General features: G+C 40.7%; 7 protein-coding genes across 9 annotated transcripts; 3 read left to right on the top strand and 4 right to left on the bottom strand.

Annotated features, from left to right (window-relative positions):
• Positions 1 to 8,575: 8,575 nt before the first annotated feature.
• c9h1orf52 (chromosome 9 C1orf52 homolog) lies at positions 8,576 to 12,866 on the bottom strand. The gene is made up of 3 exons (XM_058639450.1): positions 12,437 to 12,866; positions 11,336 to 11,546; positions 8,576 to 10,097 (listed from the first exon to the last, which is right to left on the bottom strand). Exons 1-3 carry the CDS (start codon positions 12,728 to 12,730, stop codon positions 9,943 to 9,945), a joined length of 660 nt encoding a protein of 219 aa, XP_058495433.1. The 5' UTR covers positions 12,731 to 12,866; the 3' UTR covers positions 8,576 to 9,942.
• A 30,980-nt stretch (positions 12,867 to 43,846) lies between these two features.
• On the top strand, positions 43,847 to 125,711 carry LOC131465525 (collagen alpha-1(XXIV) chain). The gene is made up of 60 exons (XM_058638274.1): positions 43,847 to 44,370; positions 53,799 to 53,869; positions 56,876 to 58,197; positions 63,588 to 63,641; positions 67,606 to 67,659; positions 69,812 to 69,865; positions 70,316 to 70,369; positions 72,807 to 72,851; positions 73,110 to 73,163; positions 73,766 to 73,810; positions 74,835 to 74,888; positions 75,437 to 75,481; positions 76,381 to 76,434; positions 76,761 to 76,805; positions 82,278 to 82,331; positions 82,666 to 82,710; positions 82,966 to 83,019; positions 83,432 to 83,485; positions 84,203 to 84,256; positions 87,105 to 87,158; positions 87,239 to 87,292; positions 88,596 to 88,640; positions 88,807 to 88,860; positions 90,789 to 90,833; positions 93,526 to 93,579; positions 95,172 to 95,225; positions 97,322 to 97,375; positions 97,824 to 97,877; positions 99,918 to 99,971; positions 100,195 to 100,239; positions 101,743 to 101,787; positions 105,584 to 105,637; positions 106,247 to 106,300; positions 106,407 to 106,460; positions 107,942 to 107,995; positions 108,878 to 108,931; positions 109,199 to 109,306; positions 110,013 to 110,066; positions 110,548 to 110,655; positions 111,020 to 111,073; positions 111,766 to 111,819; positions 111,948 to 112,004; positions 112,805 to 112,858; positions 114,063 to 114,116; positions 114,392 to 114,445; positions 115,746 to 115,799; positions 116,064 to 116,171; positions 118,455 to 118,562; positions 118,682 to 118,789; positions 120,104 to 120,157; positions 120,286 to 120,348; positions 120,568 to 120,621; positions 120,745 to 120,780; positions 121,534 to 121,569; positions 121,924 to 121,950; positions 122,935 to 123,000; positions 123,101 to 123,269; positions 123,406 to 123,515; positions 123,758 to 123,994; positions 124,318 to 125,711. Exons 1-60 carry the CDS (start codon positions 44,318 to 44,320, stop codon positions 124,462 to 124,464), a joined length of 5,121 nt encoding a protein of 1,706 aa, XP_058494257.1. The 5' UTR covers positions 43,847 to 44,317; the 3' UTR covers positions 124,465 to 125,711.
• Positions 125,712 to 127,466: 1,755 nt separating this feature from the next.
• Positions 127,467 to 153,623, top strand: znhit6 (zinc finger HIT-type containing 6). Its single transcript, XM_058637548.1, has 10 exons — positions 127,467 to 127,634; positions 128,994 to 129,059; positions 130,903 to 131,009; positions 131,299 to 131,384; positions 133,030 to 133,133; positions 140,777 to 140,845; positions 141,115 to 141,195; positions 143,918 to 143,998; positions 149,922 to 150,046; positions 152,887 to 153,623. Exons 1-10 carry the CDS (start codon positions 127,528 to 127,530, stop codon positions 153,390 to 153,392), a joined length of 1,332 nt encoding a protein of 443 aa, XP_058493531.1. The 5' UTR covers positions 127,467 to 127,527; the 3' UTR covers positions 153,393 to 153,623.
• An 8,458-nt stretch (positions 153,624 to 162,081) lies between these two features.
• ccn1 (cellular communication network factor 1) lies at positions 162,082 to 164,751 on the bottom strand. Its single transcript, XM_058638510.1, has 5 exons — positions 164,485 to 164,751; positions 164,073 to 164,298; positions 163,387 to 163,731; positions 163,071 to 163,273; positions 162,082 to 162,955 (listed from the first exon to the last, which is right to left on the bottom strand). The coding sequence occupies exons 1-5, from the start codon at positions 164,530 to 164,532 to the stop codon at positions 162,653 to 162,655; spliced, it is 1,125 nt and encodes a 374-aa protein (XP_058494493.1). The 5' UTR covers positions 164,533 to 164,751; the 3' UTR covers positions 162,082 to 162,652.
• Positions 164,752 to 165,791: 1,040 nt separating this feature from the next.
• Positions 165,792 to 234,637, top strand: ddah1 (dimethylarginine dimethylaminohydrolase 1). Of its 2 annotated transcripts, none has more exons than XM_058638512.1 (7): positions 165,792 to 166,104; positions 172,340 to 172,666; positions 216,561 to 216,660; positions 218,472 to 218,545; positions 223,147 to 223,266; positions 228,967 to 229,110; positions 233,865 to 234,637. In XM_058638512.1, exons 2-7 carry the CDS (start codon positions 172,373 to 172,375, stop codon positions 233,979 to 233,981), a joined length of 849 nt encoding a protein of 282 aa, XP_058494495.1. In that variant the 5' UTR covers positions 165,792 to 166,104; positions 172,340 to 172,372; the 3' UTR covers positions 233,982 to 234,637. The 2 variants fall into 2 exon arrangements, with proteins under 2 accessions (XP_058494495.1, XP_058494494.1); XM_058638511.1 differs by lacking the exon at positions 165,792 to 166,104 and adding an exon at positions 172,020 to 172,206.
• Positions 234,638 to 237,384: 2,747 nt separating this feature from the next.
• Positions 237,385 to 243,577, bottom strand: mpl (MPL proto-oncogene, thrombopoietin receptor). The gene is made up of 12 exons (XM_058638723.1): positions 243,361 to 243,577; positions 242,984 to 243,104; positions 242,234 to 242,412; positions 241,624 to 241,778; positions 241,340 to 241,496; positions 241,120 to 241,234; positions 240,360 to 240,514; positions 240,136 to 240,278; positions 239,631 to 239,790; positions 239,363 to 239,435; positions 239,138 to 239,225; positions 237,385 to 238,601 (listed from the first exon to the last, which is right to left on the bottom strand). The coding sequence occupies exons 1-12, from the start codon at positions 243,497 to 243,499 to the stop codon at positions 238,152 to 238,154; spliced, it is 1,935 nt and encodes a 644-aa protein (XP_058494706.1). The 5' UTR covers positions 243,500 to 243,577; the 3' UTR covers positions 237,385 to 238,151.
• A 1,297-nt stretch (positions 243,578 to 244,874) lies between these two features.
• Positions 244,875 to 262,234, bottom strand: tie1 (tyrosine kinase with immunoglobulin-like and EGF-like domains 1). 2 transcript variants are annotated; one of them, XM_058639090.1, is made up of 24 exons: positions 261,864 to 262,234; positions 260,476 to 260,772; positions 260,271 to 260,381; positions 259,978 to 260,133; positions 259,267 to 259,398; positions 257,844 to 257,984; positions 257,633 to 257,761; positions 256,951 to 257,096; positions 256,564 to 256,708; positions 256,291 to 256,449; positions 256,055 to 256,195; positions 254,945 to 255,247; positions 254,180 to 254,470; positions 253,413 to 253,606; positions 253,164 to 253,310; positions 253,013 to 253,076; positions 252,769 to 252,879; positions 250,738 to 250,928; positions 249,669 to 249,782; positions 249,212 to 249,282; positions 248,183 to 248,223; positions 247,753 to 247,849; positions 247,551 to 247,650; positions 244,875 to 246,727 (listed from the first exon to the last, which is right to left on the bottom strand). In XM_058639090.1, the coding sequence occupies exons 1-24, from the start codon at positions 261,907 to 261,909 to the stop codon at positions 246,656 to 246,658; spliced, it is 3,399 nt and encodes a 1,132-aa protein (XP_058495073.1). In that variant the 5' UTR covers positions 261,910 to 262,234; the 3' UTR covers positions 244,875 to 246,655. The 2 variants fall into 2 exon arrangements, with proteins under 2 accessions (XP_058495073.1, XP_058495074.1); XM_058639091.1 differs by having other exon boundaries at positions 253,164 to 253,289.
• Between the last annotated feature and the right edge of the window lie 4,822 nt (positions 262,235 to 267,056).

Raw genomic sequence — 267,056 nt, 5'->3', positions numbered from 1 at the left:
TAAGACACTATTGTTGTTCATCATATGCATTATTCATAAGACGGTTCTATTGATATGATGTAGCCCTTTGGTAGTTTTATGTGTAATAATACATGATATAAGGAGGTTGGACATGTGTTTTTAGATAAAGCCTTTTGCCTGAAAAATAACTTTCACTATGGAAGTAAGAGTAGGATAAGAATGCTCGAAGTTGCTTTTTTGTCATACATGTTTGTAAATATCATGTCAGTTGGAGAGCAGCAAGAGCCGGGACTTCAAATCCCCACCTTCACTGGCAGCTGCGAAGGCATTTCAGCAAACAGTGGGGAAAAAATTCTCATCTCAGGGGAAAAATGTGCTTGACCCTTTAGTCTGAGGGAAAAAGAGAAATGATGGTCCAAAGCAGGAACCAGTGATGGAGATGGTGATAACCTCACAGCACGGAATGGCCTGTTACCACTTTACAAATGAGCCGGACAGTGTGTGTGTGTGTGTGTGTCATGAGAAATTTGTCTTTTTCCTCAGTTCATCTTCATTATTACACACATGAAGGGCATTTGTTATCCTCCAAGACAAAAAAAAAGCACTGCCTCTCCCTTATGATGGATCATTGTCAATTACTGGACTGACACTTTTATCGAAAGTGTATCTTGAGTAATCCTCTCCTCTTTGACCTTGCGTCTAACCCTTGTCCCCACTCGCAGCACAACCCGTGGCTTTGAGAGCGGCCGAGACAGCAGGGAAAGGAATGAAACATACTTCACTTGAACCTTAAGCCATTTGTTTGCTGTTGCCTCTGCAAGGAATGTGGAAGAGGATGAGCCTCTGAAAAGCCGTGGTGGGTGCATGAGTGCACATGCGCTCTGCAGACCTCACTCCTGAAAGCACGCAAACACACACACACCATCTGACTCCATTATAACACTTCTGGCATAGCTGTGGCTGTATTTTCTAAAGCTGTCCATGATTGAGGGCATATATTGTCAGAGCCATTCTATGACAGGGCCCCAATGCACCACACTCACCACCGCCACCACCACCTCCACTCCAGTAAAACATGATAAGCATCTGTTATTGCTCTGCAGGAGCCGTGTAGGCCCTGACGCCTCAGCCTGCCTCCGCGACTGACTGACTAGACCCTGTCTGGGCACTTATTTACAGGTCAAAACCTGCAGGCGGAACAGTGTTTGAGAGTGAGAGAGAAATGGAGGAGGAGGAGGAGGTGGGGGGTGTTAGGGGAAAAGATCAGGATGGTGCATCAGGATGGACACGGACCTTTGGATTGTGAAGAATTGTTCAGCACAGTCACTGCCAGACTGTGAAAAATAACTAAGAAATGAGTGCAATTATCATACTGGTATTCTAGAGTATCTGCGGTCCATGCGCATGATGGATGTGTGGACGTATAGAAAACTAGGTCATAAGAGGCAGTGGAATGGATTGCATGATAACAACTTAACATAAAATTGAATGGCGCACTTACGATGTATCGATCACTGACTCCTCTTTAGCACTATACGTCTCATTCCACTTAGGATGGTCGACAGCAGCAGTTACTTATGCTTCACTTTTATACATAACAATGATGATGATGATGATGAGCAAATCAAATATGATGAAAACCTTCTCTTATGCCAGCTTTACGTAGTTTCAAACATTTATCCATCACTTTTATCTACCCATTTGGTCCCCTTCTAAGCTGCAAGGGTATGGTAGCAATAAATATAATAATGATTGTCACAGAATTTTTATTTATCTTGTTTGGATCTATTTTTTTTTCAGTATGTTTTATTTTAACAATATTTAAAACTTTCTGCCTGAATCAAGTCCTAAATGGAACCATTTATGCAGAAATGTCTCAGTAATAGTAAAATAATATTCACATAATGTCATTTAGAATGCTTAAATACATTTATGTAAGTATCAGGATGTTATATAAGTTACAAGATGCTGTCATTTGGACGTGGTCAGGAGTTGCCCTGCATGCGTGCTGACTCAAGAAAAAAAAATAGGAAGCTTGTCTCCTTTTTCCCTTTTTTTTTTTCTTTCTTTTTCCTCCACCAGTCACTTGCGCCCTTTGTGAAGGCAGTGGCAGAACATCTGCTTAGCTGGCCTGCTTTCAGAAGGCCTGACCAGAGAGATTCTGTGAAAGAAAACGGATTGTGTCTGTGTGTGTGTGTGTGTGTGTGTGTGTATGGGTGACTGAGAGAGAAAGTGAAGTAGAGGGAGAGCGTGTGTGTGTGTATGTGCATGCACATTTGTGAGTGCACGTGAGTGTGTGTTGTGATGTGGGGCTGTGCAGCTGTTGGGGCTCTCCTCCTGATGGCCGCCCATTGTTCCCTCGCTCTGTGTCTCTGACTCTCTCGCTCGGTCACAGCCGGTTTATGGGCCTTCCCTCTTTTTTTTCCAGGGCACACCGCAACTAAATTTATGTCCTTGGACATAAGCCTTTCTCAGGGTATAAATTATACTGGATGATCTCTGTCAGCGTAGCGTTGCCAAGAGCCTGCTGCTTTACGTTCCAGAGTCACATTATTGCCGCAGCCGTTCACTCATATTTTACTACTGGAGAAGAAAAATCCAAAAGAAACTCTTTTTGTGCTCCACTGCACTTACATTCATCCGTGTGTTGTAAAAGACATGGATGCAAAACATGGGTTTTGTATGGTATCAAATGATGTATCATTTTATTTAACGGCAATATTTGTTCAGGCACTAATTAACTTTTTTATTTTTATTATTATTATTTTTAAAACAAATTTTAATATGGAGGAGTTCCATCCCCACAAGTTAAGTCTCACCAGGGTGTCAAAGTCATTCAGACAGTAATTAGACACTAAAACTAAAGAGTTAAGCTTCATTGAAGCGATATATTTACAATAGGCAGTGAAAATAAAGGAATATTTCAACAGTTCAGCACAAAACACACTATAAACTGCTTAATTTTTGGTTATACATTTTGGAAAGAATAAACAAACAAAATATAGATCTTAAAATATCTTAAGTTGCTAGTTATTTCCTTTAGATGGAGTTATTTTAGAAGCTAGTTTCAAATCTCTGTGCTAAGCTAAGATAAGCTAGCTGTGCTGGCCGTGGTATATTAAACAAAGTGCATAATGCCTTTAAATTATTCATATGACAACAAACAATGTTGATTGCATTTGTATTTGAGTTGGTGCAAGCAAACAGTGGTTATTAGTTATTTCCTTCGGACGGAGTCATTTCAGCAGCTTGTTTCAAATCTCTATGCTAAGCTAACTAGCTGTGCTGGCTGTGATATATTAAACAAAGTGCACAATGCCTTTAAATTATTCATACGAAAACAAACAAGGTTTGCGTCGGTGCAGGCAAACAGAAGATCCTGACGTTTAAAGAAACCAAATAATCTCTTATCTTGTTGAATATAGTGTAAACCTGACTGACTGAGATAGTGCGACATATTAACCTCAATTTCATGTTGCCAGAAACATCTGTGATTGTTGTTTGAAGACGCAAACTAAAACTGAGCAGTCTGAATCACAGAAGTGATATTTTAGAGTCATGTATCACACTCATCAATGGTTGATTTGTCACTATCCAACATTAAGTGGTAAATTCACATGGTAAAACAAGATCCTGGGTAAAGTCTGCGTAATTATAAACTGATTTTTGATTCATCAGAAACATTTTGACACACGTTCTGTTTTGTTGCAGCGACCCAGATCTTCACTGAAGAGGAGGAGGAGGAGGCGGAGCAGGAGAAATCTGTGTGTACACGCTGACCTACACAGCTCACTGTAAACACTTGTGCGTGGCTGGGAAAAGCACAGAGCGTGGGTCAAGATAACAGGATCCACAAAGATAGTATCTCCGTCATTACTGACCAGCAGCCAGGTTAGCTGACTGCCCCATACACACACACACACACACACACACTGTCTTTGTGTCTCCTGCATACTCTTATCAACAGACAACCTGTGACGTGTTTATCAAGACAAGAGGTCAGACTGCTTGTCTCATGCTACTGTTTTGTATCATCTCTGTACATCGTCCTTTCCTCTGAGGGCATTCATCAAGTGGTCAGCCTGAAATATTCGGCCTGAAACGTTTATCTTAACGTCTGTGTGATAACTGAACCACTGGGTCGATGACCACGTTGATGAAGGGTCAAAACCTTTGTAAAAATATGTAGAAATGGACTTATTTGAAATACATAATTTCTTCAAAAGACAATTTATTTACATATACTTAAGTTGTGCGGTCTGTGAAAACTATTAATCTTGTAGAGCTCGCAGTTTAAGAGGGATTATTTCCTCAACCCACTGAGGATTATTTATGTTATGTAAATTATGTAACACGTCCATGTGAGCTACTTTCCACTCATGAAGGCAGGTCTTCAATCACGGCAATTAGAACTATCTTTTTGCCAAATTAAATTCAATGCACACACACAAAGGGAATAAATGACTCTGAAGTTGAATTCATTCTTGGTAGCACAAGACATTTAACAATAACCTTAAATCTTCAATTTAAACGGTTTAAAGGTTTGTGTTTTGTAAATTCCCAGTCATGATAAACTGGTAATCTTCTTTTCTGAGGAGCTGATGTCACTTTTCAAATGTTCTTGGGTGGCATGGACGAATGGAGACGTGTCAGCTTTAAACAAGGGGGGAACTTTTTTAGAAATATGCAGCCGCAATCAGCGGCCTCCACCGCATTGTTAGTGTAAATTGTAATATTATATTTCTGTCTGACCCTCATTTGGAAAATTCCAAATTCTCCATGCTCAATATGAAACCAAGAGAGAAGAACCTGTGGTTTACGAATATGGACCATGGTTCCCGGTTTGAGTTGTAACTTTGATCCTCTTTCTACAGTATTCTCTCCCCCCCGCCCTAAAAAAAAGTATGGTTTCGATACAACCACATACTGTACACAGATAAACTCCCTGTCAACATGCTTCTAATCCGAGGTGAAAGCTCAAATGTCAGGTTACAGTGGTGCGTTTGTCTGCAGCTCCTCTGCTGAACATCTGTTTCACACGATCGGCAGGATTCCTGGTGTGAAAAGCAACTGTTTGCCTCGAGAAAATATCCAAGCGTGAGTGAAGACTGTAGAAGTCAGTGAATGTGTTGATATAACTGATGACTATCCAACCAGATTTCATTCATTAAAGGTTCACTGTGCGACGTTGATTTTTTTTTTTTTTCATCTAAGTGTATAACCACTTTAAAATTAAAATTGCTTGGCTTCCGCAGCCTCAAGGTTGGGGTTAAGCCTTGTGTTTCAAGTTCTGGAATGGAAGCTTACTACACAAATAAAGAAGAACAACACACTTTCTGGTATGTGAAGGCCACTGTGGTTCTCTCACACGCTTCCAATATAGCCTTATTTATATAGCAAAAGCACACAGAATTAAAAATACTTAAAAACAGACAACATATATAAAAAAAAAGGAACAATTAAACAACAATCAAAAACAACGGGGCCAAGGAGTAAAGATGAGTTTTAAAAACAAATAAGAGTAGAGACTTTTCCTAACATGAGGAGAGAGAGAGCTCATTCTATAATTCAGGAGCAATTACCAAGAAAACTCTGTCACCCCAGGTTTCCATGCGTGTGCTGGGGACGACTAAGAGCTGCTAATCTTTGGACCTCAGCGACCCTGAGGGAACATGTGGTTTTAAAAGCTTGGAATGCACACGCATGTTAATCCATGAAAAAGATTTCAAAACTTCAAAATCTTTAAATTTATCCTAAAGGGAGCCAGTGAAGGAAAGGGTGGAGATAATGTGCTCTCGTTTATGTGCATCTGTTAAAAGATGAACAGCGAGTCGAGTTTATGAGAAAAGCATGAATAAGAGGTTAAAAAAAAAAATGGCATGAAGAAATTGTGCTGACTTTTCCTCCTTTTGCACAATTTGCAGTCTCACTATTAAACACCACTAATTCTTATACACTGGACGCACATGTTGGCTCGACGTGAAGTAATTTTCACTTATTCATCACAGGCATTTCTGGCCCCCAGTGATTTATTAATGATTTCTCATTGTACCTGTAGTTAACCTCTGTGTTTTTGATAAAATACTGTCAAGACAACTATTATTTAAGGTAATAATGCAAATGATAAAATTAGGTCTACTGACTTATGAGGGCGTCTTGACCACCTGATATTTGTCTAATGATAATAATAATAACCAACTAATGAAATAAAATAAAAACTAATACTAGTGTTGATACTTTTTTCACATCATCCTATAAACTGTAGATAAATGTAATAATCCATGTGTTGGCGACCTTCTGTAACTCTTGTGGAACAGAAGTTGACTCCTCATGTTGTTGAATAGTCGGCCTCCCCGTGTCTCGCCAGACAACAGCCTGATTAGCATTTGCATAAAAGCAGCGACATTTTGTGCCGACTGTGTGAAAATGTCATATAAGTCAGATAGAGGCAGCTGTAGGCAGCCAGCTCAGTAAACATCTCTTTATGGTCAGTGGTCACCATCATTTATACAGGTCCTGACCTCCCACCGAGTAAAAGTCACGGTGATTAACGGCTGCCGTGACTGACACATCCTTGCGTTACTGGCAAACTCTTTCAATTTGATTAAGTCACAGTTGGAGCCACAGGCGCACAACACAAACACTTAACAATGTATGTATACAGTACATTAAGTCTCACTGTTCTTACCAGAGCTGGTTGTGCTGAGGTCTACAACACAGTGTTGTAAAGTAACAGTAAGTACAAATACTTTGTTTATGTACTTAAGTGCAAAATTCACATATCTGTACTTTACTTTGATTTTTATATTTATATTTCAACTTTGTTACTCATTACTACCAAATAAAATCTGAAGACTTGGTAATGGTCTGTATTTATATAGAGTCTTGATGAGCTGCTTTACACTACAGTTTTTCCATTCACACACTGCAACCTTCCAGCTGAAAGACAACTTGCCCTACCACTGAGCCACCATGGCTCAACCCTAACTCCTCACATTTTTAATACTTTTACTTCGAAATCTTAAGTACATTTTACATCAAGAAAATAACTTCTTAAGTACAGTAAATGTCATGTACTTTAAGACTTTGAATTAAATATTAAAACTTAAACTTCTACCAAAGTCATTTTCTAGTAAGATACTTTTTAGGTATTTTATACAAGACTGCCACCATGTATGACATCCAATGAGGTGGCAAAAATGCTTTCCTCTCATTAACATGATTTCAATAACACAAAGCCAAGTAAACGATGGCAATTCTACATCACAAGATCAAAAACTATTGTGGCTATATTTGAGTTTTTATACATTTACAGTACTGTGCAAAGGTCTCAGGCCACTATTAGATTTAGTTGCTTTAGCAATACTCTAATGACCATACAGTAAAATTATTTCTCAGTCACTTTATTGAAATACATACAGAAAATGCGTTAATTGTTAAGTATTTAGTGTGACCTACATTTACACTTGAACAACCCTAGTTATTTCAAAACTGAAGTGGAACTCTAATTAAATAGTAGGACAAACACAGGTTTTACCAGTTCATGTCGACAAATATCTGCTGCGACAGGTTTATTCATCATTGCATATACATGATGTATGAGTGGAACTCATTGAGAGCTGGTTTATATACAGAGTGTAAGACTGTGTACGCTGGTGGTGTCCTGAGACGTTTGCACTGCACTGTATAATAAAAGCACGGAGAGAAACGCACGGCTTTTGGGAGATGTGCCCAAGTTGATGGGAGTGACCTCGCTGGCCAGTGATCATACAGCCGGCACAGAAAGGGGAGTCACTTGTTCTTAAACATGGCTGATAAAATCACTCTGCTGCTGCCGCTGCTGTTGTGCAGGACCAGTTACGCATTTCAGACAAGGCCAGGCACATACCTGGGGGCTGGAATTTTATCAGAAGCATTTTTACCACTATTTCATGTCAACCCGTGATGACAGATAGGCTGGGAGGTCCTCTGATCACTAAACGGCTGCAAAGTACAAACTTTTCACACCTTCCAAGTCTTGGAAAAGCATAAAGTTTGAGACATTTTAAGATGTATTTTCTGAATTTTAAAAAGGATCATTTCAAAGATGTAAAACGCTACAGTGTGTAACTTTGTGGGCTTTAAAAAGAAAAATTAAAAAGAGTCATTATTCTGCCTCTACTTGGTCTATGCAAGTAGAAATGATGGAACATCATGTTTATGCTGCCTCCATCTGGAAAAGACTAGATTAAGGGAGTGTGTGTGGATACAGCAGCAGCTCAGGGGCAGGCAAGGGTGATAAGCATTTTTCCCATCAAACTGCTGAATGATGTTATTTGGAGAAGTAGAATCTTCACGTTTCGAGTCACACCAACCAGTTTAAAGTGGCCTTGCATAACTAGCACAATATTGCCGACATCAAACTAATCACTTCCTGTGTGCAGTGCTGGCATGTCGCCCAAATCCAAACGCCACAATACTGAGAAACACAGAGAGTCGTGTGGAGCTGAAATGAAGAAAAGTGTGTGAACTCATTTGAATAATGTAATAAACATTTGATTATTTGAAAAAAAAAAAAAAAAGTCATGTGCTCTTTGCTGCTTCTTTTAAAATGCTCACAGAACAACTTCTTCCATTAAAATATTTCTCCTTGCTTTTATTTGTTTGTATGCGTTTTTCTTTTAATATCTCACTGAAAACAAAGCTATAAAATTCTCCATTCAACAAGAAGACTGACGGAAACTTAAAACGGTACAATGCTTCAATACTCCATTGTAATGACAGAAAAAAAAAACATATACAGGGAAGCTGATTTCACAGATAATACATATTACAAGAAACAGTACAGAATCTAAAGAGAACTGAGATAAGACACACGTCCAAATCAAAGACCATCCATCTCTTGCTCCCTTGCTGTCTCTACACAGACCCTGATAGTTATTTAGCTGCCCCACAGTGTGCAGCAGAATCCACCCTTCCTCGCATGCAGGGAGGGAATTCTAGTGTAGCTCAAGGACGCCATCTAGTGCCCATATGTTGGAAGTACAAGCCAATTGTTTAAAAAAAAAGTTATGGGACTTGGAAAAAAAGATTAAAATAAATAATGAGTTACTTGAATAATGGATTAATTCCATTTAGCTGCTTTGGTGTCAGGGTGTTGAGAATGTTATTAGTAACAACTGCATTTCCTACTGTGACAAGTTCACTTTTTCCACTTTTAGTTGAAAATATATTTCAACATATTTATTGTCATTTATAACAAACAAAAACAGTCATAGTTCAGCGTAAATAGAGGTTTAGCAAAATACAAGACAAACTACACAAAACGCAAATCAAACCAACACAGCATGTTGTCTTTTTGTCTTTTTTTGAGTCGTAGAAAGAGACCAAACCAACAGACCACACCTAATGTTTAATATATCACAGCAGAATGGTTTGCGTTTTACTTTAGACTTTCCTCATTTTTTATTGGTTATACTAATCCAAGTGGAGGGATAGTGGGGCAAGAGAAATCAGACAGAATAAGAGAACAGATCTCATTTTACCCAGTTGTCTAAACTACATATTATAAAAGTAAAGCAAATGTAATGCCAATCTAGGCACAATGTAAACCTGTAATCCTCATCTCAGTGTCTGTGGAGAGCTGGTGAGTCCACAATAACAGAATTATAAAATGACGACCCAGACAGTAAAACACCATAATTCTCTCTATCCTTTGGAAAATCATTGTCCGGGAGTTGCCAGAATACAAGATCTAAGGTTGAAATCTTATCAGTAAGACTGAACTTTGCCTGAAAACATGCTGATGCAAAGCTTTTCGTTCACACATGTGCTGACAGTCGTTTGAAAACACTAGGATTTCGCAAATTACAGTACGTCAACATTAAAGTGTAGGTGAAATGGTCACTACCTTCCTAACCACTGCAGATGTTGGTGAATGATCACTGCAAAGTTAAAATGTTTAAATTAGAAGCCATGCCCTGTTGGCAGACAGTTCAGGTCTCACTCTATCTTTTGCCTGAGGATCCTTTTCTCCTCCTCAACAAAGTTCTTGTCAGAAGTGGCCTGTCCCATTTCTCTCTTCCTCTTCTCCTTCTGCCTGAAGGTCTCCACTCGACGCTTCTTGGAGGTGGGAGAGAGCTGGTCTGATTCCCCATCTAATCACCAGAGGTTAGTGGTGGGTTGGAGGGTTTGGGGTGAGGGAGAATGGAAAATAATTAGCTCGGAATTATTGTACATCCCAGGATTTAAACACAACAATAGATAGATAATGGTGACAGAGCCAATGCAAGTCTCATTTTTTGAGTTTCTCTTATGATAATTGTAAGCCCACACTTATTTTTTATTTAGTTTTTTTTGGGGGGGGGGGCTTATGACCGAAAAAATATATAATTAGGGCTTAGCACTTCTTTGGTCCGTTAAAAAGTCAGAAAATGTGTTTACCTAACGTGGAAATGATGATGTTCTCAATTGCCATGCTTTTTCCACAAACCAAAGTGATTCCATTTTAATGATTATTTTTGTTATATGGAGCAAATCAGCAAAATCAGAAGCCTGTTTTAAGTTTTATAGTCCAATATATTGAACATTTACCATCATCACAATATAAACATGTGCAACATAAATATTGCAAAATTATACACCAATATATCGCAATGACAAACCAGGTTTTTACCGAAGCGTAATGCTGCCACACATACAAAAAAAAGTGGGGTGCTCAGTATTACGTTATAACGAGAAAGAAGATCTCGTTATAATGAGAAACGATCACGTTCTAACGAGATAAGATGTTTTCTCGTTATAACGAGAAACTATCACGTTCTAACGAGATAAGATGTTTTTTCGTTATAACGAGAAACTATCACGTTATAACGGGATATGATGTTTTCTCGTTATAACGAGAATATAACGAGAAGACAATTTCATCACTTTACTCGACTGAAATCCCTAATTTTACTGTTACACCCTAAAACGCCAATTACTGTAATAAATAGTTAGGGATGTTGTTGATTAGAGTAGGGGCATTAATATGCTTAATAAAACCATATTGTTGGACTGGAAAAAACGTTTATTTTTTTTCAGTCTCTGCATAGGCTACTCCCTGTCAAAGATCTATGTGAGCAATGAACCCAAAGCAGAATGATACTACGGCGAGCTTAAGTATTCATATCAACATTTTCCAGTAATATCATCAAGTTATTGCACATCAAATGTTACTATTTGATATGTTTAATCTAGAGTTTACCTGCCATTGTTTGTCTAAAACTATGAACAGCACTCAGTGAAAGTAAAATTAAACACCTGGTGAAGTCAATGGCAGAAATACTTTCATCAGTTTCTTGATACGGGCATTACAGTGTAAAACTCCATCGTGTCATTTCCCTGCAGGACTGACCTGAGTCTACGGGTTGCTCCTCTTCGGGTAGGAACATGGCTTTGCCCGTGAAAGGTTGTGGTGCATCTTGTCCGTTGTCCTCGTACACATTGGACCATTTGATAGCCATGTCCATTCCTGGAGGAGGTCCCTTCTTCCTCTCTGGCTCTGCAGTGTAGCTCTCAGGAGGGGGCACTGCATTTGTCTTCCATGGCTTGAACTCCTTGACAGGCTTCATGTAATGAAAAAAAACATAATGCTGGAGAAAATGTCTTACTGACAGAATAACAATCCTGACAGAAGTTGTTGTGGCCACAATGCCTTATCAAAACATTTGTGTGCTTCATCATTTAACTAGAACATCACTCCAATAGAGAGGGAAACAGGGGAGATAGAATATTTATTATCTTCCCTTCTGGGACACTGATGTATATACTGTATGTGTGTGTCTTTTATTTAATAATATAAGAGCTGATGCAGGGTCAACATTAAAGTTAATATTAGTTACAATGTTAAACCAGTTAAGAGATAACACCAATCACAAAACCAAGTAAGGGTGGGTCCAAATATAGATTTGGTGATATATCGTTGTCCATCCTCGTGCAGTGTGATAACTGATACGCCAGGGCAAATATCAATATTTTAATCATCACATTTAGGCACTCTAAAGTAAATATCCCTGCCAGTTTCCTTAAAGTGGCACTGCTCAAATTAATGAGGTAAACTTGGGCAGAAGATTCCCCGTCCACATTCAATACACAAACTTTATGCAGTTTGTTCTCTGTGCTGTGAATAAATAGAGAAATCCTGCACTTATAAATATTCACAGACTTTCTTCAGTTACACAGATATAGGGATGTGTTGCTATATGCTTGTCTTGCAATACACCGATTACACTGATCGGTGTATCGTGGTATTATTGTATCATTGGTATCGTGAACCATGTATCGCGTATCGTATGGTGATGTACCCTGTGATTCCCACCCCTAAAACCTAGTAATTTAAACAGCCAAAGTCAAAGCCAAAGTACCGTATCACACAGGAAACCCTATTGTTGTGTATGGACATAATGAGTCAACTACAGTGATGAATTACAGCAATAACCGTCTATTTTTGGTGTACCTCTTCAGGGGCTTTAACAGCAAGACTGTCCCAGTCTATCTGCTTATTCAGCGGGTTGTAGAGAAAAGTGGGCTTGGAAACGGATCTGAAGAGATCGTCGGGTTTGGGTAAGGGAGCCCCGCCGGCCCCTCGTTTGGTCCCGTGTTGAGAAGACTCGCCTTCGCCTCCCGCAGCGTCTGTTCCCTGGCGCTTTTTCTGAGCGTCTCCCTCGTCGTCGTCCGAGTCGCTGCTGTCGCTCAAATCATCGTAGCTGGAGAAAAACCCCATAGAACTCGGCTTCTTTTCTTCTGACATTGTGCTGCGGTCACTGCGTTAGAACGGAGGCGGCTCCAGTTGAAGTAAAGAGAGCTACTGAAACTAGGTCACTTTAGATCGTGTTGCTACTCGAGATGCTACTCCATTTTGAATGAGCCTCCAAAACAGTCGTAAAGCGGATAGAACGTGTCGTGACGATTCATTTACGGCTTCTTCTTCTTCTTGCGGGTTTGACGGCAGATTACATCCGTGTAGTAGCACCACTGCCATCTTCCGGCGTCAGTTAGTTACTACAGTGTCTTTTCTGTCAGTTTCTTCCTCCCAGTATGGTTTCAGTGGTGGTTTATTGGCAGAAATTGAATATTCTATTAAGTATGTTTGTGTACGTGTATAATAGCTTTTATATAAAAGTTGTAGTTTAGAATAAGCCTTTAATAAGTGGCTTTTTGTTTTAACATTTTGTAGTGATTCTACAGCAGCCAAAATGGACAAACCAGCTCGAGCCATGGTTCTCAAATTGTGGTACGCAAGCTTCCTCTGGTGGTAATTGGGGGAAAATCAAAATGACTGTTCTACTGTATATACCAGGGTATGTGATCAGAGTGGAGCTGAAGAACTTTGACCAGCGAAACAAATAAAACAATTGAAAGCTAGATTGTGAGTGAGATTTTTCCATTGACATAATTCATATGTCAAATAATATGTATGAACTACGGTAGGTCAATGTCACAGAGCATTTTATTGTAAAATACTTTTAAAATATACAGCAAGTGTCGAGAACGAGTGTGGTACTCACACATGCACACACGTACACACGACACTGCAACCTCTACTGCAAAACCAGGCATGTCTGAACCTGCTGCTGATCCTGTGAGCTTAATGTGAGCAAAACAGGCTGCTCACATTAAAATGATAATAATAAAAGCAAAAAAGCGGGACCTCAGTCACTTCATTCCTTCTCATGTAAGTAAAGACTGGAATGACAATAAAACTCATTTGAATCCTTTGAACTAGTGAATAAATAGTATAGAAAATAAACAAATCCCAGGAAAACGTGAACATGTGCAAAGTCATGTGACTGGCTCCCCCTAAATTCTCCATCCTCTGTTCCCCCTGCTCAGTTTCTCAATGCTCAATGTATGCAGTCAGATTAAACCATTTTGTGCACATGAAGCACATGTCAACACTTGTATGTAACCAGTACACATACATTTCACCTCTAGAGTGCAGTGTAGTCACACGAGTGAAGCTAAGATGCAGGAACTACACATGAGCAGCTGTGAAAGGAATTGTTTGCAGATTAAAGTAAACAGTATTTCTAAATGCTGGTCGTGGGGATCCACTGCCCTGTCTGCTCTAACACACCTGAATCAAATGGTCCATCTCGTCAGCAAGCACTGCAGAAGCCTGATAACGACTCATTTATATGAATCAGGTGTGTTGCAGCAGGACAGTCGGTCCCCAGGACCAGGATTGAGGAAAAACTGGTTTAATCTACACCAGAATAAGGTTATACACCAATTTTAATGTGCTGATGCCTTGGAAATGATTAAGAAAACTGCATTAAAGCATTAAAGGTACCAGTGTGTAAAATTTAGCGACATCTATTGGTGAAGTTGCATGTTGCACCACCCTTCCCTTCCAAGTGTGTTGGAGAACCTACTGTATGTAGTCTTCAGTTACCGTCAAACCTCAAAGTTGTTAAGTTTGTCCATTGTAGGCTATTGTAAAAACGCAGTGTCCCAAAATGGCAGCCTCCTGGCGAATGAAATAAATAATAATTCATAAAATCAGGTGAATTATAGTATAATTATTATAATTATTTTATCCTCAACATCTACCAAGTGAAAATTATTTCCCTAAAATGTACAGTGACACAAACTGCATTTGCCCTCATGCAGGTCAAATGTACTACCTAGAATTTAACCCTAACCCCACCCTCCATGTTCAATAACATCAAAGCAGATGCTTAAAAAAAAGGGAAAAAAAGAAAAGAAGAAGAGGCTTTTTGCTAACCCTGAGATCAAATCTGAGTGGAGATTTACACGTTGTCCAGTCTGAACACATCCTATAGGGAACGATGCATGTACAGTTTTATCTGTGTGGCACTAAGAAACACCTTTTTATTTGTTGTTGATTATAATAAAAAAAAAATGTATATGTTGATATGTTCCAGCGGCAAAAGCAATAAAGCAATAAAATAAATAGTTCCTTTGTAATATTTACAGTATTGATAGCAGGCAGTAAAGTAACCTAGAACAAGGGCAGGGGTCGCTCTAGATTAGAATTTTGATAGATCGCTGACTGGCTGATTATACCTTTCTAGCCACATAAAGCACTTAGAAAACATCTGCAAACATAAAATAGTCTAAAATGTGGCTGCCGGGGCATAATTCATGCTAAACAACCCCTATTTATGTCTAACAGAGGTTTTGCACTGGTCCCCTTGTCAAGCCAAAGAGTGGCAGGTGATTTTTAGAAGATATTCTCATTTTGACAGGGAGAACTCCACCTCTTAAGCAAACTGTACGGAGCAGAATGTTGAACTTGTGTAATTTACACAGTAAATATCGGCTCTGTTATTAATATACAGCTATTTAAGCCCTCAGATTGTTTTCACTTGCATATTGTACATGTGGATACAGCACACATAGAGTGGATGAACATTTGCATATTCAAAAAAATGCAAATATAGATCCTTTTACTACTACTACTACTACTACTACTAGGAATACCAAGTGTTGTAATGTAACAAAGTACAAATATGTGTATATTATGTATATTTCTAGCAACTTTTACTCCACTTCATTTCTTCTAACTATCTTTGTTACTCGTTTGCTTTACACTACAGTCTTGCCGTTCACACCCATTCACACTGTAACATGGGGTTAAGTGTCTTACTCAAGGACACATAGACTACTAGCAGAGCCAGGAAATTAACCCCCAGCATATTTTAAGACTTTTACTTAAGTAATATTATAAAAAGTGACTTCAACTTCTACCAAAGTCATTTTCTGGTACTTTTACTCAAGTATCATTTTTAGGTACTTTATACAAGACTGAGAACACCACTACTACTAATAATAATAGTAATAAAAATAATATTAATAATTATACTACATTAATTATTCCTCCCACAGTCCAAAAACATTGGGATTAGGCAAATTGGACACTAAATTGACCGTATGTTTGAGTGTAAGAGTGGATGGTTGTGACCTGTCCAGGGTGTCCCCTGCCTTTCACCCTATGTCAGCTGAGTTTGGCACCAGCGCCCCTCATGTGGAGGACAAAGCGGTCGAAGATGGATGAATGGATGGATATGTTAATTAAAAGAAGGTAAAGTGGATTTAATAGTAGAATATTGTCTCTTTTTGTCATCTAGTGACAGGGACCAACTTAACTTTATTACAGACCATCATGATAAAGGGGTAACAACAACAGGAGCAAACTTCCAGACTTAGGTAATACTGCTTGCATGCATGTTCAAAGATGCAGAATTTATGCGATCAATCCTGAATTTATAGTGTGTGAGACAGGAGGACTAGTATTGGGCTACGTGTGTGTATTACGTAATGAACAAAGACCCCAAATAAAAAAGTAAATGAGTCAGCGCAATTTCCACAAAACATCTGCTTGAGTGATAAATTAATTTTTTCCCCTCCAAACAAGACGGGATGTGACATATAAGGGAAATAATGTTTGAGTCTTTAAACAGGTGATCTCTTTTTATTTCTTTGCTTGGAGTTTGTGATGTTTTTCCACTTACATGTTTTCCTTTAAGTACATCTGTTATAGTGACAGAGAAATATACTGCAAGGACAACACAAAGCACCATTTCCTCATGTAGGAAGTGAAGGAATTCTGGTGGATGCTGGTTTATCTCTATTTTGGACGGAGGTTGGTTTTCAAATCATGTTTGAATGAACTTCCCAATTCATGTGTTCTAGAAAAAAAAAGGAGAAGAAGAAATGGACTCTTCCTTTGACTTACTTTGTTTCTTCGATCTCCACAGAGGCCAACAGCGACGTGAGAAATTCCCCATGGCGATGAAAAGCCACACCTCTCTCTCCACGTCTGTGTTTAATCTACTGTAGCATGTTCAAGACTGTCTTTATTTTATCTACTGGATCAGAACACATCTGTGGTTGTATAAAAGCAGGTGGTTTACTCAGGTTTTAATGATGATTGTGCAGCAGGTAGGCCAGAAGTCTCTTGTTGTATATGTTTACTTAACTCTTGGAAGCAAACTGGGTGATTTTGAGCACTTTTGGATTCTAACTGTGCAAATCCTGTTTACAATTAACACCATTAAAGCCATGGTTGCTATGCTGAAGTTGCCAAAGAACACCTGCAGTATGAAAAATAGGTTGGGCAATGTGATGTTAAACCCAGATGGAAGTGTTCTCTCTCTTTTTTTCACGAACAGATAACAATATGGGAAAGGAATCTTGTTTTAAGCTTCTTTTGGTATGATGTGGATCATCGTAATCTATCGTGTCTGCCTCTGTTTATTGACAGATCGTATGTGATTGGTTGCAGGCGTTATAAAGAATACTGGTACAATAACAATTTTGAATTGAACTTTTAAAGAAATTGTGACCACGTCAAATTCTGGCTGACCTTGGACCTGAAAACTAACCTTAAAAGAGTTAATTAGGAAAAGAGATAAGATAATAAATCGGGCTCAAAAAGATTATATTTTCAATTAAATTTTAAGAAGTTTCTTTTGTGTTTTTTATTATCAGTCATGGTTCTGAGTCTGTCCTGAAAAGCCCAGTTTATAAAATCATAACGACAACATGTTAGCTTTAAGAAGTATGCAGTACACTATACTAGATTTATACTATACTATATATACTATACTAAAATTGAATGACTTTCTCATCAGCCTGGCTGCTTCAGTTTTAATTGCTGCAAAATGTCAGCAAAGATGGTGAAACATAGAAATAATGTCTGTCATTGTGAGATGCTTCAAGCTGGAGTGGACAACCTTCTGACTTACTTGTAAATATGATGCTAAAACTCTGTCATCGGTCATATAGGCGCCATCTACTGTTACATTACAGATCAGCATCTGTAACGTAACAGTGTTTTGTTTATTGTACCAGTCACTAATCCCACTGGTCACTGAATCCCAATCTCGCCTAGGGCACCAACATGCATCATCCTAAAAATGATTTGCACAGTGTAACAGCGATGGAAAAAATAACACCATCCATGTTTACATTGACCTATAAGCCACTTTCACTGTTATTCTTTTGGCTAACAGAACCTTAGATTTGTATATAAAAAAATAAACACATCGTCTGGATCCAGAATGGGAAGTCAATGACAATGAAGCCTGTACTCTCTTAACTCCACTGATTGACCATGTAAGTCTATGGAAAATTATTATTGATATTGCAAATCCAGTGATTTTCTACTGGATTTTCAATATCGATAATAATTTTCCTGAGGCTTCAAACTCTAGTTTTGGCTTGGTAAATTATAGTCCAGCATGTATTCAGGTTTCTGAAATAGGTTCATTGAAGGAGATGAGCTCCTTCAAATATGTTTCTCTAATTCTCTGCTTATCTATCCTCGGTGACGGAAATGGCAGACAGCAAAAAATAATTCTGTAGATGGAGTGATAAAAGCTGGAGGGTGGTAGAAGAAGAGATGAAACACAAGTGAACTTTGCACATTGCATAGAACATAGTGTTTTACCTTTTTCTTATCAGTGATTTTTATGGCTGTTTTTCTGTTTTGGGCAGTAGCCAGACCAAGAAATCTAAGAATGGTGTTGGAAGGCGTGGTCTAGGAAAAAAAAAGTCCTTCTTTCCACTGCTTCATCTTTACAACAGTCACCAACCAGCAACACCTGTTGCCTCTTTAAAAATGACAAAGTAATTCATTTCAATCAGCACCTGTGGACATCAAATATTCATGCTCTCCCAGCATTGCTCATCTCTCTTCTTGGATCTTTTTCCATCCGTCTTTCCATCTAAAATCAGCACCAACATGATTAACAGTAAAAAGGCCGAGGTGGAAATAACATGTGGGGTCATGACTGGTGTCTTTTTTCCTGACAGAGAGACAAAAAAAGAGACACAGCTGTTATAAGTTGGGAGTGCTGAGGCAACATTCGTGTTAAAACACGCATTTTTATATTTATACACGCTGAGTGTACTTCCTCTCTGTGCCTCTGCCCTTTCAACCCCCGTCCACACCACCAGCCCCCCTCCTTCCCCCGCCCTGTTTTTAGTGTTTATACCACACAGGCACGTGCAGACGTCTTCTCCACGACTGTGTTTTCTCTGGTCACTTAACACTCTTTTTAAGCCAGTGAGGGGCCATTCTTTGGCTCATTACATTAACTCGAGGCTCAGCCTGCACCCAGCCTGTCAGGGCACGTGGATGGAGGCCAGAGAGGGATCCGACTGGTGGTTCAGACGGAGAGAACACGAGAGAGAAAGAGGGCAAAAGGAGAAGAAGAGACGAGCTGCAAGAAGTTCAAACGGACACTTAAAGTAACAGCCAAGTAGGGTGAAGTGTGGTACGGGCCAGTGTTGTAATGTAACGAAGTACAAATACTTCGTTAAGGCCCTGATATACGCGCACATGACATGAATTGCGTCATCAATGCAAAGAGTGTCATCCACATGACCGGACTGAACTTCCGCCTCACCGGTAGGTGGAGTATAAGCCCCGCTCAACAGGCAGAAAAAAACATTTAGACACCAGAAGAAGTAGTCGCCAAGGATAGTCACCCGAGCCACGACCTGGGGGGCCTCAAACCGACTGACACCTCGCTGTGAGCTGCTCTTACCAGGCTTGGGATACTTACAGGACCCTGACGCGGGAGTATACCAGGGCCCGCGATATTTGACGTGATATTCGATGCGCAATGCAACACATGTGTGTGCAGAAGTATACCAGGACCTTTACTCTACTTAAGTACAAAATTCATGTATCTGTACTTTACTTACATATATATTTATATTTATAGCAACTTTTATTTGTGCTTTATTACATTTCCTAAGCAAATTGTGTACTTTTTCTCCACTACATTTCCCCTGACTATCTTTGTTACTCGTTACTACCAAATAATATCAGAAGAGTTGGTAATGGTCTGTATTTAAATTTTTTTTTTCTTTTTTTAAGTCTTGAGCTGCTTTTCACTACAGTTTTTTTCACATTCTTTAACATGGGGTTAAGTGTCTTGCTCAAGGACTAGCAGAGGCAGAAATTAAACCCACAACCTTCCGGTTGAAAGACAACACGTCCTACCACTGAGCTACCATTGCTCACTCCTTAGCACTCGTAACTCTTAAGTACAGTAAATGTCATGTACTTTAAGACTTTTACTTATGTAATATTATAAAAAGTGACTTTAACTTCTACCAAAGTCATTTTCTGGTAAGATACTTGTACTTTTACTCAACACAGTTGTAGGTGATCATCACATCATCACATGCTCCACATTGTCTTGCAGTGTGATGGTTGTGGTATAAGCAAGCAGCTTAAAAACAGCCTACAGCTCAAAGTGTTATCCCTAACCTTAACTATAACCAGTTAATGTTGAACCCTAACCCTAACCACAATTCAAATCTTTACCAGTTCCTCAGAAATGAAGTTGTGCCTGAATAAGACCAGGTTTTGGTCTCCATGAATACTACAGGTCCTTGAGAAGGTCACACACACATACGAGGTTCATTCATTCAGAAGTACAACTTTGGTAGGGTTAGTGTGAGTTTGTCAGGCAGGTCCATCGTGTTTTCACTGCCGAGCTGCCCAGGATGGATGTCAGAATGAGAGATGATTGTTGCATGAGGTAACCACACTGTCAGCTTTTGATTATGGGTTTTAATTGTCTGCATGTTTAACTATGTTAAAACACGCACTGAAAAAAACAGAGGCAGGCCAACTCAACCTCACTGTCTCAGATATTCTTTTTTTTTCTGCTTTCAAAGGTTCTTTTTTTTTAACATAAAAGTTTGTCAAATAAATGTCTGCATTTTGTAAAAAAAAAAAAAAAAAATATTTTCGGTTTTCGTCTTTTATGTTTAGTGGTGCCATCCTCGCAGATTTTAAATTGACAGATGATCTGCCGGGAGGTTGCGGCCTAATCCACATTTGCATCTTGCAGCTCTTGGCTATGACCTCCCCAGTAAAGCACTTGGTGGTTGTCCAGTTGTGTGGTCTCAAGTCCTCCTGAAAACATGTGACAGTGAGGTTTCTTTTACCAGATGTTGATATTTGATAAAGTACAGTTAACTGTTTTGTTCAGAGCTAAACTGTAGGGGGGGGGGGGTTACTCTTTAACCCTGATATTGCTGCTATTTAACAAAACATACAACAATCCCACTTGAAAGCTAACATTTGTTTGAACAGTTTGCGCAACGCAAGTCAAACCCCCGTCATGTCTGTTCTATACGTCCGAGACATAGATCTGCACAAGATCTGAAGGGGCACGGAACACAAACAGAGACAGGCACGAGCGCTTCCGTGATCATGGGGATGAGAATCTAGGCTATCTGCAAAACAGATTGGTCACTGCGAAAGAAAAAGGCCTCACTGTCTGTATGTTCTGCACATGTCAAAGAAGAATGCTTTGAGCTGAGGCCAGAAACATCTACTTTTTGATGGCATAATTCAAATGGCCCCGTTCACTTCTTCCTGACAATCATGTCTACAAAGCAGAAGAGGAGGAAGGGGGAATCAAGCTGATTTTGATCACCGTGCTTTATAGCAGAGATTCTTGAGGACAGATGAAATCCCAAATTCAAACCCTACATTTGCAGCTTCCCCGCGGCTGTCCAGCTTCACTGCATGTAAGGCAAATTCGGGGTCGATAATAGGTCAATACCTGAATCAGCCCTTTAAGACGGTACCTGAAGTGTTTGTCATCATGCCCGCGGTCAATGTAAGAGAAGGGAAAACTATAAAGAAGGATTAGGGTTAAGGGTATGTGTGTTTTGTGTGTTTTATTGCAGAGAACATCACATATCTATCCAGTAAATATGTAGCCACAGTGTCAGACTATTCCTTCAGACTTTATCTACAAATTCTTCTGCTTGTGCGATGGCCAGGTTACTGGAATTATAATAAAGGGTTTGGTCTGTTCTTGCCTTTGTCGTCTGTTCCTGTGCCAGTTCTTCTCCTGCTGTAGGTCTGATGTGTGATGGGCTGTGCATGAAAGGGATTAGGGGCACATTTCACACTTTGGGGGCAACTTGGTGGGGGGTTGGCAACAGACTGATGAACAGAGTGCACCTGGCTACACGGAGAGGTCCCCCAGCTCCCTGGGTACGGTCACCGTTTACAGATCAAAAGGGTTAATCCCTGCTCCATCTAGTTACACACTCACTGTCCTCCTCCTCTTACGCCCTCTCCTCCTTGGAGGCCGTGGATTTTTGGGTCAACAGTGTTTGTCCTGCCTCTTTTGATCATTTTGCAAAGTAAACTCCATCAAACACACCTCATCATCCCCGCCCCCCCTGTGTGTGTGTTGTGTTTGAAGTACCTATTTCCTCTGATGCTCATGGTGAACCCTGGAGCCCTGGCTGTGGGATTTTCTGACTCATTAGCTCTGCTCAGTCAAGTGATCAGCCTGCAGATTCCTTCCAGACAAGTTCATCAACCCAGCCAGCGGCTCCGACTGTGAGGTGATAAGAGAGAGGGGGTCCAGCCATGAGACCCCGCTGCAACTTTGTTTAGTGTGAAATGAGATGAGGAGGAGGAGGGAGAGGGAGAGGGAGAGGGAGAGGGGGAGGAAAGGATGGGAGCGCTAATCAAGGCCTGCAAATGGATTTTCATTTGCAGGGCAGCACTGCAACCCTAACGCAGTGCAGCGTATTTAACACAGCTTAACAGTGTAGTTACACAAGTGTTAACGCCTGTCAGTTATATGGCTGCTTGTCTTGGTTGCAGGTGCCTGTTTGACCCTGGGTCTAATTTGCAGACCTGTTGACCTGGACTGTTTGCAAGACGACGGTGAGCAGAGAACAACACGGAGAGATGGGGTGTTAACCCGACCTGTTCAAAAGATGACGGTCGTCCTCGTCACGTGCTCTCTGACATTTGACTAATGGGATTTTTGTGGAAGTATCTACATAAAAATCAAGTTGCAAAGGCTTAAAAGGTGAGCAGTTCTTAACAAGTATGTGTGAATCATTATTACCCTTCCAGGCTGGGTCTAACTGAACACATGTGCTGAAAAGGTGACGTTTTCTCCAATAAAGCCAGCTTTGCGGGACGGTGTTGTGCAAAGCACAAATCATACAGATTATTTAAACGTAGAAATTACACAAAAGGAGGAAGTGACTGTACTTAAGGAGCATTAAAATGGTGTATGAAATGTGGTATGAAATAAGATAAGGCAAGATAAGATAAGCTGATCCTTGAATTCGTCCAACATGGGGTAATTTGCAATTTGTAGTGATAAAAAAAATTATTTATGATGCAAAATATATCTATTAATATCAAAAACTTAAGTAAAACATTTAATAATGAGATAATGACAACCCAATGTCTTATTATTAAATTTCTAGCGAATATATTTAGTATCGTATTCTCTTTGAAGGAAGAGGATCAACTCAGTGTAAAACCCAGATGGAAGAACAGTGCAATTCTGAACCCTTTTTTCAGTTCTGATGTTGAGACATTTGTTTAAAACGAAGGACAGAGGTCACCCTGAAGAAAGATTCCCGAGGTCCCTCTGTTAGACATTAACTGACATGGGTCAGGCCCCCATGTTACAGCACAGTACAAACCTCACAGGTCAGTGAAGTTACTGAACAGCAGGTACATAATGTTCTTCTTTAAAATTCAAGAACCCTATAACAGTAGATATTTATTTTATTTCCCCTGTGTAATTTACTTTCATTAGACCTTAAAATCTAAAGTACTAAATAGCACAGTCATGAGGGGGAAACGGGCCAAGGTGGTAAAAAGATTACATCTCTCCTCACTAATGAGAACATTATGTATGTCCTGATATTTTTAGCCACTTGATGGCTCTTTCCTCCAGTGTTGATCACAAATATGGGCTTTATTTATCTTGGCACTGGGGCCACTTCTGTTTGAGAGGATAAAAGTGGGTGAATAACTGGGCTTGTACAAATATACAGTAACCCCTGTGACATGGGAAGATCAAGTGTCCTCGTCTGTGTGCTGAAAATAAATGGAAGAGGAATTAGAGCGAACATGCAGCTGGAGTCTCTGGAATGACAGTGTGGTTATTTAGCACTGAAACACTTGAATGGTAACTAACAATGCCCACAGAAAATAAATGAAAAAGAAGAAAAATCGAGAATGTGGTGGTGTTTTTTTGTTTTGTTTTTTTCTTTCCAGGCCTTGCAGCTTGCATCACATAACAACCTTTCAGACAGTCATCTTGTTTCATTTAGGTGCATAATTGAGCATTATTTGCTTTGTGTTTCTCCAAGAGAGAATGCAGTCAGTGTGTAAATCCACCAGCAGGCACTTCACAGAACATGAGAGGCACAGATAATGGCTGGATTGTTTAACTCATGCCACAGGCTACTCATTTGGAGGAAATTGCTCACAGATCTTCACTCGATCATTGGCTTGATCAACAAAGAGATTTTATTTTCGCTTAATTCCCTGCTGGACTTTGGGAACAGATTTCACGCTGCTATTCCTTTTAGTGTGGACAACTGTGTGTCCTCTGTCTTTTTTACCTCAGCTTGTCTTTAATTTACTCTGAAAGAATTTACATGGATTTGTCCTTACTGGTAATTTTGAGTGGTTCTTCAGTTGTGGTGACTTTCACGGTTAAATATTACCAGTGGAATATCAATTGTTATCAGCGTGGCGATCTTGGCCACACACCAGACTGTAGCTTCTTATTAGCACAAATGTGTTGTTCATCTTCAAGTATAAGAGAGAAAGTAAATACTTACAAAAATATGAAAATACTAATACTACTACTACTGCTACTTCTGAAATGAGTTAAAGGAATACTTCACCGATTTGTATTTAGCTTGGTATTACTAGAATAAGGGAAGTAGCCTCAGTTTCCCCTTGGTCCTGTTAGCATAACTGTTAGCAAAGATGGCGGACACTGTTTACATTCTAGGAATGAGGTCCCGTCCCCCTACGAGTGGGTCTAAAAAATTTGGAAGCCTCAGACCAAGGCTTGGACCTAGTGTCACTGGTGGGCACTTTCTGAAAGTGTCATGTATGCTTCCCCTCAACAGTTATGCTAACAGGACACAGTGTCACTGTGGTAAAACACAATTTAACAAGCACATTTTTTTATTTATTTTTATTTTTGAAAAGAGTATTATTCTAAGATCCACGCATACAACAATACTAGGTAAGAATAGTCCATATTTTCAAAAGTTCTTAATGAAGATTTTACAGTAAAATCCTACAGTATACAGTAAGCACAGCTGACATCGCCTCTGCTTTAGCCAGTTTAATGTTTGGGTTTCCATTCTGTCCTGTGTCCAGCAGAGCCAGCCATCTCAAAACAGTCTGGAAGTTGTGATTGATGACGACTCTAAGGGTAAGTCAGTCTAGACTGCCTGGGTACAGCTAATATGTATTTTTAGGGTGGCAACAGGATGCAGTAGGCTACCTGATACATATACATGCCGTTGTGTCTCCAACTCCAGCAGGAAGATGTGCCACAGCACATGTTCACATGAGTCACATTTCTATAGCATGGATAAAGACATGTACTGAGATGAGGTGTCCCACTGGGGCCACAAGAACAGAGCAGCATATCATCTACTAAACATTGGGAGGATGTGAGCTTAGGAGGCATCCATCCTGAGGACAGATTGCATTCACGCAGCTCAGGAATGTGGACACATGTATCATTCAGATCTGAGGATTCGGGACAGACTGGGGGGCATTAAGTTGGAATGTGGCCTTAATGTTGGTCCATAACTAATGATCAGGCCTCTTTTTTTAATGAACCTCCCTTTACATGAACTCATTTTAAACAAATAGTATATAATTCTGCCGCTTGGGGTCTCTCAGTCCAAAAAGATAACAACTGATCTCGTTTGATGATGTCGGAAAGCAGTGCAGGGTCATGGGAATTGTTGTCTCCGCCACAATTGCTGATAAAAATCTTTCAATGTTACCCGGGGGGTGGGGGGGTGTGGGTTCCAGAAGTTATAGCTGAGACTGTAAAACAGATGACAGCCTGAAAAGGCGGCCAACATGAAACGGGCCATTACCTAGAATACAAATATGTATTTTAAGGCAGAAATGTTACATATTACATCTTTAAGTCTCTTATCCAGGCTCATTCAGCCACCAGAGTTCTCTCTCCCTCAGGATATCTCTGATTTGAGGTCATTAGAAACCATATGAATGGAGTCCTTAAGGAAATTCTTAATCTCTTGTATTTGACCTAAGACTTTACACTTTTCTGTCTGTGTAATACTGCTCCTGGAATATTTTGCAGCACACACACATATGCTGTAATGATGATGATGAAGACTTTTGCTGGCAGCCAGACACGCCAAAACTGACTGCAGCAGCGATAGCAAATACATGACATAGTGTTGACTGTCCATTTGTGTCTGGAGCCTGGCTTTTTAACCTGTGCTCAGGCTAACAGGTGGCCGTCGCTCTGCCCCAGTGGACGGAGAGACTTCCAGGCAGGAAGCCTGGGCTATTTTCTGCCTTGGTGACAGTGGATGGTGACACGGGGCAGCTGATGGATCGAGAAGTGTCTGGGCTTAAAGTAGGCATGACACGGACGGAGCAAAAGGTCCTTGACCTCTATGAGTTGCTGGTCAGAGGCACAAAATGGAAATTCACTGACAATTCCTGTTTGTAGAAATGTTCTTGTAGGAAGTCATTGACTATGATTCACCAGGTTCTGCAGATTCCTCACAGCTTTATAGCATCTTCTTCTAGTTGTTTTTTTTTTTTTTACAACCTCAAACTCCTTTGGTTAGTTTCACACAGAGAACAGCTATTAATCCACTGACAAAAACAGACAGTTAATAACTAACAGGAGAGCATTTAGCAGCTAAAGACACAGAGCAGGCATTACGGAACGATGACTGAATTTCAGACAGACACCCCGATGAATGATGTTGTTTTCTGAAGTTCACTCTATCACTCCGGGCTGTAGTGACGCTGGAGCTCTCAGACCGCACTGGGCATTGGGGAAGAGGCCAGGTTCACCCTGAACAGGTCGTCGTGTGGCAACGATGTGTGGGATGTTTCCATCGCACTGACGTGGCCATATATCAGGGACATGCTGCAGATCTGAATGCCTCATTTGAAAAGAGATATCACCTCTTCATTTTTATTTTATTCAGTTTTAGTCAGCTGTTTGACTTTGGTTGCATCTTTCACTGAGACGTTGAGGCAGATGTTGTCTGCCTCGTGTTTATATCTCCCTAAAAGATCACAACAGGTCCTCTCCTCCTGCAGCAATAAATGAATTCTGTCTCCCCAACCCCCCCAAGTTTTCTAGTCTTGACGACAGCTCAAAGCTGATTTACATGACAGTTTTGACATTCACCCGTGCAGCTCATCTATGTGCAGTGCATCATTCATACGCATTCACATGGCGCAATTATCTGTGCAGTTGTTTCTAATCTTCCTCAGAACACATTGCTTTTGTATGTTTGCTCTCCCCCGAAATAAATAGTCTGTTTCTTATTGTTTTGTTTGATGGTTTGAGTGGATGCACTTGGGTCTAACTGAGGGTCCGCACATCTGCAGTTTCATGCACAGGTAAGAAGTTGTGTAGAAGATGTCTTCAGAGAGGACGAGGAGCTGACTTTCCACCCAGGTGGCCTTGGTGGGTCCATCCACATGTATAGAAGGAGAAATATTAATTGCCAAGACATGTGCAAAAGCCATAAACTCTGTCACTGAAAAAAAAGGATGTTTCATACTTATATAATCTCTCTCTCTCTCTCTCTCTCTCCCTCTCTCGCTCTCCCTGTTTTCTCTATACTCCATCTCTGAAACCTGTGCCAGACAGAGTTTCAAACATTCAAAGTGTTTGTTGAAATCCAATTGAAGTAGCAGATGTGGACTACATAGATTGGGTTTAAAAATAGGTTTATATTATCGTAAATCTTTGGCATTCACACTCATTTCCTCGCTAAGCAGCTTGAATCAGAATCAAACGCTTGTAGATAAAGCAAATGATTGCCTTAGTCTATGACTAAAATCAGATATTTGAAATACATGTAAATACGCGAGTCCAACAGAAATTGTACAAAATTGAATTTATCACATTGAGTTGACCCAGCTCCCTGTAGCTCCCAGCTTAAATTAAAAAATAAAAAATAACAGAGGAAGCTGGAACACAGAAGAATAAGAAAACAAAAACATTGGAAAGTTCATAGATGGTAGGACTGGTACTCAAAATACTAACAACTTGCTGCCAGCTAAACGGGAAACCACTTAATACTAATAAGCTGAAAGGGCGCATGTCGGCACCTAGTGTAGCAGTGGCGGAAACACTTAATTCAATAATTTGATTCGCTATTAGTGCTTGTATACTGGTCAGGAGAAGCATGCCGGAAAACATGTAAAAAGAGAAGTCGTAAAAACCAAAGACGTGTTGTTCAATACGTCACGGATGCTTCCATTGTCCAAATCCTGTTCATGTGAACACCCAGTGGTGAATTTCAAAGAGCCAGCATGCTCCGGTCGGATGTTGCCGCAGGTGTGAAGCCTTTGAAAAAATGATTCCTGCGATAGGTTTCTCCAGCCTTATCTCTCCTTATGCATCTGTGCACTGAAAACTACACGCTGCCATTTTCATACGAGCTGTGTTTTCACAGAAAATGTAGGAAAAATTACCATTTACCCCCCCCCCCCAGTACAACTCTGTCAAAACTGTCATGAGGTGATGAATGATGATCGACAGATGAGCAGAGAGGTCTGGGTGGTGGTTGACCTGGAAGGTAAAGCAGGCCTTCGGTCAGAGTAGACATGTGAAATATTTCTGTCCCTCTTAAAGTGCAGGAGCTAGGCGGCAGCAAGACGGTGTGAAGTCTTTCCTGGATTGGACACTTCTGCTCATGAAAAAGGGGGAATGTTCTCCTGAACACTAATGACCGCCAGTACCACAAAGGTCGCTGTCATGCAGCACTTCAGTCACTGTCTCCAACGTTGTCGATCCAGCACCTCTGTGGTCTCTTTTGACAGCTTCTCTCTGTCTAAAAACTGGAGCCAGCTACTTCTTTAAGTGCTCCCCACATATCTGAGAGCAACTGAGTTTAGTGTAGTGTTTGTAAATTGCACTTCGGATACTCCCAAATATTTTGAAAATGTTTTTCACACATTGTCACAGATGATATTTGGCTGGAGAAGCTTTTGGAGGGTCATAAAGTTCATTTTAGTCCATGCCGATTAAGACTTTCCCTTTTGCGCATGAGCCTGTGTCATCAGCTTGAAGGAGAAGTGTAGCTGTTTAGGGAAATAAGTGTATTTTCTGTCCGAGCTTTAGCGGAAACAACATTCTCAACTCAAACAAAAGTAAACGTTTATTTCTTTTTCAGCAGGAAACAGTTTTCTAACCTAATGACGATATGTTGTCAATTTACATATTTTTCTATCACAACATTCAATATGGTCGTACATTAGTGACTCCATGTCACAACCGAACAAGGACTTGAACCCAATAGCACGACTCAGAGACAACTTCCAAAAATATTCCAATTTATTGGACAAAGTAACAAATAAAAATCACTCTCAAAAGGAGGAAAAGTATCAACAGAAAATCACTCTATCGAGGAATCACTAGATAAGCAAAAGGCAAAAGTAACAAATAATAATCACTCACTGGGAGGAGACAAAAGGTCTGGGCAAGGTGCCAAATCAAAATCACTCTTCACGAGGAAAAAACTCTGATGGCTCAAAAAGGGACAAAACAAAGTAGCAACTAAGAAAAGCAAAAACCTTACAAACAATTGACGTGGCATGGATTGGCGTGGGTTCTCTGGCATGACAGACAAGACGAACTGACACAGGGTAAAGGGAAGCACAGGCTATATGTGAACTCAAAGTAATGGGGAACAGGTGGAAACAATCAGGGCGGGGAAGATAATCAGACTGGGGGAAAACTACAGGGGAAGGGCAAGTTAGCTAAAACAAGAGGAAAGAGAGATATCAAAATAAAACAGGAAGTCACAAGACAAAAAATAGAAGGCAAAACTAAACATAACTTAACACAACTTTCTAGATATGACAGTACCCCCCCCTCTAGGGACGGCTCCTGACGGCCCAGATAACTGAGGGTGGCGTCTGTAAAAGTCTGTGATGAGGTCAGGATCCACAATAAAGCTGGCAGGAACCCATGATCGTTCCTCTGGACCGTAGCCCTCCCAATCCACCAGGAACTGCCTGCCCCGGCCCCTGTTGCGCACAGCCAGCAGAGCCTTGACTGAGTAGACAGGACCGCCGTCGACCATCTGGGGAGGTGGAGGGGGTTCGGCCGCGGGCACCATGAGGCTTTCCTTAACCGGTTTCACCCGGCTGACGTGGAAGGTGGGGTGGACTCTCATGGACCGGGGCAAACGCAGACGGACAGCTGAAGGGCCGATGACCTTGGACACTGGGAAAGGCCCCACGAACCGTGGAGCCAACTTCCTGGAGGCGACTTGGAGAGGCAAATCCCGCGTAGAGAGCCAGACCTTCTGGCCAGGCTTGTATACCGGAGCAGGTCGGCGCCTCCGATCAGCAGCCCTCTTCATGCGGTCCACACTGCGTAGGAGGGCCTTACGGGCAGCTGCCCAGATGCGGTGGCATCGTCGGACCATGGCATGGGCCGACGGGACGATGATCTCCTTTTCCGTCTCCGAGAAGACAGGGGGCTGGTAGCCGAAGACGCACTGGAATGGAGACATGCCAGTGGTCGAGGTGAGAAGAGAGTTGTGGGCATATTCCACCCACACCAGCTTCTGGCTCCAGGAAGCCGGATTCTGCGACACCAGGCATCGAAGACATGTCTCTAACTCCTGGTTGAGACGTTCCGTCTGGCCGTTGGCTTCTGGGTGATAACCAGAGGTGAGGCTGACGGTGGCTCCAATGAGCTTGCAGAACTCTTTCCAGAACCTGGATATGAACTGGGGCCCCCGGTCTGAAACAATGTCTTTGGGAAAACCATGAATACGAAAAACGTGAGTCATCATAATCTCTGCCGTTCTTTTGGCAGATGGAAGCTTGGGTAATGCTATGAAATGAGTCATTTTAGAAAACCTGTCTACCACTGTGAGCACAGTGGTGTTCCCTTCAGAGACCGGGAGCCCCGTGACGAAGTCCAGTGAGATCTCAGCCCACGGACGAGTGGGAACAGGGAGTGGCTGCAGCAACCCCATCTGCGCTCTGGAGGAGGTCTTGTTGCGGGCACAGATGGAACACGCCTCCACATACTCCCGAACCTCCCTCTCCATGGAGGGCCACCAAAACCTCTGGGAAATGACGTACATGGTCCTCTTAACTCCTGGATGGCAGGTGAGCAGTCCGGTGTGAGCCCAATGGATCACCTGTGGACGCATATCAACAGGGACAAACAAGCGATTCTCCGGACAACCACTAGGTGTCGGATTCTCACCATTAGCCTGCTTCACCTTAGATTCTATCTGCCAACTCACCGCTCCTACCACACGGTTCAGTGGTAGGATGGGCTCCGGTTCCTTGGCAGTAGGCTCGGGGTCAAACAGACGGGACAAGGCATCGGGCTTGGTGTTCTGGGACCCCGGCCTATAAGACAAAACAAAGTTAAATCTGTTAAAAAAAAAAGTCCACCTGGCTTGGCGAGAGTTCAGTCTTTTTGCTTTGCGGATATATTCCAGATTCTTATGATCTGTCCATACAATAAATGGGTGCTGTGCACCCTCTAACCAATGTCTCCACTCTTCCAAAGCTTTTTTCACTGCTAATAACTCACGGTTCCCAACATCGTAGTTTCTCTCTGCCGGCGAGAGTTTATGAGACAGGAAGGCGCAGGGATGAAGCTTGTTGTCCTTCTCAGAGTGCTGGGAGAGTACTGCTCCCACTCCATTATTGGAGGCATCCACCTCCACCACGAACTGCCGGCTGGGATCAGGAACAGTGAGAATGGGGGCAGTGGTGAACCGCACTTTGAGCTGTCTGAAGGCCTCCTCAGCTTGAGGGGACCACAAAAAGGGAGACTGAGGAGAAGTGAGTGCATGTAGAGGTGCAGCTGTGGCACTGAAGTTTCGGATAAACCTCCTATAAAAGTTAGCAAATCCTAAAAATTGCTGAACCTTCTTGCGGTTATCAGGTGTTGGCCACTGAGCCACAGCGCTAACTTTAGCCGGATCCATTTGCACCTTTCCAGGGGCTATGATGAAGCCAAGGAAAGATACAGTGTCGGCATGGAATTCACTCTTTTCTGTCTTGACATATAATTGGTTCTCCAGCAATCGCTGGAGAACCTGCCGTACATGATGCACATGAGAGTCTAAATCTGGGGAGAAGATCAATATGTCATCTAAATACACAAACACAAAGTGGTTCAGGAAGTCTCTCAGTACATCATTGATCATTGCTTGGAAGACAGCAGGAGCATTGGTCAACCCAAACGGCATAACTAGGTACTCATAATGACCACTAGGAGTGTTAAAGCCTGTTTTCCATTCATCCCCCTCTCTGATCCTAACCAGATGATAGGCGTTTCTGAGGTCTAATTTAGTGAAAACCTTAGCCTGCTGAAGCTGATCAAAAGCTGATGACATTAGTGGCAGAGGGTACCGATTCTTAACAGTTATGTCATTAAGTGGTGCATAGTCTATACATGGTCGAAGTGTCCCATCTTTCTTTTCCACAAAAAAGAACCCTGCCCCCGCTGGAGATGAAGAGGGGCGGATAAGACCAGCCTTTAATGAGGACTCAATATATTCAGTCATAGCCTTCTTTTCGGGGCCAGAGATGGAGTACAGTCTACCCTTAGGAATAGGGGACCCTGGGATCAAATCAATTGGGCAATCATAAGGCCTGTGGGGAGGAAGGGAAGTTGCCTTCTTTTTACTAAATACCTCGCTCAACTCGTGGTAACATCTTGGGACTGAAGTCAGGTCAGGAGTTTCAGAGTCTGTGACATGAACAGAGGCAATGTTATCACTAGTTTTCACATTATGACAGGACTTTAAACACTTGGTTTTACATTCTTCTGCCCAGTTCAAGACCCTCCCAGTACTCCAGTCAATGTGTGGGTTATGTTTCTTCAGCCAGGGAAAACCCAAAATGAGAGGATACTGGGCAGATTTATATAAATGAAATTGCATAAGTTCATAGTGGTTATCAATGATAACTGTGAGCAGTTCAGTCTTGTGTGTCACTCGAAAAATCAGACTGCCATCGAGAGCGCTGGCCTCTATAGGCTGAGATAATTGTTCTGTCTTTAGCTTGAGTCTCATGGCAAAATCCCAGTCCATGAGACTTTCATCAGCCCCCGAGTCAATGAGAGTCTCCAAACTAAGTGTGGTGTTGTGATGCCTCACCTTAGTCTGGGTTAAAGCTCGAGGAGGGAATTCCGTGGAGGAGAAACGTCTCCCCAGTACCCCCCTGTCGACTGATGAGCCTGTGCCTTTTGCCGGACACGCTGCTAGCAGATGCCCTTGCTGTCCGCAATAGAAGCACCTGCCTTCCTGCAGGCGACGACGGCGCTCCGCTGTGGACAGTTTGGTTCGCCCCAACTGCATGGGCTCCTCCACCTCCTCGGAGGGCCACTGCCTCGGGGTAACGGGTGATGGAGCACGTGAGGAGCTCCGCCAACTGGGTGTAGTGACAGCAGCGCGACCCTGATGACGACCAGCTGTAGAGGCCATTCGGCTTCGTTGTCGCTCCTGTAAGCGGTTGTCTGTTCTTATGGCCAGAGTTATTACTGAGTCTAGATCAGAAGGCAAATCTAGGGGCACTAACAAGTCTTGAATTTGATCTGAAAGTCCCTTCATACAGGGCCGTGGCATTCCATCCGCTATCCGTGGCTAGGGTGCGAAAGCGGATAGCATAGTCCCAAACAGAGTCTCTATTTTGTTTGATGTTGCTCAACTCACGTGCTTTCTCTCGGTCGGATGAGAGGGGATCGAAAGCCTTCCTCAGAGCCTGTTTGAACTCCTTGAGGGATCCACAGATCAGTGAATTCCGAGACCATTCAGCCGTAGCCCATGCCCTCGCCCTCCCGGTGAGGTGGGAGATCATGAATGCCACCTTGGATCGTTCCGTAGGAAAGGCTGAGGGCGAGTGTTCATAATGCATATCACAGTCCACAATAAACGGCCGACATCCTCCTGACTCACCGGAAAACTTTTCTGGGGGGGAAAGGCGAAGAGCCGTGGCATGGGGAGCTGAGATCGATGACGCTCTAGCATCCGCCGGAGTTGGCGTGGTCATGGTCTCTGAGGAAGACGTGAGATGAGCAAGGACTTGATGTACTTGGTTTGCCAGGAGGTTAACTTGGGTTGTTATAGAGGCTTTGAACTCCTCCTGACTTTTAGCCACTCCCTTCACACCACTGTGCAGAGAGGCCATGTGCTCCTCCTGCTGAGTCAGGCGGGTGTTCTGGGAGCGAACAGCCGCTGTCAGTTGTTCTGAGTCGGCTGGGTTCATGCTAGTCAGTTCGTAATGTCACAACCGAACAAGGACTTGAACCCAATAGCACGACTCAGAGACAACTTCCAAAAATATTCCAATTTATTGGACAAAGTAACAAATAAAAATCACTCTCAAAAGGAGGAAAAGTATCAACAGAAAATCACTCTATCGAGGAATCACTAGATAAGCAAAAGGCAAAAGTAACAAATAATAATCACTCACTGGGAGGAGACAAAAGGTCTGGGCAAGGTGCCAAATCAAAATCACTCTTCACGAGGAAAAAACTCTGATGGCTCAAAAAGGGACAAAACAAAGTAGCAACTAAGAAAAGCAAAAACCTTACAAACAATTGACGTGGCATGGATTGGCGTGGGTTCTCTGGCATGACAGACAAGACGAACTGACACAGGGTAAAGGGAAGCACAGGCTATATGTGAACTCAAAGTAATGGGGAACAGGTGGAAACAATCAGGGCGGGGAAGATAATCAGACTGGGGGAAAACTACAGGGGAAGGGCAAGTTAGCTAAAACAAGAGGAAAGAGAGATATCAAAATAAAACAGGAAGTCACAAGACAAAAAATAGAAGGCAAAACTAAACATAACTTAACACAACTTTCTAGATATGACACTCCAGCATCGTTAAACATTTTTATGGTTACATTTGCATGTGGTTAAATTTGAAAAAGATTGAGGTCTGGTTTGGTACGGAAAAAAAATCACAGTGACTTCAGACAATCAGTGTATCATTAATGTCAATTAACAACATCATATTTAACTGATATTATCAAAAGCACTTGTGTTGTTTAAACCTATAACCACAGATGGGTATGCAGATTCTGGTCTGGTGTGACAGTCACACATTTGGATGAACCCCATCAACCCAAACAACTGCTGCTATAAATAAATGTTCAAAACAAAAATGCCTCTGAACACAGTCCAGTTAGTGATTCCATTTCCTACTAGATTTAAAGTCTGTCTGTAAAATGGCCAGGTGTCATTTTGTACACTTTGACTTCCAGACAAATTATAAACATAAAACATGTGCTAATTACTTAAATAATATGCAACTTACTTGCTGAATTTGGAACAGTTAGCTTTATGCTAAGTTGTGCTAGCCAACTAACATTAGCTTACACATCAAGCAGAAAGTGGTACAAATCTTGTCATTTGAGCACTATACATACATACAACACACCATTATCTAAACTAAAACTACCAAATAGTAGCATGTTAGGTCTTTAATTTAAATCAATGAACATGATCCAAAAGATTTCCTGAATTATCTTCATAAAGTTCCAAAACACAAATCCCAAATATAATGAAGAGAATTAGGGCCATGTGAAAAACAAACTCATTTCTAAATTTAAAAAAGTAAAAAAGCCAGAATTCTCACTTTAATCTCAGAAGTCACACTGATTTGTTTATTGTTTTTTTTTTACCTGTGGCCCTAATCCTCTTCCACACAAATATGCAAATAAAACAATGTCAAGTTCAAAAAGGCTTCAGTTCGCTAACATTTCCTCAAACACAGCCACCTCACCGACCAAGAATAAAATAATGCAACCTCAAGTCGTTATCAACAACTCCTACACAGCTCCAAAATATACATCTTAATTATATCAAAACAATTTTTATTTCAATGGCTACAACAACACGGCTTAAAATCCGGACAAACCAGAAGAAACCAGAGGATTCCCCAGACTGATGCACATCCTGATTTTCTTCATGGACTTCATCAATCTCTAACACAATTGTTCTTTTTCCTGGAGGAAAGATTATCATCATGAGCACTGGCTTCACTTCACACAGAAAATATAAGGGATTAAGCCTAAATTACTCGCAGCCTAATGGTATCACTGGAGATAACAGAGAACATGCCTTTCAAGCCATTCCCTCAACCCTCCCGAGAAATGAAATGGGGACATTGTAGAAAGCAAGCATAAAGCCACTCTCTGTTCTACAGCCAGCTCCTTGGAGAATTCACGGCAGACAGAGGATAGGCTCCAGGGATGAAAGAGAGGTCAAGGTGATTTTTTTTCTCCTCCTCCCAAAATCAAGCATCTCCTCTCCTCCCAGCCTCTTCTACCATATAGAGGAAGTGAGCTCGCTGAGTTGGGCCACGTTGTCTGACTCAAGACCAAACTACATTTGGTGTAACAGATGGATTTGATGCAGTAATTATTCTGCTTAACGGCTGTTTCGTTGTGAGTAATAGTACTTTATCTAATATTGCGGCTTGCATTGCGTAACTTGTGTGTTATATTGTACAGTGATGTACTTATGACCCATTTGGCCGTCGTTTGAGTGCGCAGACAGACATGGGACATATTTTTCTCTTTATCAAAACAATGGAGACCAAATTGGAACGATAAATTTCAATGCGGGTTTTATTGCAGTTAATTGTTATCGTTGTCAATTGTTGCTTGATTGAGTGCACGGCCCCAGAGAACGGGATTCAACATTTTCCAACAGATGAAATAATGAAGTCTATTAACTGGCAGTCCCGACTCTGTGAAGATCTTGCTGAAAACAACCTTTTATTGATAGATTTGAGTGTCCAGTTTGCATGTCCCCCCTGCAGTGTGTGTGTGCATGTTCCAGGTATTACTCATGTTGTGGGGACCTAAATCTGATAACATTATGGGGACTTGCTTTCCTTATGGGGACAAAAATCCAAGTCCCCATAACATTAATTATTACATGTTAAGGTGTATGGTTAGGATGAGGTTATAGGGTCAGTGTTGGGGTCAGGCCAGTAGTAGTTATGGTCAGTTATGCTCCCCAGGAAATGAATGTAAGTCAATGCAATGTCCTCTGAAGTCATGGAAACCAGACTGTCTCACTCTGTGTGTGTGTGTGTGTGTGTGTGCCTGGTATTCCTTATGTTGTGTTGTGTTGTTGTTTACATAGCCACATTATGGGGACTTGTCTTCCTTATGGGGACAACAATCAAGTCCCTATCAGTCTATTACTACAAGTGAAGACATGTTTACAGGTTGAGGTTAGGATCAGGATCAGGATTAGGCCAGTACTAAATATGGTTAACGTTAGAGTAAGTCTCAAGGAAATTAATGTAAGTCAATACAATGTCCTCTGAAGTCATGGAAACCAATGTGTGTTTGTTTGTTTTCTCCAGGTTCTCCAGCATCCTCAGAGTCCAAAGCCATGTAGACTACGGGGCTAAGTTGAATGAAGACTGATTGAAACTGATTGTATGTGTGAATGTGAGCACTAATGATAGTTTGTCTCTATATGTTGAATCTGTCATAGACTAACAACCTTTTCAGGATAAACTCTCACACACACACACACTGTGTTAGCAACAAAGACATCAACACATATATTCCAGTATTTTCTTTGTTATTGTCACATTGTCACTGCAACAGTCAACAACGTTATTGCATGTGGCATGTTTTTCTAATATCGTGCAGCCATGCATGATGCACACCCTCTGTAAACCTAACACACATGATCAGTTTTAATAGATGCAGCTGGGGCAGCAGGGATTGTTACCAGCTAATGTTACAGCTCCACTTTGTAACTTGTATCAAAGCATTGTGACATCTCTCTCTCCATCTCTTGCTGCACTTCCTCACTCATTCACACATTCACACATGCAGACACAGCTCTTACCTTCTTGCCGGGCCATTAGATTTTCCCCTCCATGGTGCTTTGGTAGGTTATGTTTTGTATATCTGTCTTTTAATGTAGCGCTACTCATCCACACTTCGTCCATGAAACGTGGAGCTGCACGGTGCAGTGAACAGCAGCAGCTGTATTGTGTTTTTGGCATTTGACGCATGCAGACAGTTGTCTAGGTGAGTGCAGGATTTGCTTTGTGCTCTTCTGTCGGAGCACGCATTTTTAAAAATGGATGGTCTCATGATGATAATGATTTAAATACAACGGTGAAGTTTTTAGCAATAGAATCCACTTGTGTCCTTCTGTAGACTTGCCTGCTCAGTCATGAAGTAAAATGCACCACTGACACAAAAAACAAGGCATTTCAGGACACTTGAATCACTTGGACCTTAACCAAGAACATCTTGAAGTATCCAGTCAAGATGTCAGTAGCACTTACAGTTTACCAATGTTAATGTAACCTTGTAAAATTAGTACTGATTCACCATTTTGGACAATTAAGAGGCTTGTTCAGACCCTTAAATCAATAATAACTGCAAAACAGCAAAGTACATTATTTCCCACTACTATTTCCCTCCTGTAACTGCTTTAAAATCTTTACTTAAGAGTTGCCCACACAGCTGAGTCGCTTCACTGTGAATTTCCTCTGGACATCCACAGGACGTTTCCTCTTTCCCCTGTTGTGAGAAAGATGGAAAATCAATCACAATTCTGTAGGATGGAGGTCTGATTTAACAACAGGTGACTTTTTAGAACCATGAGGGGAAGGCAGCAGCAGACCTGCAGGTGTGGGATGTTAAATACATCCGCAGTTTGAAGAGCAAAAGGTCTTTGTCTGGCTCAGCACATTTCTCATTTCTTCTGTAGTTATTTTCCTGCCAGGAAGTTGATGATGTTTCTTCTCTCAAGGACTGCTGATTGACAATGTTAGAGCAGCCATAAACATACATCTTAAAAGGATGTCGTTTATGATGCTGCGTGTAGTTCAGCAGCTTTTGGATGGCGTGTTTTTAGAAAGTTGGCACACTGACTTGTTTTTGTAGGACTGGATGACCTGTGTTCACCATGTTCAACATGTACAAAACTAACATGAATTACATGTTTTATTTTTCGGAAAAAGGTTCTCTGCATTACAACTTTAAAACAATGTTTAAGGCAACACCTCCCTGCGCAGTGACTGTATGTGCGTGTGTGTGTTCCACTTTTGTGCCCCCCTCCACCCCACATGACCCCCCAAAGGGACATTCACTTTCCTTACACACGGCCAACTTCCTCTTAGCCCAAACACCCCCTTCACCCTGGACTCCCCTGGCCCCTCTCTTGCTGTTTTCCCATGGTCCCTTAAGCTCTGCAAACCACCTCACTACACACACACACACACACACACACACACACGCTCATACATTGTCTCAGCTATCGACTTCTCTGCGTTCCACCATCTGTTAAGCACTCTCCCAGCTGTTGCCCACACTCTCACTGCTCGGCAAAATAACAGCCCTATGAGCCGGTGACACGCACACAAGGCAGAAATTACACAGCGCCGCGTCTTCTAATTAGAGACAGGTTCGGTGTCAAGTCAGACTGCAGGTAGAGTCAGCTGTCAAGCCATTAGTACAGCAGCACGCCAACCCGCTCTGCTCGCCCTCATCCCGCGTCACGGCACACGCTGATGGACAAGCTGTTTACCTAATGAGGCACACTTAACCAACCGTGTCTACAGCCTTATGTTACAGCATTTTTATTGAGTCTACTGTCTGGGCGTGGAACAACAGATTGTTTTGTGCTCCACCAACTGCAGAACTTTCCGTATTCGCCAGCATGTTTCAGTCTTTCACCAGCCTGGCTGACTTTGGCACGAGTCTGGTCCTGTTAGGCTTAAAGTTTCGAGACACCTCATTTACAAGCTGTTGTACTGTACAATGAAGTATTAACTTAAAAAGACAGTGTGCTCTCCATTCAGGGCCTTCCAGTGGAAAACTCTGGAGAACAAATCACTGACGGGATAGTGCAAGTAAAAATACACGCTGTTCCTGGGACTTGGCCCAACAACAGTGTCCAAACGGTGAATGAAAAATCATTTTTAATCACAACAGTTGTTTCACCTGTGCAGCCAATGCAAACAAGTTGCCACTTCTCGACTTGTTTTTTCACTCAGCTATTTCACTCGTCATTTAAATCACTGTTGAAGCAACACTTGTTCCTGCACGTTTCTGCCACCTGATTGTTTGTTTGTTAGAGTTTGTGTTTTGGATCTGTCTTCTGTTTTCAACTGTACAGCGACCATGGGTTTTCGTGAAAGGCGCTTTATAAATCCAAGTTATTATTATTAGTATTACAAGCCAGACTACGATGGACATGTGCTCGCTGTGCATTATGTAATATTTGGTCATATGGAAGGACTTGGACCATGAACACACGCTGCTCTAATCACAATCCAGTCTGGCCAGTGTGCACTTCAAAAACTCTGTAGTCATTGTCCGCAAACATTGGTCCATTGACTGCCGTTGTTATTCTGGCATCAACGCATTTATTAGCCATTTTTTTGCGAGATAACTTATGAAACTGCAGGAGGGGAACACCACATGTTTTAGAAAAAGGAGGGCGGGGGGGTGGGGGGACAGTGTAGACTCATCTGGATCTGCCCAGTCCTCAAGAGAGAAAAGGGGAGAGGTGATTTTTTTGGGCCCAACATTCTGGTGTTCAGTGTGCACAATGGACTGATTAGTACACATCTGGACATGTGGGGGGAAAAAAGAGACAGAAAATCATCATGAAAACTTTGCTGTAAATCTGTGTGCATACTTGGCTGATGTCATTTTATGTGATAATACAGTAAAAAAAAACAAAAAAAAAACAGCTTTGTACGACCTCATTCTGGCAAGAGAGTCTCGTATCAATAATCTCACCATGGTTTTATCAACGTGACACTTTTCTGGATTCAAATGTCAGCAGTCAGCAGATGGCGAATGTTCCACTTCCGTCATAGGGGGACACAAGATTCGACACTCCCGTGGTTGTGTCAGCGTTTTTTTTTGCTACAAACTGATCATGTCGTTCATTTTTTCTCGATGTTGATTCACAGTCTTGTCAGAGAACCAGCATCTTTCAGGGTTTTTTTGTTTTTTTTTCTTGGAAGCTGAACAGAACATATGGTGGAAGCACTGATTTTCCTTAAAGCGGGCTGATGGCAAACACAGAGACGGAGAGGGAGAGTGAGTGAACGAGAGAGAGAGAGAGAGAGAATCTCGTGCACATGCTTCCTCCACAAAAGGGAACTGTCTTTGATAAAGAGAGAAGAGGTTGAACCATTGCTGCAGACACCCACAAACCCCTGTGGCGTATACACGTCGTTCACCATGACATGAGCGCTCCTTATTAACCTCAGTGTTTATAGTGGCTGGCAGGCCCACTTGAAGTTTCCATGTCACTTTGATCGCGCTTATAATACTCCATGTTTGGTCATTGTAACTCTTCACTGGAACTGCCCTTGTGCTTTTTCTTTTTGAGGTTAAGCAACCTGGGATTAAAAGCAGGAACTGCTCTGTCTCCTGCTCAAGTCTCACCAGTTCCCTAAACTGCAAAACACATGGACTCCGTCCGAGCTGCTCTGATGGAGTGAGCGGATATCTGGGGGAGGATGCTGGGGTTGCATGGGGGCAGAAAGCCCAGGGATCTACCAAGCTACGTTAATGGTATAACCTGGATGGAAAGAATGTGGGTCAAAGAGATTTAGGGGGGAGAAAAAAAAGTAGTTGGAAGCGATAAGGAACATTTTTGAGGACGATATATGGTGGTGCTGCATTTTCGACTTACGCTGAGATAATTATTAAAAGCAATTAGTGCCAGAGCAGAGATGTTTCATAAGAGTTCCATAACAACTTAAAGCTCCAGTGGGTAACTTATTATTATTCAGCCTCTGTTTGGTTCTACTGACTAAAAACAACGTGCTTCGTCCTTCATTTGATAACTGACTCCATGAAGCAGTACTGTCAGACCTGACTGAGTGTGTGTTTGTTTGTATGCACTGGCAATGCAGGGGCGGGTGGGGACAAGAGGCGTCTGCCCTATCAGACTTCTTTGTGCTTCCATTCACACTCAAGCAAGTTTGCAGCCATCTCGCTTCACTATATATACAGAGGAAAAAGCCATGTAGACATTGATTTGGAAGTAACAGACATACTTTTTTCTCCCAAAATCTGTCTTTGTTCATCTCTTCAGATGGAGCTGATGCAAAATCCAAAGATCTGGTCTGGTATCCAACATGCTAAACCACCACAGATGGCGGTCCGTAGACTGGTGGTCTGTGGAATGCCAGTTTTTATATGAAAACAACTTCAGTTAACAAGATGCCCATGTATAATGGCGTGTTTCCACTGGCTCGCCTCACTTCACCTCGCCTCGGCACAGTTAAGTTGTGTTTCCACTAGCATAGTGTACCTGGTACCTGCTACTGCTCTGGCGAGGTTACAAGCGAGCTGAGGTGATACTATGCGTGACGTCGCCAGACTGCCGGCCACAGATTGGTCAGAGTGCCGTCACAGGAAGAGACGTCCAGTTAAAAAGACTTAACAATCCCAAAAACGTGGGTTAATCTCCAACAATTACCAGGGAAATGTCTAAAATCTAAATGAACCTCTGTATTTCAGTCTAGTGACTGGACTAGTTTTAATTAACTGATTCTAATGATTCAGTTACACTGAAAACCACTGCTTTACACGTCACTTATTACTCGGGTGGTGGACAAAGACAATAAAGACCAGGATGCAATTGTTATCTTTATATACAGACAGTGTTGTATGATTAGAGATATCATGTTCTAACATTTAGAAACATGAGGGATCACATAGATAACAATGAGCCAGTTTATTGGCATAAACTGAATATACTTGTTTCATGTTTCAACAACAGGCCCGAACAGACAAACAGACAAACGTGTGCATTTCACCCTTTGAAGCAGGAGTTTACTGCGCAAAACAGAGACGAATCTGGTATGTGAAGGCCACCATAGTTCACTGACTTGGGGAAATAAAGCGGTGCCTGGAGGATTTCCATCACAGTTTTTCGCAAAATAAAAGCCATAGTTCTAAAAGTACAATCGCTACTTGCAGGAGTGTTCCCATTGAAGAGTGTTTTGCATATGAGCCATAATTCTACAATCGCAGGATCACATTTTTCTCACGAGACTCCACTTTGAGGAAGATGGCCCAAAGCAGTTTGTGTTTTCGTGGTTTTGGAACAGTGATCTACGAGGACGAAGGCAGCAGGGGGAACTTCATACCATCTTCCATCTTGTCTGAAGTAAACTGGTCATGTCCGGTGACACCAGGGATGTGTAAATGCAGAAAAAGTGTTGCCATTACACTTTTGAGATATTGACACATTGGTTTTTGTGATATCTGAGAGGTTTTTTCGAAATGTAGGTGTTTCCATTACCCGCTTTTCTTACTATATTTAGGCTTTGCACATTTCTAAGTGTCCTGGAAACACAACTACTAATTGTTACACACTGGACCTTTCAGTGCATGTCACTGTCTAACCATTCAAGCCCATGCTTCATGATGTGAATGTGTTTCCAGTGCAAAAACTGTTATGAGTTAAAAACTCGGGTACAGAACAACAGCTGCAGCACCTGGCAGAGTTGCTTGTCAGCAACATGAGGCTGCACCAGCTGATCTCCTCTTCTTCCCTCTGACATTATACTATCAGTGTGTGTCAGTGCAAGAGTAAGAACATGCAGTCAAACTTTGTTGTGTTGTGTAAATAAAGCCATAATATTGCAACCGCTTTGGACTGATACAGTAGTCAGAGCAGCAGTGAAAGGGCATTGATGGACACGAGCCATAACTCTATCTGTGATGTCACGAGTCGCTGGTGAAATCCAACACCAGCAACTGGAGTGGTGGTGTGTGTGTGTGTGTGTGTGTGTGTGTGAACACGGTTCCCCTTGCATCAGTGCAAGTCAAGGCACATAACAGAAAGCATCGCCTGGAGGTAAAGACGCGCAGAGAAAGAGAGAGGGCGAGAGAGAGGGGGCAGAGCTGGATCTGCTGCTGTGTGTGAGAGAACAGACTGAGACATCTCTGATCCTGTCTCACTGAACAGTCGCGCTAACTCTGCGACACAACCTGAAAGCCAATTTCTCTCTGTGCAACTGTTGCGCGCCACTTTGGATAGAGATACGTGCGATCACTGCGCCTCACAGAGCGCGAATGCTCTGATTTTTCTTTCTTGTTTGCTCTGGTTTGAACGAGTGAGAGAGACCTCTCCTCCTGGACTGCAGTACGATGAGGAAATTCTGAGGTGGCGCTACTCCTTTACGCGTGCTTTGGCTGTTGACACCAAAAGGTTTAGCCCATGAACAGGTATCCTCTTGAGTGTGATTCTGTTTTCACCCAGATCTCTGCTGCCTGGACAAATGCATACAAATGCATTTAGGAGCTCAACGGACAAGGAGTGGACACGTTTCCGCGGCAGCAACGTAAGTATGCAGATCTTTCAGGCACTTGTGTGCGTGTGCGCGCATCTGCGCCGTGTCTCTCCAGAACATGTTAAACATGGCAGCTGCAGGACTTATTTGGCGTCTTTCCCTGACAGGGGCGCCACATGACTAAACATAGTCCTGCAAATACTTAAGTTCTTGTCATCAAAAACCTGACTGATACACCACAGTGTTTAATACACTCGTTTTTATTCCCGCCAATAAGAACACATTGACACTTTATTATATTCATATTTTTTCAATTTATTGACATTTAGAATGTTTTTGTTTACTTGTCAGTCTTTACATTTGAATTTCTGTTTGTCATATGGTAAATGTAGCCAGTCTTGGCTTTGAACTCTCCATGAGAACATGCACTTTGGAATCTTCCACACGCTACTGTGAACACCTTATGTCCCACTGCTGAACCCTCTTCTTCTTCATTTGTCCTTCACTCACATAGCTATGTTAAGCCGGGAAATAAACACTGAAGTTTGCAGAAAGAGGCTGAATGAATGAATGCTGGTGTCCCAGGAGCGGTTTATTTATCCGGCGTGTTTTTATATTGTGATATTTTATGACACAATGTAAGACCGGCTCGGGATCTAGAAGCAGATAAATCTGTCAGTGTTTAGACTCTAAAACGGAGAATCTACGGAGAGTGCCTTTAAACCGAAACATTCCTCATGGAAGTGTGTAGTGTTGACATCCAGCGTGCAGGTTTTGTTGTCCTGTTACATTCATCTGTGACTGTGGAGCCACACATTTTTTCCCCCCCGCCACCGACTCTTCCACGGGAAACGCATTGAACGCCATATCACAAGTGTGGTTCGCTCTGAAATCCCTTGCACACAGTATGATGTGAGAAGGAGCCGAGCTTTACAAAGCTGTCTGTTGTTCTTTGTTTGCTCAGCGCAAAAAAAACAACAAAGTGGACCCAAAAATCCAGAGAGGTCCTTTATTTGTCCTTGAGAGTGAGAATGAGAGCCTTAAGTGTGGCCTCCGTTGAATTCACTGAGAGAGGGTCAGTGTGTATATGCATCAGTGGTTAACTGGTTCCTGAGCGGCAGACAATCACCCACTGTTGCAGACATGGCTGCTGCACCGCTGCCAGTGGCTGCAGACAAAACTCTCAAACTACTCACACACACACCGCACTGACTTGGGGAGTGTGCTGCATCCTCAGCTCCGGCTGGCAATCCCAAATGAGTTTTTCAGGAAGTGAATCTGGGAAACACTTGCGCTCTGGAGCAGTGGGTCTATTAAAGGCGAATGACTCATAAAGTGGCTAATGAAATGATTCATATCTCCGAAGAGCTGCGAGTATCAAAGCAAAAGTTCATGGAGAAGTCTCCGGCTGCCTTACATCTGCTGCACACCAGCGACTCTTTTTTTTTCTTTATTAACACGTCTGATCCAGACCTGATGCAGATCCCGCGTCCTGCTTTAATACGTGTTGTTGTAAATATAATCCTGCTGATGTTGTGGACACATGGTTTAATTGTAATTGTAAATATCAACAGACTGAGAAGCAAACAACCAGCGATCAATCATGGAGTCATGAAGCCGAGCGTACTGCAGCACGTGCTGCTACCGAGACTGACTGACCTCAATGCGACATTTAAAATACACTCGACTGGACCACGGCTCTGTGTCTGTGTCACTCTGGATACACATGGGAACCTTGGCCATGTCACATGTCAGTGCTCTGTAACTCTTGGAGACAAACGAAGCGCAGATATTGCTATGACAACACGCGACCGCCGCGTTTAATCACTATAATAACTTGAATATGTCCGTCAGCTTTGGTTTTTACGCTCACTTCTGTTGTCGTGGAAAAAACGATTTGCAATTCATCACGTTTTGAAAAGTCATTCTGGGCCGCGACAGGCGATTGATTCCATTTGGTCGAAGTTCAAGCAAATAAAAAATAATGATTATATCATATTAAACTCAGTGTGTAGCCGTGCAGTGAGTTATGGGTCTTTGTCTGCGCTGCTTCTCCTATCGCCTCGTCGCGAGGAATGTGAATATAATTCAGTGTAAGTTACTTATGTGGCACGTTTTAAAAGACGCATCAGCACTGGCCCTTTAAGTGCCAGTGGTGATGTTATTGAGAGACACAGTTTTCTCCCTTGTAAACCTAAAGACCCATGAAAAACACATGCACGGTGGGATCACAGGTTGCCCACCTTGTTGCGCAACTCCTTTTCTCCACAACTGTGGTCTGTCTGTCTGTCTGTCTGTCTGTCTGTCACAGTGAGTGTATTTAACCCTTCCTAACATCTGCAGGTCCACCTGCAACAGCGAAAGGGCAAACTAATAAAGCCCAGTGGAAGTTTACTCACAGCCCTTTGTCTGCTCGCTGTCCTGTGGACTAAGTCAATCTTTACTCTCCTCTGGTCTGCTGCGGTGACCTCTTGACTCCCGCTTCGGTGAATGGGAGTGAGCTGAAAATCAGAAAACCCCGCACTCGGCCATCGATCCGGAGAGATCAAGCATCCGTACATGCCGACTGACACGCAGACGTTTAAACTGATATATGTTGATTTATAGTTGTTATAGTTGTTTGGAAAAGTTGTTTTTTTCCCCGCTGGTGGCCATTTTGGACGTCCATAATTGAGCGTGCTACAGGTGCTAAAGCTGAAACACAGCCAGTGGGAGCAGATACTGGCCATGGATCAGTTACTTGTTAATGCACTGGAATGTAGTGTTTGAGATTGAGAAGTGAAGCATGCAGGAAGAGAACACCTAATTAGCCAGCGACTGAGATGTTTTTCCTCAGAGTACAGCGTGTGAGATGCCGAGCAGGGGTGAGAGATTCTCATTTTTTGGATACCGACTTTATCTCTAACTGTTTGATGCTGAGTGTTTTCGATCGGAGCTCCCGACAGCACTGTGTCAAGCGTACATATGTGTTGGAGTCGTGGCCTCCCTTCTGTTTTGAATTCCTCCCCCATTTAAAACTTGGCCTCAGCGGAGCCGCAGTTCTGCCAAAGGGGCTTATAACAGTGGCGGTTAGGCTCATTCTCCAAGGTCAAGCTCTAGAAACCTAAATTTTCTCAAAAAATAAGTCACCGTGTGGCGCACGACTACCTGTATTAATGTTCTGAAGACTTTTGGGGACAAGTCGAGTCAAGTTACGCCGGTCTAGCGCTACTGTTGGCTTTCTGTGTGATTTTTTTAGCATCATGAATTGTACATTTATTTTATTTGTATAATCTCCAGGGCAGATTAGGAGCTGTGCGTGCTTGTTATCAAGGAATTAGGTGAATGTCCTGCCAAATTACACTTGCAAAGCAGTATAATGTGAATGTCACCGCTCACAAGTGTGTACCCTCTGGCAGACATCGTTGATTCATGGAATAAAATGATTGCCCTTTCTTTCTCAGGACGGTAAACACAACCTAAGTGAGTCTGCTCCTGTTTGCCAAACCAAATTGAGCACTTTGCCTCTCAGCCTTTTCCTCACTTGAATGAGCCATTGTTAGGCATCCAAGCTAATTTTGACGGGAGAAATGCAAGATCTGTTACAGCTGGAGTGATTCATTGCAGAGGGGAGTTTTAAATTGTGATTATTTATAGTCCTGACAGGACACCCCCCTCCCCACATATTGGTATTTCCCTCAGTCAACAGAGCAGTGTTTGGGGAGCTTTGTCTTTCTTTCAGCAGTCTTTTCCATTAACTGCTTGGCCTGAGAAGCATGTCGTGGTGTGCTGTCACTCCCGGGAGAGATTAACTCCGGGATCAGTATAGAAACGGTCAAAAGTGCTTGATCTACAGGTTGCCATAGACTTGGCCTTGCAGCCTGTGCCGCGGATGAGTTTGCTTAATGGTTATTTTCCAATCGTCTTACACTGAGACAGAAGGATGGCAAATGGTGAGGTTAAGGTGGTGGAAAGTCCCCCCACCACTTGTTCTCCTGACGTCACTGTGGATGTGCTGATGCTGAACCTGGGGCTGTTGAGTGGCAGAGCCTCAGGAAGCCTGAAATAGCCCTGAACAGGGAGAATGCGCGACACACACACACACACACACACAAAACTGCCTGAATCAGCATCAGATGGCCCCACTTGTCACTCCAGAAGCGAATGTTAAGTGTTATATTTAGTTTTCTTTTCTTTTTTTTTTTTGGGTCTACTTTTAAACCTTTGCCAGCTTTTCAGCATAACCAGCCACTCGCTGGCCTTATAAATGTCAATTTGATCCTCTCTCAACAGATGAGTGATTGTATTCACATCCCTCCCCCCCCCATTCCTTCCTTTCCCCTTGTCCCTTTTCATGCTCTGGGGATATTCCGGCATTCTCTGCCGTGGAATGTCGCACCAGTTTCTCGATGGGGAACAGGTGACAGACACAGCTCATGATACTTTCTACTCTAGTGGTGTTGTCCCGTCCTCTCTGCTCCTCAGTCTCCGTTTCTTTGCTCATGTCAAGACCAGGGAAAACAAGGCTACCTGTCAGTCTAGGCACACAAACACCAGTAGCTTCTTTGTGGAGTTAATCTGATTTTCATAAAAGCCCACAAAACAGAGATGCACTCGAGGCTATAATGCTTTTCATAGCTATCGTACTCACGTAACAATCCCCCTGAGGTTCAGAGTGAGACAGCAGCCTGATTGATGGCACCATTTTGGGTGATCTTACGTAACTTACACACTGAAAGAGCAAGAAGTCTGTCTCCATGTGTCTCTGGCACATGTCCCCACGCACGGCGATGGAAATTCATCACAACTCTTTGCAAGAAGACCGTGATTATGTTAGCAGCTGTTATTTGGAACACGGCTGTCAGCGTGATTGATTTGATGTTAACGTACACAATATGCTTTGAATCGGTAGATGATATAAATATGTCATATGACTTTATTTATTTACTTATTTATACTATGCACAATATAAAAACTATGTCAAAAATCCTCACGGAAAAAATACAACAGTAACGCAGGCCAAGTGTAAATCTAAAATGGTTGTTTTGATATATGAGCTTAGTGTTTCTGTGAGGGATATTATTCAGCGACAACACTGGTACGTTTTCTTTCTTACAGCTAGAGACACTCCTCCATACCAATAAATCCAATTTATGTCGCTTGTAATTGATATTATATACATAATACCACGGATACGGAGTGGTACGACTATAATTGAAAATGATGGATGACACAACAACATACATTTGAGATGCATGACTACAGACTTAAACATGTGGGGTCTGATTTATATTTAGTCTCGTTAAGATGTTTAGTCTCGTTACTTTAAGTGTTTTTATTGACTTTAACTGACATTGCAAGCTTAGCTTTTTTTTTTTTAATATCTCATATCGATAAAATCCATGTAAAATGACAAGTAGATGTTTATGTTACCTCTCATAATACTGACAAACTAAGAGGACACTAGACACTTTCTCTCTTGGGTTCCATTAATCTTTAGCCTTTAAAATGATTGTATGTCTGATACTGTGTTGTTATGCTGTAGTTATATGGTGAGCAGTGCCATCTAGAGGTGGGGTCAGTTAGGGTCAAAGTTCAACACATATGGGGTTTCTATCTCATCGAGTGACTTTTGAAATAATAATAATAAAAAAATGTTTTATGTCGACATTATATTGCATTATATTACAAAGTGTTGTTTGAAACTATAGGTTAAGAAGATCATTATCGCCCGATTTGTTGAATAAGGCTGGTTAATAACTCTTTTGAATGGCTTTCATAATGAATTGCTCTTTACACCTTGGAAGAATTAATCTTAAAATGAGGACAAGACAGTAAATCCTGCACTCTCCTCCCTCCCACCCCCCTTTTTTTTAAAGTCATAGCTTTGAACGGCATTGAAATGTCACTAACTAACAAAGACCTTGAGACGTAGTCTATGGTCTGGAAATAATTAAAATGACACAAGAAATAAATGTTGTCTGCAGGACTTTTTATTGCATTTACTGATGTAAAAATGTCAAAGTTAAATGCCCTCATAAACACAGGGTGTGGGTTGCTTTTTGAGGGGCTCCAAGGTTTCTCTTTTCTTTCTTTGTTTTTTTAACATTATTTGACTACTGGTTTCAACTCACTATGGACAAAGGTCTCATGTGGATGACATTTTCTGGGGATGTTGGTTATGATCCAGTAAAGCAATGACTAGAATATGGTGGTAATCCAGATTCAGGAACAATTGTTACCTTGTGAGATAGAATCGTGTGTTGCCACTCCTGGAAACTGAGTGTCAAAGGTTAACACTCACTAATGCCGTGTTTCCACTGGCTCGACTCGCCTCGCATCAGCATGGCATGGTTAAGTTGTGTTTCCTCTAGCATAGTACCTGGTACCAGGTCACCGGGCCACCGATTGGTCAGAGACACCCGACACAAGAATCAAGCCAAACAATGCGGAAGTGTAGGTCAGTTAAAAAGACTTAACAATCCAAAAAACGTGGCTTAATCTCCAACAATTACCAGGGAGATGTCTAAAATCTCAATATTTAACAGAGGAGTCGGGTGTATTTATTTATTTGTATCAGACAGAGTCTGTGCTTCGGTCATGGAGGAAGTACTGAACAAATAGTTTTAATTGACTGATTCTAATGATTCAGTTACACTGAAAACAACTGCTTTACACTCGTCACTAGTGTGTGTGTTTAACAAAGCCGTAAAACAAAGTCACGGCACTTTCATGCAGCCGTGCAGAGATGACTCCGCCCACGTTGAGTAGGTACTATTTCGTAGTGGAAAATCAACCTAAACTGTGACGTGCCGTGGCGAGGCGAGCTGGGACCACAGGTGGAAAAGGGGCTAAAGAGAATTTCAGTCTTCAGTGTGTAAGTTATTTGTTTACGTTGGTAATCCGACACTCATTACCCCGAAAAACAGAGTCTGAGAAATGTTTGCTGTTGCTGTGACAATTAATTTGAGCTCAGTTGTCTTTGATTGGATTCCACTTGTGGCAAAGGCCACACATGTTTATGTAAGGTGTGATTGCTGGCATTGGATGTCTGAGCAAGAGTGCATATGTTGTGTTTAATGATCTGTAATTTGTGAAGAACTGTGGAACAATCCGTACAATCAAGGGAAAAGACCTTGAAACAGAGGGCTCAACAAATCTGGGCATTGCTGAAACATCATTCCTAACATTGTGCCAGGATGTCCACCATGAGAAATGTGTCCATGTCAGCAAATGTTTTGCAAAAACCACTTAAAGGTCGCTGTGACTGTGAGTCAGTCTCACACAAAGAGCATTTTGTGACTCACTTAATTGTTTCCAAATAATGAAGGATTTTTGTCTCAAATGCATATTTTGGTTTACAGCATTTAATGATGTTTAGAAGTCATGGCCACAAAAAAGGAAAAGCCCAGCACAGAATTAGCAAGAGAAGTGTCACGAGTGCCTCTTGAAATTGAACTTTGCAAGTTGTAAACAGTTCCCAAAGCCCGTTTAGAGAGTTACTGCCTTATTTAATCGGGGGATCATGATTCTGATCTATTTTCCATCTTTCTTTTGAACGAAAAAAGGCACAAATCCTCATTGTGAGACTTCATTCAGTAAAATGGGAGACAGAGTCACAGTCAGTGTTTTTTTTGTCAGTTTGTTGTAAATGCCTAAGATTCTGTTTTTGTTGACTTTGGATTGATTGGAGGGATCTGAAAAAATCCACTCTAATTGTTTTGCCAGAACTGTTCAAAACTCATAGGTTAGCTGTTACATAACAGCACAAAAAGAGGAAAATATCTTGACATTTACGAGGTGGGTTTCTTTTGGCAAATGGACTTTAAAGTTTAAAGGATTATTTACATGGTTGTGAAGTTTAGTCTGAATTTAAAATGCTTGAAATACACACTCATTTATACAACTATCTGACATGCGCAATCACAACAATCAACCTCCACCATTTGGAAGGGAGCAAACAAACAATCAGTGGGTAATTTGACATATTCCCAGACATAAAGCATCTATACGTCTATACGTCAAATAGTGGATCCAGGCGTGTTTCCTACTTCTCTCATTTCTGCATCGTATCGTGCTTCATGCTTTTGCGCTACTTATTTTGCCACTATGACTTCCCACAGTTGTTAGCCTGTTGCGCAGCGTAACCAACCTTCAACTTAGAGGCCTCTCCAAACCTTCCGCGTTCTGTCTTCGTCTCATGCACACATTGCTGCAGTTCCATTCATCATGAGCGTCAGTCTACCACTCCACGAATGTGGACCTGACTCCACATTTCCTTCATTTTCCTTCAAGTATCGTCTTACCTGGAGCACAGTTGATGTGTGCGGTCTGCAAGGTCACACGTGTTTGGTGCCGAACTCTGTGTGTCCACATGGTGTCCATATGTCAAATGCCATGGACTCACAAGGTCGAATGATGACATTTATGTCTCACGGACTGTAGAGGACCTCTGCAGTCCTTTTCTGATGTTACTGACATTGAGACCTATAGTTATGTATGTATGTATGGTTCAGTTGCATAGAAGTCAGATGTAGGGGGTGCTAGACAGAAGAAGACCATTCTCATTGGGGACATTTTGACACAAGTGTAGTCTCTTTTCCAGCTATTGCGTGATTAACTTAAGCACCTAATTTGACCATATTCGTCATTAACATTGTAATGTTGCACCCAGCCAGGAGTTGATTTCTCCTTGGCCCATGTTCATGTCTTCAAATGATATCTTAATTGGCTTTTACGTCACAAATTCCCCACTACAAATACTTACAGCCCCTACAATTGCAAATAATTGCCAATGAATCATCACCTCAGGTCTAATTTTCTATAGATCTGTGGTTTCCTCTCTAACCTGCTGAGACTTATGCTTATGTCAGCAGTGAAAGGTCTGAGAGAGCCAAGTTGTTGTCAGCGTTTTCTTTCCTCGACTTACCACAACTTGTAACTGATAAAAAAACCTGAACAAGAGACCAGTGTTTTTTTTATGTAGAGCTGTCAGTATTTGACTTGGCTGTTGGCTCGCCCATGTGCGGTGACTTCATACAGTCGCAGGCGGTGCAATCGGTATGGAGTATGTTCTCCTTTAACATACTGTCTCCTGGAACAGTATCATATACTGTACAGTGAAAAACCACATGGAAAGTGTTGACATGATGAACAACAGTTTATTGTAGTTCCCTCAATGCAAGAAGGACCAGAGCTGAATTTCAACCTCAGTTCCTCTCTGTGGTCAATTCTGGTTTTCATCACATCCTGTGACAGGGTGACTTTTTTAAAGTCATATGCTGTAAATGTTTATATATATATACACATCTATCTGCATCACACATGGTCATCTCGACCATGTCTACATGCCTAAAGGAGTTGTTGCTGTGTGATTAGATATTTGTGTTAACAAGCTCAACTGTGCCGCATCATTTGGATCAGCATTGTTTACTAATGACTTCAGCATGGAATCGTCTACCTTGCCAACTTTCTGAAGTTGTTTTTGTCTGCTCCCCTAGGTGGAACCTTCTCCTGCTCCTGTCAGTATGCTCAGCAGTGCTCTCTGGAGAAGAAGACTACCTAGCTCAAGGTAATTGTCAGAACCCTGAATGCCAAACCCCAATTTCCCTCCTGAAGACATATTGGACCTTCTTACATTTGTTATTGTTTATAATAACACATATCTAGACAAAGACAGTATACCAACAAAATGATCTTGACAGCATATTTTTTATCTCATCATGAAACACAAAAACATCCTTAGAGGTGACCAGATACTGAACTTTAAAAAAAAAAAAGAGCATTGGTGTCAGTTTCATTCTTAAGTTTATATGATGCATTGGCCTGTAATGAAGTGATTTATCTTTTTGCACTACAAGATCCAAATAACGGCACACAGCGCATAGAGTTTTATTGCTTTACGATTCACACAGGAGCAAGTAAAGGTGCAACTGGCTACAAACGGGCGCTTATTTTGATTTAAACCCTCTACCTCAACGTGTCTGCTCTTGCTCTTGAGGCCTCAGCACGTATAAGCTGCAAAAATAGCCTCTCAACCATCACTGTCATTACCCACCTTTTTTTTTTTTTCGCCTCTGAGTGCTCTCACCTCTGGATCATCAGAGAACACTCCAGCTGTACCACATGCAAGCGTGATGTGAAGTACACGCTAAGCATTTCACTCTAGGGAAAGAACAGCAATCAGTCAGACAAAGAACAAGAGGAAATATCAGACAAATTCTCAGCCTGCTGTGGTCAGACACTGTGACTAAGGTGATACTCATCTGTTTTTTAACTAAGCGGCAAAGGTGAGGAGTTGAAGGTGAGAAGGACAGATTTATTTTTTCCCGGATGTAGGTTCTAATGTGACGTGCAAGACAAAAATGTAAAGGTAACATAAATAATCCAGGGTGTGGTCTCCCAGTGGAAAGACTGATGTAGCAGGTTTTGAGGAGGAGCAGAGAGTAAGAGAGTATGCTGCCAAGAGGTACTGTAGTGTATTTAACGTAGGTAACACCGTGCCACAGGTTTTGGAGATCATGCCAATCTGCTACCTGCAGAGCAAAGACAACACAGATTAGTACAAGAGAACCTCAGGGGGCATGACAAGTCGGTACAACATAGTTTCATCATTGCCGTTTGATGGTTGAAGTGTAACCACACAGCGCTCCGGATGTGCCTTCCTTGAAAGAACTTGCCTGCATTTAGTAGGAAAGAATGCTGTCACAGAAAACTTGAAGAGAACTTAATTAAGTGGAGAATCAACACAGTGAACCGTCTGAAAGTCCAGAGAGAGTGGGTTTTGAGTGGCATATTGATAGACCACTAGCAGAAATACCTAGCCTGGATAATTCCAGACTGCATCTTAATCATGAAGTCTGGAAAAGGGTGTAATCACCTTGCAAGATAGGCAAAAATTGGATTAGACTTTCTAGGAGGAATGGTGTCTACTTTTGTGTTGGGAAGCTCCACAGAAAGTAATTACAATGGAAGAAACAGTGATTTGTTCCCTTTTTAGGATGTTCTGACGTAATCCAAAATGGCATCCTTGCCAGACGTGTCTGCAAAAGCAAAATCAAATGGCTGGTGGACTTGGCTGGGTATCATAATGAACTGTTACATACAGGAATTACACTGCCTGGTTCCTCCCCTTATTCCCTGTTGCATTGTCTCTTTCCCATGTATGTGCAGTTGATCATTCCACTCTGAGCAGGATCAATCCATCACAATGAAGGGGAGGAGGAATGCATCCGGAGTGCTATTGCAGCTTGTCCTCACATAAGAGACAGGTTAATTGGAATCGGTGCTGATGTTACCTGGGGCAAAGAATGTCAAGGACAAATGAGTGCCTGCTTAGCTTAGCTACAGCTACAAATATTCTTCTACGTCTGCTGAACAGCTATAAACCTGTCAGAATCATGTCCATGTGGTGGTACAGTGTGCTGTTGCATAGCACTCTGGATCTGTTTATTTTTAACAGTCAGATGAACACATAATTAGTTGTTTTTCACAGCAAAACAGTATTAACAGCACTACTGTGTGACTTAGAAAACGGGTTGTTGATTTGACTGATTAGGTCCTTAGCAGCCTTTTTTTTTTTAAAGACGACGTCACAACAAAAGTGAAGTAACATGAAAACTGCTTGTTTTCTTTTTTAGTATGTAAAGATGTGACAGTTGTAAGATCATGTACATTATCTTTATTACTGATTTATTACAGTTCTTATGTACAGTAGTGGTAATTCAGTCCTCTCTGCGCCTGACATCCCGCTGATGTCAGTTTCAGTTTTGATCCCCAACCAAGGTGAACCAAGGTGAACGTTCAAAAGGTTCCACTCGTGTGCAGATGCAACTCATGGTGATGAGAACGATGCAGTCTGTGTTTCTGAAGGCAAACGGCCAACAAATCAAAAGAAAATAAATAAATAATCATTGAGAAACACAGTTCGCGTGAGACCCATTGACCTTGTCAACATACACTCACCCATGCGTGCACACACGCCACAAAAATTCTTCAAGACGTTACCTGTAGAAATGAGAAAAGAATGACAGGACGTGTTGGAGGAAAGCTGCACTCATGAATCTCTGGTGGCAGCTTAATGCAAAAAGAGTATGTGGACTGGTTTCCAGCCTTTTAGGTGAGCCTCGTCCTTCTCTAGCCTTCTCTGTCCATCTGGGCCACAGCTGCCTTTCTGGTACTTATTTCCAGTGAAAAACATGGTGGGTTCATCAGAATCACTGGAAGGTTGTTGTACCAGTAAAGGATGATGAATAAATTCTTATTAAACCTATCAGTGTTCAGTCGGGAACTGCAGTGCCAAGTGATTCCAAAAAAGAAGTTCATTATTTGCAGGCATAGAGAACTTAGGTAGACACATCTGGAGAGATGGAGACACATTCAAACTACTGTCAAGTACTATCCTTAAAGTTAGTGATGCTGCAACTTCAACATTTACAACGTGAAATCAAAACAAACTGGGTTTTAAGTATGACTGTCAGGCCTATGACCACTTTTTACATTTACTGTTTAACTACCTGCCTGCTTTGTGATCCATTCTCTACATGTTATCCTGATCAGTGTCTCCTTTGTTTTTCAGGGGTGGACATCCTCTATCGATTGGGGCTTACAGCTCGAAACTCAGACAGTCCCCACGAGAGCACAAGTTCACTGTCAACTACTCACACCATTGTTCCCTCATATTTAAATCCTCCTGTATCTGGTTATGGGATAATACTCGACTCAAACTCCCTCTATGAGGTTCCAGCAGGAAGTCTGTTCCCGCCAGAGATTGGGGAGGAGTTTTCTGTTGTCGTTAGTTTAAGCTCCTGGCGAGCAAACAATGCATTTATTTTTAGTGTTAAAGATAACAGGGACAGGCTGCGTTTTGGGATACAGCTACTGCCACGCAGAGTGGTGGTTTACACTGCAGAGAAAGCCTCCATCTACTTTAACTACAACTGGCAGGATGGGCGCCAGCATCCTTTTGCTATCGGCGTCCGTGCACGCTCTGTGTCCTTCTATGCGGATTGTGGGGCAGTGCAGCAGCAGGAGCACACCCTAGGGAAATCTCAGACACTTGGGGATTCTGGGGGCCTTTTTACTCTTGGTAGGATGAACTCCAAAGCAGCAGCATTCAACGGTCAAGTCTGCCAACTAGATATTTATCCCTCAGCCTTTGCTGCGGCACACTACTGCAGCTACCTTAAAAAACAGTGCAGACTGGCTGACACTTACCGATCGCCTTTGCCACATCCTGGCTTGGATCTTGTGGCAAATGACCCCCCTTCTAATCCCTCGACAACATCCCTTGTTGGAGTAGCAGCTACCCATCAAGCGAAAATCACGGCAGCTGTCAACCTGTCTCCAGATAGTTTGGTTACACAGAATTCAGCTTTTGGGCCATCAGAACAACCTAATCTGGAGGACCAGAGCCACATCGATGCATTGGATCCCCTTACCAGCTCCACCATATCCTCACTTCAGCCTGAAAGCTCCACCATGCCTACCCTGAGTGTACAAACAGCTTTGGATCTTGCAACTACAACTATCTCAAGTAGCAGAAATGTTTTCATAGAAGACAGTAGGCCACAGGAGGACATTGAAAACAATACAGAGGATGAGAGCATGCAGGCTCCAGATGCCACACCAGGTCCGATTTCTCCAGTGAAGGAAGGACTCAGGAATAACTCCATCATTAACTCCAGGGACTCACAGTTTGAGTACCAGCAGACTCATTTGAGAGTCAATGGTACGACTCTGTACAGGGACAATCAGGTGGACAACTCGGAAGAGCATGACCTGGACAGCAACTACGGCGACGTAGACATGGAAGGTTATGATTATGGATACGAGGGTTCAGAATTCTACTACGACTATGAGGATGGTTTCCGCGGCCCTAAAGGAGAACCAGGTCCACCGGTAAGTAATTGAATTCATGAATGGCAAACAGCTATGAGTGTTTTTGAAACCCCTTTTAAGGAGCATTTGTAAAATGTTTTCTGACATAAGCCCAGGTACACTATTTGGTGAGAGAGTGTAGTGATTTATTGTTGATGTCATGTCCAAGTGCTCTTCTTTTTTCATGCATCTACAAGTTGCTGAAATAACATGTCATTGCCTTGCAGAAATACCGACAGCCCCTTTTGCGCTTGTGTTAGTGAGGATGAGTTACCTGAGGGTGAAGGCATATCCGGGCAAGAAAAAAAAAGATCTACCCATCCAGCCTCAAGATGTTAATTGTCAGAACAACTTTCCCCCCGAACACATTTTTATTGCGTTCATTGTCAGATATTGCTTACACTTCTATTTGTAAGATGTGTCAGGGCATTGTTTCTTATTTGTTTAAAGTTCGGTGTGCATTTGTTTTGATTTATCGTGCTGTTTCCACAGTACTTACTGAGCTATAAAAAAAAGGGACCCCAAGCCTTTAGGTGGGACGAAGCTTAGATATCTTTACAACTCTCAGCCTGTTCATCACGTCGTGTTTATTGTTCAGTGGGGGTTTTCCAGCAGCCAATTTGCCCTCAAAGGTCTTCTAACGCCGGGTTTCTTAATCCTGGTCATGGGGACCCACTGCCCTGCATGTTTTAGACTTTAGTCTCATTTGAATCAGGTGTGCTGGAGCTGGGAAACATCTAAAACATGTAGGGCTGTGGGTTCCTGAGTCCAGGATTGAGAAACTGACCAGGTGATTAAAAACCATCTCATATTAAGTGATGCAAGTCTTTTACGTAGCTGGAGGAAGATGTGATTATTCTGTTTGTTAGATAACTGAAGACGATTGTTAAAAGTTCTTCATCTGGTTAAAGGTTATACTTATGTAGTATTTATAATTGATGATGATGTCATAATATGGGATGTAGCAGACTGACCACGTAGCATGTATGTATGTATGTAAAACCGTTGCTAGGAAAACAACACTTTTTACATGGCTCTAATGTGTTGTAGAGGTCTGTTGGATAGAACATACATGCGATGACAAGCTGACTGCGAAAATGGCGAATATACTTCCCATTACCTTTGATAAGCATATTTACAGTTTAGAATCTAGTGGGGCCGTACTATTTTCTATCAGGTGTTGGGTAATGTGTTCAGAGTTTGATATTAAGTTAAAACAAAGTCTGCAAAACTGTACTGTATTTGACAGTTCACTGGTTGAGGTGTGGTGTTAATACCAACCTGAGCAAGCATAATGATGGGACTGTTTCATTACAGACATAATGGCAACTCACAGTAGGAAAATTACATGTTTAAATAGTCACTTTTAATGATGGTTACGTTCAATTTAGCTGCTTTAGTTTTCAGGTTGCATGCTGACTCAGGCTGACTCACATGTACGCGGTGGAGGCATCAAGTGTTGCCAAGTTGCATTGTGGGTCCTTTGAAATCATATTTATGCATTATCTCAAACACTTCACAGCCCAAACAGAGCACTAGGACAAGGTTTCTTGTTGTTTTGTTGGACAAAGTGCACGGAACAAAGGTGGCAGCCACTCTTGTTAAGTTGCCAGCCATGAAAGACACTGCTCTGCTAAAATCTTATAGCCGCTCACTGTCGGGAAGCAAATGTGTGAGACGGCCCTCACAAGCTATGTTTACTTGTGCAAAATCGTGGTTGTGGTGTCGTGTGTGTGCACATGCATCAAGCGTTCTGTTGGAATGGACTACTTTGATGTGCACAGTGTTGTCTAATTCCCTGGAAGTAGAAGAAGAAGAGGCTTCACTTCCGCTTCCATGGTAAACATGTGTCTTCTTGTCTGCTCACTGTTCGCTTTCCGCGTTTGTGACTGTTGTGTTTTTCATCATTCTTTATTGGAATGGAATTTTCATCCTTTTCCAGCAGTAACAAAACCGAAATACATCACGTTTACGTGGATCAGACACGCGATAGCGCTAAAAACCAGGAATTGGATCGACTGTTTAGACGAACCCCGATTGGCATATACCAGCCCTCTTGTTTGGAATGACATTTGTTTCCAAATGGGCTGTATCAGATCAGAGTTTTCAGATTGCCAAGTTTACATGACACATTTTTATTCTGATTACTTGTGTCCATGTAAACATAGCTATAGTCACACTGTCCTGAATTGAACAGAGCCATTGTTAATCTCATCAGTAACACCTGAGCTCTTCCGGCTAAAACACGTCTGCATCAGATTGGTGCATCAGAAAAAAATGAACACTTCAGGAAGATGGAGGTGTGGACTTGTGAGTCATCAGCTGAGCAATGTAATGTCTCGCAGTTAAATTGTGAGTGATTGAGATGCATGTTGGGAACCATTAGAGGGGTTATTGAGTCAGACCAAGTTCATGAATTCATAAATTTTACTTTTCAGTTTTCCAAAGAACTTATTTCTTGAATTCTATCCGTTGTCTCAAATTTGACTCTTGTCATGGTAGCACAGCTGAACCATGTGAATATTATCATTTTGACTGCTTAAATGCCTTGGTTTCTTCAGCCCCCCTTGTTGTGGCGAAGGCGGTGTTTTGCTCACAGTTTCCATGTGTCTGTGTGTGGGAGTCCAGTGGAACAAACAGCTGTTTCTTTATTCATGTCTCCCTCTGTGCCCATCTATTACTCTTGACAGGGGATGGGGATGCTCCAGCACCCCACGATAACCCCTTCTATAACAACAGTGAATAGAATATTTAAATGTCTGTTCAAAATGTTCTGGTTGCTGTGGCGGTTTGTTTTCAGAGGACGTGACATTTTCTGAGGAAAGTCTGAAGAATCAAAAGCTTTCTTTGACGAGACTGATATTTTTCCTGCTGGAGTTTTCTGTCATGCGGTATATTCAAAAGACATGTTTTGAATAGGGTTAGGGTTAGCCCTATTCAAAACCCTATTTCTTAGCGTCTTAGCCCTATTTCTAACCCTAACCCTCACCCTTTCTTTAAAGAAACTGTGTGATAGTTTTGCTGAATTGTTTTTAATTAAAGCTCAGTAATAAATCAGTAATGATTGTCTGTTTCACTGCAGATAAGACAGCAATTAATCAACAGAATGAGATGGATGGAATCACCATTATACGAACCTGTTTAACCCCTATGTTACAGTAGAGGTTGTTATCCTATGGACTGTAAGAACTCAGTCTTGTACCCTTTAACATTGTGAAGAACACATCACAAGTAATTCTGCCCTCAAACTCAAATAGGGATGGGCATACATTTTTGATTATTTGAGTGTTTATTTAATTTAAAAAGTCGATCATGGAAAACAAAGGTAAACAAAATGATGTACAGAATATACAACTGATTGCATTGATTGCGATTTCTTTAAAGCATCTTGAAGTTACTCTTATAAGCTCAACTCACTGTAGATCCCAGGTAAACTCACATTTACCTGGGTCTTTTAAATGATCTTGTCAGATGCTCCTCTTAGCTCAACATGCTGTGAACCCTGCATTATTGTTGACTCACTCTCATGCACTGGAGTTTAGAATTGTTCACAAAGACGCCCATCAAGTATTCAAATAGCATTTCTGCTTGGAATGCCCATCCTAGTTCCACAGATACTATGTGAGATAATTCATCTTTTTCCATTCAGTGTCTAGCTGAAATGGAAAATGCCTTTCACCAAGTTTTAACATGTTTTTGTATCCAGTAAAGAATTATAATGGAATCAGGTTTGGTTCCCAGCCAACCTCTGGTTGTGGATATCAATCAAAGCGTTCAGTAAAACTGTTACATGGAAAATATTTTCACACCTCAAGTACAAGATGGGAAGCTTTTGTTAGGAACGGAGATAACACTGCTTGGACCCAAATGCACGAGACAGGAGGCACGATGAATGATTCAAGAGTCTTTATTTTCCTCTTGAGAAAAACAGGCAAAATCAAAATCACTTCTTCGTAGAAGGAGAAACTAAACAAGACTATTCTTGACAAAATCAAAATCACTTCTTCACAGAAGGAAAAACCAAACTAGACTAGACTTGGCACTTGAGCTTACAAACAAAAGGCGAAACAGGCTTGGACTCTGATGAGTTCTCTGGAAAGCATAAACGACGCACTGGCAAATGACAAGGGAACTGGGGACTATATAGGGGAGAGGGGATCAAGGGCAGGTGCGAGTGATTACTGAAGGATCACCATGTGAATGCATGAGGGAATTAGGGGAGATGTGTCAAAACAACTAAGGAAACTACGCGACAGGAAGACCTGACATTTACCAAAATAAAAGGGGAAGTGAAAATCAAACCCACACCAAAAGTGACATGAACTTAACATGACTTTAAACCTAAACTAACACAATAACTAAACTAAGCAAAACAAAAACACTAACAGACTTGACGCTTCGTGACAGCTTTCTATGTTGTTTTGCGTGTCTGGTCGCTTGTTCGCCTATTTTTCCGAGCTCCACCTACAGTTTCGGAGTACATATTTTTAAACATCCATACATCCATGCGTTGTCTACCACTTTATCCTCACTGTCAAAAAACTCACCGCTGACACTCCACCCTTCCTTCCCCTTCCCCAGCCACGTGCATTTGTTTTCAAAGGAGCGGGCGAACACAAGCCGTGGTGCCATGCATATGCTGGTCAGCATTTATTTTGTCGTCATGTCGTCAGCATTTTATTAAGTCGTCTGTCTGTCTGTCTGTTTTGCATGCTTAAGTGTTTTTCTATTCCCGCCATTCGAAAAAAGCCACTCCGATTTTTACCCTCGCTTGGTCAGATAGTCGTGTGTGTGTGTGTGTGTGTTTGTATGTGTAGTGCCATAAAGCAATACATTTTTCTCGTGAGACCCAAGACTACACAAGACCTCCTGAATCTGAGGACTCTGATCTTGCAAGGCTGCTTTTCCGCTAACAGACAGCTGTAAAATTACAGTGATATAGTTCCGCTTTAATATGTGATTTTGATCTTTTATCGTCTGGAACATGACTTGCTTTTGCTCCATATGTGTATCATTAGTTTTACCACCATGAAGGATTATGTCAGCAACTTAAACATTTGTTTTAGTCAGAGCTTTCTAAAGAGAGCATGTAATTAAAAACTGCAGTATTAAATAAGTTGTAACACATGAGTATGAGTAAGACTGTGGATACCATATCTATGCTGGGGCCGTAATTCTGATTATTACATGAATTTCAAATGACCAATAATTGAGGAAAGAGATTTTAGTCTCATCACACTGTGCATATGAGTGATTTTATCTGAGAGTATCAGATTAGATAAATATAGCCCATCTTCATCAATGAGAACAGCTGGATGGTTATTGTGTGTTATTGACCTATTCTGTCCCTTTTCTCCCATTCTCTCTATCGCTGTCTGTTTGTCTTCTTCTCCTCTCTCTCTGTGTTTTAGGGTCCTCCTGGTCCTCCTGGTTTACCTGGTCCTCCAGGAAAAAGAGGTTCTCGGGTGAGTAATGTGTTCAAAGGTAACAGTACATAGGCAGCATGCTGCAAAGTGAGGTGTAGACAGACAGAGGGAGGTAAAATAATAAGACAGGGAGAGACAAAGGAATAGAGAGAAAGAGGACAACAAGCCTCAGTTTACAACAACTGGCGGCAATAACAGTAACAACAATAACAATGACAGCGACAAAGACAACAACAATGTAAATAAAAAATCCTCTATGTACCTACTATAGCCACATTGATACAAGGTAGTTTCATGTATAGCTGATTGTGTGTGTGTGTGTTGGGGTTGTCTCTGTAGCTGGAATAAGAGTGGGTGGGTGTGTTAGTGTATGGTCGACTCCCGCCATTACCCAAATGCATCGGGGCAACCAGCAGGAAAGACCCAAGTGCACCAAAACCAGGGACAGTCACAAGCCTGACCCACGTGAGATCAGGCAAACAACGAGGTGGGAACCCTCCCGTGCAGGGCCAGCCCTCAGAGGACAAGAGGCAACTGGGGCAGAGGCCGAACCAGAGGTCCAGACAACTGTGCCCTGGCGACAAGCCCGTACTCCAGGCACAGGGCCCACCACCCACTGGAGATAGCAAGGCCTGTGCCAATCCACCCCCAGACAGGACAGGACAGAGACACAGCCATGGCTTAACACCCAAGGGATAATAATGAGGCACAGTTAGATGCCCCCCAACCAAGGGACACAGTAGGCCCCCAAGCCGGCCATGGGTTGTCCCCCTCTAGAACTGTGGGGACCAGTTCCAAGGCGTGATGCAACCTGGTCCACAGCAAGCCCAGCACAAAGCCCCCCCCCCCCCACCCAGGAGCATGCTAACACAGTGCTGGCCACCGCCGAGGGAAGAGACCACGGCCCACCACAGTATCCCCATGAGGGTGGGTGCACCACAATAAGCCACAGTGAAGCGAGGTAGAACCAGACCAGTTCCACAGCCAGCAACTCCAGGCCCCTGGCCCCTGCTTGACCAAGGAAGGAAGAAGCAAGGGGCAGGGACTAGTGATTACTCAAGCAATTATTTTCTGAAGTGAGACAATTTTGATCAGGGTTTGGACAAACTTCAAGCAATATACATGATTAGTTACATTCCTGCATGACCTATGATAGAGACAAATGGTATGATTTGGCCAATCAACAAAACCATCTTGTATCCATTATGTCAGTTTGTGAATCAAGTTTTTATTCGGGGGAAAAAACCTGTGCAAATTCTAAAATGTTACTGCAATTCACTTGGCTTTAAGCTCTGTAACGAAATGCAGTCCAAAGATTGTAAATCCCTGCTTCAAGAAAGAAAAGAGGAGAAAAGATCTTTGAGTTCAAAGTGGTATATTTTGAGATGTAGACAGGCCACTTTTAGTCTGGCAGTGTACAGGTAACGTGTGTTCTGCCAGTGTTTGTTGTTGTAAGGCAGCTGCAACTGTCTGGTAAAAAAAAGGGAAGTGTTGACACCTGTGATTAAACTCAGGAAGAAACCTTGTCGTGTAAAAGTAGACGACAATGAGATAATCTCTTCCGAGGATGCAGGGAACATTGTTTACACGTCGGCACCTATTGAGCATCGAGTTACCAAACAGTTCCCAGGTGCGTCCAGCTGCAACCAGCTGCAGTGTTGTCGGCACAGGCTGCTTCTCCACTCTAATCTTGAGAATGTACTGTATGCAACTGCCAAGGCTGTCATGATGCAATGCTGTGATCAAGCTACAGGCCCTTAAGGCACATTTAAACAGAACAAGACACTTTTTACTAAATGAATGTGGTTTGTGTGTTTCAGGGAAGGTTTATAAATTGTCCATTTTTGGTCTTCATAAAAGCCTGAGCCTGCACAGCATCATCAGTGTTTATAGAGAGCAGCATGCAATAACATCAGCTTGAAACATCATTAGCGATAAGCTATGTATTGTTTTGAATTAAATAGATGTGGAGGTGGACAATCATTTGCTTATTAGTGTTGGAATATTGGCTTTGTTTGTGTTGAGTGTTGTTGCTGAATGCACACGTTTGTGGTAGATCTTGAACGTGAGAATACAAACATCTGCAGAAGTTGCTCTGGAACTTAGGGAACTTCTCCTGTCAGCTACCTAGTCTCTGTATAATGTCCATATTAGCGGGGGGTCAATCCCAGCTGACAGAGGGTGAAAGGTCGGTTACATTCTAGACAGGTCACCAGTCCATCATAGGGCCAACATACAGAAATGAACAACCATTCACTCTCAAACTCACACCTATGGTCAATTTACATTTTTGGACTGTGAGAGGAAGCCATAGTACCTGGTGAGAACCCACGCACACATGGGGAGAACGTACAAACCCTGCTTAGAAAGTAGTTTCTAAGCTACTTTACCAGTAGTTAATAAAAAATGTATAACACAAGAAATACCCAAAAAAAATTGCCACACGTCATGCATTACACAGATACTACCTGGATAAGCTTGGGAATCATTAGGTGTTTGCTTTGCACCAGTAAGCACACTTTAGTGTTGAGTTGTCACCAGGGAAGTGTTTCACTTCTGTTCTCATTGCTGTTACATGTAATTGGACTTAGCAATGATGGTTTTCCCAAAACAGTAGCACCATGGCTGCATCTACACTGTCCTGCGCCCGTGTTGCAGATGTGTAGTGGCGCTCTGCCTCGGCCGACGGTGCAGCTCAGATTTTGCTTCATCTTGCCTCACATTTGTTTCCCTGCACTTCTTCTTCTTCTTCTTTTCTTCTGTTAAGTGCGAGAGTACTTTGGTTAATGTACGCCCTCTGCTGGTGCAAAAATTACTTACTGAAATGTGAGTTCCAGAGCTATGACACGCCTGTCATAAAGATGATATTGTTGATTGATCCATTCATTCATTTTCAACGTTTTTAAATTCTTAATGGCAATTCCCTTACTCCACAACAAAACAACTAATGTGACAAGAGTGATGATGATCTTGAGGCAAACAGTTGAAATATTATTGTATTGTAAATGAGTGGAACAGAAATGTAATGCATGTATTTATTTGCTGACAGCAGAACCTTGACAGACAACCTTGCATTGTTTTAGCGTGTTAACATGTTTCCAGTGTTGACAGACTGACCCGGGTCAAATGAGTTTGACTGTGTTTTCTTCAACGTCAAATGTGAAGGTGTAGATGTTCTGCTGCTTGTAGACAGAAAAACCAGGTAGACTAAAACACTGATAGATGATACGACAGGCTGGTAGACAGAGGAGAACGTCTCATAGTAAAAAGGCTGAGAAAAGCACATGGCTGATAAGGAACGTACTTTTAAGCCCACAGGCTAAGTCATTAAGTAGAGACGGGGAGGCTTGAACTCATTATGTGGTGGGAAGCTGAGGGGGGCGTGTGATACTGTGGTTATACCTCTGCTGCCTCAGCACAAAGAAGTCGTCTTAATATGCTGCCTCTGATTCTTAACTTCGTCAGACTTTAAAGCTGCTGTGCGTGACTTTTAGTGGTTTTTTGTGTTGTCGGTGAAGGAGGAACTGAGGAAGCATTTGTATGTAAACAGCGGGGAGAAGAGTTCACCTCTGAAATGTTTGAACTTTTACATGTGTTTTACATGAAATAAGTCACTTCTTGTGTGCAGTATGGGAGTTGAATGTAGTCTTCTGGTTTCCTCACTCAAGTCAATTTGGATGTAGCAATATACTGAATAGCCACCAGGGGGCAATTCCACAAAAAGAAGTCAGTTTGAATGGAATTCTACCTGATTTGTTTATGGTATGGCTTCCAAATTAGAGTTCAGATTCTTATGTCATGATTGAATACCACTTGGATCTAAACACTGAGCTGAAAATATAGTCTGTGAAAGCCACTGAAGTTCCCTGATGCACATTGGGAAACAACGTTGTGCACAAGGAGTGCAGACATGAAGCTGTCTTACATTTCATTCTAAATGTCAAAGGTTTGTTTAGCTACATCATTTTAATGTTGTGTTTCCTCTCTGTCTGCATCTGTTCAGGGTATCAGTGGTCCACATGGTAATCCAGGACAGGCAGGACTTCCTGGGCCTAAGGTGAGTGGTCTTCACACTGCTTATTGAAGATGATTCAGATGAGTTCATCCAACACACGGACACAACACAACCCCAGGAATGGTCAAGTCAAATTTAAATCACAAAGGTTTTCTGAATCTTTGAAAATGATCAGTGAAAATGTTAACTGTATTTTACTATTTCACTACTCATATTCCTATTTAAAACCATCAAGGGTATATTGGAAACTATTTGCTAAATAGTGGCTGACAAGCTGGTTGTTGTTACTCATTATTACATGTGACACATCCATGTGAAGATGATTAGGAACTGGTGTCATGTCACAGGTTTAGGAGAAAAGACTGGAAGAGGCAAGGGTGGTTGTTTGCTGTCAACACCTTGGATTGGTGGATCAGATTCAGAAAACTATATTCCTTCACGAATGACAATTCAATTTCTTTAGTCCACTGGCCATGTACACATTTACATACATTCACAGAGGAAAGGTAAACAACCAGTGCTACCCAGGAAACCCAATATTTGAAATTCTGACCAACTACTCAGCTTGCAGCAATTTAATAGCTCACGGTTTGTCTTGCTCAGAGGTAGTCATGGCATCTTCCCGCCAGCATTAGTGAGAATTTACCGTGAAGGACATGATCATGATACGCAATTACTTTTGTGGTCTTTCTGTACGACACGTTTCTCCCAGACTGAATTATGGTCATTCAAGTGTGTACACGTTAAGTTGTTGAACCAGCAAATGAACGAAATGGTCAGAAGGAAGTCAGTATATGACTAGTGCTATAGCTGTGTCTAGCCATGACACTAACACTTACATAGAGCTGAAAAGAAAAGTTTTTTTTAATGTTTGGTAAGTTTAACAGATCGTTGGAATAGATGTAAAGGATATATTGTGTGCAGCTCTGTGCAGATGTGTGTGGTGACTGTGGTCTTTACTGGTTACCACAGAGTAGCTGCAAACACAGGGCTGTCAGTGAGGGAACAGAGAAAGAACAAAGAACAAATGGTGGATCCTTCTTGTCTTCCTTTGTCTTTTGATGTGAAACTTGCAGCCTGAGAGTGGAAACCTCCTTGCTTGGGATTTCTATCAGTACAAAGGTATATGTCATGAGTTATGATCACTTCACCTGCCTTACCATGAGGAATGTTATGTTTTCTCCCTCAAGTAGTCAGATGGCAATGGAGAGATGGATGGGTTTGTTTTCATGTCACCTATGACCTTCGTGTGCTGTGGACATTTGACCGAGGTTAAATGACCGATCATGATGTTAGGTAGAAATAGAGTCACTTGCTATCTTGCTCTTCCTTCAGCTGGTACACCCACATTCAAATATACAAAACCAAATTCAGTGTATCTAGTACCTTCGTGAATTGAGTGAGTCATTCTTACACCCACAACACCCCTTTGTGGAGGTGGACTGGGGATTGAGAGAGTCTTTGTCTCAGTTTGGAAAACATCTACTCCTTAAATGTAATTTGTTACCAGGACAAATAGAGGAATATATTGTATTCTGAGGCGCTGAGTTGACATTATATTTCGAGCACAGTCTGTAATGTTATGACAATGTGTGTGTGGGATTTGAAAGAGCCTTTTCAATGTACTTCATGCACTATTGACTTTCTTTCATACTTGTTTTATGCTTCAGTAGAATGTGTGCTTTCCCGCTCTGCGAGCTTTATGGCTCACTGACTCTCAGTCAGTCATAATACTTCTTTGGAACACATACTGACAACCTTTGTGTGTCAGAAGCTGTATTAGTCATGAAGAAAGCACCAGGAATTAGTGAACAATATGGACTAAAAAGATGAACGTGAAAAAGATGTTTCTCTGGTTCCTTTTTGGATTTTGGAATTGTTCTTCAAAACTAGCCTTTGTCCTAAAAATCTAAAAAAAAAATCTAAATATCACCAAATAAATGTTTTTTTTCCCCCGTTTTCATTAGCCCCTCCCACTTCCAATTTTTTGCTGCACATTCACCGAACCACATTCAGATTGAATATTAACTCCTTTAATTTCAATAGGGTCCTCCGCACCTTATGCGCACAGACCCAAAAAAAGCTGTGAGGAACCTTTGTGACAATTACAATGTTTTCCCTTTTTAAATCACCATCCTTCGTGAAGCTTGTTCTGCAAATGATAAAAAAGTGGGTTGTTGTGTTTCTATTTTAGGGCTCAAAAGGAGACCCTGGACTTTCTCCAGGTCAGGCTCCACCAGGAGAAAAGGTAAGACAAGTCAACAGCTCTGTATTTGGTGACTCAAGCTAAACAGTTTTTTTATTTGTGGTGGATGAAAACAGACTTTGATTTTGATAATTGAATCCCTGATTTAGCTTTTCCCCTTCAAGCGTTAATACACACTGAACGCCAATTCTTTTTGTGAGAGCCAGGTTGTTGTTAAAGTTCACTTTAACATTAGAGCGTTAGAAATATTCATAGTAATTATCTGGGAGTTTAAAATTGTGTAAAATCAGTGTAAAAAACAGTTTTTCTCTTATCTGTGTTAACTGAAAGACACCTAAATCAAATAGAGCTGAATAGCTCTATTTGATTTAGGTGTCTTTCAGTACCACTTGAATAATAAATACATGATTAAATACGTTTGTTTGGGAAGTATCACATAGATTTTAAATCTGTCAGAGTCTTAAATGATCACTTTTTTTCTCCTCTATCTAGGGAGACAGAGGTCCACCAGGTTTGCCAGGGCCACAGGGATTTCTAGGTCTACCGGTAAGATGACCCAATGTTAGTTTAGTGTTTATCATATCGTATTTATTTTCATAAAGTAGTGCAGACCATTAGAGCTGAAACGATTAATCGATTAATCAATTATTAATCGATTACTAAATTAATCGACAACTATTTTGATAATCGATTAATCGGTTTGAAGCTGTTTTCATGATTAAAGTAAGATTTCCGATTGTTTAAGCTTCTTAAATGTGAATATTTTCTTAATTTCTTTGCTCTGGATAACAAAGAAATCATTAAAAGTTGATATTTTTGGTTTGTGGACAAAACAAGACATTTGAGAACATCATCATTTCCAGGTTTGACAAACACCGATCAACATTTTTTAAGGTTTTCTGATATTTATGGACCAAACCATTAATCGATTCATCGAGAAAATAATCGACAGATAAATCGATCATGAAAATAATCGTTAGCTGCAGCTCTACAGACCATTAGATGGTGTTTCCATTGGCGTCCATAAAGAGATAAATAACCTGCCTTTGTGTAAATTAGCAGCTGAAGATAGAAGAACGCGAGGAGGACTTGGAATTGGTCAGAAGCTATTTTTGTTTCATGTGAAGGGATTCTGTCAGCTGTTGTGTATATTTTAAAGAGCGTGTGTTGCCTTCCCCTCTCAGCGTGAGCCTCAGAGCTGACAGTTCAGATGTGTTTTACTCTCTTGCTTAAAAACCTGATAGGTTTGGAGGCCAAAAGACGTCTGAAAGAGAAAAAGGCACTCTGCTCAGGGTCAGAGGGTCAATGACATGCATAATATAGAAGGTCAGCAGTCTCTGAAGGTCAGCAGTCGTCATGTCTCAGAAAGACAGACACTGGCTGACCCGAACTTATGGTGTTTTGATGCAGAACAGACTTCAGCAAAGGTCATCCTGTTGCCCCGGAAGCTCTGTCTACATTGCTGTCCAAGTAGCCTTTTATTGTTGCCGTGAGTCTCGTCTCTACATATGGTGAGGTACAAATACTTTTGGAATCCACTATAGCTTGCCACCACCTTGTGTCCCAGGAGGCCGGCCTAGTGTTTTCAGTAGCTGAACCTAATATGCTCAGGACGTAACCTATGCCCTGTTAGGTATTTTCAGAGGAAATTGCTGACTTGGGGCCTATGCTCTTTACCCCCAAGTGGCGAAGTGTGAGGGTTCACGTGTCTCAGCCTCAGATGTACACAACAATCAGTCGCACTGTTCAAGGTCTCTGGGCGGGATACTGACCTGACCCTGACCTTGTGTTTTAAAGCTATAAACATTTGTTGTTGACAATCATGTGAGTGGAAAAGCTCTTGAGTAACAAACAAATGAATGTAGAAGTCCTCGTTCAACCAAATTTGGGATTTGGCTGTAGGTCAGGACCCAACATGTGTCATGGATTAGTAGGTACACGATACAGCACAAATGGGATAAAATGGTTTTAATTTGGAATCTCTTTTGAAATTGAGACTGACAAATTGAAGCACACCCATCTTATACAGTATGTAATGCGCTTCCTTTTGCACAATCTCAGCTAATGCCAATACCCACAATAAACGTAAGTGCAAGCCATATGCATACTTGGGAATATGCAGGCAGCATTCTGACTGGCTAGCCCCTAAAATCCCAACATCCTTCAGACTTTAGTGGTGCCAAACTTCTACCTGTAGGTAAGAGGGTAAGAAATATTTCTAGATCCCTTACCAATCATCGGGTATCTCGTCAGTTTCTCTGGATTTCCACCAGTCCTTTTTATTAACTTAACCAGGTATGAAGCATTGTTCAAGGGAAAGGCAATGTTTAAAGCTGCACGGGGTGCCATGAAATTGTGTACAGACATTCATTTCTTCCGAATAGAATCTTAATATTTTGGTAATTCCATCACTTTTCCTTGAGATGTTGTGGGGAAGTGTGGACAATTACAGGATTGTCATGCCATTTGGTGCAGACATGTATGTTCTCCTCAGGATGAATTTGTGATCACCCTGGAATTAGAGAAAATGTGCAAAGGGACACTCGGTGCTGGGCAGGACTGATAAAATGACAACATTCATTTGACACTATTCGTTTTTTTGAGTCATGTGACTTAGTGCAGGTGCACAGTGCAGCATTTCTCCTTGTCTGAAGAAGGGCTTGGCCCCGAAACATCACTTGATTGGTAATTAACTGGTGTTTTGGACACGTTTTGTTTTTTCCCTTGACAGTCTATTGAATATCATCATCAAGTTAGTCAAACTCGGACTTTAGAAAGTACTGAGTGGCCTTCACTCTACTAATTTGCTACAGTGTGATTATGGGGAACATACCTTAGTAGACCTTAGTGTTTAATAAATAAAATAAATCATAGATCAGCCTTAGAGCTCCTTAGAGCTCCTAGCATAGCAGGAGCTCTAAGGCTTGTTTCATGTTTTTTGTAAAGATAAACTAACAATAAATTGTTTTATTCCATATTCAAGGGTCCTAAAGGTTATCCAGGGCCAATTGGTTTGCCAGGAGAACAAGTAAGTAGCTGAATTCATATGTTTATTAGTTGCCTTAAAATATTATTAAGGTTTCAAAAGATTTTCTATTTTTTACTAAAAGAACAGGAAAGGAATGTCCAGTTAGTGGACAAGGTTGTCCTCATTGGGTTTGTTCAGAATGAACAGTGCTTGTTTTATTCCTCAGTTGGCAATGTTGGTAGCAGTCGTCTCCTCTTTCACTTTATCCATCCATCTAATCTCTCTTTCACCATTCACTCACTCTTTTCTTCTCTGCAGGGCATACCAGGATCTCCCGGGCAAGCTGGGGCTGCAGGTTACCCTGGCAGGCAGGTGCAGTGAAAAATACAATGCAAAAAAAATGATAGCTTGCATGAATCACACTTATTTCTGATTTCCTTAAAGCGTTTTTTTTATATATTGGGAATTCAAATTTCCTTATCATGCTTCTCAGAGTTTGAGTTTGTGAGTGTTGAGTACCTACCAACTTACAAAGTCCAAACTCTGTGACAAACAACACCTCAGAAAAGACTCGGAGAAGCCTGAAATGTTATGCATTCCTAGCTGTTTTGTCATATAGAGCAACTGTGACTAAGTAGGTCACAGTGAGTAATGTATATATTCAACTTTAACCTGTGTAAAAATGCTATTATTACCACTGTTTCCCATTTTTTAACTAGACTTGCAGAATTTTATGATCCCACCATAGTTTGATAATGAATCAAACCATAGTGGGACATTTTAATACCCCTATCTCTACTTAAATCAAAGCTATCTAAGTCCATGTCTTACCATTTAACCAATCATGTGTGCAGACTATGGACAGGCAGTTTTCTTGTAGTCGTCAGTCAGGCCTGTTTTGTCAAGTCTTGTGTATGAAGGTTTGTCCCACTATGTAAAATTACTGAGCTTGCATTTGTGATTTGTTTTTGCAGGGCCCAGCTGGGCCAGAAGGTAACCCAGGACCAAAAGGTGTCCGTGTAAGTACAAATAGCTCCCTGCTTTAATTTCGTCCTGTCTTTTTTTCCAGCAGTGGTGGATTAAATACTTTTAATTTCCTGACTGGATTAGGACAGTGTCAAGACTTCAACCTTGATCCTAGAAAAGATTCACATGCAGGATCTGAGTAGAATCTCTGTCACACTGTGTGACAGAAACACACTGCCTGGTGGGAGAATGATTTTGGGGGGACTTGTCCTGGTTCTGGGTTGTCTCTGCACAGGCCGACTGTTTCTTCTTAGTGTGCTCATTCCTCAGCACGTAGTAATACCCTCAACACAGGAGAACAGGAAGAAAAAAAGAAAGAAGTGGATGGAAGAACAAACAGATGGGACTATGAAAACAGAGAGAAAGAGGTCAAATGAGCTAGTGAGAGACGGGACTTAAGTGGAGTGGTGCAGTGCAAAGAAAGACGATAGGTGGGATTAATGTCAGACTGAGGTGGTCATTGTTAAAAAAAAGAGCCACAAAAACACAGTGCACAGGTAATTCAGAGGGAGAGAGAAAAAAAAACATGGGACAATGACTCGTGCATTCTTGTTCTTGCTGATTTACGGGATTGTGTGGGTTTTTAGGATTATAATTGTGATCCTGAAAATTGCTCATGTGATTATTTTATGTTTTTGTATAGTATGTATGGTACACTAATCTTTATGTCAGAAGAGCCACTCTAGATTTTGACCGTTGCCACATGTAGAATGTGTAATTGCCCCAAATATTTCTCCCTAATTTCACACTGGGTTAATCAAGATCTGTAATATGTCAGAAACAGAGAGAATTCATGTAGAAAGTGTGACAGTATGATGCCCTTTTTTAACTCATTAGCAGATCTTATACACACTACAGACAGTAGTAGGCATACAAGCACTCATTATATCCAAATTATGTGACAGACCAGTCTGCAAAACTAGTAAGTTATACACCTCGTTTTAATGGTGTTTAATCACTACTAATAATGTGTTGTTGTGTTTTTTTGCTAATGTTGTGATTTGATTTGATTTGCAGGGTTTCATTGGGCCTCCCGGTGCTGTCGGGCCACTTGGACCGGAAGGGATGAAAGTGAGTGATGATTGTTTATATTAAAGGTCCAGTGTGTTAGAAATAGTCACATCTAATTCCAAGAGTGGCCTTTGTTTACCAGAAAGGATATAAAGACTCTTTCACAACTCGGTCCATTCTCACAAACTCTCTACCTTTTGGTCAAAACCAGTTAATTTGGTGGGCCTGTGCTGTAGACAAGATTGAAGACCCTTGTACTGTAGATACTGTATAAGAGTTGTATTCAATGGGCAATAATTGGCCATCCATAATTCTAAGGCTAAGAAAACCCTTAAAATAAAGATGGTCGTTCAATTTCTGACAATAAATTCTGTCACACACTGGACCTTTAAGCACCTAGTTAATCATAATTTCAGTGTCGTTAGTGTCATTACCAGTAAAAACCTATTACCTTATGCCTTCCCTCCTCTAATTTCCTTGTTGAATCTTCATTACATCACTGACTGAGTGTTGACAGAAGCCAACTTCCATATGATTTTATGTATGTGGCAAAATGTTGTCATCACATCACCACCTTTGTGATATTCATCAACTGTTTTTCTTTTTAGGGCATACCTGGTCCTGTTGGAAAACCTGGCCCTAAAGGAAGACACGTAATAATGACTCAATTGTGACTCCTGCAGTAGTTCAAAGTTGCATCTTGAAAGAAAAATGTTCTTATTTGTCCTCTGTTTATAACTACAGTGAGTCATCTGCAGGTAGCAGGTAGCATTGTCTGCATTATCTCATTATGATAATCAGGGATATTGTTATCATTCCTACATCAACATGTCCTCTCTAAAATACCGTGGCTGTACTTGACTTCCACTAAAGATACAAAGGATATTAACTTATGTGCTGCATCTGTTTTGAATGCGCTATTAAAACTGCACTGAGGCCAGTGATTACAGTGCTAGGAGAGGAAATACAAGAGGAATTACTCTTTAGATGTTTTAACACGATTCAAAATGTGGCAGAACACATTGGAAGAGCATGTATCCTGGCTTAGTCCCTGCTCCAGTGACACTAAACTAAAATTACAGTTAGATTAAGATAGAGACAGATGGAATGTCTAAGTTGGGCTCTCACACTGTGAAAAGTTAACACTGCAAAAAAAAGAAAATAACAATAAGCCTTAGCTTCTCTGTGTTAAAAGTTGCCAAGTGGGCATGCGGCCCAGTGTCTGTTTCATCTGAAGGGGTTTTTTTTTCTACTGACCACTAAGCAATGTCTGGCTGACAGAAGTCTGTGGCCCAAGGAGGTGTTGTAAGCCAGTTCACAAGCTCATCATGACTAATTCTGCTTCATGAAATAAGCGTTGTTTTCACGGTGTGTCCGTGCAGATTAGATGCCACTGCATCGGTCTGGATACAGAACACGCAGATTACGCAACAAGAAAGTCAGGGAATGAGATATAAATCCCCAAAATGGACTTTTGCATGGAGTTGTTATATAGTCTTGTAGACGTGGTTGTATTGCCTTTCAACTGAATGTGGATGTTCTTCCCATGCAGGGTGTGGTGGGTGATGTAGGAGAGAGGGGGCCTCCTGGTCCTGATGGCAAAGAGGTGAGAACTCATTGTCCTCGTTCTCTTTTTTTTTGGTCTAATACTACTCATATAATAATTCTTCAATGTTCTCATTTCCTATGCTCTCTGTCTCCGTACATACAGTATAACTCTATAAGTAGGTGAAATAAGTCTTAGGATTCATAGTTGTGTTCACATAAATAATACATTAAAAACATATTTGGGGCAGTTGGCGCAGAGATGCTGACCATGAGGCTAGCCATTAAAACACACAGACACACTTCCAGTATTTTCCAAAGTAGGAATGTAAAATACTGTAAATGTCCTGTCCTGTGTACTTAGGATGTTGCTGTGATGTTTCACAGGGGCCTGTTGGTGGGACTGGCATTGGCGGCTTTCCCGGTCTAAGGGTAAGTATCAGGGTGTTTTTATCATTGCTGTTATCGTCCCATTAATGTGTTGGATTTCCTTTGCCTATAGGCACTGTTTATGTCTCTTTCCAATTGTCTGTCATTTGGCTCACAGTTCTTCCTTGCTCTCACCTTTTACTTGTGTTCAAAATCACCAGTCTGTTCACCTTTCATTCAGTCCGCTTGTCTGCCTCTCTAGTCATTAGATTGTGGTTTAGATTGTGGAAGGATGTGCCGTGTTGCTACACGAATGATTAATGGCGGTTTTTATGCCAGCTATTTTTCCCTAAGATGTAAGCCAGGATTTTTTTGTATTTGAACTCCACTTGTGTGTCTTCCAAGTGTTTGTAACAAATATAACATGCATTTTGAGTCTGGCTGTTGATAAGGCCTCTGTAATCCGCAGGGACTCGTATGAATCGGGTTATGGAAAGAGCTCTTTTGGCTGCGTACAAAAACAGGTCAATAGTTGAGCCAAACTGCTGAAAACGAAGGAGACATTCAGGTAGATATTCAGAGAGGGGAGACTGTAGATTACAGTGTTATAGCAGTATCACTGTGGCTATGACATCTACTGTAGTATCACTAGATACTTATACACACTGTTGTAATGTATTGAAGTATAAATACTTTGTTACTGTACTTAGGTACAAAATTCACGTATAAAAAAAGAAAAAAAAAAAAATTTACTTTTTTATTTATATTTCGAACAAAAATTCTACTTTTACTCCACTACATTTCCTCTAAATATCTTTGTTACTCTTTACTACCAAATAAAATCTCAAGAAGCAGAGTTGGTAATGGTCTGTATTTCTATAGCGACATGGTGGGATAAGGGTCTTGCTCAAGGACACATGTAGACTAGCAGAGCCAGGAATTGAACCCACCACCTTACAGTTGAAAGACAACTCACCCTACCACTGAGCTACCATGGCTTAAATTACTCTTGATACTTAAGTACAGTAAATGTCATATACTTTATAATAAGTCAAGTATATAAGTAAGTCATATTATAAAAAGTGACTTGGTATCTTGTAAGATAATTTTACAAGATAAGATCTTTTTTTTTAAGTATCCATTTTAGGTACTTTATACCAGTCTGCATATACATAAGTTTTCATGCAGTCATGGAAATTCAGACATGTATTTGTCAGCAAAGCAGATACTGTCCAGAAAGAGATGCACAAAGATTCTGGTAATCTGTAACAGTTGCTTCATTCCTGCGTCGCACTCTGTGACCAGAATTTAAAAATCTATTGCAACAACTAGGGCTATGTTCAGATTATCAGCCGTATTGTTCATATTAACTGCCCGCGCAAACAACACCAATAACATTTTGCGTGCGTCACCAGCAATGCGTCACATTTGTAAGATAAGATGAGATGCACCTTTATTGAGTTGAAATTCAGAAAGGGGAGCTATTCTCAGTGATTTATTTGTCTCCAGAGGACGTCAGCGCAGGTGTTTAGACAGACAAAAAGCTGCATGTCACATGACCACATATCATACAGTATATGGCGCATTTTCATCAAAAGTCGGAATGACGTCATCTCTGAGTTCCTGCATTCCAGATAAGAAGAATAAACATGTACAAGAACAGAACTGGTGAGCAATACCAGTTAATAACAATGCAGTACTATGAGTATGAATGGCTTAACATGAAACAAACAAGACAAAGATGCAGTTAACAGTAAAAGTAGCAGAGTGTTTCTACCTGTGAGTGGTACCCATCATTGAATCTTATGTCAGGGTCTGTGAGGTTGCTCTGATTTTGGAAATCCAAATTGAGGGGTTTAAATGTCTTACTTCTCCGCACCTGTCTGATCTAGGAACACATTCTGATGTGACAAAATCACACAACCCTTAAAAAAAAAAAAAAAAAAAGCATGCAGTGAAAGGAGCACTTCAAAGATCAGTTCTGGAATAAAAATCCAGTAATTAATATACTTAGCTGCCAATGTTAAGTACAAACAAACTCCCAACTGCGAGAGACTTAATGGAAAGCATTATGAATTGTAGCTGTGTAAACCTGCCACTGTTAAAATGTCCAAGTTCAAAGAGGCCTCTAAAACATTTCCGTGTTCATTTTTGAGAAGTATGCGGAGCAATATTTCTCGACTCAGTACTAGGATTTATTGAGGTGTTTGTAGGGTCACTTGTGGCACTAGAGACATCTGGCAGGGTAGGGTTTCCTTTCCTTTCACCACGAACACTGGCTGTAAGTCATATTTACTACTGACACAGTCAGACGTGAGAAATGCACACACTGTATTTAATTATTTACGTTTTACTGAAACAGCACTTTTCCTTTAACAAGGTTAAAGGAAAGGGTAGCGCAGTTAGTATAGAGAGTATCCCCACAGCTATGAATAACCTTCTCCATTTACTCCATCTAAATATTCAAGATGCAGAGATATTGCTGCAACATGGAGGAGATTTAAAGATAAATTGTTTATGTTGCAGATTCTGTTGATTTTCACAGTTTCTACAAAATAATCATTGTTATTCAAGGTTTCAAGGCACAAAAATGAATTACTAAATGAATAACTTAATATTGCAGAGAGCTTTGAGTAATAACCCAAGAAAAACCAAAATAGTTACTCCAGTCTTTGATGTAATTAATACTGAGTTAGTTTTCCATTTGATGGGACAGTAGATATTTTACTGTGTGTGTTACTACTATTTAACCTTTCTTGTTTGCAGTAATTGTAAATCATAGTTGTTAAAAGTAACAGTTGCATAAAAGTACTTTCTCCTCTTTACTGGCATAGGGGTGGAAGGCTTGGGGCGGGGGTTCGATCCCTGGCTCCGCTAGTCTGCATGCTGATGTGTCCCTGGGCAAGACACTTAACCCCATGTTCCTTCAGGTGTCTAACCCTTACCCTGCAGTTATGACAGATGTGTGATCAAAATAATGACTATATACTATATATACTGGAGATGCTCTGTTTAAATGTAGTGTTGAGGGCATTGGTTGGTCTTCAAGACAAGAAAAGTACGACATATCTTCAGACATTTTTAAATTAAAGTATGTGATATAATGTAGCAGACATAAGGTGGACATAATTCACCAAGGCTTGTGAAGTCATGCTTGTACAGTATGTTGTTTTGTGCTGTCATGTCATGTGCCCCTTTACTGTAAGTGCTTGTGGTGTAACTATGGTAATGACAGTGTTTTGGCTCGGATGTTACGCTGACACCATGTGTGTATGAGCTGAAGGTGTGTGTAGATCTGCTGTCTTGCGTATCTCTGTAACGCCTACAGTGGTGATGCTTGTTCATTCCTGTTAATCCTACAAGATTATATGATGCATGGGGTGATGATAATTTGAGGATTTGTTTCTTTTATTTTTAATCCCCACCACTATTTCCATGTGTGCTTTTTCATCACACCTGTTACAGCTTTGTTTGGCGCTGGACACTGATAAAAGCAGAACACTGACGGCAGAAGAAGGTTCAGGTTAAAGTTTATTGAAGTGTTGTTAAAAGGATGGTAGGCGCTGGTGGATCTAGGCAAGAGGGTGGAAATAGTATTAGTATCGGGTTTCACTAGAAGAATTTGATTGAGAATCTAACTCATAGAGTTTTTTTTTCCATAAAGCAGTGAGGTGATAAAGAGACTGAGTGCAGGTGTGGAGATCCACCACATGCCATGATTGAGGAAAGGACACACACACACACACACACACAGCAAAACTATGACAATACATTATACTAATAGAGTTCACGATGCTGTGCCGCTTTTTGTGGTGATGCATAGCACTTGCATTTCATGAAATCCCTGAAATCAAATTATTTTTCTAAGATCTAAAACATTTCGGGCCAAAAACAAATTAACACTATCCCTTCATGCGTTCAGTAAAGTTAGGGTTAAAGTGTGCGAGGGTGTGAGTGATGTCACTTTTGTCATCAGATTGTCTGCACGCAGAACCTCCATTTATTTTGTGTCTGTTGTTCTTATTTTGTGATGTATCTGCAGAGAAACACAAACTTTCCCCTGTTCATGCATCTATTCAGTCACTGCCTGGTGCCACACTGAATAAATCTGTTGCAGCAATAAAATCAGTAATAGTTGATTAATGTGTCCGTACTGCTGCAGTACTACAGAGGAACTGCAACATCAAACACCGGCCTTACAAGATCCAGATGGACTCGCGAGCTGAAACCACATGTCCTTAGTGACGTAACATGAAGGATGTTTTCTCACTTGCCTCTTACTTACACTTTTGTGCGTATTGGAAAAACTGACAGTTTCATTTTTTTTTTGAGAGAGACAAAAAAGTGCTTTGATAGAAACATTTTTAGTTTTTGGCCAATCTTTAGAGAAGTCAGATAAGATGTTTCAGCTTTTTAATTTTTGCTGCATTTGTTTTCACTGCAGCATATTGCATGAGTCAGACACTGTCTTTGCTGTTGCCTCTGTGTCTTAAAGAAACCGTATATAAGGAATCCCATGTACTGTATGCTACATAGGTTAGCTAGGTTATTTTGTGTATAAGCCAGTGGGACACCATTGTGTTTGGGCTTCACCATACTTATCTCTGTCACTAGCTTCACTTCTTCATAAATGCATTGCAAATTTTATTCAAAAGTTTCAAAAGTTTTGTGAAAGAAATTGTGTGTTTTCATCCTCTACTGTGAAGCGAATTGTGGAAGTTAGTTCACCACTCCAGACTAAAACGGTGCAATTTGATAGGCTCCCGGAGCGAGGAACTAGCTTAAAATATTAGCCACTTAGCAACCAAAGGCTACACTATCTTATGAATGTGTTAGCTGCTTTATCTCATCATTACAGAGTCTTTTCTAAGTGGAAACTTAAGTTTGTAAACTACTAACTCTCCACCACCAAGCGAGATGAAGACGAGTTTGCTGGAAAAGGGTTTCTTTGCCGCTTCACATTTATTATTGTAGTTAGCTTCTTGAACAAAGTCAAGGAATGTTTCCTCATCAGTCCACATGGGACTGTCCTACAACAAAACGTAACTATGGGTCATATGCAGGAATTACGACCGATAGGTAAGTTGTTGTTTTTTCAATAGTATAAATAACAGCAATCTGGTACCTTGTGTACACGGCTTTGACTCCCACGTTAGACTTTCACACAACACCACGCGACCAACATTTGTTTTTTATGTCATTGTCTGTAACTTACTGCCTAGCCAGGGCTGTATTTTTTTAAGCCCCAACCCTAACCTCACGAACAATTGTGCCTAGTTAACTTGGAAAATGCCGGTGCACTAAAAACATACCTATGGGTCGTATTCAGGGGTTGGCCAAAACGACCCATACTTACTTTTCAGTTGGGGGACAGGTTGGTCCACCGTCTGTTTCCGCTATGTAAAAAATGTGGAATGCTGTTTTAATTACAGAATTGGTGATTGCACTTATTCACATTGACTTTAATGCTAAACAAAATGTAAGTATTAGTACTGTGATGGATAATTTCCATTGTACACTTCATTCTCTGTACAGGGGGACCTGGGGCCTGAGGGACTGCGAGGGCTGCCTGGTCTGGTGGGACCTCAGGTAAGCTAAACATTGGCTCCTGTCAGTGCTTGGTATTCTATAAACTATATTGTTGGTTGTTAAATTAATCCAGTGGACTCTGTTAAGGGTAGATGGAGGAGAAATACAATTAAATTGAAGTAAATTCCCTTATTTGGTGATAACACATGACCACAAAATTCCGATATCCTGCTAAAAGACTCACGGACAAGCACATCAAGTTGGTCCTTTAGCTGAAGGGGGCTTATACTGTAGATCATATGGTCATAATCCTGTAAAATCACAAGTCGTTGTTCTTCATTTGCGGATGAACTCACTTCGACATTTCCTCCATTCTTCCTACTGTCTGTGGCAGGGCCCTGCAGGACGAGCCGGCCTGCCTGGATTGAAAGGTGATAAGGTGATCTAAATATTTATATTATTGTAGTGTATCTGTGTGTAATGTGTGACAAACCCAACACATATAATTGGACACATTTGCAGGAAATCCTTTGATATTTAAACATTCAACATACAATCAAAGAATTGATGATGTTTTATGTGTTATAACTACATGTTTTACATATTAAAGTGTACACTTTCTGTGCAGTTTTTTTGTGATGACTGTGGCAGGGTAGTGTTGTGTTATATCTCTTTGTAATACTGTAAAATCCAGGGTGAAGTGGGACCAATGGGCGAACCAGGGGAGATGGGGTACCAAGGTGATAAGGTAAGACTCCCGATCAACACCACAGAAGTGTCAAAAGCAATAGAAAACATCTTTTTTTACACCAATCTTAAGTTCCACAATCCTTTTTTTTGTTTGTATTTCCTAATTGTTTAAACATGTATAAAGTTTTCCTTTTGTGATGACTAAAAACTGGGCAATAGCAGAATGCATAAAGTCATATTTGTCCCTGCTAAATCAGGAAAACATTAATCAAAACTACCACAATGTGTTTTCAGCATGTGTTTGAAATACATGCAGATGTCAATTAATTTATCATTTGAGTTCACCACATAATTCTTGTCCCATGTGTATATGCGCACTCAGACATGGACTCAGTTATACGGTGATGGATGTCCATCATATGGCTAATAAAACCCAAAACAGAAGATGAATGTGATGTTTGTGTTTTCAGGGTGTTGCTGGTTTACCTGGTCCAGCTGGGCCAAAAGGGAAACCGGGACCACCGGTATGTAAGTGTGAGTGTGTACTGTATGTGCCTGTGCAGCTTTTATATTCAAACAGACTACGACAATGAGGTCTGGATTCTATTTGTGTCGGCTTATAAACTGAAGACACTTAGGTCACATTTGCAACAAATCAGTTGCTGGCTGTTGAGCTCCGAGAGCAGAAAGAAGAAGAATAAATGTTTCTGGAACAGTTATTTATCAAAAAACAAATGTGAAACACTGAAAACTTGTATTCTGAATGTGTTCAGAATACAATCCAGCTACCACAGTTCTCAAGTAATCAATAAGTGTTTCGATTTATGTGCTGTAAAAGTGTAAAAGATTTACCAGTGTGCTTGAAATAATAACTAGAAAAGACTAAGTCTAGTCAGTCTCCCAGGCCGTTTTAACCTCGATCTATGTATCACAAGAAGTACTTTTTCTGCAGACCCAATGGATAACATAATATAAGTGTACACATGCAACCCTTGTGTATACATTTGTTGTACATCTGACATGGATTTCTAAGCTTTTTTAGCATCTTATGGATACAACATCATGCGATATCCACACTAAGGATTGCATAAACAGAACATACTGTATTATCTAAATGTTAACAGACAGTAAGAGGAAATGTGTAAGAAAATTAAGAGAGATGGACAACATATACAGTACGTATCTGAAAGGGAAAAAGATTGAAATTTGATTCTTCATCATGTGTTCATTTTTTAAAACAGGGTAAAATGGGTGAGGTGGGAGCACAGGGACCACCTGGGCCTCCAGGACCAGAGGTAGGAGTGCACACATATACAGTACATATGATTTTCATAGTCAACACATTTGTTATTAATGGCATTTTTCCGGCATGTTTTGCTTTACCATTAGTGATATTACCTGGTAATCTCTGTAATACCTGCTCTGACGAAGTTCCAAGTGAGCTGAGCTGATACTGCCGGTCACTCATTGGTCAGAGTGTCTTCACTGGAAGAGTCACGAGCGTGACGCCTAACACAGGAATCAAACTGAACAATGCCGAACTGTAGATCAATTAAAAATCCTGAGGACATGCGTTAATCTCCAACATTTAACACGGAAATGTCTAAAATCTCAACATTTACCAGAGGAGTCTGGTGTATTTAGCGGCGAACGCAAAGCGGCGAGCCGCATCACAACCCTTTCTGCCCTATTTAATTTCAGTGCCTGTGTCAGGCAGAGTCTGTGCTCTGGTCATAGTACTGAACTAGTCTCTTCGAAATGAACTGCTTCTAATGATTCAGTACACTGAAAACAACTGCTTTGCAAGTCACTGGTCACTGGTTTGTGTGTGTCGCATGTAAAACAAAGTCACTGCAGCTTCATGCAGCTGTGCTGTGATGACTGCACCCACGGAGGTGAAGGAGGTACTACTGTAATGGAAAACCATACCAAACCATATGGAGTTGAGCTGTGCCGTGCTGTAACTGTATAATGGAAAAGTGCCATAGGTTTTCTTGAGGCTACATAACAGCACTGCATCATGTCAACAGTGTCTGACGCTTCACTGCAGATGTTCTTTTAGAAGAGAGGGAGTAGTGTTTTTCATATTCCCGTTATCTATAGTACTAGTCAATGTAACCCCACAGGACAGGTTTGTTTATTTCCAAGCTACTCTCAATTACTATAGTTTTCTTTCTACTTTCACTGGGAATGATTGTGGCAAGATAACAAAAAGAGAAACATTTAGAAAAAAAGAAACGATGACTTAATTGTTTGTAAAGAACTTTGGTCCAGTGTAAAAGGCTGTGCTCAGCATAGGTGGATGGCGAGTCATAAACACGTGCAGCTGTAAAACAGTCACCCTGCAGTATCTTTACTTTCCCTGTTAGAATTGTTGTGTCTTGCAGTTGGGCCCGAGCCAAGGCTGGGCCTCTTTTATAGATGGTCCTACTCAAGGTTATGATCACACAGACATTAGAGTGATATGGCATTTGTTGTGAGAGTTGAAGTAGCTGGAAAAAGTAGACCCTATTATTCTGCACATATGTCAGATTTTTCCCTCAGGCGGGGACTGAAGGTGAACATGGTGTATCGACAGACAAGAGCAGTATATTCTTCAACATAGGATTTACTGTATATTAGGGCTGTCGATTCTATCAAGTTTTGAATGACTATTACATGACATATTGTTCCTTTGAAGATACTAGGATATCTGATATTGTTATGGTCACGTGAGATTGATCACTCATTGCCTTCTTCTCCACCGCCTAACTCTGGTGGAAGAAGCTTAATCCAAAGGTTGCTAGTTTCCTCCATTTCCACAGCTGTTTAATTTTTCTTATGGGCCAGCGTCCTCTGCTGGACCATGCGGCATATATTCAAAGACGTTCTGATGCAATTTTAGCCTAACAAATTGTGTTTTTTAAGGTTTAAGTTTGTGAATTTGAAAATCACACTACATAGACATGGGTCATTGAAAGTTGATATTTAGGTAAATGTCCCTGTTTGTTATGACGCCATCTACTGTTTCATGCGCCTTGCATTGCTTGATGTACGTAGACTAGGCCTACGCAGAAGAAACATCGAGTCGTAATTACTAGCGGGGTGTCGTGGGCACTGTCCACTGTCTCTCTCTCTGCCGTTGATGTGAGATCCCGTGCAGAACAATCAGCGAGTAACGTTAATCAAGAGAGTGCAAATGTGATGCCTGGGAAATGCAAATTCCAAGATATCTGGTTCACCAAAGACTGACTTGTCCAAGATCCCAAGGATAATCACTTGTCCAGATAATACAAATAATACAAATGCAAACTATAAGTAAATTTAAATGAGCACATCCATGATTCCTAGCACATTTGTAGCACATTTGTTGACTCCATGACCTTTTTTCTTTTGACCGCTTTAAGGCAGAACTTCTAATCTAATGGGCAAATTACAGTGACATACAGTATACTGGTCAGGATGATGTTCTGTTTGATCATGGGATGGCGCTGGGTTATCCTTTGCTTGTGTAGAAAGTATGTGCAGAGTTATGAGTCAGTGTTTGCGCCAGGCAACATTGTATCAGTGTATGTTGATGTGTAACAATGATTGCAGCTGATGAGGACTTCCATTGGGACCTACCTATGTTTTAGCCCTAACCCTGTTGAAAAATTGATTGTGTCCTTGAAAAGTATTTTTTCATGTATGACATAAAGGAAGTGAATGGAATTTACTGAACTTACGTTCTTGTTCTGGCATCTCCCTCCAGCATGTCCGTGCTTTTTGATGTAGAATAAATCACGTTTGGTCAGAGGGGTCATTGTGGATGACATGTCAAAAGACATACTGCTCGCAGGAGTGCAACATGACTACAGGTCACATAGGCTACACCTAGCAGGCAACTTCTTATAAATGAGTGATTGTTTCATGGTCAGGTATGCCTGAGAACCCTCAGCGGCAATCCATCACAAGCTTTACATCAGCTTTCTTTAAGTCTCTCTGATACAGATTTAGTCAAACAGCCTCAAGTGGAACTGCTGCTGTACATCACACCTGTATAGCATTGTCATACCCCTCCTATAAAGCACACAAGCATGCAATGACCTAAGATTCAAGTAAAGAGAAGAAATAATCACATCACACGCAGTAATATTAATGTCTTTTTCCTCCCATGTTTTTCAGGGGTTTCCTGGCGACATTGGAGTACCGGGCCTGAATGGTCCACCTGGACCAAATGTAAAACTTTATCTCTTTTCTCATGTCATCCATAAGTTTCATTACATTCATTTGAACTCGAGTATTCATCTGTGTTTCAGGGTTTGCAGGGAGCCAGGGGGCCTCCAGGTCCGCCAGGGCCAAAAGGAATAGAGGTGAGACGATTCCAAACTCAATTCTACACATCTGCTCGCTCGTTGTCTCCCTAAATATAGAAAGTGGAAAATGTAGCTCATCCCACTGATTCATTCATTATTCTCTGGAAAGATAAACTAACATATCTCATTTAGCATCTTGTCATATCCCAAGACAGCTCACTCCTCCCACCGTGTCGGGAATTCTTTTCTCTGCCATATCTCTTGGGGCATGTTCCACTGGGTGAAGTCATGATTCAACACTTGGTGCTAACACAAACATGGTTGAAAGTTTTCCATTCCGAGGAAAAAGGGAAGGGTATTATTTGGAATAATATTGTGCTTGTTGGTCAATAAAATTTTTAAAATGATGATAACAGATGAAAATCTGTGAAAGAGACTGCAGGAGAAGTTATATTGTTTCTGATTGAATGGTTGCGGTACACAGTATTCACTAAAGTCACGTAAGCATTACCATTAAAGCTCATCGAGGTAATTTAGCAAGTGATTCACACTGTAAAACTGTTTTCAAATGAAATTATGGACATTTTGTCAGTAGTTTCATTTGGGACTTTATTTAATATATATAATTTAGATTTAATAGAGTCTGTCAATATCACAGAGAACGTGGTGGTGCGATAAAGATCACAGGCCAAACTTTCCCACACATCACTGGAGCTTTATACAAATAATATATTCTTTAATGCTAATGCTGCTTTTACTCACAGCACTAGGAAACGCTAGTTTGTTTATCCATCACATTTTGTGATTTTTATCACCAAATGACAACTCAGAGAAGAACCAAGCCACGTTTTAGTAAGATTTATATGTGTTATAACTATGTTAACAAAGGGAAATGTTCTATAACTTGATTATAATAATTCTGATTAGAAATAACAACTTCCCTGTTTATGTGGGTGTGTGTATACATGCATCAAGTGTCAGAGTTGTTAGACTGTCCAGAAATAGTAGTAAAAGAAGATGTTCCTCTTCCACCTGTTCCGAGCCTTTGGACCAATGAGACGTTCTACAATCTATAGTTTTTTTCTAAGGACACCCAAGAGTCAAATTCACAAATTCCCAAGAGTACTAAGTGGTCCTGGATGAAGATCATCCTGGTTTGATGAGTCCTGGTCTTGTAGGTCACAGTAACAGTGAATTGCTAATGTTTTGGTGTCTAGTACTACTAGGGTGTCTTCACAGGTCTTGGGGTGTCTTGGTGGTTAAGAGCTGTTATTCAAGTACATAGTGATTTTTGAACATGGAATAACTGGGCAGTTGACACCCACAGTTGTTTAACAGTGACTGTGACTGTGTTCCGCAGGGCGATGAAGGACCACTCGGCCCACCTGGCAGCTCAGGCCCCACTGTAAGTACTCCCAGATTGACAGACACATGCACATACTGTACATTTAACGTGTCGCATGTGTTTTGAATCACACAGTTTACCTACGTAGATTATCCACTAGGAAGCAGCTGGATGTGATAAACCCATTATGTTCTGTACTGTGTGTTTATTGTGTGTGTATTTGAAGGGGCGACCTGGAAGGAAAGGCTACATTGGTGAACCTGGTCCTGACGGTTTAGAGGTGATTTTATGCAATTTTTATGATTTGCATTATCTTTCTTCACTAAATTTTGGAGTTACACTTTTGTTGGTTTCACATTTTATCTCTAATTGCAAAGACATACATAGTGTGTGTTAAGCGATGAAAAATATCTCTTCTCCCTTTGTCATTCAGCAGGAAAGGGCCAAATTTGAATGATTAAAAAATGTAAAATTCCTGTGAATAGCCAAACACACACAAACATGTAAACACTGTAGTGGGGACCAAAGCAGCAGACACTGTCACTGTTCTGTTCGACGTGGACTTAAAGTAAATTGTATAGACAACACATACATACTGTCCTGTTTCCTCTTCACTTTAATGTCCTGCCATTCCTGTTGAATACGTTGTCTGCTGTCTCTACTTCACGGACACAACTCTGTCCTTTAGTTTTATTGATTGTGCTCTCTCTCTCTTTCTTTTCTTTTTGGGTTCATGTCAGTCGTTCACAACATGCTGTACCTTTTCACTCGGTTTTCCTGTCTATGTTGAGCCATATTTTGTAAGCACCACAAATGCAGTGTCATGATCATGTTGTCATGTGTAATTAGTGTAAATTATGGTCTAGTTCACACCACTTAGTGCAGCTGTCTCTGTGTTTACCAGTATAGGAAGTTTAGACTTGCTATGTTGTAAACAACCTCTTAATTAGGGGAGAAAAACAGTCCTTGCAGGGCTATCGTCATACGTATCGGCAAAATTATGCATTCCCTAGACCCTTACCCTAACCATCACAACTAAGTCCCTAACCTTAACCCTAACCCTAAAAAAAAAGGCCTTTAAGGTTGTGGGACCCAGACAAAATGTCCCCAAAAGGTCAAAATGTCCCCCCAAAGATGACAGAGATATAAATACACACAGTCAGCTCTCATGAGCACCCTTTGAATAGAGCAGGAAAAAGGCTTACACACACATAGCCCTTTCACACTGACAGGGCTCTGTGTCGGTGCCAGTTACCAAACTTAATTTTGAACCGTTTCATAACCTGAAAATCGGTTCTCAGCTAGAACTAAAAAAACAATCGGTTCTGCCTCGCGTACTGTGACGTCATCAGTGGGTGTGTCATATTCTGCGTATGAGTGGAAAGTAGAGGAAGTATGGAGAAAAAGTGCCGGTGTCGTGCTTAGTTCCGCCTGATTAACATCCTCCCACTTAAGTTACTTTTAAATTGGTGTGGACATGGGTAGAGCTGAAACGATTAATCGATTACTAAATTAATCGACAATTATTTTGATAATCAATTAATCGGTTTGAAGCTTTTTTCATGATTAAAACAAGATTTCTGATTGTTTAAGCTTCTTAAATGTGAATATTTTCTTCATTTCTTTGCTCTGGATTTACAAAGAAATCATTAAAAGTAAATAATTATTGTTTGTGGACAAAACAAGACATTTGAGAACATCATCATTTCCAGGTTTGATGAACACCGATCAACATTTTTTAAGGTTTTCTGATATTTTATGGACCAAACGATTAATCGAGAAAATAATTGTTAGATTAGCCGATTATGAAAATAATCGTTAGTTGCAGCTCTAAACGTGGCCTGGTTTGTCAGAAAGCACCAAGGTTCTGAGACTCCAGAACTGTGCCAGAAACAGAATTGTGTCTGTCTGAAAGCACTAACAGAGACTTCAGGTCCAGCAGCCTGTTGCTGCTGATGACAGGCAGGTCAGTGTCTGACAAAACAATTAAAAGCACTCACAGCTCTACAATGAAGCTCTAATTTAAAGAATTTTTTATTTTGCATCCAAAAAATAGGTTAATTAGGAAAGTTTAGATAAGACAGGCAATATTACAATTAGTCAGTATTTCCTGGTTATGCTAATGCTGCTTCCCATTAAACTAGGATTCTAATAGATGTGTTTAATTACAGGAAATTAACCAGCACACTGTTTGATGTTTTCTTGCAGGGAGAGAAAGGAGACATGGGAAATGTTGGGAAAATTGGACCACAAGTAAGTTTCTCTTTTTTTTTTGGTAATGACGTGACTAATCTACAACAGGGAGACTGTTGATTAGATGCTTTTAATTAAATCCCCCTGTTAGTCTAAACATGGTGCCTCCCCTGAAACCTAATTTAGCGCTGGTGAAAAGCACACACTACTTTCAGACTGTGTTGAAATGTTTCTAAAATTACGTGAATGAACTGGAGGAAGTCTGACCCAATTTTTATGTCAAGAAAAAGTCGGATTCAATGACCAGACAGTGTTTTCACCATGGAACTGTAAAAACTCCACAGTAGAATAGAATGAGCAACCAAAACAGATCCCCTGTGTAAGTAACCTCATTTGGTTTGCACATTTGTTCATGGCTTTAAGGCTGCCAAACCTTTTTTTTTTTTTTTTTTTTTTTTTGACGTCAATTGTTGACATCTGTTGTCCAAGAATCAAACTTTGCGTGTCATCAGAGTATAGTAACTAAAGTAGTAAATGTTAATCCAAGAAAGGTGTTTGTTCATTAAATGTATCCCATAGTCTGTGTGTTTAGATTGTTTGTTTAATGATTCAATCAAATCATTTCCTGCCAAATCACAGTTTAATATGTCTGCCTTTGTTTTGTTTTTTTCTTTGTACCCAACACAAATACTGTGGAAAAATGTCGATACACATAAAATCCCTAAATGCACAAAAAGGATTTGAACATCCATGATTCCTGGAGGCCCCGTTATGTTAATATTTGCATTCTGTGCAACAATTGGGCCATGTTGGATCGTGTTTGCTGCAGTGCACATATGAGAGGGATTAAGCAGTTACTGACTCGATGGTCCTTTGAAGCCATGTGGCTACGCAGAGAAAACTACTCTCGCTACATATGGAGGCTCTAATGAATGCCATTACATCACTTTGCAGATAAATTAAATGTGCAAGAGCCTGAGAAAGTCTGTTGTTGACTGGTAAAGGTTAAGGTTGATGTGAGGAGGCCTACATTTGCTTGTCACCAGAGGCCTCTCGTAAACGCTACGAAGTGAAATTTTACTGGGGGGAATTTTATTGTGTAAAGTATTTCAGCCAATTAAGACAAGCTGCTGGGCTCTATTTTTATGTCACCACCCAGCTCATGGCCAATAAAACATGCATGCATCGGTCCTCCAATTTCTAAAGTTAGCCACAGGTGTTCACATGAGATGTTGTAAGTTACATGTCAGTGACTACATGTTAAGGAGAGCTATATGAAGGAGATCCTTAATGCTCTGGACAATGTGCATGTCGTCCCTGCGTCTTAAGTTAATGGCTATATCCATACATGTACTTCCAGATCAACTTCACAGTAGTACTGTTAAAGACTCCCCATGTGGAAACCCTTTTTAAAACCATTCCCCTCTGTTAAATGATAATAGTGCACCACAATGTCCCACTCCATTTCCTAATTAAGGGACTTGAGGTCATTTAAGAGCTCTGCATCCCCTCACAGTCACTCACACACTATTAATCCAGTGTTCAACCGTATCATGCCTATTAGGTGACGATGCATGAATTGTCAGCCTTTTTAAGCTGAGTTAGCAGAAAATGTGTGGTCTGGTTTTTTCTCCCTCTCAATTTATGACATTCAAATTCTTACACTCATACATGAAATATGATAATATGATGGAAGAAAGTTTAGCAACTCAAGAGGACACTCGAAATTTGTTAACTACTTACATATAGCAATGTGTAAGTTGGAAATCCAGCGGTGGAATTGGTTCTATAGATGCAACCACAGGCTGACTGAACTGTGATCTGTAATTGGGTAATACTGAAATGCAGTTAGGTTTGGATGCTCTGTAACTAGCAGTGCCTTGCTTGTAATTTTAATTTCTTTTTGTCCTCGCTGTGTCATTAATCAAACTAAACCTAGAGTTTGAAAATGCACAGTTATCCTCTCTGGGTGAATGTCTACCCAGCGATGTCACTGCGCTGCTGGTCTAGACTCCAGTAGAGAGACTGGCAAAGGCCCAAACCACAGCTCCGATTCCAGACAACTGATCTGGAAGTGGTTAACTCATTTGGGAAATCTCCTTAGCTTACACAAAGACTCCTTCACTAAATACTGTGTATCTTTCTGGTGCCATTAGTATTTAGTTACTGTGAGCCAGGAAATAAATATACCACTAGTCATTTTCAATCATCACTATTGTGTCCAAGAGATAGGTTTCACAAATTCAATAACCTCACAGGTTTTTTGTAGTTTCTCTTTCAGTGAATGATTACTGAACATTGACTCCAAATGGATTACTGAAACAGATTTGTAATCAGTAATAGCATCTCAAGAACTGGCATGTGGTTTTTTATTTGTTTGTCTCTCGTTGTTACTTGAGCAGACACTGGTTTTACACTGAAACCAGGAAACATGTAAACACAAATGTGTTTTATTTATGAAAATCAAGATATTTTTTTTATACAAATGGAAACTTAGAAATTACACTATCATGACCTCAAAAAAGATGGAATTCAGAAGTCAACATACAGGTTACTCCTAAATTTAGCAGCCCCCCCCCCCCCCCCTTTTTTTTTACATCAGCATTGCATTGTAATCTATGACCTCTAGAATTCCAAGTGTCAAAACAGGTTGGAAAATAATCCAGAGATGACCGAAGACCGGATCCTGACACTGGCATACCTTTTCCTTGAGTGTTTTTATGCTGAATACTGTTTCTCTCCTCTTCTCCAGGGTCCAGTAGGCCTGATTGGAATAGATGGTGTAATAGGAGTTCCCGGTGAAAAGGTAAAGAGTGTGTGTTCTCTGTCATTACACTGTCAGTCAGCATCAGCTGCTTGCTTGTTGCAGGCAGACCCCTGTAATTAGGGCTGTGTTAAGCAGCACTGGCTTGAGGCCCAAGTGGGACCCAAAACACATGCTTAGATAAACACTCGACACTCTCACAGCCACACAATATTGTAAAAGTCACATCACCCCCGTCACTTTTCCATACTCAGCTCCCATTACCTCCCTGTCTGACAGAAATTAACATTGCAGCCAACCAGCTTAAGTGAAATGGTTTTTCTGGCAGTCTGGGTTTTGATTATCAAACATGATGCTGATATTCTGTTCAAACCAACTGACTGTCAGCCATTAAAGGTCCAATGTGGGAGGGTTTGTTGACAGAAATTGAATATACTAAGTGGTTTTCATAGTCTTAGACTAAGGCTTTTATTTGTACTTTATAGCCCAATTTTGAAGCTAAAGCTTATTACGCAAAGGAAGAAGAATATTATGTCTGGTATGTGAAGGTCACCATAGTTCCCTGACATGCTTGGTACAGGGAGGAGTGAGCAGAGGAGAGTCCTCTGTTTGTTGCTATCTCCAGCCTCACCACTAGATGTCACTAATTCTTACACACTTGACCTTTAACGAGTACAAAATACATTTAGGATTCAACATTTGGCCACTAACACTCAATTTTAGACTTGCAGACACAGTAGATAAAGTATGAATTTACGTTTTTAGTCTTTGAAATAAACTTTATCATCCATCCATCCATCTTCCACCACTTTATCCTCCACGTGAAGGGAGGTGCTGGTGCCAATCCCATAAACTTTATCATTTTATTTATTTATTTATTTTTTTTAAATAGCACCATGTAGATACTATGTAGAAAGCACTTTAGACTGCATTAATTCAATCTCAGACATCCACAAACACCTCCTATTGCCCCGATCACTATCATTCCCTCCCTATAGCTTAAACTCTTTTCCTTTCCATCTAATCCAGAATCCCCCTGTGTGTCAGAACATGTTCTTGTAATGGGGAAGCCTTCAGCCTTCCAGAGTCTGACTTGTTCTCCACCTTCTTGCACACAAAACCCTCCTCCCGAATCAGTCTGTCAGCACCAGCCATACCCTGACAGCTCACAAATTCCTTTCACATTGGATATGTATTACTTCTGCCGCAGCAGCCGCAGCAGCTTCTGAATTAGTCTTGCGTTTCAATACATTGCTTTAAAACTATTCCGCTCACCATTTGACAGGAGTGCGAGAAGTTGCGGAAAGGTACTTGTACAGTCATGAAAGTTACACAATGCAATGGAGGATTAAAGCATCACTGACACGAGTGTTAAAGGGGGTTAGAGTGGAGACCCAGTCAGGTTTATTGCTCACCTGGGGTCACCATTATGCCACCAAGTGGGTTTCAAAAGTATCTGCATGCTTTAAAGTCCACTCAACCAGCTGTCACACTCACCTTCTTCATTTAAGAAGCTCCAGTTTCATTGTTCTTTATTAGAGAACATGTATGTGGAGCTGTGTTAAAGTTTTAGGTCATGGTTTAATGATCTGTTCTCTCATTTTCTTTCCCCCCCTTATTGTTTTTTTCTGCAGGGCGACCGTGGACCAGCTGGTCCAACAGGCCCAGTTGGGGAGAGCGGGCCGAGGGTAAGCACAGTCGTTCAGTATATAATGCAGAGCTCTGCTTCTTGTCTGAGAGTCGGTTAATCCCGGAGCCAGAGTGTATATACTGTATATTGACAAAGCAGCAAAGCTATAATAGACCACAGGAACTTGGATATGTTGTTCAGTAAACTAATGTCTAAGGATGATGAATATAAAACAGAAACACAAAGGGAGTTTGGCTGTAATTTTATGGCAGATGTTACATATCAACAAGGTTTATTTCACTCGAGACCTAAAGGGTTCCAGGTGCTTCATTGGTTTACCTTTTGCAGATGACTTTTTTTCTGTAAAATTCGGTCATATAAACTTGTTTGTCTCACCACAATTTTGAAGATAGCAATGAAAAATAACTTTCACTGACTCAATTAAACCAAAGGGCTTGCTGTTGTTTGTTAAAGTTATGTCATAACACTTTTATATATATATATCTATATCTATATCTATATATATCTATATATATATATATGTACAGTATGTATATATACATGGAAAATATACATTATGTCAGCCAAAAAGCATTGAGATGTCTCTGCAGTGTTCTACGCTCTCAGTCATTGCTCTGTTGCTATGATTTGACATCAAAGCGTCTGAACAGCGAGACTGGCCAGCATCACTCACTAACACTTCATGGCTCAACATGAAATGCTTCAGAGGCAGTAAAAAGATAACGATTCATCTTTACAGACAAAAATTTGCATGGACGTGACTCACCATGTTTCGTAATGTTCTCTCAATCCGTGCAGGTAGTTGAAGTTGGGTTTGATAAATGTTTGTATTGCATTGCAACAAAAGTTTGTGTCACTTTTTTATCTTGAACACGAAAAAAAAGACCAAAAAAACATGGTAACTGTGTTTCCAGTGTTTGCGGTAGAGCAAGAACACCCTGAGTTCTCTTTTGTCCTTGGGGCCTTGGATTAACTTCATATCTGTGGCTTTTGGGTTGAGATGTAGTTGACTGGCAGACTGGCTAGAGGGCAAACTGACGAGAAGAGAGGATGACTAATATGAAGACTGGCTGGTTGAATACTTTGAATATCAACTCATTGCTAGTGTGTGCGTGTGTTTCTGTGTGTGTGTGTGTGTGTACCTGGTATTCCTTATGTTGTGGGGACCTAAATCTGTTTACACAGTCACATAATGGGGACTTGTCTTCCTTATGGGGACGAAAATCAAGTCCACATCATGTACATAATTACTTAAGGTTAGAGTAAGTCTCCAGGAAATGAATGCAAGTCTATGCAATGTCCTCTGAAGTCATGGAAACCAGTGTGTCTGCGTGTCCTTGTGGGGACATTTTGTCTGGGACTTGGTATTTAGGGTTAGTGTTAGAATTGGGTTCAGGTTAGGTTTAGGGTTAGGCACTTAGTTGTGATGGTTAAGGTTAAGGTATGGGGTTAGGGAATGCATTATGTCTGTGATAAGGTTAGAATTAGTGTCCTCACTAATATATAAAAACAAGTGTGTTTGTGCCTGTGTGTGTTTATAACAGAAAGACATAAATAGATGTACAGTTTGTAAGGCGTTATGGTGAAATGCACACACCAGTTCTTGCAATAATGCAGTTAGTGAGGAGGAGCAGTTCATACAAAGGCGTCGGGCTCCCTCACTCCACATCACAATGACACATTCTGTTTCCATTTAAAGACAATTTGCAGGAATTACCGTTTTTTTCTGGCGAGTCTCAGTCACTTTTGCCTTCAAGGATCGTCTTTGTTATTGTGGTAATAGTCTTTATTAGAAATTATAGACAGAAAATGGGTGGTTGACAGTGCTGTAATGAGAACTGTAAGGCCTCATCTGTTTCTTTCTTTCACAGAGTCTGGAGTGCATTTTAAATACAACTTAATGTGAAACAGTCTTAATTTACTCCCTTATTTAGTGCACATTCTTGTAGGCCTGCTGTGCTGCCGTCCTTACTCGTTTTTTTTTTTTAAATCCCAAAGCAACAGTACACGATAAATGTAATAATTTATGCAGTAGTAACATCTACTCTTAACATAACAGATTTATTTAGACAGTAATGTGGTTTCCGGCCCAAATCTTTATGTTTTTTGTTTTCTTCTGTTTTGAAAAAAAAGGGCTATCCAGGATTGCCAGGAAGTCCGGGAGACATCGGAATGCAAGGTGCACTTGTAAGTGTCATATCATCTTGGGCCCTACGTCATGTCAAAGAGATATGCGACACACTGTGATGTCTGCAGTTTTCATTCTTTTCTGTGTTCAGTTTTTTGCTATCTTTTGGTTTTAGGATGAGTCACACTCACACACACACACAGATTAGTAGACACAGATTAGTTGTTCTCAGTGGACTGAGAAGCATGTGTCACTCTTTCTCTTGGAAGATTAACTCGGAAACTCCTTAAACTTGTTAAACACATGCTTGGGTTTTTTTTGTGAACGTAAAATTTTAAGAGGGTTTTTTTAATATCAGTTATTCTGTTAGTGCAGACATTTGTAAACAGAATGTCTTCACTGGCTGAGTGGGTCTAATTATACTTATACTCATACTTACTAGAACCTCCTCATTCCCCAAGAATGAACAGTTTTCTAACCTGGAGTCTGTCTTGTCCTCTGTCTCAGGGTCCACAGGGGCAGAGGGGTACTCCAGGCACTGCCGGGCCAAAGGGCAGGAGGGTAAGAGCTCTCCGTCACTGCATTTGGGATATTATTTGTTCTGGCTTCTTTTTGTTATGTGAGACTAGTTTCAACTTCCACGAAAACTTGAACGAGACACGTGGCTGTCTGTTTCACATCACTGCTCCAGTCCCATAAACAAAGAGGCCAGTCGCAGCAAACAAAACGCATGTGTTTTTCCGAACACTTGGCCCAAATTTATTTATAGGTGCATTTGCAATTGTTTCAAAAAGCCCCATAAATATTGTTAAGACATACTAGTTATGTGAAATGGATAAGGTGCAGTGATGCTGGTGAGACACCGTGTGGCTGCGAGGAGAATGACACTTAAAGGTGAAGAGGTGAAGGCAAGGTTTTGCTTTATACTGTACGTAAAACACATTTCATACACATGAGCGACTGAGTGTGCTTAACATAAGAACAAAAGGTTGGCTTGTGATTCTAAAAACGGTCTTGATTAGACTCTAAACTTACAGAGACTATGTCTCAGTGTCGTTGCAAAAGATTCCATTGAATGTGTATCAGTTTCAGGTGATGCAAAAAAATGAGAATGTCAGATAAATAACACACAATTTCCAACATGATAACCATCTTCATTCACACTTTAATGTCCCTATTCACTTGTTTTCTCACTGAAGACAATCCAAGGAAAACACATGGCAACACTCAGTGCCCAAGCTGATTACTGTATATGTAATGGACATTCATTCATTCATTCATTCATTCATTCATTCATTCATACATTCTTACATTCATTCATTCATTCATTCATTCCATTCTGTACTACTTACACTTTACACTGAGGGTTGTGGAGGGAGCCAGAGCCAATCCCAGCTAGAATTGTGCTAAAGGTGGGATTGGCGTGTGTGTACATGATTGAATATATTTAATCAATAACTCTTTTACTGATTTTAAGATAAAGACTCATGGCTCTCCCTAGTGGTTATGTAACATATCTGCTGCTGCAAGAGAGTGGATTGACAGACAAACCTAGCATTCCCTAATCCAGGGGTGTCAAACTAATTTTAGTTCATGGGCCACATACAGTGCAATTTCATCTCAAGTGGGCTGGACCAGTAAAATAATAGCATAATAACCTATAAACAACAAGAACACCTCATGTTTCTCTTTGTTGTACAAAACGTATTATGAACAACCTGACATTTCCTGAGAAAAACAAGTGCAATTTCTAGACGTGTGCATTGCAACTTATCAACTGATCACAGTGGATTTATATGGTTCTGAGACTGAAAATTCTTATTTATATTTTCACAAATTCATCCTGAGGGCTGGATTGGACCCTCTGGTGGGCCGGTTCTGGCCCGTGGGCCATACGTTTGATTCCCCTGCCCTAACCCCTTACCCTTACCTTAATCATCACAACTAAGTGCTTACCCTGAAAAAGCCCTTTCAATTTCTGGGGCCCAGACAAAACACACACACTGTCTGGTTTCCATGGTTTCAGAGGACATTACCTTAACCATGCTATTTGTCCCCATAAGGAAGACACGTCCCCATAATGTCCCTGCAACATGAGTAATTCCTGGATCGCAATACACAAGTACACACCTCAGCATTTCACTAAAACAGCCTTTGAATCTTTATGATGTAGATGGTGAGAAATTAACAAAGAAGAAAGGTGGAGATATAAATGACAAGATGCAAGCAACTGATAATTTAAACGTGGAAAAGTCCTGAAAGCACAGACAGGACGGAAAAAAGGGAAGAGTCTGAGGTTGTATTTGCAGATCTTTATCAGTCACCCTACACATGGAGTGGTGCTACATTGCTGGGAAACTGCAGGAATGTTTTTTGGGAGTGGTAGGTTGCGCCTGCGGCTGCATCAGGTTGGAAACCCCCCGAAGCAGGCAGAGAATCCTGAGTTATTACTGTGTTGTTTATCTTATATTCCAGTGTTTACCATATACGCAGTACGTCACATTGTGTATGATTTTGATTCAGCGCATAAACTGTGAATCAGTGAAGTGGTGGTTTGTTGTGAAGTGACTTTCAAATGTGTGTCTTGGTGTTTTTGTACAGGGGCCCATGGGTCCAGATGGCCCACTCGGAGAACCAGGCCCGGAGGGCAGCAAGGTAAACATGGACGTCACCATGTGGGAAACCATGTGTCTGCTTGTGGTGAAAAAAATGTCCAACAAAATGTCTTGTCCTTTTTTTTATTAGTCATGGTATTCGTGCTGGAACAGACTCAGAAATACTGCTTTTATTTAATTTGTTGTCACAGTTAATGTTTCGTGGCTTCCTGTGACAACGGGAAATAATCAAAATGCCTTTCCTTTTGTTTTCTTCTTCACAGGGTGAAAGAGGTGACATTGGACTAAAAGGAGAACCAGCATTTATTGTAAGTTCTTTCAGATATTGTCTTTCAACTTTTTACTGGCTTGTGTAAAACACTTGTGGAGCCTTATTTACTCCAACACAACATGTCAACATTTTAGGACATTTTAGATGTCTATGACCATTGCGTTGTCATGATGCTGTAAATATTTTTATGTTTAACACATTTCTGGATGAATGCTTCAGGCTCTGAAGAAATTAAAAGCCATGTTTTATGCTATATAGCCTCATTTATGCAATGATGGTCATAAAAGATCATCCTGCAGCATCTCAGTTTACAAGCGCATCCTTTTTATGCTCAACCACCTCATGGAAAATACATTACCACATGTAATGTTGAACTTCAGCACCGCATCCATTATAAAACATAAGCCCCTGTTAAAAAAGTGATAGGCCTTTCATCAGTTTGCAGAGTGAGCAGAGAGGCGAGCAGAGTGTCTTCTCGCCTCTGTATCAGGTTATACCCACATTTAATTACTGTACCTCTGCCAGGGTGTTATCAGGAACCTGAGCTTTATCTGTGTACAAATAAATAAAAGCAATAAGAAAATAAGAAAACAGTATCACACACAAGCAGGTAAGAGCAAATAAAAGAATAGACATAGAATAAAACCAATATAACACCAGATAGAAAGATTGAAGTATGACAGCAAATCTGTAAAAAACTGGTTTTAAGTAGTGATTTCAAACAATCTATGAGCTTAGCTAGGGGTCAACATCTTTGCTATGTATCTCGGGTCAAAATGGACCCATATAAGCTTTAAAGTAGGGGTCTCAAACTCAAATGGCCTGGGGGCCACAGAACGTCTACTGTGGAGGGGGTGGTGACTGTTCAGTTAAAGGTGTGCAATATCAGATTAAAATGACAGTATATCACGATATTCCATCATGATTTGTAACACTATATTTCCCTTGGCTTGTAACCAGACGTTTGCTGGGCTGGGGTACCCCTGAGCAAGGTACCCAGTCTCCATTCCTCATTGTTAATTTGACACTCAAAATTGACCCCAGCCACAGGAGGGCGCACATCCAGTGTAGCGAGTCGTGCTGGTCAGAAGCACGGATAAATGGGAGGGTTGTGTCAAGAAGAGCATCCGGATCCTGGCTTTTATGGTGATATTAAGTGGTGGGCTGCAAGTTTGAGACCTCTAGGTTAAAGTAATCAGTCAAATCCATCCTAGTCACAGGGAACCAACTGAGAGAAGCCATGATTAGGGTGATATGATGGTCTATAGAATAGACAGTGTGTTAATTATAAACATGGCAAACAAATGTTTACATTAGAGCTTGAACAAATCTGTCGTATTGAGTCATTGAAGGCCTCCTGACCACATTTACTATATATCATCAGTTGCATTACATAGTAATCTGTGGTAAATTCTCAGAAACTTTGATTTTAAACTCTCCAAGCAGGAGTTAATTGATCCTAAAGTTGCTGCTTCATCTTACAATAACTCTAAACTATTTGTTGATTTGTTGTTGATGAATATGAATTCTGTCTTTGAAGGGAAAGTCAGGCAGCCCAGGAGAAAGAGGCCCACCTGGGAAGCCTGTAAGTAATGTCTTGCTTGTTTTTTTTTGTTGTGCTTTAATCACTCTACTCACTTTAACAAGAAACATCTCTATGGCTACAGACAGCACAAGCTTGTAAAACATGCCCACATCCTCTTTTTACCTGTGATATATATAATTATCACTTAAAGACTTTGTTTCCTACAAAGTCACACAAGAGGAAGTTGTCATATATATAAAAGATAAACACCAACTCTATCACAGCATGTGTATCCCCTTGATGCATCTGCTGTTTGTGGTTAGGTAGTTGGAGGCTTTTCTTTAGCAAGCGGCATCAAAATCACTGTTATGATTTACAGTTGTGATGAACACAGCTTGGGCTCACAGAATGTAATCCGTCAATTACATTCTCGATGAATCTTGAGTACTTGTTTGGTCTGTGAAATGTCCAAAAATGTTGAAAAATGTTGAACCTGGAAATGATGATGTTCACGGATGTCACGTTTTGTGCATAAACCAAAATGATTCAGTTTTCAATGATTTCTTTACTATATGGAGCGAAGAAAGCAGAAAATATTCACATTTAAGAAATTGCTTTAATTATTGAAAAATCACTCAAAAGATGAATCAGTTATCAAAGTGGTTGATGATCGATTAAAAAATGCACATAAACACAGCACACCAGCATCACTGACACTAGACTCCATTTCCTACTTCTGTACTTTAGCTATTATGAGAGTAATCTTTTGCTTTAGTGTTTTAAATTGAGTAAAAATGATTGGGGAAGTTGCAGCTGAATGTCTTACCTTTCAAGTGTGTGTTAAGTGGAGAACTTATGTAGATTTCACTTAGCATCAAAACTCAAAAGATGATTAGTTTGTACATTATGGGCTACTATAAAATACTTGTGGTTAAAATTCACCTGACCCAGCTTCTGATATAAGTATAAAAGACTCATTCTGGGGTTATAAAAAATGAAAATGAATTTTCACACTGGACCTTTAAGACTTTAAGAATGTGCTATTTTGTGGTTTTAAAACACACAATATTATAACACGTTATAGTTGTTGTGACAAAAATATGTCCACAGCAGCAGCACATTGGATTTTTTTTAAATGCACTTTTGAGTGCTCTCTGGTGGACAGATGAAGTAAAGGTAAAATCGTTCCAATCGTTATCTCAAACATAATCTTTGGCATTTCTTTACTGTAATGTCTTGGTCTTGTCTAATCCGCTGACATGTACGCCAATATCAGTAAACATATCAAGCCAATAACAGGCTGGCTGGGATTCATTCTTTTTTTGGATGTGGCTTCTACAACCCCTGAGGAGGAATTATGTTTTTTTTTTAAGGAGCTAAGAATCAGCACACACAAGACAACAGCTAACAGTGGCACAGTGTCTTGTTTAAGTGCCATGTGATACATACACACACACACACACACAGTATACGTGCTGCCAAAATGCCCCTCCAGTCGCTAACTCCTTGGTATTTTTTTCCTGGTTTCTTCAGACGTAAGGTTTGACGTCCTGTTAAAGGATGTACTAACTGATGTTCCGCAGATGTTGAAAACATGCAAACAGCAAATCAAGAACAGATTCTAAAAGCCGCTTCATGTGGGCTGTCTAATAGTCAAGTGATGATTGTTACTGTATATTCACAGTTGGTCTCTTACAGTGGTGTCCGTTTGATCCGTTTATGGCCAAACTTGGCACGGATGAGCCTAAGTGGAAGAAAAGCTCCAACACCTGCATGTTGAAGTGGTGTAACACTCTCCCTCGGTTGTTTGGCCTGTTTCTTTTTCTCTTTTTTTTTTCTATTCTTGCTGACGAATGAGCTGCTTTCTACTTTCTGTCATCGTGCACATGTGGCAGTTCAAGGTTGTTTGTAATTACTCTTTGCAGACACAGAAATACACACATGCAGGCCTGTGCTCTCACTCCTGAGTATAGCCATCTGCATTTGCATTCACATATGCACTAGTTATAACCTTTCCTTCTGCACACACACTTACTGTAAGTCTATTGCAGGAACTTTTGTGTGTTTTGTCCTCAGCACAAGAGTGATCTGTGACAGTAACTGCATCTTTGATCTGCTGTCACTGCTCAATGTTAAATGAAAAACCATTTCCCTCACTATCATCCGTCACTATCAAATATATTAAACCTCTGGCTGCTGAGTTCAGCAGCATGTTTGCCGGACTCTGGAGTCATAGTGCCATCTTGTGTTTCATACAATCTCTCTCAGAATCTTGTATTTCAGTAAAGCTTTGAACACTCATTTTGATAAATATTTAAAACCAACATTTTACATATTATGTGGGCTGTGTTTGATAAGATTTTAATTATTTTATTTGACATTCATTTTTTATATTATTTAATGAACAATAGTCGTTTTCAAATGGAAATGTTAAAACAACGCAAATAGCCAGTTGCAAGTTTCATTCTTTTCCTATATAAATGTAAATCTTTTGACATGTTATAGTTAATAAATCAATGAAATAATCGTCAATCATATTACATTTTGAATATAATTGGTAGTTGCAGCCTTAGAGACAATTAATTAATTCCATCCTTAATTGATTATTAATCGATGACTAAATTAATCGCCAACTATTTTGATAATCAATTAATCGGTTTGAAACAAGATTTCAGTTTCTTAAAGAGGCCATAGCATGGTCCTGTCTCACTTATATGTGAGATATGGAGGTGTACTCTCAAACATGAAGTCATTTTTATGGTGAAAAACCTCCTAGTTGCTGCAAATGAGCCGATGTAAATGTCTCATCACTGACGCTCTCGTCAGCCGCGTCGTTTCAGACCTAAACCACACCCACATAACACAGACTGTCTTGTGATTGGCCAGTTACCTGGAAGTGACGTAATTGGCACGTCAGCTCTCAGACCCGCAGCTCCCCTTCTGCAACAAGAGTAGTTCTTCCACGGTTGAAAGTACGTCATCGGATGTGCCCGGACTAGGAGGCGCTGCTGTTTACAGGAGTGGTGAGATTCGCCAGTGGCGTAATTAGTCAACGGAAGTGCCTTGCCGCTTTGTAGCGCTCAGGAAAACAATAAAACCCTGCGCTCTCAGCAGTGGCTGAACTGATTGTTATGAACTTTTAGGGCTTCATAGATGAGGTAATGACGCAGATACACACCCAAATGCAGCGTTAATTGGCACTTCCGGGCTATGGCTTCTTTAAATGTGAATATGTTCTTCCATTTCTTTGCTCCATATAACAAAGAATTCATTCAAACTGAATCATTTTGGTTTGTGGACAAAACAAGACATTTAAGAACCTCATTATTTCCAGGTTTGACAAACTTTTTCTGACATTTTATAAACCAAACGATTACTCGATTAATCAAGAAAATAATCGACAGATTCATCGATTATGAAAATAATCGATGAATAATTGCAGCTCTAGCCCTAGTACAGACATTGCATTCTTTGTTTTAATTGTGGTAGCACCATAGCTGATGTATGTGAATAAAATAAAACACATTTCTCACTGCTGTCTCTTCTGTGGCTCAGAGCACACAGGTATCTCTTACACTAAATGATGTTTAAAAGTGGGGTGTCTTGTATAAACTTGGCAACACAGTATCCAAACAACAACAAAAAGATCTGATATCACATCCAATCACTCGTGTTCATTGCATCAAAGGTCTGTGTTATCCTTGTACACATAAGGCAACACTAATATGCCAGTCACTCATCATGTTTGTGGTTATGTTGATAAGAAAATGGCAGCTTTTCTCAACCTTGTTTATTGTGATCATAACAACAAATGACTGAAGCAGCACTCAGCCTCATGCTTGTGTTTGTTTCCCAGGGAAAGCCAGGTATTCCAGGCGGTGGCGGGGAGAGGGGGCCGCAGGGTGAACCAGTAAGTATGCTGTCATCCTGACGTGGTTGTTGGAGACCGCACGCTGTGGAATCCATAACACCAGTGGTCAGAATCTTATCTTTCAAAGGTTTCAGCAGGAAGTCTTGATGTTGTTGCTCATCACCATACAGTTGCATTGTTTTAGAGGAGGGGGAAAAAAAAAGTCACTGCTTTTCCTCACACCTCAAAACTCCACACACATTCTTGGATTTGTCGGCAAGTTCTGATTTTCCTGGAAATCCGCCGTACCCTCAGGGACATCAAGAATGTCAAACAATCAGATACAAATATATATTAGGCTGAGATATTCCAATGACGCCAGAGGCATGGTTTATGTTATGGGTCTCATCTTGCTTTTGGCTCATCTTCAGGTTTTCTCCAGGCGTTCTCCACTCTCAAATGTCCTTTTCAACAGATTTACACCTTGAACTGTGTGTGTGTTTGTTTTGCCATTACTTGAAAAGCTTGTGTATCATGTCTGTTCTCGTGTTTTGGGCCCTGATTTACTGTACACAGTTAAGCCAAAAAGGGAGATTACTGTATCAATAAACCACTTTTTTTCTCAAGGAATCTTGTGATTACTTTTCTTTTTTTCTTTTTTTTTTGCAGGGACCTAAAGGACCTCCTGGGGAAGCCGGACCAGATGGAGAGCAAGGACATGAGGTGCTTTTCATCAAATATGTTTATAACTGTATATTGATTTATTGTGTTGATGCCAAGCTTTATTATAACAGCACAAGTCACACATATCTTTTGTCTCTTTTTGTAGGGTGTACCTGGTACAGAGGGGGAACCGGGTCCCATTGGAGAGCCAGGTTTAAAGGTCAGTAGAGTAACAACAGAATCTCTGTAATACCTCCACATATTTCGGTTTTATTTCATTTCTGTGTGACTAAAGGTAAATTCAGTGATTTAAGAAAATTGTCTATTTCATTTTCATTATCTAGTCTTGGCTGTGAATTTAATGTTTTATAGTGCTCTTCGAAACTTTGTTGAATCTCCTCCAATTTATACTTAATTGTTTTGGTTTGCAGTCATCTTATTTTATTTGTAGTATTGTCTGCTTGCTGTTTCCTTAATGTATATGCTAGTAATTTCACAGCTTTTCTTCCTGCCTCGTAATAGTCTTGTTTCAGAAATATCAGTTTCTTTTTAATGTATACCTAATATATCTATATTTTGCAATCTATTAATTGCTACTGCTTTATCTGGGTCTGTTCTACACTTGTGGTGTTTTTGTAATTCCGTGAGTTTACTAATCAGATTATTAAGTATCTTGTTTGCGTTTTTTAAGCGATGAGGAGCGGGGGATTATTTTGCTTTACACGGATCCCACACCATGGCACATTAAATATTTGTGAATCAGGAAAAGGCTTAAGCAAGACATCCCATCTATAGAGGACTGGTGTGATATAATATTCAAAATACTGTATTTGTAATGGAAAAACTTACCTCAATTCAATTACCATTAAGCTCCAACAATCTGAGTCTGAGAACCTTTGGATTAACAAGGTACATCTCCCTTATTGCGATACGATAAAATACGTGTTGTTACAAAATGCAAATGCAAAACAAAACAAACAGATACAGGTTATCAGGTTGATGTTATTTAACCGTTCACTGTTTCTGGTTCAGCAACAGGATGGGTTTGTGGATGAATGAATTTGTCAATTCATAGTGTTTAAATATGGGGATTCTGAATTGTCTGTTTGAGGGAAGAAGTTGGTATTTACTATTTAGGACGTGGGAGGAGTACTTTTCATAAAAGTCACTTGTGCACAGATTTGTATTTGATTTTGGAGTGTGGTTTTTGAGTTTTACCGTCTCTCTCAAAGGATTAAAGACCCCATGTTCTTAATTTGTTTCTGAAAAGAGGATTTTAGTAAATAGCATTGATGACTGGACATGTCCCTGTGATGATGTGATTCCAAATAATGGAAGAAAAAGAAAGGATTTGTGACTCAACATTGATGATTACCATATTATGAAGTTTAAGTTCATCCTCCCTTCTGTCGCACACACATTTTCCATTGATTTTACCAAGTTCTTGTAATCACCAATGTCTCTACTATGGAAATAAGAAATATTATTACTTTCCTATTACAGATGATATGTGTTACCCCCTCAGTTCAACCTTGTCATATTTTCCGCAACCACGTCTCACAACCCTGCATCTTATTTCTACTCGGCATAACTGCAACTTTGAGTGAATCAACAGCTGATTGTCAAGTCGTGGTTAGTGTAAGTGGCGTAATTGTGTTTGACCTCCTGACGGGCCCTGGTTTGTGCCTTGTGTCTCTGCAGGGTGACGCTGGGCCTCCAGGATCTGAAGGGGAGCAGGGGCAGGAGGGGATACGAGTGAGTGACTGCAAACAACCCGCTAATCTCTTCCTTCCTTGTGTTTGGGTAAATCTGACCCAATTGTATATTTACTCCGTCACACTCTGAAGAGGACGTGTAATCCTCTTGCCTGAAGAGAGCAGGACGATGGAACTGCTTTTGTCAGGTGGATTACATAAGCAGCTCCAGTCTCACCGTCCGTTCTGCTCTGTCCCGCTGAGTTTAATAATGAAACGTTTTTAACGAGCTCGATCACGCACCAGAGCCTCAGCCACACATACAGACGTGAGGTTTTCTCCCTGATTGTTAATACTGTCTGATTGAAAAGATATCCAGGTATAGTCATATTCACTGTTGGGTATGTCACACCCATCAGTGACCCTGGCTATGGTCAAGAAAAACAGCTTGAGAAACTTTGAAACAGAGTTGCTCTTCAGCCTTGTAAACGCTCACATTAAACCCTTATCCATATTCATGCAGTGATGAACTAAGAAAGTATTCCGCTGTTTAGATCTTGTGTCATCCAAGTAATTCATCTTACTCTATGCTGAGAAACAAGCAACATTGGGCTAGTAAAGCAAGACAGCTGCATATAGGCTGCTGTAATTTAAGTGAGGACACAGAAGTGCCCACGAAATCTGGTGCATTGGCAGTTTGACGACATTAAGATACTTCTTGGCGCCACCTGCACCTGCGTGGCCACTGTATACAGACAAATGCTCCCTTTGTCGGGTCTGATAGTACTGATTGATAGAGCCTTTTTTCTGATGTAGGACATGGCATGCAATCAATGCTTCAGTTCTTGATAATTTAAAAAGCCTTTAAATGAGTTTTAGCCAGTAGACCTTCTAACTGTAATATAACATGTCCATACAACAAGTTTTTTTTTAATATTTGTAGGGTCAACCTGGTCCCCCTGGTGAAGATGGCTCTCAAGGGAAAGACGGATTCAAGGTAAACATAACAAGAACTTTTATCACTTAACCCCTTTTTAATTAAATCAACCATGTAGCTGAAGTATTTAGATATTTGTTTTTAGTGGGTTTCCCATAATTATGACAACATATAATCCTGAAAAGTATAAGAACACACCCAGTTTCAGACTAAATTGGATTAGAATGTGAAGCCAAAATAAAAAATAAAGTTAAATTCATATTGACCTCTCCCTGATAAGATAAAATCACTCTGTTATAACTGACTCTTTCTCTCTCTCTCTGTCAGGGTGAGCCTGGTGACCATGGGCCAGTCGGAGAGCCAGGTGATAAAGGGACAGAAGGAGACCCTGGACCCCCAGGACCACCTGGAGAGCACGGGAAACAAGGCTTTCGTGTAAGAGTTCTACAACTTTCAAGAGGCTAACAAGAAATTGCTCCTTGTATTGACATTCGGACTAAAATGACACTTGCACACAGTCATATGAAAATAAAACAAAATCATAATTAGAGCTGATTCATAATTTGTTTCAGAACTTTGACATTTTAAATACCCTAAACCATACCAATTGTAGCAGAAAATAGAAATACTCTTAACCAGTGAATGCCCTTCTATCCCAGTAGGTGTCAGCCTTCTCTTCCGCCACAGTAAAAGTTACTGTTATAGATTGTGAATGTTGAGCACTATCTTATAATTGACAGTCTCTTCCAAGTGCTTGTTGGTTTTGAGATAAAGATCTAAATCTACTTGTGGCTGATGAGGAGTAGGAAGGTTGTACCGTTTACGGTACAAAAGCAATATTACTCAGTTGTAGTAAATGTTTTAAACAATATTGTCAGTCCAGCTATTAAGTTCTACACTAAAGGTCCACTTTTCACTGAAAAGATACTGTGGTTTTGGAAATCTGCAAGTTGGTGTTTATCAGATCAGAAGAACTCACCCAAGCCCTGCTCTGAACCACAGGCTCAAATAGATTACGCCAAGTCAAAGTCGCAAAACTGATGATCTCAATAAATGGTGTTTTCAGATGCATGTATCAATGCCTAAGATTTAGGGTAGATTTCTGATAGTTGGAAATCACTCAATGAGTCTCCTGTTTCAGGGGCCAGAAGGAAAACTGGGGCCACCAGGGAACAGAGGACGGCATGGAAAGAAGGTGAGGACCTCTATGTCACTGTAGCTTACTGTAGACATGCATCGAACTCCGGAGATTGTCCGGAGGGGCAGATTTTCAAAAACACCAGAGAAACACCAAAGGATTTACACCAAGTGAAAAGGCGAGTGTCCTGTTCCCTGCATGCCCAAGCCAAGTGCCACCTCATTGTCTGGATCCTCTGGAGGTTCTCCTGCTGTTGTCTCACCAAGAAAATGTCCTGGGTTCCTCATGTAAACACCAAAGCCTGGAGAATGTTCAGATTCAAATCTCCAAAAATGAAAATGGCTTTCAGTTTCTTGAATTATCCTTGTGGTCAAATTTCAAGGAGTTGACTCAAGTGAAAGATAAAACAAGTGACTTGTATATATTTGTTTCATTTCTGAAGAACAGTTCCAAAAGGTTTTGTGTGTTGACTGTCCATGGACGGCTTGTCTCGATACTTGGATTTAGTCCATGTTGCTGACATGATGTATCCTTCCAGGGAGAGAAAGGTCCTCCAGGTCTTGTTGGTGAGATTGGCGCGCGGGGAGACGTCGGCCAGCCAGGAGAGCCGGGGCTGAAAGGTGCCAGGGGAACTCGTGGTCCATCAGTGAGTTCCCATTCCTCCAAAGGGATTTTATTTATTGTTATGCTTCAACAGTGAAGGAGATGTAATAAATGTAACATACTTGAGTTGTAAACTTAGTACTAACAATATATATTCACCAATTTCACTTTTCTTAGTGATAAAAAGCAGAGACCTTATAAAATGTGATGTGTTTACTTTGTCTTTATTTAAAGTCTGAGAAAACAAGAGAAAGAGAGCAAGAAAAGACTTGACAAATTCAAGAAGGCGGCTTTCATTCGTTTCTTCTTTATAGAGAAAGAAATCTCTCCTCTCATGTATCATGTATTGTGAAATCTATGACTAATTCGACGTCTCATTCTGTGTTAACTTGTTGCATTGCTTCTAGGGTCAACCTGGAGTCATGGGGATAGAGGGACAAGTTGGGCTGCCAGGATACACAGTGAGTTTTACCTGGTGGTGGTTATTATTGTCATAACTGTCAGAAAATGTAAACATATGGCGACATGGTTTATCCATCAAAAAGAATCATGCCTCGAGACATTGAATAATGTTTTGAGGTAGTAAAGACTTAATCGATGCAGATCTCATCTGTGCAGGTCGCCCTGTGCCATGAGCCTAGCATGTGCAGAAGACACCCTTGTCTAGTTTGAGTCTGGTAGAAGGCATTTCATTTGGTCCCTGTGTCATTCTCATATTTCCCATTCATCCATTTAATTACCCAAAGAAAAAAAAAACAGGGAAAAACCATTTAAAATGCCACAAAAATAATTAGACATTGAATTATACACAGTAAAGTCAACAGGCTTATTTTTCCAGGCAACTCTGCAGCCTGGTCACTGCCAACAATACTTGGTTGATGTTGCATAACGCCTCCAGTTTATTTAGTCTTTTTTATTTTTTTGTGATTCTTCAAAACTCCACTCTGGTGGCTGAGTGATTTCTGAGTCTCTGCCAAATCCTAAATCCTAAAGTGACAAAATGTGAGAGCTGCTGTTGTTGTTATCAGCGACAGGGCAGATTAATATGCTGACAGCCTTCACAGTGGAAGTCATGTTTTTATGACAATTATGCTGTAGCCTGTAGAGGTATTATGACTTCTTTATGTACAGTAATAAGCCTTCTTTCTTTTAGGGTTCCCCTGGCAAACCTGGGCCCATAGGAACACCAGGGCCTAAAGGTGAAAAGGTAAAATGATCGTTGAACTATTGTTTGCGTTGGCTTATTTCGGCTAAGTGATTCTATGTGTTTTGTGGTTGCAAAATGATGTCCGCTTGAACGCATGTGTCATAGTGTGTTTGTTATTTCCATTCCAGGGTTACCTAGGCGAGGACAATAAGATCCCAGGACTGCCAGGGCCCTTAGGTGAACCAGTAGGTCTTGCTTTCCTTTAAACTCTCCTTTCTGGTCCCTAACACTCTTCACTCTGTTTAAGTCCAAGTCAGTACCAGATTGACAGTGGAAGTAAAAAGTCCATCCTGAACAACCCCTGATTTTAGGACCAAGGGCAGCCTCGTTTTCGGTATATAGTACATTTTGTCTTGGACAAGGAAAAAAGTGTATTTACTCAAAGTTACTTTTCTGGAAAGTTATTAATTGGGGTCGTTCACATACAGCATCTCAAAACACTTGAAAAACGCATGGAAGAAGCCAGACGGCATCACTCGCCGTCACATCAGCCGCTTTGACTGACAGCAAGAGAGGATCATCCATATCAAAGAGTGTCAACAGCTTTGGGAAGCTGCCAAATACACAATACAATGACTATTAACGTATGTTGAGACATATTTCCCAGCAAAGGACATGACTAATGACAAAGGTCTACATAGCATGAACAGCCAGGGTCAGTGGAGGTCTATAGCTGCCTTTCATATGAATAGTATTGAATGATCAAGTTGGCACAGTGTTGTACTACACATCATGAGCAACACAATGGCAGCCTCTGTTTTGCTGCGACCTGTACCAACATTGGCAGAAAGTCAGGTCCAATGTGAAATTAGACCTTTCCATTTGATCCCAGTAAAGATCCAGACTCATAGGTCCATAGAATATGATCTATAGGATATGAGTAGTGGCTCTGTCTATAAGTAGTTACTCAGCTCAACTGGGGCTTTTGTGGGCATAAATGATGGCTCGCATTTACAGTAATGTGTGTTCCTTTGTGTGTACACAGGGGCCCATAGGAGAACGAGGAGAGCGCGGAGAGCCAGGCGATGAAGGGTATCAGGTACCATTAAAATCAACATCAGACACATACCACACATGGTCAACACACAGGGTCCTTGTCTGGTCTGTCTGTGTGATTGTTCTTTTGGTGCGTCATTGAAACACCGCTGTGTTCAGTTCACGGCAGACCACACGTGTAGGAGAGGATCACTGAATTCCCAGCAACAATGACGGTGAAATCTGCGGTTACCTGACGTCCTTGCGTTCGCAAATCGTGCACAAAAGCATGCACACAGCTCCATGATTTCTGATTACATTCCACTGATTCACAGCGAATTCTTTGTATCTGCGTCGTCGCTAACCCTAAATGTTTTGGTAGATCCTGTCAAGACTTGATATCTTCCAAGGAAAACACAAGCTTTGGGTGTATTTGGAACTTAAGGGGAGCAATGAAAGGAATTCTATTTCTTAGTGATGTCATTGTCATGTTTTTTTGCCCTTGATTCCTGTCTATTTTCTGATACAAAGTTCTTAAATATTGAATGTAGCCGAGTTACTCTCGCACATACTGAGCTTCTTGATCCAAATACTGTGGGTCATGGTTCAAAGATTTGTTTATTCATGTAAATCACTGATTCCATATTTCGGAGTAGAGGATGTCTCACTCTGTGAAAACAATCTGTGGCTGTACAGTTTTTTTACCGGGCCTCGCTTCTTTTCCTCACAAACTACCTTCGACAAGTACTGACAACGGCGTGAAGAGAGCAAACGAAGAGCTACGTTTAATTAGTGACAGCTGACACGATGTACCGCCGGCAACGTTTGTTATTTCAAGTGACGACAGCGATGCTCCCGGCCAGATAAAAATGAGAAGCCTCAGCTGAAAGTTTTTTCCAGTTTGATTCGCTAAAGATTATTATCACTGGAGTTTGGCAAACCTGCATCCATTTCAAAATTCAGTGTTTCGCTGCCGCAGCCAATGAATATTTCACATTCACAGGTGCTGATTTTTGCTGGCTTATGCAGTAAAACTTTGTTGATGGTTGAGAGTATGAAGAGCATAAATAACATGATCACATCAGAGGTTCATCTTTATTCTGAAGACCAAAAAAGGCCACTCAGTCCAACTAATCCTGCATGTGGTTGACAATGGGCTCAACCAGCAAAACATGTGATATTTGACAGACAACGCTGGTACAATATTTTAATCACATTTTATTGTAAGCTCACTGTCGAGTTCTGATTAAATTGAAATTGTTTTTCAGGGCCATATTGGCACCACTGGCCCACGTGGGGCTGTTGGACCACAAGGGCCACCGGTAAGTCAGTAAATGCAGTAAAGTACCATAAAAGTGTATACTGTACATGATGTTTTTGCTGTCAAAGTCCCAGGGGTTTTATTAACACTGATATAAAAACATTGAAAGTTTTGGATAGGACAAAGCAGTATACTGATAATGCTGGTCTTCTGTCCAGTTGTGAGGCTTAATATGTACATTTTGATACTTGAATATAGAATAAAGTCTTAATAAAAGATTAATTGATCTTAATGTTATTGTGTGTTGACATTGTTTGTGTTTTTTCTTGCTTTAAGGGATCACCAGGCCATCCTGGAGAACCAGGCCCAAAAGGAGAGATGGGAGCTGTGGTGAGTCAATGAATGTTTCTACGAGCAGGCAGCTCTCTTTTTGCTTTAGTAAGACTCAGTAAATCTATTAAAACGGCCTTAATCATCCACTGCCAGCAGGGGTGTTTTTGGTTTATACCCAACACTGTGGATTAAAGACAAATCCCTCTGCTTGCTGCCAGAGTGAGGCCAACCACAGAGTTTTGGACAACATGCCACTTTTCATTTTCCACCTGATAGATGACCCTGCTCATACATACACAAGGATGTCAGTTGCATCAGAGAGTGCGTAAAGCAGTGCTGGCTATGAGTTGCAGTCTTAACAAGCAGAAAGACAAGAGTGCAGCATTTTCTTCATATAATATGCAACAACACTCATAACTGCAGGCATAGTTTTCTGAAATAACAAAATGTTCTCATCTGTAAAAGAGAATGCTTAAGCCTCTTTAAAGTCCTCTTCCCAACCCTAGACAGTTTTTCACCATAGGAGCTCGATTAAGGGCTTAAGGATGCCTTGTAATTAAACTTTTGTCTTTTCTTAAAATGTCGTTACTGTGAGTACCTCCATGTTAGCTTTATGAATAAAGCTTCATTTTGTGGCAGATAGAGGATTTGAACAAAGTATTCATGCTTTAATGGATTCTACTCCATTTCCCATTGATGATTATGAAAGGAACATGGCCTTTTTTGATAGCTTGGATGATCACATTTGAGCATTTGGTGCAAAGACAGACCCGCTTTTTGCGAAAAAAGACTCCCTGTAACTCAAGTTGTTTAAAGTCACTAGCCTTGTCAGAGGATTTCTGATTACATAAGTGTAAATTCCCCATGTGAAACAACGCTGAGCCTCCTTGAGTTGCATATATGCATTATATTAAAAAATGAAGTATTCCCAGGTTTCCAGACATCACTGACTTTCTTCCACATGTGAAACAGCTTGTATGCAACAGTGTTTATACAACCAGTTCAGATTCTGTAGAAGCATTTCTGACTCCATGGGAATATTTCTGTTAATGTATTCATCTTGGCTCGAGCTTAAACTGAGTTTGAGAAATACCTTCGCTTGCAACATATGGAGACATATAGATGGCATGCTTTCAAATATCAGGCACTGAACAGTCTGAACTGGATCCATTTACATTTGGAATTACATGTAATGGCATGAAGTATTGTTAAAACAAAACTGTTTCTGTCTTAGTCTTACTGTATGGCACATATTTCACCTGGACTGTATGACCTCATATATAACACAGTCTTAAAGGTTTCTGCTCCTCAATGAAAAGGGAATGAGATGGACATGTTTGTGCGTGTGTTTACCCAGGGGTCAGCAGGACAAAAAGGAGCAAGGGGGCTGAGTGGAGCTCCTGGCACTGAAGTGAGTATCACATCATCTCCACTGTGTACTGGACATGGTTAAAAGACAAACAGCAGCAGGGACAGACATTTATTTAAAAAGAAAAAAGATAGGAAAAGATATTTGAAAATGCTATAAACTGGCTTTCTTTGCTGTCAAACTTTAATAATATGTTCAGTGGGTGCTGGTGAAAGCAGTAAGCATGTATTTTTGTTGGTAAAGGTCTGCAGGTTTTGTTGTCTCTTCGTCCAGAGAGGAGATTGAGTGACATTATAATCTTTTCAGGGGCCAAGTGGTTTACCTGGACTCGTGGGAATGATTGGATACCCAGGATCAGATGGTCCCCCTGGACTGACTGGTTTAACAGGACCACCTGGGAAAATAGGTCGTCAGGTAATCATCAGTGACATTATCTGTATGATAACGTAGTGATTTGAGTGACGTATGCTATAAAAAAAAGTCATCTGCACATAAATGTAAAACCTCTTTCATACTGGTATTAAACAGAAATGTGTACAATCACATTTCACTTTTATTTCCACTTAAATAGCTACAATCTACTGTATGTTTTCTGAATGTTCCACATAAAATGTTACAATGTTAATTGTTGAGCTACATGAGTAAAGAGAAGTCTGACTTCTCTCAAACACTGTAGAGGCAACACGAGTTATGACAGTGTGAGTTGTAGAGTTGACATTGATGCACACAGGAACCATGTGTCACAACTTGCACTGCAAAATCTCCAGTGATCTTTACATTGTGAGGATCATGACTTCACAGCTTTGTCCATTTTGTGCCCCATTCATTCATTCATTCATTCATGATACAGCAGATGTCTGAAGAGAGAGCTGAATCTAGGCCACAATGAATAAATATGTGCTGCCTAATTTAATCTACTACAGTGGAGTAAGTGCAGAATAAGCTGTTGTAGAAAACTGTGTTTACCTCACTATGCTTGTTGCCTTTATTTGACTATAGTACGTGGCTAATGAGTTTTCTTGAGTTGTTTAAATTAGATATACAGTAGGGCCCACAGGTTATACTGATAACACTTATAGAGACTTATATAAGACTGAGCTTTTATCACGACCTCTTTCTTTTCTCTGCCTTGTGGTCATGCTCCAATGTCACCATCAAAAACACATAAAGTCCAAAATACATTAACAAGAAAAGCAGAGTCATACGACTAAGTGTGATATAAATGTGCAGCCAGAGTGGATTAAGATTTTATGCATGGCCAAGTCTTTCTTGTCGAGGGTTCATTTACAAGTTATTACTCTGTAATAATAATTTGAGCCGCTTAATTTTTTCACTTGGAAAATCTCTTAAATCACAGCAAAAGATTGTTAGAATGTCGAAAAATACAAGTCCTGTAGATAATTTTTTTATTATTATTATTGTATTTAGGCTTTTTCTTATATGTGAGAAGTTGATTTTCCGGGTAGCATGTTTCTCTTGAGCCAACAGCCTGCTTCTTTGCTTTTTTATGGTGCTATTTGACTATAAACCATGCAGAGCTGTCAACAGCTGAGGTCGGTGGGAACGTGTGTCCTTATTAGTCATTATTCCCATAATTGTCATAACCGTCTAATTTATTGTTTCCTTATTATCTGCTGCATATTCATTCCCGTTCACCTTGCCAGCTGGACGCATTTGCACATCGAATGGGGGAAATTAGTTTGGAGCATTTCTGTTTTATAGTTGTGAGCAACAAGAAAGAAATGCAGCTGAAGTCGTTCTTGACGCTTCGACCACATTTAAATTCAAACACCAGACAGGTGCAGTAGCTGCAGATGCTTCTTTTTTCTTTCGGTTAGCTGTTCAAAACAAGACCCAACAAACTCACAATGCATGATAATGATAATGCACTGAGAAGACTTCAGGTGCAGGGAATCTGCAACGTGAGCCTGTAAGTGTTTGATGGATTAGTCTTATGTTTCTCAGTGATGTCATTTAGATTGTAGACAGTTTAGATGGTTAATCTACAGCAGCACAACTCCAACCTGCTCCCTGATTTATCTGCTCTCTTCCTGGTGATCGAGGAACAGGAGCCATGTGTGAGGCAGCGACCACTCAATCTGTTATTCTAATATCAGTCGCTCCCCTCTGCTTCAACACACTGCTGATGGAGCAGGAAACCGCTGCGGTCTGCGGCGTCAGAGATCACTCTGTGAAAGGCAGTCAGGTTTATGGCTAAACTCTCAGAGCACGCTGTCAAGAAATATTGCAACCAGTAGAGGCCAGCAGACGAGAGCACAGTGCTTTCCAGCTATGACTTTACAGCAAAGTTAGAATTATGTTCAGAGTTATTGAACTGAATGTCTTACATAGTACCATCAATCAGTTAACTTCTTCTGGGTAAGGGTTTCCAAAAGACATGAATATTAATGGTAAGTTTTCCTTTGGACAGTTATGGTGTAACAGTTTAAACCATATTTTTGATAAAGCCTGCCGCTGAATGATGTGGTAGTTTTTGTCCTGACCTTTCTTGTAGACTCATAAAGAAGTTTGACCGCTGATCCTTCAGTTCTAAGATCTTAATGACATCTTCTGGATTAAATATCTTCAAGTATCTTCACTCAAGTTCCAGTTGTCCTGGATGTTTGTAGCCGTGTAACCATACACCTGATTTGACATTTACAAAACGTCGTTGACACAACTCTGCTTTCTTTGCAGGGCCAAAGAGGTTTAGTGGGACTTGAGGGACTTGCTGGACTTCCAGGTCGCAGGGGAGAGGCTGGACTTCCTGGACAAATTGGAGAAATAGGACCACCTGGACAGAAGGTACAAAAAAAAAAAAAGGTTTTGATGAGTATTGATCTCAAGTATTCTAAGTTGTTACACTGTTCCTGCTTGGACAAAACAAATGCTTTCACAAGTGACCTGACCTGTGTTGGCCTCAGGGGGAGCCTGGTCTGTCAGGAGACAGAGGTACCCCAGGATTCAAAGGCATGGAGGGAACTTCTGGGGACCAGGGCAAGAAAGGCGATCCAGGACCCAAAGGACAACCAGTATGTGTATCTTTATCTCCATCTAATATTCAAGTGTATATGCATCACATGAAATAACAGCAGTGGTGTTATGCACATCATGGCAGGTTCATTTTATAGAGAATTGGCTCATGTACATGGACGAAATTATCTATTTCATGAAAATGTTACCAGAAATCCTGAAAACCCTGCCGTTATAATGAATATTTTAACTACTCTTGATTTATTTCTAATATTTTAATGTCCAAATTCTCATTTTTATACCTTAATTGAATGTTAATTGTAATTTAAAGTGTTTTTCACACAAGATATTTGTTATTTTGCATGGCACAATGGAGTATATTCCTCACAATCATCTGTTTTCTGAACCAGCTGTTTCTTTTTAACTACTGTACATTCACTCTTTTTCTGGGACTGATTCTAGCTGGTTAGTCCCTGAACATTAGTAAATTTGACAATTTAATTTGTACCTGCTCAACAAAATTACAGTAAGTACAAGAACACACATTTAGGTCGAAACTGTGAGAGAAAAGTGGCACCATTCTCCCTATTACAAGTAAATGTGTCATCAAAAATAGTTTTGAAGCTGTTATTTTAACTTAAAGTTGTTTGTAATCTTGTTTTAAATAACCATACCATTGCTCAAATTTTGCTGGTTTTCCAAAATGTATTATGTTTTTCTAATTGCTTTTTAAATTTATCTTTGGGGGGGGGGCTCAGGTAGCCAGTCTGCAGTGGGGTTAAAAATCTGTGTCTGACACTTTTCCCTCCCGGAGTGGAATAAGAAATTATGTGGGCGAGACTGGGAATGGAAACACTGTGCCTGGTAAAGACGAGTTATATAAGATCCTCACACACCAGAGATCTGGAAAAAGAGGGGCTCCGCTCTACTTATGTAACTGCTCAAAATGAAGAATAAAGGAACAACATTGAGTCCCCGCTTCTCCCCTCTTTCCACCAGTTATCTCCATTGATGTTTGTGAAACAGAGAGCAGACTCGGGCCCTTGGGTCAGATCCCTTTACACTATTCACTGAATAGAGCTTCTCGGCCAAAGTCGCAGGGTGGAAAGTGGAGCTGTGCAGAGGATGTGATTGACTGGCTGTACAAACATTGTGTCTGCCACCCTGACAGGCAGCACTCAGGCACAGAGCAGGGAGCAGACACCTAATCCTACTGTGTGTGTGTGTATTTGGGGTTACTTTAGAGCCAGACATAAAGTGTGTGTGGCCATTTTCTTTAGAATTAACAAAAAAGGACGATCTCCTCTGTATGAAATGTGTAAAAATACATGGTCCTTTCGATGCTATGATGCCACCATCTTTTCTGTTTGTAGGGAGAATATGGAAATGTGGGCATGGTGGGTTTGCAAGGCTTTCCAGGTCCAAAGGTAAGACTCTGGGCAGCTAAACTTACAGTTAAACAGCCATTAAACAATTTAACTGAAACAGAAATGATACAACATACTAGAATGATATTGTTATATCAACTTACAAGAGCTGATTTTTGTCCAAACAGGGACCAAATGGTGATTTTGGATTTAGAGGCTTCCCTGGCCCCAAAGGACCGATGGGTACTGCGGTAAGTTTAGTAGTAAGCGTTAGAGCGAGTAACTACACCACAACACTGCAGGTTATCAAATACAAAACAATGACTGGTGTGCAAAGAAATGTAGGATCCTGTCAAGAAAAGTTGTTGTTGCAGAGCCAAAGACCTTATCACACTAAAATAAATGGTTCGACTTTTTGTAATCACCTTCCATTTTGTTGTATTGACCCTCAATTATAATGTTTGTTTCAGGGATTATCTGGACCTGTAGGCCCTGAAGGAATGATGGGTCCACTGGGCAAACCTGTAAGGAGTTTCATAATGATGACCAATGTTTTGATCTCACTTTTAATAAAGTCTTCAGTGTGCTAATTAATGAAATTCAAGTTGAGGTATAATATTTCATGTGTTTTTTTTTCTTTTCTACAGGGACCAAGGGGTCCAAAAGGGGGTAACGGTGAAATGGTAAGGATTGATTAAAAAACACCCAAGTTTATATGATAACGACTTAGAGAGCATGTGATTACATGCTACTATGTCAATGTCAGGACATCACACCTATAAATTCTTCAGCGGGAAGTGTTGAGAAGTATACTATGGTGTAAATACAAAGGCTAAAATGATGGAAGCTCTGTTTAAAGATGCATGAATGCAGGGGGAGGTTTTCGTAAGTCTGACTGTCTTAAAGCGTCAGCAGATCACGGTGAGTGAATCATAGCTGTAACTCGGTGTCTCCGAGAGGTCGCCGTGGGAACTTACAGTACGCACAGACCTCCTTGTGTAAACACTGCAAAGGAAATGCCTTGTCAAAATGTTAGCATGGCAAACCACAGTGCAGTCCACACACATTCACTTCTGTTTCCATTCTCCCAGTCACACTGTATACACACTGGGCCCACATTCAAGCTGTTTCCTCAAGCGCCGATGATGTCAAATAATGTGCATACATTCACTTGAACCATACAAAACCACTCCAAAAGAACAAAATCAAGTCCAGCTGTTTCCGGAGTCAGAGCTACAATAGAGCATTGTTGGAGTCCTCGTCAACCACAGGGGGCAGTCGGTGACATCTTACAGTGAGACAGATCATAGACAATGATGAGAAGAGCAAGTTAACCTGTTTTATCCCTATTCATGCTGTACATACATGTACATTCACAAAATTGTTTTTCATGTTTGTTTAATCATGTTAATAAACAGTCTGTGTCATGCTTTCAGGGGCCCCAAGGACCACAAGGAGGTTCAGGACCCAGAGTAAGTGTCAAAGTGTCAACCTGTCTGTCTGTCTGTCCGTCCGTCTGTCCATCTATCTACTAGCTATGTTGCTATCTTATATCTAGCTAGCTACTTTGCTATCTAGCTATGTTGCTATTTTATATTTAGCTAGTTACTTTGCAATAATCTATCTATCTATCGATCTATCTATCTATCTATCTATCTATCTATCTATCTATCTATCCATCCATCCGTCCATCCACTATAGATAGGTAAATCTGACCTGTCTTTCTTGCTTGCTGTCTCGTGCTCTTCCTTGCTTTCCTTGCTAAAACTACACGACCACTATGGGGATAATTTTTCACTGTGACTTTTTCTCTCTTCCCACCTCAGGGACCCCCTGGTGCTCCAGGTCCAACGGTAAGTGCTTCATGTCATAAACAGACAGCCAGGATGATAAAAGTCGAAAATCCTGCTTTGAGATTGATTTAAAAAACACAGGTTTGGGGGCCATAAAGTTAGAGGAAAATGTGCCCAGTGGACAGTATTTTAGCAACACCTGGAAGGACTTTTATGACTTGTCACACAAACATCCACATGGATGAACTTGGTCACCCAAAGGGAAAGGTCACTTTGACCTAATAGATGTTGCGTTTGCTTTTAATTAAAGAGTTAATTATGAAAGTTCACCTACAGTTGAATGTCAACAGTTGCCTCACTGTGACATAACATGATGTTATGTAAAGGGAAAAAAACTTTTCTGGCAATTATTTGGCATCCTCACTAAGAGACAGCAAGAGTTTCTTCATGTGGTTCTGGCTGGAGAGCAACGCTGTTACGTCTCTCCTGTAATCCAAGATTCTCTCCTGTCAAGATCTATTTCTCTGACAGCAGAGCAAAGCCAGGACGCGCTACAGCCAGGGCAGGAATCTTTGTCACTGATTTGCTAACATATAGAAGAGCCAACTAATCATGTAGACTCATCGTTCACATCTCCACTTTGTCATTACTTCTGGATAAAGTTTAGGCTGCTCCTGTTTGAACATTTCTAAGAACGCTAAAAGCCTGAGACCCAACTGTACACTGGTCTTAGACTTAAAGACTCCGCTGTACATCAAATGCATTCTTTTTGTTTCCACACATTATGGGATGACTGTAGTGTTTATGCTGAGTGGAATGTCCTCCCTGGAATGTGACGGTTTATTGATGGAAGACTTTTTTCTCACTGCCTTTCTGTTATTGAAGCGTGCAGCGGTTCTATGAAAGTTTTCTCTGTAAACTGAACATGTGTTGATTTCTGAAACCTATCAACAAGCCCATGTATTAAGATCTTTCAGTTTAGTCACGAACGTGAAGCTGAACCTGTTTTTCATTACATTTATCCTGCTGATTTACATTCCACAGAGGCAGATATATGATTACTCAGAAGTCTACAGTCTGTCAGACTCAAACGCTGCCCTCAGGACAGAGGTACAGTAAGACCCCGGCTGAGCAGATACAATTTCAAGGCATTTTCATACTGTATGCAATTTCTGATTTTGACTCGAGCGTCCTTATCTATCTGATCCAGAGTTTCCAGAACACGGAGATGAGCCTGCCGGATCAGAATACAGAGATACTGAAGACTCTGCGTTACCTGAGCAGTGTGGTTGAGAGCATCAAAGAACCTCTAGGCACGAGAGAAAACCCAGCTCGTATCTGCAAAGATCTGCTCGACTGTCAGCACACACTTAAAGATGGTGAGAGACTTTCAGTGGACATTCATATGAGGCTTTTTTCTTTAGTTCCATGTAGATGTGTGTGTATATAAAACCTTGTCTTGTTTTCCCTGTTCATTTTCTCCTCTGTCTTCTGTTTGATTGGGGACTTTTTTAGGTTGGTTCTGGATCGATCCCAATCTGGGCTGCATATCTGATGCCTTCAAGGTCTTCTGCAACTTCACTGCAGGGGGGAAGACATGTTTACATCCACTGGCCTCTAATAAGGTAACGATAAAGTGTGCAACAACTTATTCATCAAAGAATATTTTTTTAAATAGATGAATATTCCCCCTTTTGTCCATGTCAAAGTCTTCAGCATGACAATAAAAGCATAATTGATATTGACTTTAAATCTAACCTTCAGTGAGTATTTAGGACAGTTTAACATTTTGAATTTGATAGAACACAATCAGTTATAATGTTGACAGATTGATCACACTACATCTCTTGCTGTCTCTCGCCCATAGATGGTGTTCGGTGTAGGGCAAGTCCAAATGAAGTTTCTTCATTTATTAAGCACTGAGGCCAGCCACAGCATCACACTCCACTGCCTGAACGATCCATCCAACAATCCATCGGACAGCCTCACCTCCACTGGAAACGCTCATACGCACAACACCACATTTCGGTTTCGGGGCTGGAACAAACAGATGTTTGTGAAAGACACACTACTTGAACCACATGTGCTGCAAGACGAGTGCAAGGTACCTGGCCAGGGGGTGGGAAGTGAATCAGTCAATCAACAAATGTTGTTTTATTTGCCTTACAGTCTGAAAAGCTGAGATTACAGGCAGTTCCATTGTACATTATTTGAATTGGAGCCTGACTGATATATCTATGAGCTAGTTTCATCTGCAGATATTGATCGCATAATACATATATGACCAGCACACTTTGAATTGGCATGAGAAATCCTGCATTAGTCCGACGCTCATTGTGTTATGTAGGTATTTAAATATGCTGAGAATGATTGAATTACTGCCAATATGAAATATTAAAAACTCTTTTTTTATTTTCTTTCTGTCAGATCCAAGACGGGAGTTGGCACCAGTCACGTTTCCTCTTCCATACTCAGGACAGTCGTCAGCTACCTATCGTTGACATACAGGAATTTCCCACACCACAGCCCACCAGTCAGCAACATATAGAAGTTGGTCCAGTCTGCTTCCTCTGACACCAACACCACTATCCTGTAACCAACTTACATAAACGACTTAAATGCAAGGCTGTTCAAAATGGCTGCCTACCAAAGAGAAGCTTGAACACCAAGCCTGAACGAGTGTCCATGGGAGTAAGTCGTGTGCCATGGAGAGTGTTTTGTTGAAAGGACTTTGCCCAAGGTCCGTTTGAAGGCAGGCCTGTAGGAACTTGATCTCTGCGGGACATCCGGGAAAAAGAAAGCCAAAGGAGAATAGTGTATACCAGTATTTATCAAATAAATGTGTAAAATGTGTTTGTTTGTTTAATTTTCCAGTCGAATGGTGCTTAGGTTGGCTGTATATGGACCCATGTTAATCCCTGATCATAGGGTTGGGCCTCACCAAGCCGCAGCCTATACCCAAACTGTCAAGCTCACATATCCCTCTCACCCCAGAACACAATCAGACCATCCTACGCTGGGGCCAAACCCGAAGGAGCGTGCCAGGCCTCTACATAGGAGCACTGTCTAGACAAAGGTGTATATGAGTGCAATAGCATGTGGATAATCTCTGCTTTAAATGTTTCATTTTCCCAGCATACACCTATATTTAACGTTGTTTTCACCTGCAGTTCTGTTCATCTTTACAGATGGCGCTCTACCTCTCCCTGCTCATTGCTTTCTAGAATAGTTGCTCATGTCAAATTAGTCGTTTTGCAATTTGTGTTGTATGTACCGGTTACATCAAGATTTGTAATGTTGTATAAGTACTTATGTTGATTTGGTCATTTCTAATTTATGAACCATTATTTTTAAATAGATACACAACATATATTTGTAGCTTTTCCTTCTTTGTTGTAGGTTCTTCAGGGGGAACCTGTCATTGGTGCTGCAACAAACAAGAGTCATCCGTTTTTACATTTCTTGTGTATATATTGACAGCATACTGTTTGTTTATTTATGTCCTTTTTTTTGCTCACATCACTGTATCACAGTAAATTATACTCAGAGAACTATTTGGTCAACCACAACTCAGTCTGAAGAAGTATTTATATTCTAAAGGTGTGTTTGTGCGTTAACACCTGTGACTTTATGTTTATCATACTATGTGAACTGGCAGCTACAGTAGGCCAGAGTCAGAAAACAAAATAATACAGTCATTTCATATTAAGTTATATTACCTTGAACAGAGTGTAATTATATAAAGTCTGTGGCAGATAATGTTGGATGCTTATGTGTAAATAATAAATAAGTTGTCAATTAAATGCAATATTTTTTATCGATTTATGGGTCTGTACAAAAAGGGCAATGACAAAACTATTGTAGATCTGTGTCAGTCCAAGAGGTTTAGGTTCCAGGACACACTGTGGTGCCTTTGAACAAATTGCCTTAACCGAATGTGTGTGTTGCTATTCAAAAAATACTTTAAACCAGGATTAAATGGTTAGATTCCTCTGAAAGCAACAGTAGTAATTGCTACTAAAAGGCACTTCAAGAATTTGCAGGATTTAGGCCACATCATTTTATTCCCACCATCCATTCATACTCTAAACAAAAAAAAAGAGGGTGTGCTTAATGTTGTAATGAAAGTGTGGTGTCTGTTTCAACTCATCCCACAACCACAACAAATGAATCCTGGGATAATCTTATTTGAAAAGTGGTGAGAATGTTTCACAGTTTCACCAGTTTACTCTGAAATAAACTAAAGGAGGACAAACATATTCAGATCCTCAAATAAATGAATAAATAAAATAAAATCCCTGCATTCCAAATATGTGTACAGTAGAGCAGTAAGGATGCAGAGTACTAAAACAATGTCTCCGGAGAAAGAAATTATATGATCATATCAGTTTGTTAATTATTTGCCTGCAGGTAGAGCGATTAGCTATATAAGATACAATCTGGGAGGTTAGTGCCGTGGTTCTCAAGATAAGAGTTGCCACTCTAAAGGGTCATGAGAGAAAACTGCAAATACACAAATACGTTTTGGGTTTTTTGATAGCTAGACATATATTATTATATTATTATTACGTCCTTTTGGTTAGACACATACACAAGCTAAACAGGACATCACTGGTTCATTTTTATTTCATAGTTGCATTATGTTTTTAAATTTTAAAGGTCCAGTGTGTTACAAAATGTATGTATACTATACACAAAGGCCTTTCTTTACAGAGGAAAACATCCTGTGGTGCTATGTTTATACAGAAGCCCACAATGGACAAACCAGCAAGGGCATGCGTTTGTCTCTTTGAAGCAGAAGCTTACTACTCAAATTCATTTTGGTGTGCTAGGGCCACCTTAGTTCCATGACATGCTGAGGAAAGGGAGGGGCGAACAGAGGAGTCTTAAGGTTGTTCAGCAGTTGCACCAGTTAATGTCACACACTGGACCTTTAATATAAATGTAACTACTAACTGTACCCAAAGATGGATTACTGAATTGGCCCAGGGACCCAAGCCTCTGCACTACGGTCCCTATATCTTCATTACAATGTTATTTATCCTGATATTTTAATGGGTAATGAAGCCAAATCACACTGGATATTATTTGAAGTGTTTATATGGCTTCTTAGGTTATGTTATCCCCACCTGATCTGTTGACGGGGCCCTTAGTCACGCAGGGAGTCATGCTTTTCCAGTCTGTGCCCATGGGGCCCCCTGACTTATAATCCTACCTCATAATTACATGTACTGTAGCAGACTCAAAAGCTTTGTTTTCTTGACAGTCTGCGTTTGTTTGTCCATGCTTCTGGTGAAGGACAAATACTGTATGAGCTCAGTCGCGTGTTTTATCGCCTATACTTACACTAAGGGGGACCACGAAAAAAGGACTGAGTATTCTTTGTCCACACTTTGGCGACTGGTAGGGCCTCCAGAGTCCCAAATATAAGTATTGAAATGGTTAAAAAGTTGATTTTGCATAATATGTCCACTTTAACAGGCTGTTGATCTGACGTTGTAGTTCTGACGCTCCAACACTAGGGGTCTCTACCGAGCAGGTCTCCAACCGGAACTCGTCTCCACGTGCCGCCGGGCGGAAGAAGGTTTGTTTTGATCTCGTCGTTGGTTTACAGCGTGCGGCGGCGGCTCTGCTGACATGTGCACAGTAGTTTTACCATCAAGAGACATAATGTCAGCGGCGGAGAACGGCGCGGAGGAGGAGGAAGCGCAGAGAGCAACGAAAAGAAAGATTTCTATGTCTAAGTGAGTGTTTTATAACAGAATCACGAGCTAACTGCTAACTATGCTAACCAACTAGTTCATGTGCTTCAGTGCTGCTGTGGTCCAGGATGGTCTAAATCACTGTTGCTTCTAGATTTTATCCATAATATCGCAAATGTGTCTTTATGTATTAACGTTAACAAGTTAATAGTTAACACTTACAGCAACATGTAACATGGCTCACTGTAACACGTTTATCATAATAAATGTGCTGTGGTCTAAAACTAACATAAAGTCCTTGACTCGATGTTAAAGAACGATTTAAAGGAGATCTCAAAAGGACGTATGAAAAGTTCACGTTAAGCAAATTCTACTGCACCCTGACCACACCAACAGTATTTTCTGTCAGACCTTTTATTTGCTTAATTTGTCGTGGGGTAGTTAGGGACAAGGCTACACCTGACCTAATGGAGTTGTTGTATTTAACTTAATTTTTAACTTAAATTTGCTTAATTTCCAATCCAGTGTTTTCAACACTTTTGTTTCTGTCCAGTTAGTATATTCATGTAAAAGTACAGTGACAAAGTCAACACTGATAGAGAATAATTCAAGGAAGTTTGCTTAATATAAATATTGTATAAATCAATTAAGAAATAAGTCCAGGTGTAAACAATTATTTAATGATGGCAATTTCCATTCAGCTTTCTCTGGCTTGGGGTGCAGGCTGGCATAGTGTCACTGTACAGAGTAGAGTGTTCATTAATGATATAAGTAACGCCTGTGCCTTTCTACTAGAACATGTCAAATTGTTGCTGTGGAAAAGGTCCGTATTAATGCTAAAATTATCTAATTTCATTTCTTCTATGCTAAAAGCGAAGCAATGCAGCACCTTTTCTTTTGATCCACTGCTACTTAAATATTTCCAGGCTATTTCACATGGTTAAGAACCTTATTCAGCAAAGAGACCCCATTTTTTTTTTTTTTAACAAAGTTGCCATTATAAGGCCTTGCATATTAGAGAGATTAGGTGACCATCAACTGACACAAAGTTTAAAGCATCTCAGTGTTCACAGAGTTGAAGCTGTTAAAAATAACCAAATGTTATTTTGTGGGTAATACCAATTGCAGTTAGGATGACCAACCCATGACAACTTCCCTTTACCTAATTACCATCAACTTTATTTGAAATATAGTTATTATTTGTAGAAAATTACCATAATGTAATGAAACACCAATCTCAGCTTGTAAAGTGTGTAAAATTTTGCTTGGCACAAGTGAACAAAGGCTGTTATACTATTTGTTTTTGTCTATTTCATCTTTCCTAACATGTATTTATTCCTGTGATATTTATTTCACAGTTTCTCTGTAAATTATTTGTCTGACGTTTTGTCTTTCTAACAGTTGTGTTGTGTGTCAATCAGAGGAGGCAAAGTACAGGTGTCCAGCCTGTCTTACACATTCGTGCAGGTGAGATTATTGCTCTTAATACAAGTACTAGTTATTTTACAGCAAAATTTTATTAAATGAGCTTTCTGCATGGTGCATAGTCCTACCGATTGTAGAGATTCATTTGTTATGTATTTGAAATCCATTTAGTTATGTTATGTTTTGCTCATATTTTTACAAAGAACAACCTTTGTTGCAAAGGAAAAGTATAGTGTCATTGTTGTTAAGTTACATGTAAGGTTTGTGAACTTAGCTTTAATAGAAAGACTGATGCACTGATTTCACTTACATCAGTAGCACTGATATCACTGATGCACTGATATCACTAACATCAGTAGCCTCGTTCTTTCTATAGTGCACTTGGAACCCTGATGCTAAAAATACAGAAACTTTGCACTGTTGCTTCTGAATCCTTCTGTTAACAGAGAGCTCAGTGAAGTGCATTGCAGCTTTGAGAGAACTAAACCCAAGTGTATGGAAAACCCCCAACAAAACTATTTCCCCATAGTTTTATTATAATCCTACACTCTGATTTGACCCAAGGTGCTCTCTAAAGATTTTCCTGTGAGCCTCGAGTTATGTAACATGAGCCCAAGGTGGAATGGATACACGGATGAAGATGTGGCCCATGGAGTCTTTCAAATAATTTATTCGTGTGGTTGCACTGGACAGTATGTCAAACTTCAAAGTTTTTTGCAGTAGTTCCTCTTTTCTTTTTTCTTGGATAATTAAGCAGCTGTGAGCTTAAGTGCAGAAAAAAGTTCCACATCTAAACCAAAGACCTCACAGATTAATACTTGTTTCTGTTGTTACATTTTGCAATGAGATCCCATGTATAGGATGAATTCTGTTAGTGAGTAGATCTTCTCCCAGATCCCTGCAGTTAGATAATCTTAGTTCGAACAACATAATAGCTGTCTTCCGTGCGTGTGATAGAACTAATATAAACTAGCTCTGTTTTTCCCCATCAAAAATATTATGTAACAATAATCGTAAAAAATCACTTGTACCGTTCCGTGCCGAAATGTAATATTTATAACTGACTTACTGCTTGAATGATGCTTTGGTTTATGGCCAGCAACAACATGCCACTCAAAAGACCAGTGATTCACCGGGCTGCTCCTCATGCTGTGGATGCCGAAGCCTTTACAATAAAACCTTGTAATAGTAAATGGCATGTTAAAGGTCATAGCTGAAAATTTCATTAACATTTAGCAAAGGGCGCCCGGGAGATGTCCTTCCCCTTCTCCCATTGTTGCCTGTTGTTTTGGGCATCATTCAGCATTCCTGGATACAGCCCTTGTCTAATCCTGGCCAAATACCTGTCTATCCCCAAGTGTCTGAAAGTGTCTTTCCACACTCGCCTTAATTCCAGTTTTATTTTTCTTAATAAGGTTTGATTGTGTTTTTCCGAACATCAGTTACAGCCTCTTCGGAGTAACCATATCTGCTAAAGTGATCTTTTGATTTAAAACATCTCTCAAAAATGTAAATGAGGATGTTTTGTAAGAAGTATTTAGGTCCTCACTTAAACGTTTTATTAAATGTAGTAATAATGCTAAATCTATATAGACATAATACAAATACATTATATTGGTATCCGTAGTAAAAGTACTCAGCATGCAGCATAATGGCCCCTTTTTTTATATTATTTTTGGCTGAAACAGTTGAATAGGAAATTTCTTTATAGATACTGGCTCCAGCTTTTGCAGTATTTTAACCTTATTGCTCTTTTGAATGAAGCTGAAATTTGTCAGGTTTCCTGACAGTTTGTCCCGAATCCAAAACCTCCAAACCAAAATAATTTAAAATAAACAAAAACGCCATTTACCACATTTTGTCTGTGTTCTTTTTATTTTTCCAGCTTGCTTTGTGTGAAGAAACACAAAGAGGACTCGGGATGCAGCGGGGTCAGAGACAAAACTGCATATGTGTCTCTCTCACAGTTTGATGAAATGGCACTTCTCAATGGTCAGCATCTTTTTTTTCTTCTTTTTTTCTACTCCTTCCAATTACTAGAAAAGTAAAAACACTAACATATCCAACATATATTACATTTAAAAAGGAATATATGTATTTTCAAGTGAGATTTTAGACTAATAAGCACAATGTGGGTTGTCGAGGATTTTATTTTGTATTTCCTAGTATCATCGTTGATACACTATTCATTTCAGGGTATGTTATCAGTGAGTAGTTTTAAAAGAAATGCTACGCCTTTACGTTTCCGCATGTTTCTTGTTTGTCTTTTCTGGCTCTGTAGACTACAGATTTCTGGAGGATACAGGGCGATTTGCTGACGGAGCCACCAGGGACAATCTCATCCGGACTCCACACAGCACCTTTAAAGTAGGTCTTTTGTTTAATGTTGGGTGAATATTTTAGAGTGGACTTCAACGCCTGAACAGTTCTCTTTTGATCTGAATAAGCATCGTATAATAGAAGAAAAAGTAACTCCATTTTCAAAGTAGAAATTCAACCAAATAGAAGAATCTCATCGTACCTTTCAGACAAATTGGCCAGCTTCAATTTAATTCCAGCATAATTAGGGTATGGAATTGTTTTGATATTTAACAACTAAAAACAGATGGTCCTCTCTACATTGCTGTCACTGTTAGTCATGTGTATGCTTCATAATAGGCTAAATTTCACAACTGCTCCAGCGGATCGTCTAAAACCTTTCTCCCGAGTGCTGAAATATCTTAGCAGCAAGATGAAAAGTTAGTGCAAGGCCAAGTTTATTAGCTTTTAAGTGAGCATCACACTTGCGGTCACCTTTTGAGTTCTATGAGCACCTTACATATCCAGAGGCTGAAGTGTAACGGACAAGCATCTGAGCAAATTTATTAGAAATCACATTATTTATCAGACATATGCCCTGATACATACAATTAGCTGCAGACTAATGTATTAAATAATATACAGTATACAGGTATTACAAATATATACATTCATATTATTTTATTATATTATATCAAATTGAATGCCTCCATATTTTCAGAAGTGTTCTCCTTGACGTGAAGATGAAGATCACTGTGACCCCACAAAACTTTTGTGGGGTCTTTTTTTGCCATAACCGTAATTTATACCGTTGTCATGTGAAAAAAATAAAAATCACTTTATACCTGTTTATCAAATTCCCTTAAAACCTTTATCACATGTATTATATGACCCTGGACAGATAAATGCAATGAAACTTGACTGGTTAGCAGAGGCGTATAACTCTTGAGGCAGTGATTCTGGTCAGAGGCAGTAACCGTGTCTGCGGTCACAAATCAATCAAAGCAACGAGGCATATTCTCTGTGAGAGATAAAGGCTTGGCACAGAACGACTTTTGGGATTTGGGTTTCCTCCAGATTATTACTAGCACAGCAATCTGTTATTGTTCTTTGTATAGTCCCGGCTTTAAATAAATCTCTTTCATTGTCTCTTTCTTCCTGCCAATCTGAAGTCATGGAGGAGCTACATGAGTGCCAGAAAAGAAATGGCTTGTCCTTTCAAATTTAGATGAGAGCAGTAAGAAGGGGCTCAGGTCATCTTTAGTTTGATTCTTAATGAGACAGTGCAGCTGGATTAATTGCAATGGAACAGATGTTTGGTCTATAGATCAATTTGTTCTTTGATGAGATTTCTCTCCCACTGACTTTTCCATTGCACCGAAATATCACACAGTCTGTGATCCCAACAATCTGTCAATCAAGGCTAACAATAGGAGCTTTTTGTAACGTACTGTTTCACCAGACGTTTGCTTCGTCCGAAGTCTGCGGCTATGAGATATTTATTAAAGGTCTTATGACTGTCGTTTTCTGTGGTCTGTTGTTTTCTCAATATTCAAAGATATTTACTTAAGCATCACAGAAATGCTCCTATTTAAGAAGCTGAAGTCAGTGCGTCAGTCCTACTTAGCTGAACGAGTCAGTCAATGAAACAACTCAACTCAGCTCAACTACTACACTGTTCTAAACTATACTGTCTTTAATTTCTGTGGTTCAGATGAAGAGGCTGGCAGCCAGTGCCAGAAAGATGAACATGACCCTGAAGTTTCTCCCCATCACCTTCAGCAAGAGCAGGGAAAACTCCACCTTCTTCCTTTCAAAGTAAGACTACAACTTCTCAGACTCTACATATAGCAAGAATAACCGGGTTCATGACCCGGTCGGAACAAGGGCCTTTCTGCATGGGTTTTCTTTGGGGTCTCCGTTTAGGCAAATTGGACACTCTAAATATGACTGTAGGTGTGAGTGAGAGAGCAAATGGTTGTTTGTCTCTATGTGGCCCAGTGATGGACTGAAGACCTGTCCAGGGTGCACCCTGCCTTTCACCCTATGTCAGCTGGGATTGGCACCAGCGCCCCCCCGCAACCCTCATGTGGAGGATAAAGCGGTAGACGACGAGATGAGACTCTACATTTACTTTTAGTCTTTTCTCGTTTCTACGTGGTTGTTGGCGCAACAAATTGTTTCAGTCTTTGGCACAATTAAATAATCATCATAGATGTTTTATTCAGTTGAAACTACTTTCACTTTGTCATCGCCATCTCAAGAAGGTCATGACCATAATAAAATATGAAAATAATCATCTCTTTATAACATATTTTTTTCACTTTTAACATATCTGATTGTTGCTACCATCGTAGACAAAACATTAAAACAGTGACTGTAATGCAATATCTACAGTGTTTGAATTACCATCAGAGCAGCATAACTGTAAGTCCACCTACTGTGAGACCATTTATGGAACACACAGTCCCCAAGACGACATTCCAGTTTTCTGCTAAGGCTAATTTCTGCTTATTCATCTGCAAAATGAGCTTCATTAGTGATGTTTTACTTAACCACAGGATGGCACTCTTGTGAAGCTCTCACAGCAGTTGTTTTTAGTGCTGGCTCTCTCCATAGTTTATCTACAGCCACTGCCATTCATGGGGGTACAACTTGGACATTTTGTACACTATGACTATGAAATCTAAAGTTACTTGAAACGCCTACACCGGTATGTAACAAACTGAGCCGAGTTGAGGCTGTTACGCAGAAATGGAACCTCTCCTGCTGGGAAGTTTGTCAGATTTCATCAGTGTCCATATATTTGCTGCTTCCAACCAGCACAACACACCTGGTTTGGTTTCTCACACATGCCTTCCAGTCTGATCGCAGTCCAGTAAGGTTCGACCTGGTGAATGAAATTAGTCAAACCCTTTTCTTCTGTGTTTATTAGTATTTAAATACCGTTTCACATTCTTTAGCAATGCCTTGTGCCCTATAATTGATGTTTTTGAATAGGTAAAAAGTATTTGAATAATAACATAGTAGAAATAATTGTTTGGCATGACTTTACCATTTGCAGACTACTTTTTGAAAAATCCCTTGAGGTCAACACACAGCTGTTGTAGGGCTGGGTGATGTGGGAAAATGGTTATCTCAAAACTAAGTTCAAATTATGTGAAATTATTGCACTAAATGTCAGAATATTAAAGTATGTGTAAAGTGATACAGAAATATCTCCTCTTACTGTGTCTCCAGACAGGAAAACTACCTTGCCAAACTTGAATGACTAAAAAATAGAAAGTTAAAATTTAGGTTTCAAAACATTTCAGCAACATTTTCTGCTAAGAGACTCCTTTTTCTTGGTCAGTGGTACCTGCAGCTTCACAACAGGAGTCTGCTATTCTGTGGTTCATTTTGTCATCTTACAGAATATTAAATGAACTGACACAGCTTTCCTGCATGTTTTTACACCCGGGGAAGATGCATTTGCAGGGCAGAGACATCTTTACTAACTAACAAAGCGAAGGCAGTAATGTAGTTGCATTGTAAATCAGATGTATGTATTATATCTGTGTTTGTGCAATGCATGAGCATGTTTATGTATTTCATAACTTATTGTGGGATAATTGTAATCAATAATTTATTGTTATTAAATAATTGTCTATAAGAAAACATGGGGGAACATGAGACTTTGGTTCCAATAAAGATCCTATAGTAACATTTTTCATCTATCATTTAGAATAAACTTGGGGTGCAAAAATGAACATGTGATAAATAATTTGGTTAACAGTTGATGGTGCTGTTATTTTGCCTGTGCCCATTAGTGGTTTAACTATTAATGTCATCATTCTACCCTTGTGGTAATGTAGAGAGCAAGCCTCATTGCTACTCTGAGACCCTGGAGTAGGGAGTAATTCATTCATATGGGCATTTTTCCAATTTTGCTCAAGTTCACTGGTGGTCTTGTCATGTCTGGCACCTTTTCTCCCTCATTGGACAAACTTCTGCCACCCATTTTTCCATTATTTTGAGGCTTGAGCCTGAAGAAGTAGAGGGGATGGTTATTGACCAGCATATTAAAGGTTTATGAGTCTAAAATACCCAGGGACAACAGAAGATGCCAATCAGAATTGCTACTAAAAGAATCCTTTGTCATTCCCTCAACTGGTTTTACGTTGTTTCTTTCCCTTTCACCACCCTGTTTTCCATCCTTAAAGACTACCTCTCTGTCATGTCTGTCTCTGTGCACGTCACATCTCAGGATGAGGCAACATGATGTCAGGTTATAGCTGTAGACTCTGCCCAGCCTCCAAACCCACACCCCCCCATTTCCAACTTAACATTTGTCAGATGGTAACAGAAGGTTTTTGTAGGAAGAGACCAGAGTGTCTGTGTGCAAAGTTTTCGTTATTTAAAAAAAGTTCAGCCTCTGGGGAAATGAGCTAAAATCCCACAACTGCTCCAGCAAAAGACACAAGAAGAGTCTTTATGCTTTCTTGCTGTGACAGCATCTACAGAATAATCAAGAGCCAGCTGCACAGTTGTATTTCTTTGTTTACGTGGTTAGTCTCACCAGGTCTCTCTGAAGATTACTCAACTAACTAGAATAATGTACCATTCACCCATCAGCAAATGGAGGTAAGGGATGGGATGGCATACAGTAAATTGTGAGAAATCCAAAGACAATGTGCCTCAGAATGTACCAAGTACATAATATAAAAAGCAGATGTGTGCGCAGTGTGACTGCAGCTGGTTAGTGACATATTCATGCTACGCACTCGCACTGCCAGAAAAGGATCATTACTGGCAGACGGTTAACTCAAACACATGCCTAGCAGTGGTTGTATGTGTGTGTGCATGTTAAGTGTGACTGTATGTGCATGGAGTGTGAGGTTTTGTGCGTGCGTCTCTTTGATTAAATGTTCGTATGCAAAATAATGACCGTGTGGCTACTTTCTTTCCACCTCTTGCCGGTGACTAATTTCAAAACAAGGCATGAACAGTGAAGAGTTTGATGAAAAATTACAGGCTGCCTCTCACTCCAACCCTTGGAGGGTGAGTATACAACAGCTGGCATTTGGCAGAACATTGGGCAGTCGTGTTAGAGTGGAATTATGTTTTCTACGGTCTCTGCCTGGCATAGCAGGGAATTTTCCTCTGGACAACATATTGCAGAGCTAGTCAATGTGGACGATAACTGAACATATGTCCATATAACTTCACATAATTGGTAACTGAAGCTGTTTGCCCCCAAATATTCAGCCTCAATTATACCCAAGACTGAATTTTAGCACCTTTGTGGTATAATGGTGCAGTGATAACAGGTTCATAACAGGTTTATAAAAACCTTTGAATGAGTTTTGAATAAAATAGTGTACCTAATGAAACAGATGGGGGCATGACTGTTCCCCGTGCATGCTCGTGTGCGCCACAACGTTGACTGTCCAAAATTTAAGTTCAAATAAAACAGTTGGTAGCAACTTCAGTCGAACATAGTTTTAGACTCCAACAGGCAACCTTCTGGTTGTCATTGGCTTGATTAAGCACTGCTGATACAGAACAGAGTCTATGTCGGCTGCCATCGGAGGCAAACCTCGCATCAGAATGTTAAGTAGCAGTTTCATCAGCATTGCAAACACTGTCATCACAGTGGGCCACATAACTGTGGGCCACACGCTGCTGTCTGGCTCTGAGTGAAATTCCTAACTGTAAATTAACCAGACATGTGAATGTGCTGCCTGAGCTACAGAGAACATAAACTTACCATGTGTCTTGTTCGGTTGAGTGGATTTTAATAATTAGGTTTCCATGTGTGATGTTAAGCTCAAATATAATTACGTAGTTTTGTACTTGGAGGGAAGAATTTAAGTATTGGTGAGATTTATTGTTAATGACAGTTTTTAAATCCACTGAAACTTCAGCTCAAGATGCAGCTACATTGGCAGACTGCATTAGCAGCTTTTGGATAAATTACCTTAATTCCTTTTTTAACTGGGACAATAAACCAGTCAACTGATATTTCGATATTTCAACACTGATTGTCGGCACTAATTTCTCTCTTAAATAATGCTCATCAAACCTCCGTTGCATGGCTGTAGACTAGTGACAGAGGACCCAAAACATTTCTTTTTGTTCTGCACATTCTAGTCAAGGGCAGATAAGTTACGGCAAATGTCTTGAGCTGCAGCTACCTGTTATCTCTGCCTCCACCGATCAATCAACTTCTCCATTTCACTGGCTGAGGTGTTGGATCCACTGGTTAATTCAGTCTTTTTGGACACTGAATTTATTTGTTATATCACATTAAAGTGGCCCCCAGAGTTCTGCCATCTCAGTCCACCAACGCCCACTTGCCACCCCAATCCTGGCATCTGATGGGTACATGCTGAACACATGATTTCATACGTTATGCCATTTTTGGTGGATCTGTCCTTTCCTTAATCCAGCCAGATGGATTTGTGCCCTCACTGCCAAACCACCAGTAAAGATTCTGCTCTCTCTTGTTTTAGTGGAATAAGTAACTCTAATCACATAACAAACCGAGCTAAATTTGCATTTTAAAAATGTTAAAGAGTCCAATTTTCCTAAACACGCTGGGCTGTACAGCATGCCCTTTCAACCATGTAATCTAAAGAAAAAATATATTCCCGGTTGCCACCCATTTCCCTCAACAGGAAACTTGTATACATATTTGTTGACTCAACACTACTAGATGACTGCTCAATCAACAGAAATGAGCAAGCGAACAGTAGTAGTTGTGTGATGAAAATGAGAAAGCTTGACAAGTGGACACTACATACACTAAAAGCCATCTACCACCTTACACAGCCTTTGTTGACTGGGAGTTTTTCTTTAGTTGATTGTACAAGTTCATCACTTGTTTAATAATACACCTCTCCCTTTTTCCCCACTCTAAAATTGCAATTGCAAATTGCTTTTGACATCAAATTGTTCTGGTTTCAAACCTATCTTTCTGTGATTTTAGTGCTTAATCTATTTTTAAATGGAAATAGTTCCAGGACCGACCTTCTTATTACTGTCTAAATACCTTGCTTAAGGCCTTTCAGCTATAACTGTTGAGGGACGAGAGACAGACAATTCGCTTTAAGGAGTTTCTGGTATTCATTGCAGTTGTATACTCTAGGTGCTTCTGTTTTGACTTTTTTATGCTGCTCCCTCCTCGTTTTCCTTAACAATGAATGATGGCACTTATCCCAGGTATGCACCGTGGCCTTGCCTGAAATGATTGCTTACAACTTTGGCCCAGCCCCTTTTCCACTAAAAGACATAGTTTCCATTCACTGTAATGACAGAATAATGGCATCACACCTGGCGCTCCACCCGCCACCTTTTACTTGTACATACACACTCGCACACATAACAAGTGGACATACGCCGTCTCAGTACAGACGAAACTCGGAGAGTAAACGCATAAATTCCTCTGACTAAGAGGTTGGAGGTGTTTGGTGCCTCCTACAATGACGTAGGGAATCCCCTCCTTACAACTCATTACCACCTTTTAACAAGGGCTATGCTAGTTCTGCACATATTTCTCCTCTTTCCAATGTCCATGTGTCCTGTGTCTGTTTTCAAGAAAGATACACATGCCCCCTTTGGTATATTGGTGCCACCTGGATCCAAAGAACAGCACCTCTATCACCAAAACTGAGCCTTGTGTCAACAAAGTTGTTAAGTTGTGCCCCCTGGTCCAGTGATTGAGATTATGTGCCTCATATTTTTGCTTTGTTTTATTTTTTCACCATGCTAGTACATAGTAGCTTCTTCTGTAACCACAAAAAAATGTTCTGTTCCTACAAAAGTGACCCAAACAAAAGTTTTTTTTTTTTTTTTAAATAAGAAATAATGAATCATGTATTGTTCAACACTCATGAACACTTAATGTGTATGTGTGCCAAATGGGGGTCAGTTGTCAATTGTTCCCAACTTTGAACAAAATACCTTTTCTGCACGATTCTGAGCGTCCATTTAAACGTATTACATCATGGTTTGTCTGGCAGATTGGAAGGACATTTGGTCCTCTCATTTCTGGTCCTCTGAGAATCTTCATGACTCAGTTGATTTATTGGCTTATTATGAAGGTCCACGGTCCACCATTACAACACTTTCACATGCACCGGCTTGTTAAAATAATGAGTCCAAGATTGATTTCGATATTAATTGCAGTTTAGTCTGTGTACTGCCAAAAACTACTGAATATGTTCATTAGATAAAACAAAATCATGCAGCCTATCTTTTAAATGATCAAAATAATTTTGCGGTTAGCATTAAGAATGAAATGACTCTAAAACAATTGCATAACTTAAACAGCATTGCAGAATAACTGTGGAAGGCACTTTTCTTGTTTAAAGTGTGAGTTGAAACCTCTAATGTACTGTAACTGCAGGTAGCTGTGCAGTCTTGTTATTGAATTCAATTAAAAGGACACACGTTTTATATTAAAGATATTAAAAGAAACTTCTAAGTTGTTCTCTGAATCGTGCTTGGTGCGTATGAAGGCCTTAATAACAAGGTTTCCTGTGCGTACCTTACAATTAAGCTCTGCGTCTCTCTGAGGGTGTGTTTCATCATCATTCCTCTGACCCATCAAGGCCTCCATCCTTGTACTTTGATGGAGACGAGGTTGATGAATCAGCTCCATCCTATATATGGCAAATTCTGTGGTCTTGGTCAGCACAAGTCCTTGAAGTTATGCTCAGCACTCAGTGTGTGTGGTAGTTGACTCTGGACAAGCATTAACATAGAGATGATACCTTGCCAGTGGCCCATTTTCTGTTTTATGGGGACACCAATTGAACAGAATTGTATGATTCTCTCTGGAACGAGTCATCCTTCTCTGTGAAGTCAGCTTTTATCAAAGATGTAAAATGTGTGTATGGACTATTCATTCAACTCTTATTTGAAGTTGTGCAATTTCATGTTTTTACTCATGTCTTCTAAGTGTTTTTGATAGATTACGTTTTTTCTGGCTCTTCCTGAATCATGGCGACAGTAGTAGATATGAGAACAGCAGCTGTTTGGGGATTAGATGTTTGGGTGTAGAGCACGCCCAGCAACCCAGCAAACCCAACCACGTTTAACAGTTACTGCCCCCAAAGCATTACCCCAAAGAGGTGATCATTATGTGATATCCAGCAGCTGGTGTCCTAGTATTGAGTGTATATGTCATGGTCTCTATGGTAACTCTGATTTATTCATTCACTCACACACATACACATAAACAGATGGACAAGTTCTTGGAAGCAGCCATGCTTATTGTCTTGGACAGATTAGGACTGAATCCATTTTATGCTTCAAATTTAAACAATGGTATTTGTGTTTGACTGTGAAGGGGATATTGTGAGAACACTGGTGACCTCATCTGTCGTTGTCAAAAAAAACAACAACTACAAGACTACAACCACTGTTGTTTTTTAAAAGCTGAAACTAAAAACTTGTTTGCCTTGTGTCTCCCGTAGGGAAAAACGCTTCATGTGGCACCTAAAGCTCATCTTTCCCCAGAGCAGCACAGAGTTCACTCAGAAGAGGTGAGTTACGCAATAAAAAATTTAGTTTCTTGAATAATATGCTTATCAAATTTGTCTGTTAAAGCACAAGTGTCAGGAATAGAAAACATTGTAATACTCAACAGGAGAAGTTCTTCTTCTTGACAAATCTAGTTTAATCCGACACTTGGCAAGAGTGAATTGTTGCACTTCCCAGAAATGTCATCAAAGTTACAAACAAGTTGTGACTTAATTTTGGATGTTGGATGTTCTTTTTCACATTATATCTATTTTTTTTTCTTTAATTTTAGGGTATCTGATGGACAAATTTTGAAGCAGATCTTGATGACTTACATCCACCCTACAGAGTCGGACCATGTGACACGCCAAAAGTGAGTGTTTTCCTGTTTTACCGTTAAGTTTGATGTTGCATTTTTGTTTTAAAGGACAACCCGATACCTAAATTCATAGTTTTAGTGTACCAGCTTTTGGCTAAATACATCTCCAATACTAGTATACCTTTTCTTCCATTTTCTTCCATCTCTTATTGAGGCCAGGCCTCATTTGTTAAAGAGACTTTAAATTCAATGAGACTTTTATCTAATTGGATATGCCTACGTGCTTTTTAAGTTTGTTAAGCCTACAGAGCTTTCTGATAAACACACATTTAACATGGCAATCAGAGATGGCAGACTTCACCCCATTCACGCGACGAGCCTCTCTCAGCCTATATGTGAAACAGAATCTGCGGCGCGACGGTAGACATCTGACTCCAGATCAGAAGGTTGTGTGTTTGAATCCACGTCAGGGTCAAAATTCTAAAAAGTTATTCTAAATTCTAACAAGCCTCTGTTGCTCATATTGCAAACAAGTGCAGATGCACACACAGACGGAGCCACCAAAAACAATACTGCACTCCCACTCTGTGGGGTGAAATAATTGTATTGAAAAGTTACATACTATATCTTTAAACAAACACGGGTTAGGTTCTGTGCTACTGCAGAGAGCTCTTGGAATTTCGTATTTGTGCTCCCCTAACACTTACTTTTTTGACGATTTCTTTTTTCTGTGCTTAAAGTTGTTGCTTAAGGCCATTTTGGCCTCCTAAACTAAAGTGGAAACTGTGTCTGTATCCTTGGCATTAAATAAGAGGTACTGTCTTAAGTATATTTAGCTTTGTCGCTGTGTTTCTAGTTTGATTTATTGCCACTGACCACTGTTCCTGTACAGTCGCGGAGCAAAGCCAGAAACCATAGATCAGTGAGTCGCATTCAGTGGTAGAAATTCAACAACCCAATTGTTTTTGCTTCAGTCACTGGACTCATGAAACAGAAAACTTAACAATGTAATAACAGACCCAGAAATCAACACTAGTTTGAAATGTGGTTTGGAGGACATTAAACTTTAAGGATAATGACAGCTTGTTGTTTTCTCTTGAAAAGTTCAAAAGAGCAGTTTTACTGCTGGCAACCACTGTGGAGCTGTGTTTAGTTAGTGGATTCTCTTATTCATAACAACTGGGAAAACAAGTGGGGCAAACAAAGCTAATTGAATTTCTCATAATAATTGCTGTTGAAATGTAGCTATAGGGAAACCTGTACTTTTAACAGTGTGGTATAATGTCAAGCACATGAAGTTATGCTCATCTCGTATTGCTATTCATGTGGGTCTAGGCAAGTTACATAATTTTAATGAATTGTTTTTTGCAAGAAGCTGCTTAAGTAGCACTTCTCTGAGTCAGCTTTTAAGCTCAAATTACTTTTCAGTTAACAGAAAATTACGAAACATTTTCATGGTACATTTGCTCATGACCGTTAAAATGAAAATGCAGACTATGATTTAGCTGCAGCTTCTTAATTGAAATAATTTAACAGATTTACTTACCAGCCAAAACCAGTCTCCATCTATAAATATATCACCCATTTGGTTTCAGCTTGGGTTTTGATGACCTGTGTCAGGTCACTGTGCCTGCATGCCAAACCAGAGCCCCTGTAATTGAGTTTGGCAGCAGCATGGTCAGGCATTATGCCTCAGTTACAGGACAAAATGTGTGTGCATGTATATGAAGAGTCAAATAAAGATACAAAAATAGCTCTGAGCAGATGAATGTTCACTAAGTGTTTCTTCCTCTCCTTAATATAATGTACAGCACATATTAATGAGCATCATTAGTGAATAGAATATATAAGTATGTGCATTATTATAGTAAGAATGCTAATTTACTGTGTTTGTGGTCCTGGAGTACACAAATATAAACTAATTAAATTAATTAAAGTAATGTTAGAATGTAATTAAAACATTGTCACATATCTTTCCTGCCTCACTTGTCACAATGCACTCAACTTAAATGTAAATATTCCTTATTAGGTTGATAAATATGCAGTGTGGCTGTGTTTAACTGGAGACAAATTAGGCGGTGCATGCACTGTTCTGAGATTTTCTATCCTGAGCTTTCATATCAATCTCTTCATTCACACAGGGTTCAGTTGAGGTTTCTTCATTCTTCATTTCCCAGGCTCCTGTTTTTTTCAAAGTTGAACTCCAGTCTGCGAACAAGGCAGGCTCTTTGATTTCAAAACACTGAGCATTTCTAATCTGAAGCTCTAACAGTGCAGCGATCTGACTCCTCTGACCTAAGCTTTGAGCTGATAACAGTCAGCAGTAAGCGGTCTATTGTAGAACCCACAGCAGAGTCATAGTGCACACTGGTGTACCTCTTTGAACGGCCACCTGACTTGGCCCAGCGCCGGTGATTTAGACACAGCCTCTGCTTAGTCCAGATTCATGTGAGTGGACGTCAACTCTCCGTGGAACCTTTGGCTGGCTTTTTGCTGCAGGCTCAGGTGCCGTGGCTGTCATTAAGCATTACACAAGATACTTCACTCAGACTCAAATCCCATACATATACTGTGGCTCCGTCGGCATGACATGCAAGTGTACATTTGGGGTCTCTCTGGTGCTACACTCAATGGGCTGTTTGTGTTTTTGACCTTTACTGTTGCTACCTTAAAAACTGCACAGTCAATCTACGCTTATCTTTTGTTCTTGTCTACTTTGAGGGAGGTTGGGTTTGAGTCTCTAACCCCTCTGTGTTCATGTAAATATCTCTTTCAGGTTGAAGATGTATGTGCAGCAACCCTTTGATCATGTGAAAGTCTTCATGAAAGTGGAAGGCAGGAAAGCGAACTCTGTGAGGTGAGACCACTCCATCATTATGATAGATGTGATGTTTTCCTGGTTCATTTTTAGGATTTCTCATGTCAATTAATTAAACATTGCAGCGTAATGGAGAGTTCTTGAGTTAAACATGGTTTAACTGACCATAAGGCCCCTTGTGCCTTATTATGTGTAAAAAAATCAATTTATTTGACTTGCTTGGTAGTTGAGTTACTTTTGTTAATTTTCATAAAGTTAAAACACAGGATAAGAGGGTGGTTCAATGCATGACGTGTAGTATGTATTCAAAGCCTTGTCAAAGTTTAATTATTTTGGCTTTTATATGCTTATTTACACACTTTAAACACAAAGCAAAACAAATACATGTTCATGTATAAAATTCTGAATATGTTCCCACTGCAACTGCCTCACTGAAAACAATTTATCACAGAAAATAAAAGTAAGCATCTCTTTTTTTAACACATTTAGATGCGTCAGAATCCCGTCATTACCAAGGCATCCCGCCTGTGTTGAAGCTCTGTCCGTTTGACTAGGTTTGCCAGTCATGACTGATTTAATCAGTATAAAGCGAGTGTAATTTGTCAATGAGCATGACGTCACTAACTAAATTCCTGCGAAGTTACACAGACGTTGAGAAACAAGGCCTTCAGGGTTCGAAGAGAGCCACCGATCTAGAAAATTGTCTACAACTTTTACAGGACGTATGTCTTCCATCCTTGCTTTCTTTCTCTTTCTCTCTCACTCCATTTCTGTTTTCATCCCTCTGTAATGTCTGTGTCTCCATATGTGTCTGTTTTTCATGAGGGTCTCATTAGGAATTTATAAGGATGTGCTGATAGCACCCATTTCCATCGCCTTGTTTCAAATACTTTGGCTGTCTTCCATTTCCACTTAGTCAGGGAGTGAATAATGATCCGTGGTGTTGATAATCAGTGCCCCCCCAGCCAATATGACACATCATGAACCCTCCCACCCCATCCTTCATCTTCTCTCTATAATACTGCAAGGTTTCTGCCTTACTGTGTGCCTTGAGATAATGATAATAGTGATATATATATATATATATATATATATATATATATATATATATATATGTGTATACAAATATACAAAAGTACATGATTAGATTGTTGTAACACTATGTAAACACATAGGCAGGAATTTGTTTCTAAGAACACATTTCCATTCACACAAATTACTTCACTGTCTACTATTTTATTTCTAGCACTGCTTTGATAGTGACCAGCCTGGGTTCACGAAATGCAGTATCATTAATATCAGGAACTCCGTTGTCATCCACATTTAAATCCATTGTGGGGGAAAAAAAATATTGTATGACTCCTGACAGTTACTTCCCTGAAACTGTTACAGTCATAAAGCAAACATGTCAGGGAAAGAATGTTTTGACTGTGTCTTTTCATGTCTATGGCGATGAGTAATACCGGTTATATAAATCTCACCTTCTCTGTAATCTTTTCCTGTAATATCTTACTAGCTCTGACTGGGTTTGCATAAAAGGGATATTTGATTTTTTTGTCCTTCCAAAAAAGCTGAATACAGGGGCAAGTCCAACAAATATTTCCATGGTTGACCATGACTTCCCCAAGGCCAAAGTAAATCTGAAACAAAAAGACAATCAACCTCCAGTCTAAGGTCACATACGATTTAAAGTTCCCAAACAATAACAATAAATGGACATCCACTATTTAAAGAATAATTTCATACTCTAGCATTACTGTTAATTTATAGCATTTGCTAAACCGTATGATTACGTCATTGGTCGTTGAATGTCTACGGGAATATCAACCCAGGCACATAAAAAAGCTCTTGTGCTCAAATAAGTAAAGATGTGTGACCAGTTAACATCCTCTTACTGGAAAAAAGACAGCCTGTGCATCAATAGAACCATTCATTCCCTTGTGGGTGTTTGTTTGTATTATTTTATTTTGTTTATTTTTACGAGTTCCAGCCCTAAGATTCAGAGTATGCCATCCCCTCCTTAACACTCCTTAACTTCCCACAATGATGTGTCAGAATTAGAGATGCTGGGTTTTGCCGTTGCACCCAAAAGTGGAAATCTTTGTGTGTGTGTGTGTGTTATTCTGTTTTTATAACCACTGTTTGCACTCATTAGACACTGGTGTTTCTGTTCTGCTCAAGCTCTGCTTTCTTTTCCACATTTGTGGCAAACCCTCTCCTTAGCCCTCCCAAGCCTGTCAACTCAACTTTGCCTGGAGCTATGTTCAAGTTTGTTCTGTGCAGCAGATGCTTCTCCAGGTCCCAAACAATGCTGGACTGCAATTGGCAACTAATAGGCAAGGCAAGGCCAATGAGCAGCTCTGACATGTATTTAGGCCCAAAACATTCATTTAAACTACAGGTGTGATATGGTCCATTTTCTTGCTGTTGGTCAGGACTCTGGCAGCAGCATTCTGGATGAGCTGCAGCTGCTTGATTAATTGTTTTTACCGAGACCTGTAAAGACACGATTACAATAATCTAACCTACTAAGAATAAATGCATGAACAAGTTTTTCCATGTCTTGTTTAGACAGAAATCCTTTAATTCATGCAATGTTTTTGAGATGATAATAGGTTGATTTAGTGATGGTCTTTATGTAACTGTTAAAATTCAGGTCTGAATCCATAAATATACCAATATTTCCGGCTTGGTCTGTGGTTCTAATTGTCACTGAGTCAAATTGACCACTGACCTCAAGCCTCACGTTTTTGGGACCAAAAACAATGACTTCTGACTTTTCTGCATTGAGCTGGAGAAAATTCACTGATTGACCTGTTGAATACACTCAGTCATTGACTGTAATGGACTGTAGCCATGTGGTGACACTGTAAAATAGAGTTGTGTGTCATCAGTGTACGTGATAGGAGATAGGAGATGTTATGATACTCCATGATCTGGGCCAGTGGGAACATATAGATGTTGAATAAAAGTGGCCCAAGAATGGAGCCTTGAGGGACCTCACGTGTCATCTTTGCTCGCTCAGATTCACAATTACCCAGTGAGACAAAGAAGTCACATTCTTCTAAGTAAGATTTGAGCCAATTTAGCACCGTACCAGAAATTCCGACCCACTTCTCCAGTCTTTCGAGCAACATTTTGTGATCAACTGTGTCGAATGCAGCACTGAGATCCAGTAGTACCAACACTGAAGCTAATAGACACTAAAATAGCAGGAATGGCATGAATAGAAGCAGTTATTATTATCCCCAGTGTCGGTTTTATTGTAAGATTGTGGTAATATTTCCTTAATTCCGAATTTCTGTTTTCATTTTTATCAGTTCCAGTCAGTCTCAGATGTTGTGTGGAAATTATGGTCCAGGTTATTTGCAAAAGAAATCGGCTCGTACAACCACATTTCACGATGAGTGCTGCAAATTTGCCTCACTTGAAAACATGGTGTCCTAAAAGGAGACGGAATGTGCTCATCTGTCAAATATGGAAGTCAATGCCATGGATCAAATTGCCACAAGTGGAGACGAAGCTAGGACATTCCGACATTTGTACTCTTTTTTTAAGGACTGACTTATGTACTTTGAGAATTTGTAACGTGACAAAGACGAGAATTGTCAGGAGGTTTTGTTAAATTTCAATGACAGTGTAACCTTTTACTCAAATTCAGTGTTATTTTTGTCAGGAAAGATGCATACTTTGCATCTTTTTGCATCTGCATATTCCCACACTAGTTTTGGTTTTCATGAGGGCTGCAACTAACACTTTATTTCATAATTGATTTGTTGTTTTGTCCATACTAACCCTGTTGATTAGTAAATCCCAATCCTTTGAAATGAAGTTCTCAAGTTCTCTTGTTTTAGTTTTAAAGCTTCCTTTGTTTTATGGAGCAAAGAAACCAGAGGATGCTGGAAAATCAGAGAGCTTGTTTTTATTATTACAAAAAAAAACAAAAAAAACATTTCATTAGTCATTGCAGCCCTAATTTGCATACAATCCAAGTTGGGCATAAACAGCATTTAAAGAGCTGATTAAGTGCCGTATTTGCATTGAAAAAAAAAATCCCTGCAAACCAAATAGTACTTGATATAATATTGTGGATAGTGAGTGGATAGCTATAGACATGTCCAATTTGTTTTTGCACTAGATTAAAACAATATAATTTGTTATAAAAATCCCATCTATTAAATATCAAAATATTTGCGTGATTCCTTACCACTGCTGTCTCCCAATTCAACAACGGAGGAAACGACACAATCAGAACCTCCATGAAGAGGACATCCGTCTCTGATCTGTTCATTCACTAGAACACTATATGGAGACCAGATGTTGGCCTGTTCCTGACTAAGCCATCGTGCCGCGTTTCTAGAAAAGGCCAGAGTTTAAATAATCCCATCAACACCACACACAGTCCCACTATGCTCTGCCAGTACTCATCCTTCTCTGTTGTGTAGAAACACTTGTGTTTTAGTTTAGCCTGTATATTCACAGAAACTAAAAACATCCTTTAACATCCATTCATCACAAGTTGGACATAAAATCAAATGAAATGGAAACAGCATTTGTTGGCTTTGCACAATGCAAATGGGTGTAGTTCTTGTTGATATTCTGCGCTTGCTTGCCTCAACATCAGCTTCACAAACAGTTTTTCACTGATTATGTTTTTGACAAACATTTTTGTCATCTTTTTCATTCAACCTGTAAATCCATCACCCCAATATCGTGTTTATGATATTTGTTGATGTGAAGAACTGTCAGAAATAACCTGCAACCATTTGTTTGTACTGTGGCAGGCAAGGTTCTGTGTGTTTTGAGGCCCAAACTACCTACCACTACTACTACTACTACTAGAGCTGCAACTAACGATTATTTTCATAATCGATTAATCTGTCGATTATTTTCTCGACTAATCGATGAATCGTTTGGTCCATAAATATCAGAAAACCTTAAAAAATTTTCATCGGTGTTTGTCAAACCTGGAAATGATGATGTTCTCAAATGTCTTGTTTTGTCCACAAACCAAAATGATCAACTTTGAATGATTTCTTTGTTATTCAGAGCAAAGATATGAAGAAAATAGTCACAATTAAGAAGCTTAAACAATCGAGAATGTTGTTTTAATCATGAAAAAAGCTTCAAACCGATTAATCAATTATCAAAATAGTTGTCGATTAATTTAGTACTCGATTAATAATCGATTAATCGATGAATTGTTTCAGCTCTAACTACTACTACTGCTGTCCTGCAGGAAGTGCCAATATATTTCCAATTATTTGTGGGATCATATGATTAAATTAAGCCCACCTAAGGAAAATAGTATCAGGAGGGGAGGGCTGTGTTGGAAAATGTCCATCCTGTGAAGACTTGTAAATGTCACATTATAATAGAGTGCTTTGATTGCTTTGGGGAGTGGGTGTCTCCACGGGTGGTTCTCAGTCTGCCGGTGCTTTTAGCAAAAGAAACAATCATCAGTCTGGCAGAGGCTTGACATCTCTTAGGGATGGTGCCAGTTACTGTATAGACCCAGAATGTATCATGCCTTCCATTTTGACGATGACAGCCTGGAGCTGGATGGTTCTGAGTCACTTGAGTGTTGAGGCGATCCATGTCTCCCAAACACCCTGGCTAACTGTTTAGTGATTTATAACCCGTCCCTAATCCACGACAGGAGACAACGCAAGACTGATGTCATCTCATAAGAGCTAAAGAAGGGGAATGTGAGACAGCGCCTTCATGTGCTTGAGAGTGATTCTTGGTTTAGTCTGTTTCCATCTGTTGAGAGGGACATCAAGCAGGATCTTCACTTTGCTAAGAGAGGCAGCTGGGAATAAAGTTGCCAGTAACAGAGCAACAGCCAACAGTTGACATCTTCCGAAAATGACCTTTGTGTCACATAATTTACCCATACTGTAATTGAGTTGTCTTGCAATAATTTCTTTCTATTCTGTGTGCTTTCTTTTCCCTGAAATAGGTATCACGTATTGGACGTCCAGAGGAGCCTAAGGGATAACCTAAGCTACAAAACCCTGGTTGAATATCCTGTGCTACACGTTGTGCTCAAAGAACACTGGAAAAACTATCCTCAGAGAGGGCCAGGTAACTAGTTTCGAATGCCTAATATGTCCTCTGTCCTGTCCGAATGCTAATTCCTGCAGCATCACTAACCCACTGCTTCTTAATTAGCTTTCTTGCTGTATTCACTAAACCTAACTCTTTTGTGGTTGCTGGTCTGTAATTTAACAAAGTAGGGCTATGTAACACGAGTCCAAATCCTATGTCGCTCCAAAACAGCAGCCCGTCTTTACTATCCTGATTCCAACAACATTGTATCATGTCCTGGGTTTTTCAGCTGAGACTTAAAGACTCTCTGTTCCTGTTTTTTTCACTATGGCAACATCCTACCCCAACGGAAATGTGTGTCCTGCACAGCATCATGCACACCATGTAAACCTCAACAGTGACCGTGGCCAAAAAGAGGATTAAACATGGCTTGCTGTTAAACAGTGACCTCATGAGTTGTGACATGAGGGATGAGGAAACAGGAGGTTTGCATACTTTCACCTGTTTATCTGTCTCCTCCCTCTGTTGGATGTTTATATCATTAACGGCGTAGATTTAGAGTTGGGCTATTGTGGTCTTTTGTAACCGCACTGACTGAGTATCATTAGACTGTCGGCCCCAGACGGGCTGAATGACGAATAAGGTAATTTTAGACTGCATGTGTGTTTTCAGCGATAAGGCCTTGGTGCCACACTGTTTTGCTGAAATGTTAACCATAGAAACATACTGATAGTCGCACATGCCATTGCCCGGGAAGCTGTGCAGGAAGTGATAACCATGCAATCGCCAACTGCGGCTGCAGCGTATTCAGTGAGGATAAAGTGATGTTGATGGCCTCTCATGCTCTCACACAGGCAGCGTCCAGCTGGTCAGTGTTCTGGTTTAGAGCACATTCATCTGGACATAATTAGCTCTATATTTTTAAACTGCTATTAAATGAACTGGATTGTTAAGTCGCCTTCAAAACACAATCACTCCTCATTACCTTTCTTTAAGCCTTATTTTGACTTCTCACCATTACCATGGTATGGATACTCTGTAGAGCTGCAACTAACATTTCTTTTCATAATCGATTAATCTGTCAATTATTTGCTCGATTAATTAATCAATCGCTTGGTCCATAAAATATCAGAAAACCTTAAAAAAAATGTTGAGTGGTGTTTGTCAAACCTGGAAATGATGACGTACTCAAATGTCTTGTTTTGTCCACAAACCAAAATGATTAACTTTTAATGATTTCTTTGTTATATGGAGCAAAGAAATTAAGAACATATTCACATTTAAGAAGCTTAAACAATCAGAAATATTGTTTTAATTAATGAAAAAGGCTTCAAATCGATTATCAAAGTAGTTGTTGATTAATTTAGTAATCGATTAACAATCAATTAATCGATTAATTGTTTCAGCTCTAATGCTCTGCTCAAAGAATGAGCAATGAGGTGACAGAACTATTAGATTGTTAGGTGTTTTCTGTACCAACATACAATTTATCCATCTTCTACCACTTTATCCTCCACGTGAGGGTTGGGGGGCCATTGGTGCCAATCCTTGCTGATGTAGGGCAAAAGGCGGGGTACACTCTGGGCAAGTCGCCAGTCCATCACAGGGACACGTAAAGAGACAAACAACCATTCACTGGGAGAAAACCGGATAACCTGGAGAAAACCCACACATGGGAATAACATGCAAATTCCCGTGTTCTGACCGGGCTCACGACCCGGGTAACCACTACACTACACCCCATACAATGTATCATTTGGTAAAAGGGAAAAGTCTCAATATCTGAATGTGTGTGGACAGGTCAGTGACATTTAAAGAGGCACCAATGATGAAAGAGGTTAAACTTGTACCTTGTTTTGATCATACTTAAACCATATTCCATATAAAGACATCTCACTCATTCAACTGACCCCTGTTCAGATCAGGTACAAACAAGCATATTGAGCAATTTCCAGTTTGTCCGTTCACACACAAGTGAACATCGTCTCCATACGTGTATTCAGTGTCCACTTGTGATGAGATTTTGCTCTTCTATATGAAATAATTACAGTTTAAAACTTAAAAAAAAAAAATATCACCAGCCCTTTTAGAAGAGAACAAATGAATGAGTTTGTAATTGGTTTCAGTGATGTGAAATGTTAATTTACATTAGTGATATTTGTCAACAGTGGACTAAAGTAGATCTATATTTTTTAATTATGGTTAGATAAAATTGCCCCATACTCCATCACTGACTCATCACAAAGGATATTAAAATGTATGTGAACAAACCTCAAATGAATGTGGCTAAAATGACATTTTTATTATGGAAGTGTCAAAGACAAACGGTGTAGCTTTTTAATTGCATTACATCACATAGGCAAAAAGTGTAGGCATTAATCTTTTACGTTCTAGCGTCACTTGAATAACAATTTTTTAGGATGCGCTCTGTCTTGAGGTTTAAAGTACATTTGAACGCACATGGGAACATGCAACTCATGGCGTATGTTTTATGATTTATCAGACTGCAGGGACATTGTGTTTTGGAATAATTGCTCATAATTCACAATTATTGTTTTACAGTCAATTACTCCACAGTCTTGTTTTCACACACGTCCACCCTACTTTATGGCACAACTAATTGCTTGGCATGCTGCCTCATCTTGGAAAACAAGCATGGAGCCAAGAATGTAGCGTCGTCATTCCCTAACTGTCTGTACTGACCCTCTCACCCACCCCCGCCCTCCCCTCCCCCCCCGGTCTGTTCTGTGTCTAAACATTTCTATGCAAATGATCACTCTAATAACATTGTGTACAATTTTGAGCATGCAAGAATTTCACTGTTGAAATAGCCGCGTTTAATCATGTCATACACAAATGGGGTCATATTGTTTCAGCTGAGTCTACGTCATTAACAAAGGGTGAAGGAGTGGACCAAAATAAAGTGGACGTGACCCAAGTTTCGCCATTCCTGCAACAGTCTCCCACAACACAGGGAACCAACATCTGGACGGGAACCCGAGGGACCAGGTCTGAATCTAAACCCCCACAGGAGAAAAGGGCCAAGACCGAGTCAGGGGAGAAAGACGTCGAGGAGGGAGAGATCCTAGACAGTAGTGAAGGAGAGGGAGAGGAAGAGGAAGAGGGCGATAATGATGAGGAAAACATCCATAGGCCCGTTGATACCAAAAGCCCTGCAGGTGACATGATTAAAAATGAACCAGGAGACATCAAGGACATTAATGTTGACCCTGACAGCAGCATGAATGAAGACATTTCTGCTCCCACTGAGTGTAATTCAGCTGCCACAGTGTGCGCTGAGGGCAACGTGACTAAGGAGGATGCTGCTGTGAAATCATCAGGGCCTGTTCACACAGGTAAAGCTGCTGACGACTGCAGATAAGATTAATAATGGCCACATGTTCAGGATGAAGTGAGGGAGGAGGAGGCAGACTTACAAACTGACATTAAATCATCCGTGGTTTTTGTCTCTTTTAAAGGAGACGCTTAGGTTTACCAGATGTATTATTGTGTACACAGAATATCATTTCATTATTATTGTTTAAAATGCAAGTTCATCCTTTACATCTGGAAATATACTTTTTATTCTTAATAAAGACTTTTTCTATGGAAATATCTCTGGAAATGATGTTGTACATATGTCGGATATTTGTGGTAATATACCAACCAAAACAAAAGTTTTATTTTTTTGGTCACCTTGTTTGTTTAGCAGTTTATTTTCAGCTTATTCTTTACCTTGTCAGTGGTTGTTGATGGTCTTTATCACAATAGTTTATGCCGCTAAAGGAGCTTTTACAAGAAATCCTTAACGGTTTTGCAAAATAAAGGGCGAGTTGGTCATTGCAGATGCAAACTGCCACTTTTAAACACCACCACTAACGAACTGACCAACTGGAAAAACTCATTCTGCTCGTAAAAATCACATGATACGAGCAAAAAGATCCAGGACTAATAAAGAGCCAATTAATGATCAGTAACGAACCCATTTGTGAGACGAGGCTCAACACACTGGACTCTCGGCACATTACACATATCTTTGTGTAACATGCATGAGGTAATGTTGACTGTTTGTTTTAATTGAAATGTAAGTGAAACCAGCTCGGCGCTGGTCACCCAGAACATTAGTCTCACTTTTCCATCAGCTAATAAAATTTAATGTTGACGTTCTGGTTTTCCTGACACCTCTGGGTGTCTCCCTGTGTGAATGTTTTTACGCATGTGGTGCCTCGACACGCCGTCCTCTTACCTCATGTTGGTTTATTGCGACAACAAGGTGCCAGTAATAACGGATGGTATGGCCCGTTGGTCTGGCCAGTGTTTGTAGATGTGTTTTTATAACCTCTGCTCACCTCTGTTGGATGTTAACCCCTATGGACGGGCTTGTCTTTGATGTCCACACTGTGATGACTGCCGATGACGCATTTTCCACCCCTCTGCAGTCGGGGGCAATGATCTCACATCTGACTGCGCATCCCTCTGTGAGAGAGGACACGCAGACCCCCAACTCATTAACTACTCCTTTGAGTAGTGTTAATGGTAATGTACATGTTCAGATTCACTATAACAGTTTCTTGGTTCTTGTGTGGTTTTTTTTTATGAAACAATCTAAAGTTTGAACTCTTCAAATGTAATGTAACTATCAGTTGAATTAGGTTAAAAAGTTTGATAGCAGCTGTCCAGAACATGTGAAGCTGCGTGCGGGTCACATGCAGCCCCCCCAATCGATTACGAGTGTTGTATTATTGTATTGTGAAGTTTACACCATTCCATCGTCAAAACGTGTACTTTTACTTTCAATTTATGTGAAATATCATCAGGAATATTTTTATTGTGATGATATGATGAGATATTGCGTTCATACCCACCCGTTACTGAACACTCGTTTTTCCCCCCATTTTTTCCTCTAGACCAGCCCCCTCTTTACTGTCCTAGATGCTCATTGGCCCCCAGGTCATTTTGAGTTTGACACCCCTGCTCTAGGGTTACACAAAGAAGTTTAAAAGCGTCTATGTAAAAGAGTGAGTCAATTCTGGGTAATCCCCAGAAATGACAAATTATTCATTGTCGTCGTGCTGGGCCATCTCCTGTCAACCACACCGTTGTTTACTTCTCTTACTGACTTCTCGTATAATCTTATATAAGTTTCAATATCTTTGTCCAGTTTGAAGAAACAGAAGTCTTCAAATGTCCAGTGTATGAGAATGATTGACATCTGATGGTGGGACTGCCAAACAGAATAAACTACGGTGGCTGTCGTGGACCGGCAAAGCTTTCCTCCTTCATTTTTGAGGCTTTTTCCAAACGAGAAACGCAGGCTTTGCTGTTTTGTTTTTCTGGTATACTGTAGAAAGTACTTTTTAATGCTATGAAAACCAAGTTGTTTTTTTAACATAACATTGTTAGCATATTCAATTTCTACCAATAAGTCATCCTCAGTGTTAGACCCTAGACTTTAGAGCACATTTTCATTTCGAGGCTGACATAACGTAACCAAGTGGATGACGGTGTAAAGTAATAACCTATGGTGCCTTCACATCTGTTCCTTCTTTTACTCTGGTGTCCCCGAGGTTAAATTACCACCCATTTTATTTTAGCGGTTCTCTTAATTTTCTATCTCAATAAAGCTGCTCCGTGCGGCCACAAAAAAGCTGAGCCTTTCTTACTGTTTGCTCTTAAAAGTTAATCTGAGCTGTTTTTAGTTCGCCGAGAACACAGGCATTGGAAATAATGCCTCCAATTTAACTAAATTGCCCTTTGAAATGTCTAAAGTTGGTTGCACTTAATTAGTCTTGATTCGGGCTCAATTGTACTGCGTGCAGAGCTGAGGGTTTTATGAGGCCAGCGTTAGGATACGGCTCTACTGTGTAGAAACGGCCTGGAGTTTGCAGACGTCGTCATCGGGGAAAGGCAGGTATACTGAAGCCCAAAATCATGTTTCCAGAGGCGACTATGATGTCACTAATCTCATCCTAAGTGGCTGTCAAATCAAACACTTTTACAATTTTGCATGCTTTTTTGTATATTTTGAATTGACATTCAGGTGATACTTAGCACGGAGGTTAACGCTGTTAAACGCCACCATCTGTTTTTCCCTCAAAAGATGCAGTGAAGACTCCACTAATGTGGTTTCTCCATGGTTTGTTGTTTTAATTGTTGAGCTTGTTGTAAATTCTCATGACAATTATTTTGTAATACTACACGTTGTATACGCACGCTCAGTCTCTGAGACCTTCCCTCAACTGTTTTCTTCATCAGGGCTTGACGGAGTCTATGTATTATGAAATGATTATGTATTTATAAGACGCTTTCCCTCCCTCACGTACCTTGGAAGTAGCGGAGGTCGTGCCACGGTCTGTACACTAAATCACCGTGTAGGAAGTGCTCCAGAGGCTTTGGTAGATTAAACTCATCATCCATTTAGAATAAACAAAAGTCACTGCCCCACTTCAACGCAAACAGATGTTTTCACCTTGGAGACTGATTCCTATTAAGATGCTCTTAGGAAGTGATTCACTTGTTCCCTTTTAACTGTGTTGTCTCAAGTTGACAGTCCAAACGAACAGAGCCCGCTGATGTCTCTGTTGTGCTTTTATCTTCAGCCTTGAGTTATCATGGTGAAACAGCAGTTGCACTGTTTTCTATTTACTACATTATGTGGCAATTGTATCCTCAATGACCTGATCTCAGCTAATATTCCCAAAATACACACTAGTTACTTCTTAGTAAGATGAAAGGGGAGTATCTAAAGATCTCCGTGGCCTGCAGCCACTGTGCAATTTTTGGAATTGCACATAGTTTAGGGTAACACGTAGTATTATTTTATTCCATCCATTCATTTTCTACTGCTTGATCCTCCATAAGAGGGTTGCAGGGGGGGCAGCTGTGCCAATCTCAGCTGACAGCATTGGGACTTGTTGGTTTCTATCATTAAACCTGGGTAGTTTATAGTCAGTGCACTAAATGCCTGGACCACCAAGGCTCCCAAACACTGAGTGACTCTTAAACTAAAGTCGTGATCAGCTGCAAGGTTGTTTTCCTTTTCTCGGCACAGACATAAACAATCGCTGAGCACTGCTGTGTTAAAGGTTTTTGCAATTGAACATTCAGCAAATGTGATGATAGATAATATTCTCAGCGTTTGCATTGAAAGCAGTTGAACAGGCGGTATTTTAAGCATCTCACTAGGTCTTGAATTACTCTTCGTCAAACTCTTCTTAATATGTCTTCTTTGACACATTATAATTGGCTCAGTATGGCTGAGTGTAGTGGAAGACGGGGCCTGAAACAACTCATACAAATGACATGTGAATAGGCCATGACATGATGTCATCGCACGTCTCATCACGCTGTTAGAGTCTCAGTTTTTACGCTGGCATCACGGCAACTAGTGCTTCTTCCCATATTTATACATCTTTGTCCTTGTGTGTGTTTATTTGATTGCAGTTTGTGACAAGGGAGGCCAAGGGGCCACTCTCTCAGTGCACGAACCCTCGAGTCATAGTTGCCACTCATTAGTTACATTTCCACGGCGCGAGCGTCAGCCATAAAGATCAAAAGACGCAGACGAAATCAGAAGTTGTGTTACGGGGAAAAGTGGTGACAGTATAATGACTAAGGCCTTAATCGCCCTCATCCCTCCTCGAGAGTGGAAACCAGACTGCACTTCCCCCAGCATGAACGAGACAAAAGATTCGGAAAATACATTATTCTTGTCACTTAATGTTCCATATAGGAATATCGGCACAGTTCTGATCCAATGGCCGATAACTGCTTGTGTCGTGGAAGCGCAGAGTCAAGTGTTTACCGAGAACATGTGTTTTTCACATCTATTATTGTGGTGCAGCTTCAATAGTTTGTGAAAAGAAATGCATGCTCTTATTTTTGTGAACTAGTATCTCCCAGACTTGCACTCCTTCAGATCGTGTGGCTGTTAATCAAATTCAGATTGTGAACTTGTATTTGGTATTCTTTAGACATTCAGCAGTGGAGCAATTCTCTGTCTGTATTCATCCCTGAATATCAACGATCCACTTGAATAATAACGAATCAATAGCTTTTTTTTATTTTTTTGGGATGAATGAACCCCAGAGGAGCTGCTGTCAGTAAAGTCTTTGGCATTTAAATTGGAAGCAAAGGCAGCAAAGCAGCTGATTATGAGACCTTATTGTCTCCCATTGTCGAGCAAAAACAAGAGCCTCGAATTCCGGCAGCAGCTCAGACGTGGATGGTGTGTGCCCTCTTTGAGTTTATTCAGTCCAACGTTTCCTCCATTTGGCCGAGATTCAAGTCACCTAATGACTGAGTGCTGCCTCTCCCATCAATGCTCAGCTTGTTTGTGCAAATACTCACTGCAGTAGCCAGCGGCCCTCTGGAGACGCGCTGCACAATCCAGCAGCCTGGGTGGGAATGAACTCTGATTTCTCACGAAGCCTACTCATCACTAATGCTTATGTAATTTCAGATGGGGATCTGATGGGTGTGTCAGAGGGCTTGAATTGCTGTCATTGTAGGGCCCCACACCCTCTCAGGATTTGGCAAATGTATGCATTTTACGTCACTATCAGCTCCACACGACTCTGTCTGTGTTTTCGGAGCAAAGCAGTGTTCAGATTTTGTGTTGCCTGGTGATATTCCCACGCGCCGCGTTAGGAGAACAGCAGCGTTGTGCTAGTAAAGCGTGACGGCTGCAAACAGGGCGGAATATGAATGAAAACACAAAAGGGACGTCCATGTAAAGTTAGAAAGTCAAAAGAAAAATGTGGTTGTTCATCTGTTTGACTGGATAAATGCTTCTTGCCCATGCTTGCCATTTGCGCTTCTGGTGTATACACACAAAGGTCTGATGGTATTGCTTGTCAAGTCTGTTTTCAGATTAAATAATAATTCCAGTTATTAGTTCATGAAGACCAAAGCAGTAGTATAATAATAATGCAAATCATCTAAATTATGCACTGCAGCTTTAAAATAGTATCAATTACTTTCTTTTGCAGATACCTTTTCATTTAAACTTATAACCTGGAGCCTGAGGCACAGCTAATAATAATAATAATAATAGTAATTATAATAATAATAATACTGATAATAATAATTATAATATTAATACTGATAATAATATTAATGACAATTATTAAATTATTGTCACTATTATTATTGTTATTAATAATAACAATAATGACAATAATAATAGATTAGGTTACATGTATCACAATTTTAAACGTATGACATTTCATGTATCATTTTTTACATGAGCTTGTTTGGTTTTTGGATGGATGGATGATGGATGGATGGATGGATGGATGGATGGATAGATAGATAGATAGATAGATAGATAGATAGATGACAACACATTTACATCTCATCACGTTTGAAAAGGAGTAAGCAGAAATATAGACTTATACCCCATTCCTATTCCACACAACTCAATTTTTTTTCACAAACTGTGACCGGCCCCCTCTCGTGACCGGACTAGATGCTCATTGGCCCCCGGGTCATTTGAGTTTCAGACACCTGTTTTAACAAAAACAACCTTTAAAACTGACAAAAGACAAAAAAATACTCAATACCACGTCCACATTAGTAATAGCCATGTTATTAATAGCACTTTAGACTTTATATACAGTTTATGCAGGTGTTAGCAGGTGAGAGTCTAAATTAAAAAAACAACAACCTTACACATGCTTTGTACTTCTTCGACCAGCAGATGGTGCTTCCTCAAACAAATTGAAGCCTGCAGTTGGTGGCCTCCTTTGCTTCTTGCTCCTGACTTCCTAATTTACAGTGAATATTAACCTGAGGTTATAGACAGGGGTTGTAAAATATAGCTGACATCAGTGCGCCGCAGCCTCCACTATGTTGTAATGGCCACTCTTGATCCCGAAAGCATGACGTCGTGTTTGATGAAGCTTTAACGTTAATGTCTTTGTCATATAAACATATTTCACGTTCGGGGGGGAAAGATGTAGTCGCTGAGTGATTTAATTGCAGGGGCGCCGCTGTGTGAGAGTCTTGTTTGCTGGAGTGTCTGAGATGTAATAGATTTTTACAGGTTTGCTCTGTGTTGGCAGGGCCTCCGCGCTTTATTTCTCACAATAAACATAATCTTTGGGCTCCAGTTGAGGTGGAGAGACTGCGAAACCTCACTGCAGTCTTTGTCTGCGCTACAAAAGAATGCTCCGGATGAGCGAAAGGACTGCTCACGTAACGTACAGATGGCATTACATAATCACATTAGCTGCATTGTTTTAACGAGACAAACGACGACGTGATTGCAGAGCACTTTCCAAACTATGAAGGACTGGTGGAAGTTTTCCTTTTTTTCCTTTTTTTCTAGGAAGTAACAGAAAGGGAAAGAGCAAAAACAGGTCTCCCTGAAAGTGTTTTGACTATGTATCAAGGCTCTAAAGGGCGGCCACACATCTTTGTGATTAGGTAAACCTCAGAAGCCTTTTATGTGAGGAATCTGAGAAACCTCTGTGGGCACATCCTGTGTGGTATGCAGTTCAGTCAAAGGCAACGTGTCCTGCTCAACCTCCTTATTAAATGCTCCTGATTAAGACGCACAATGCTGTGCAGACGTGCCACGCTGATTAAGACAAACAGCTTTTTATGTCGTTGTTTGTGAGGAGATAAAATGCCTTTTTGGGGATACGAATGACTACTTGGGAGTGTTTGTGTATTTTTGGAGAAGTCTTCTTAGCTAAAGTGAACATGTTGCTCTGAAATATTTTCCAACATCTGCCGCCCATCAGGATGTCTGCTTTCTGAGCCACTGCTGCATTCCTGAGCCGCTCCCTCTACCTGGATCAAAAAAAAAAAAAAAAGCAACCCTTCCCTGTCGTTGCCCCTGAGCTCTGCTCTCCCTGCCCTTGTTGAAACTGTACTGGAGGTATTTATACCAGGTGCAAGCATTTGACACCAGACCCCGTGTCTTAAAAATAACACATCCTTTTTAAACCGATACTCGTGTTTTTCTACATTTAAGAGTGAATGTTTTTTTTTTAATACTGGTTGACCTCCTGAAGCTTTTGCAAACAGGACCAATCTGAGCTTGAGTAAACACGCATAATGAAAACATCAGCGGAGGAGCTAAGTGGTGTTTATGTGACAGTAGCAACCCTGTGTTCCAGTAGCTGGGAATTTGAATTTTCTATGACCACAGAGGCAACTATGTCACTACTGTTTCCTGTCCTCCCCCTTCTCCCCCCCCCACACCTCATAATATCATTTCTTAATGCCTGTTAAGTGCATCCTTGAGGGCAAAAATGTAAGCAGGGCTTGTTTGCAACGCTTTAGCAGATCCCCGCCGTTAAAGAGCCAGTCAAGGCCAACGCGACCAACTCGCGCTTAAACGTAACCTCTAATGAATTAGGTCAATTTGGTGGTGTTATTCCACCGTGTGAAAAAGGCTTACTGGGGAACGTATGCTCTGTATACACCTCGTAGTATACAATAATAGTCATTGTCCATGTTGCATGGTGTCTAATCCAAGCCCATTCAGGGCAGCACTTAAGATTCTTGGCATACTCCCGTACTCATTGCTTCTCGTGGACTTAATTCCCCCCCCCCCCCACTCTTCTCAGGATCAGTCAAGTGTGTGGCTTAGCCAGATCAAATGAAAGCAAGCCAGTCTGCTGCTGCAGAATGGCATTCCACAGAACAGAAAGTCAGAGGAGAGGCAGCGAGAGAGAGAGAGAGAGAGAGAGAGAGAGACTCCAAGGTTGAGTTATATAAGAACAGACTGACCCTGGTCAGTGCTGGTCTGAGAATTGGTCTGGTCTACACAATGACAATGACATAACCGGAGGTCTTTCTCTGGAAGTAGTAACTTTGTGCCCTTCCTCCCCCCACGCCAACACCGTGCATGTTAGTATTGAAAAGAGTGAACACAGGCAGTTTTTTATATTTCATAAATAAATCCATTTTATTTGTAGCATATAAAATTAAATCATTTTACAATTTATTCCAGTATGACACATAATATCCAAATAAAGTAGCTACATTTTTTTTCGATAAATAATATTAATAACAATAATAAAAACATTCATTCATCCTTTGACATGTCTCGCTTTGTCTTTTCTTTTTTCTTTTTTTGTCATGAAGGGAGTTCAATAGCTGCCACAAAACATGGAACAGTAATGCCCACGTCAGGAAGGAATGGAACCGCACGCTTGTCAAACAAGTCCACAGGTCGCATCTCGGAGTCTCGTTCGTAAGATACAGGATGGTATGCTAATTGAAGGTTACGTGAGTGCATATCTACATACGCACACACAAGTCTACAGTCTGGGTCATGTCTGAATAAAGGATCAACATATACACAGTGAATTGATATCAGCGACTAAATTAAATGTACAAATATTTATTACATCTTGCTCCATAACGAAGCTACTTCAGATGCTCCATTAATATGAAGCAGTTCTTATTAAGAATGCTGACTTAGTCACAGCAAACAGTGCACTTCATTAAGTCCTCATGATGTAAGCCCACAATTCCTTGGGAATCTAGTTACAACAAGAAGCTGGTAGTTGATTGGTCGACTATTTACACCCCTGCGCTCGTCTGGACTGACAACGGCCACCGCTGGCGCCGATGACCTCTTCTTCCTCTTGTCGGGGGGGTTTTTGTATGTTCTTCACCAATCTCTCAGTCTCTGAATTTGTGGATGTCATTGGAGAGGCGGTAGAATGGGTAGGACGCCTCGTTGGCATGGGGACAGTTGTAGGTGCACTTGCAAGACTCGATCATCATGACGTTCTTGTTGAAGGTCTCGCCGTCCTCGCAGCGGAACTTGACCCGGATGGTCCTGGTCTTGTGAGGGCTGCAGCAGCGGCCGTCCACGCAGGCGCCACAGTACTTAGACCTGTACTTCTTCAGGCTGGAGCAGCCGGCGTAGGTGAACTTCACCGGCTGACTGGACTTCTTGGTTCTGCTGCACTTCTTTCCCTTCTGCAGAGGAACAGGCAACAGGGATGGAGGTTAGTGTGAGTTCAGATCAAGCAGCGGTGTATTCGGAGCATCGTGCATGTGCCCATCTCATTCAGTCATGGTGGCTAATGCTTACCTTTAGACTGGAGTAAGATGACTGGGTGCATGGCCGCACTTCACACATTCTTGTCTCTTTGACCAGCTTGCATTCGCTGTTGTTGTTGGTGACTCTGGTGGAGATGCCAGTACCACAGGTCTTGGAGCACTGGGACCAGGGTGTGGTTTGGACGAGGCACTTCTGGCTGTCAAACATGTGGAATTCAGGCTGAGATATGAATGCTGTTTGTAGAAGGAAAAAAAAGATCACATTAGTACATTTCATTTTAACATCTTACAGCAGTGTTTCTCCTCAGATAAATATACATAGTACTTCTATAGTGTAGGCTGCTTACCTGGTAGGGTCTTGAGTCCTCCCTTCACGATTGCAATGAGCTCGTTCCTGTTGGTGAGGTCTCTCTCCAGCTCATCAGTCATTGTGTCTTTTCCAAAGAGTTTCTCCAGGATGTCTGTCTCTTTGCCATCATCACACGCCCACTCCTCACAGCACTGGCCTGCCACCTTGACTAGTCTGGGGTTGGCACAGCCCAGGTTGGGCAGCGAGAGCTCCTGTGGACACAGTGGGACACATCCCACTGCCCCGTCGATGCATGTGCACTGGTGTTTACAGTTGGGCTGGAAACTCTCTCCATTCTGGTAGATCCTGCTATTGTACTCGCATGGTCTGCCTTCTGACTTGGCTGTAGCAGGGAGAGAGAAAAAACAGGAGGAAAGGAATGTTATTCTTTCCTGCTCTGCTCAGAGATGTCTGCTGAAGACATCACATGGCTGCCAGATAAAGATCAGTTAAACTGTGAAATTCTTCAGGCTGCCTGAGGAGTCTCATTCCCTCCACAGTTGGCTGTCTGTGCTTTGAGGTTTAGTCTAACTTTCCCCCTAGCTGCATTCCACGGTGTTGAAGTCACACACATGCTGCATTACTCCTGAATTCAATTTTATTTCAAAGTGGAAAAAAATAAAATAAACACAACTAACTAGAGGCATCATGCACACCTGGGGGCTGAGTGATCTCTCTACATACCTCGGCAGATGCCACGAGTAGTAGCAGCAGCAAAGCTGGCCCCAAAGTTACACTCCAGCCCTTTAGTGTGGTCACAAGGCTCGGTCAGGCTGCAGTCCTCGTTCAGCTGCCGGGCGCAGACTTTGCAGCAGCCGCAGCCGTCTAGGACGACGCCGACGCCGGGTGCGCACTTGGGCATCTCCAGGGGACACTCACACACGGAGGGACACGAGGAGTAGGAAAGGACCTGTACAGCCAACAACATAGACCCCCCCGCGAGTTAAAGAGTGAAACATTACACAGCCATGTCACACAGATTATTATCCTGGCATTTCATCCACTATCATTGAAACGCTTCCCTCTCCTGGGGCTAAATAAACAACAACCACACTGATTTTCTCTATCAGACAAACCAAACAGTGAAATAACTCACCAAGTTCAGGCTTCCCAAAAAGGTAACGACAACAGTAAGCATCAGCATCTTGGATAAATGTTCTTTGTTTTTTGCGCGTTCAAGAGGAATCCCGGTCCCAGTGAAAAGGAGATGTAATGTGTTCTTCAGAGGAGTCCTGATAGGTATTCCCTCACTCTCTCAGTCGTCTGGCTCTCTTGACTTGTCTGCTGGTGAGTCTCTAGTGTTATAGAGGCTCCTTTAGAGTAGATGAAGCTCTTGGTGAAGCGGTTGCAGTCTGCTGAGCTCCGTCCACCTCCTCACTTTTATAGTGCTCTATAAGCTGACGTCGTTCCTGGGCTGCCTACTGAACTGTTCCCAAACTATGCCAGGAATGTTTCTCGGCGCATTTTCCATCCAAGACCTAAGCTCCACCCTGTCTAAACCTTTCTCTCTTTCTTTTTTTTCCCCTCTTTCTTCTTCTTTTTTTTCTTTCTTTCTTCCTTTCTCGAATGGACCCCCCCCCCCCCCCCCCCCCACACACCACCACCGGATCCCATCTGAACACACTTTTCCGTCTCCCATTTTCCCCCTTCTTGTTTATTATGCCCCCCTTTCACTTCGCTTCTCACATTTATCAAATCAAGTTCACTTTGGACTTTTGACTGCGTGTGCCTGCGTATTTACGCGCGGTTATAGTTTATTCATGAGCATCATATCAAAAGTTTAAACACATATATGAGATAATGTGATATTGTGTTGCTTAACAAAAGCTGTTTTAATGTCACTATAGGAACCACTTCAGTCTCATTTACAGTGATTATAATTAGCTCATTAAAGCTGTTTGTCGGTTTATAGGTTGTTGTTGTTGTTGTGGCCACGTTTATAATATCAGTGGAGTTTCTCCGTGAGTCTTAAAGGTGTGGGCAGAAAATACGTTTAACAGTGTCTATTTCTGGCTCTCCAGCGCCTTTATTCAGCGAGGCTAAGCGCTTCCAGATGCGCGCCAGAGCCCAGACGTAACAATATTGCCATATTTGGTATGGCAGTAGCCTACATTATTAACATATTTTCTCTTCCTTTGGCCAGCAGACCACAAAGCATTCCTGACAGCTTAAAGGCTTGTTAAATATGTTCTTCATGCAGGGGAAATTCCTCCGCATTTATTCCTTGAGGCAATTCGACTTTTTCACGCCATCTGTCCATCACGTACCTTTCCTTTTGGGGGGGGGGGGGGGGAGTGTTGGTAAAAGTGAGCCAACATTTTCCACATGAAGGGATGTTGTAGTGTCTGTCTGTGTGTGTGTGTGTGTCTGGGTCTAGGATCTGAATAAGTCCCCCTTCAGTTTGCAAATGATTCCGATTGATGAAAACAGGTCACCCTATGGAAAGGAAATACGCACAGACAGCAACATAAAACCGCAGCAACGCACATTTCCTGAAGAGGACACTTTGCATGAGGACTTTTCTTTTTAGTGTTTATTTGTGTTTATGTGGATCGGACATTTCTCTCTCTCCCCCGTCTCTCTCTCACTCTCACTCTCCTTCTCTCTTCTCTCCCTCTCTCCCTCTCTCTCTCTTCCCTGCAGCCTCCTGTGTCGACTTAACATAACGATACACTGAGACAGCAGCAGTGAACACGGCGGCCGATGAGCCTCTCCGGTGAGTTTTTACATTTTCTTTTCTTTCCCCACTCTGTTCCACGGGCTTTTACCTGTTTCTCTGGAGGAAACACCTTTCCACCTGTACACAGCAGTGACAGCAGATGATCAGGATCTTTCAGGAAAACTTAATAACTTTTCTTGGGAGTGATTTTTTGTTTGCTTTGTGTCCTGATGTGGACGCTCTGGTACTGTAGACACAGGCGTTTTAGAATAAGCAGAATATAGATGTAGAACGTCTGGGTGTAGGTTCTGATTTTATTGTCATTCTGCTCATGCTTCCAGCTTAAGACACTAGATGGTGATGTTTAAATCATAACTTTGTTTTTCTTCTTATTATTATTGTTGTTTAAAGACACTATTCAAATGTCAGAACCAAAGAGGTCAAGTTCATATAATTACATAGCTTCATGGGTGTGTGTGTGTGTGTGTGTATGCAGCCTCTTTTGACAGGGGGTGTGTCCATGTCAGCACAGCACGTGCTGTCTGTGTCTTTCTTGCATGTGACAGCAAAATGTGTCCATCACTAATCTTTTATAATACAAATGAGCATTTGGTTTATTCACCATGTTCAACACAGTTGGATGACGAGAGACACTCTGGTGCCCTGAAGGCAAAACTCAACCCTGATACTGTCATCATCTCAGTTGGGGTTTGGAGAAGTAACTGGCTATTTATAAGTGAGAGTGCCACAAACTGCGTCACACAGAGCTTAAAAGATGTGCTCATGTACCCGACATTGTTGGATAAACAACAGCATGGTTTATGTTGCATTGTGGGAAATGTAGGACCCTGTGTTTTTTGGGCTAAAAGTCAAGACATCTGAACCAGAGGATGAGATCACTGTCCTATGTCATAGTAAATTTAATTGTCCTCTGCTGTGTTGACCCTAAAAGTGTCTCAAGCATGTATGCACATCCTGTATGTGAGTCCATGGGCATACAAAGTTGTCACGGCAAGAGGAAACGGTGTTGTTATTGTGCGTCATTGGAGAATAACATTCATTCACTTCAGGAAACATACCCTATTCTATTCTATTCTATTCTATTCTATTCTATTCTTTTCTATTCTATTCTATTCTATTCTATTCTATTCTATTCTATTCTATTCTATCCTATTCTATTCTATACCCAAAGTTGGACATGACGGCCTCTGTGTTGTAATTGTCCTGGCATAATTTTGTTTCCATCAAGTCTATATGAGAATCCCCAATTCTCACACACATACAGGGATGGAGTAACGTTCCAGAAATTGTGCTTCGATTAAGCTCACAGCCTCTGACAGATGGCGATCTCACTGGTGAATTAGTTTAGAGATGATGTGTGTCGTGTTACGGTTCAGTGTAATGGAAAACTCCATCATCAAAGCCCGTCCGGAGCACTCGCCGATGATGAATTGGTCCGCAGGAAGTCGGTGCTGAGCGGTAGTTACTGTATGTCCAAAGGGACAGATGGTACAGAACATTTCTCCATGTTTACGCAACAGATTCCATTGTAGCTTGTTCAAAGTAGATTTCATAGCTGGTATGCAGTGAGTATTAGCAACACTTTTCTCTGGAAGTCGCCCTGCGTCATTGTGAGCTGTTTCGATGGGAACTGAGGCGTTGATTTATCTGGTGAAAACTAATCAGCCAAGTTCTGAAGAAATCGATCCCAGATTCCCACTGATCCTTTTTGTGTAACTTTGGCACAAAGGCACAACTGTTGCTTTTAATTGTTTTGGGTTCAACGAGAGATACAAGAAAATGTTGCTGACCAAGGAGATAGAGGCTCTGAAGGTCAAAATGACATGGCAGTCCATCACTTGTATTCCTATCGTATGTGTAATGTCAGGTCAGGTGGTATAGAATGTCTAAATACCTCTCATAAGTGGATGAGTGCACATTCACACGAATAACCTCGATATCTTACTCCAGATGTGATGTAACTTGCCCAAAGAATTTGAAACATTTGAAACAGGGAAGCAAAAAAATAATCCTTGAATAAAACAGGGTCAAGTAGCATTCACATACTGTCTGTAAGAGTCTGAGGCATACACTCATCCTGCTGTAGGAAAGACAATAAATCAATATCAATAATCTCTTGCCTTGTTATATTTGCATTACACAAGCCATCGATGTGACCACTGAACCACTGTTCTTTTTAGAAAACTTAAATGAAACGTGTAAATTATGCCTTTATTTTATGTTCAGCCGCCAATTATTTCCCATTTTGTGCTTTAGCCAGAATTAACTAAGGCTTTAAGTGCACTTAAACTGCTGGACACCTAGTATTTGGACAATGATCCATGCTGATAAATGTCATGACATCCTCTCCTCCAAAGCAGTGCTTGTCAAACCTTTTATACCAAAGTACCACCTGAGAAAAAGTAACACTATTATCACCAACAGTCGTGTAAGGTCGAGCAAAGTCAGCTGCGCACTTTTCACAGGAGGCTGATTTATTCCCAAGAAGACAATTTGCTCTCTCATCATCCTCCTCTTCGTCACATATACTACAGGCACTGAAACCGTGAAATTAGATTTAGATGGAGCGAGAGATAAGGTGACTCTAATTGTTTAAATTATTATTATTATTGTGTTATTTTCTACTTAATTCCTCAGCTCCAGTCCGATCACATACCCTGGCATATTATGCCAAAAGAGGAAGCTCGCGTATCACTGGTGGTACACGTACCGCAGTTTAGGAACCATGACTGTAAAGGAAATCCCTCTCTGCTGTTGAATGCTGACTAAAAAAATGTACTCAAATCTTTTCTTAAATGGCAGAAAAACCTGATCTCTCTGCTCTGACCAGACTGAATCTTTTATCAAAATACCACTCAAATTACATTCATGACTTTCCCCAGACTGCTAACAGTTAAATATGCTCCGTGCACCTGCGTAATCATAGATGTCTGTGTCACCGTAGACGTCTAACAATCTCACTGCAATGAGTCCAGTCATACCAGACGAATAAAGAGGTGCTGCGTTTGGTGCCACAGCTGGAGCATCGGGTCTGCTTTCACTCATTTTCTTTTATAGCTGCACAGTGTACCAGCCAGGTGCGCCTAAAGTATGAGGGCTTTCCTTCTTCCAAAATAACCCAAATTCCTCAGCATGGAGAGAAAAGCGAAAATAGAGGTTCTTTTCTTGGGCCGTGTCCATCCGTGATGAGGAATGATGAGAGAGGGAAAAAAAAGAGAAGAGGTCTGGGTGGGGGCAGGTGTGAGCACTGGAAGGAGGGTGGCGGTGGTTGTTGATCCTGGCTGGAGCGGAAAAAGGAATGTGGGGCTCCTGGAATGTTTCGAACAGTCGGGGATAATTGAGTGAATCTGGAACAAGAAAAGACAAACCGAGGTCCCGCGGTGGAAGAATGTGCTTCTGGGATGTCCGAAGAAACATTCCATCCATTCAGACGTCTTCACTGGGCCCAGAACCTTCCTTAGATGGCACCACAGGGAATATAATCCCACTAGCCCCATACACACACACACACACACGTTCACACACCCATCTCCTTGCCGTACATTTTACACACTGCAGGACAAGGAGAGAACACCCTGAATTATATATACATTGTGTGTCCTTGAGAGTTTGTGGAAGTTATTTGTTGAAGTCTTCCAAGAGTGAAACGGGTAAACGTGTTTTCGCAGGGTACTCATTTCATACTCCAATGTCTTCATGTCCTTGGATTAATGCAGATCCATATATCCATATACAGCATGTTATGATGCACTGTATTGTTTTCAGATACAGTAGCTGGATGTTGGCTCCAGATGCTCAAGCACCACCTGCCCCTTTGTTCATCACTGTCGAAGGCATCAAAACATGTGAGAAGGACCGTGCAAGTGACGGTCAATGATGACAACGGTCAACAAGTCGTCACATGGACAAGTTTATCAGAAAATATATCACATAGGACCACATACTAAAGTGACACAAGTCTGATTTGTAATTACAGAATGGATGATCAGACATTTTCCATATCAAAAAAAGACAGAAAATGGGGATAATTAGGTCATCACAATGTTACATTACTTTACTTGAAGCTTTTTTTTTTTCTCTCCAACTGTCTCTTTCTCTGTTGTCCTTCTCTGTGACGTAAAAGCATCTTCCTTTGCACTTTTCCCCTGAGAAAATACAAATTGTAAATCAACTAGTTGCTACTTATTATTATTATTATCAGTCCACGAATATGGTTCCTGTAAATCCATGGTTCTCAAACTGTGGCTCGAGCTTCCTCCGATGGTATTTTAACGTTGGCGATAATGGCGTTACTTTGAGAGCTTAGTATTTTCTCAGGTGATACTTTGGGAAAGTAAAGTTTGGGAGCCACTGCTTTAAAGGGATAGTTCAGATTTGTATTGACAGAAGTATTGACACAGTGTCAACACTGACTTTGCTGAGAGGGGTGGAGTGAGACAGGCAGACAGACAGACAGACAGACAACTTTATTAATCCCTTTTGGAGGTTCCCTCGGGGAAATTAAAAGCTCCAACATCCACACACAGCACTGTTAAAATTAAATTAAAAAGAGTCACACTTTACAGGAGACTGGAAAGAGAAACACCCCAGGTGTTATTCATTAAATATAGAATAAAAAAAAGTAAAATAAAATATAAAATAACATATAGAATAAAATATAAGATAAAAATGCTATGCTATATATATATGTATACATATATACACACACATATATATATATACACATACATACGTACACACACATACATATACATATATACACACACATATATATATATACACATACATACGTACACACACATACATATACATGTATACACACACACTTACAGTTACCCCATATTGCCCAAGGTTTTATTGCACATGTTTTTATGGTTTTATTGCACATGTTTTTATGGTTTTATTGCACAGGTTTTTATGGTTTTATTGCACATGTCTTTATGAGTTTTGTTGTGGTTATTGCCAGTTGTTTGTTTAGTTTGTACTGTTTGTTATGTTTGCCCTCCCCCCCCCCCCCAGTGAGGAGTTGTACAGTTTGATGGCCCGGGGGACAAACGAGTCCCCCAGCCTGTTGGTCCTGTACTTTGGGAGGAGCAGCCTGTTGCTGAGGCTTCTGTGGCTCCTCTGGCTGCTGATTGTCCAGGATGCTCAGCAGTTTGTCCAGAGTTTTTCTCTGCCACTGTCACCAGAGGGTCCAGCCTCATTCCGACCACCGAGCCAGCCCGTCTATGGAAGTCTGCCTTAGTGGCTCAGTGGTTAAGACCTGTACCCTGTGTGCGAAAGACATCATGGTCGCAAGTTCTGGCTGATTGTACTCAATTCCATTGTAAGTCGCTTTGGATAAAAGCGACTGCTAAATGACATGTAATGTAATGTAATGGGTTATTTAGAGCAAGACTGTAGTGTAAAGCAGCTTTGAGTGGTCATCAAGACTAGAAAAGCGCTATATGAATTCAAACCATTTACTTGAACCAGTCTGAGATCCAGACACTTGCTCTCACTGGTAAAATGTATGTCAGCAGGGTTAGGAGAGAAAACAGGGTTTAGCTATCCTAAAAAATCTACACCCGCGTGAATCTGTGTTATCTTAAAAATGTGAGACAGAATATTAGACAGAATATTATAATGGGATATTATAATGGAGAAAATTAATGATTTTACATTTACGGTATTAGGGGCGACAGTACCTTCTATTATCTCTTAAGTTTTATGTTAAATTGCTAAATGTGGTTTTGCTTCCTGTCCTTATTGCCAGCCATGTAAGCAAAAGTGTCCAAGTCCCTGACTATTTCACAGAAACAGCTGGCTCAGTTCAGTCAATACCTGATACCAACCACGCTTGAACACGTGGAACTATTCCTTTAAAAGCCTCATTGTTCTGATGTTTTCCATATTTCCACAGATGCTTCTTAAACCATGAAAGCGTTTGCCTGGCACACTCTTCTCTGCAGGCGCATGTGTGAACCTGATGTTCCGCGTAAAATGTGTTTGGAGTGTCTTCTTGTCACTTGTTGGGCTGAACAACCGCGCGCACACACTCGCGAGCCACACGTGACGGGGCTCGTCATAGTTCACGCTGTCACTCGTGGAGACTGAGTCGAGGCTGACAGTGACAGTATACGTTGCGTGCTGTTGTTGGTAAGGAACGACATACGAACGCGCCAGGCAGCATCGGGTTAACTGATAGTAGTTGATTTCAATCATTCGCGGGGTTCGTGTGAGTGAAAAGTGTCCTTTTTTTTCTCTCTCTCTTTCTTCTTTCCTCTCCCAGATTTGATTGTGCCAAGTAACCGGAGAGCTCAGCATGGCTGCTTTAATGGCAGGATTTGGTCTTTACACGCACGCCATTGTCCGGAGAATCCCAGCGTCCCTGGCCAAAGAAGCGCTCCGGACAAGCGAGGCGGAGGTGGACGTCGACAAGGCGCGCGGTGAGCACGACGCGTACGTGGAGGTCCTGAGGACGAGGCTCGGACTGGACGTGGTCGATCTCCCCGCGGATGAGTCGTTCCCAGACTGCGTGTTCGTGGAGGACGCGGCTGTGGTGTGCGGCGACACGGCGCTCATCACCAGACCCGGGGCAGAGAGCAGGAGGGGAGAGGTAAGGAAGAAGTGTCAGCATGCATGTTATCATTCCTTAGAAACTGAGCAGAAAAGAAAGTTTGAAGTGAAAGTGGAGAAGCTGCTCCACACCAATCAGCCATAACATAATAACATCAATACATGCGTCTGTTGTGATACATATGCATAAAAGTACATGGACAAGTGTCATGCGCAAAGCAACTGAGAACTGTGCAATGACATGCGTCTGGTCATTTATCACCAGATTCCACATAATATTAGTTTTCAGGGAACAATCCTACAAAGATGTCATGTATGCAATTAAACCATAAATTCGGTATCTGTATCATTACAATCCAAAAACACTAAATGTCACATTAATATTTCACCAAGAACCGACCGTAAACATATGCCTAAAATTCACCAAACAGCATTTTAACTGCATCATGTCATGTTAACCATTCCAAAGACTGTGCCAGACTGATATCAGTATCAGTAGACACTCAAGGTTGTGATACTGGTATCGGACATAAAACAAAAGGGGGGTTATCAAGCCATTTGTATTGATAATGTAATTAGACATTAGTCAGGAAGTTATAGTTTGTTTGATTGTATTATGTAGCTGCCATTTCACTTCCTGGGCACTTGTCCTGTGTCTTCAGTGATATAAACATTTTATTTATAATCCCAATCCCATTTTTATTGTGCAAAACAAACCTCAAATAAAGGGGTTGAGATCAAGTACCTGCAAATGTCACAGCATAATGATGATTCCATTCCTTTTTTACTTTAGTGATGATGATGAACTAAATTGGGCTAAATGCCAAAGTACTCAAAGTGCTCAATGTACAGCCTCCGGTCACATCACATTTCAACAATGTCGGGCCACCAGTTTTTATGTAAATGCCTGTAAAGACACTAAACCACACCCCAAAGGTAACATTGGTTGTCTTTCACAGTCATAAATGTCTTATGGACAGCTTCCCAACAGCTCTTACTTCATTACCCAAACCGAAATAGTCAGTTTAGAATTACGACAATGTGAATCGAGACATTCAAAAAACAAAACAAAACACACAGTGTGAGTGCACTCCGTTGCTTAGCGAGGGTGCCTGCAATGTAGGGGTGCTGTGCTTGTGTGTGCATGTGTGAATAACAATGAGGGGGGAAATGGTAGGATAGCATCTGTGAAAGCCTCTTGTCATTTCATATTAGAGTCACTCCACTCGGCTCGCTGGTGCTAATGGTCACCACGGCCTCATTTTAGTGACCGGGACATTGATAGAAAAGATTGGTGCCGCTACCTCCAGCCATTGTGTTTCATTGGTGCTGGATGTGTCCACATTAGTACACTTGTCAGTGTCGGAACCCTTTCTCACACTCAGACTGTGACATTTGTCACATTTGATTCATGGGTAGCAGTGGTCGGGGTTGTTTTCTGTCGTCTGTCCCATGGGAGAATGAGGAACTGGCTGGTGCACACACACACAGAGGGGCGCATAAATAACAGGGTTGCACAGACCTGTACAGGCCTGTAGAAATCACACGGTGATGCCAATGACTGCATATTGTCTCAGGCAGAATTAAAAGTGATTTAGCTGATTCGTAGTTAAATTCAGTTATCTTTTGGATTTTGCATTGCTTTTTTTTTTTTTTAATTGCTGTATGAGTCACAGCGTGGTGGCCTGCAGGATGCGCCGTAAAAAAAAAAAGGATATTCAAGAGGATATTTCACACTGAAGTGAGAATGAATGCTCTGCAGTACCACGATCGATGTTTCTGGGCTGTTTGTTTTTTGCCCACAGAAAAAGGAGTGTTTTTCCAGGGTGTTTGTATTTCATCTCCAATCACAGAAGCACCTGATCATGTAATGTAGTGTTTGGCTGCTTTCCAGAATGTTCTGTTTGATGTCTGCAGACAGCTTGCTGCTCAGGTGACTGAGTTACTATTGTGATTTGATTTCCTGTTCATGTATTTTGTGCATTTTTGATTTGTGATGAAAGAGTCATATATCAGGGCAAAAGTGCTTTCTCCTTCTCTCAGTTATATCACTCTGCATGGAGCTGCGTCTGGCTTCATTTCGTATCTTGGCAACACAGTAAGACATTATGCAGTTACAGGTTGTTGCATGTAGCAATAGTGGCTGTTAATCTGCAATAAGAAAAATAAAATACAATGTCAACTTTGACCTTTTTCTTTTTTTATTTCTGTTTTGTGAGAGCATTACAATACAGTAATTACTTTCATTTCAAATAACATACAATGGTATTTCCGCCACTCACAATCAAAATCTTTGTATACAAACCAAGAAACAAAATACAGAAAGTCAAATGAAAGTATACTTGAGAACTCGAACTAATTGGGAAAGATAGACGTATATAAAAGAGCAAATATTTTTTATATGTCCACTCCCTGGTGGACATTTCTTGTCCACCAGGGTTTAATAAATAAAATAAAACAATACACACTAGTCGTTAGGCCAAATAAAACATTCAAAAATAAAGCATAAAACTAACATTACAGGATCGATCATCCATTCAATACTTCTGTCTGTTCAAAACTAACATATCTTACCCATTTGGCCCACAATTCGATAAATATGTTTTTCTGTAGGCGAATGGAGAAGGTAATCTGTTCCATGAGGTAAATGTCGCTTACTATACTTATCCACTCCTGTATTGGGGGCGGATCAGGCAGAAGCCAACGCCTTGTCAGTGCTTTTTTACCAGCGGTTATAAAAATACGAAATAAATATTCATCAGCTTGTCTGACCTGTGAATCCGAATTTCCTAAAAATAATGTAGAAAACTGCATAGGTAGATTAGTATTAAACACGGTGCCTAATACTTTGTGAAGCTCTGTCCAGAAGGATTTAACTACTATTCCCAAAAGATATGCCAATGATTGGCTTCCCGGTGCCAACTTTGACCTTTTTCTTGGTGAATGATTAATGAGAATGTTCTCCTTGACTGTCACCCAGTTTAGCATTGTTCACTGTTCATTGATTGAATGGTAACACAGGTTATAGTTGAATTACAGCTAAATTGCATTGTGATTCATGTTGGGCCAAAACATATGCCGTGATATTATCACTATATTATCACAGCCTTGTCATGGTTTTTGTTGTTGTTGATCTGTTGGGGCTTCATGAACAGAAACTATGTAATATTATTGTTTCTTTGCTGCATCCTCCATCTGGACTTAGACTCTCAGACTTTTCCAGGGAGCTCCTTTGTGTTTTCAGTCATACATTTAACCAGTTTGCAGCCGTCTTGCTTTACTAGCACAATGTTGCTGTGACCTCCACCTGTCGTGACCTTAAACAAATCACTTCCTGTGTGCAGGAACACAGAGAGAACATCTCTCATTTACCACTGATGAAAAAATGAAGGCGTATTATCATTGGCACTGTTTCCTCCAGACATTTCAGAAGCCTTACACACCAACTAGGTATCAGCACAAGGTATGTATCTAATGCTGTGAGAGAATTATTATCAGGAGTAGTACACACTTTCCCTGGAAACATTGAATCACCCCGTTTGACTTTTCTATCTCCTGCCTGGATTTGTCCACTTCTGTTCTCGACATTGATACTCATATCTTTAGTCCTGGTTTTCTGCCAAGAATAATGAAGCAATCTTCAATTCTTCAAATTATATGTTACTAAAGCAGTTATAGATACAGTATGTTCTGACAGGAGTTGGACTCTGCTCAGGTCCGTTGGTTTATCAGAGGGGGAAAAAAAAAATGTTGTGAACTTTTGCCTAAAATCTCTCACTCATAAACTGTAAACAGCACGTGTGCAATACGGATAAATGAATGCGATATGAGAGGTGTCTTTATTTGTGTTTAAAGCACTCTTTTTTTTATACAACACATCATTTTCTTCTTCTTTTTGTCTATTTCCTCCTCCCGCCGACCCCGCTTTCCGACTTCTGTTCCTTCCTTCCGTCCTGTCTGATAATTTCATTGCAGGGAAGATTGACTACTCAGTCCACACAATTCGATTTGTTCTCTCTGTGCTGCTAAAGGTTAATACGTCCATTGCTTTTTGCAACTGATTTAATGTCTCATAAAGGTTGGTTTTTCAACTCAAAGAGACACCGGGATATGGAATTTAACTTTAGAAGGTTGCAGGAGTCCTGTCTATTAGGCTGCGGCTTAAAATCTTTATTATTAGAGGAAATACTCGTCTAAATGCGCTGCCTCATCATGTTCTTAAGACGGAGCGATTTCTAAAATCACTCCAATAATAATCCCGCCCAAAGTCAAGAATTCCATAATACTGAGCACAGAGCTTGCTGCAGACCTACAGGTAGTCTGAGAACCTTCATTTCTTACCAGAATGTGAAATGGTTTCTTGATTGATTAAGCTGCTGATAATATTCTCAGAATATCCAGAGTGGGATCAGGGTTCAAGTTTACCTGAATGTTAAAAATGATGGAATACTGTGAACTCTGGCTGGTTTCACACTGGTGAAGAACATTTCCGGGGTCATGATAGGGGTCATTTGTGTTTAGTCTGTCAAGTTCGGTGTTACATTACTCAATGTCTGTTGATTTAAAGCGTGCAGTGAACTCTATGCTCATTTTTGCAGAAGCTTTTCCTGCCACCATGGTCATGTAAACAAAGTGAGTCACATGACATCCAGAGCGCTAGGTGGGGTGGGTCGAAATATCAATTTGGTGATTATATCGTTGTACTTCCTCGTGCAATATGATAATCAATATGCCAGGACAAAAATGTAATATTTGAATGAACAAATTAATTAAAGTTAACAGTTCCTGCCAGTTTCATTCTCCGGGCATCGCTGTTCAAATCAATGAGGGAAACCTGGGCTGAAGTTACCTGGGAAAAGAAGAGGGAGTTTACAGCAGGATAATGGCAGAGAAAGCAACGTTAAGAGATGCTCCATTCACGTTCAATACATAGACTTCATGCACTTTCTTCTCTATGTGGTGAATAAATAGAGAAATCCTTCCACATTCTCCTTTGCTTCAACTGTTTTATTCGAAGCAAAAAAGACCCAGGATCAGAACAAATGAACTGAGCTGAACTTTGACATAATCAACTGTATGAACTCACATTGAAGTGATTACTGAACTTGTCACCTTTTGCTGGTCCTGCTCAGACAAATGCTTGGTTCATTCAACACACCAGAGAGGAGTGAAGAGTGAAGGCGATTATCTCCTTAAGTAAATCATCTTTTGTAAAAGGATAATTCTAACCTTACTCGGCTTGTACGGACACAGGTTGAGACTGCGTGACTTAGTCCCAGTAAAGCAAATGCAGGGATTATTTTTCACACAGTATATACGGTTAGAAAATGGTGGCTGAGAACAATGTGGGAAAAGTACAACTGTGGGGGAATCGACTGTGGAGTAAAGAATGAAAAACAGTTTCTTTCAAGTATTATGTTCTGAATATTTTTGGCATGTCTAAGATATGGCCCGATGACACACCTCCCATAAAAACCCTCAGCTTGCTTTGTCAGTGGTTTACTCATTCACATCATAGTCTTACTCTTACTCTTAAGTAATACTCATTCATGACGCAAACACTGTCATGCACACAATATAATTAGTTTCCCTTTTGAATCTGTTTCAAATCTGACTCTGTGAAACAGAACAGTTACAGTAGCCTGATTGTGACAATTGAAAGTGGCCTTTAAATGTCCAGTATGTAATGTTTAGAGCAATTTAATGGCAGATTGTAAATATACTAATCATAAGAATGTTTGTATTATTTTATAATCGCTTTGAAATTAGAATTGTTCAGGTTTTATGACCTAGTAATAAGCCTTTTATATGCACGACAGCAGCACAAGCAGACAAACAAGACAGAACAAGCATTCTTCATTGTAAAGTGGATGCTCATTCAAACATACTAAAACCACCTTTCTGATTTGTAAAATTCACAGGACACAGGAAGAGACGTCCCACAAGAGTCAAGCCGAGCAATGTTGATCTGTAGATCAGTTAAAAGGACTTAACAATCCTAAAAACGTGGGTTAATCTCCAACACTTACCAGGGAAATGTCTAAAATCTCAATATCTAACAGAGGAGTCTGGAGTATTTAGCGACAGCGAGCTGCATCACAAACCCTGCCGCTGTGTTTCAGTCCAGTGACTGTGTCAGTCTGTGCTTCGGTCATGGAGGAAGTACTGAACAAATAGTTTGAATTAACCAATTCTAATGAAAACACTAGTCACTCGTTTTTGTGTATCACGCGTAAAACAAAGTCACCGCAGTTTCATGCAGCTGTGCAGTAATGACTCCGCCCACATTGAATAGGTGCTATTTTGTAGTGGAAACGCAAACTAAACCGTGCCGTGCCGTGCCGTGCCGTGCCGTGCCGAGGCGAGCCGGGATCATAGTGGAAAAGGGCCATAATTCTTACACGCTGGACCTTTAAACACTTGGAAAAGTTCTAAACAGCAGAAAATAGCCTGTTTCACCCCTGAGGAGTTTGATGACTCAACCTTTTTTTCGTAAGTGCCAGTCACTGCTTACTGTACCTCTTATAATTCTATACTGCTGTGAGCTGTTACTGTAAGCAAAACGTCTAGGAAATAGTGGTCATTAAAGAGGTGCTAAAATAAGTCATAACAAGTGTGAAGGGCTTAGGTGTCAGTCTGGAGGCAGGATGGAAACTCCTGCTCCACAGACACAATATTTAGGTCATGTTTTTACAGACGTAATATTTAGGTTCAGTCCTTCCAGTTTATGTGTCCATGCTGGCCCCTTTCCGGTCGTGCCTCACAGAGCTGCTTCCAAACTAACACCAGACAGCACAGAAGCCTTGTTTTGACTAGACAAGCCACAGATGCAGATTCCTTGCCGTCATCTCCACTCTTATATGACTTCCCTAACGGAACCAACCTGGTTTCTCTCAGGGAGGCTTGACATCCGCGTGTGAACAGGGGAGGCGGATGAGACACCTGGAAACTGCTAGCAGTATGTGGACGAGGGTCAATGTGCCTTCCCCAACTGTCTGTCACATTCCTACCACATTCAACCTGCCCTTCCCTTCACTGTTTGTCTGTCTGACTCCTCGTCTCATAGGCCTCTCCGTCCCTCTGTCTCTTATTCACTCTCCCACAGACGATAGTGTCCAAGCGCAAGGTTTCCTAAGGTTTTCAGATGAACCTGCTTGCGTTTACAGCCTGAGGTTTGGCAATGACGTTACGACGATGGACTTAATATAGATGATCTGCCATCTGAGAAATATACTGTTGGTTAGCCTTTTTTTCAGTATGGGTAATAAAAATATTTACAGCAACAATAATATCAATAGTAAATGTCTTTGCTGCCAAGATGTTCTGGCTTGAAAATGTAAGTCACTCACATTGAAAACACATGGACAACCACCAGTGAAATAAAAATCCATTCCAATAATCACTTTTGCAGTAAAGTGGACATTCCAACCTAGTTTCTCATGCTCTCAGTAGATGTTTGTTTGTGTTATTAAGTATTTTAAAGGATGCAACTCTAAAAGCTGTAAACAAATAGGCCAGGAGCTGGTAGCACTGGCTGTTCTCAGGTTTGTGCACAATTGTTTAATTACTTTAAAGGAATACTTTTGCTTTTAGCTTTGTATTACTAGAATAAGGGTAGTATTTTTATTTTTTATTTTTTTAATTGTGCTTAATTGTGCCCAACCTCAGTTTCCCCCGAGTTGAGAAATATCTTCATTCCTTTCTTTGTTACGTGCCCACCAGTGACACTTGGTCCTGTTAGCGTAACTGTTAGCAAAGATGGCAGACACTGTTTACATTCTGGGAATGAGGTCCCGTCTCTCTACGAGTGGGTCTAAAAAGTGCGGAATTAGCGTCAGTAGTTAGTTAGTTAGTTGGTTAGTTAGTTGTTAGCAAATATTAAGGCTCAGTAACTGTTGTGTCGCTAGTGGAACTAAGTGACAAAGACAACTTTAGCTTGTTTATATAGTTTAAGGAGCAATTATACTTCTTTAGGAGATTTCATTTTACAAGAATAAGGCAACAGACCACAAATAACAAAACTTACTAATGTAGGCTAAATGGCAAAATAGTTTCAGTTATATAATCCCACATTTCTAACTCTTAGTTAAACTTTATGAGTGTACAAATCTGAAACTGATGGTGCCGTTTCCTGGTAACTGATTAACAAGTGACTCTCAGTGTTGTTTGTTTCTAGCGTGGTGAGGTTTATACAAACTAAATTGTGGTGATATATGAAAATACACAATTTCTTTGCCTTATTGTCATCATCACAGTGTGGTATCTATGGGTTTGGCCAACACGTGCCAGGACTTTCTCCTTTGTGTTGTGTGAAGACCGCGCTGCATAAACAGAGCAGACAGCGCTCTCCACACCCTGCTGTCACCTTCAAAACCCTGCCCCCGTTGTGCTGGTCTGGGCTCATCCACCTCAGCCCTTCCAAGCCAGCGCTGTGCAGCTGCCTGCAAGACTGCTGCGGGAGGACTTATGAACAGGAACTCCTCTCAGCTTCGCAGAATGACCGGGTCACGCTCAGCCGTCACCGTGGGTGTGTGAATGTCTGGTTTGGTATGTGAGACTGAGCAGTGGAAGACAGGAAGTGGGCCAGGCATTGGCGGAGTTGAGAAAAGTCGTGCTGAGGTCAGCGAGGACGCGGCAGAAGCCGAGACAAAACCCCATTTTTCCACTTGAATGTTTTGGGGTTAGACGTTCCCTTTCATTTCATAAAAATGTCATCTTTTATCTGTCAGCCTGAGTCACCTGAGAATAGATGCACACTAAAGTTAACTTGGAGGAAATGCGGGGGATTTTGTGGAGACTTTGCTCCCTGAGAATATTTTACTTTGTATATACTTTGAATTAAAAGAAATATATTGAATGCCATGATTACAAAAAATAAATATAAATGCCAAGGATTTACACAGGCCTAAGACATTCCTGAGGCGGCTGCTTGGTAATGTTTAACCAGTTATTGGGATTGAGCCTTGTTTGGAGACCCTTTGCCCGCTTTGTTATTCCATCATGTATGAGGGACGGCCTCGTTGACCTTTGCCCCTGCGAGCGTTGATGAAAGTAAAGGTGTAAACCGATAACTCCCTCAAGCACTTGAAGACATACCGATTCTCAGCTTAAAAAAATAACACTGACTTTTTTTTGGTTTGGACAAGCTCTTATCAAAACACGGAGAAGAACTCTGAAGGCTCAGTTAATTTGTATGGTTTTCTTTGAGGACGCCGGCCACATGTCAACAGATTTCAACAGAACTGACGGATATTTAAAAGGCAGCTTATGCAACACATGTTGTTAATATGTACAAATCATGCATGTAATGAAGTACTAGCAGACAAACGTGGTCATGCCTTGATGTCATCTGCCACATTTTTATTGTGAACAGCAAAAGTCAGCGACGACTATTTGGAAAACTGCACATCTTTGTGTTTTCTAATAGTCTCTCTCTCCTCTTCTTTTCCTCTGTCACTCATTGACTTCTCAGTCTCACCCTTACCTTTTGTTACCCCTCTTAAAAAAACAACAACTTCACCCAGACAGATACTAACTGTCAACAGCAGATTTGTCTGTTACAGGAGTTCATCTTGCAGCCTCTACACATGGGTCTATCTGGCAGATATGAATTTAATGCTTGGTTTTCTTTGGAGCCCCTGAGCAACAAAAGTCTTAACATCCTTCATTTTATCTCAAGGCCTGTTGATGGGTTTTGGCTGCCACCACTGCTAGTAAAAGTGAGTTATACCTGCATCTGAGCAAACAGCGTTCAAAAGCACCGAGATGGCGGCAAATGCTGTGATTCAGTACTGATACATACTGTATATTAATATTACAGCACTTGATAATCAACTCATTTGATTCGTTGACTGATTTACGCTTACAACCGCAGTTTGTCCCGTTGTGGAGAGTCTTGAACAACAATTATATAACTTTCATTGTGAGTTAGAGGGAGGACCCATTTTACTGGAATCCACACACTTAACGCGCTGTGTTTTACCGATGACAGACAGAGAAAAGCTATGTTGACAGGTTGCTATGGGATGTGGAGTGTTTCCAGCTGATTTTTCTTCACCCCTCTTTCATGTGAAATGCAGCTGATGCTGAGGTTCAGATTTCACATGCCGTATAAAAGCACAATTTATCTAAATTAACCCAATAAAGAGGCCCGAGAGCGCAATGGAAATGTTGAATATGAAGAAAAAACCATGAAACACTACAGGTGTGAGCCTGTACTTTTAATTATCACCATTTGGCATCGTAAATTGACAGGATATCAAAGAAACACGCAATTACATTACTTTAATTTGCCTTTTTTTCCCAATGAGCTCATCTTAGCTGGAACTAAAATGTGATTGTGAACAATCATGTAGCGAGTATCATTGGTTGAAGCTGGGTTTGGCACGGTGTGTCTGTGTGAAACAGAGCAGTGCTCCAGGTGATCTGGAGGTACATCAAGAGTGAAGTAAGTGAAGAAATATTGCACATGATCAATTATATCATTACGAGGGGAAACAAAGAGCACAAGCAATGAGATGAAAACTATACCGTTAAAGGATTTCTAACTAGTTGAAAGTAACACTCAGGTCATCTCTGAGCAATCTGCCTCACAGAATATGAGGAAATATTGCTGCAAAGTACTTAAAGGGGCCCCGGTTTTGTATTTACATGTCAAGATTAGATCTGGTGTCACACGACGACACACTGCAACGACGCAGACAGCATCAGTTTCCAACACACATCTGAAACAGTCCATCCTTTCACACTCTTTTAATCATCTACAGTCTCTGCAAAAAAAAAAGGCCAAAAACAAATACACGAAGCACCGACCTATAGTGAATTGCACATGGACGTTATAAATTCAACGCAGTAAAAACCTTCTCATGCATGTCCCCACCCCATTCCTATCTTTCATTTTATTAATATGAGCAGCAGGCTGACACACAGTTACAGTTTCATGTCTGGTTGTTGGACGGCGTCCTAGGAGGACAAGCTAAAGCAAGGCTCAGTCATATTTCCTCGACGCCTCTCGAGCATTGCCCAGACAAAGGCCTCGTTTTCACATCTGCGCGACTCCCACAACACAAAGCCAATATTGTTTCAGAATTATCCCTGTGACTGAAACATGAAGTGATTTGTCTTTGCAGCACGCTTTACTTTATACGCCGCTCCCGCCAGTTGCCGTCTTGTTTTCCCGACTATTTCTTTTACTCTTTTTGTATTTATTGACATATTAACTCATCACATTACTCATCGGGGCCTTTGATGCACACCTCTCATGTCACAGCATGTGTGTGCATGAACTTCTGCTCTATAACTCATTGGGAAGGCCGACTTATCAGGCTTTGGTGATAAGTGATATGACTAAAATGCTGTTTATCGTACAGAACCGGCCTCTCTGAGAGTTTGTCTATGCTCCACCATCTAGTCTGACTAATACTATTCACAGAGAAGCTATTAGCCAAGCTCACATTCATCTACATCTCACTATCAGATAGAATCTAACAGCGATTGAATCTTGGCAAACGTACTTAATGACTCGTAGCTGCTTAATAATATTACATGTTGTCCCATTGTAGCTGTGCTTTTTCAATGTCGAACATGGTTTTATTGCCTTAGGGGACAACACTATTGGACTCTTTGATCACTGAGCACTTTGAATGGGGTAGGATTAACTAAAGCCCAACTATCAACCCAGTGATTTAGATGATTTTCTAAGACACAGTAACATTTGTCATGGAATGAATTTCATTTGTACAGAGACTCGCTTCCGAGGAAGCGTTGAGCTGTTGCTGAGGGGAGGTTGGACTTTTCACGGTCACATTGGCGGTTAAAGGTTCAGATTTTGCTCGAAAAAATTTTGTAAATTTGTTTTTGGTAGTTCACAGCCTCTGCTAAATTCCATAATTTGTCGCTTAACACTTGGTAACCTTTGCAGACACTGACTGATCTCATTGGCTTACAGCTTACCAGAAATAGGCTGATTCATTGAAAACCAGGAAGACACTGCATTCAGACACATCTGTACAGTCTAACTGGTTAAAATCCCGATTTTGTTCTTGCAAACATCAGTATTTGTTTGCATAAACGCTGTAGACACCTGATCCAATCATATGTAGTTACAGAAAAAGCACCCAGTGTGCCAACCGTGTGTGTGTGTGTGTGTGTGTGTGTGTGTGTATCCATTCATTCGTAAATACGGGAGGTGAGCCTCCGGTGTCGAGTTTCCAGTGTGAGGATGACAGTATTTGTCGACTGGGTGCCACAATGTTCTTCGAGCATCAGGAGGAGGCTGGACGCTGACGCTGACGGGGATGGTGCTCATCTGCTGCATCTTTAGCACCGATGTGTAATTTGTGCATGTGTGCACGCTACTGTAGTGCGTCAGTTACATATCGTATTTATGCTGCTGACATCAAGCGACCTTAAAATGTTGAGTGAGGAGCCTCAGACGTCAGTAATACCGGATCTGAATGGATTTCTATTCACAGTGCACATAATCACATTTTGATAACTAGTCTTGTCGCGTTAATGTCTGTGTTACTCTGTCGACAGTTCACGTTGAAATGACACAAGCAAAAACCTACATTTGATTCACTTTAACGTAGTCTTCTCCGCTCATTCTGCTGCTCAAAGTTTCACACTTAAGGCTTTGTTTATTTGCGATGTCACTTCACAACGGTGAACTTGCACCGTGTTGATATGTGTGGTAATTATGGTGATTCACTTGCACGTCTGCACGTTGGCGCACATGATGAGTGGTTTACAGTACAGCCACTTAATGTGGGTCTGACAGTCCTGCCAACACCACTGATGTCATACTATATTTATCTCACTCTCACTGATGCTCAGACCTGAAGGAGGCATCTTGGTCATTATAATAATCACTTATTAACAACATTTAATATCCCTTGGCGATAAATGAAGCACCATGTAAGTTTTCACACGTGTATAAGCGTCTGTGTCTGCCTGAGCATGAGAACGTGAGAGAGGTCGGGAGGGGCAGGGCAGGGCAGGGCAGGGCAGGTATCGGGGCTGGGCAGGGAAGGGAAGGGAGGTGTATGTTCCCTTCCCTGTCTGCTCTCGGCCGTCACAGTGTGGTGTGATGTCCGCTCTTCGCCTGTTCTCACGCCAAGGATCATACTGAAAACACACACTTCTTCTCTGCCGGCCAGTCACGCACAGCAGAGACGACACTACTTCAGTGATTGGAAAAAAATGATTAATAAAATAAGTGATTTATTTACTAATTACAGCCTCTCAAATGTGCCAATTTGCTTTTTCCTTGATGTCATGAAGTGCATGTTTTTGAGGTTTGGACAGGGGATCATTTAATGAAATCTCTACTGTGAATTTACAGTGTAGACTAACAGTATAATAGAGGTAGTGTGCAACTTTTAAGTATCAATAAGTGTCCATTATGGCGTGTTCTGTTCTGAACGGTTCAGGACATATAGGTGGAGCTAGACCCAAGACAGTCAGCTGATTGGGTGACAGGAAAGCGTCACTCCCTTGTGACCAGTGTTTCTTCGTCTTCTTCGCCCACAGAGCTTGACGTCAACAGCCACAAACCGAGCTGAGAAAAAACGAGCTGTCTGTTGTGATGCGTTCGATGTCATTGTTTGTTATCGCTGACACGGCGATCGGGCACTAGCTTTACCGTTCCAAACCGTATCATACTATACCAAACCGAACTGCACCATGATGGAAACGGCGACATTTCCATGCTGCACACAGGAAATGATGTGTTTAATATCAGGACAAATGGAGGCAACAGCAGCATTGCGCTAGTAAAGCAGGACTGGCTGGTATTCCAATGTTTTAAATGATACCCAGTACATTTTGACTGAACATTTAAAGAAGCACCGAGCAACAGTTTATAGAATCCATTATCAGATGCAGAATAAACAGATGCAGAATAATAACATAGAAATAATCTCCAAAATTACACTTTGCAGCTTTAAAAAGCACTTAAAGACACGTAACACTAACACAACACGCATCTGTCTTCTATCTAGCTTCTATCTTAAAGTGTATGTTGCTTTTATGGGCTAAACAGCTCGTTCACTAGTCTTCTTTTCACACTCTCTCTCACACAGACATTCAATTATTTTCCACTGTCACTAGCCGGAGGACTCAGAACTTATTAATATCTTTCGTCTTCCATTATGTCAAATAAAGAGTATGAAATGGTCCTATTCATTCAATTATTCACTGTTGACTTTTCCACCATTATTTTCCTGAAGAGACATTTTTCTAAGTAACAAAGCAGATGATAAATGAGGTCCAGACTTAGACGTCACTTTTGAGGGAAGTCTGTCAAAGTCAAAGAGAGACTTTTTCTGCCAATTGTTTTTTTTCATGTTGACGTCTTAGCGTACAGCAGTCAGGGTTGTTTACGAGATAATGATAAATGATGGGAACTGTGCTGCTCAGCTGCTCCTCAACAGTCATGTTTAATGTTTATTGAATTCTCTGAAGCAAATTGTATAATCTGTATCAATTTAGTCTCCGATATTGATCCTTTTAGCTGCAGACCGTGACTCATGAATATGCCTGGCTGTGCATCCCAGTGAAAACCCGGCAGCACTGGATAAGGGCACTTATAGTATCACGCTCCACAAATTGCCATATACATCAATACAGCGTGTATAAGTTATGTCAGTAAACACCTGGTTTTTGTAATGAACCTCTTACCTCACATCTGTGTGGTTAACTTTAAAAAAAAAGATTGGTCGTGGTGTTTATATGTTTCGTTTTATGAAAACAGACAATTGAGCTTCACTCCCATAGATGGATAAACATCACATGTTACACAGCAGGTGGATGTTGTATATACAGTGTGTGTGTGTGTGGGGTATTGAAGTTCAGAGGCGTGAAAATGGTTACTTTGAGGTAACAGCATGACTGGTGTTCGTTACATAAGACCCCCGCTTTCCATTGTGTGGCTGTGTTTATTTAGTTTTCCAGCCTGCGCTTCGGTAAAGAGGTGAATCTCGTTCACAGACTCGGGAGGATACACAGGCCTAAAAGGTGGAGCAGATGAAGTATTTTGTTGGCACTGCTGTTGGAAAAAAGACCTCAACAGTGTTGGGAAACACTCATGGGACTGCACGGGGAGGTGCAACATAGATTTTTCTTTTTTTTCATTCATGTAGGGAATGTTATGCTAGTGCTTTCACTCATTATAATGTATCTTCACTGGCTTGCAATTCACTTGCTGGTGTCGAATACCTGTCTGTCATGTTCAGTATTGTCTGTTTGAAGTCGTGTGTTTATGCAGACTCCCTGATAAAATGTTATGATAAAAAATGTTGCTCGAGGCTCGCGGTTGGCGGTTTTTCTTTGGAACAATTGGCTCACGTTCATTGAAAAGTGCGCGCGGCACCGTAAAATACAACTTTTTTTTTATTTTAAGAATTGTTTGATTTGAGCAGAAGCCCTAAGGAAACCCAGGTGCTCCACTGAGCTTCTGTGAATACATATTTCTACATAAACGTAACACAGAATCTGCAAGTCCCCATCAGTTCCCCATTTACTGGATGAAGAATAACTTTTTACATTGCCAGGCATCAAATCCCAATCGTTGCCAGCGAGCATGTTTTGGTTGTAATCACCTAGCAACAAAATGCAGTTACAGGAAGTAAAAATTTAATGACTGCAGGGCTCAAAAGCGTTCCATTTCCCTCAGCTTTTTTAATGCATGTCTGTGGCCCTTGTCCACCCTTGGCAGCCCAGAGAGGTCAGTGTTTGGAGTGTTGGGGAAATCGGTTCTGACAGAATGACAAGCTTCTCCGCTTCTTAGCGCTCACCATAAACTCATCTAATTGCTGCGGGGCTGCAAACCCACAATAAGAGCTCATCCACTGAGGCTCCACAGCCGCAGGAGGCTCCGGCAGACTTCCGGAAAACTGGGAGGTGTAGAAAAGACTCCCACGTGTGCGCACACACACACACACACAGATGCCGAGGTTGTAAGTTTATCTCTTACAAATTAGGTTTTTTCGTTCATAGATACACCCCACGCTTGCTATTGGTTGACGCTGTGCTGGCCTTTCCCTTAGCAAATGTTCGATAGCAGAATGTGAAAAAAGAAAAAAGGCATGGGTCTCCCTCTCAGTTCATGTGTGTTTATGCATACCATTGTAGCTTAGTCATAAGATCACTATAGTAATAAGAAGCACTGGGTGGAAGCGTAATCACAGGTCAGGTCAGGAGGTAAAGTGATGAACTGGAATCCTGTTGACCAGCAGAGGAAGTGGGTAGGAGACCGGATCAGAACATCACCAGCACCACAGGAAGCCTCATCTCCAGCATCAGCTTTTATAAGTCACCCCGTTATCTCAACACTAGCCACTAAATGTGCCACAGCTATAGCATTATTTGTAATAATGTGTGAAATCTTAAACATTTTAGGCATGATTTCATTGAGTAATAAACCAATGAAAGAACCACCAATTTCCTGGAGCCTCGAGTGTAAAATAAAGAAAAACACAGGAGTCAAACGTGCTGTAATAGCACCAGAAGAATTTACAGAGACACGCTTAATCATTTTGGTGGTTACTGGGGCTGCAACCAACGAATGTGTCTGTTTTGTTTACACTTTTACTTGACTGCTAACTTTAGTGAATAATCAATCACCAAAGATCTTGTTAATTAACTCTGTCAGTCCACCACACAATAAATCAGACGTGTCAATTGCGTGATACTTGGCCCAGTGACATGTTAGAGGATTAGAAAAAGCAAAGCCTGACAAAATGTATGGTTGTATAAGATATCGAGTCGTAGCACCCTCAGTCACTGTTAGAGGAGATTTGTCAATGACATAAAAGGTGGTGATGACGCAGGTTGCCGGAAGGCTAATATGTTCTGAAAGGCTAAATTGGGCTTGTGATTGTTTGCCTTATCACAGGATGCACAATTCTCTACAGAGGTTGAATGATGGCCAAATAGCTGCAGTAATGTTTTGGAGATGGCACAATGTCTTGCAGATGCCAGGGTCATTAACGGCAGAGCCATTAGGCAGAATCTACCATCTTTCCCTCCGCCGTAATGGGTCCTTTTCCCTTTTGACGCACTCGGCTGCAAATGTTAAAGGACATGGGAAACATTTGGTCAAATGCACACAAAAGTACATGTAGATGTAGAATAGTCTACGTCCTCACGCTTGTTTTATAGCTCTAAGGTAATTATATTAAATTGGTGAGGGACTAAAATGTCAGACACTGTTAAAAAGGAGGGATTTTATTTAAACGGTGGCATCTGTTGCTTTCAAGTCTGCTACAAAATCATATTGTTTAAGATGGAACAATTAGAAATAAATGCCTACATGCCTACAATGTCTACAGCTACTGTGATCGAGAGGAGTGTGCAGGTCGTGTTTTGGATCTTATATTATAAGATATTGTGCACAGACAGAAGGCAGAGGTTTACTCAGCGACAGCAGCTGCAAAAATACAACAATAACTCAATAATGTAGAGCTAAGTCTATTCCAAACCCTCCGTCTCTTGGCCTGTTTAGGAGACAGAGGGTTGGAAGACAGCGCCTTGCATTCAGAGCTCGGGTAGGAGACAGATTTTGAGACTTGAAGGGGAGGCTGCAGAGGGAGAGACATGAGGTGAAATTGATGGAGCACACAGTTTGTTCTACTAACAAAAAGTAGATAGTTGTTGTTGTTTGAGCCAAACCTTTTTTTTTTCAGTATCATCAGTCATGACAGAAAAGACGAGAAAGATGTGTCAGCTGTTACTTGAACTGAACTGACCTCATGGTAGATAAGGTTGCTGCTGCAGATCTGGAACGCTTCATAGTCACGTGTCATGGTTGTCAGTGTCCTCACTCAGACTCACTAATGAAAAATGAGCACTGATGCATTTTAAAGCTACAATTTTCTTATTGATGGTGTTATTATTCTGCCACTGTTTGGTGTTCGTGGACAGGAAAGGTGGAACATTACAGCTTTGTGTGCTGCTTCCCTCATCTGACAGAGGGCCTGTCAAGCAATACTATCAGATCTGCCTGTTTTTTCTGTCAGATAATAACTGATAATTAGCTGTTTGTGGGAGCTTTTTCAGTCGTATTCCAGCCTGTTTACAATCGTCTCTCTTTATTTGACAATGGTTTAAATGTGACAGACATTTGTTTACATTTAAAAGTTGCACAGGACAGTTTTAATAATGTTGATGGAGGCGCTACAACAATAATATTTGAATTTAGATGTTGTTATCATGGTGACAACCAGATCTTGAAACTATTTGATTTGTGTTTTCATCAGTATTGATGTAACCTGCTGATAATCTGTACATTGATCAAGCTCAAGTTGTAGCCTGCAAATAATAAAATTACTCCATTTACATCCCACAACGTATGCACATCGATGCATGGTTCTCCCATATTGTACAATAATCATGATAAATCAGTAAATCGTGGGGTGAGGGGGGGTCACCGTCAGTCTGACTTTGTACAAGCTTTGGGAAAGACTATATTTATATTTCTGAGTAAAGAAGTCTGGAAGGAAATGTTGAGAATGTGACACACTTGAGCCTTGGCTTCCTCTTCTTCACGTGGTTTAGACCACCCTCCTACAGACCCAAATGCACACACACACACACACACGTATTCACACAGAGAGGAGCTTACAGATAAATACACACGTGCATCCAGAGCCAGACAGACACATAAACACAACTGAGTAAGAAAACAGACTGAACAACAAGAATCTACGGACAGCGCACACACATCCTCAAAGTCTTATCTCATACACCTAAAATTCTAAGCGGTACACACAGACATCCTCTCCAGACACACACACACACACACACACTCACACTCAGGTGGGTGTGACTCAGCATGCAACTGGGAACCAAACTCGTGATCTGTTTCCTGTTGGCTGAGGGCTGTTCTCACAGTCTAGTCATAACACAGAGCACATTCCCCACTCATCGCTGGTCTGTGATGCTCCGTGCTGTTATTGATTGACCTTTTGCAACCAGGCATGTCAGGTCAGCTGTTGTTGGTGCTGCTTTTTGGGACAAGTACGCATAACTACTCTGTAAACCCAATTAGTGGTTTATCTGATCGTTGACTTTCGGAACTGGGGCTATCCAGGGACCTCAGTGATCCCCCCTGCTGCTCATGTCAGCTGCCGCATTAGATCTGCCTGTGTCACATCAACAGGGGAGGTGGAGCGATCGTGGAACTATGTAACTAACTTGGAGATAAATATTGGAAAATTTGGATTTTAGTTAAGATATATAACCAAAACAATAGGTCACATCAGATATTAATATAGAATAGTGGTCTGAAAAGGTGTTCTCATAGTTCATAAATTAGTATTACATCATAGTAGAGCTGCAACTAATGATTATTTTCATTTTCAATTCAATCTGCTCATTATTTTCTCGAATAATCGAGTTCTTGTTTGTTCCATAAATGTCTGAAAATATTGATCAGTGTTTACCGAACCTGGAAATGTTCTCAAATGTCTTTGTTTTGTCCACAAGCCAAGATTTATCTATTATTTGGAGCATCGAAACCATAAAATATTCACCTTTAAGAAGCTGAAAAATCACTCATAATAGTTGATGATTAATTTAGTAATCAAGTTGCAGCCCTGCATCATAGTTGACAAACTAACAACTTCCAGCTTCCAGCTTCCAGCCATCTTCTACCACTGTATCCTCTACATGAGGGTCGCAGGGCCTTTGTTGTACGTATAAGATAAAATAAATGAAGGCATTTTAACAATGAATTTGTTAAAATAAGGATTTTGCTGTAGCGGGGCTGATATCACACAGTATTGTGAATATTCTTTTTCAGCTATGAAACATCAGAGTTGCAGCTCCATTCTTCCCGTTTCAAGCCTCTTCAGAGTTTTTCATGTGCCAGGTTTCTTTTCATCACAACGTGATTTAAAACCCCAAATGTGACTCTGCCCCATCAGAGTATTCAATTTGCAAATCCACGATGAATAGTCGGGAGAGTTAAAACGTTAACGTGAATAGCTTTGGCGCCAGGAAAACCAGCTCAATCTGACGATTTCAGTAATTGAGGTGTTTTCACTCGGGGATTGTAAATAATCCTCTTATTCACTCAAGTATTAATAAATTTGATCCTCTGACTGCTGAGAGATACATTCATAGTGAGGATAATGTCCTGTCATTGCAGTTATGCTGCAGTGTTTCCTTCTTAAGGTGAAATAACTTTACTTTGGGCTTAAATGTAAGGTTTTTAAAGTGTGGTTGTATGAGGTAGTGATATATTATCAACACTGACTTTTGCCAAGTGTGCCGCCAATTTGTTGAACTAGTCTGGGACCCAGACACTTACTGATAACATGGAGACCAGGAGGAACTTTTAGCCACTTATGAAAAGGCTCTACAATATCTTTAACTACATGTTCACAGATTTTTATTGCTTTCTAGCTTTCTAAATTCTCTACCCACAGGCTAAAATCTGTATTTCCATCTGTTGCCGATTGAACCCATGTTATCTATTGGTAATGTCAGTGTTGAGTAACAGACCTTATTCATAGCAGATATTTTTCGTCGTGAAATAGTATTTTACACTTACACTTTAGTGGCATTATAACAAATCTAATGGTGTAGTGGCTGAAGACATTATCACGTGCTATATATAAGTAAACATTAACATTCATGAACACATAAGGTGCATTTCCGCAAGGTCCTGTCATGTGACCTGTAGCCTCTGACGTGTGTTGCATGCTGTCATCTTCTTTAAATAGCCTGCCCCCTGCTGTGCTCATGTATCAGTGTATCAGTCAATGCCCAAATCATCGTCACCCTCTCATTCCCAGTTTGCCTTCACTCTCTCCCAGTGTTCCTTTGGACTTCCTCACACCCTCTGTCCTCACTTAGTCTCTTCGTGTGCTGCAGACACAAACAGTGAGCAGCAATAATAAACACGAGCTCAGCTGATGAGCACTCACCTCACATGTTATGCTCACTATGTCTTTTTAATCATACTAACGTATCTGTGGAAAGCTGGAGACATTTTATATTAAGTGTTAAAAGTGCTTAATTACAACCTAAATACAGTATGCCACTTCACATTTACTCTTATTTTTTTCTTTTCAAAGTAGTTGGAGACCTTGAAGTGCTAAACTCTAAAGTGCTTTCAGATACTTTTTGGGTGTTCAAGTCAATTATATTTTTTGATTGCAAAATCCAAAAAATCTAAACCAAAGTATTATTACCTGTTGAGTTTTATTCTGAAAATAACGCTTTTATTGTTGTATTGGTGTATGACTTCCTGTCCCGCCCTGTCATCCAGCAAAAATAGAACATAGGCTTTCAGTGGAATTCCTGGTTTAAACACGCAGTGTGACTAAAAATATATACATTATACAGTAATTTATAGTTATTTTGAGGTAAATTCAAAACTTCATTCAAAATTTCATGTTAAAAACACTTTTTTGTGACGTGCAATGAATTAGTCCTAATTTGCACCAGTTGTTTTTAAACACGCATTAGAAATAAAGTTGACTTGACCACCTGCCGCTGATCTTTTGCAATAAATATTAGAGCGTTGGATGATACATATGACGCAAAATTCATATTCAATTTGATACATTTTAATAGAAACTCTATATTAGACATAAACACAGCTCCAGCGGTCACGACAGCAGGGTTGTGTTGGACAAAACTAACTCATCAGGCAAAGTCTAATCACAGGGATTTGGGGTCCAGTCAGGGAATTAAGGTCAGAAACTGTCTCACTGTCATTCGTCGTTTTCCTGCTCCCTCCTCTCTGTTTACTCTGTCTCTCTCTTTCTCCCTCTGTAGCATGAGCACAGGCCCCAATCACAGCACCTGCTTTCCCCATCATCTCCTCGTAGTGCTGTGCTGTTCTATGGCCCACTGACTTCAAACATGAGCTACTCCAGGAATGATAATGACAGAAACATGCCTGGAAAAATAGGATTTATCCTCCAAAAATACACACTGCTCTTTGTGTTGATTGTCCTTTTTTTTTTTTTTTTTTTGTGCGCATGTGAAATTGCTATGACTCAGGTCTGAGTGCGCGGTGATTGATGGGTATTTTCCTCCTACCTGTTTACCTGTGACCGGACGGGTACAAGACGCTAATACAGGGCTGTCTGGGGCAATAACAGGAATTGTTCTATCTCATGAAGTACACCTGTCCAGTGCCAGACCTGAGAATCACACACACACACACACACACACATACACATAGAGAGAGCCAGTGAGACATTCCCACTGTGCTCCATTTCACATTCCAATCCTCTGACAGCATGTCTGCTTTTATATGATCATATTCAAGGTTTACAAAAAAATAATGACACCTTCAGTTGAAAGACTTGTGTTTGGTTGACGCTGTCTGCTGTTTGGATAAAAAACGACTGTTTTACAGATGTCATCATAATTATTATTATTAGTATTATTATTATTATTATTGTTGTTATTGCCGCATTCTTGACAATTCAGTCTATGTGTCTATATTGATCCCCACATTGTTAATTTTTTTTTTCTTTAAAAATAAATTAAAAATAAACAATATTTTTTTAGCTGTGACATTTGTGTTATTGTAATAGCTCATACACGGGGAAATCACATGCAGACAGATGGGAAAGTTGGAGAAACTACAGAAATCCTAAACTACAATTAAATGCACAATTGCACATTATGGACTGAGACTTGATTGCTTTTGACTCCTCGGGTGCATATTGCATCAAGGCAGAGTCGCATTACATAATGACAGCGGGCGAAACTACACACTACGTCTCCGAGAACAAAGTGACCACGGTAAATCTGCACCGAGTTTTCATTAAATGGAAAGATTTAATGGATGGTTATTCCACCATATACTGAGATGTCTGTTATTCAAACATAAATTACTAAGGCCGTGCACTTCAGAACAAAACTTTCCACGCATTGTTTCATCTACGCAGTTGTCCAATGATGGATTTCTAAGAAATCTTTGACCTCATATTGGTTTCCTGAGTGTTTGGGTTTATGGATATAATTATTTGGTCAACTTATTTTTTTTTTTCTTTGGCTTCTTCCTCTCTGGGGGTCGCCACAGTGTATTACCCAACATTTTCAATGATCTGCATATTTGATTTGACAGTTCCTGATGCAACTCTCACATTTATCCAGGCCTTGGAGTACTCTGGGATACAAACCAGCAACCCTCCGGTTAAAGTCACGCCAAGTTCCCTTTCCATTAGACCGTGAGTTGCCTTCATATTATTGAATTTTATTGAGCAAAAAATAAGAATGAAGGGTGTGTGTCCTGCATTGTCAATGACTTGCATATGGAAGCCCATTTCCACCAGGAAAAAAAAAGAAGTCATATTTATGTGATAAAAAGTTGAAATTATGAGCTAAAAAGTCAAAATTATGAGCTAAAAAGTCCAAATTGTGAGTTAAAAAGTCAAAATGATGAGATGAAAAGTTATAATTATGAGATAAAAGTTGAAATTATGAGATAAAAAGTTATAATTATGAGATAAAAGTCTAAATTATGAGCTAAAAAGTCAATTATGAGATATAAAGTTGAAATTATGAGATATAGTCGAAATTATGAGATAAAAAGTCTTACTTGTGAGACTTGCATGCTTGTTACTGCACTAAATATTAGTGAATCGGGAGAGTAAGCTGTGGCGCTTGGACAGACGGAGACAACTACTGCTCAAAAAAAAACCTGGTTGTCCACCATTTTGACAGGATAAACAAACCTTTCATAATAGTAATTATAACATCAACAACACAAATCCCCAGCAGTTACGCACTGCAGCTTTAAGGCAGTTTATGAAAGTAGTTGAAAGTGAGTTTTTGGCTCCCAGTCATCACATTCAGATAAACAACCATTTTATTCAGAACATTGGCCACGTAACATATGACGCATAAAGCACAATACGCCCCCTTATATTAGAACGACTCTATTGACTTACTTATTGAATCCTTGTGTTTTGTGTTTTTGAACCACATGTCAGATCCGTATCTATTACCACTCTTGTCCTCGTGTTGGCTGCGTTACAGATAAACACGCAAACAGGTGTAAACGTAACACATCCGGCTCACAGGGGTTCTCACGCCGCGGTTGCCACGGCATCGCAGTCTCCTCGGGAATGTTGTCACAGAGCTCTCGACCGTCGCCTGCTTGGTACTAGTCATCGTGGCCGGTAGACGCATACATGGACAGGATGACCATGAAAGGCTCTGGTGCCAGTATGGATCATGACTCAGTGTCGTATCTGTGGCCTCATCATACAGAGTCATATGTTAGGAATGGATAGAAAGACACCTGTTGTTCCCGTGATCGTTAAGGTCGGTGACCCCTGACCTTTTTTTCGCTCTTTTGAACAAAGAGTTTAATATATCTCACTGTATGGTTTCTGTAGAAGTGATAGAACATATAAACCTCCAAAAAAAAACCCTACAGTATAGATTTTATGTGTGTTTGTTTTGTTAATGTTTTTTCCCTTTTAACACCGAGTGTATCACAGACGACACGTTTGCGCAAGTTCATGTAGCATTACCGTAATTACGCGATGGTTTGTGCTATCGGAAAAATTCCAGTGGTTTCTGAAAGCTGAGAAGTTGCAATTCAAAGCAAACGTGGTTATTGAGGTAATTTCACTCGCGCTGTTGCAGGAAGCCGGAGAATCAGCACCTTTGTCACCAGAAAGGAAAGAGTTGGAAAAATGCATGTACATAGTTTCCATTTTTTTGGCCTGTTTTTGGACATTGAGACGAAAACTCAAACAAATGTTATTTTAAACATGTTTTATACCGTTTAATTTTCAAATTTAACATGTAAAATTTGAGTGTTAAAAAACTGCAGTGTTTTTTGTTTTTTTTTTTTAAATTAAACTTTTTGTTTTTTCTTCATTATAAATTATTAATACACTACTTTAACATGTAGTACATTGTAAATAACTGCCAGATATTGAAAGTTTTTCTGGAGAAATGGGCAAAAGCACTTAGTCACAGGATATTTTCTGGCCCTTTTACAGTTAAAATAAGCAAAAAATTGATGATCTCTGAGAACAGAATGGAGCTTGAACACTATTTAAATTTTATTTGCACAACTCTTCAGTAAGTCAGAGGTCTAACAGTCAGACTTAACCCCCGACTTGAGGGAGAGAAGAAACCATATATGGAGCCCATCGCAGTGAATCAGAAGAGGAAGAGGATGAAGTGACTTATCTAACAGCCACTTAATGACGATGCAATGGGCCAAGATTAATCATCAGGAATGTGAAATATGTGTGTGTTCCATCGAAAAACAAAAGATGGCATTCTTTGTGTTGGTCAGACAATTCCATATTTGATCACTCACTCACGTCGTCTGCTGTTCTGTCCTGAGTTTATTTAAGTTGATACGTACTGGAAGTGGAATCACTTAATGAAACTGTCGCATTCTTCCGCCTCAATTGCGATTTCCATCCGAGTACACAGTGACTAATGGAACATAAGACACAGAGTGCCTCGAACTAATTGTTCTGACACACAGTGGCGTTCTGCATGCATACCCTTCCATTGTCCCAAACTCACTTATTTTGCTTATTTCCTGCCGCCTCAAGGAGGAATTTTCCTTGTGTTAGAGGAAATACAAGGACAAGGCTGAGCATTTACAGTGAAACAATTCGGCACCGGGGCCAAAACGTCCTCCAAAAGAAGGAAGAGATTATTGTGAGGCCAAATTCCTGGTCATTTTTCCCAAAGGTTGTCAGAGGAATCCACATTTTCCTTTGGCTAATACTCAGTTCAAATTGCCCACCATTTGCATAATCCTCACAGACTGGGTCCATGACATCATCTGGTGATAACAACATGAGAGCCATCAGCTTTTTTTTTTTAGGGGGGGGGGGCGGACTTCTAAAAACATTGAGTAGGAAATCATAACAAAGTTTAAGGGATTTGGAAAAGTCTTGCTATGATGTAGAAATAGATTGGTTCTGTCAGATCTTTTCCCTTTTTGATCATGGAAACATTTGGTCTTCATTTCCAATGCTTATAGCGAAAGGGATAGAGCTGGTCATACGCAGGCCATTAACTCAGAACAGAAGTTCATCTACGGTCTCTTTTATGAATGGAGAACTCCCCGCCCCCAGTCCGAGACATCCCATACTCTTTTTTCCACCAAATCTGTTCCTCCTGCACTTGAGGTCATCACTTTTTCTTTTTTTTTTTAACTTTAATTTGTTTTAAATGTAAGGTTTTGCCTCAGATGTCAAATTGCCAGTTGTGTGATTTGTTTTCATGCTCTCGTCTGTAAAGCTGATTTATTGAGCCATCAAAGAGGGTGTGGGGGGAGTAGTTGATGTCATAAACCACTGTCTGAATTTATCAAGGTGAACCTTGTTGGTAGTTAGTTTATTAATTCATTCATTCATTCACTCACTCACTGTACACACACACACAGTTATACAGCGCATTATACACCACTTTTACATCTTCGCTTCCAGAAGACGCTATGATCAATTTGCCGGGAAATGCGTGTGTGTGTGTGTGTGTGTGTGTGTGTGTGTGTGTGTGTGTGTGTGTGTGTGTGTAGTTTCGCACATTGCGCCATTTTTCTGACCTATCATGACTCATAATGGTTTTTTTTGCTGTTGTTGTTGTTGTTGTTGTTGCTGCATGTCTCCATGTTTGCCTCACAGATGTCTCACTACACAATGTAGCTGCTTTTATTAGTTTCTTTATTTGGGAATATTTAGGATGACTTTATTTAGGATTATTTGAGGATGACTTGATTAGTTTTCATGTATGAACGTAACATAATATAACAGCTAAGTAACTGTGTTACATGGGTACATGATGACAATATTGCGTGTCTCTCTTTGTAGCTTTTAGGTGATCATCAGGTTTGGAGATCATATTACATGACATGTCATTGGTTCAGTGGCTATGATGACTTTAAATATTCTCACTGTGTGAATGAAGTTGTCTCTCTCATGTGTCTCTGTGACAGCCGTTGCTCTGCTCTCTGCATTCGTCGTTCTGAATGAATGACTGGGGTCCAGTCTGTCTGTTGATGTCATTGTGAGCTGAGTGCTCACAGAAAGTGTGCCAAGTGTTCGACACCATATATGGAGATCCTGTTCCGTCCAATGACTGAATGCCCTGCTTGCAGGAGGCCAAACATAGCTGTGGACCCGACATGCCCAGCGTTTGTTCGGCTCTCACAAAGATATTTGTCATGGCGCGCACATCCCAAAGTGAGCGGTGACTCTTACTCTTGGCACGAGTGCAGCACTCCGGTGCCTCGGCAGCTGTTTATTAGACAGTTAAGGGCTGATTTAGCCTGCACATGCACGCATGCCTGATTATGTGCACGCATGGCTGAGTGAGCGTGCGCTGTCTCTGTGAACTCTGCCGCATGTGTCCTCTTGACCTCGGGGGTTGAACTGTGTGGCCTTGTCCCTGTAAGGCAGAATGTCGGGCATGCTCTGCCAACGCATGCTTGACATAATGAGCACACTGTAGGTCGCTTATCCATGTGTCATGTTTATTCAGAGGTCAACTTCATCGGTGCAGCTACTGCTACAATTATATATGGTATGCTGTTGCTTCACTTCAGTCAACTTCCTTAGATACAGGATCCGATTCATCTGACAGTGACGTATGCAGTCAAGTAGAATATAGTGCCAGTACAGGCGATGCAGCTGATGAACCATCAAAATAATCGTGGAGACATTATCTGAAGGGTGAAATCCTGCATTGTGTCGCTTTAAAGAAAAGATCAAAACGACGAAACAGCTGTAAAATTGAAATGTGTAATAGAACTGAGGCGATAACGATAGTGAAGGCTGATAACGCTAAAGAAATGACGTCGATATTGATAATTATTAACTTTAACCAGTTAATTATATATATAATATATTGACTTGACCATATATTATTTAATGAACCTTTATTTATTTAAGTTTATATTGTGACTTATGCTGTCACACGTAGAATATTAACTTTGTTGCTGTCAAGTCATCACATTAAAAGCTTATCAGGACTCTAAATGACTCTACAGATCTACAGTATATGGCAGAGGCATAGAGTATATTATATTCTTCAACCACAGCATTTGCGTCTATGAATTATTGTTTTGCTTCTTTAATTGGAAACATATCACAGTTATGATGTGAGAAAATCCCAGTTACAGGTCCATAGTTGTAGTGTTTATTGTGATATTGTGAAGTAAAAATGTAGTTAAAGTTCATGTTTATAGCACTTTTCTTTTTTTTAAAAGACCTCTGTTCAAGTGCTGTACAAAAAAAGACAAACGGACAAGTATAAATGACAACAGTTCAATCAGGAATGAATGTGCTCTAATATAGACGTTGTGATAGTAATGTCTTGTATCTTGTGAAATCACCCACCATGGTCAGTGAGTTGCACTGTAATCGCTGTGTAACTGTAGCTTTTGTCTGATTATAGTGGTAATAGAGGGGCATTAGTCATGTGTCCTTTTCTGGACAATTTTATTTACTCACAACAGCTGAAGCCAAGCAACAAGAGACAAACGACCATTCACTCTCACACTCACCTCTACTGTAAATTCAGAGTTTCCTGTTCACCAAACCACTAACCTGGACGTCTCCGGACTGTTGGAGAGAGCTCATGCACACACAAGCAGAACACAGAAACTCACAGAGAAGACTCTGCTCGAAGCAGGATTCAAACCGGATGAAACTAAACATCATGTCACCATGTGACATCTGTGGCAAGCTTATGACAACAATGAGGCATTTTTTCTTTTATTTTGTGTTTTTTTTTTGTAAAAAGAGCAATCTATACTGACTACAAATAGACAAAAAGAACAATGCACAATGTCGATCAGACAGTTAAACACGTTGTAATGACAGTTTTCCTGCTGTGCTGGTGAAGCAGACTGCGGTGCTGTTTTAGCTTTAATTTTGCAGAATCTTCAAGAACTGGAGAGGAAGAGAGGCTTTGGATCGGAGGTTGCTAGAATTCCAACGATGTTCCAGTTCAGACATACCACCAGGAGGGTGTGAGTGTGTGTGTGTGTGTGTAAGTAAGAGAGACTGGCATGAACCGGAGGAATGAAACAATGTTAGATCAAGTGGTAACTGTGGAATTTTTCTCTCCATCTGCTTTAAGCTCTTCTAAACCACCGCTGATGGTGGGAGAGACAACAACTCCATGATAACAAAGTCTCTGCAGCTGTGCAAAATATTATCCCCAAAACCTTTACCTTGTTCTTCCACGACGCCTACGCACGGACAGGCACGTACACATGTATACACACAACTTAAGGCCCAGAGTATTTTAACCCATATAAGGTAAAATCTCAGGTCGGTTAAGAGTGAATCTGTTCTGCAGCGTCCTGGGCAAACGTTGGTATTTGCGGCTGGGAAAAACATCAAGTATGCAGAAAGGACATCTTTCAATGTTTGTTTTTCTCCGCTCCCCTGTATGCATCCTGTGGTTCCGACTGACTGGCTGTTGGCATTACGTAAAAGCCAGACTCTGTGCTTATATATTTTTTTTCCACCTCAGTTTTGGTAAATGATTCAGCAGAGCCTGAATAAATGAATGTTTTCAGAGCTCTGGATGTGAGAATACACAGCTTTCCTTTTTTTTTTTTTTTTTCGTTTGACCTGATGTGCTGATTGTTCCAAATGTGTGGTTTCAGCTGAAGTCTTTAGGCAAAGTGACGTTTTATGTGTTCATAAAATTCATAGATTTTGGTATGAATTTGATCAAGTATTGATCTTTTTTTTTACTTTCACATGTGTTGCCAAAACATGCAAGTGTGTGTGTGTGTGTCAGTGCATACCTGAGCTCCCAGCTATGCAGTTAATCACGTCCACATACAGTCATTCAATAAACCCTACTAGAAATAGCAACTCACTCAGCTATTCCACAATGCCCCCTTCTCCTCTTTTTTATCACCAGTTCTTAATTATGTGCTCCAGTGAGAGGCCCAAAGACCTATGTACTCACTCACACATACATACAGGGACACACACTCAGCTTGATTAGCAATCCTACCTCACTTTGTATTCCAAGAACATTCCATGAGGCATAGAGCCATATAATTGCTTTCCACACAACTTCTTCTGCTACCTCCTCTTCATCCTCCTCCATCACCTTCTTCTCAGCACCCTGTTCCTCCCACTTCAATCTGCAGTTTCCAGGAAATAAGCACATCGTAAATTCAAAAAGACAACTATAGTCACTGGTGCACAACTGCAGCAATGTGTACCAAAGAGAAAAAAAAAAAGTCTTTGGGGCAACATGATAGCAGATTGTTTGGGCTGGATGTCACATGGGCTCAGTTGCCCAAATTGGCGAGCGCTTGTTTCTGGATCCCACGTTTCCTGTCTCTCTCCACTATGCACAGTGATGATAGTGACATTTTTAGATTCTGGGTGTGATGCGATCAAATGAAGCCATTGATTAAAGCAACTTGAACTTGCCTGAATGTAAAGTGTGTACCTTTTTTTTTTTTTTTTTCAGGATTTTAGGTTTTACCTGGTACATTTCCTACGTCAGTCTGATGCAATTGAAGGTACAGATAGATGCAGTGTACTCATATAAGGTCAAACTATACAGTGGCACATATACTCACATTTGACACCTTTAAAAAAAAAAAAGAAAAAAACTAAATATGGTGTTTTCACTCATAAGTGCTGCCACAGTCAAGTTTGCACATAGTCATGCATTCTTTGTTAGCTTAAGTTTCCGTGTTGAAGCAAAGGCTCAACCGGGGGCTATTTTCCTCCTGGCTTTGCTCATCCAATGAGGTCACACCATCCAGAATCTTGGGAATGTGAAGAATGGCGAGGTTGAAGAGCTTCTGAACAGTGCTATATGTTATCAGATGGAAGGCGGCTGATGGAGAGGGGTGGGGTGAGGTTGAAATGTGACCCATTTCTATCAGGGTGAAATCAAACATGGAGGAGGTGAAGACACTTTTCACACTTCTATCTGTGATCTACCTATAGCAGATGCAAGGACTTCAACATGTGGACACGTTAAAAAATCTACTCCTCTTACTCTGTATTAAATGCAGATTGTGTCCCAGTTTAACCCCAAAATCAGTTGTGGGTTAAAGTGGATTTCGTCTAAATCTGCTTCCCAGGAAAAAATAATAATTTGTACCATATCGGCATGTAAAACACATATTATTAGTAAGTAAATTCTGTTATTTTAGGAAGCTAAAGCCATATATCTTCAGGCCTTTTCAATCGAAACTTACCTCAGCAATACAATTTTACCAAAGAATGCATCATTTTCGCTTATTCATCTGAACTATTAATAAACAAGTTATTATTGTTCTCCCTTGCAGCTTACAGTTACAATGCAGTTACATCAATATCAGTTCCAGATACTGTGAGATCGAATGAATATCACACGATTTCCCTGAATCACAAAAGTAACACACAAACTGAAGTAAGTCCTGTATGAATTTGATGTTTCACAGTTTTGGTTATCTATTTAACAAGTCCTCTCACATGTATTTTAATCATTATAAATGTGCCCCCTTGTTTCCTGAAAGACAAGATGTCCGCTGTTCAGACAAACGGAAGTGGTGGTGGTGGGGGGTTGGGGGGACAGGTTTGGGGGACAGGTTTGGTAGCGTGTGTGGTTTTTTTGATGGGGTTCAGGCGAAGATGTTTGCTATTCCCTCAAGTGTCTGGAAAGTGTGTCGTTTCCATTACAGTCTGTCTCGTTTTTCCGCGGCACTGGTAATGTTTTTGCATGGAGGCCCAGGGGTAAGAGGCGAGCTCTGTGGCCTTGTGAGCACAGACCTCGGCAGTGCAAGGCAGAGGAGGGAGGCGTCTGTGGCCCTCACAGTTACACACACACACACACACACACACACACACACATGGGTTACATGTGGAGCTTCAAAGCCATAGCTGGACAGACCTGTCTGCTGGACAGGAACACAGAAGCAGAGGGCCAGAGACTTGGTTAGACTGGTTAGCTGTGGTGGCTAAGTAGAGGAATAACAGGATTAGTAGGATAGTAACAGGATAGAACTGGCACATTTGCTGGTGAATAGCTATAGGATATTAGTGTCTAAAAACAAGTGAAAAACATTCTGAGACGTCTTCGACCAAGCACTTGTTGGGTTGTGCCTCTGTTGCGTCTGTTGTTACTAAGTAACTAAAACTTGGGAGGTGTGCTGCAGTCTCACTGAACTGATTAACATAATCAACTTAGAAAAAATCTATTTCTAGAATCACCTTTCCCTCTTGTCTGGTCATTACCAGATCATTACTATTACCTGTCACTAGCTGCAGAATCTAAAATGAACATAGTTATTAAACACTGACACTTAGATGAAATCGTGTGCTACTTTATTGTACTTTATTGGTCCAATTTTTACACAGGTTTTACCATAATCCCACACCTTGAATACATGTTTAATAGTTTTTGAGTTCAGTTGCATTTGCTGTTTCTCAATGTCAGGATGATAAGCTGGTAAATGCACCCTTCATTTTAGCGATCAAGTCTCACTTTGAGCCATTTTGCTTTTTATGTCTTTACCGACATCTCAAAGTCAAAATATTCTGGAATGACACACTACCATCCTTCCTTTGTACTCTGTACTACTGAGCAGGGAGCAACATGTGGTTTGTATATTTTTATCATTTATCACGGCTGAAGTCACTAGTATGCGTTGTCATAGGCGTGACACATTAGTTGCCCAATCATCTTTATACGACCTCAGCGCATCTTCCAATTTGGTTTTTACACAATCACAATTATGTGTGTCTCAGAGTAGAACAGTAAATTTCAGTTTGAACCATCATTCATTTAAAAGCCTCGTCAGACTCGTTCAATCCACAGGCGCCTGTGTGTGTGTGTGTGTGTGTCTGTGTCACTTAAGGTATTTAATAGGCTCCTCACCACATCAGTGATTTCCTTTATTTGGACTGCAGGACCTTTAGAAGACATAACAATGATCTGTGGTGTGTTGGAACTAGTCAAAGCTGCTTCTGCTACTCTGGGTTAGCATTTTAGTAACATGCTTAATTGCTCTTAAATTAACTTCACAAGGGGCTGTTGATTCTGGAAAAAAAGAGTAATGAATGAGTCAGATCTGGGTCGGGCCATCGCAGGCAACAAAACTGTGTCACCACATTAAAAGAAGACCATGAACAATAAAGATTCCAACAACACCATGATGACATGCATCCATTGTGGAATAGTCATAGGGAAACATTTTAGCGTATGTACAACAATCATAGTGTTCAACAAACCTTCCCAATATCCACTGTAGCTTCCCATAGTTCAACCATAGCAACAGTTGCCTGCAGATGTTACAGAAGTTTACCAATATGCAACGATTGATATCCTCTCTCAAGGTATAAGATGATGCAGCCATTGTATCTTGGCTTTTCTCAGATTTGTCTGCTTGCCTGTTCTATGAGGCTTCCTTCCTCGATTTCTTTAACATCATGTAAAGTTAGTTATGTCACTCTTAAATCCAAACAGTATGGTAAGTTATTGATGGTCTTCTGCTATTATACTTTTGTAAAAAACAGGTCTAAGGATATAACCCTGCTGGTTAACATTAGCACCTGACCTCTTGTTTCAAGCTCAAAAAGAGGAAAAAAAAAAAAAAACCTTTCTGGGAAAGCCCTTCATTAACATTTATGGGAAACCTTTTGGCCCGTCCTGCTTTTTTTTCCCTGACAGGATTAAAACACACTCCTTTTCCTCCTTTTTCCATACCAGCCCCTCCCATACGTCCAACTTCACATGGCTGTTTTGGGAAATCCCTCATAATGGGCAGTTCGTCTGTACTTTGCCTGGCAATTTCAACTTTTTCCCCCTTTGGGAACACATCCATTACATTCTTTGGAAAGCGTGGGTGTAACCGTGTGGTACGATGGTGTTTTCTTTCTGCATAGCGATCTGTGTTTCCAGGTTCTTTTTAGTGTTCTGGATCGAGCAAAGACGAACAGCCACTGGAACACCTCATCAATGAGAGGAATGCAGATATGAAAAGACGAAACAGATTTTCTTCTTCTTTTTTTAAGGAATCCAAATAGTATCTATGGCTTCAAAATGTGGTCAAAAACTGCAGTTGTGTAACCTCATCAAATTGTGGTTTGCCTGAGTGCAATAGCTTGAGGAAAATCGAATAGTGTTGGAGATCACGGTGTTTTCGTGGAGCAGCGCTTGTCAGTCTGTCTCAGCATAATCACTCAAGTCAAAATTCCCTTCCTCTGACTACCCAGTCCTCCCTCCTAACTCGTGTGGCTTCCCTGACCTCTTAGCCGGGGGTTCCTCTTTCTTCCAGCAAGCAGGCATTCACTAAGAGGCCTCCCTGCTTGGGAGGGAAAACAGAAGAGGGGAAAGCCTTCAACGAAAAATTAATCTTAACGCGAGTCACTCAAACTCTCCGCCTATTTACTCAACGCCTCTTAAAGTTGTGTTCTCACTCCTCTGCGCGACACTCAACGCAACCAAACATATCTCTCTCCTCCCCTAGAGAAGGCAATGGTAGGTCAGGCTCCAGGCCACATAAATTCAGACAAACCTCCGCAGACTTGTGTTTGGTTGGACATTCCATTCTGTAGCATACCTTGGGCCTCACAAATGTTGAAATAACTTAAATATGTGGGAGCTCTTACACCGGCTTTCCAGGGGCCTCAGCCCATGGAACAAAAACAAACAAAATTGGGGAATCTCAAATCATCTCAATTGAATCATCTTTGGTACACACAAGGTGGGTGCCAAGTTTTAATTCTGTAAGGCTAATAAGCGGTTAACCATAGTGCTTGGAAACCTTGATACTTTATGGGAAATGACTTCTGGTGACAGTTGTGAAGCATTGCACTTTCCATCTGACCATATGCACTTCCACAAAACTCTCATGGGAGATGTCATCGCATATTAACCGTGATACAATAGTTCATCCAATTTCCAAATGTCATTGTTTAGTTTGAATTTGCAGTTTTCCTCTGGTAGAAAGTAGTTCCACTTAACAGTAGGCATTTGATGTGGATTATCCAGAGTAACCGCTTTTTGAAAAATACCTGCTTTTATTTCTCACTTACTTTGTACTGATGTGGCTGCCACCAAGAATTTTTCAAATTTCCAGACATCCATAACTTTCAGTTTACTCATTCAAACATGAAATTCAACTAACACACTGGTGATTGACAAATGCTGTTAAAATGATGCTGTTTATTTAAACAGAACAAAAGACAGACTTGATGATAAGAATGATGGATTACCCAACCAAAGTATGACATGGAAACTAGTTGATGCAGCGAATGGTAGAAATAAACACCTAAAGATCCTAAAGATACTAAGAGTTACATAGTTTAGTTATGTAAAACATGCAAAAACACTACACTGTGGACACAAAATATGACTCTGGAACTCATGGAGTGATTTACACACAAAAGGTGGTCACCTTTAACGAAGATGTGGGTGGTCTTGTGTCTGTTAGCCCAGGTAGGCCAAAGGTGACAGTGAGTAGGGTTTCCCCACTCGGGTTTCTCTTCTGTTCTCTTGAAAAAGGGAGGCAGAGGAAAGGACGTGTTGAATCTTTTCTCTGTACATTCTCAATGTGGACAACACTGAATGTTCTGTCCTTGCTGTAGTGTTGAAATAAGACGTTTCATTGATTTCCCCTATTTGTGTTTTATATCTTTGGATCGTAACATCAAGTAAATGTTAAAGTATAAATCTCAGTTTATCAGAGAAGAGCTGAGTCATTTTATAGCCCTGCTGAATATGAGTGGTATGACCTTTAACCAAGCTTCTCCAGTCCTAATGGTGGGCCTCTAATCTTTGGAATATTTAACTTTTTTCTAACAGCACAGAAATTTTTTTTCAAAAGGTCTCTTGTCAAAAGTATAGGGCAGACTGACCCGAGGGGCATGCAAGCTGTTTGCCTTGAACAAAAACAACAATTGCTGATGTCCAACCAGGCTGCTTTTAATCAGAGGTGGTCAGGTTATTTGTTCCAAACGGCATGGACCCTCGCTTGTAATAAATCCGTGATAACTACATTTTTAGATGGTGCAGTTGATGTTTGATGAGATTTTTTTAGTTAATCAAATCAGTGTAGTCAGGAAAGGGTGAACTGTCATTCTCCACAAGGTAGGCAAGTTTATTGGCTTTCCCCTCCTGTTTGGGTGTAGAAGTCCAGTCTGTAGGGGTCAATCCCAATAAACACGGAGGCGTCAGTGGAGATGTATTTACTGTAGCCCCCTCTGTTTTTCCCCATAGTGAAAGGCTCACCTCCGTTAGTAACCACTGGCCCCCATCCCTCTGCTTTCCAGCAGTTCCTAGCCTGCAGCTCTCCTGTATTTGTGGAGCCATCACAGTGAGAGGTAGGCAGCAGACACATTCTTTACAGCCCTGCTGATTGGAGTGAGCACTTTATTTGCTCTGGGACATACTCTGGACTTGTCAAACAGACTCATATTTCTGTTTATTTTTGCAGTACTGAGCTCTGCTTGGGTGTCTTTCCATGTGAGTGTGCACTGTGACCAGCAAGGTGTTACGGCACAAGATGTTACTGACATGACCCCTTCTTTATTGAAGATGTCTCTAAATATTATTATTCAGAGACTTCTTATCATTTTTAAATGTTCTTTCTCTTATATGATGTATTACCTGCTTATATGACACTATCATGTGTCATATGTGTTCACTCTCCACCTCAGAAATGTGCTCTTTTTCCAGTTAAAAGATTGTTTAAGTATAGGAATGAAACCATATCATAATTGTCCAATCTGACTAACTAATGATGGTCCCTTTGTACCATCAGTTGACGACACAGATTGTTCTCATTAAAAGCTTCATGATGAGATGTAATTTGGGAGCTTTGTTTCAAATTAGGTTTTCTCAGTAAAATTTAACAAAAGGACTAGATAATGAAGAGCCACTGTGAGCCACACAGCTACAATATTAATAGAAAACGGATTCTTGAGAAATCTTTATTCCTGTAACTAATTACATAGACTGGCAAGCCAGGCTAATGCAAGACTGCATTTCAATCTCATTTGAGACTGTGTATGAGTCTGGAAAGGTTGCAGTCACCTCCCACTTTCAAGAGGTGTGGCAAATGGACATAGATCCAAAATCCATCTACAACCAATCTATGACCTATGACCAATAGACCATTTATCCAGATGACATTTGCAGAGTGACAGAAAATGAGGATGTCTAATAATGGCGTCTAGCGACTTTGACCTGGGGGGAGCTCCATGGAGCAAGTCACCTAAAATGGAAGCAACAGCCGAATCGAATGATAGCTGCTCTGACCACCATGTTGGATGTCATTGCGCTAAGCCTCTAGTGCATTGGGGGAAAACCCACTTGTGATTCATTCCCCTTTTTTAGGAGATTCTTACGTTCTTCAAAATGAAGTCCTTGCCAGATGTACCTGCAGAGCAAAATCACCCAGGCTAAGAACTGCCTGTCTCTCAGAGTCCAATTATCTCTTAACGTTTTACATTTAGGGCTACAATGACCTGCACTATACTATAACTTTGTTACAACCTCACATTTCAGGTGATTTGTTTCATGCTGGCAAGGGTTCAGCCTCCCACCTTTCAGATGGCTTTAACAACAGTGTGTCCATCAGCACTATAACATGGCATTTTTCACCTTGGAGCCCTGATATCCTGGGAGCCCCAAATGAAAGCAGTCTGACAGTGCAGTTGGTTTGGCTGAAACAGCTTTTCTTTCTAGGACAAACTGCCAGATCCTTGTGGTTGATGTGGTGCGAGGGTATCCAGATCTGCTACTGTTAACTGTGCACGCCTTCACATTGACCTACTTCCCAATGATCATGTAATCCTAAAGCTGATGGGGGGATTGCAAGGGAAAGTGAGGGATGTCATGGCTTGGTTAACCACAGGTATGTTCCAACATACACTGAGGGTTTGTTTAGATAATGCAAGGACTGGCCATGGAGAGTTTGTTTTCTCTTGGCTGCTACTAAATGCGTTGTTATTATTTCATACTTTCGTCACAAGCTGTGTCAGTGCAAACCTTTGCAGTTAGCTGCTTTCAGGAATGTGATTTTTGACCACCATGACAGCATTTTTCTGTGTATGATCCCACCTGCGTGACTCATGTATGAGTGCTTTGTGTGGCCTTTGTGATAACTACTTGCTGTTTTTTTTAGGTATCAGGCTTTCACACTTTGATAAAATCGTGTGTGAGTTGTATAAATGGAGTGTAATAGCTCTATAAATTTAACAATAGTCCTGTTATGGCCTCCCTTCAGCTTGTATAGCTTGCATCCTTCATGACTTCCATTTGTTCAAGCTCTGAGGGTCTTCTATAGAAGTTATAAGTGAAACCACTGTCTCTGGCAAACATTTGACACTAATGTAGTCTAATTTTTTTTTTTATTAGCTCTTCATTTTTCTAGAAAACATAGAGAATCATCTCTGTTTCCATAATGTCAGCGACCTCCTACCTGAAAGCTTCAGATAGCCTTTTCCAGCTAGCGGTTACAAAGCTAATGAAGTTTTGGGTGATTGCCTTGAACTATAGTCATTGTAGATTTACTTCGTTTACACCACCATGATGGCAGGAAAGCTTCTGCAAATAATGAACACTGCCAGTGCCAGTTTCAAGTCGTCAGTGGAGTCTGTAGACAGCTCACTCTCCCACACTAAACTCCACAGAGAAAATCTGTGTTATTACGCAGAATGTGCTGGTCTACTGCTGCCATGTTTGGTCAGGTTGTCTCACTTCGGTAAATCACCTAAGTCACCGAAACGATGAAGAGGTAACACATTAAAACTGTGTGCCATGATGTTAAATCACTGATTCTCTCTTTGGGCTTTGGTTCAGGGGTAGAAAAAATATTATATTAACTGTCTCTTAGCAGTGAATTATTGTGTGACTCAACAGATTGTGCATGTCTACAAAGTAGGAATGACTTCTAGCTTATTTATAACTTGAGAGTTTCATTTTCACTATTCTCCTCGACCCAGTTTCATGCAGCAGGGGGTGAAAAAGCTCTTACATACTTACTATAAATGACCTGCTCAGCACCAAGAGGCAGACAAATTTCACTATTATGGCCGTTAAACATTAAGTTGCCAGGAGCCAGATATTCCCCTCAGAAGTAAGTGGAGACTAAAGCATAGTTAAAAGTATAGGAAACAACAATGACATCTGTTACGAGGCCAGAAATTTGAATCCAGACTAATGCTAATGTTGTCCCGCATCTTTTGGATAAGTAAATAAGCAACTAGGGGTAGATCAACTGTATGAGGTAATGATTTATGAGTGTAGTGTTTCACAGCTTGTAACTGTCTGCCATTAGGTGCCATCTTTACAAAAACTGCAGCTGATAACACTCATTTAAAGAGGTCAACCTCCTCCTGAAGCTCAGAAGAATGCTGTATCCCCATTATGTTGGAGCGTGGGACTTGGTTGCCTGGGGTATGGAGGCTAGGATGACCTGCTGGAATGCTATTGTTGTGCACTCTATTCCCTTTCCAAATGCACCGTGCCCTATCAGACTGATGGTCCTTTTTAGTAGAACGCGATATCCACGGGTACCAGTGGCAAGAGAAGAGAGAAGGGGTCCATAAAAAGCTTCAAATAAAAGGCTGTTCTCTCTGCTCTGTCTCCCCTGTCCTGTTCTGGAACGGCAGGAATGTGGCAGGCAGACCAACTGGCCCTCAGAGCCTTCTGCCCCTAATGAATTTTAAATGGCCTTTTTCATTCAAATCAGGGTGCTGGCTAAGAGCATGTTGCCTGGCCAAGCACTCGGGTGACAAGTAGGAGAGAGGAGAGAAGAAGAGAAGAGCACAGGAGGGTTGGAGGGAGAAGAGGAGGTTTTGGCAAAGTGAGTTGGCATCTTGGCGGGATTGGGTATTGGGTGTCCCTCGCAGTGAGAGATAATAGGGCAGTCTGCATGGGAAGCGACTGTAGGAGCATTCCATCCTGGCCCTGGCATCTAAAGAAAAGAGAGGGAATGTATAAGAGGCCATGAAAGAAAGAGATGATAGGAGAACAAGGAGAGAAAAAGGTCCAGAGATATAAGGTAGTTCTACTGTCAGTGGCGATGGCCTTTAAATGTTGCTAAAGGTCATCATGTTGTGCTTTCAATGTGGGCACCTTCAAAGGAAAAAATTGACAATCTTGAAAATACTGTATGTGCAATTTAGATGCCACTTCCATGAAGATTAAACTAAACCTCAAAATACAACTAGCAGCGCTTAGCTTACCTTAGCACCAGGACTGGAATGGGAATTACTGTTGATGCTAATTTAATTTCTCTGCATAAAATTACCCTCAGATTTTCAGCATGAGCACTCATTACTTTCTACAAGTATTGATAAAGATATAACTGACCAATGAATGACTATACCTAAAGGATGGATTTAACTTTACTCAGAAAGTAATATGACCATTCAAAAGGAAGCTGCAGAACATCATCCTTTAAGCTTGTTGTCCATTAATTAATAGTGTATCTGTGGGGAGTTGGTATGGCATGGTAATGGTAATTTCTCCTCCTAGCATACAACAATACAGAAGAGATTTGTCAGCCATGATTACATTACTTAGCGCTCTGCTGCACTTTATACATCAAAATACAAGGATTAATTTGATTATAATACAAGCGTAGATGGCGACTGCAGAGAAAACGCACACCTGCTTAGTAAATTGAAGCTTTGATGTGCAAGATGTATGATCTAAGTCTGTCATGTTCACCGATGTAAGCTTTGACAGTTCAGCTAGATTTTATCTGCTCGTGTCATGCTCACACCGCAGAGACTTTATTAAGAATCATGTGATCCATGCATCCAGCTGTAATCCTGATGCCGATGACAGGGGGAGTTTTGAAAATAACAGCTTGACATATCAGTGATTGCAGGGAGGGTTGTCAGCTTACAGACCTCATTGGACCTTGAAGTGGATGTGTAACAGCAGGAAATGTGTCCACTCCTGCCAAATATGCACAAGCATATAGGTTATCTGCTTTAATAAATCACTCTTTCTGTTACGACCTGTTTTTGGCAGCGTCCAAACGTGCTGTAAACAATATAAAGAATGTAGGCATGTAGAGATGTGATCATGTCAGGAAGGGCTTTTTTTCTCACGTTAGGCCGTTTGCTGTCAACTAAGAATTGTTCAAACACCCGAGCACATGGGAACATTAAATATGAACAGGTGCTTCGTTTCATGGCCGTATCAGTCACTCGGCCCAAATGAACACTGAGAGCATGATCTTTTGCTCCAGTGACTCCTGCACAGCTGGAGAATCTCAGTCATTCGAAATAAGACGCAGCGAAATGTTTGAAGTGTTTGTTTTTGGACTGTGCAGGGCCTGAGTGATGGGACGCCATAAAGCCTTATTCAAAATGTTTTGAGGTTAAAATGGAAAAATAATTTGAGATTAAACGTTTTCTCTTTGTGTGCCACTAACTGTAAATCAAAAGTCCTGTTGCCCAAAGTGGATTAAATCCAGCAGAGCCCCTGCTTACCTGTCCTGTTCTGGATGGTGGCGCAGGTCCAAAGTTGGCTGAAGAGAGATGATCCTAACCAACGGCTCCAGATTCTACTTCATCAAACCCACACTTTTAATCATACTGTATTTGGAGCAGAATTATCTCACACTTGTCCCTACTGGGTTTTCAACTTGATTAACAGCTCGGGAACACACGATCAATTTTATGTTAAAGACATTTCAAATTAATGGGGGATCAGCTTTGTTGATGTTATTTCTTAGCGCTCCTTACTTTATTTTACTGGTAATTCAATGCTATTTTTCTTATAAGATTTAACAGCTTTTGTTTAAGAGTTTAATGACCCTGTGTCTGCACTGTAACTTTGTTTACCCCAACCGTTCATAAATTGTATACACAAACCATTACATCACCACACTCAATCTTGTCCTTGGTGTACACTAAACGTCGTGGGTCACACATGAATTTATTATTCTTTTGCGTGTAATAAATTAATATGTTGAGTTTTTATTAGTTCTTTTTCACCTCATGTGTCTTTGTTTTTGTCCACATCTTATTTTCATTTGCATGTAGTGAGTCTCCATGAGAAAGGACAGAGTAAGGGACAGAATAACTGATGCTTTGTTCACACAATGTGAGCGCAGCAGACGGAGCAGATACCACACCACCATCTGTCTATAAGGGCCATTACGTTTCACATGTTGTAGAGAGACTAATCACCCTTTAGGTCACATCACCTCCAGTGATGTCAGAGGAAATGCCAGAGAGCTGAGGTAAAGGGCTGCCTCACGCAGACCAGGAGATTCCTGGGCAAGCGATCGCTATGATACTGAGAGTGGAGTGATAGGGTTGACTTCCTTCAACTTGAAGGCTGTGGGTGTGATTAACCGAACATTGACACTTTTAACCAAACGTTGCTCCATTCGCACTGCACATAAACACCCTGTATGAATGTGTGAGTGAATGGATGAAGGGCAAAATTGGAGCGTGAAGCAGTTTTGAGTGGTCATCAAGACTAGACAACAGACCCAACCAGTTCTCAACCTTTTGGGCTAAAATGTGACACTGCTCTTCAGCTATGTTGTGCAGCACATGATTTCGGTTGAGGAGAGTTATATAATTTGATTGAAGTTTCCTTACAAACGTTGAATCAGTGATGATGCCGTAATAAGTTTATTGGTACCAGATAGAACTCCGCAGAAATGTCATGCAAAGACAACACAACACATGACTTAAGGCAAACACTAAAAGCCGAACTCCGCATCAATCATCTGGATTGTTTACTTCCTCGGATCCCGGCTCAAAACTTTTATTTGCCACACAACATATCTACAAACCGAGCGAAATGAAAAACAGAGTGCCTTTGCAATGCCTTGGCTTGCGTTTGCTTTGCTCAAACAAAAAAAAAACACGAGAGGGATTAACTGTTACCTATACTTAATATGCTGCACGCTGCTGCTGCTGCTGTCAGAGCTTTTAAGAAAACCACTAATGAATTTGTGAACCCAGTTACTTGGAAGGACGCTGTGTTCCACGGGATTAAGTGAAGCAGAAAGATTTGCAAAAATGCCTGCAGTGAAGATGAAACACGAAGGAGGAAAGTTTGATTATTCTGCGGGATTCCACTGTCTTACTTTTGGCATTGGAATAGACTGGAAAGATGCCATTGTGGTTGTGAGCCATTCAGTCACAGGGCACTTTAAAGAAACAGTCAGTCGAGCACGAACCTGCAGAAGCAAATAAATCGTGGTTTGCAATTATTGACTGTGCAACACGTTACAAGCGCGTGTAGGTGTAAGGAAAGGAGATTTTTGCACTCATTTGTACACACGGGCCTCATCTTTGTTATCTTGGGAGAACATGGCATCATGTGTTTGCCAAAAAGCCCAGTGGTCAGGCTGAGGTCATAGTTAGATAGGGCCTGTGGAAACACTGATGCTCTTGCTAACATGACTGGCCTTGGAAACTACTTTCCCAGGAACCCCCAAAACCAGGACACTAAGGTCTCACTGGGCGGCCAAAGTTTAGCTTAAAAAAAACCAGTCTCTCATCACATTTTGGGTTGAGCAAGAGAAAACGTGCATGTGAAATTATCCATCCACCCTTCCAATAAATAAATCAAAGATAAACGACCCAGAACAGGGGAAGAAGAGGCATTTTACCTACAGTATATTTTCCACAGGCAGTGCTCTATACAAATTTCTATTTCAGGGCTCATTGAAATGATGTCATCACAACCTGTTGCAGTAGAACGGAGTCAGTCTGAAGAACCTGGATGTTGCTGAAAGCGCTACATTAGAAAAACACAGGGAAAATCCTCAAAATGATTTTTTTTCCCCCCCCTTTGTTTACAGATGTCTCGTTAGAACAGGACTACATCATAATATTCCTAAAGATAGGAAATGCTGATGGATCAGAGCAGGGGTTTAACTTTCAGTCAGTCATCATGAATTAGACGTTTGTTTAATGTCAACAGATGTTTTGAGTGAATTTCTGTTTGTGTTTGCGTGTTTCTTCCAGACGGAGGCAATGAAAAGAGCTCTGAAGGCTCTGAACCTGAACGTTGTGGAAATGACTGATGAAAATGCCACATTGGATGGAGGAGATGTGCTTTTTACAGGTAGCTTACACTGTCTCCTCACTCGCTGACTTTGGTTGCCTGTTAACTTCTGTATGATAATACCAAGCATTCATTCATGTATTCATATATAGATGAGGCCATTGTCACATGTTTATTGTTGTCGCCACGGGGGCCATGTGTGCGCTGTCGAGTTGAATATGAACTCACGCAGACTGTATCACGAACATCATCGCAGATCGAGTTAGAGAGCTGATCTCACGTCAGTTCGCGCTGGGTGGAAATGTGAAAACATGACAGCCTCAAGTCAGATATTATGGGGTTGTTATGACATTGTTATGAAACTCATACTCAGGTTTTATCGCCCATGCTGCAACAGTGACCTAACCCACAATTTAATATAATAACTGTAGGGGTTGTGGAGTAAGACAAGCCTCCTGCTTTGTACTTAATCCTACAGCAAGATAGAAGGTGGTGGTGTCATTTGTGGGCTTTCCTCGTGTTTTCCTCATAACAATTCTTTTCTTTAACCTATACTGCAGAGCTGCAACTAACCTGTTATTTTCAGTTCAGTTCAAATCTTATTACAGGAGGCTTTTGTTGTGGTGTTTGTCTTTGCTTCCGATCTCAACACATCATGTGTCATTTGTTGATGACGAATTCCCAGATATACCACATTTAAATATGCTTACAGAAACACTGTATTACAGTGTAAGGACTGTTTCATTGCCCCATACAGCTGAATTGTTTATAAAAATATATATAATTAACAATTAAATGAATTATCCCGTGTTGGTGTCGCTCAGTTGCCAGGTTTGTACGCAAGGCCACAAAAGCAGAAACCCAATGTTTTCCGTGTTTCAAAACAAGAATGTAACGTTAACCCCTCAATATCTGAGAAATGTAAATATTCTGGGCCAGTCCTTTTACCAACATTAGTCAAGACTCGAGTAAAGTCACATGACTTCGAGTCCCCCACCTCTGGCTCAGGGTAAGTGACCAATCACATTTATACCCTACTATACGACTGTATAATCCCCGTGTTGCATACAGTATGTATTTTTGAATCCTATGTACGGTCACAGCTCATGGACAGTTTTCTGTGCAGTCCATTGTGTATTCCTCTATTTTTCAAGGTCTTCTCCGCAACCACGATGACCCTGTGCCTCGACACACGAAGCCGAAATTCTTCCAAAAATAATCCATAGCGAAAATGTTGTGTGCCATTCTGCACGATCACATCAGCGGGTCTCCAGGCTCTCATCATGGGTCTATTATTACTCTGGATTTGGGCAATAAAACTGATCAAGACAGAGAGAACCAGGAGCACGGTGGTCTGTGTTCGCTTTTCTGTACATTCTCTTTTAGTCGTGTGGTGAGTTAAAATGTGGGTCACTGTCTACCACACTGCACAGGCCATGAGACCGACAAAAAAAAAAAAAAAGCGTAGTACACTTAATTGGGTTTCTAGACTCCTGGCTGTGTGCTCTTGCTCCTTCCAGCTGAAATCGATTTCACATGGCAGGGCTAGAAACATTTCCTGTTGGCTGCGCTCAGGCTAACGGCTCATTTTGTAAAGGCTCAGCAGCTACATTAGGAGCCCATTCCTGAGCTCAGTGTGCTGCAGCCTCGCCAGGCATTCAGAACTAGAACTCTGTCTGTTTGTGCCCCACCAAGTGACCACAGTTGGCCTTTTTCCCCGGAATGCATAAAGCAATCACTGCCTTGGCTGTAGTGATACTGTTGCTCTACAGTTTGCTCTATTGCTTTGGTTTTTAGGATGTTTGAACGCAGATACTTCATTCTGTCTGTTGTATTTTACCCAATTCTCTGGCTTCCATTTCTGCCTGTAGGTCGGGAGTTCTTTGTGGGACTTTCCAGTCGGACCAATCAGAGAGGAGCCGAGATCTTAGCTGATGCCTTTAAGGTGAGTTGCAGTAATGTGAGAAAATGCTGCTGGAAAATGGCTCAAGAAATTGTCAGCTGGCACGTTACACAACTTAAAAACTCGTAATGTTTTTGAACGTAGACGACATCTGAAGGTGAGAATGCAGACTGTAAAAAATTGAGGACTTCCTCAAGTGCATCGGGGAACCAAGGGTTGGCTTCGCAATTCAAAAAGAATGTCACTGACTCTTAGGGCTGTCACTTTTAACCGAAATTAATATATATCCATGTGAACCTGGGCGAGAAAGTTCAAACTCAAACATGAAACTTCTTAAAAAGCCACCTCCTTAAAAACCTGTTTGAGTTTTAAATATACAGCCTAAAAGCTCTTTGCACTGTCTGATGTAATTACCATGTGGTTCAACCATCTCCGCCTCACCCCAACCCCTCTTTTTTGTACTTCTTGACCAAACATACCATAACTGTATATATTGCAGTGAAAAAGAAGAATAATGAGCAAAGTACAATTAAAAGAAGTATTTCTACTTTGTATTGTACCACAGGTGCAGCACTCACTGTGAATATTGATGGCTGTGACTATTAGGAGTCCCTCGGGCAATTAGTCATTAGTGCTTGGTCCAGACCGCAGCTGGTTTAGAGACATTTTAAATCAGCTACTGATGCAAATCGTAGCCACCTCCGTTGACAGACATTAAACAAGGAGTTTAATTACTCTGATTATAAAGGGTTTATTAATTATTTGGACTATTTCTCCTGTGTCTGTTTATTCAGTCACTGCTGAATTGACTTAATTGTTCCCACAAGTGAATTTTTAAATGTTTCTTTCATCCAATAATCCGTGTTTGAATGACAGAATTATAATCAGTTTAAGTCGGAACAATCGACATTGCGTCCTGATGTGACTGTGGGTTATTTTGTTGCAGATAGATTAGGTTTTTTTTTTTTTTATCCCTTGAAAGTATGACTGTTGTGTCTGTGCCTCAAAAGTTCTGTGCAATGTCAATTTTATGATGATTTTAGTTTTGACTGAGCAATATGGACAAAAAATCATACCCCTGTATATTTTAGCTGATTGTTACTATACCTATATTACCTTATATATACACTTTATATTCTGGTATTAATACCCTGCTCCAGTCAATTGTCACTGTACTCCAATGAAATTGCAAAATCACTGCATTCCTCTGTAGGTCCTCCACTTTTAGTAACATGCAGTGAAGTGTTAATTGTGTCTTTGATTGCACTAAAGAACAAGTCTGACTGTACAGATGTGTCCATTGTGTGTGTGTGTGCAGAAAGAAAGAGGAGTAGAAAGTGTGTCTGCACGAGTTATAAGAAGACAAAGAGAGACAAAGAGTCGCAGGTGTTGAAGGCATCAAAGGTCTACTAAGACTGTTTAAAATGAAGCAGGGTTTGAACAATTAGGTAAAGAAAGCATTTAAATTCATAAATTAAAAATGGGCACTGTGTAGTGTAAAAATAACAGCGCCTGAGGCTCCACTTGGAGCAGAGAAGGTTCAGCTGCAGCCCACAAGAGGAGATTCTCTCCCTTCTCCTCTGAAGACACGTAAACATGTGCATGGCTTTACAGGACGAAGCTACTGTAGTTGAGTTTTTAACAGCATTTAAAAGTTTTTTTTTTTTTTTTTTTACCATATACTGAATGTTTCAGTTGACTTGAGGCAGAAAATAACAAACTCAGAGGCACAATAATCCTTTGCTGGTTTTGTTAATAGTACAAAACAATATTAATCAGCCTTATCCTTCAAGGTCAGTCATCAGTAAGTGTATAAGCCCAGTCTATGCTTCTCTTCTGCCTCTGTTAATGTCAAAGGATTTTGTATTGGAAATGGTTTCACCATATTTTCCTTTCTGACTAATATCCCTGCACTGTGGCCTGACCATGATAACCACAAGTGAGCTCAGTGATCTCCACCACCATATGACACAGAGGGAAATGTTCAGAAGAATATTCCATGACAGTTTGTCCTCAGGGGGATTCAAGCATGAAGTCAACAATGCGGGTCACAGCAACAGTCTGATCCCTCTCAAATCTGTTCACTCTTATTAATGTGCAGACCTTTATACTGTAAACTACTGTGTGCCACTTTTCTATTTGCAGTCAGAGAGTTCAGAGGTGGGTCATGGCACCAAGAGTTCAGCACATGACTGCGACCTGAAAGGCTTTATTGTAGTGCTTCCATCTTCCATCCCATGTGTATCTGATTCAAATTCCTCATCATGGATTCCTCTGTGTTTTCTGTTATCTTTGATAAGACAGGACTTAATGATGCATTTCTGGCAAAAAGAAACACGGGAAATTCACATGAGTGTCCATTATTGTTTTTTCCGTTCTCTTATCAGATCAGTTCCCTCTTGTCACTGTTGTTTTTTCCTTTCATTATCAAATGAACGGTCATTTTGTTGCCAGGTTTGTTTAGCACTGTACAACTGCCTGCAGATGTTGCCGCTCGTTTCTTTACGGTCCGTGCACAGGTCAGAGTCATTTCTGCTGTTGATAGAATCAGTTTATTCAGGAAGTGACTTTGAGGTTGTCCCACTTCTTCTCCGTTAGAGCTCAAAGTTGCTGACTCCTAATTTACACCAATAAGACTCTTAAGGTTTTTTTTAAGGCTTTTTAAGTACACCGTGTGGCTGCCTGTCAGCCTGCTAAGAGAAAAATGCAACTTGAACATCTGATGTTACACAGAATTAATGTCCTGTAAATGTGAAAGAAATGAAGAAAGCTTAACTTAAATAATCCCCAGGTGTCCTTCTGTTTCAAGACAAGGATTTGAGTTATTTGCATGATGACATTTAAAGGGCTATTTTGTTTTCCATGCACAAAAATCAATCACTTATTGCTAATGATGCCATGCAAATTTTGACTTGAAATGTACCGTCAACGCTATTTGTCACGAGAGGGTGTCGTGATGGAAAATCACACCGTAGAGTTTAATGAACCATAAAAAACGCAACTTAGTGATAAACAAAACAGACAGATATCAAGTTAGGTTCAAAAAGCCATGATAAATTGATTCAGAATGGTCTTAAAATAATAAAATAATAAGATTAAAGGCTACGGTGTCACGTTAAGGTTTATAAGCATTATGAGAAAGATTGTGGTTTATTTAATCCCTAAAAGGCTTATATCGCGTCACCAACTGAGTCACATACTGTAATTAAAACCTTAATCAATTAGCTTTAAGGTGGCAAATGGCAGTGAAATGAATACTAAAGTAACCTTGGGTTTGTTTTTATTTGTTCAAAATCAGCTTTATAATCATTATGATTATATCTTGCACTAAACTGGATACTGCATGTCATCATCAATCATCCTCTGATTATGAGAAACGACAGAGACAACATCAGAGCTGTGACGCTTTGGTCTTTTTGGATTTGAGATTGCTTCTCTTTGGTTTTTTTTGCATTAGGGATTATTTTGTAGCCTCTGGATTTTAAACACACATAGATCCCCAGTCAGTAGCTCAGATCTGGTTTCACAAAAACTGTTACCAAGTGCTGCTAAACCTCTGTTTTATAACACGTCTGATGACAATAGGTGGCAGGCCACCTTCTGCAGCTATGACAAGCCTCGCAAGCCTTCCACCATACAGTTCAGACTCCCATAAGTTAGTGTGCAATCTCATCATCCTCCACTCTGCCCCTGAACTGCCCACGACACTTGAGACACCATCCAATAGTACAGCACAAACCACTGCACTTGCTCTTTATTTATTTATTTATTTATTTATTCTTTTCATTAAAATACAACAAATCCCAGCATTTATGAAGAGTGTCACAGGTGACAAAGAATGTCCTAGGTGAATTGGATTACTTGGAAATGTGTATTTAATGGTATTTAACTGCATTATCAACTCAAAACACATTTTGTCCAAGAATTCATACACTAATTATCAACATTTCGTACAAACGTCTTTGTATCTACAAGGTCACTGAGATTTATTTCTCTACAAATACAATTACCACTTACGTACAACATTAATAGGTACTTACTGCAGATAATATATGAAGTCATGAGTGATACAACCACAAATCTTTTTTTTTTTTTTTTTAATCTTGCATTACCAACTCAAAACATTTGTACCGTGTTATATGTTTATTATAATTGAGCCTATTTGGTTAATTTGGTGTGTCAGAATCTCAGGCAGAGATTGAAAGTGAAAGTGTTTTCCGCATGAGAGGAGCAGCGGAGACTTATCACATGTCGGTTATATCCGTATCACGTTGTCTTCTCCCCTCTGGAGGAGATATTTTTGAGAGGAGTGGTGAGGCTTTTTAGATTAGATAACACTGTGATGCTTAGCAGCTCGCTTTTTTGGGGTGGGTGGCGCAACAATTTGCAGCTCACAAATGAAAATTCATTTTGTGGCTGCACGATCATGTTCCTTTAATCTCTGATGACACACGATGCTCAATTTAATACTCATGTTCACCCACATTTGGATCAATGTGAAAGCTTGATAGCTCACAGTTGTACGGGCCTATTTTCGTGCCGTGCCCTTAATTGAAAGCATTTTAATTACCTGTACTTACATGTAAGTGAATGAATCTAATGCTACTCACTCTTCCATCACCTCTCTGTATCGTGTTTTGCAGGACTACGCTGTGTCCACCGTGCCTGTGCTGGCTTCGCTGCACCTGAAAAGCTTCTGCAGTATGGGGGGACCCGGCCTTATTGTCATCGGCTCCAGTGAACCAGCACAAAAAGCTCTCAAAGTATGTTGTTTGTCTATGTGTGCGTTGTGCGTTCAGTAGACGTGTCATCCGCCTGCATTGCTTTCCTAAGCCGTAGCCATGGAAACCCAGTGAATCAATGTCGTGGCGTTGTTTTCATTACTATGACGCACGTTGAAGCAGTGGATTCCTACTTATGCCTGCGTGCTGGTGACAGCTGTGGCTGGAGGCATCGAGATGATTCCTTCAAAATTCGGCACAAGTGTTCACTTAGATTCTGTGATGAATTAATCTGATCTTGGTGGTCGAGGGTCAAGATCAACGCGAGCTAAAAAAACAACAACAAAAAACGCATTTTGGCCAAGAATTCATACACTAATCACCAACATTTCATACAAATGTCTTTGTATCTACAAGGTAACTAAGACTTATCGCTCGACAAATACAATTAGCGCTAAAATGAATAGGTATTTACTGCAGATAATATATGAATCTTCATTGATATAGGCTGCAACTTGGCAGAGTCATACAACCACAAATCTTTTTTTTTAATTTTTCATTTTTTGATTGATACTTGGCACAATCCAGCCAGCTTGGGTAGAAACCTCTCATTCTTTAAAGTATTCCGCAAGAATAATACCACAAGACAAGACGTTACACATGCTGATTTAGAACAGACTCCTTTTACTTACAGCTCGACGGCTGTAAGCACAGTGAAACCACCTTTTCGCCTTAATCCTGCCTCAATCGTTCATATTCCCAGCTAATCTGCGGGGGGATTGTTCTCTGGCGCTCGCCCTCCATCCTCAATTACAGACGCAGTGTTCTTCCATTAAACAGCTCAAGCTCGTTAGTGGAGGAAAGCTCCCGAATCGATCAAGCTTCACTGCATCAGTGGAAACCCCCAAAGGATGATTAAGGACAGCAGGAAGATCAGACACCTAACAGAGACGAATGATCCCATCCTTCTGATCGCATCATTCTTATAATTCCCAAATTCTTAATGACACAGATGCGGAGATTCTAATTATATATGAATGATGTCACAAACACACACATAGACTTGCCTGCCAGCGTGTTATCTCCCCCTACTGGTCCACTGTTACTTTGAGAAAAGTGAAAGCCAAAACTCTTGCATCTCAGGGGCGTTTTAAAACCATCAGCACAGGACAGCACGTCCTCATGAGGTAAAACAAATACTTAAGAAAAGCACCAGGTCCGACTTTATGACTGTTTGCATTACTGACGTGCACATACAGCAACTCTATAGTCTATAAATAAACAACCGCTAATTCATTTTATATCCCCGGCAACAACTCGTTAAGATTCATGCTTCTTCGATCCTTCCAATAATTAGGTGCAAGAGCTCGGAGTGACTGTTTGTGCGACTTAATGACAGCTTTTCATAATTATGGTTCACTTCACCCACTCTTGCTGCAATTAGGTGTTGTTGTAAAGGGATTTTTACGACCTTGGATTTGTTATTAGGTAATGTTCTTTTTGTGGTGGGAGGGGAGAACCTACGAACACTGCGTTAATGCATTCAAAGTGCTTGTTTTTAGATGTGGTATAGAGGTCTCGTTGCAGTGTACCCGTGGACAAAGACACGTAGTTCCAATTAAAGTTTGGAGCCTGACTAATTGAGTTTATCTTCGGGCAACTTTATTTTGTTGCTGTGAGAAAATTCACTTCGATGAGAGGAGGAGCTGACGAAACTCTATGAGATAACGTGATTTTATTTGAGTTCGTGAAAACAGGAGAAGGTCTATGGAAGTAGATTTGTGTCAATATTTGCGAACACTTTTCAAGAAGCAAATATTGATTTAATCATTCAAAAAATGTAATTTTTTTGTTTGAAAATACACTTGTTCTTTGCGCTCCCTGATTTGGTTGTTTCTGACCATGGGCGGCCCTTAGGAAGCTGCTTGCTGATTGGCTACTGGGTTTTGAAACGACAGCTCAATGGACCGGAAGTAGTCACAGGCCTGGAGTCGCTGTCCGTCTGGAACTCTGTCCCCAAGTTTCCCCCATCGACATCCGACAAAATAATTAGAAGTATCAACGGACAACGTCTATAATCTGACAAACGTTAGATACTTACAATTAGAGCTGAAACAATTACTCGATGAATCGATTATTAACTACTTTGATAATCGATTCATCGGTTTGAAGCTTTTTTCATGACTAAAACAAGATTTCTGATTGTTTTCATTTATTTGCTCCTTATTACAAAGAAATCATTAAAAGTGAATCATTTTGGTTTGTGGACAAAAACAATTGGAGAACATCATCATTTCCAGGTTTGACACAAAGAACAAATCAGGGAGCGCAAAGAACAAGTGTTGTTAATGACACAAATCTAATTCCATAAAGGTCTACTATGTCTCAGTGGATTCCTATAACCTCACACATATTCCTACTTGTGGATTAGGTGTTGTCTCTTGGTCTGCGTTTAGCTCTCTCTCGAGGACGAAAATACACGCTGACCTCATGGACTTGGTCATCCATCTTCCACTGCCACTGCCAAGCATCTCATAATTTCATCATCCCTGAGATATCTCCTCCCATGTCAGCGGATGCATCACCCACTCCCTGTTCCGTCACACACCGCTCCCATCATGGACACATGATGACGTAGCACTGACTCTGCTCGTTGCCTCTTTTTAACTCCGCCCTGTTTGATTCATGAAGTCATAACTCTTTTCTGGTCAGAATTCCATCTTCACCTCAAAGATGTTTACACGCCGCGTGAGCTATTTTTGAGATAATGAGGTGGCAGGATTAGGAAGTTCACATAATTATTTAATGACGGACTATCAAGATGTGATGTTTTAATATCAGTAAAAAGCCATGTGTGGCCTTTGAGCAGTGATGCGACATCTTTGGTTAAAGATTATGGGTCTCTGCTGTTTGTTTCTTCCTAACTTTCCCAACTCCTAATTTGAATACAAATTACAGTTTACTGTTGTGTAATTATATCTCAGACTTTCCAGTGTACGTGACCACTTTGCAGGAAACAATAAAATATGTGTGATGTCAGTTCCATGATCACGTGGAGAAACAAGAGATAATTTTCCTTAATATTTGGAGCTGCCTCACTAGCTCCAATGATGTATTTTTAATATTTTTTATTCCTAACATAGGCATGCATTTTACTAATGTTTAACTGGGTCATCACGTCTACCACATTTGCTAATTTACAATAAGGTTGTTCATTGGAAAGCAGCTGTCAGGAAAAGATCAATATGGCCTTTGAGCACTTGTTTAGTTATTTTTTTATCAGTTCCTGATTCAGCAGCTGATAACATTTATTTATCAGATGTTTTAGCATCTGGTCTCTTATTGTAGACTTATTTAGCCCTAAATTAATAAGGGAGAACGTGAGAAATATGTTCCCTTATTTTTAGAATCATGAGACATGTTCTGTGTCCTCTCCTCCCCTTTCCCCTTTTCCTTCCATCCAAGTCAGTTTTCGGATATTTTTAGATATCGCAGGGTGCAATATTCAACGGTCTGTATAGACTGAATTCCAGAGTAAACATGTATCTGGAAACTATAACAAACAACAGGAAGCAGTGTCCGACTCTTTTCCCCCTCCAGATATGGAATCAGCCAGAAGACGGGTATGTCTTGTACACGCTGCTGCGGTTCATCACTGGAAAGAAGTACTGTAAAATGTTTATAGCCCTCCCGGGAAATATTACCCTAAAATGAGGATTATGGATATTCTTAGCAAGAGCCAAAAACCCAGGTTATGTTGATGCGTGTCCAGGAAATTGCCTGTGTTTTTGTTAAATGGTTGAGATTGTCATTTCCCACCGGGGATGTTATTAGTTCCAGTTAATATTTTGTTTAAGAAACTCTGGCCAAGAACAAGCAGCTGCCTACTTACCACTCTGTGTATTAACTGGACTTGCGCCACGGTCCGGAGGCAGGTTTTTGCTTGGCCAAGGGCCACGATGACTGTGTAGAGAATTGGGCTTCTGTTGCTCATGAGAATATGATAAAGAGTCACACATTTTATCTGTTTAACCCTAACCTGATCGGAACTGCTTAAAACTTGACATTTTGAAATGATGCATAGACCTGCAGTCATTTTACCTTTAATTGAACTGTTGTACTCATTGACAGTGAACAAAAAAACATCTGTTCCACGTGTGAGGAGGATTTATTTTAAGCCTTTATGTCATTAAATGATGAGAATGTTGCTTTATATACCTTCTATATTTTCCTCTCTGTTTTACTGAGAGAGTGAGAGAGATGTTTTATATACTGAGAAAAGTATGTGATTTTTGAAGTTTTTAACTCCCCCCTACCGCTCTTAATCCCCCCTGTGTCAAACAAACAGACAGTGTTTGCCATCTGCGATCATGTCAGCCACCCATAAGTGACCTGGGAATGTGTCTGTCACGCACACGTGGCATGTACACATAATATTCACACACAGTGTGTGCAACACGCAACTCAGCTGCTCTCTGAGTCGTTTTCAGGGCCTGGTGATTTGAATGTCACCCTAAAACCGATTTGATTTCCTTTTCCAGTCTTTGTTTAGAACATTTTTAGCTGTATTGCTGTGATGCCGGTGCTCTTCACCACGCAGCGATCACTAACCCTAACCCATGTGACAGCCTGTTCAGCTTTTTTGCTTCATTCAATGATGGGATTTACTGCCTTTACTAACCACCACAATTGTTCCTGAATATTTATTCCAACTAAGCACAGCTGGAGCTGCCAGCAACATAAAACGTGTCGCTTCCTTTGTGCCGAATAGATTCTCCCATGGAAGCCACAAACAAAGAATTTAGAGCGGCACATTTGCTGTTGAGCTGAATCAACTGGTATAAAGCTGCTATTTATGAGACAATAACACATTTACAGTAGTAGTGTGAGTACATTCGGCTTGTTATAAGTAATTCATATTTATATAACTTAAAGTTCACAATGAAAAGCCTCCATCTCACACATTTCAGCAGCCACAGTCAGTGGGAAGTGAAGTGAAAACATCTTTTCTTATAAAATCCACTGTGCTCACGAAAAACCCCAGATAACGTGCATCACGCTGACGTCACACAGTTTCGCGTTTTGGACTTTTCTGTGAGCAGAACCTATAATTCTCTTTTTTTTTTTTGTCATGATGTTGACTTTTCTAACGACCTGTTTGACTGCTCATCATAAGCAAAAACCACTCTGATGACAGAAACAGGAGCAGCATGGCCGAACTGTTGACGCTGCATTCTTTTTTAACTTGCTCCTGTCCTCCCCTCTCCTCCCCTTATCAGCTCTGAGGTATCCGTCCACAGATGTTCAGCTCATAAACATTAAGAGGCACCTGCCTCCTCTCTGGTCATAACATCCTGACCCCCCCCTCCCCCCCTCCCCCCACACCAACTTCCACTTGGCAACACGAGCGACTTCTTGGCCTCTCTTCCCCCCCCCCCCCCCCACCTCTCATCCCACCTTCAACCCTTTCAGATTACATAAATATCATGACATCTGCAGAGAAAGAATGTCTGTCTGCTCCTGTGTTCTCCATTAAGGCCCCCCAGGCCCCGAGTGTGGTTTGGCCGTCAGAACGATGTCGTGCTGCCTTCGGTATTGTGGCTTTGCTTCTGACTCAAAGTGTCTGATAGTCTGAATAAATGCTTTTTTTGTCTGTCTCTCCAAAAAAGAAATCCCTGTGGACTCTCTCTCTCTGTCTCTCTCTGTGCATTTCTTTACCTTGCCTCGTGTCTCTGTGCGTAGATCATGCAGCAAATGAGTGACCATTGCTACGACAAACTGACGGTGCCCGATGACTTCGCGGCCAACTGCATCTACATGAACCTGCCTGATAAGGGACACGTGCTACTGCACTGCACAGCAGAGCAGTATCCGGAGAGTTTCAAGGTAACGTCCTGCTCATTTTCACGTCCACAGACACAGTAATTCATCTCCCACACTCACAGCCACACGTCCATTTACAATCCTGGGGTTACACCTTTGGCAGGAAGAAACACAGTCCGGTCAGCAGCACTGGTTTTAGTGGCTTCGATTTAAAGAGCACTGACTTTTGTTGCTTTTCATCCTCTCCAGACCTCAGAGAAAAACAACTGGCAGCAGAGGGCAACATTAAGCTACGTGGTTGTTTTACACAGACCACTGCAGGTTAACCACAGTGCAGGCTGGGTTTCTGACAAAGGGACTTGCAGTTGATGTGAACTGACCTTTTCTGAACATGGCTCCGACTGCAGAGTAGTTCGTTATAAGAAACAACTAAAAACGTTGTACCTGTACATAAACAGAGCCACATATTTCCCTGTGGAGAAAGAGCAGACCCACACTTATATTTACACACATCAGGTGAAGGTAATCGGGGTATTCAAAATGAGAGGTAATGTGCCATCTCTGCAAGACGTGTAAATGTACCACAGTTTCCCATAAAAAGAAAATGGTACGTATCCTAACCAAATCCATTATTGCAGGTTTAAAGCTGCTGTGTGTAACTTGTGGTGATTTTTGTCGTTGATGTTTTTCTGTCTCTCTTTGGTCGCCATGAACAGAACTGATGGAACATTAGTTGTAAGCTGTGTCCAAACAAGCAGTACTATCATACCTGACTGAGGGAGCTTTTGTGTATATACAGCGGCAGAGCATGAGCGACTGGTGTTTATTGAGTGTTTATCCGGTTAAACTGTTGTATGAGCGTTTATTTGAGCACTAGAAACGATTTAGTTTGCTGATGCTTCCATCTGACTTGACACAAAACGAATCACTTCCTGTGTGCAGCACAGGGATGTTGCCGCAGCACATGAGATCTAAACATGGCAGGATACTGAGAAACACAGAGAGAGAAGTGTGGATCTGATAGGCTTAATTGACATTGTGTGAACACATTTGAAAATGGGTTGAATCTAATGGGCCCTATATTTAAAATACTGTATATATGCACTACAGTTTTAGAATAGAATAGACTTTACTGTCATTGCAAAGCACACACTTCTACATTGCAACAGAGTTTCGGCTCTCTTTTAGATGCTCAACAATAGTAAAATATAATAGTATGATAATAGTCAGCATAATAGTATCACCAATAGTAAAATATATCATAAATAGAAATATAACAATGTAAAATATATAGTATAAATAAGACTAAGTCACTGAAAGCTGTTCAATGTCAGTGGAAATGGTGCAACGGTAAATATAAATAAATGCACAGTGCACTGTTGTGCAAATTGGTAAAAATAAAACCCAGTATAAATAAGTTATGCAACAGTTCTAAAATGGCTCGCAAAAATATACAAAGTAGACTTTTTAAAGCGTATCTCGCTCAGCTTTATATTTTTTTACGTTTTTGTAAATGTCCTTTTGGCCTGGTGGTTTTGGTCTGTACTGTTTTCTGCCCAATAAAAGCAAAGTGCCAAATGCTTTTATTTTTTCTTCCCTGACAAACAATCCAGAGGAAGTTAAAATAGCTCGTTGCAGGACATAAAATGTCTTTCTGCAGTGATTGCTGCCATGTTGGCACGATCTCAGGAGCTCCTGAAGGAAAAGCTTTAAAATAAAAATGTAGTTTAGGAGAAAGGCTGCAGTGTTTGTTGCCCTGGGTGCTGTCTCAACAACTACTACCCCTGTTGTGTACCAGTTCAGTGCACGGGGCTGATCTCACCTCCATCAGTGTCTCACAGCATTCACTGCCACTGCACGAACACACAAACAGCGCAACCATTACTTTCTTATGTGTTCCGACATTCGGGGACAAACTGTACTGTACATGAAAACACCTACATGATCTATATTTCACTGCAGCTTGACGTGAATGACATGTTATTGTCTCATTTGGGTTTTGGAAAAGCTGAGCAGTCGCCTTATTATTTAGATGCCTTGGGGTTACCTCACATCACAACAAGTCACAAGGATTCTCACAGGATCAAACCCAGCACTCTGCAGAGACAGTTCCCAGACCTCAAAATGTACTCTGTGGTTAAAACCCCAACCTCCGCCAGCTATTTTTAGAAGGAAGAATTCACAAAATTATGCGTCTTTGGACTTACATCCTTGGAGGAGGCTCTTTTTTTTCCAGGGAGATTAACTGGAGGAATATAACTTTCACCATAATAAATGTATTTGTGTATCTCGTGCTTCCTGCCTTGATAGCGCCGTCTAATGGCCCGTGTGGTGCAATATTTGAGAAATCTATGTTTTCTCTATGATCTAGTTTCCTTCCATAACATTCAAACCCACCAGATATTGGCCTTGAACCCAGGTCTGGTCTCAAACCTGTGTTTAAGAAATTGTAGCTTCAAGAAAGTGGAAAAAAAAATTAATAACCCAAGACATAACATAAGTACTAAAATAGCAAGACCAGGCCGTCTTGTACAGTACATCCTGGTTGGGGCATGTTTCCTAAGGGAACCCATTGCTTTTTCCTTTCAGTGATATGTAGATATTTACCACAGAGACGATCTGCGAGACCTTCCGACTCTAAACATAGTCTGTCCTCGTCTCTTTACATTATGTCACTCTTTATTTACATAAGGGGTGCACATTAACAAGGGCAGGGTGTCACGAGAGAGGATTGGTGTTGCACTGGCGGGAGACGGGGGCAAATATGTAAATCTGAACCACAGTAATAAGAAATGATCACATAAAGAGACACCTTGGAGGTGAGGCTGCTATAAACAGCTGAGGATTTAATGATGTTGTTTTGATGTAGTCAAACAAAACACCAACCTCTCTTCCTGAACATGCAATAAATAGAACTTTTCTATGTTCCTCAGTTTGTCTATTGGTCCATTAGAAGTTCAAACTCTTACAAATTCCTGATGTGGGTTTGCCAAACGTTCCTTAAAAATAACGATATGTTCCGTAATGTAAGATAAAACACGCGTTGTGTACTCAACAGATAAGGAGCACAATTTGACTTTTTCAAGTCAGTGCAAAACCATGACAGATTGTCTTATCAGGAAGTTGGCAACCCTATTCCCATGGCAATAGATCACTGCTTCGCTCTACAGGGAACATTTTCATTGGTTGCTCTTTGTTTTCAAATGCTAACTTTCCTTTTAAAATTCAAACAGTTTTCCAGCATCAGTCAGGCACACTCACTCACTTTATCTGATCGTATCCATATAAATAAAGTTGTCATGGGGGGGGGGGGGGGGGGAGAAAATCTGTGATAAAAAAACAAACCATCTTTTTTATTCAGAATTATTCACCGGCGTAGCTGTTACTCAGCAAAGTGTGATTCAGTTGTTATGTAGTCAGTGTCAACAAGACTCCAATTGGCAGTTACCAGGTGTTTGATCCATCCATCCATCTTCTCAATCTCCTCCCTCCACATGAGGGTCGCGGGGGGGGCTGTGCCAATCCCAGCTGACATAGGGCGATAGGCGGGGTCGCACCGTGGACACACCGCCAGTCTATCACAGGGACACATAGAGACAAACAACCATTCACTCTCACAATGAAAGTGGTCAATTAAGAGTGTCCATGGTGCACCTCAAAAAAAGTTAGATCAATAAAGCCACAGTGACCGTCCCATCAGCTTCAGCAGTCCTTTGTTCCAAACAAGTTCGACCACACATGACCTGCCAAACATCGCTATGGTAATATGTGGACTTTGCACACAGCACTCTCAGCTTTCCCTAAAATTAGCCTCTTAGTCACTGCGGTCGTTGCTTTCAACAGCTACAGTAGATAAGGAAAATATTATGACAAGGGCACAAACACTTACAGTTGATGATGTCACCAATTTCAAAGCAATTATGCAACACATTTGGGGGGGGGAAAAAAGAAACAGTAACACCACATTTTTGGTGATGTAATGGTGTTGAGTAAGAGGAGGATGATGATGATGATGATGATGGTGCTGTGGTACTTTTTCTTTGAATAATCAAGCACAGCCCTGATTTTTGATTTGTGCTCCTGCCCACGTTACACATAATGTCTTGGTTAAAAAAGAATCAGGAGTTTTTTTAAAGCACGTGTTTACGGCGGCTTTTAATATGCAATCTCGATCACCAGAGAGGCTTCATCGGCCATATTGCATCATGAGACAAGAACTTGTTTAGTCGATCCCTCTGGCTGAGCCGCAAGGCCGCGCTCAGGATCACAGCGGGGTTGAAATGAGAGTTTAAAGAGAAAAATATCCTGGTTTGGACGTCTGGTAGGAAAACACTGGTTTCCTTCTGGAAACTCTCCACAGGGTGACACACTGCTTTACAAGGGTCTTTTTGGAGAATGTCGTAATAGTTCTCACTCCCATCTTTTAAAAATATATTTTTGCTGCAAAACCAGGAAACCGTGCCGAAGGCTCTGCAGGGCTTTTTTATCACAGAACATTACAATTTCACACAGGAATAAACAGGATTGCAAAAGTTATGTTTTTCCAGCCTTTTCTAAAGACCTCAGTGTTGGCTGGTCAACAGATATTATCGCCGCTTTGGTCTGGTAGCCAATAAAAAATGGGGAAACAGCTGTTGAAAATGCTCATTTTGTACTTAAATATCCTCTAAAGGGAAACAGACACTGTTGAATTAATTAGTGAACGAAAAATATAATAGCTGGTCTTGCCTGAGGCCTTTGGAGAACTTTCACCTCTCATCCAAAAAGGACTTCCAGGATGACAACTGTTCTTTTTCTTCTGTGTTTGTGTCCGCCAGGTGTTTGAGAAGTTGAAGGACTACACACTGATCCCCGTGTCCAACATGGAGAAGGTGAAAGTGGACGGAGCCCTCACGTGCTGCTCCATACTCATCAACAAGAAAGGCAGCATCTGAGGCCGCTCTCGCCGGTCGGTCTTTGAGTGTGGATGGTGACCAAGCGGAGGCTGAGTCCCATTCACAGGGGGTTTAATGGAATTATCTTGGTACTTAAAAGTAAGAAATCAAGTATTTCCTCACCCCCTGAACTTACATTAAAATGTCTTAAAAAAAAAAAAAAGAGTGATTATTATGAAGCAGTTCATTTAAAATTAATATATTCCTCTCGACAGGACAGAAGACGTTGTACTAAACTAGTCTTATCTTACTCTTGATGAGAATCTATTGTCCACAAATTAGAAGATAACATAATTGAGTCATTTTGAGAGTACAGTCTTTACAACTAAACCTCAACACTGTTAAAATGTGATGTTAGTGGAGTAGGAGCAAACATCCCGTGTGCACAAAATAACATAAATGAAAGCTCAGTGTAGTAAAAAAAAACGTGGCCTCTGTTTCCGTTTTTCCAGTCTGTGACCACTGCGGGTCGTCGTTCAACTGTACACACACAGGTTGTTGATAATGTGTACATGCATCATTTTAACAGTGATTGGATTCTCATGTGTATTTGGTTATGTAATGCGAATGGAACTTTGTCTTTTTTTCTCCAAGTACTGTTTTCCTGAGTGGGAGAAGGGTGGAAATAAATCCTTGCTAATGCTGTGAAATGAAAACTTTAATGTCACGGTTGATATTTTGCTTCTTTGATTCCTTTTAGCTTAATCCTACATCTGTGCTTAATTCAAAGGCACCTACAAACAAAAACGCAATGAAAGTGCTGTCGCTTCCGTGACTCTCGCTCACTTGTCCTCGTAGATGACTGACCAAAAACAACTGCTCCCATCCAGAGAAACTACCAACAGTGGCCTGTTCATTTATTCCACAACAACCATCTGGGGCCATTTTTCAGCGAGTCTGCATCCCTCCTGGTAAACATTTCTTATCTGTGGAGATGCAAACTCATTTATCTGTGTCAGACCCGCACATCGGAGACTTTAGCTGCTTGTGTAGTTTCCTTTTTTCCCCCATTCATTCCAGGCTAACACTTTCAATGTCTGTATGGAACACCTGATTTCTTAAAGGAAGACTTCACCGATTTGCATTTAGCTTTGTATTTCTAGAATAGGGCTAGTATTTTTGAAAAAGTGTGCTCCCCAACCTCAGTTTCCCCTGAGTGGAGAAATATCTTCATTCTTTTTTTTGTTACGTGCCCACCAGTGACACTTGAAGGCTTGAAACTACAATTCGCAATACGCTAACTCCGCACCGTTTAGACACACTCCGGGGACGGGACCTCATTCCCAGAATATAAACAGTGTCCGCCATCTTTGCTAACAGCTACGCTAACAGGACCAAGTGTCACTGGTGGGCACGTAACAAAGAAAAGAATGAAGATATTTCTCAACTCAGGGGAAACTGAGGTTGGGAAGCACACATTTTCAAAAATACTAGCCCTATTCTAGAAATACAAAGCTAAATGCAAATTGGTGAAGTATTCCTTTAACTCCTGCTGAATGATCCTAAAGGTACTGTAGTAATCTCACATCGTTGCATAACGTATGTTGTTGATTGTCACTCCTACTGACAAACAACCTCACTTCACACCCTTTCCCTCATGTGCCAGGCAACTATGGTGGCCTTCACGTACCAAAATAGGATGCCATTCTTCTTTGTTCGTGTCATAAGCTTCCCTTCTTCCACACACTCTGGCCAGTTTGCTTTAGAAAACATGATTGCGCTAAATGGCAACCTCTGTCAAGTACCCTTGTCTTAATGACTTATATCTAATATCAGCAGAGCAGTGCACGTAACTCCTCCACATGCACAACTGCCCGCCTGGTGCGTTACCACGTATGTACACAGTGACATCTGCCAGCAGGAGCTTGAAGGATGTTTGGTGAGCTCTGCCTTTAGTGGCTTTACCACTCATGTTTGAGGCCCCGCTTGCATGGCAACTTAATGCATGCATACTGTAAATACGCGATATACTATAGGTTAAGGCCTATCATAGTGAAACTGTGCTGTTTCTCAGTGTGATTGCAAGTGAAGGTTAAGGAAATGACATCAGGAGGTGATTCAACCTCCCTCCATAGACATTTGCGAATGGGCAAGTGGGCAGTGATTAAACATGGAAAGAATTCCTGTTGGGAGGAGAGGCTCATACGCCAGTAAACACTGACTCCCTTCAACCTCCTCTGTGTTTCTCTTGATTGTCTCACTCGCAGCTTTTGCGCTCTACCGTGCTGTTGCCTCATATTATGTAATTCTAAGCTGATCTGGAGATATGTACTGTATAGTCTGGAGAACACTGTAGCTGTGATGGCCCTGTTTGTGATAATGTGACACTGTAGTTGTGTATTTTAGAGAATGACTGGATGCAGGGTGATAACATAGTAGCGGAGGATCCACTTGTGATTCTCGTGCAGTTTTTCCAGAAGGCAGTCAGAAGTAGTCACTCGTCAAAAATGATATTGTAACACTGTCCTTTTCCTTCCACTGATTGAATAAATTTAATAAAAATAAAAAATACAAGTAACACTTAATATTTCTGTCCCTGATTTACTCACTCATTCCAGTTATAATGATGTTGTCTCAGGTATTAGCTTTCATTCAACTGTTTTAGTAATCATACAGTACAGTGTAATATGTGTCATGTCCATAAATTGAGCCTTTCTTTGTCATCGTGTAATAAACTAACATCTAGTACTAAGCTGTGTGGGTTTTTTTTTTTTGTGTCTCAAATGAAGTTGAAAAAACACTTAATTTAATGCCAGTTTATGGTTCAATTACAATCCCTCTTACTTTTGTTATGTCAAAACCTGGGCTAAAATCTATTCTCTGATTATCTTTTGACACGCTATCTTGATATCTGCTGCCACCTAGTGACACAAGAATATAGAAGACAACAATGGTTCTATTTGCTGTTCCTCTTGGGACAAAAGAAAAGCTGCCGGCCAGCAAAGCTGTTTATTGTGGAACTACTTAAGCGTCACTGTTGTGGACAGAGACCCAGAGTGGAAGCGTCGGGTTTGTGTTGTTAATCAGGAGTTATTAGGTGCACCTGTGTTCTCCCACAGCTGAGGACAATCAGCCAGGATGGGAGGTTATAAAAGCAGGTGGGAGTTTCCCCCTGTTTGTCTGGTTGTCGTGTTGTCCAGTTGACTTTTTCCTGTGTTCTGTTTTGAATAATACTGATTGTGTTGTGGGGAAAATGTGTTTTCTGCTTTGTTGTTTATTTTGTGATTCCCTTGTCCAGTGGCTCCAACCACAGTTGTAGTTATGGGCTCAGTTTTCTTTCAGTCATTTGGATGGAATTAGTGTTGGCATCCCATTTGTGCACTGTGGTTTTGTTGTTTTCTTTCCCAAATGCAACTCCCTGACCTTCAGGTTTTCTGGGGAAACGTAGCAGTCAGGGTTTGACATGAACTTTATTGCCAGCATTTTGAACCCAAAAATGAAAATGTTACAAATAACCAAAATAGTAAACCCTTAAAAACTCCACTAAAGAAACAATGCTTAATAAACCACCTGTTGAAAAAAAAAAATGAGAAAACAAATATTTTAGAAATCTTTCAACAACTCACCGGGCATCTCCTCTGAGAAGTCAGACATTACATCGAGCACAACATTCAACCACTAAAACTACTTTTTCTGTAGTAATTATTTCAGTATGTTAAAGAGTACATTTGAAAAATGATATTTTAGCATTAAAAATATCATTTCACATAAAGAGCTTCTACATGCTGGTGTATTAACCATTACAGAAACATAAAATAATGATTTTTATAATTACCAATGCTGTTCAGCTGAGGCATAAACCTTACACTGGGTGTTGGTCTAATAAATTTGTTAAGCACTGTATATATTTTACAGAGGTTAAGACTTTATAAAATCTTTTCCTGTAGATAAATTAATACGAACATTTGAAAAGAAGCTACAGTTCTGATGGTTTGGTCATAACACACACTACAGTCACCTTGTTAACCAAAGCCACGGAGAAGTTTATATATATTATTAGCACGTTTACCCTCAAACAGTTGTTTCCTGTAGTGCCTTTATAGACAAAGCAGTCCAGATAAATACCTTTACAAACATATATCATATGATTTATCTCAAAAAGCTTGAACTGTAATGAAAAAAACAGGCTATACAGTGAAATCTGCAGCAACACTTGTGTAACAGTTCCATTTAGCTGCAGGGTAAATTAGTATAAATGTTTCCTGGTTGGTTTGAAGGAGTGACCCTGCACTGACAGTCTGATGTGTCTGCAGCCTCAGTCAGAGGCACGTAGGAGTAGTTCAGAAGGTCGGTGACTGAGCGAGGTGGAGGTGGGACACTGACTGAGATGTCAGCGCAGGGACACTGTGTGCCCGTCACCGTCTCTCCGACCTTCTCGTGCATGTATTTGTTTCCTTTGGGGCAGAGAACGAGACTGTCTTTGTTCAGAGTCACGTAGTCTGGAGACACTTCACTCCTCAGGTGTCCATCTGTGAGTTTTCCACACGAGACAGTGACCTCTGGTGGCAGGAGCTGGTGGCGCTCTCCTGAGAGTCTCCTCACTTCTGACTCTTCAGATATGATCTCCAACACAGATGAGGTGGTTTCCTCAGGCCATTGCTTCACTGTGGGTGGAGGATCCTGTACATGTGCCACAGAGCAGATCATTTTTAATATGTTCAAAAAAAGAAAAACTAAAAAAAACTATGGTTACAAGTAATGTAGAGGCTGTGTCAGCCTGCAGTTGTTGTTGTATTTTGTTAGATATATGATGCTATTTGTAATGCATTTATTGCGACAAAGGGGCAGATTTAATAAAATAATTCCTCTTTTTGCTCCCTCTCATTTATAATACGGACATTTTCAGTTATTTTAAGCTGTTCTTTCCTTTTGTCAATGAATGAATGAGTGAAATAAACTAAACTAAATCTAAAAAGGGCTTTGACACACCTGTAACTTGGCTGGATGAAGCTCAGTTTACCAATATTGTGAGTGTGTTTTACATTATCTGCGTTGATTTTCTCAATCATATCACTACATATAGAGGCCTTTTAAAGTTATAGCCATACAACGTGATATATCGTATTTTTCTGACTGAAGTAGTTGTGGCGAGGTTGTAAGAAATGTTGTACCATTGTTCAAGTTTTAAATCAGTTCACTTGTGATGTCATACATACCCATCTTTCCCCATCAATCTCTGTCAGGAATTCTTGTAGGACTTTGTCCAGATTGGGCATTGGGGGCCAAAAATACTTCTTGAGTTTACTGAAAAAAATAAAAACAGACAGAATTCAAACCGAAACTTGGTGAAATAAATGTCATTTGACTTCGCTTTTGGGAACAAAATATCTCTTATTAAGAACAAAGAAGAATAAATGGTTATAATAAGAGCAGGATCCTACCTGAAGTATGTGGAAATAAGTAAGATGGCAATTATCATCATGGAGACGGGGATGCACAGCATGAGCAACATTACTGAAAAGTTATTTAAAAGATAAAAATGAAGCTGTTTTCAATGTTTATGCAGTTCAAGTAACACATGCTGTGTATGTTCATCTTCAACTGTTGTACAAATCTACTAGCACCCCTCATTAACTTTGATGTAGTTTGATACAAACCATGCAGACTGTTAAATATGCTGTGCACAGATTATGGTCACACTCAGTTTACCTGTGTCAATGGAGCCGTGATGAGTGAGCACGTCTGACCAGTCACTCCAGTGGCCGGAGTAAATGAACCCATTCGGTTTAGCCCGGACTCTTACATGGTACTGGCTGCCTAATGGAAGCTGAAGACACGTGCCAGCACCTGGTCCTTCTAATGAAACCATCTGTGGACAAAATGTCATTAAATATTCATAATATTTAATAGCAGCCTTAATGAGGTTGTACTTTTACCGTTGAACACATGTTCTTAATAGTGTTCCACTTGCACAAAATATTTTATCTTTGTGCACAATTCAGTTCTCGGATACAAACATCTATTCCAAACTGTACGGAGAATTCCTCCAAAAAAGATGCTGTAACCCCAAGAAATACTGATGGTAGTGATACAGGAGGGGAATCTGAAAGCTATAAAGAAAATTGACGGGGAGCACAACTTCAGGAACAAACATCCCACTGTTGCCTGAGGATTTCTTATAAATTCAATTGAAAAAAAAACACCACCATCTTACCATCCACGCTTCACTTCCTCTGGTCTGATAGCCAACTTCATACTGCAGGTGAGCTGACAGAGAGAGAAGAGGAGCTTCCCATTTCAAACACAGCATGTCGTTTAGCACTGCTTCTCTCAGCTGAGCCGGTGCACACGTTTTGACTAAAGACAGACACACAATTTGTCAGAGTCATGACAAAAAAAGCAATTGACAATATGGAAAAGAAATATGAAATCACTCACTGGTCGTGTTAAGAGTGAACTCTTCGGTGTAGAACGTTCTGCTCAGGGGAGTCCGAGTGCTGCTGAGTTTGACCCGGACTTGTTTGGAGTAATCTCCACGGAAACGGCACACATGACAGAACGTCCTCTGGCCCAGGCATTCAGTCCATTCTTCACTGCAAGGGTCACATGCTGTTTATGTCATGTTCCTTTTATTAAAAAAACACCAGTAGCTTTTACCATTGCATTCTTAAAATGTATTCACTTAACTGGAATTTCTTTATTTGTAAAGCACATTTAAAAACAGAGTTGCACCGAAGTGCTGTACAGTCTAAAATCTGTGAATATATAATACACGCATAAAATAGACAAAACACCCACACAATTAGTAAAACAACCCAATAAAAGTTCGACTCACGTTGTGGTTAAAGCAAATGAAAACAAATGTGTCTTTAAAAAGAGATTTAAAATCAGGAAGAGAAGAAGACACCTGTCTAACAGTTAATGGGAACTTATCCCAGAGCTTTGGGAGCTGTCACTGCAAACGCCCGATCCCCTCTGTGCTTCAGCCAAGGTCCACCAGCTGAGACTGTTACAGTAATCCAGCCGAGTTGTGATAAAAGCATGATTTACTTTGTCAAGATCCTGCCGTGTCAGAAACTGCTAAATGAACTGTTTGCAACATTGTGCCTTTGTTGTGTGTCTCAAAATCAGCCCTGTAATTAAATAGGAATCTTGATGAAAGCAGAAAGAAATGTCAGATTAACTAATTGTGTGTTACCTGAGACCCATCTTGAATAAGAGTTTGTACTCTTCTTCCACACCATATCTGCTCCCATTCCACTGACAGGTGATGTTTTCTAAGTCCGACGTGTAGCACATCAGTGAAATGTCATCTGAAAGGAAAACACATTTACCACTGAGATACTACATCTATGGAACAAGAGCACAGACAGGATGTACTTTTTATGCTAATGATCCAGTCAAACATCTGTACACACCTGCCCTCTGGGGAACCATGGCTCTCACTGGGCGAGACCAGCTGCTCCAGTGTCCTGCACTGGGACTAAAGGCACATTTGATGGTGACCTTGACGTCGGTCTCCTCCCCTGGTACCAGAGAGTTCAGTGTGGCTTTGGTAAATGTGTCCTCATTCACCTGTTGAAATCCCAGCCATGAAAATACCAATCACTGTAAGCTAACAGTCAAATAAGCTTATATTTAATCTCTTGTATGTTGTATATGTGTTTAAATTCTAAGAGATGATTTGAAAAGATGTGTGTACCTCTTCTGTCCTCTGGCCAAGACCCTCGGAGGAATATTGAATCCTGTACATCACATTTCCACAGTACGCGGGGACATTTATGTGCCATGAGACCAGCAGCTGTCCCACTCGTCCATTTTGGTGTAAAGCCACATTTAAGGGAGGATCAAGGAGGACTACAAGCATAAAGGTGGATTTAGGGGGAATGAGGAAAATACAATTTCAGATTAGAAATGAAGGGAATACTTCACATACCTAACTTTCTAAACAGGAAACAGTGTCTTATGTTTTACAAAAACAGTTACCACAGGCAGACAAACAATATCTAATTCTTAAAACTGACAATTAATTTATAACGTGTGCGTGAATGCCTGAAGCAAACATTCCTTTTCCTGAAGGACGTAACTGGGTGCAAATAGTTAATTCAACAATCATGCAAGGACAGGAAGGTAAAGCACCCTCCGTCACAGACATTGTGGGGGATTGAAAGTAGAAAGCAAATAAATAGTCCATCCATGTGGCCATAATACTGCTTATGCACTTAAAAGTTAATGCACAAAGCTTTATTACATGATTTCTGTTTCTCTTACTTTATTCGAGGATGTCAATGCGGTAAAGAATAAAGTCTTACAGTGGTCTTCCACAGAGACGGTGCGATTGCAGACGCTGACGTTGGTGCCGTGCAGCACGACGTCGAGCTGAGTCTCCAGAAAAAGCAAAACGTCCACAGCAGGAAACGAGTAGATGTGAAAGAAAGTTCCCTCCTCTGATCTCTGGACAGTCATGTCACCTCTCCTCTCTCTCTGCATGCTGGAGTCATAGAAGTGACAAACACAACAGACAGTGTTGCATTAAATAACCAAACAATGAGTCTTTCTTTTTTTTGTATACCGTCTCACACATGACAGTGTCTTCCCCTCATTATAATTTCAGTTATAAAATGACATCAGGTGTCTGCTGAGCCCTCAGCTCACTTTACATGACATTGACCCTCAAAATACACAAACACTAGAAAGAAAGAAAGAAAGAAAGAAAGAGACTCCTGACGTCTTGAAAACATAAAACATCTGCCAAACTAATTTAACTTTCAGTTTTACAACAAGCCCAGTTGCCTCAAAAGCTAAACTCCTGAAGAGTAGTTTAACATATTTAAGTGCTTAAAACCTGAGCAGAGCACAGTATAAAATCAATGTGCAGACAAATGATAAAAACTTACATTTTACTGCACCAAAACAAAAAGATACTGGTAATAATGAAATTTTATTTTGTTTTCCCAAGCAGGCTACCTGTAAAGTGCCGAAGGTATGGAATATTCTTAAATGATACTATAATGATAATAATGATACCAAAAACACATTTGAAGTGACTGTTAATGTCATACCTGTTCATCTTGTAGAGGAAGTCATATGTTCTGTTGTCTTTACTTTCAAAAAAGCAGGTGAAATCCCCTCCTGTGCGGGTGAAACATTTAGGATCCTGCTCTTCCTTTAAGAGCAAAACATCTATGACAAAAGAGACACTTTTTTTAATGTGGGTTCAAAAACCAAAAATGTATGATGCATTTTAGACTAGGAATATGACTTTTGTTCCTACAACTGACTATTTTATTTGAATTTTAATTGTATGTATCACATAGGAAACATCCGTCATATCCAGCATGATAAAAAATAAACGGGAAATAGGCATTTGTTCATTTGGACTGAATTGAACTCAGATTGTATTTTATCTGTGTAGAAATAAACCATCCTCCAGCCCTACCTTGCTTTGACAAGTAACTGACAGTTCCATCCTTGCTTTGTGCAACAACAACAAAAACAAACCCTATTTGAATCCAAAGGCTGATGAGGAGCATCTTCCACCTGCAGGACAAACTCACGGTAGACGGAGGAGGCATCATCGGGAGCTATTAAGTATTCCAAAACCTCCATTGAATTAAAAAATAACAACACATCATGATGTCAAGTGTGTGGGGACATTGTGTGTTTTCTGTTAACGCATGGGCTTAAGTTGACAGGGTTCAGCAGTGCTGAGGGGCTGGTCCAGTGTCAGGAAGTGTGTTTTGTGCAGTGGTAGAGTTCAGTGAGCACCAAACAAGGGCAGTTTGGGAGGAGATAAACTTACACATTTTTTCAGTTGACTTCTGAACACAATAACAAAGCTACTGCTGAAGAAAAGTACACCATGTTCAGTCAATCTCACTCATTTCCTTCTTTAATCGTGCTGATACACATAAAAAAAAACACTAAATGTGTTCATTGTGTAATTCAGAAAATATCACAATTTGGAACTTCTGCCATATAAGGACAGCTATCTAACAATTATCTATATATTAAATATGTTTTAATTTATTTGAATGTGACATTCATATCTAAAAATTATGTGTGTGTGTATATATATATATATATATATATATATATATATATATATATATATATATATGTATGTATGTATATATGTGTGTGTATGTATATATATGTGTGTATGTGTATATATATATATATGTATGTGTGTATATGTATATATATATATAAATAATTAGAATGACTGCCTTATGGTTGTATGTCCCTGTAAAAAACAATTAACAAGTCAAGAGTACATCTTGACTTCCTGATCGTTGGCATAAAAGATAGTACAGAAAATTGATTTTTCAAACAACTATGATATCGCTGTTGCCACAGACTTTAGTTTTAAGACCAAAACAGGATGAAAGACATGCAAACGTTATCTATTAATAGAATAAAATAGGCAAATATAGACTAGTTTGCTTTTATGAAGTACATTAGTCATAACCTGCATCCTGCACCCAGGTAAAATCACACCTTTACTGTAGGTACTGTGTTACGCTGCCCTTGGACAGCTGGACAAACATGGCCATAAACCTATAACCTTCTAGGCTGGAGAAAGCACTGAGAGAGCACAAACCTCAGCCAAGGCCATCCCGTTTCCCAATGTGTAGTTTTTTCTCAAGGACATTTTTAAATCTGGATCAAATCACAAGTCATTTAGATTTTTCAGTTTTTGTGTTATGCTATACTTACAGACAGTTAAACAATAGAACTGAAGGAAAGGAGGCCACAATGTTGTCCATTGACCGTTTGGATATAAAATGTAGCTACTTCACATCATTTAACCCTATCAGAAATATATAATATATAATCAGCGTATGGATTATTAACCCATTAGCACACACTCAAAATGACCATTGTGTGAATGAGAACTTAAAAAATTGACCACATCCTCTATATATGACAATAAAGGTATAACAAGAAAACTTTGTTTTTACATTGGTGTTTATTTTCTGCCAACTGAGTGTTGGTGTTTAGACGTAAAGGGAGTAAAATACATAATATTGTTGTTGTCTTTGCACTGAAGTCACCAGGAAACGCGTCCACTTCCACTCCATGTTTGACAGACAGCTCTGAGCCTGTGGTGGCTTTGTGGGGGGGAAACTCAGTGACAGATCAGCTCGCTGCAGCAGGGGAGCTCCTGACCTCAACCCCCCCCCACCCCCCGACGCTTACCGCCGCCGAACAACAAACTGTCACAGAATCCGCAGAGCTTATGACTGGGGAAAAGGGACTTGCAAATGACACCAAACTGCTTGTGGTGGTGAGTCCAGTCACCACACATGTACCAGGTCATGAAAACACACAGTACATTCTTGTGTGGCGGATACATACCATACATAACTTTTGCACTGTATAAAAAGTAAACTATATAGTGGTACGTAGCCCGTCAGGTGGCTGTGATTCAGCTCTATATTAGTAGTTTTCGTCCCAAATAAGTATTTTGTACGATGACGTTGACATGCAACACAACGGGCATTTACATGGTTGCATTTATGTCGGCTGTAACTAGACTTGAATAAGAGACGTTGATACTATTTTAATAAACAAACAAATGACACACAGTAGTAGATACATTCACTAGGCAGTGGTAAGCAAATATAAAAAGAGTTTTAAGTGCTACATTAGATGTCTTTCCTCCTTTTTCTTGAGAACTTGTACGTTTATCTGTTCAGTGGTTTTTCATTTTATCTTCATGAATATTTTCACTCTCTATAGAAAGCAGTCCAGGGGGGTGTTCATAAAAATATCCAACACAAAATATAAAAAAACCCTGAACTCTTATAACAGCAATTGATTCTTTTTTGCAATAAACTTTACATTCTTTCATCTTTCGTCTGTCAGCCGGGACAAACCAAGACAAGCTCTTTAAAGACAAATTCTAAAAGTGTTGTTGAAGTAGAGGACAAGACATGTAGAAGACAAAATGTAAGAACAAACATGATAATACGTTTCAGGGGATCCAGCAGCTTTTCAGCGTTTTTCAGATTATCTTTGGTAGACTCTCATCCAACTTTGCTCCTACTTAACTTGAAAAACATCAGTCCGTCCTTAAAGAGAATTATTGATAATATCGGTAAAGAAAAACTCTGATGAGGACACAGCAAGAAAGGTTGAGTTTCCATCTTTGGCCTGTGACAAAAACAACAGTAGGAGTTGTGAGTAGCATCATCATCGTTACCATCTGACATAAAGAGAGGCAGTTCCAGCCACTGCATCGCAGAGATTACTGTCACATACTGTGAGTTTGATTTCTTCAATTTACAGTCCTAATGGTCCTTTTGGTAGAAGCAAAATGTCCCCACCCCTGTTTTATATGGCTGACAATTAAGCCCAGCATCTTCACCCCACAGACCCTGTGGTGTTACAGCAAGTCATATAGCTCCTTATTTGCCACGTCCCCTCAACACTAGCATCAAGGTCAAGAGGTAATATTGTGTCCTTCTTTTCCAGTCGCGAGGGAATCAGCGTCTCCCAAAAAGATTGTTTATCTCTCCATCCAAGGCCCAGCGATACTTCACATTTCCTAATATCTCCACACACAGTGTCCTTTCACAGTCCTCCGTCTATAGCTGGGTGGTTCTGGTGGAGCGCCGGCTCCTCCTGTCTCGGCGCGGAGCACCAGGGACGTGGCAGTATCGTGGCGACCATCCTCGGGACTTCCTCTTGGAGCTACGTGACATGCTCGGGCCTGGGGGGGCTGGTAGTCAGGCCTCCTCAGCTGTGGCATCTATCCCAGCATAGGTGAAGTTCTCAAAGAGGGCCATGTTCACATAAGCCTGGAAGACGGAGGGGGGAAGCATAGCAATGTCGTCAATCCACCCATCAGTCAGTTAGGGATGGGACAACATACGATATTATTGGTTATCGGGATTAAAAGCATTCACAATAAGTTAATCGTGGTGATTTTTTTATCATCGTGTTAATCATGAATGAAGAAAAACATAATTTTAATATGTTTTATGTGCTTTTAACCTGCCTCTGTAGCACTTTGAGATTAAAAAAAAATATATTATTATTATTATTATTATCATCAATATTTCATGTGAGTGACTGAACAATCCTGTCTCACTGTTTTCTAATGTGTGCATCTTTCCTCATGACTTATTATTCATTCATTCCTCATCTATGATCTTATTAAGTTGTTTTTCACTAAAAGAATGTGTCTATGACGTCCCTGACCACTGTAAGTGCAGACAGAAGGCCCCGTCTGTTTAAGAAGCTAAAAAAAATGATCTTAAGTCACTGCAATAATATCATTAATCGCAATTAAATAGGTACGTCATAAGCCTCTCTTAAAGTATGATGAGGACCACCGTTAAGGCTGAAACCTTTTGCACTATTTCACGTTTTAGCATTTTAACATCAAACCTCGTTTCAGCCAAAAATGCTCCAAAAAACAAAAATGTACACCCCAAATACAAAACTACATGTAAGAGAATGGTAGAAGAAAATGTCTGATCAATACAGGATCATATACTTTGCGACAACTGCTACAAAAATATAATAATGCCGGATGTGAAGGAGTGACCGTCTTACCCCATTCTTCCATGTTGGCAGACATGAAGGAAGAGGAAAAATGTACCATGACGGTGGCATTACCTTCCTGGCCTCCTGCATCCTGTTGAGCTGGACAGAGATCTGGGAGAAGGGGGGTCTCTCATACGGCCGATCCCTCCAGCACTGCCTCATTAGCTCGTAGCTGGAAGCAGAGAGGAAACATGGGTGAATGTGGCAAAATGGAGTGAAGAAATGGAGTGAAGAAAATGCATAGGAAGCTAATATTCAAATTCTGAACACTTACACTTCATCATCACAGTTTTTGGGTTTCTCCATCCTGTATCCCTGTGGTAGCTTTTCATAAAGCTCAGCACATGTCATTCCACAGTAAGGTGTGCCACCTGACACAAACAATAAAACGAGAAGTTATGATCGTGCAGGTAACTGCATCTGTGGATACGTCGCCATTCAATGCTAGGAACAACACGGGATTCAAGACAGTGATGTACGTGACGTTATTAAAGCGGTATTGTGTTTTTGAATCATGCGAATGAGGTCTGGTTTGAGTATTCTCAACAGTAAATTTAGGGAGAAAGATTCATTTAAGACGGTGTGATAGGAAATTGTGTTTATCGACTTTCCACCCACAGTTATTGTGATGTAATATTGTGTAATGTAAGCGAATTGTAGTGAGTACTGGCTATAAAAAAGAAAGGTTTTGCCTTCACACTTACCTAAGCTTACAATTTCCCAGAGGAGAACACCAAAAGACCACCTGCAAGAGAAAATACAAATATAATATATAATAGACTTTAATTTTATTCCAATGCATCTATCTACAATCTAACAATCTCCTGATGTTCTCACTTTCATAATGATAATTGCATTCGAATTATGATTGAGACAATTTTATTGAATTTAAATGTAAATAACCAATCAAACATATGCATGATTACGCTAAAATGAGGCTAAAATGAACCATGTAAAGTCGCTTGCAAATATTGCAAGTTTTCACATACAAAGCAATAATACATTTGTGGATTAAGGATGATATTTATGTGTGTGTGTGTGCAAATTTGAATTATCAGAGGTGTACTGTGTATCTAATGTACAACAGTCTAAAATGCATTCGCAGATGTTCGTATCCCACGTGTTTTATAATGCTAAATAAATGTTAAAAGCTAGTTTAAGTCCTTCATGTGGTTGTTTTGGGTTTGTTTTCATAGGCCTGGTTGCTTGTTTCTCTTGCAAGACCTGGCAACACTGCTCTCAACACCATAAAACTGCCATTAAAAATACATGTGTGACAGATCATATGCACACAAGTGCTGTCTCTTACTGTCCTTTTGTCTTCATTTATCTCATGGCGTCTGTCTCACATCATGCTCCCTCTCTGTCCCTCTCTGTCCCAGTTTACAATATCTACACATCATCTTTAAATGAGCAAAACCTCCGTCTCTGAACACAACTCTTCCGTTAGCTGCCTTGCGCTCCTCCAGCTTGTTCTCTGCTGTGTATAAATAGGCTCAAAGTTGACAAGACCAACGTCTCAGTGTGTCCTGCTAAGTTATACCCGAGGCTTCCTGGTTGTGCTTATCAGTTCCACAGCACACTGTTATCACTCTGCCGGGGACAGAAGGATGATTTGTTGTTTTCTGCGGTGAGGCGCTTTGTTGTGAACACAATCAGAACTTCACCAGTGCGTGAGGTCATTTCACGCAAAAATACATTTGATAACAAATGGTCTCGATAATGCAACTCACACGTCACTCTTTGTCGTGTACACGCTGTAGTTTAGGGATTCGATGGCCATCCAGCGCACGGGCAGTCTCCCCTGAAATCCAACACAACATTTAGATGATGACATGATTGTATAAAAAACACACTTTTTAAATACACCGTTTAAATGCGGCGTTGTTTCTGTGGTACAACAAGCTGATGTTGCCATTAAAAGTTAGAAAAAGCAGACCTTTTCACATGTCAACGAAGGACACATGTGAATAATAAATCAGTTACGGCTGACTTTGCCACACTTCCAGGGAAACAATATCTGAAACACCTTTGTTTTTTCATGCTAAAATGACTGCTGTAAATACCCGATTCATCAACGACTCATTGACTTTGGTATGTGTCCTTTGCAAGAACCTTTCTTTGTGGAAAATTCAACGAATAACCTACGACAATGCACTCACTCACTCACTTACTCACTCACTCACTCACCATTGTCTTCTTCACGTAAACTTCCTCACCACGGGACAGGCCAAAGTCTGCTATCTTTGCCACAAGGTTGTCCCCAACGAGGACATTCCTGGCTGCCAAATCTCTGTGGATAAACTAATGCAGAGGGAGCAGAGGGGAGACATTATTACTAGGTTTAATACATTTATATTTTTACATTAATTTTGTGTAGCATAATTGCAGTGAGCGAAAAAAATCACAATGTAAAAAACACATATAACAATATGTTTGGTTCATATAATACAATCAAAAAGTCAGAATTTTGAGGAAAAAAAGTCCACATTTTTAAGGAACAACCTAAAGGTAATGTGATGAATTTATAAATGTGTTTCATTTTCACCAACTATATAAACATACCTGAGCAAAAAGTACTCACATTAAAAAAAAAAAAAAATCACTTATCACTACTCACAATTTTTTTTTTTTAAAAAGGTATGTGACATAGAATAACACATAAGTTTGATTCAACAACACACAAGAAGACAACAAAGATGGATCTGTGCCACGTGAGGGTTAAAATAGGCAACAAGTATAAATGCAACAAAGGTATTATATGAAACTGAGCTGCTGTTTTGAGCTATTGCTTTGTCTTGTTTGTATCATTTAAGTAAGTGGTTGCATTTCCTGTAGATTTAAGAACTTAAAGGTCCATGTAGGTGAAATTATTTTTATATGGCATTACATGATAGTATAAATTGTTGTTTTTCATTACCGCAGAAAGCCGCCATTTTGGACCACCATGTTTTCCACAGTAGCCCACGATGGACAACCTCAACATGCCTATTGCAAACAAGGCTACAGAGGTTCTCCAACAGAGGTGGAAGTGAGCTTCATCAATAAATATTGCTAAATTTTACACAGTGTACCTTTTTAACAGTTTTTGACTTTTGGCAAAGGTAACATCAACCAACAATACGTTACCTGACAATGCTACATCAATAATAGCTCAATGATTACATCTTTGTTATGCATTGTTGCATTACTATACATTTAACACCGTTATCTATGTAACATGCACGAGATGCTGTGTCACGCACTCTTCTCCTCGTACCTGTTTGTCACTTAAGTAGTGCATCCCCGTGGCCACGTCTACGGCAAACTGCAGCAGCTGCTGCGAGGTGAGCGTGGAGGCCGTGCCGTGCTCTTTTGCAAAGGCAGGGTCCGTTTCTAACACTCGACTCTTCCGCAGAAAGTCGAGGAGGTTTCCGTAGGGAGCGTATTCAATGGCTATGTACAGGTAACCTGCAGGGGGACAGAGGCGGCAGTTTAACACGTGCTGCTCATCAAAGTTCTTCCATCGATCTATAAAAGCTTTCAGCAGCCAGAGTGAAGTCTCCTTCCTCCATGCTTTGCTTTCTCTGCCTGCTTTAGTCCATGAAGACACGCAGCTACACCTGGGACCTAAGAAACCCGGTCTCCAGCAGTTTTCAGAACATTCATGGATTTCCACACAGAACTCGACCAGATGGCCGAGGCTTTATTGAGCTGCAGTTTCTCCGGGTCACGAGGGAGTTAGACATTTTTAAGTGTTGATTTCACTAGACGTAGAGAGAGAGTGCCAACACAATTAGTCAGTGCCGTATGTGGAAGGAAAGAATAGCGGGGGAATGAACTCACTGGTCGAAGAGCTTGAGCCTGATACAATTATATTCTTTGAGCAACAAGAAGATATATTAATTAGTACATGCTGTGTTTCCTGCAGTAACATTTCCAAAACATCTTCTTTGCCCAAAAATTGAAAGAATTACAGAATGTTCCAGTCGGGTTTTTTTTAGCAAAAAGTTGGTTCATTACTTTATAAAGACCGCTGTGTTCTCAATATACAATAATGTTGACTATTCAGATCTTTAAACTTAATCAATGTCGTTTGAGAATCTGCAGTATCAAGTATCTTTTACGTTCCCTCTCCTGCCCTTATGTTACCCCAGATGCACCTAATTATTTTACAGTGCCAGGATCTGGACAATCAATATGTTATGTAAACAAACAACAACATATATCTTCCTAATGAGAGGCAAAAAATAAACACCAAAACGACTGGTAATGTTGTAACAATGCAACTCAGTGCTTTTCTCTGACGCAAAAGCCTCTTCCATTGAAATGACTCAAAGCAAAATGCATTTTTGTGAGCTTACTTTCCTTATCAAGCACAAAAGAGGATAGAAAAATATCAAGGAAATTAGGAAATAGAACATTTCCGCAACAGATGGGTGAATTATTTCATGTGAACAGTGTAAAATAGTGTTATTTATCAATGAATATACAGAGGGCAAGTATCAAAAAAGCACTAGTTTCTGTAGCTGAGGTTGATACTGATTCAGAGTTTAACTGGAGTTCAGCAACAGATGTAAACACCGTAATGTGAAAGTCTGTCAAGAGTCAAGTGTTACCTGAGAGTGGAGAGACACAGTGAATTAGAGAGATGTTTGTTTTTCAAGGCTAATTTGCGTTTGTAATGTCCGCACTGATGTGCTTTCCAAATAGTGGATTTCCTCTCTCATATGGAATCAATCTCTGATCAAACACGAGCAATTCAATTATTCATCGCAGACGCATTCGTATGTAGTTGGGAGAGGAAACGGATACTTCACCGTAAGAACCGGAGCCAAAGGAACCTTATACAAACACATAAATACATGCCATGAGGCATATGGACAAATCAAACAAATGTGATCGTATGAAAGAGTTTCTTGCCGCTGACACGGATTATTTAGTTTGGACTCTATCAGACCCTTTCCAGGTGCAGATGAATGACAGCATCAGATGGGATGAGAGTATCTGTTTGGATTTCACGTCGGGTGAATTTCACCTCTTCACGTACAGTGCAGCGCACTGAAGAGTAATTAGGTGAAAGAGAATAAATACACTGTGTGCAGAACACAGACTAGTAAATGAGCATATAGTAAAATGAGAATAACATACTGTATTTATAATAGGTATATAACATGTTTATGTCATATAAGTGATTTTTAAGACATCGGAGTCTGTGTTTCCTGTGAACCAGCGAGTTCAGTGCGACATTACCGGAAAAAAACCCAAACACTGAAAGGCCGTCAACACCCACTAGGTGTCGCCCACTCACCTCTGTTCTCACAGGCTCCGATGAGGTTGATGATGTTGGGATGCTGGCCTAGTTTACACAGAACCTCCAGCTCCCCTGCAAAGTCTCTGTGGTCGTTCTCCGAGGCAAACTCTGCACAAAGATCAGCACAAAGCAGCATTGTTAAACAATGGCTTGTTAAACTTGGCTTCTCTGAAATGAACGTCGGGAGAAGACGCTGCACTGGGATGATATCTGTTTTCTGTTTGTGTCTCGGACCACTGACCTTTCAGCATCTTGATGGCTGCACTCATCTTGCTGCCGTCCTTCTTGATCATGGCTTTGATCACCTATTTAAAAAAAAAGAAAAACGTTTTAATGGTTTACCTCACGCCTAAAAAAAAACAGTTACCAAAGTGCATTAAAAGTCTAAAGACCTGGCCGAAGTTGCCCTCTCCGATGACGTCTTCAAACTTAATGTCCTCCCACTCGAGGATCGGGTAGGTGAGAGGCTCCGGCGTGGGCTTGGGTCTCCTCGTCAGCGTCAGAGTTCCTGAATTAAACTGCAAAATAGTTTCTTCACCCTGAGGATGTACAGATTTTTAAGCACTGCAATAAATGCAAATATATCAAAGAAGAGGTGGCTAAAAAAAAAACTAAATAAAAATAAACCGGCGTATTCTTACTGATCCAGACTGGTAGGTGAACGTGCGCCGGCGGTTGAGCAGCGTCTTGCGGATGAAGAAGAGAGCCAGCAGTGCCAACAGGATGGTCACACAGGTGACGGTCACTGAGCCCACCACCGCCACCAGCAGCTGGTAATTGTCTGGAACGGGTCTTCCTGCTACGCCCTGGGTGGTCGGGATTAAACTCTGAGACCCTATGGAGAGAAAAACCAAGAAGGGATACGGAGATGATTCTCTGCAGTAAAGATAAATAGGCTGCTCAGTTATTATTATTATTGTTATCATGTGCAAATGTCTGTCCCGGTGTGGGTGGTCCTGTCTGCAGATATGAAAGGAAAATTGATTTTCCACAAAGCACTATTCAAGCCAAATTAAGGAATCAAAGACATAACATAGCAACGCATGAATTCCTCCAAGTGTGTCAGCCTATTTAATCATTGTCATTTCAAGTATTTTTATATTGTACTGGTTAGATAATCACATTTTAAGTCTGATATCCCATTTTGCATTCAAGTTTTTCCTCATGTGTGCTTTTAAAGTTTCTTTTCAAAAGCATTTACAAAGCTGTAAATGGCAAATTGGACACTTTAAATCGACCTTATTGGTGAATGTAAGAGTGGATGGTTGTTTGTGTGACCTGTCCAGGGTGTGACCCTGCCTTTTGCCCTATGTCTGCTGGGATTGGCACCAGCGACCCCCGTGACCCTCATGTGGAGGACAGAGCGAGAGTAATATGCATTATATATGATGCTGAGCAGCGTACGCACCATCCCCTTGCGTCATCGCCTGGACAAACTTGCTCCACTCTCCCGGCACTTTGGAGACGGCTCTCACTCTGAACTGGTAGACCGTGCTGCCGTTCAGCGCTGTCACGTCTTTGGTGGTCTTGTTCCCGTCGTCGGTGTCCACCCGTGGGTGAGGGCTCCCCTGGCCGACCGTCTGGTACTCTATGTTGTATTTGATGATGCCTCCGTTTGGATCCTCCGGGGGCTGCCACCTCACCTGAACGGCTGACACGGACAGAGGCAGGGCCTGTACATTGCGCGGCGACGACGGCCCTGAGACACAGAGAAGGATGATCCACGTTAGGCTCATCAACAGTGATTGTATGAACCTGTATCCTACAATAAAATAAGTGCTTTGATTAAAGGCTTTTTAGGCTCAGTTGCTCTGGGAAAGCTTTAGTATCAAAGACTGGGCTTTAAAAGTATTACTCACCATTCTGTGGGGTGGATCTGTGTCTATCGCTGACTACAAACTACAATTGATTATTCATTGACACCTCACCTTTACTATACAGCAGCATAGTCATTAAACATAACGTTTGTGGAGAGAGAGAGAGCCACAAATCAGAACTAATCATATTCTCTTCTAAGTGGATCTAGGGTGATCTTATGAACTAATTTTTTTAACATTATATTAATCACTACAATCTAACACATCATACAATCGACTGCACTAACTAAGACCACTGCCTTGAAAATCCTGCAACATTGCAGCTTGTTCGTAACCAACAGCAGAGTTTGAATTACCCTGGCTGCTGATGCGGAAGCGGGAGGGTACGGATGGCGGCCCCTGACTGCCACAGTTGATGAGGCGCACCACCACGTTGTAGTCCTGCTGCGTCTCCAGTTTGTAGAACTTGGTGGACAGCACGTTGAGCAGCGTGGTCTCCTCCTGGACTTTCTCGCTGTAAGACGGCGCCCCGAAGAGCTGAACTAAAAAGCCAGTGGCCGTGCCGGCGTAGGTGCCACCGCTGGCCGGTATATGCCAGTGTACGGTGACATTGCGGCCTTCCACTGAAATGACGTCAATCTCGGGCAGAACTGTGGGGTCTGCAGTGACAGAGAACACACAATGAGCTGAGTGGACGAGCAGCTCCTTGTTTATTTCTCCCACGACTGGATGTTTGGTTTCAATTTAAATTTGATTTAGTTTGTAAGTGGCACTGGAAAGCAATGTTCTGTTACAATGAGGATTGATTGGTTTACTCCATGTGTACCAATACTAGCAAAACTGAGTGTTTTCTTGTGCAAAATACGGGCTTTAGTACCTCATATGTTATTAAATGACATGGTCTTTTTGTTAATCTTAAACAGCTTGTAGTTTCCTTTCAAGGTGCATAACATAGGATCACAACATCCTCACTTAAATTCTGACCTTTCAACTTTTTCTGCATACACCACCCCCCGCATCTTACCCCACACTGACATAAATACAATTAGTTTGTGCTCTGTGCAACAGAACAATGGTCCCCTAAACTAATATAATTTCTTCCATTTTACCCTGGGAACAAAGCCACGTATTGTCAAAGAGTCAAAATGGAACTACTCACGACTACATTCCAAGATGATAGATTCTCCCTCTGCACCACAAACATTGAGCAATAAAGTACCTGGCCGTTGTTTTATGATTTCTATTTCCATTTAAATGTTTAATGAGACCATTTACTCAGGAAACCTTGTGACTTGAGTCATGGCACAGATATCTCAGCTGGACAAATGACATCTGACTCGTTTTACACGCGGTGAAAGCTCTGCTCAGCTAAAATAAGCTAAACGATATTCAGCACAGATACAAGATCCTCGTATTTGCATGCAGTGCAGTGTTACAGAATATAGATACTATAATATGGATCTTACCAGGACAGTCAGTCTCCATGACGGCCTCTGGGCCTGGTTGCCCCTCCCCTCCCTCTCCAGGGCGAGTCAGCTGAACACGCACACGGTAGCGCGTTGAAGGCTCCAGGTTCATCAGTGTGATCGGCTCTTTTTCACTGTAGACTGAGTGAAAGGGGACGTTGACCTAAATGATTGCCTCGGTGGAGCATTTACTGATCATTGTGTGTTGAATTTTTGAAGAAGACTTCTCTTCTTACCTATGATGGAGGACCAGGACTCTCCATTCTTTTCCGGTTTGTACAGAAGCCTGGTGGAGATAATTGGGCCGTCTCCTCTGTAGGACTCCACTGGCGCCACGAGCAGCTGCTTACTCTTCTTTTCCAGCAGTTTGGGCCCAGACGTGGGCACAGGGGGCTCTGATTGGACACAAGAAAGGATTTCACACACACATTTAGCATCTTCTTCGCTGTAGTGTAGCAGAGACATCACAATAACCGCCTATTTTTCCTTCTCAGTCTTCTCAGACATGCCTTTAATGGTGACGCTGAACTTATGGGAATCCTGGCCTCCATTGGTGGACACCCTGCACTCCCACATCCCTCCCTGTTCAGCGCTTAGAGGAGGGATCTCAAACAGGGCTGTGCTTTTATTGGAGTCCATGATGGTGCGAGAAGCCTGAGAGAAACACACAATTTCAAAGAATGAGGACAATTGCATTTTCTAAAAAACCTAGATTTGAGGCAGGGTCAGGCGCGCTGCTCCTTCCTGCTTCCAGGTCTCATGCCAAGCTGTCGTCTAATTCCCGGAAAATTAATTCTGGCTCTAGTGGTCTCTGAACATTGCCTAGTATTTTGTTTATTTTTATATCCAGGTTTATTCTAAGATACATGGACTGTAGCTTGGCAGCAGCGTTGTACCTTGAGCACAGAACTGTCCAACTTTATCAGCTCGATGCCATTGTGGCTGGGCAGGGGGTTTCCAGTGGCCGAGCAAAGGATCTTAGGGCTGGAGTTGAGATTCCACTCCAGGTTAGTGTCCAGGCCCACGATCTGTGGAGCCCGCTCTGAACGAGGAGAAGAGTATGCAACAAACAGTGAAACAGTGAGAGAAGATAAGGTGCACAGTGGCTAAGGAAAAAAACGGCTTGGCAGCAGAGAGAATCATGAGGAAGGAGTGAGATCACCGGGCAGAAAGAAGTTGATTCACCCTTTTGTAACAATGTGTGTTTTGGGTTACAGAAAAACCAATAGCGATACTGCAACTCCAAGCCATAATTAGTTCGATTTTGAAACTAGATATATCCCAATATTGTGTTTTTTTGATTTACTTACGTCACGAAGAAACAAGATATGCAACTCACCATTGTGTTTTTAATACATTTTTGAAACGGCGGATTAATTACAATGCATTAAATCTGTGCGTGTGTGTACAGTTGTGTGTTTTTGTGATGAGGAAGAAGTCAGCGTTGAATTGAATTTGGCTGTGTAGTGACAAAGAGAAGGTTTATACTGTACGTATACAGTGCATCACTGGCTCTGCTCCCTCAGTGGAATGATATGTATAACAAAGATGGTTTAATAAAATGGTAACAATACACACCAGACTTCTCACAGTTCAGTCCTCTCCACAGTGTGGGACACAGGCACCCAGTGAAGCGGTTGCAGGTTCCTCCATTCTGGCAATTACAGCTGAGTCTGCAGTCCGGTCCATACTTGTCATTAGGACAGGCTGACAACAGAAAACAGAAATACTCTATAATATACTGTGTGAAGAAACTGCAGGTAGAAATTGAGCTGATAAAAGTGCTTACGCTTCTCACAACGGCTGCCAAACCAGCCGCTGGCACAAGAACAGCCGTAAGGGTCTGGTAGGCAGAAACGAAGCCCCTTGCAGTTCAACCATGAGTTACATGACTCCTGGCAGTTTCGGCCAAACATTCCCTCTCTGCAGGCTGCAAACCATCAGAGAAAGATAAATTCACAAATGTGTTTGTGTGAATTCCTCGTCTTTTTGCCGTACGGTGCCTTGACCGGACTTGCGAAAACACCACAGAGAACACTGGTCTATTCTGTATCTGCACATATTTGGATTTCATTTGTACTAATCCAATTGCCCTATTTGGTTTCTCATATAAATGCTGCCAAAACAATTACGGGAGTAAGGGAACACCTTCTGTAATGGAACATCCACCCACCAAACCAAAATCCCCAAGTCCATTGAGGGCTGGATTCAAAATAACACATAGGATCAAAGTGTTCAATGACAATATACTTCTTAGAGTATTAAAGTCTACAAATCAGGATTTATAGAATTTAAAGAAACTAATATTTTTGGAACAGTTTTTACCCTAAGACTGTGTTAGACTGATCTAATGTCTAATATTAATAAGTACTAACAGATGACCACACCTATAAATCACTTCATTATGCTGACCTGATAGTTTTCTACCTGAAGGTAAATACAGAAAACCTGATATCACTAGAGCTGAAACAATTACTAAATGAATCCACAACTATTTTGATAATCGATTAATCTGTTCAAAGCTTTTTTCATGATTGAAACAAGATCTCCGATTATTTAAGTTTCTTAAATGTGAGTATTTTCTTAATTGCTTTGCTCTGGATAACAAAGAAATCCTTAAAAGAGAACATCATCATTTCCAGGTTTGATGAACACCGATCAACATGTTTTAAGGTTGTCTGGTATGTTATGGACCAAACGATTAATCGAAAGAATAATCGACAGATTAATCGATTATGAAAATAATCGTTAGTTGCAGCTCTAGATAATTTAATAGTTAGTTTAATTAAAAATGTAATGTATTTAAACTTGAAATTTGTGCTTATCTTTATAAAAAACAAAAAAAACCCACAGCAGCCCCACGCTCCACAGATGAATTAGAGTAATGCTGAATGAATATGAATGAGGATCACTCGGCTCATCAACCCAAATGTGTCTGAAATGCGGTTCATGGATATTTGCACACTGCGAGTGGATGTGTCACAAAGAATCGTCCGTGGCGCTGAAACTAATTTGCACCTGTGAGCGCCATAATTGAAGCAGTGAAACTAAAGCTTGTACTGTAGCTGAAGAAGAATTCTTGCTGGTACAATGATTTATGTGCGGTGATGTACAGTATACAGAGGATAACTGTTGGTAAAGAGTGTGTGGCTTTACTCAGCCCATGTATAGATTCACACATAAACCTTTGTGACACAGTATCATGTACAAACCTGTCTCACAACGTGTTCCCGTGAATCCCGGAGGACAGACACAGTCTCCATCCACATCGTGACAGACTCCACCATTGAGACATTCTGGACAGGCCTTATCACAGTTTGGACCCCATTTCTTACTGGGACAGTCTGCAGAAAGCAACAAAAAAACAACAACAAAAAAACGCTGTAATTTTTCCTTACAATACACAAGTGTCAAGCTCAGGAGAAGAGTGTTACTGTAAAATAAGGTACAGCCTGAACAAACAGGGGTGTAGCAACAGGTAGGCAAAGCAGGCAACTGCCTGGGGGCCCCAGGCTGAGTTTTATGATCAATATGATTGGCTTTTTACAGGACACGGCAATAACATTATTGTGAAAAAGCTGCAACTATTTGTTTGTTCTTAATTGTATAATTTTGTCACACAGTTTTTTTCTTTTTTCTTTCATATAGAGTATTATGAGTATTATTGGTCATGCCATAAATACTGGCCTTGTCAGGACCATTAGTCCTCAAAAAGGACCAAAACCTGTCCCTAATGAGGCAGAACCTCACTTTTGAGTAACTGGATAAGATAGGGGCTAATATTTGAATAGTAATTAGGTTAAAGTGAGGGTTAGGCATGAAGTGATTATGGTTAAGGTTAGGGGTGACACTTTTTTCAAATGTCCTGAGAAGAATAGCTGCACCAACCTCAGTAAGTGTGTGAATGTCAAGATTCAACAAACCTCTGACAATGAGCCTCATCCACGCTCCCTGAAGCGGGCTGTCCCCCACGTAGCTGGCACTGTAGATGCCCTGATTGGCAAAAGCTGCATTCTCCACTGTCAGCACAGCAGTGCGATTAATCACATCATTCCAGTGAGTCATGTAATAGTAATTTCCTGCACAGAAAACACATATAAAAAACATAAAAACACAGTTTCCAGTGTGTCAAACAGTAGCCCTGTATATGCTAAATATCCTTCATAAAGATACCAATTATGGGTGAATGATTCATCTAATCTGAGTTGTAGCCTACCATTGTACTTCCAGGTCACATCTCTCTTCTGGGAGCTGAGCAGCTCCATGCTGAGGTGAACAGTTTCTTCTTTGTTAACTGTCAGAGTGAGATGACTTGGAATAAAATTAGCTGCAAGGCCCAAAGAAATACACAGTTATTTTCCACACGCAATCAAAACAATAATGTGTTAAATCATCAGGATATGAAGGCTGCGCACACACACCTCTGCCAAAGTTGTTGATCATGGTGACAGTTTCAAGCGGAGGAACCTCCTGAGAGGATTCACAGTAGAAGATACCGATATGCTCCAGGTCACGGAACTCTTTGGCCGCCACCTCCTTGGTCCTGACCTTGTGCACCTTAAACGTTGGCTTCTTGGACGTTAAGAGGATTTTGTTGTCCTTCTTGATGTCCAGCTCCACCTGGGCAGGACTGTGCTCTCCATTGATACAAGAGATACTGAAGTGATTGACGCTGGTGACCTCCGCGGTGGATATCATGGCCAAGTCGATCACGGCATCTGTAAGACGACGTATTAGTCTCTTCTTCTTCAATAACCTGAGTTTGATCTATTTATTACACCAAGCTTTAGACCTCATCAGTGTCCACAAGCTGTAGCTCTTCTGACTTTTGATTTAATTGCATTCTACTCTGCCCTAACTGATAGGAATGGGTTGGTCTTACTGCACTTTTCAGTGTGTCTAGTGGATTTATTCCCTCAGTTCAGACAAGGAACAACTCAAAAACAAACTTTTAACATGGAATAAAATAAGAATAAACCTCTGGAACAGCCACAGAGAAGGATGGACAAACATGATACAGATTGTGTGTGTACAGAGCAGCAACAGAGTCACATCTGTTTCACATCCATATTTGTGCTATTGCTCCATACAGTGAATCCCTAATCCAATTGTAAAATATTCAATGTAGATTTCAATAGAAATTGTTATATTCTAGTATAGTAATCCCACTTACACACAGCTCCAGCTGTTTAGCTCACATCTAATCTGATGCAAATGTGTTTTACCTCTGGATTAAATTATGACTCATTTCAGGCATGTTGAGACTGTTACCACACAACTGCGCTGTGTGCTATTTTAAAACATAAAGTACAGAATCAAACAATTATTTTTAACCCACAAATATCTGTTCCTGCAACAGGGTGACAATCCCATAGACCACATCAACAAATCCAACAAAACCTTACACTCTTCCCGAAACACCCCACACAAGGTTGACATAATCGCCCCATATTTAGTGATATTGGTCCAAAAACCAAAGTAGCCTCAAGTAATGTAGCTATTTTAGAAAAAGTGCCAAGCACAACACATTTCAGTTTGCCCAGCATTCCCTCTCCCTGGTATTTGAGCCCCCAGATCCAAAGAACAATGGCAGGAAACATGGATGCTCCTTTTTCCCTGAGGGTTCACAGATTTCTGAGGGCTATAACATTTATGAAACAGATAAAGTAATAAAGTTATCACTCTCATTATAACAATGTGACAAACTCTCCTTACTTAAAAAGTATTTATATTCATCACACTCCTTGAAAAAATTACACGTGGATCCCAAATGTAACAGCCATTAAAATGTAACGTTCCTGCTGCTTACCTGACAAATCAATGAAGCACAACACAAACACACACAAAATCCTCATGATAGACACACTCCGCACCAGGTGGTGGTGGTGGTGGTGGGGGGAGTTCTGCACTGAAACAGCCAACTGCCAGTTTGGATTTACAGGCACAGCTTTACATCCAGGACGGTGACGCTGCGTCACGACGAGCGGTGCGCCTTTTTACGCATAACTTCATCCAAGGCTCCAGTTTTCAGGTGTGACAAAAAAAATCGTATTTTTAGTTTAAAAAAACGACCTCTTCGCTCCGGGGAAGCTCAGGGAGATGAGATTACTGTCCTTCAAATTATGGAACAGAGTCTGACTTTCGGTAAAACTCCTCTCTCCCTCTCTCTCTGTGTGTGTGTGTGTGGGGGGGGGGGAAAGGAAGGAAGAGCGTCACCAGACAGTGGAGGATTACTGGCGCTCCAAGCCTCCCCGATAGGATTAATGTATTTATGAGTTTCAACTTTTCGTCACTTTTCGTCTCCAAAGAATGAAACCCACCATGATTGTGCCTACAAAATAATAACGTACTGTATTATAATAATAACAATAATAACAATACTAATACGACTAATAATACTAACAATAGTAATAATAATGATACAACCATAAAGTAAAAGAAAGAGCATAATATAACTGTATAACACCAGGATTTACAGAAACATTAATAGTATATACACACAGTTTTGTTTTTGAAGCCTTAGAATAAGCTTTTGTTCTATTAGATCTTGCTTTACATTGGCCTCCATCTTGTACCACTCTGTGTGTCCTTCATTTGTCAAGCAATACTATCAGCCCTGACTGAGCATTGGTATGTATACAGTGGCAGGGCAGCGCAGGGGTGGACGAGTAAGAAGCATTTATCACAACAAACTGCAGAATGACTGGGTTTTGTGAGCAGTAGAAATGTTTCATTGTGTTTTCAGTCATACTCACCCGCTTGCAGTTGTATCACCGGGGCAACACAAGATCACAATACATGTGGAGCTGATATAGTTAACCAACAATGGTTTCCACAGTTCTTTTTACAGTTTTGGTTTACAGTATATTTCACTTCTGTATATTATACAGAAGTGAAATATAGACAGTTGTGTGTTTTTGTGATGAGGAAGAATTCAGCATTGAATTGAAATTGAGGAATTATTAAATAATTGAAAATAGAGACCTAAAACACACTTTTAGGTCTCTATTTTAAGAGAATGCCTCTTTTTAATCAGCCTGATGCCCCCCTGCATGGTGGCTCTGTGGGAGCACCCCTTACATTCCGTTGAACCAGTACAATGACAATAAAGACTATTCTATTCTATTCTATTCTAGTGCACATATGGACATTTGTTTGTTTAAAAAAAAAAAAATGCAATGCAGTTTTCAAGGTCCTGTGTGTAAAATGTCGGTACAATAATTTGCATATATTAGAGATAAAATAATTCAACTTTATACATTATATTTGTAAAATTGTAAAATGTTTATAAATTGTTTTTTTCATTACCTCAGACTGAGCCTTTTATATTTATACCAAGAGCTGGTTCAGCTGCAATTTTGGACCACCTTGGAAAAACTAAACATGTTTTGAGTTGTGATGCTAAATGAAGGCTACATAGACTCTCTGACATGTTTGGAAGGGAGAGGTGAGGTGAGGGAAAATCAGCTGCCAGATGCAACTTCACCAAGAAATGTTGCCAAAAAAAAAACTTTTCATCGAAGCACTACTTCATGTGTACCTCACCCTAAAAGTGGCAGGATAAACATGATGTGCACGCTGCACACATCCTTACATTGTATTTGACCTCTCATTTCGACCCTGTATATGTAGAGACATGTAGAAAAACCAAATGCAGCAGCAGCTGGTGTCATGTTTTGCCAAATACAACAGCTTTGTTCTCTCACTTCAGTGAGTTGCACACAATCCATGCAGCTTTTATGCTCAGCCTCCCCCCCTTTTCCCTCAATGTTACAATCAGTCAGCCTCGGGAAATGATGAACAATATGATTGTTGTGTCTATTCTGTCATTTCATTTCTGCACCAGCGTTTAAAAAGTGCTCACTTTGAAACATCCATTTGAAAAAATACCCCCACACACCACACCTTTTCTCAGTTTCTTCACAAAAGCTCTCAGACTGATCCGATGTTTTCTTTACATTTCCTCGTGGCTCCAGACAATCAACTTGAAGTTGACTCAACGTCTTATTGTGTGAAATTTCCTGTTTTTGCTCGGGTGTTCTTTAGTCTGAGAAGTAATATTCACTCTGCTGGATTCTCAAAATAAATACATAAAAATAAAATAAAGGATATTGATTGTCAAATGCGTTTTACTTTTAACTCCAGTGCATGAGAGGTAGTAAAAGTAAGTGTTCACCATGTGCTGAGCTAATGGGAACAGTTATTGAGGTGCATTCAATGACCCTGGTAAATTTATTTAATCTAATGGAGCTACAGTGTGTTAAAATTAGAGGAGCAGCTTCAAGATGCATTCAAGAAATCTCCTAAATTTACAAACACACATGACGTCCACTAACTGAATACTTGCTGCTGCTGCTACTACCACCATGTGATAATAGATGCACCACAGATTAGGTAGTCTATGTTTTCATGAATGCAGTAATTGATAAAACATTTGTTTTGTATGTTTGTTATATATTAGTCACATTAACTGAATTCCTATCATATCCACTATGGTAAAATAACAATAAGTAAAATCCATAAGTACAGGTTCATACCATTGTTCAATTAGCTGAGGCAAAAATAAACAATTAAATACATTTTAAAAATGAAAGGGGTTCCACCCAGGCTGCATAATGTTTGGTCTACAAATAAAAGTGTTTCCATTTCTGCTCTTGGCATACAAAGGGGTACTGGCGCCTACAGTTGGCTCACGTCTGTAGGTTCCTTTGACCTGTTAGTGTGACCTGTGTAGCCCAGAAGATCCTTTTATTTCCTCGGCAAACACTTCAAAAGCGAGGGCACTGAACTGTCTCTTGAAAACAGACTGCGGCACAGTTAAAGCTGCAGCGCACCCTGTGTTTACATCGCAACCCCATTTTCTACAGTATAACATTATACGTTATACAAGTAACAGTGATGGACAAGCTGCTTTTAAATGGCTCTACACACTGACAGGGTGTTCTGATGATTATTGCAGGTTTTTGCACTTCTGGGGAAGATACACGTACAGAGGAGCAGAGCGAAGGCAGATGAGCAAAAATAGTGTTGCAGTGTTGTGTGTTGCAGGCAGCTTGGTGGAGCCTAGAGGAAGTCAAAGGGGAAAAGCACAAAGGCTGGATCAACAAAGTTTCTTCAGCCTCTGGCTCCGGTAAAGCTGTTAGCAGCCAAACACCAGGAATGAGAGCATGTCAGTGTAAGTGCAGGGAGATGTGTAAACAACATATCTACAATGCTTAACATACTTATTAGACCACCTGTCATAAACATAGATAGCTATTTCAAAAACTATTTATTTATTTGGCTAATAATAAACTGAATTCCCCGATTTATACCCACATGTGAGCCGGCTCACTGGGCTTCTTCTCTGAGAAGGCAGAAATGAATGAAGCATAATATTCAACCACACTTTTTTGTTCAGGAATGCAAATAAAGAACTATAATTTGGCATCTTAGTCATGAAATAATAATGCACTTATAATGTAATAATAAATAAATAAAATAAATAAATAATAAATGTTATAATGTGTTTTTTCTGTGTTTTTATGTAAAACAGTACATTTGAAAAGTCATGGACGCCAATAATAATGATATTTTAGGATTAAAAATATAGTTTTTATTAAATAACTTACATACGAGTGTGTGTTTTTTTTTTGTTGATAATTACCAATGCTGTTAATGTAAGGCAGCTGTGGCATAAACCAATTGGGTGGTGTGCATGAATGCATGTTAGCTGTTTTCACAAAGAAACAAAGACAGGCAGAAAAAGGAAAAGAAACAATAAGCAAACAGACTAACGGACAGAACGATGATGACTCCAAGAGGGATTCTGGACAGTTTGGCTGCATTTCAGTTGTGTCAGGTTTTAAGTCACATATGTAAGACATTAAACATATTGAGTGACTGTAATATTTATTTTCTGTTTTTGAGGATGACTCTATAACGTCTGTCCGGGGACTACAGATGAAAAAAGAGTCAATTGGCTAATTCTCTTGCATCTACGAGAATCTTCAGTAATGTGCACTGTCTTGAATTGACATCTATCGACATTTACTGTGTGTGTTTATTGAAACTGTGTACTATGCATGTAGAATACGGAGTCTGTTTATGTGTGTGTGAGTGTGTGTATATGTCTTAAAGAATTTATCTGGTGGGGTGAGGACTGAGGGCGGAGGACACACTGCGCTCCTAGGAGACATTAACCATTGTATGCACAAGTGTTTGTTGTAAGAGTGATGACCACTCGCTTTATGACACCATCAGTCAAAAAGGAACATTGCTCAGTGTAGTGTATCCACAGGCCAAGTTTGCAATGAAAGAAAGGAAAAATCTTTTATGTATCTCCTGCAACAGTTTACAACGGCAGTCAAAGTCATTTCTTTCTCACAGTCTCCTCCTTTTAGAGAAGTCATTCCAGTGCCGCCTTAACTAAGCGATAAATTTATAGCGGCACGCTCCTGAACATGGTTTAGTGGTTTTCTGACATGTTGTCGTGGTTGTAGTGAAGGAGGCGGCGATGGTGCCGTGGGGCGGGGGGAGAGGTTGTGTGTGTCTGGAAGTGAGAACGGCAGCAGAGGCGGGAGGTCTCTGAGACTTTGTGAGAAAGTTTGTATTAAATTCCCATTTCCCCTCATTGTGTGGCGAGCTGGCCTGGCTCCACACGCACTGATCCTGCCGGGCCCTGGGAGTCTAAGCAAGATTGTCACTCACACCTCGCACAACCTCAACATAACAACCTCTGCACCCCCCGCCCCGATCCTTTCCCCCAACTGCAGTTACAGACCCCTAACCTCCACCTCCTGCGTCATGCAGATCCCCAGAAACTCCAATGGAGTGACGCTTTTTGCTTCAAGGCGTGATTGCATGAGTGAGTGAGATAAAGGTGCCTTAAGTGAGCGCATGAGATGGTGAATGACACCAAGACAGATTTTGAGATAGGGTATGTGTGCAAGCGTTACAAGTCAAATTTAAAGACCCCATCTTACAAAGTCGGATTTCCCTTCAGATAAACAGCTATAAAAAC

The sequence above is a fragment of the Solea solea genome, chromosome 9, assembly GCF_958295425.1.
Source record: "Solea solea chromosome 9, fSolSol10.1, whole genome shotgun sequence".
Classification (NCBI taxonomy): Eukaryota; Metazoa; Chordata; class Actinopteri; order Pleuronectiformes; family Soleidae; genus Solea; species Solea solea.
Note: the sequence above shows the minus strand (reverse complement) of the source record. Positions and strands in the feature narration are given on the sequence as shown.

Excerpts from the sequence above, each read along its gene's own strand:
- mpl (XM_058638723.1), bottom strand. The coding sequence starts at position 243,499 with ATGATGCCTCCTCCGTCTACCGTGAGTTTGTCCTGCAGGTGGAAGATG. Across the intron at positions 240,515-241,119 it reads TTATTCAAGATGGGTCTCAG|TGAAGAATGGACTGAATGCC; the intron begins GTAACACACAAT and ends TGACCCTTGCAG. Across the intron at positions 239,436-239,630 it reads TCACGGCTCCATTGACACAG|TAATGTTGCTCATGCTGTGC; the intron begins GTAAACTGAGTG and ends ATAACTTTTCAG.
- znhit6 (XM_058637548.1), top strand. The coding sequence starts at position 127,528 with ATGTGCACAGTAGTTTTACCATCAAGAGACATAATGTCAGCGGCGGAG. Across the intron at positions 127,635-128,993 it reads AGAAAGATTTCTATGTCTAA|TTGTGTTGTGTGTCAATCAG; the intron begins GTGAGTGTTTTA and ends TCTTTCTAACAG. Across the intron at positions 129,060-130,902 it reads TGTCTTACACATTCGTGCAG|CTTGCTTTGTGTGAAGAAAC; the intron begins GTGAGATTATTG and ends TTATTTTTCCAG.
- ccn1 (XM_058638510.1), bottom strand. The coding sequence starts at position 164,532 with ATGCTGATGCTTACTGTTGTCGTTACCTTTTTGGGAAGCCTGAACTTG. Across the intron at positions 164,299-164,484 it reads TTTTGGGAAGCCTGAACTTG|GTCCTTTCCTACTCCTCGTG; the intron begins GTGAGTTATTTC and ends TTGGCTGTACAG. Across the intron at positions 162,956-163,070 it reads CATCTTACTCCAGTCTAAAG|AAGGGAAAGAAGTGCAGCAG; the intron begins GTAAGCATTAGC and ends GTTCCTCTGCAG.
- ddah1 (XM_058638512.1), top strand. The coding sequence starts at position 172,373 with ATGGCTGCTTTAATGGCAGGATTTGGTCTTTACACGCACGCCATTGTC. Across the intron at positions 172,667-216,560 it reads CAGAGAGCAGGAGGGGAGAG|ACGGAGGCAATGAAAAGAGC; the intron begins GTAAGGAAGAAG and ends TGTTTCTTCCAG. Across the intron at positions 218,546-223,146 it reads TCTTAGCTGATGCCTTTAAG|GACTACGCTGTGTCCACCGT; the intron begins GTGAGTTGCAGT and ends CGTGTTTTGCAG.
- c9h1orf52 (XM_058639450.1), bottom strand. The coding sequence starts at position 12,730 with ATGTCAGAAGAAAAGAAGCCGAGTTCTATGGGGTTTTTCTCCAGCTAC. Across the intron at positions 11,547-12,436 it reads CTGTTAAAGCCCCTGAAGAG|CCTGTCAAGGAGTTCAAGCC; the intron begins GTACACCAAAAA and ends CATTACATGAAG. Across the intron at positions 10,098-11,335 it reads GGAGCAACCCGTAGACTCAG|ATGGGGAATCAGACCAGCTC; the intron begins GTCAGTCCTGCA and ends TCTGGTGATTAG.
- tie1 (XM_058639090.1), bottom strand. The coding sequence starts at position 261,909 with ATGAGGATTTTGTGTGTGTTTGTGTTGTGCTTCATTGATTTGTCAG. Across the intron at positions 256,709-256,950 it reads TGGACAGTTCTGTGCTCAAG|GCTTCTCGCACCATCATGGA; the intron begins GTACAACGCTGC and ends TGTTTCTCTCAG. Across the intron at positions 253,607-254,179 it reads GGCGATGACGCAAGGGGATG|GGTCTCAGAGTTTAATCCCG; the intron begins GTGCGTACGCTG and ends TTCTCTCCATAG.
- LOC131465525 (XM_058638274.1), top strand. The coding sequence starts at position 44,318 with ATGCATTTAGGAGCTCAACGGACAAGGAGTGGACACGTTTCCGCGGCA. Across the intron at positions 76,435-76,760 it reads CTGGTCCTGATGGCAAAGAG|GGGCCTGTTGGTGGGACTGG; the intron begins GTGAGAACTCAT and ends GATGTTTCACAG. Across the intron at positions 84,257-87,104 it reads CTGGGCCTCCAGGACCAGAG|GGGTTTCCTGGCGACATTGG; the intron begins GTAGGAGTGCAC and ends CATGTTTTTCAG.